The sequence below is a fragment of the Callospermophilus lateralis genome, chromosome 12 (assembly GCF_048772815.1).
Source record: "Callospermophilus lateralis isolate mCalLat2 chromosome 12, mCalLat2.hap1, whole genome shotgun sequence".
In the NCBI taxonomy this organism is placed as follows: Eukaryota; Metazoa; Chordata; class Mammalia; order Rodentia; family Sciuridae; genus Callospermophilus; species Callospermophilus lateralis.
This window is the reverse complement of record NC_135316.1, coordinates 72,919,081-73,202,483: the sequence shown is the minus strand read 5'-3', so window position 1 is coordinate 73,202,483 and position 283,403 is coordinate 72,919,081. Positions and strand designations below refer to the sequence as shown.

At 37.9% G+C, this 283,403-nt stretch overlaps 4 protein-coding genes and 1 non-coding gene across 6 annotated transcripts; 3 read left to right on the top strand and 2 right to left on the bottom strand.

The window, feature by feature from the left end:
- Positions 1-530: 530 nt before the first annotated feature.
- Itm2b (integral membrane protein 2B) lies at positions 531-22,559 on the bottom strand. Its single transcript, XM_076872752.1, has 6 exons — positions 22,240-22,559; positions 6,626-6,754; positions 4,606-4,812; positions 3,186-3,296; positions 2,447-2,597; positions 531-1,270 (listed from the first exon to the last, which is right to left on the bottom strand). Exons 1-6 carry the CDS (start codon positions 22,354-22,356, stop codon positions 1,185-1,187), a joined length of 801 nt encoding a protein of 266 aa, XP_076728867.1. The 5' UTR covers positions 22,357-22,559; the 3' UTR covers positions 531-1,184.
- A 36,970-nt stretch (positions 22,560-59,529) lies between these two features.
- On the top strand, positions 59,530-59,603 carry Trnav-cac (transfer RNA valine (anticodon CAC)). Its single transcript has one exon. It is a non-coding gene; the product is annotated as a tRNA-Val (tRNA).
- An 81,255-nt stretch (positions 59,604-140,858) lies between these two features.
- Positions 140,859-158,109, top strand: Med4 (mediator complex subunit 4). Its single transcript, XM_076872504.1, has 7 exons — positions 140,859-141,001; positions 146,687-146,753; positions 150,088-150,258; positions 152,702-152,759; positions 154,358-154,444; positions 155,875-156,006; positions 157,837-158,109. Exons 1-7 carry the CDS (start codon positions 140,877-140,879, stop codon positions 158,007-158,009), a joined length of 813 nt encoding a protein of 270 aa, XP_076728619.1. The 5' UTR covers positions 140,859-140,876; the 3' UTR covers positions 158,010-158,109.
- Positions 158,110-176,638: 18,529 nt separating this feature from the next.
- On the bottom strand, positions 176,639-185,110 carry Nudt15 (nudix hydrolase 15). The gene is made up of 3 exons (XM_076872400.1): positions 184,932-185,110; positions 181,049-181,245; positions 176,639-177,771 (listed from the first exon to the last, which is right to left on the bottom strand). The coding sequence occupies exons 1-3, from the start codon at positions 185,090-185,092 to the stop codon at positions 177,632-177,634; spliced, it is 498 nt and encodes a 165-aa protein (XP_076728515.1). The 5' UTR covers positions 185,093-185,110; the 3' UTR covers positions 176,639-177,631.
- A 24,085-nt stretch (positions 185,111-209,195) lies between these two features.
- On the top strand, positions 209,196-254,288 carry Sucla2 (succinate-CoA ligase ADP-forming subunit beta). 2 transcript variants are annotated; one of them, XM_076872566.1, is made up of 11 exons: positions 209,196-209,337; positions 213,892-214,072; positions 219,311-219,410; positions 219,564-219,726; positions 233,515-233,643; positions 235,974-236,112; positions 245,152-245,313; positions 245,407-245,549; positions 248,482-248,602; positions 249,048-249,136; positions 253,512-254,288. In XM_076872566.1, the coding sequence occupies exons 1-11, from the start codon at positions 209,248-209,250 to the stop codon at positions 253,584-253,586; spliced, it is 1,392 nt and encodes a 463-aa protein (XP_076728681.1). In that variant the 5' UTR covers positions 209,196-209,247; the 3' UTR covers positions 253,587-254,288. The 2 variants fall into 2 exon arrangements, with proteins under 2 accessions (XP_076728681.1, XP_076728682.1); XM_076872567.1 differs by lacking the exon at positions 209,196-209,337 and adding an exon at positions 209,743-209,827.
- Positions 254,289-283,403: the final 29,115 nt, after the last annotated feature.

Here is a 283,403-nt window from a genome sequence, read left to right as displayed (position 1 = left end):
ATAATCTCAGCGGCTTGGGAGGCTGTAGCAGGATCACAAGTTCAAAGCCATCCTTAGAAAAAGCCAGGCACTAAGCAACTCAGTGAGACTCTGTCTCTAAATATAGTATAAGAAGGGCTGGGGATGTGGCTCAGTGGCCAAGTGCCCCTGAGTTCAATCCCTACTACCCTGTCCCCCCATCCCAAAATGCACCATTGGTGAAGAGGATATACTCAAAAAAGCACAGCATTTTATGCTTCTTGGAAACTTTAGACTTTACTACTAGTCCTGCAATTAAACATAAAAAGTATTTTATTTTGAACAGCATCATTCAAGGTTGAGTCTTAAATGTTACTTTAATAGTATCCAAAAAGAATCTGGTTTAGTTATTAATGACTTATTTTTATTTTTAAAAAATCTAGTATTTTACTCACTGTATATAGAGAACTGAATTTTTAAAAAATAGTTTCTTTCTTTATGTGGATTATCTTAAGATATGAAGAACCAAATTATTCTTTGGTTTTATTATACGGGAAAAACAACACACAGTCTAGTCAAACAACTTTGTGATATTTATATTCTATTGCACAGATATGGGTTATACAAATTAGTAACACAAGTTATTTCTTAAACTCCAAACATATTCTAAAATATTATTACAGCATATGCCTAGGATATTAAAACATCAAGGTGGAAATCATACTCTAAATAGTTGAATGCAACACTGAAAATACTGTACATTTTAATTAAAGGAAAATTAAAATGTGTGCTCAAATGCTCTAACAAACTAGGCAGCAGGGAACTAACAACTACAAATAAGTCACTGTGGTCCATTTTAATGTATGCACATATATGATTATTCTTTAGATAACCCCTCCTCTTGAAAATGCATAATTAAAACATAAAAATCCAGATAAATGATTAAGAAATTTTAAATCATCCTAACACTAAGATTGGTGGTGAAGTGCAGTATTATCCATGACTTCATACAATTGCTAATTCGAATATAAAAGACACCACACTTAGAAAGAAGAAAAGATGTTTTTAAAGGTAATGGTTTTAATTGAATTAATGAGATGAAAAGATAGTGAAGCCCTGTTTGCTACTTACACGAAAGAAGATTTTAAAAAATAATCACTGCACAAAATACAAAGGATGGGGTTATGCTGTGGTATTAAATTTTTCTTCATGTTTTTCTTGACTGTTCAAGAACAAATTAAAGTTTCCACGGCAAATTTGTTTTCAAAATGCCGAATTGTGACACAATCACTGGCTTCACGTTTCTGAATACCTGTTTGGGAGAAAAAAGTTTTTAAATTTTTGGTTCTTTAATAAAAAATACTCACATTAATCTTCAGAGTAATGTTTGAGATACATGAAAACATTTCATTATATTCCATAAACTTCTATAGCTTTGCTTACATTGTAGAAAATTTCTCTCCCTTTTCTGAATTAATTAAGCATCTTCACAGATCATAGCAACAATAATAAGACTTCCAGATTGTTTGCAAATTTTTCAACCTGAAGGTTTTGGAAATGTTTTACATCTTGACAGTGGTAGTATTTGCATGACCATGTGTATATTTGTGGAAACTGAGAAATGTACAATAAAAAGGAAAAATTTCAGTATGTATTTTGTTATATATCCATTTGTAAGAATCAGTTTGGACTTTAAAAAATTATGAACCTATCTACAAAGAACAAATTTAAAAAAATATGAACCAAGATAATTTTTAAATGTAAGAAATCAAGTGGTAGTTTTCAGATGGCTCATCAGGCCCAGGTGAAGAGAACAGTATTATTATTGTTAATAAAAGCCAGGAAAGCTGGGTGACACAAAGAAATCATACCACAGTGCATCTGAATGGCACTTCTTGATTTCTATAGTTCTGTCACAGGTACTCTTGTATTATTTTTACAATAGAAAGAAAATAGGAACATACTGTTATTCTTATTTTTCAGGTGAGAAAACAAAGGTTAAATGATTTGGCAAAGTGACATTAGTTGGATCAAAGTTCTTAATTCCTCACCCTAATTCTTTTCTAACTAAACTATGATTATCCTCAAAGTGATCTAAAAGACAAACAGCTTGCTTATGATCCAGATCATAAACAAGTGAAAATACAAGTGAAGATCTGGTCTGAAGAGACCTTCTGGATAACAGAATGGATGAGACACGGTGGGGATAAAAAGTCAGACTAGGCAGCTATATGGAAAGTGAGACACCTTTTTTTCAAGACAATGCCATTTCAAACTGACTTGTTTTCTCTATCTGCAAAGGATATATTTAGAATTAAGATGATTGTATAAATCTGGAAATATTACATAGTGACACAATATCATTTTATTTTCTCACTCACTGCCAAGCATACTAAAAACGATGATCAAGCTTCGTCTAAATCATTTAACACAATGAAGTGGCATAATGGAATTTTCTGCCAACACTTTTAAAATTAAAAAGTATTACCTTTAATAGTTTCTCTGCGTTGCAGTTTGTAAGTTTCCTTGTCATGACACAGTCGATAAATAAAGAAACCCAAGTGATCGATGTTTTCAATGCGATCAGTAATAACCATGTGCTCATGAATCAGGTATGACTGTGGCAGATAGGTTCCAGCCTACATTTAGAAAATAACACATAAGAAAACCTCAAAAGGTACATTGAACAAACTAGAAAAAAGGACACAATTCTTAGAGATTTTAGTATTATACAAGAATTGACAAACTACTAACCATCCACCATGTACATTATATATATATTTTCTTATGGATTTTCTTTTTTTGAGATAGGGCCTGCTATGTTGCCCAGGCTAGCCTCAAAATCTTCAGCTCAAGTGATCCTTCTGCCTCACCCTCCGAAATAGCTGGGACCATAGATGCAGGCCACTATGCCCAGCTATAAACAAAGAGTTTTGTTGGAATACAGTCATGCCTAGTTGCTTACATATTGTCTATGGCATCAGAATTAAGTAGTTGGCTAATACTTACTCTCTAATCCTTTAAGAAAACTTCAGAAATTGTATTTTAATTTCAAAATATAAAACATTCAAAAACTAAAGAAGACAAAAGCTATGAGTCTGAGTAGTTCTTTGTAAAACTCTTGGTTATATTTTGGTAAGATGGGTTCCTATAGTGCTAATTTCTCAACAGAGAATTCCAATTCATTGTGACAATATTATTAATGAAAATACTAAACATTTTTATACCTTGATGTTAATAAGTAACTCCAACAGATTTCTGGGCGGCATAACAATGGAAGTGTTCAGAGGGATCACATAGCATTTATCCAGGTTAAGATCTAAATACGCAGTGAGTTTCTGGGAAGAAAAAGATGCACTTTAGTTAGATGAATATCTATAAGACAGGCAGCAACTAGATTTTTGAGATTAATTGGTATCAATAAAATGGGTTGACTTTAGAATGTATCAATCACCTGTATTTCAATAAATCAAGAATTTGGTGAGATAGGAAAATAGGAATGGGGGAGAAAAAATTACTGCAAGTAAATAAAATTCTTACAGGGGCTTGTTTCTATAATAAGTAATAATAATACCTATTAAAATTAATTACATATACCTATCATTGGATTGGGAGATTTGGTGCCCTTCATTTATAAGCCCAAATACCCCTTCCCCTCTCTTATGAATATGAAATACTAGCATCATCCTTAGAGCACTGGGAAAATGACCTCTTAAAATGATTTTGTCTTCTGTGGTTCAGATGAGAAAGCCCAGTTCACAATATAGCTTTGAGGATAGAGTTAAAGTGAACCCTATAACACTGAGATTTCTAAGAACTCGGTGTTAGCTACTATTATTTACTCTTTGCTTTGGCTAAGTTTTTTAATTTAAAGGAATTTCTCAAAATGGTTTATATGAAATGTCTGCAAAATTAACTGCAGGGATACATGTCAGTGTTCAAAATGGCAAAACCACAGGCAATCAATGAAGTTCTGAATCTCTGAATCCTGGTTTGAGGAAGCAAGTTCCTAGGACGAAAGTACTGGGGAAATTGAAATATAAACTAATATAACTAAATAATCATGTTAATTTTCTTAGACATGATAATGACATTGTAGTTATGTAGAAGAATATCCCTTTTCTTAAGAGATAACAGATTAAGTATTCAGGGGTAAATAGTCAAATGGGAGGAAAATAAAGATGAAGTAAATATGGCAAAATGTTGGAGCCAGATTGGAAGATTTGGGTATCTCATCAACTCTTTTCCATTGCATAAAAATGTTGAAAAGTAGGGGGGAAATGCAGAATGAGAACTTAGACAAAGATCAACAAATAATTAATTTCTGAAAAATTCTATAATGAAGTGGAAACACAAATTACATCCTTCTAAGAAAATATGGGAGTAAGAAAAAAATAAAAGTAATTTGCCAGCAAAGGACGAACAGCCATGAAGTGGGCTTTCACAGTAGGTAAGGCAAGGGAAGAATGGGTGCAAGATGTGAGAAGACCAGGTCCCTAGGGGTCTGCTTCAGAGAAAGCAAAGAAATCCAATTCCATTTTTAAAAGTAAAAATTAAACAGAAAATTTAACAAACACGGAAATTAAACTACAAAAAGCACAAATGAAAAACCTACATTCTTTTTAAAATTCTGGACACTTGGCTCACCTTGTTAAAGTCATGAACAATGTTAGCAGGATCACTATCTGCAAATTCTGGGACAGGCACGCTGATGAATTCAACCGCATCTTCTTCAAAGATTTTAATATTTTCTTCAATTGTCTGGTAGCGAGCAGCTGGGGCATCTGCAGAAGGCTCATTTAAGATGACATCATCTTTGATGTACTTTATTCCACAGTAGTACACGTCATCTGGCTATAGAGAGTTTAAACACTCATTTCAGCAATTCAGGGTGAGACAGGTTTTTAAATGTAAGCATTACTTAAGCTGCCACCTCTATCTAAATAGCATTTTGCTTGCAAACTCTTACTTTTAGATGACAGGTCAGACAGTTTAATTACAGAGTTAACACATTCTTTAAGATCAGGTTCTGAAGTAATATTAAAAAAAAATGACTTCAGAAGGAGAAAAGCAGCTGGTTTTCCCTTTACTTTTTGTGGTAGATAAAAACAGAGTGTAGGAGAAATTATTCATCTAGTGACAAGTAAGTGTGAAGAAACACACAGGCCTACTTCTACCTGCAAGCACTGTTTTTCACAGAAGAATATATGCAGAAACAAGTCATGGTTTTGTCTGAAAGAACTTGCTTTTGATGTAGTTTACTTATTACATGATTTTTCCTTTATTAGCCATACTGATAATTTTCTTGAATTTTACACATAAGTACACGTAAATCTGATTTTTTCTTTATATCATAATTAAGTGAAAAACATAGTAAATCTTTGTAATTGTATTATATTTAAATGTAAGAATTTCTGAAAAATGCTACAAAGCCAAGTTCCAACCTCTATCTAAATAGCCTTTTTCTTGCAAACTCTTTTACATTTTGATGATAAATAAACCAAAATATAGACTTCATGTGTGTGCACATGTGGGAGGTGTTTACAGTACACATATATACAATAAATATTGGAGGCCTATTAACAAAATGTTTTGGAGCCAAATGTTATCTCTGAACAGTAGAAATGCCAAATGATTTTTGTCTGTATCACATGTATTTTTATAAAAAATTATATTTTTAAAAATGACCAGTGGGCTGGGTTTGTAGCTCAGTGGTAGAGTGCCTGTCTAGCATGTGTGAGGCACTGAGTTCAATTCTTAGCACTGCAAAGAAAGAAAGAAATAAAGAAAGAAAGAAAGAAAGAAAGAAAGAAAGGCCCATCAACTAAAAAGACATTAAAAAAAATGACTGGTATTTCAGTAATGTCCATCAACATGCTGTCATCTTGACTAATACAGAAAAAAGCATAAGATTTATTCATTCTATATTTCAAAATTAGTTACTTCAATTTTTAAAGTGAATTAGTTTTTAACTGTTTCTCAAAATTCTGAAACATTGAAATATTTGAAATAGTCATAAAAACTAAATTTCCTACAGCAAAATTCCTAAAGGGGAGAAAAAGCCCTACTGCATGATTGCCTAGAGGAATATACACAAAAGAAGTCATAATTAATTGAAAGAAAAAAACCTATGTCTCAATTCACTGGGATTACTATTAAAAATTCTAACTTATAAGCAAAATTTACCCTAGGTTACTATATTATCACTGCTGCAGTTATCCTGCTCTTAAAGAAATCAATGACTTTGGTCTGGGCTCAAGAGAAAATGGCTATTGTAGGGGTAAATCAAATTGGTTTACCCATTAGCCACAAATACTGTCTATCAACAGACAGTATTTGTGACTAATGTATTTATTCAAATGGCAATTCATGATACTATACCTTTTAGTCACTAATTATGGTAGGAAAATGAAGTCGAGTCGATTTTGACTTTATTTACCCAATAGTCTAAACCCTTTAGTCAGCGACATCTCAAAATACTGCTATTCTGCCTTTTGGCAAACATATGATTAGGAGATTTTTTTAAAAATACAGCTTTAAAACAGGACCACCGTTCTGGCTAAAAGCCACAGACTGCAAGTAAAAGCTTAGGACTAGTTAGGAAATCTTTCTGATACACATGATGGGAAGGCCAAAAAAAAAAAAAAAATTTTTTTTTCCCACTTACTTGAAGTGCAAAATATTTGTACAGATAAGCTCCTCCAAGAATGACACCTGCTAGCATAAATGCTAGTCCAAAGCACATGCACCAACACCAGGCTCTTCTCTGGCCAACTGGTACCACATCATCTGGATCCTAAGATATAAAATGGACAGTTAATATCTCTGAGCAGAATCACAAAAGGCTCAGAATTAGAAAAACCTTAAGGATTATGTTTTAATGAATGAAGACATAAAGACCAAAAGAGTTGGGACCCTGAACAAAATCAACCCAGGAATAATAACTGGTAGTAATAATAACCTCAATGCCTGCTCATCTGAGGACACTGGTCCCTAAGGAGAATTAAACCGATTCTAATTTTCAATACCATATCTGCTAATCATGTCTAAAGCAATGATACACTCTATAATTTCTATTTTCCATGCATTTTTGATGCTATTGTCTAACATCTAAAAATTCACAAAAGGTTACAACTTTGTCTTGCAGTATTATGATACTAAGCTTCATGTATTACACAGATCTAGGGAATCTATCAGATCAGTCTCAAAATTATGTGTTACCCTGCTATAAGTAGTTCATGCCAGGCATAAAACCATTCCTGATTCATTCATAAGAACAAGTAACAGGAAAATGAGAAAGGACAGAACAGATAATACGATGCTAAAATTCTTTAAACAATTAGAATCTCAAAGAGCACAAAGTTACTCAGAAATAACCCTATAATTCCATTGTTCTAAATTAAATTACAGTTTGCTAAAGTTCCTCATTTTATTCAAAATCAAAGCAGTAGAAAAAAAAAAGACCGGTTATTAATTAAAAAGCTAATTCAATAATTAAAAACTAAAACCCAATATGGAATATGTTAAGGGAGAAAGTGGACTTAACCTAAGACATAGAATAGTATGTATAAATTTAGACAGAAAAACTGTATTAATGATGAACAAACATATTGTGAGTTTATCAGACCAAGAAAATATATGTGGTTGAAGCAATCCCTTAAGAAAGAGAGTATGATTATGTTTTCAATTCCAAGATAAGGAATTTTATCTTGATTTTATTGGGAAAAATTCAATCCCAAATGTTACAGCAACCAAGAGCAATGTAACAGTATGCTCCTAGATGATTGAGGTTCTATTTTTAAAGATAGACTTTAACACTTAACAAATACTATTTAATCTAAGAATCAGATAGATCAAGCACTATGAGTATTACATTTTGCTGTGGTACTTGTTCACATGCCAAGTGTGCACACTTAAGGCACTGAGTACACCACTGGGAAAGCAGTACACTTGCAGATAAGCCTGGAAGACATACGTGAAAATAAAGTTAAAAGAATACGGGGGAGTCACTGGGTATTATGACTCTTGAACGATAAAGTCTGTTTTGCTTGAGCCCTAGTCTGATACAAATATCTAGGGAGATAAGAAATTGTTCCTAACATAATTTCAGGGCAGAGACGGGTGGGGGATGGGCATGACAGATGGAAATAAGTCATTTCCAACATTTGGTATCAGCTGCTGAGACAGTCAAATGTATGAACACACCCACCCTATCTAGCAGGCTTTCTCTTTTAATAGCACATAAATAGACAAAGACCCCAGGCAGATACCTATAAAAGAATATGCAGTCTTAACAGTCAAGTTTTCAAGCTTTTTGATAAATCATTTTAACTGTTCAGCAAACAACAATTTTCAGAAAAAAACTGTAAATATCTACCAAGCGCCAAGAGCTGTGGTAGGCACTAGGAAGATAGCCTCTGCCAAGGAAAAGACCAATTGGATCAGTCTGAAAAACAGATACATTTACAATTGTAAAGAATGTAAATATGATACGGGCACAGAGAACACATAAAGGATGAGTTTGGAAAGAAGATTTCTTGAGGAGAAAATAACTTGAGTGGAATGTTAAAGGATAAATATTCATTACCAAAGCAGAAGATTGAGTTAAAAGAAATTATATATAAGACAAAAGGATGAATAAAATCATGGAGCAAGAATGCACATTTCCAAGGACTATGTGCTATTTTTAGCTGGAGTACTCAATATGATAGGGAAGGGTCAAGACATGACAATTAGAAGTAACTGGGGAAGATTACAAAGGGCCATTACAGGCCACGGTATGAACCTGAATTCTCATGCTATTAAAAAAATTACTTTTTAGAATTATTACAATAAAAGAAAAAAATAGCAATTTCTTGAAAAATTATATTTACAAAATACTTCAATTATTCACAGGTCATTTATTAGTACCTCAAAAATGTGAAATTTATGGCTTAAGAATGAGAAAATAAACAGTCTCTGAATAATCAAATTATGAACCCAAAGTCCATGCACCATAGTCAGAAACTTTGTAAGAGCTACCAAGGGTTCAAAGTCTAATTTCTTTTTTCTTCTCTACATTCCTAGTAATCACTTCCTATCTTGTGTTACAAAAGTTCACATACAGATCTTCTCTCTTCCTGATGCACTATAAGGTTCTTAGGAATATCCATTCATAATCATTTTGTATTACTCGTAACTCAAAACTAAGCATGGCACTTAGTAGGCATGAAAATATTTGATGCATGAACAAAACTTAAATACAGAAAAAAAAGTTTTGGCTACTAAATTTTTTATGATTTGCAAAAGTTACATCAGCAACTTACAAGATAATGCAGGAGAGAATCATAATTCACGATGCAACAATAAACTGACAATTTAGCAAAACAGTAGCCTTACTTAGCCCAGTTCAACATTTATTAAAAGCCTATTGTGTGCAACACGGCACTAGATCCTGTGGCAAATTCAAATGTGATTAAGACATGACTCATACCATGAGCAATTCATGATCAAGAATTAACACTATGAATGACAGACAAATGTCTCATAATATGAGTTATGAAAAACGGATTAAAATACATTCAAGATTTAAGTTTTGATTTAAGGTATTCTTAAGTGATTAGATTTTAACATTTAAAAGAGTAAGCTTTATTTGAAGAAATGCTCCATGACTATCCTTCTGGAAACCTCATAATTACTGGTAAAACTTCAGATTTATATAATGCCTTTTCAAGTAAGGAGTACAGAAATTCCCATTAAAATTGTTTCCTTTCAACATTTTACCAGAGGTCCTAGTCAGTAAACAAGGAACAGGTACAAGAATAGGTATAGGATTAGAAAGAGAAAAAAAATTGTCATTATTTGTAAATAATCTTTGCATAATATCTGAGAAAGTCAAATTATTCAAAACTAATTACAAATCAGCAAGATTGCTAAAAATCAAATATCCAAAATCCACTTAAAGATGTCTACGTGAATATTAATAATGGTATATTAAAAATAGCCTCAACACACCCCAGCATGGCTGAATCTCAAAAACATGCTAAGTAAAAGAAGTCCAGCACAAAAGAGTTTCGTTTGATTTCATTATGAAATTCTAGAAAAGACAAAACCATGGTAACAAAATGCAGCTTAGTGGTTGTCATAGTGAGAGGCTGGAAAAACTGACTATACAGAAGCATGAGAATCATTTTAGGGTGATGGAAGCATGTCCTATCTTGACTTTTACAGTGGACTCATGGCTTTACATTGATACCATAAACTCAAACTGTACAAATAAAATGGGTAAGTTATACTGCATGACAATTAATTTCAACGTGGAAGGGGGGAAGACATCAACTGAGTTCAGGAAATAAAGAAAGTCTAACAATACCAAGTGCTGGGGAAGGAACTGAACAAAGGGAAGGTGTCCATCAAGAGAATAAAGTGTTGGGGCTGGGGTTGTGGCTCAGCAGTAGAACGCTTCCCTAGCAGGGCACCTGGTTTGATCCTCAGCACCACATAAAAATAAAATAAAGGTATTGTGTCCAACTACAACTAAAAAACGATTAAAAAAGAGAATAAAGTGTTACAGACTTATATAATACTGTTAAAAAGAATCAACTAGCCCTGCTGACTTAATTAAACATAATAATGAACTTAAAAAAAAAACAGGCAAGTTGTACAATATATAAGTATATATTTAAGAATACTAAGTATGATATTTAAGACCTTAAAAATAAAATATACTATAGGTTCTCTATATATTCTCTATATTTTCATATACTTGGAATATTTCATAATTAAGGACAATGAAAACAAATCACTAAGCAGCAGGAGCTTCTTCACTGGGTATATAACTTTACCTGGCCTCATTTAATAGAAGTCACCCAGGCATTTCCTCCCCCTGTACTGTAATAAAACTGGTACTCCTTAAATTGTGTTTACAAGGTAACGGAACTCCCACAGGTGCTGTACAATTATCATCTCATTAATCTCCCTGAAACCTCAAGATTTTAGCCCAGTTTATAAATGAAGACACTGAAGTACATGCTGGCCTATAAACAATAGCAGATACAGAAACGGCAGATATACAAAGTCACGGCTTTCAAAGTATTTCACTGTAGCACCATACTAATTTCTGGATCAAATAAATCTTACTGGATGATAAAGTAGAATTACTTAGCCACTATATTTTAAAATGAAAGATATAAATTATGTTCTGTTACTTCTATTAGTTAAGAATCAGGTCATCTAAATCAGTTCTCTAAGAGGCTTCAGTAAATGTGCTTGAGTTATAAATTTATAAAATGTTTTTTTCCAATAATTTTTTATTCTGTTCTCAAACTAACAAATCACTTCACATCCTCAGGCACTTCTACTGGCACCTTTTTAATATGATAAATGAAGCTTCTAAGAGACATTTTCAAAGCTCAGATGTACTATCTTCTATTATTAAAACAGCAATGCTATACTAAAGAGGAAAATATATCTTAGGTTTAAAAATTAAGAGACAGAAACACATACACAATGGCATAGAAACTCTTTAACTATAAAAATAAAACAGAAACATGGAAAAGTACCGACATAATTTACTCAGAATATCATGGGCTATTTAATCTTCAGAAGTAATTTTTTTTTCTGCTAAGAAACACAATACATTTCAAAACATGTAAGACATGTAATACATGTAAATTCAGGTATACATAGGTCATCTACCCATGATGTATTGTTTGGACTACATGTTTCCCCAAACAAAATCAGCTGCCAATATTTTTAAAATTTGCTTATTTACATTTTTAAAAAATGTTCTAGTGTTTTCAACTCCTCTCAACATTTTTCTTGCTGCTTGAAGATCAAACATACAATACAATGTTCTTTTCTACAGTGTTGCTTGATTTTGTACCCTGATCTTCATTTTCAGCTATGACTAAATATGGCTCCTCCTGTAAACTTATTATATAATAAAACAATTTAAACTACTTTTCCATATAAAAGATTTTGCAGTCTAGGTTTTAGAGTCTGGTAGATGTTCTACTGACCTAACTTCTACTTAGATTACTTTTTTAAATACAGAAATATCAAAAAGACATGATCTAGTCATCTGTCCATTATTAATAGCCTTAATTACCAAATGTATCTGCTATATGTAAAATAAACTCTCTAGCTGAGATGTTAACAATCCATAAAGATACCAAATATGTCTTTGCACTGTATTCTTATCCTCTTAAATCAGTATCTGAATTTTGCTTCCTAATTTGCCTTCTCAAATAGGACTGCTATTGTCTTAACTGGCATTATGAAGTCCATATGGAAAATATTATGTTTGACACATAAACAGGAAGCAGTTTTCCAAGTGATTGGCATTATATGGTTAGAAACAGAAAGCTGGCTTAATATTTCACAAAGGTCTCTGACCTTTTCAGTACTGGCTTTTGTTCAGCCAAGTTAATTAGTATTGAGTCAAAGTTGGTAATTACACCAACATGTTATGATCAATAATATTATTCCCTTATTCTGCATTTGGAATGGAGGAAGTTTAAATAAAGGGGAGAGAACACTCTCCAATTACAAGGTCTACAAGTATTTTACTAACATATTTTTTTATTAACAAATCCTACAAAGTATAGCAGCAATAGAGGAAGAAAATAAAACCAAAAAGCTATTACATAACAGTCTAACTCTTGTGAGAAATCTATAGAATCTGAATCAAATTATCAGCACCAGAGAAAATTAGCACAGGCCTAGGTAAAGAAAAATAGGTCAGAACTTAAAAAAAAAAAAAAATCAGGCAGGCTATAAAAGCATTTAGGGCTGGATCATAACTTAATCACATGTGTACCATTAGTGACCAGCAGAGTATGTGGTACAAAGTAAAACACTACTATATGAATACCTTAAAATCTATGCTTTTTTTTCTATAGTTGAAAAGATGACCATCACTTCTATATGGTATTTATTCAATCTATGGATAGAATTGTACTAGCAAGAGTAGTTTATGAAGTGAAATTTTAGCAGACTTTCAAATTCATATTTGGGAGTTAAAAGGTATTAGAATAGGAAAAAGAAAGCCTAAACTAGCACAACCAGATGTTTGTACACAGCAGTATTATAGGCAAATGTTCTTTACTGTGAATGATAACCTTTCCCAGGGAAAGCTAAATTAGTTATGACAGATTTTTTTTTTCCTTACCACTGGCTGAATCACACTGGGATCATATTGTTCCCGTGTCAACTACCTTTCAAAAAATTTAAAGCATGATAGGAATGCTCTACTCCTGCATAATTCATTATAAAATTGTCAGGATTGTAGAAGAAAAACAAAACTGTTTTGGACTCATTTTTTGTATAAATGTTGGACTTTAATGTCATTCACCAAGATAAATAGTACTCGTTCATATTCAAATATGGGTAATTCCATTTGAAATGCAGAACAGAATGCTTGCCAAGAAAGAGAGGGGATAGGGAGGAGTATTTACTTATTATAATATTGGAAATTGAATCCAGGGCCTCATGAGCTCTACCATTGAACTATACCCCGAGCCTATATAAAATAATTTAAATTTGGACAGTTATAGATTATCTTTCACCCAAGTTTGAAATTTTGAAAGTTACACAAAATGACTAACTAGGGAAAAAAAAACTATAGTTCTTGATATCATGGATAACTGTTTCTCTATAGTGAGCTGCTGAGAAATGCTTTGAGCCTCGGGCTCTAATGCCTGGCACTCAATGTGTGGACTGTAAATACTCAGTGAAATTATTTGCTTGCTTTTATTTTTCAGACTCTTGGACTCGGGGACATGATTTTCTTGTGAAAGCAGACATAGACATTTAAGTAGGTTGTGATTAATTTGGTACATACTGCTTACATAACTGGTAGGTCTTTCCTAGCTACACCATGTGCTTCTGGAAGGCTGGGATGCTTAGGAATTTTTTAATTCTTCATATGCTGTCTGACCGTGGAGTAGTTGCTCCTAAATATGTGATCAATACAGTTATCAAAAAGAAAACAAAAATCCCCTATGAAGGACATCGTTTTTTACAGATAAACCTAACATAGCTCAGGGAGTTAAGTAAAAATGATTTGTGTAACATTACAAATATCTGGAGCTAATAAGGTCTATCATCTGCCTCCACAGGCGACTTATGGAAAACATGGAGCTATTAGGTCAGCATCTGACTAGATAGCTTAGACAAATTAACTTGGGCAATAAATAAAGTAAAACAATGTCCCATTTGGACAATATACACCCAACCAGATATAATTAACCAGAAATTGCTATAACCATACCCAGAAAAATTGGTTACATGTGTCGTATGTAAATACAAAGAAAGGGCTAACTAGTCACCTTCCATTTAGATATATCTATGGGTAATATCTAAAACCACAAAACAAAACAAAAAAAAACTATGAAAGAGCAGTATAAGCCAGTATTTAAAGTAGCTATTCAACTATGGTCAAGGACGTTTGGGGTGAGGGTGGGGCTGTCCATAAGGTCAAACTATTTCCATAATAAAACACTGACACTGCTTCACGTTCATTCTTACTGGTGTGCAGTGCTTTCCAGAAGCTAAACATGTGATATCACAATAGACTGCTATTGAGCTATTCATTAAAGAACACTCTAAAAATGTAAAACAATGCTTAGTCTTTAAATCATTTTGGTTGCTTAGAAAATTTTATTATTCATAAAAATGTTATTTGTGGAGGCTGGGGTTGTGGCTCAGCAGGAGACTGCTTGCCTTGCATGCGTGAGACACTGGGTTCAATCCTTAGCACCACATAAAAATAAAAAAAATAAAGGTATTGTGTCCATCTGCAACTAAAAAAAAATCAAAAAATGTTATATGTTAACATATTAAGGCTTATTATTATTTTAAATATGTTAAGTTGTAATACAGAAAATATCAAGATATATAATCTGCATAAGGCAAAAGCTCTTTGGGATTCTGAACAATTTTTAATATAAGGAGTTCTGAGACCAAAAAGTTTTGAGAACCCTGATTTAGAGAAATACATAGCTGAGATCACCAGGTATGGTCTGGGCAAGTTGTTTCTAGCACACAGATGCTAGCTAAGGGGATCAGTGGGGCTTGTCAAATCCACCCAACTGTATTCACCAAAAACCCAGAGAGGATACTTTTTTCTAATTTTCTCAAAAGCAGAATATGGTTTAGTGGCCACCCTGGAAGCAGAATACAAGAAGAAGCTAAGGAGTAAACATGATTCCTCTAATTAATTTAAGGGCTTAGAAATTAGAACAGTGATTGTCTCTAAAGAGAGAGGATGACAAACTCTAAGAGTATCAGATACATCTGAGTTGACAATAGTGTTTTATCTTTGTTTAGTTCAGGTGTAATTTAAAATTATCTAGCTGACACTCAAGATCCATGCATTTTACTACATATAGCGATATTATGATTTTTAAAAAGTATGTTCCTCTGAGGTAGGACAGGACTATTTACATTTTAAAACTAAGTGTTAACTTTGGTAAAACCCAACATTGAATTTTAAAAATTATATAAACACTTATTATGTAGGGAAGAAAAACAGTTTTAAATCCTAAGGGTTTTTATGTTGCAGGAATGAATCCTTGACAGTACTGCTTCCTGAACAACACACCTCATTCAGTGAGGGCATTGAACAAAAGGGAGAAATATCATTCATTTGATTTTCCCCATCAACTATTTAAAAATATACAAATCATTCCTACTTCATAGGCTATGGGAAAATAAGCATTAGACCACATTTGAACACATGGGTCATAACTTTCCAGCCTGCTTTTTACTTTAAAGGAGACTGTAAAATAATGGCCCAGTGTTTCTGGCTAACTTACTGCACGAATTCAAGTAAAATTCCTGATTTCTAGCTCACTTTTAAAAACTGGAGGATTAGACTGGGCACAGAGGCACATAACTATAATCCCAGCAACTCGGGGGCTGAGGCAGACAGACTGCAAATTCAAGGCCAGTATGGGCTAGTTAGCTGGATCCTGTCTCCCCACATCCCCTCCCGCCGCCCCGCCCCGTCCTTTAAAAAAAAATCATTATCATTATTATTATTTTTGGTAGCACTGGGAATTGTACACAGACCCTTGCACATGCTAGACAAGCACTCTATCACTGAGCTATATAGCCCCAGCCCAACATAAAAAAATAAAAAGGGCTGAGGAGTACCTGAATTCTACTTGAGTACTGCAAACTGGAGGATTGAAAAACAAACAAATGAAAGAAAAAGCTGGAGGAATATTGGGTTAAGGGTGGACTTCAGGGACAGAATGCAGTCTTAATGTGTGGGAAGCCCTGGGTTTAATCCTCAGCACCATAAAAACTGGAAGACTGAGTATAAAAAAGAAAATTCTAACTTGTTTATATGCAAAAAATCATTTTGTTAATTCACCTATTTGGGCATAGGAGCACTGAGTGTACCATCTCTGCTTAACATGTTTAGCAATGCCCTAGTCAAAACTTGAGCTTGGGAAATTTTATGTCCCAGTAGTAAAATACTAGCAATGAAAAAATGAATTGAAGGAGAAAGCTATAAAATTTAAGATGAAAGACTAAAAATGATAATGCAGACCTAAACAGACTGTCTCTCAAAATTGTTTTTCCCAGCATAAAGATGAGGTCTTCTTTTATATGTTGCAATGATTCAAGAGGTTTAATTAACAACACAATTTACCATTTGGGTTTTTTGTTTGTTTGTTTGTTTTTTAGACTGGGAATTGAGCCCTTGGTGTTAATCACTGAACCACATTCCCAGCCCTTCTTTTTATTTTGAAACAGGGTCTTGCTAAATTACTGAGGGTCTTACTAATTCACTGAAGCTGGCTTTGGTCTTGTAGTCCTCCTGCCTCAGCCTCCTGAGCCCCTGGGATTACAAGCATGTGCCACCATGCATAGCACAGTTTTAAACAGTAATATAACATTTTAATTATAGATAAGTTGAGAAAAATTTAGATTTAAGCTTAATTTTTAAACTTATTCTGAAAAAAAAAACTTGATATATAATTTTGGCATTAAAGGTTAAATATTTAAATGTGTAAAAACCCACCCAAACTCCTTGCTCCTTAAAGTATGGAATTCAACTATGCCAAAAAGGTTTGTATATTTATTTGAAATTTTGGAAGGATTAAGTATCTAACACAATGCTTAGAGTCAATTTTCCAAATAAACTTCCAGATATGTTACTTTTAAGTGGTATTTATAAACTACAAATTTTATTTCAATGTTAAATTCTCTTGTCATATTTATATTAGCTCTAAGTCAAAAAATTACTGCTGAAAACTTGTCAGGATTAAAAGATAAAAGCATTAAGTAAAAAAAAAAATCAGAATAACTATCATACAAAGAAAGGGTAATTTTCTCATTTCTGTAATTCAAGATTCAAATTTTTCTGTTTAGGATAAAGAGTCCATGTTCTCAAAATGTACAATTATAGAAATACTGCATAACCGATCAATCATAGAGATTTAAAAATCGGTAATTACTTAATCTTGTTCATTCAATTGTTGAATGAGATTAATTTCCTTAAAGCTGTTAAAAATTTATCTCGTATACGGGGTAAAAATGGGAGTTCATATCCCACTTGAATCAAAGTGTGAAATATGATATATCAAGAACTATGTAATGTTTTGAACAACCTACAATAAAAATTAATTAAAAAATAAATAAAATATATACTTCTGCACACAAAAAAAATTTATCTCAACTACTGATTAAAGGGGATAATCACAATTAAATGGAGATTTTAAAAAATGATGTCCTCAGAATAATATCTGTAAAGTAATTTTCAGTTGTCTATCTGGTAAGACTTTCATTGTTAACTTTCTGCAAAGAAGAGGGGCTGGCAATAACTATATTTATACATTACACAAGCTTAAAGTACAGTTTCATTGTTTATTTTCTAGATCATTTACACAAAAACCACCTCAGTTCACATTCAGAATAGTTAAATCCTTTAATAGACAGTAGTTATGCCTGAAGTCCTTTGGTGTGAAAGTCCTTAAGCTCAATAAAAATAGCACATTTGCCAAAAAAGGTTAAGAGAGTGAATTCATTTGTCCTAATTGAAAAGATAAATTTTTTTTCCTGGATCTCCATTGACATGATATTATACAAAACAGCTCACAAAGCTTCAGTTAAAACAGGAACTCAGAATTTCCTTTCCGGAAAAAAAAAAAAAAAAAATGTGGCTTTTGAAGAGACACTGTTATCTGTGATAAAGAAAATGTCCCACAATTAGATTGCCAGAAATGTGTTCATCATTTCTGGTTAAACACACACACACACACACAACAAAACAAAAAACAACTTCTATTCACATAAACCTCTTATATAGCAGAATTGAATTCCGTGAAGTCTTACTGGCTGATTATGCCCAGGATAGTACACTAGCTTGTCTATCTGGGAAGACTACAATCCTGGGAGACCTTCTGGCAGGTATCTTGCCCTCCAACGGCATGATATGCAATCTCACCCACACTCAACAGCAGCAGTGTCCAGCTGGGGATGAGTACCAGGAATGCAAACACAGGAGGTTTTGCCAAGGCACTTGGGACACACAGAGGCAATTCATTTATCTCCCAGCACTGAATCCTCACTTCAGATATCGACACCATCCATGGAGACCAAAATGTAATGACTGTAAAAGTTTTACTGGCCAATGTTTGCAAACACAAAATTATATAACTAGGTAATGATATGTATTTGGTTAAAGAGAATTAAGTTTCCAATTCCTTCTCTTAATACATTTCAGTCCTATTATGCATTTTATGATCCTCCCTCAACCCCACAAAACCCATAAAAAACAGAAATCACTACCATAAACAATAGGCTGTATTATGAAATCCTTCAGTCCTAATTGTGCAAATAGGTATAAACAATTGTGCAAAAAGTATAAACAACTGGGGTCCAAACAGCCATTTTGTGATGGGTAACTCAGAGCTTAGTTGTCTTTCGCTTTCTCTCATGCTCCATTCCTGCCCCATTTTCTCTCCTATACAAGCACTTTATTTGTCTTTCTTTTAAAGACATCTACGGACTTAGCAGGCAACACTCTGCATCAGCAAAACTGCTTGTGGGGATAACTAATGAAGCAAACGTAGGCTTTTTCAGGGCCTGATATTGGGAAAGAGGTTTCATAAGCAGGCATCGCAACAAAAGAGTTGTTGACAACTTGTCTGTTCTACAGTGAGATAACCAAAAATGAAATTTTTTTTATTACATAATTCCTTTATTCATCTCCTTTTTCTTCAGCCACTGCTACTTCAGATGAGGGAGGAATGTAACATGTTAAACATGGAAAGGAAGAAAGGGAACAGTCTATACTTAGAGTGAGGCAGTAGTTGTTATTTTTCACAATTAAAACAATTTAATTCTTGCCAAAATAAAATTACGCAATCCTAACATCTCCATAGAATTTTAAAAACTGGAAGAATCCTTACAGACCATCTGGTCCTACCCTATCTCACAGACAGGAAAACTAAAATTTAAGCCCAAGATCAAGCAGTTATATAATGACAAAACTGGGACTTCTGCTTTAGTACATTCAGTATTTTCTTTGATATACCATATACAAACGATTCTCTAAGGTTCAAAGCTAGACATAAAATAAATGGATTGTTACCTACAACATAAAATGAGTTTATCATTTCAAAATCATTTTTTGTCACTCAAAACGAATTCTATAGATTCTTTGGTGTTTCTATTCCTCCAAGAGCTTTGTGACCACCAAACCAGGTATAGGAAGGTGAAAACAATTAATAGGAAAATTTAGGGGAAGAGAAAAAAAAAAAAAGCAAGCTACTTGATTGAGATAATCAATAGAAATAGCTGCTGGGATTAACAGCTACTGAAAAGACAAGGCTGAAAGCATAATAGAGCAATGGAACTGCTTCTGGAGGGTAGTTCTCCCCCTGTAGAGAGGAAAACAGCAAAAGACAGGAGCAGTGTAAAAGTATTGGAATGCATGTTATATAAGACAGCTGACTAGAGTGATCAGAATTCTTGTGGCATAAGGCAGTAGAATCTGCAGTTTAAAACCAGAACTCCAGATGATACCAGGACAACTGGTCCTCAAGAGCACCGTTTTGAAAAACACTGGTAGATAGATACTGTGGTCTAGGAGGGTTAAATGGTATTAAAAATTCTTACTCGGGGTGTACTAGTGTTAACTAGCCTCACTAGATCCTCTCAACCAACCAGGCAAAGGAAATGCCCCAGGCAAAACACATTAGGGCTAATTCCGTTCCCAGTCCAGGCAGTCAGACAAGGTGGTTGCCACACAGTCACCGGCAAGGAGCAAGAGAACATTATGTAATCACTGTCCCAGCTTTAAGATGAAGAGATCAGAAGTTCTCTCTCAATTGTCTGTCATTAAGTAAAGTCTCCCTTAATCTATTAAGTGACTGATTATAAGAATCCTACTTTTAATGTAGAGAAATATTTTGTTACCCAGTGAAGAAAAAAGTCTTTCAGCTTATAGGTGGGAAAAGAATTCATTATTTTTCTATCTACCAATGAATCTGTGACTAACATGTTTGTTATAAAGGAAAAGTCTCTACTAGGTCCAGTATTTTTCTTTGAATATAGGGATCTGAGAAAATAAGAAATGAAAGACAAAGTACAGAGCTGTAAATGGTTACTTTTAATAGCTGCAATAACCACAAAGTTTAAATTAGGATGAATTTGTGAGAAAGTCTAAGAACTGAAAATAGGGCCACTAATTCACAAAGAACAAAAATTGTCAGAAGTCAGACTTAAAGCTAATCAGAAAATTTAATTCTGATGTTTGTCCAGAGTTTCAAATCTTCTTCACTACAGTGGAACAGAGAAAAGCTATATGAAATGACATCATCCAATGCTTTCTCCTCCTTTTTTTTTTTTAAAGGGGAGGAGTTATATTTGTTTATAGGATTTAAAAATTACATACATATGTAAAAGCATTACAAACATATATTTGAGGTTGTTCTGACTGGGTACTTGAATATTAATCTATTTCAGGTACCATGTATGTTAGATGAACAAAGAGCTAAGATAATTTGCTACTGCAATTTTTCTCTGTGCATTCCAAACATTTTCTTTTAAGGCCAAGACTGTTTGCAATGGATTCAGGAAAACAATACTAATACCAAAACCAAAACCTTTAATCCTTTTAGGGAATCAGTTCACTGTCCTATTTCAAGGCAAGGCAAGTCATTTAAAAACCAACCCCAGTTATTTCTAACTACAACACTGCCAGAAAATAAGTACAGGCACATCCAGATTATCATTATATTCTCAAAAATTTTATAGTATATTAGTGGCCCATTTTTCAGTAGTAATTTTCATTAGACCATGTAAAAATTCTTATTACTCATAGTTGGCACACAAATGATTTAAATCAAAACTAAAATTACCCTGCTAAGTCTTGAAGAGCGCTAAGGAAAAATAAACTAAGCAACATAACTTCTACAATTAATTTCAACGGTACTGAATTTTGCAACCTTAAAGAAGATCTAGTAGGAAGAGGCAAAACTTCTGAGAAAAATCATATTCATATTTAAACCACTAAAAGTTAATAACGGCTCCACTTGTGATTTTTACTTAGGGCTGAAGGGGGACTTTATAAAACGAAGGAAAATTTTAAGGAGCTGGAGACAAATTTTTTTGGTTTCACTTTGCACAAGAGGCGCTCACAAAGACACTGATAAAATATTGAAATGTCAACTGCTGGTTTTACCCTTACATCCACATAGTCATTACTGACCTTTACCTGGAATATAGTTTTAATTATCAAACCAACAGCCAGAACCTACTCCTAGCTATCGCCTCACTATCGCCCTGCTCCAGACCCCACGGTGAAGTTCACCTGCCAAAACCGAAGAGCCGTGGAAAAGGAAGGTAAAGAAGAAAACGCTTTTTAAAAAATTAAGACGCTTGCAGTTGCTGGACTTAGTCCAAGTGCTGTTCAGCCTGGAAACGAAAGTAGGAAACAACAGAGGTTTAGGCTTGGAATGATGTCAGCCATTTTAGGCTCATTATTTATACTGGGAAGGGGAAGTGCCAAACTCGGCGGAGCTTGTTTTGCCTGTCGCAGCCGGTCCCAGGTGGAACCAGCCAGCTCCCGGCCCCGCGCACATCCCAGGACCGTACGAGGACAGGGGACGCGCGCAGCTCCGCGACCCCGCGGGGGTCGCCGCTCGCTGCACACGCACCTCGGTACAAAGAAGGAACCGCGGCCGCACCGCGGGGGGAGCGCGGGCTCTCCCGGGGTCCCCCACCCTGCGCAGCTGCCCCGCGGGGCCCAGCCCCCGCTCCCCGACCTTCCCGGGCTCGGACCTTGCAGTCCACCGCGACGGCGTCGGGGGGAATGATGAGCGCCTCCTCGCCGCTCTTGGGATCGTCCTTCTTGGCCTCCTTCTGGGCCAGAGCCGAGTTGAACGTCACCTTCACCATGGTGCGGCCTGGAGCCCCCTAGGCGGGCGGCGATGGGCTGGAGGCGCGGGCTGCGGGATCCCGGCTGCAGCTGCAGCCTCCTCGGCCGAGCTCCGAGCGCGACTCAGCGGCGGCTGTTGAAGCTCCGGCGGCTTTGCAGCGGCTGAGGCGGCGACTAGCTAGCTCAGCTCTCGCAGCCTCCCAGCTCTGGCTCGGGGGCGGGCGGGGCCTGAGGTCGGGAGGGGCGGAGCTGGCGGGTTGAGGGGCGGGGCCTGGGGACAGGGGCGGGGCCGAGCTCTGCGCCAGACCCTGCCCAGGCCCCCAAACCAGGCGCAGAACCCTACCAGTCGCGCTGGAAGGGTGAACCTAGGGGAGGGCAGGTGGCCTCTCTAGGTCCCCTGGATTTTCCGGTTCTGATTTCGCTTTCAACCAGTTTACCTCCAGGCCCAGTGTTGGCAGGTTGGTGGCAAAATCGGGTGAACTTTTGTGGTTCGCCGCACACAGTGGGTTAACCTCTGGCAGCACTAAGGCCGCCTCTTCCTTGCCCGCTGCCCCCACCGCGAACCTAAGGGCCAAGGGATTCTTGTGTTAGAAAGATCTCCATTTTTGCAATTTATTAGCGAACCGATTCACTACAGCACAGAAATGTTCAAAGCTCTGTATTTGTGATCTGATTTTATCTTTCACAGACCTCGCCCAAAGGCGTTGCCTGACTGACTTGCTTCTCCCCTCCCTGGGGAGGTCATTGCCTGCCCTGCCTAGTCCCAGATCAGTTCGGATGAATCCTCTTAGCAGATTTGTATTTTGAATATCTCATACTGGTGAAACAAAATGTTCCTCTCTTGTGCAGGCTTGGATCAAGCCCATGTGAACACTGGACTGATTTGTGATTCAAAGCAAGGTACTTGATGATTAGTCCTTTTCTGCAAAGTGAAAACTACTCATTTAAGGCTAAAGCAAAATTCTCATATTTTGAAGAAGTTTCATTTACAGCTGAAACCTCTGTAGAGAGGGAGGATACTGGCCTGTACTGTTTGTGGGTTTATGACTGTGTCACAGATGGCCCTTTGGACAATGGTTGATTCTGTATCCTTCTCCCTGGTTCACCCCAGACTTGTGGCTGTGCTCTACAAGATTCCAGCTGTGTCAGCTCTGGCCTGGGTCAACCCTGAGAAAAGTAGGTTGAGTCTGAGGTCTTTGAGGATTTGACTGCTGAATGAGAGACTTAGGTATCTTAGATCTTCATGGAAAGTTAGATCACAAATCCCCAAGAAACAGCCCAAGGTTACAAATTTCAGAAACATCCTGGACTGAGAAAGAAACCCAGGCCAGATGTGGAGCCATCTTGGGTATTCTGAAAGAATTAAGTGTTCAATGAAAGTAGGAGATGGGTTCCAGTTGTAATGAGATTTAACAGAAGCTAGCCATTGAGTTGCAGCAACTTATTTAAACTCCCTGGGTTGTTCTCACTTGGCCAGATGTCAACTCTGGTGTTCACTTTGTGAACTGACATTTGGTAGTAAAAGTGGAATCTAATTCATCAAAGTTAAGTACTGCTACCAGCTCCCTAGTTTTGCAGATTTCCTGAGACATGCCAACTGAAGACCAAGGAATTCTGGAAGCAAGATCTGAAGGATTATAATTATACATATATCAATCTGTCAGAAGACACCATTACAAGTTAGTTTAAGGATCTTAATTGGCTTTACTTTCAATTCTAGAATCGAGCAACATTTCATTCCATAAAATAGAATAAGTTCCAATGAGGACCACAGAGGAGGTTAGTTTACAGATAGAAAAAAAAAAAAAAAAAAAGCAGGGGGGTGGGAATACAGTTCTGTGGTACAGTACTTGCCTATCATGCAAGAGGCCCTGGGTTCCATCCCCAGTATGACAAAAAAAAAAAAAAAAGAAGAAGAAGAAGAAGAAGAAGAAGAAAAGGAGGAGGAGGGGGGAGAGGGAGGAGGAGGAGAAGAAGAAATGGGTCGTTTCAAAGTCACAGGGACAAAGAGACAGAACAATAGAAAAATAACTGGTTAACATCAGTTTACTTCAGCTTACCTTCTTTGTGTGTAAAGATTAAGGCAAAGGGAACTTCACTATCATGCCTATTAGGAAGCTTGACTGTTACCTCTCTAATCCTGACTTCTCTTAAAAACAAATAAATACCGTAGTTTCAGCTTGCTGACATGAAGCTTTAAGCACGAGAGACACCGTTTTGACTTTTAGTAGACTCTGCTGGGGTCTACTGCAGGAGCTTAGTCTAAAACAAAGGCATACTGTAATTCTTATTTAACACTTCTAGGTCCATGTTAGAATGAAATGGTAGAAAAGTACCCAAGGCATCTTATAGTAAAGAGAATTAGAGGGGAAAAAAAATCTTCCTGAACAACACTATTAAACAGATGAGGAAACTGAGGCAAAGGAAGAACAAATGAGGTGGACAGAACCAGAAATCCGTGATCCCAGGATCAGATGCCTGAATGGGAGACCTTTCATTATGTTGTGTACTAGCAGTGAGCAACAGTTTAAAATCAGTTGGCAAACAGTCTGGAATAATCTCCTGGTTTTGTTTCTCTGTTTTATCTGGTGTGTCTACAGAGCTGTGTAGTGCACAACAGCCAGGATAATAAAGAAGCTGGATCAAGACCAAACATAGCAAATCCAGTCTCGTGATTTATAAAAGGTTGCCCGTTGACCCTGGAAACCAAGGAGTTGGGGAGGAGGAGACTTGGTGACTCAACAAAAAAGTTAAAAACATAGTCATAAGTTACCATTAACTATCAAATATAAAGGAAGTCTTAGAAAAACTTTGTTTTCCTTTTTCATGTTGATTTTGAGAGTGCCAGAAAAAAAAAATCTGTTTTTCAAGTGAAACTAGCTTTAGATTTCACTAGGATCTGAGCTTGTTTTTCTACTTAACTGAAAAAGAAGACAAAATGGAATTGGGGAACTAAATTCTAGAATCATAGTTCATTTAGATTTGTGTGATATGACTGGACATGGGTTATTATTGTTATTTTTATGTTCTTTACATTTCTGTTTCCTCTGTTCTTTCTCAAGAAAGCAATTCCTTCTTCTTCTTGAGGTTTAGCAGAATGAATGGAAAACTTTTTTTTTTTTTTTTTTTTTTTGCAAATATAGGGTCTTTGGTGAAACAACATGACTGAATATGCCCTTTGAAATGTGCTCTTGGCACCTCCCCTATAACCCAATGTGTGGTTTTAGCTAGGCATCTTGTGGCTTTGTCTCAACTTTCATAAGGGAAGTGTTCCTTCTAGGGGAGAGGGGAAGGCTTCCACTTGCCTCTTCACACGTTAGCACTATTTTTCTGTTCTTCATAACTTTGGGCATCCTTTATTGCTTCTAAACTTCTTACCTCTCAATTTTACATTTATCATCCACCTTCTACCTCAATAGCATTATGCTTTTCAATTACTTTATCATATCATTTATTTAAATTTAATTTTAAAATAATGATAATAAGTTATCATTATTTTCCTTAATGGATGGGCTAGATGAGTTTTTTTTCTTAGCATCTTGGGCTACAATATTTAAGCCTGTTGAGAATTTTTCTAACAATGATTGTAGATCTCTTGATGTTTTGTTTGATTGTGAAAAAACTGGATCTGTGGGTGATTCAGTCTTCTAGTTGTGCTCTCTTGGTTTCCTTCCTCCAGAGCAGGGTTTTTCTAAGAGCATCCCTGTTTAGAATATGTTTCTTCACACTAAAAAGGGGAGAGGAAAAGGGAAATGGTGAGAAACAAACAAACCAAAAGAAAAGAGTGAAATCAAAAGAATGAGAGGATGAGCCAAACACTAGGAGAAAATATTTGCCAAAGATATATTGAATAAAGGACTTGTATCCAAAATACACCAAGAACTCTTAAAACTGAACAATAGGAAAGCAATGACCCCATTAAAAACCAGGCAATCTCAATGGATACCACCAAAGAAGATATTCAGTTCAGATGGAAATAAGCATATGAAAAGATGTTTCACAACATATGTGTTAGGGAATTGCAATTAAAACAGCCAGAAGCTACCCCTACATACCTATTTGAATGGCCAAAGTCCTATTCATCAACAATACCAAATGCTGGTGAGAATGTGGAGCAATAGGAACTCGCATTCATTGCTGGTGGGAATGAAAAGTGGTTCAGTCAATTGAAAGACAGTTTGACAGTTTCTTGTAAAACTAAACATATTCTGCCATACAATCTAGCAATCATGATCCTTGATGTTTACCCCAAGGAATTAAAAACTTATGTTCACAGTCAAAATACATTCTATTGTCATATATAACTAAGTGGAACAACAACAATTGTTTTTATGTCTATCAAAAAAAAACTTGTATTTTTTTCACCTGTTTTGTTTATAGTTGCCAAAACTTGGAAGCAATCCAAATATCCATCAGGAAATAAATGGACCCATACACAGTGGTACATACCGATGATGGACAATTATTCATCACTAAAAAGAAATGACCCATCAGGCTATGTGAAGACATAGAAACTTCAGTTCATATCTCTAAGTGAAAGAAGGCAATCTGCAAATCTATATACTGTATGATAGCTGTATAACATTCTGAAAAAGGCAAAACTATGGTAACAGTAAAAAGATCAAAGGTTGGGAATTGGGAAGGATGAATAGTTGGTACATGTAGGATTTTTAGGGCAGTGAAACTGTTTTGTATGATACTACACTGTTATACATACTATATATTGTACATTTGTCAAAATCCATCTGATACACAATGCTAAGAATGAACCCTAATGTAAACTATAGAGTTGGGGTGATAATGATGTGTAGGCTCATTGATTCCAACAAGTATACCAGTCTGGGATGGAATGTTGATAGTGGGGGAGGTTGTATGTGTGTGGAGACAAGAATTTATGGAAACTCTCTGTTTTCTTGCTCAATTTTTCTGTGAACCTAAAATTTCTCAAAAAAAAAAAAAAGTTTATTAAAAAGAGAGAGAGAAAAAAAGACACAAAGTTAGGTGGACCAAAGTATGGAACCCACTGAACCCAGATTCTTCTGAGTATCTTGCTTAAAATTTATCATATATTGTATTTTCATTGGCAATACAGTTACCTTTGTTTGCATGGAGGTTTGGTTTCAGGACCTTTGTGAATACTAAAGTCCTTGGATGCTTAAGTCTCGTATATAAAACTGGCATAGTGTTTGCATCTAGCTTATGGAAATGTTCCTAGATTGCTTACAACACCTACTATAATGTAAATGCGGTATAAGTAGCATTTCTTAGGGAATAATGACAAGAAGAAAAAGACTGTATGTGATCAGACAGATGCAATTTTTTCTCTTGAATATTTTCATTCTACCATCGATTCCTTGGATTTGGAACCTGCAGCTATACCCTGCAAACAAACCAACTGTTGTAATAAGATATCAGAGTCTAGAATGAGCTGCAGTAGCCTTGTAAGGTTTCGTGAAGAAGAATTTTGGTTGGAGGAATGAAAGGTTTCAGAAGATAGAAGAGAAAGAATAAAAACAGCCTAAGAAGAGGGAGAGAGGCCTGAGCCAGGGGAGAGAAGCTTGGACAATTGAAATCCATCTGCTGAGTAACTGTGGGAAATGCAGCTGGAAGGGGACTGGCGTTCCATGTTTGCATGTTGGGTGTGCTGGCCAGCTTTCTGTTACTGGAACAAATATCTGATATAATCAGCTTATAAAGAGGAAAGGATTATTTTGGCTCATAGTTTGGGAGGTTTAAGTTCATGAGTGCTTTGGGGCCTCCCAGCACATCATTGTGGGAGCACATAGAAGAGAGAACTGCTCACCTCATGGCAGTCGAAAGAGGAAGAGAAGGAGACTGGGTCCCACAATCCCTTTGAAAGTACACCCCCAATGACCTGAAACCTCCCATTAAGACTTACCTCTTAAAAATTCTCCACCTTCTAATAGTGTCATTCTGGAGACCAAGCTTTTCACACCTGAGTCTTTGGAGGACTTATGATCCAAACCACAGCATCATGTTAGAATGTACTATGGATTTTGTCTTCAAGGAAACCGCTGTAAATTTCTCCAAATCTGAGTTTAAAATAAAATGACTCTATAAGGATTAATCTGGCACTGTGGGTGAGTAAGAAGGAAGGAAACACCAGAGGCAGAAAGAGAAGTTCAAACCAGTTTCCTTCCTCCTCTTTTTGAAAATTTGGATAAAGAAGATAAATTTCTTAAAGCTCTTTTATTTATATCAATAAAAAGAATACTATGTCTAATAGAAGTGGTTATAAGTGAAAAGAGGTAAAAGACGTGTGCACTGAAGCTGATATCATAAAAAAATCAGTCGTGCTCCAGTTGAGCCTTCCTAAACATTGCACTGGGCTTCATCCTGGAAGGCTCTGGACTTCCGATGGCATGAAGTTGTTGTATTGTCCTAGCCATTGCTTTGGTAACATGGGTCACAGAAGGCAATACTAATATTTCTCTATTGTGACTGCATACACACATCCTCACATGAAACTTGTGTGTGCTTGTGTGTCTATAATTTAAATTCCTCTATGTGCTTTTCAAGGCCCTCCATAACCTGGTAACATCCCTCCAAGTCCTCTTCTCATCTTCCATGTACTCTCTCCACTCTATTCTGTTTGGTCTGAAGACACTGAATTTGCCCTGTTTATATCTTCATCAAAATCATTACTCAATTAAGATAAAGCATATAGTAAAGTTATTTATAATGAAAGCGGAACATGAAGTTAGTGCTAAGAAATTAATTTCAGTGAGTTTCTTGACTGAAGTGCAGAGAAAGTTAGTACCATCTTCTTTATTTCTTCCTGCACTTTTATAAACTGAAAGAGATCTGGCACATCTATAGTAAGAAACAGATACCTGAAGGCAGACTCCGTTTAACCCCAATTTTAAAAATGCATTAATCACCCTAGGAATTAATTCAAATCCTCATGTGATCCCTATATGTATATTTTTTTTCCTTCCTTGTTTTATTTATTTATTTAGATACTGGGGATTGAAACCAGAGATGCTTAATCATAGAGCCACATCCCCAGCCATTTATTTATTTATTTAAGACAGAGTCTCATTAAGTTGCTTAGAGACTTACTAAGTTGCTGAGGTTGGCCTTGAACTTGTGATCCTTCTGTCTTATCTTCCCAAATTAGTGGGAATACAAACTCATTGTGCTCAGCTCCTTCCTTGTTTTTTTAACCTTTCCCAAAGCTGGGATAAAAGCAGTGGTAACTCTATGTCTGATACTATTAGCATTCTGACACATTTAAATGAGAGAAAGAGAAAGGGAGGTAGGGAGGGAGGGAGGGGGAACAGGGGGGGTACTTAACTATAACTCAGAAAATGTTATTTAAAGTATAGATGCTTTTCTAAAAGTGAAGCATATAACAATATACACTATTTCCTAAAAATATTTTCGTAACTTTAACTGCTCAAATTTTAAAATTTACTTATCTAGAACTTGTATGAAAATTACTTACATAGTTTAACCATGGTTTTATAAATCACATCTCTAAATATTTTGTATCTTATATTTTCTATGTATTTATTAACTACATCTAAGACATAAGTGCTATTTAAATCTAAATCAAAATGGGGGTGGGGGGACGTACTGGCAAGAGTTTCAAAAGAAAAAAAAACAAATTTGACTGGCTTGGGAAACTGAAATGTCTAAAACCCATAAATTTGAAGTCTCATGTTCTTATACTTAATAACCAGAGGACTTTGCCTTTTGTTCAAACGGTGTTCTAGCTAATAGAATCAAAGTACTGGAAAACAACTTTAAGAAGTCTCTGGTAGTTCTTTTTCTGCCTAGTCTAAGAACAGATTATAGTCCAATATAATAGGAAGGTCATGCTTATTTAGACAGACTTTATTTTTTTTAAAAAACCACAACAAAATTACTTTTCTTATGATCATTTAACAAAACTTCAAAAATCAAAGACATAGTTGAACTATTTTTGTTTCTTGCAGAAGTGAGATCAATGGCAGCTATTTGTGGGCAGGTACTAAAGTAATTTTTTCAGCCTCAAACTTCCAAGACACATTGCATCTGGCAATAGTTATTAAGCAAGGAAGAGATTCATAAAGCAGTGTAATTAATGCGATGAAAACAGTAGGGCTTTATTGCACATTAGTCTGCATAACTTCTGGGTGGTGGAACAACTCAGCTACTCACAGTGCTAAGAAGTCGGTTTCCTTCTCAGGAATCATTTCCTAGATCAGCATGACTGTCTCTGCCTAGTTAAACTGTCCATATTTTCCCAGCCCCTAGATGACACATAGATCTGGGAAAGACCTCCCCATGAGTTACTTACAAGTAAACCCTTAGAAGCAACTGGCACAGTTAACCTGTGTTGTCCAGACCAAATTCCTTCTATTGCTTTCTAGGGTGAGTGGAGGTGAAGCGTGGACTTGAAAGCCCTGTTTTATTAAACTTGGGGAACACTTCAAGATCTTTGGACTGGTGAAAATAACTGGTTTTTATTTTCCTAGGTTTTGCCCTAATACTTTCAGTTTAAATTTTTTTAAAGCATTTGCTTTAATGCTGAAGAGGAAACTTAAAAATATTTATTATCCTTTTAATAAAGTGATAGCTATAAAGCAAACTGGGAGTTTATAACCAAAGGGGCTCTAGGTGGGATAAAATTATAAGAAATGAACTGTGCTGTGCTGTGTGACCCATGCCAGGCTGTAAAGAAGCACGTTTCAGAGTCTCCCTGTACAGACTGATTCCTACAATGTCCTCAGATTCAGAGGAGAGTATCTCCTTCCCCAATCTGCCTGGGTCCTGTGCTAATCAACTGGCTAAAGAATATGGGAAGTACAAACAGGTCCACCAAAGCAGGAGGCATATACTTAGATTTTTACATTGAATCTAATGTGATCAACTTCCTTGTACTTTGAGTCTTTGAATAATAGTGAGGACTTGTACCCAAGAGAAGCTTGTTTGTATTCTGAGTCAGAACATATCTAAAGAAACTGGTTGTGTCTGATCTTTCATCTAGTTTTCCTCTGGCTTGTTTTAAGAAAAGGGGAAAGGTTTGATTTGTTAAAATTCAAGAGAACCAAGATACAAATGTGTTGTGTAAAATACAAATGTAAAAACCCCTTTAAAATTTTTTAAAATAAATTTCCCTTAAAGGATGTTTTGGACAGATTAAATAAGAGCAGAGTCAGGATATACCTTTTGAAGGCGAAGGGAGATTCATGTGTGTTAAATATATTAAACACAGAAATTTCTCCTTAGGATAATCTTGGGTTTGATTGATCACACTGCATAAAAGCCCTATAAATTCCATCTTTTTTTTTAAATTTTTTTTTATTGGTTATTCAAAACATTACAAAGATTGCAGAATCACATCGGTTACACATCCACATTTTTACATAATACCATAATAGTAACTGTTGTATTCTGCTACCTTTCCTATCCTCTACTATCCCCCCTCCCCTCCCCTCCCATCTTCTCTCTCTACTCCATCTACTGTAATTCATTTCTCTCCTTATTTTTTTCCCATTCCCCTCAGAAACTCTTATATGTAATTTTGTATAACAATGAGGGTCTCCTTCCATTTCCATGCAATTTCCCTTTTCTCTCCCTTTCTCTCCCACTTCATGACTCTGCTTAATGTTAATCTTTTCCTCCTGCTCTTCCTCCCTGCTCTGTTCTTGGTTGCTCTCATTATATCAAAGAAGACATTTGGCATTTGTTTTTTAGGGATTGATCTTAAAGAAGGTGCACAATCTAAACTAGAAACCTTATGTTTAACTGCCACTTGATTTAAGAGACCACACGGAAGAGAAAAAATATAAAAGAAAATCTGATCAGATGCTAAAAGATACGTGAAAGAAGTGGTCTGCCTTTGGTTTTACCAATGAAAACGGTAAAGGAATGAAAAACAGTCAGCACCTCCTTCCCTTTTCTAAGTTCTGAGTTCAAGACATAAAATCATTAAAGAAATGAACACAATAAGATACCCCCATCACACACATCCCCAAATAAAATTACATAGAACCGCAAGCAAACCTCTACTTAACAGAAAAATTTTTAAAAAATTACTGGTGGTTCAAGAAATACCCATACTCTTAAGAGAATTTCCCCCAAGGAGTCTAGTCAGTTAAAACTGCAGAAGTTACTAACTGGGGTGAGGGAGGGGCAATACTCCAAAGTGACAGCATTGATATCAGGAAGAGGGCCTTTGTTCTACTTGACTCTTTTAGTGCCCTTGCCTGGGTCAAACTATAGATGGATCATGCTACACCAAATATGCCTAAACTAGTTTTTACTTTTCTTGGTTTGGTCAATTTTTAAACTTTGATGCATATGTCTTTCTAAGAGTGAATTAATTACATTTTTCAGAGAGAAAGATGATGCTTTGGAGGCATGATAAAACATTATGAATTATAGTCATTACAAAAAAAAAAAAATAGCATGGCCATCATTCTGAAACACCAGAGTTAGTTTTATGAAGAATTGGAGTGCATATAAATAAAACAAATATGTAAACTGTAGATGGAGTCTTAACAGCATTTAATTAAAGCAATTCGATTCAATGTTTTAAAAGACTTTTGCAATATCACCTATTACTTTTACAGAGTCAGGTCTGTCATAATGGAGATGAATAAGGTCCGTCGTTAATGGTAAGTAGGTAAGTGGTTGCAGAAGACTGTGCAAAGATAACAATAAAGAAAGAGAAATTGGGCAGAGAGGGCATTGAGTATGAGATGTGGAAGAAAGGACTGATGTCATTAAGAGCAAGTGGTTCTATCAGGCAGACATTTGAATTAATAAATCCTGTTGTCTAATGGAATGTACTCCCAAAAGAAAATAAGCAGCTCAGTTGGTTGCAGATGGTTTTCTAAGAAATTTTCTTACAGAGTTCCCAAGAATGCCAATATTTCAGAAGCTCTGATATCCATGATCAAACAGTATTTTCAAAGAACTGAGGAAGGAAGACAAGACTTGAAGTCATGACATAATGAATAAAACAAGATAGTGAAGAATCATTGGCAAACTGCAGTTAACCCTGTGCCAACTTGGTCAGAATAAACAAGATTGGGTTCTTAAATAATGCGGCAGTCGTTTGGGGAGCTATCATCTCTAAGCCAAACTGGAGAAGGCTACTTGTAACAGGCTCCCTTAGGGAGGAACCATAGGAAAGTCACCAAAAAAAAAAAAAGAGAGAGAGAGAGAGGAAGCCAAAGAGTGTTTTTAGCCTCACACATCCTGTGCTTTTTTTTTTTTTTTTTCCTGCTGCTATTTTAAAAGATAAACATTACATTTGTGGTTAAGTTTGTTTGTTTGTTTTTTCCAGGTTAAAGAAAACAATATGGTCATGAAAAGAAGAGACCTGAGATGCAGTTAATGACCTTGGAAATGCAGGCTCTTTTTCTGATTTCAAAAACAAAATTAAAACAAAGAAAGAAACATTTTTAAAAATGTGGTTTTAAGAACAATGAGGCTCTTGAATCCATTAGGCCTACTGGTTTTAGAATGACTTAAGCAAAAGACACTCTGTCTGCTGGGAAGCTCTGAGCAAAGAGATGGCCCACCTTGCTGTATAGCTGCAGTCCACTTTTAGGTTTAATTCAATTGGTATTTTGCAGGCAGGAAGTTGTGTTCATCTATTTTATGGAAACTAGACTGTTTCATATTATTTTTAGTTAGAAAATGAAAACAAATTTTACTTAGAAAGTATTTTAGTCTGTTTCATGCAGTTGTAAGAGAAGATGGGAGACCAGATCATTTATGTAGAAAAGAAGTATATTGGCTTCCAGTTCTGGAGACTGGGAAGTCTGAAATCAAGGGGCCACATCTGGTGAGGGCTTTGTGTACATCATGCCATGGTGAAGGGCATTGCATGGTGAGAAAGCAGGTGTGGGCAAGCTCAGCTCTTTCTCTTCTTATAATGCCACTAATCCCATCACAGGGGCCCCATCCTCATGACCTCCAAACAGCCCACTTCCAAATACCACCAATATATATATTTAGGCACTAGGTTTTCAACACATGGACTTTTTTTTTTTATTAAAGAGAGAGTGAGAGAGGGGGGAGAGAGAGAGAGAGAGAGAGAGAGAGAGAGAGAGAGAGAGAGAGAATTTTAATATTTTTTTTTTAGTTTTTGGTGGACACAACATCTTTCTTTGCATGTGGTGCTGAGGATTAAGCCTGGGCTGCACACATGCCCTGTGAGCACGCTACCGCTTGAGCCACATCCCCAGCCCCAACACATGGACTTTTGAGGAACTCATTCAACGGTAAAAGGAAGCCAGTAGAGTTTTCTCGTGGGCTTAAAGGCAATCCCACTTCATCACCAGGTAACTTCTGTGTACTTAGATTTCACAGATACCAAAAGTGGCCCTTATTTTATCCAGGACTCTGCTGTCATCACACAGGACACCACTAAAAGCTATCATTTCCTGGTAGATCAGATAATTGGAGAGGTGGAGATGAACCTATGTGGGAATGGTTGGGACAGTGGGTGGAAATGCCTGCTGTTCTAGATAGATCTTGAGAAATGACTCAATCTGCTGATAACAATCACTGAAAGTTGTTGTAAAGTGGCTTCCTTGACACAGTCTACAAGTGATTGACCTGGAATGGTGCCTTTACCACAGAATTAGAAGACAAAAAGTATTCCAGGAGATCCCAGGTATATGGTCTTATATAACTCCCAAAACAATGTACTGATCAGCCTTGTATTAGTTTTTAATAAAATTTTAATGTAATTGCTCTAACAAATTATCACAAACTTTGTGAGATATATATATATAATTTCACAGTTCTAGAAGCTAAAAGTCCTAAAGCTGTGTCACCAGGCTGAAATCAAGATATTAGCAGGGTTGTGCTCTCTCCAGAGATTCTAGGGGAGAACCGGTTCATTCCTGGTTTCAGTTTCTGTGGATGCTTTTTTGGGGGACTTCGTCACTCTAGTTTTCAAGGCCTGCACCTTCAAATTTTTCTCTGCTCCTTCACATGCTCTTAAATCATATGAAGATCAGAGAAGAAATCAGAACTATTGCTAAAATGGGTAATATTGCTAGAGATAAATTGTACATGCTTGAAAATGTTCAGTGGTTGATGTTCTAACACCTGTTCCGTTCCAATCATATTAATAGGGGTTTGGCTCTGAACTGGGCATATATTCAATTTTTTCCATGGAGCCTAAATGTGAAGCAATACCTTTTTTCTATCAAAGAATTAAAAGAGTAGATGGCCTCACTTCTACATCTAGACTTTGACATATCTGGATATGATGCTTGTGATGATTTATCAATATTTGCAAATCAAAGAGAAGGATATAGCCTGGGTCTTTGATGGCATTATTAAATGATATATTGAGAAACTTCACATCTTACTCTATTCAGACTTTCTATTGAGTTACTTAAGACATTTCCTCTATGTTGTTAAAAGAGATATGCATGCTGTGTTAGTTATCTATTGCTAGATAACAAATCAACCCTAAATTTTATGGTTTATAACAATTATTAATTTTACTCATACATCTTTAATTTGGGCATGGCTCAGCTGGGATGCCTTACCTCTACCCACCCCCCACTGCCTCCCCCGCTTCCCATCACTGCCAGTGGTGTAGCTAGTTTGGGCACTGAAATGTGTGCTTTCAAGATGACTCACTCAGGTGACTCGCACGTTGGTGCTGGCTGTCTACCCAGCTCAGCCAGGGCTGTGGGCTGGGCCCTCAGTTACACTCCATCTGGGCCTCTGCGTAGATTCCTTGAGCTTCCCCACAGCATGGTGGCTCAGTTCCAAGAGCAAGAATACTGAAAGAACCCAAGAAGAAACTGTATTACATTTTGTAATCTCACCCGAGGTCACACAGTTTCACTTCTTCTGAGGTCACAAGCCAGCCAGATTCAAGGAAAAGAACATAGCTGTCACCCCTCAATGAGACAAGTGTCAAAGAAGAATGTGTGACTTTGGTTGTTGCAGACAGATTGGGAAAGTATACTCTGCCACAAATACTTTCATACATGAAAGAACGCAGATAGGATGTTAGATATGAAATGAGAGAAATAGTCGTAATGTGAAAAAAAAAAAAAAAGGGATGGGGTTGTAGGTCAGTGATACCTTGCATGCTTTAGCATGTCTGAAGCCCTGGGTTCAATTCCCAGTACTAAAAAACAAAACAAAAAATCTAATTTAGAAACTTCCAAAAGAATAAATATATTTGAGTATCATATTTGGCTTGGCTAATGGTGCATTATAAATTGATTAAAGTTTTTTGGAAAAATGTTTAACAGTGTTGATATTCTGACACAATATAAAAACATATAAGCATCCAAATACTAACAAGATGTTAGTAAATATGATGATTTTATCGTTTAATAAGTATGTGGATATTAAAAATGTCAACTGTATAAATCTGTAGATAAAAGTGAATATAACATATTAACAAAACATTACAAAAATAGTATGCATGAAATACTAGAACTATGCTATGTGTATACATCTGTATTGATAGATTAGAAGTATATATGGAACAATGGAACTTGAGTTTAGTGGACTTTGTGTTTTTTTCTATAAACTTGCTTAGATGAATAGTACTGGCAGGAGGATAGCAAGTTAAAAGCCAGCCTCAGCAACTCAGTGAGACCTTGAGCCACTTGAGATCCTGTCTCAAAATAAAATACAAAAAAGCAATGGAGATGTGGCTCAGTGGTTAAGCACTCCTGGGTTCAATTCCTCGTACCAATAAATAAACAAATAAAATTAGTACTAACAAATAATTTTAACACATTATATAAATCAAATATATCACAAGTTCCAATAGTCATAAATAACAAAACATTTTATATTGTGAACCACCAGAGTTTTAAGGAAAACCAAACTGAAAGATAAGCAGTAAATTCAATAAACATAAGCATGAATGCTAAAGGAAATAGTTATTAGAACAAATAAGATTTAAAATGAACTATAATTGAAAACCTTAGAACTGGGCATGGTGGCACACACCTGTAATCACAGCATCTCAGAAGGCTGAGACAGGAGTATCACAAGCTCAAAGCCAGCTTCAGCAAAAGCGAGGCACTAAGCAACTCAGTGAGACCCTGTCTGTAAATAAAATACAAAAGAGGGCTGGAGATGTGGGTCATTGCTACGACACCCCTGGGTTCAATCCCTGGTACTCCCACCAAAAAAAAGTATACTGCAATCATAATTGCTCACAATTTTTATTTTTATATTATTTTTAGTACTGGGAATTGAACCCAGGGGTGTTGTAGCACTGAGCCACATCCTTAGCCCTCTTTATTTCTCATTTTGCTATCGGGTCTCCCTAAGTTGCTTAGGGCCTCTTTAAATTGCTGAGCCTGATCTTGAACTTGCAATCCTCTGGCCTTAGCCTCCCAAGTTGCTGAGATTACAGGCATGTGCCACTGTGTCTGGACAGGCAGCTTTTAAAAAACTGTTATTGATAAAAATTAAAAATGATCACTGAAATAATAGGCCTACTAGACAAACCAAATAACAAAATAATTACACCAAAGAATAAAACAGTGAACTGTGAGAAATGAGCACAGGAATTCAATTATAATAGAGTATACCAGACAGAAACAGAAAGTACTGCAAAAAATAAATAAATAAAATAAAATGATAAATTAATGCATTTTAATCACATGAATATAATTTTTGAAAAAAAATAAAAACTTATACCTACAGGTAAATGTGATAGGTAAACCTCTAAAATGGTCCCCAATGATCTATGTTAGAAATGCAATATTGTAAAGCTTTAGTTTGCTTATGTTCAGGAGAACTTCAAAATACAAGTTGGTGAAGTTCTTCATAGAATTATTGTGAAAATCATTACAACAAAATACACCTTAGCTGCACTTTATGAAGTAAGATACTCTACTTTCCTCTCAACCATTGCCTTACTGTGTGACTAAGATTTTTTTTTTCTATTGCACAGTGGGATCTTAGCATCAATAAGCAGGTTTGAAATGATCCAACAACTTTCTCTTACTGTTGCACCATAGCACTGAGTCAGTTGGAGAAAAACAGCACATCTTAAGTCAGGTGAATAAGAATCACAATAATAATAATAGCCTTCAAACTGCATATTTATGATTAGTAGTTAATTGTAATGAGAAACTAATTATCCTTGTATCATAGTTCAGACAAGAAGAAAGGCAAAAGTTATATGATTTTTCCAGAGATGTCATACAACAGCAAAATTGGAATATTCTGTAATTTCCAGCTTTCTCATATTCCCTTGGACTTCTGTAATGGAGTTTTGGTTTAGATAGACTTAACTAGTTTCAAGTAAAGATAATAGATAATACTGATTGTTCACTGTTATGTCCAAGAACTGTGCAAAGAGCTTTGTATGTATTAACTCAGGTAGTCCATCCACAGGACATCCACAAAAGGTAAGTATTATTATCTCCAATTCTAAAGGTAAGAAAAATTAGGTCCAGAGATACTCAAGCCATGTACCAAGGTCCTGCAGCTAAGTACTGGAGTCAAGTAGGAAGCAGGCAGTCTGGATATAGTCTTTGCTCTGAACTTTGTGTGCAATGGAGACACTTTGGTGCTCTAGAGTGGAGGTGCTAGGGGATTTCAAATTTTCATGGGGTGGAAACTGTGAAATGAATCATTTTATTGGGCATCCAGGAGTTTCAAAAACAGTTGTCACTGCCTCGAGGTAAATGCTGATTCTACTTTTAACAGTTCATTTATACCCTCTTTCTTGTTGACTTTGTTTCTTCCTCTTCTTCTGTGGATTGACAGCTAAGGAGGAGTGGCCACTGATACCAAGCCAACAGGCCTCTTGTGCTGAACAGTATGTACACATGGAATCAGGGCTTAGAGACACCAGAGGGAGGCACACATATGGTGAACTTTCAAATTTCAAATATGGGAAGCCTCGTTTCATTCTTTTACCATATTGATGTTTTTTTCAAATCACATCTGTTATTGGTTTTGCTTTTGTCAAGATTTTCATAGAAAGACTTATCTGGACTAGCTAGTGACCATATTTTAAATTTTTAATAATTGGTAATAAAAATATATGCTAAATAATTAGTAACTAAAATATTGGTAATTAGTAATACATGCTCACTGTAACAGATTTGTATACATCAAAAACGTTTCACTTGGATCACAAATTTAAAGGCAAATACAAATCCACAAAATTGCTTGAAGAAAACATTGGCAATTTTTTCTCTTTTCAGTACTGGGGATTAAACTCAGGGTGCTTTACCATTGAGGTACATCCCCCATTTTGTGACAGGATCTCACAAATTTGCCAGGACTGGCCTCAAATTTGCCTCCTGACTTGGCCTCCTGAGTAACTGGGATTACACCAGGCCCCACCTAAAACGTTGGTGAATTTAAATAATAATTTTGGATTAAGTTCAGGACTCTAAGAATAAAACAACATCTATAATAATAAAGAAAAAACATTAATACATTAAATTGCACAAAATTGTCTCATAATAATAATATACCATAAAAACTAAGAGGATTAACAAAATCAGGAGAACAAAAATTATAAAATCTATGATAAATAGCTCTTTTAAATACTATACAAAGAGCTACTTCAAATTAATAAGAAAATCATATCTATAAATATAACTAAAATTATAACTAAACAGAAATTTTGCAAATGATATAAATAGTTTATGAAAGAGCACATAAAACTCTTTGCCTTCACTCATAAGTAAACATATTAATATACTAATGAAATGTAATCTTTATTTGATACCAAAGACTTAAACTTTTTATAGTACTTAGTGTTGACAAGGATATGAAAATGTGACCTGATATAACCTTTTAGAAGGCATCATTGTAGTATTTATGAACATTTTAAATTCTCAGACTTTTGGATCAAGTAATTCCACTCAGAATTCATTTTGTGTGTATTTAATAAAGACAAACCATATAATGTATGCCATTGTGCCACTGGGTTTAATAAGGAAAAATTGCAAACAACTAATATTCTTCAGCAAGGGAAGGGATAAGTAAACTTGATGTTTCCCTTCCACAAAATACTGCCCAGTATTTAAATAATAATACAACAGTAAACTTGCTTACTTAGTTGGGCACAATGGCCTGTGCCGATGGTCCCAGATCCTGTTGAGATCTATGAATTTAAGTTCAGCCTTAAGAACACAGTGAAACCCTGTTTCAAGTGGGGGAAAGAGTGCTTACTTGGAAAGATGGTCAGAACATATTATTTAGTGGAAAAAGCCATTTGCAGTACAATATGTATGGTATGATCCATGTGGTTATGTGTATATTACAGTATTCGCATGTATTGATTAAGATGCCTTGTTACAAGTAAACAAGAAAGCATGGAATATATCAGATTCTGTAATTGGTTGTCTGGGTTTAGGGTTGGTGTTAGTGGCTTAGTCCAGTGGCCCAGTTTGGTTTCTATGATTCTCCTGGCTCAGCCTCCTCTGCCAACTCCTCCAACTGGTTCCTGCAATAGAGATCACCTCCAAGCTTGGTTTGTTTGAGGGGAAACCCCCAGCAGATTTCCCTTTGCCTCTTATTGCTCTGAACTGGGCCATGGTAGTGACTCATGTGCCCATTCTCAACCCAGTTCCAAGACAGGCAAACATCTATACTAGTCTCTTGGCCCTGGAGAAATGGTTACTGGCGAGGAAGAAAAACTCAACATGATTGTGTTCACCTAAGAATTGGGGCTCACCAAATGACATGGCAACTATACATAGAATGGAATGGATCAAGGGCTGTAGGGGTAGACACAGACTTTTAATTTTCATTTCTTCTTCTACACCATCACTTTTTTTTATATAGTTGCATGTGTCTGACTCAGCATCTTAGCAGGAATTATATGAACAGATGGTGTACTCAAAAAGGTTTAATAAAGAGACTTTAGTGAAGAGACTGCTTATCAAGGTGTTAGAGTCTGTAAACAAGTCAAGATGGCACCTGGCAAAATGCCAGAGGGAGTGGTTTGTGAAGTAACGCCAGCGAGCCATTAAATGTGGAGATTCCTTATTGGTTGGCTGCTGTATCTAGTTTATGTTAATTAGATAAGCTGTGTGGAATGTATATATACCCCTCCTGTCCTACAATAAAGGGCTTCCACTCCTGCTGTATCAATGTACACAAGTTGTTCGTCCCACCCCCCGGTTATTTTGCCCAGCCAGCCGGACTGCAGCATCAAGGTGTGGGCAAGTTTCAAAACACAACAACAACAACAACAACAACAAAAAGGGGGGGGGTAGTAGGGAAGTATGCAGGAACTAGCAGCAGCAAGAAGTTGTCCTATGCCTAGGTGCAAAGTGGGGAGGGGTAGAAAGGGGAAGGCAAAATGGTGATAAGGGAGCCTAGGATGAGCTATGGCTAAGGAAAGACTGAAGAGCAGCTTCCACCTGAGCAATAATGAGACAGGAAGGCAATGCTAGTAGTGGAGAAATAATTAAATATTCCTATACTCCATTCCCTCCTGTTGATGTTTCCCATTAGCCAAACCCAACCAGAGACCCAAGCACAATCCATAAGATGAGGTAATCTACAGAGGTCAGCTTCCTGGGATTCATAGCAAAGGGAGAGTGATGGAGAAGAGATCCTATGGGGGCAGGGGTACACAGATGGGGCTATCAAGCATATTAATTGAAAACATTAATACTTATGTTGGTTAGTTTTCCATTACTGTAACAAAATACCTGAGACAATAAATAAAGAGAAAAGGTTTATATTTGCTCACAGTTTTGAAGTTTCCAATTCATGGTTAGTTGGCCTATTGCTTTGGAGTCTGCAATAAGGCAGCACAACATGGCTAGAAATGCATGGTAGAGGAAACCCTCACTTCATGACCAGAAAGCAAAAGGGAGAGAGGAAAGGGAAGGGATCCCAATATTATCTTCAAGGGCATAGCCCCAGGGACCTAAAAACTTCCCACTAGGCCACACCTCTTAAAGGTTCCACTACAATCTAACAGTGCCATGGGGTAGACACCAAGTCTTTAACACACGAGACTTTGGGGGACACTTATCCAAATCATAGCAATGCCTTCTTTAAGGAATTAAACCAGAGACACTGTGCCTATTAGAAGAAAAAGTAGGCCCAAATCTCCATCATATCGGATTAGGCCCTTAATAAGATTCTCATAGTGCAAGAATTAAAATCAAGAATCAATACATGGGATAGATTCAAACTAAAAGCTTCTTCTCAGAAAAAAAAAAAGAAAAAAGAAAAACAATCAGTGAGGTGAATAGAGAGCCTACAATTTAAGAACAAATGTTTACCACAAGCATATCAGATAGAGCATTAATCTCCAGGATATATAAAGAACTCAAAGATCTTAACACCAAAAAAACAAATAACCTAACCAATAAATGGGCCAAGAACCTGAACAGACACTTCTCAGCAGAAGATATACAGTCAATCAATAAATATATGAAAATATGTTCAACATCTTTAGCAATTAGAGAAATGCAAATCAAAACCACTCTAAGAATTCATCTTGCTCGAGTCAGAATGTCAGCTATTAAGAATACAAACAACAATAAGTGTTGGTGAGGATGTAGGGGGAAAAGGCACACTTATACATGGCTGGTGGGGCTGCAAACTGGTGCAGCCAATATGGAAAGCAGTATGGAGAATCCTTGGAAAACTGGGAATGGAACCACCGTTTCACCCAGCTATCCCTCTCCTCAATCTATACACAAAGGACTTAAAAAACAGCACACTACAGGGACACAGCCACATCAATGTTCATAGCACTTAAGTCACAATAGCTAACTTGCGGAACCAACCTAGATGCCCTTCAGTAAATGAATGGATATAGAAAATGTGGTATATACACACAATGGAATATTACTCAGCATTGAAAGAGAATAAAATCATGGCATATTCCGGTAAATGGATGGAGCTGGAGAATATAATGCTAAGTGAAGTTAGGCAATCCCCAAAAACCAAATGCCAAATATTTTCTCTAATTTAAGGAGGCCGATTCATAATGTGGTTGGGAGGGCATGGGCATGGGAGGATTAGATAAACTCTAGATGGGGCAAAGGGGAGGCAGGGGAAAGGAGCAGAGAATAGGGGTAGGAAAGACGGTGGAATGAGATGGACAGCATTACCTTAAGTACATGTATGAAGACACGAATGGTGGGACTCTACATTGTGTTTTACCAGAGACATGAAAATTTGTGCTCTGTATGTATAATATGAATTGTAATGCATTCTGCTGTCATATATAACAAATTAAAATTTTAAAAATCATACTAGTTAACCACAGAAAATTTGAAATAAACAAAGCATCACAAGTAAGAAATAAACTCACTTGTAATATAAAAAAATTTTTTTTTAATATGGGAAACCCTTTGACAGATTTCAAGAGAATGAACCTTGAGGATATTATGTTCAGTAAAATAAGCCAGTCATTAAAAAGTAAATGGTGTATAATTCCACTTATTTAATGTAACCGAAATTGCCAATTCATAGACACAGAGTAGAGTGGTGGTTGCCATGGAGAGGAGGGGGAAATGGGGAGTTGTTGGAATGGTAGAGAATTTCAATTTTGCAAGATGAAAAAGTTCTAGAGACCTAGGACTCTTGTACAAACGACAATGCGAATGCACTTAACACTACTGAACTGAACATTTAAAAATAGCTACAACAGATTCTGGCCATTCTAACCATTGTTTAGAGGCATCTTGTTTTAATTTACATTTCCCTGATGACATTTGAATGTGGAGCATTTTTTCTTATTTGCCACTGTATATCTTCTTTGGTGAGACGTTCATTCAGATCTTTTGTCCAGTTTTTTAAAATTTGGGTTGTTCATGTTATTATTGCTGAGTGTGAAGGAGGGTTGGTTATATATTTTGGATCTGAGTCCTTTAACAGATATGTCACTCCCAAATATTTTCTTGAAGTCTTTGGCTTGTCTTCTCATTCTCTTAACAGTGTCTTTTGCAGAGCAAAAAGTTTTAATCCAGCTTGTCAATTCTTTCGCTGACATCACAGAAGGACATGGAGTAGTGAGAAACCTCATTCATTCCTAATGGAATGTGAAATGGTACAACCACTTTGGAACACAGTTGGGCAGCTTTTTTACAAAATGAAAAATACACTTACATTCGACTCAACAAACTTGTGTGCACACAAAAACCTGCCCAGGGGTGTTTATGATAGTTCATAATTGCCAAAAACTTGGAAGCAATTGAGTGGGTGAGTGGATAAATGAATTGTGACACATTTATACAATGGAATGTTATTCAGTTTCTTGTCATTGTGATACTTAATGCCTCTGAACTTCAAACTTAAAATGGCTACATATATTTTATCACAATAAAAAGATAAATGCATAAAGAAGCCAGTCACAATACAGTACTCTCATGTATAAGAAGGTCAAGGACAGGCAAACGTAATTGGAGGTGAGGGTAGAGCTGCAACGGCGGTCACCTTGGTGGGTAAGGAAAGGATCGTGTGCGTGGACAGGAAATCGGAGGAAAGTAAAACAAAGTGTACATTTCAAGGAGTCTGAAAAGGAGACAAATTGGGGACTATTAGCTTAGAAAACCTGGAGTGAAGCTTTTTTTCTTTCTTTTTTTTTTTTTTTTTTTTTTTTTAGGAAGGGGAAAATCAAATGTATTTTTAGTTTGAGGAACAGATGGAGAGGGAAGGACGACAGTGCAAGAGAGGGAAGGGACAGATGACATCCGGAGGTGTGAGGGGAGAGGACGGAGCAGGCAGCAGTGGGGTCATCCTCAGAAGGCACAGGGACACCTCTTGCACTGTGACCATGAAAAGAGGGAGCAAGGACGTGTGAGGGCTGACAAAGCCAGGAAGTGAAAGGGGATCATGCCAAAAAATTCAGAGTTGCATGGTCTTTCTTCACCTTCACCGTATGCACCTGCCTTCCCTGCACCCGTTCAATATCACGGACATCCTGAAAACTCTAGCCCCTCTCACTGATTTCTCATTCAAAGGCAGCCTTTGCCATCAACTACTCTTTTCAAAAACGTCTGCTGAACTTCTCCCCATCTGAACATATAGGCATTTGATTAGAAGACCTCTGTTCAAGATGCAACATTTTGCTTTACTATGGATGTGAATTTTAGAATAAATCAGTTGGAAAATGTACATATTTTTAATTTCCTCTGTGTCCTGAATTTAATAAATGCAGCTGGGAAAGAGGTATCTTATGCCAAAATTATGTTGAAAATAGAGAGAGCTATCTGCTTTCCCCACAAAAGTTCTTTTTTTTTTTAAAGTGTAAACTTTCTTTTCATTCCACAGAGAGTATTGATTTCATACTTAGATAGCTAAATTAAATACATTTATATGCACTTGATGTATCAGAATTTTGTTAGTAGGAGGAGAATAATTGGAACATGATTCCTTGTCTATTCAGAACACTGAAGATTTCATTACATCCTATCAACCCATGATAAGATTCTGGGATGGCTCTAGAATGTGCAGTCTCATTAACTTGGGAGTAGAGGCTTTTGTTGAAGGACAGGCAATATTGCAGTAGAGGCCTAGCTAGAAAAAAAGTACTTCATCAAAAGTGTTCTGAGAAGCCCCTGTGGAAAGGCACACACAGGCAGTTCAACAGGCAAACGTAGAAATGGCTAATGCAGGGGAGGGGGGAATGGAAATCTCAATAATATTTAAAGGATGCAAATTAAAATGATACTAAGACCCCACTTTATCTCATATAATTAACAAGGTTTGTACTTAAGGGTAAAAGTGTAGAGGGAAATTTTATGGATTTAATAGAATATAAATTGATGTAATTTTTTCAAAAAGCAATAGAAGGATGTCCATCGAAAGACTTGGCAATGGCCATATCTTTTGAACTGATATTTGAGTGTCAGGATGCCATTCTTTAAAGAGTTCAGAAAAGTGGAGGAAAGCTTTCTCACGTAAACATATTCATTTCAGTGCTGATTATGATAGCAAAGGCTTAGAAATACAGATGCCTAGGTAAGAGGATTTCAGTGAAAGATATATGACAGTGTAATTTTTATAGTCATTTAAAAAGTTTATGAAGAATTTTTAATGTGGGGAAAATGCGACGTAATAATAAGTGTTTTAGTACTATTTCTAACAGTGTGTGTATAGAAAAAGACTAGAAAACATCACAATTTAGAGTAGTTATCCCTAAGTGACAGGGTTTTACTGATTTCCCCCCCTCTTTTATACAGCTGTCCATTTTTTCCACAATAGATGAATTGAAACTTATTCTTTGGTAAGGGAAGAAAGTTCTCTTTTTTTTAATATTTATTTTTCAGTTTTCGGTGGACACAACATTTTATTTTATTTTATGTGGTGCTGAGGATCGAACCCAGCACCCCGCACATGCCAGGCAAGCGCGTTACCACTTGAGTCACATCTCCAGCCCAGAAGAAAATTCTCTTTAATCACTTTTGGTAATGGTTAAATTCCCTTACTCTGGTAAAATGGGCCACAACGTCTAGCTACAGTCAGCTATTCACTCAACAGTATTTCCTGAGAGTCTGCTGTATACCAGGCTGCACCATATGTTCTGGGAATCAAGGGCAAAGCAGACACCCAGACCTCGGACTCACGCTGGCCCTCACAATCTTGCATCCCAGTGAGAGCTACAGCATATTAGTTTTCTAAGGCTGCCATAATGAAGTACCACACCCTTAGGTGGCTTAAAGCAATAGAAATGAATTTTCCCACAATTCTGAAGGCCAAAAGTCTAAGAACAAGGTGTTAAAAACATTGGTTTCTCCAGAGTCTCTCTCCCTGGCTTGCAGATGGTGGTCTTCTCTCTTTTTCTTTATATCATCTTCCCTCTGTGTGTGTCTGTATCCATATTTCTCCTTTGGGTGATACCAGTCTTGTTGGAGAGGGTCCACGCTAATGACCTCATTTTAACTTAATTACTTCTGTAGGTATTATCTCCAAATACAGTCACATTCTAAGGTACTGGGGGTTTGGACTTCAAGTTGTGAATTTTGAGGGTGACACAGCTCAGCCCATAACATCTAGCATGACCATCACATCAGGAAGAAGGGCTTAAAAAGCTGAGACCAAACATTATTCTTGCACTCTCAGCACTTAACTTCTAGAAAACAGTGTTAACTTTTAGAAAACAGTGTTGTGTTGACTGGATTTCGATACTTGCTGATTTCAGTTTTCCTCAGTGTGTTTGTACATTTTGTAGCTTCTTTATTTCACAGATTAACAGGAATGAAACACATTTTCATCTAGTTTTGATGAAATGCAACTGACATTTAAAATTTGTTTTTTCTTCAGTGTCAGAGAATGAATATTTATTCTTTGATGGCTGATATTACAAAGTCATTCATTATCTTTCAGAGAACAGATTGTGGTGTGAATTGATACCTGCTGAGTTCCCAGATGAGTATGTCATGATTCCCAAGAAGGTTTTGGCTGATTCTAAGTCCCTAGAGCTGTAAACAAACAGAGGTCTGGGGAATGAATAAATTCTGCCCAAGCTAATAACTTCTCTGTGACTTATTTTCAATAATATTCAAAATTCAGAAGAATCCTTTTTATGATACCGTATAGATTCTGACTACATTCACGATCTACTTCCTATAAACCTCTCATTCTCATTTGTTCTCAAATCCTTCATGACATGTGGCTGTCTACAAATAAATTTGTTAAAAATAAAGCAGATTCTGGAGGCTGCATGAATCACAATTGGAAAATGTTTGTTACATTGCATGCATGCCTACAATTCATTGCCCCTCCAGGCCAAGAAGGGACCGGATTTTGCATAATCATTTGAGCAGCTGTGGAAAGGTAAGGTAGTGTAGTGACCAAGGGCCTGGGCTGTGGAGGCAGCTCCAGCACTTCCCCCTTCCAGGAGGACTGCAAAGACGGAATGAGTGAATCCTCAGAGAGCTCTTGCAGTAGCTCCTGCTGCATAGTGATGTGTGCAATATTTGAGAGTTGCTATTATTAGATCTTGCAGTGCCGACTTCCTGTCTTTGATGGGCTCTGGCCTTCTTGCCCTTTTCCCATGCTGCCTCCAGGCTTAACTCTAGTCAGTTACCCAAGGTCTAGTTCAGAGTCAACAGTGAGTTCTCTATGACAACTTGGAGCTCTTCTGTGGGTGACATTTTAATAAAGGACACACTTGACCTCTTATCTCTTTGAAGTTCAGCCTCCAGCTTATTCCATCCACACAATAGCAGCGATCCCCTTTTCTACGGCTAGCAAAATTAAAATTTGTGCCACTTTGGAAGGATATTTTTGGTGTTCTTCCATTAACCTAGAAGTACTTCTTATTCCCCTGGATTCCTCCAAGTCGTCTGTGAGTAGTCCCTGTAGCACAGTCTCTCCCACCACCTGCTCCCTCTGAAGGCTCTTTAGTAGGTTCGTAGGACTCAGTTGATTCCATCAGGATAGCCATGTGGTTGCTCTTCTCTGCTGGCAATGCCCTTGTTTCCCTTCCCCAGCATGACACCTCCTTTATTAAAAAATGGAACCCAGCCCTCTGGGATCTTACTGTTATTCCTCTGCCTTGCCCCCGTTTAATGCTTACTTATCTTCTACGTTGTGCTCATTTGCCCTTGTGAAGTATTGCTGGAAAGTGTGCTGCTTTACTTATATACCATTTGGCACTCAGATTATAGCTTCCTTGACAGTAAAGTACATGTCCCTGAATTCTTTTGTTGATGGCCCTACTGTTTTAGATATATACTAAATATTGCTTACATTGGTCTTTTTATTACCCCCACCCCCAATTACTCTCCTCTAGCTTTTCTAGCTGGTCTCCTTATGTTAACAGAGACTGTCTAGACTTTTCTATCCTCTTTTATCTTGGATCCTCAAATATCTTCTGATGCTTGTTTTACTTTTTCCTTCGACCCAATCCGTGTGAAATTAAATTCCAGTGAAATCAAGGAATGCTTCCCAGAGTATACAAAAGGGAGAAAATAGGCAAAGTGACCCACTCAAGGTAGAACTGAGCCTTTCCTCTTTAAGGCACCCACAGGCTTCTGTACTGCACCTTGCCATGTGTCTTTCACTTATTTCTCTCTTTTTATTGGATTTTAAGACACTATCCTATTAGTCTCATTAATCTCTAGTTCTTGGCCCATTGCGCAGAACACAGTAAGTGTTTAATAAATGTTTATGGAGGAAATGAAAGATTTGCCCATGAAGATAGTAATACTTGTTCTATTCTCCTTTGTTTTCTAAAAAACCTAGTTTTAGAAAAATGCTGTCATTTGTGGGCACTGGAGTCAGAATTCATGATTTGTACCCCAGCTTCACCACTTCTTCGCTGGTGACAGAGGGCAAATTACCTTCCTGAGACTAGTTACATCATATGTAAAAACTCACAGGAATAGCAGGGCGCACTGATGCACACACCTGTAATCCCAGTGGCTCTAGAGGCTGAGGCAGGAAGATCGCAAGTTCAAAGCCAGCCCCAGAAAAAAGCCAGGCACTAAGCAACACAGTGAGACCCCGTCTCTAAAAAAAATACAAAATAGGGCTGGGGATATGGCTCAGTGGTCGAGTACGCCCCTGAGTTCAATCCCAGTACACCCCCCCCAAAAAAAAATCTCATGGATTTTGTAAGAATTTTAATACTTAGACCACTACACAGTATATAGTAAACACCTTAGAAATTTAGCTATAGTTGGATTTTTAAAAGGATATTAAAATATATTGATATTTACTTATGCACAGAGACCAGGAAAATGACTGACACACCATTTATTGAGTATGCAGTTCTCCAGAGACTGTGTATAGGAATAGGGACAGAGTTTTTACTCACATAAATAATCAGCAATATCAATATCTAGACACTTTTTCACAATTACATTTTTTATTTTAAAAAATTATGGTAAAATGTGTACGACAAAAAGCTTGCAATTTAACCATTTTTTAAAAATTTATGTTTTAGTTGTAGGTGGACACAATATCTTTATTTCATTTTTATGAGGTGCTGGGGATCAAACCCAGTGCCTCATGCTAGGCAAGTGCTCTACCACTGAGCCACAACCCTAGTCCCCCATTTAATGATTCTGATACAGTTCATACAAGGCATTAAGTTCCATTGTGAAGCAATCATTGCCACTATTTCCAGAACTCCTTTCCTATTGCAAAACTGAAACTTTACCCTTGAACTCCCCGGTCCCTTCTTCCCCCAGCCCCTGGCAGTTACCATTCTATTTAATGTCTTGATGAATTTGACTGCTCTGGATACTTCATTTTTTAAAAAAAATATTGGTTCTTTTTAGTTATTCATGACAGCACAATCTATTTTGATATACAAGCATTGATATATCTTATTCTAATTAGGACCCCATTCTTGTGGTTGTACATGATGGTGACTTCACTGAGGTGTATTCATATGTGTACATAGGAGAGTTATGTAATATTCATCCCACTGTCTTTCCTTTTCCTATCCCTCTTCCCTTACCTTCATTCCCCATTGTTTAATCTACTGCACTTCTATTCTTCCCCTCACCTACCCTCTTACTGTAGGTTAGCTTCCACATATCAGAGAAAACATTCAACCTTTGGTTTTTTTGGGATTGACTTATTTCACTTAGCATGATAGTCTCCAGCTCCATCCATTTACCAGCAAATGTCATAACGTCATTCTTATTTATGGCTGAGTAATATTCCATTATGTATACCTACCACATTTTTTTTTACTCCTTCATCTTTTAAAGGGCACTTACATTGGTTCCATAGCTTAACTATTGTGAATTGATATGATTGCATCACTGTAGTATGCTGACTTTACATCTTTTGGGTATATACTATGGAGTGGGATAACTGGTCACATGCATGTACTTCATTTTAGTAAATTCATCCAATGTTTGTCCTTTTACCTCTGTCTCAATATACCTCACATGTCTTCAAGCTTCATCCATGTTAGAGCATGTACCAGAATTTCCATTCTTTTAAAGCTAAATACAATTTTTAAAAAATTTTATTGGTTGTAAAACATTCCCTTTCTATTGTTGTGTTAATGTGTCCTGACTTTTCATAACTGTAACTAATGAAAATTGAGCTCTGTCTGTATAAAGTTATCCAGGTTTTTTGAGGCCTCAAACAATAATAGAAGTTTTTTTTAAAAAAAAAAAAAAAAAGAGGAAGAAAGACAAGTCTGGTGTTCAAGAAACCTCATTAAAAACGTATCTTTTTGCTTTTACCAGAAACACATAGATATATTAAAATGCATCTGAGAGTCTGTTCAAGAAGCAAAGAAAAAGAGTTGCTACAATGTGTGACTTTGCTGTTATCTACCACTGATGATTGCCACATCATCTTGGTTAATGTATTCACTAACCATAAAAGGTGAAAATGTGCACTTCCTTGATAATATTGACAATGAGTTGGCAAATGATCTCTGTGCTCTGAGATGGGTGGAAAGGTGAAATGGAAGATGTCTAACCTGGGCTGGGGCTGGGGCTGGGGCTTAGTGCTGGTCACTTGCCTGGCATGTGTGAGGCACTGGGTTCGATTCTCAGCACCACGTATAAATAAATAAAATAAAAGTCTTCCAACAACTAAAAAAAGAAATTAAATTTTAACTGGCCAAGACTTGAGTTTAAGCTCCTAAAACAGTTTCGTTTCCACAATTGCTAAGATTGTTAAATTGCAAAACTGGATAAGGACACTTCTGGCATGTATTTTACTTCAGATAGCAAGCTACTAATGAAAAAACAGCGAGACATCAAGGAAAGAAAGAGCAAAAATTACATATAACAATCTTGGTACTTGAAAATGTGTTTTTCAATATGAATGAGAATTCTGATAACAAGCACAGGAAATTTGCGAGGTATAGATGTTCTCTTTTCTTTTAAGGGGAAAAAAATTTAAATTGGATTTTATGTCGTTCCTCCAGGTGGAAGAAACGTTTTCAAATTCATTATTTATACACTGCCTAGCACAAGAATCATTTGAGGCAAGTGAGAGAGTATTAAAAATGTAATGTAAGAAATCTGAATAGAATTTCTCCTGCTTGCCTTTCTTTGTCCAGGCGCTGACCTTTACTTTGAAAATATTTAACAGAAACATTCGCAAAGAATATAAACTCCAATGACTACAGGGAAACAGTTTTAGCAGCTTCCGGGATGGAGTGGCTGTGTCTTATCTACCTAGGGTTGGTCAGTTGGGCTCTCTCTTGTAATTAGGATTTTCTTGGCCTGTAAATACAGTAGCCATATGTTCTAGATTTTTTGGGACAGCCCCAATTAAAACATTCTTTCCTGTTGTTAGACCATGTGTCAGACCATGTGTTCTGATATTTTTATGTAAAAATGTGGTCAGCTGAACCAAAACCCTTAGTATTTCCCTAATAAGCCTTTTCTTCAGGGTTCCTATAGGCCTGGGGGTCTGGGTTGGGGTCCAAGTCCTAACCATTGTTTGAGATCAAGCTGAGGCCTTTGTATTTCTGTGAATCCCATAAATCTCAATCTGATCTCTTCAACCATCTCCAGGAACCTCTCCTCTCCCGTCTCCTCCTCCTGCTGGAATGCCCTGCCTTGCAATGGATGGCACACAGTCTTATATGGTTCTGTGTTGTTCTATGTGGGTGAGTCTCATCTCCTCGACAAAATTCTACAGTACGGAAGAAAGGAACATTGTCCAAATTTCCCCCACAACTCCTACTGGGCCTCACTCAGTCCTGGAGATATATATATATATATATATATATATATATATATATATATATATATGTATTTGTGTGTGTTGTGTGTTGTTCAGGACAGTGACATCTTTTTAAATAAGTCCAGAACCCTAAATGAACCTGTAAATAGTCTTAATTAAACCCTCACCACAACTTTCAGAGTTCAAAAGTATATTTTCAGTGTTGGATTTCTGTGTCTATGTGTGTGGGGGGGGCGGGGGGCTGGGGTTGTGACTCAGAGGTACAGCGCTCGCCTACCATGTGTGAGGCCTGGGGTTCGATCCTCAGCACCACATAAAAATTAAATAAAGATATTGTGTCCGCCTATAACTAAAAAATAATATTTAAAAAAAACCAAGCCCTCGGCTTCTCAAGTGTCCTAAGGTAAGGTCTATGACTTCGTTATGTTATTCTAGACATATAGCTAGATACATGTTAGTTTTCTGACATTTCTGTTGTAATACCTCTCTTCTTGGTGCACTGCTTCTAAACATTGGCTCCGTGGGAGACCATTTCCCCTAGGTGATTGCTAGCAAATCTGTATCCCTCTATTACTGTCTAGGGGTTCTGGGTTCCTTGTTGCTGTTCAGCAAAGAATTGAAGAACAGGACACAGAAGTAGCAAGCCAGAAGTAGGATTATTGTGAAAGAGACAGACTTCTCTGAAGAGAAGGGGCCCCAGAGCTGGGAATCTGATGGGGGAATTTGGGCCTATTCTTTTTATGGTTTCTGGAATTTCCTCCTTTCCTTATCTCCTCCCCTGTCCACACGCTCCTCATCATATTGATGGGTCCCTCTGTCCATGCATCTGTTTTGGTATCTCTATTGGATCCCTGCATAGGGGCAGGAGTTCAGAAATGTCTGTCTGATTGGGTCCCCCGCTTGTGTCCATGAGCAATTTCATCAAGCTCATGGACAAGAAGTTGACCTCATCAGAAGACCCTCTCCGGATCCTTTGTTCTGACCCGGCTCCGGACCTCCTCACTCACTATCTTGCCCTGGCTGCCTTAGCCCTTCTACCTCTCCCTCACCTCCCCTAGCTCTTCTGGGCATTCCTGCAATAGGCAGAGGGTGTAAGACCTGGGCAGAAATGGGCAACAGCAGGAATCAGGTTAACCTCTTCAAAATACTCACAGCAGATGAGATTAGATAGGTCCAGGGTGGGGTTGGGGCCTGTGTATCTTGAAGGGCTCCACGGTTCTGATTTCAGAGGACGAGGGTTCCAGAACTCTTAGTACCAATTTCTAATGGCACGTTTTAAGGCTTCTTGTCAGCAGGTCTCAGTTCATACCACCTTCTCTATCCAATTCCCTGCTTCATTCGGTATTAATGCTCTTCTTTTTTTTCTGAGGAATTGGAATGTTTAAGAAGATTAATTTGCTATAATTGTATGTTTAATGTGTTAGATTTATAGGAGTTATTTAAGAAGTTGGGAGAGGTTTTGCTCATTAGGTGATAAGTTTGCTCTGCAGGCATTTGAAATGTTAAAATAAAAATTGACTATTAAATTTATAAATGCAGTTTAAAATGTTTAAGAAGATTTAATCATCCAAGTTTATAAATGGCACTGATTTCTATGTCTAGTTTCTTTAACACGAACCCACTAATTATTAATCAAAGAAAAATGAATTACTCTTCATTTGCATATCAAAATTAGTAATTTAAACTAAAACAAAATCATGTTTTCATTTTGTAACTTTAAAAATGGAATTTAATTTGCTATCCCAGTATGTATGAATTATTTTTTTCTACTCCTAAGGATTCTTTTCCTGCCCAAGTCATAAAAATAAGAAAACAAACCTCTGATAACATCAAAAACAGACCCTGTGTTTAAAACTAACTGACATCTTAGAGTCTTTTTGTTTCTCAGAGTCCTGAAATTTCTGGAATATAAATGACCCATGAAGCCTTTCTTTAATCTGAAGAGAACTATTAGCATTTTTAAATTCCCTGTTAAATATAAAGTTCTTTCAACCATCAGGTATGGAATATGCAATACTTTCACAGAATGGAATCTGCTCACTTGCTTTGTAAGTGAACTGTTGTAATGCAAAAGCATAACACTAAATAAATGATGGTGACTCTTCTATTAGCTGGAAAAAGATCCCATACCTGGTACTCCAACCACTAAATCATTTTTTTTAGGGTCAATCTAGGTTTAAAAGAAGAAGGGAGAGGGTTTGGGGCTGTGGCTCAGTGGCAGAGCACTTGCTTAGCACATGTGAGGCACTGGGTTCAATCCTCAGCACCACATAACAGTAAGTAAATAAAATAAAGGTGTTGTGCTCATCTACAACTAAAAATATTGAAAAATAAATAAATGAAAGAAGAAGGTGAGGAAGAAGAAGAAGAAGAAGAATCACTGTGCCAGCAGATTCAAACACAAATGCAAAACCTAATTTCTCTGATATTGGGAGAGTTGAAACTGTAGACTGCTCTTTTCTAACTTCTAGACTTCGCACATCTGTTCGCATAAAAGTGCAAATGAAGCCACTACTACTGCATAGGCCCACTATCCTTGATTAAATATCTGGATAGATTCCAGAGTATTTTTCAGGCTATCACACAGCTGGGTCTACAGTGAGAACATGATAACAAATGACCTGTATGTATGTATGTATGTGTGCTTACAATTTTTTTTTTTTTTTTTTTGGTACTGGGGATTGAACCCCAGGGTGCTTTACCACTCAGCTACATCCCTAGCCCTTTTTATGTTTTAACTTTTGAGACAGGGTCTTGCTAAATTGTCCAGGCTGGCCTGGAACTTGATCCTCCTGTCTCAGCCTCTAAAGTTGCTATGATTACAGGTGTGTGCCACCATACCCAGCAACAAGTGATCTATATAATGGCTTATCATGATAATCCCAAACTATCTTTGGCCATGAAGTTTAAAAAAATTTTTATTTGGCACTTCTTGCTATTTGTGTTTTTGTTAAGGGGAAAAAATGCCTACACACTACCTTCTGGATAAGTTTAATGGAAGAGTACCATGCAATTGCAAAACAAACAAAAATTGCCTTGGGCAAGTATTATTTGTGCAAATACAGATTTTCTTGCTATTTTAAACCAAAATAAAATTAATGAATAAATTGGATGCTCAAACCAATATTAGATGTGACTATCTTCTTTTACTCCAGAGTTAAGACTTTTGTTTATTTTATCAGCCTCCTTTGGTTTTGGTGTACTATATTATAAGTACATGTTATACGTTCAAAGCTCTCAAATACACATCCTAAAAAATACTGGTGTTCCCCTGCTTCTGCCTCCCACTTTATACTGTTGGGATTTCTCTTTTAGAAAGTGTTCCCTGCCAAGGAAAATTTGAAAAGCCTCTGGTTGACCTTAAGCTAAGGGCCCCTAGTTTTCCTGTGGGATTCTAGTCTTTCCACTCTCCGTCTGATGGAGTGCACCAACCCTGACAACATATCAATTTTCCTGAAGATTTCATTATATTCCTTCCCTTTCCAATAATCTTTAAAGGCTCTTTGTGGACCACTAAATTCAATTCCATGTTTCTGGCTTGGCTTTTCAGATAGACACACTGACTTTACTGTAGTTCCCCTGAGTCACCCACCAGACCTCCTCCTAGTCCTGGAGAGGCGTGGTGCCTCTATTTCCTTTTCTCCTGCCCTTGACAGGTCCGGCTAATCCTCCTACACAGAGCCACTACCAAGCTCTTAGAACTGCTGTGTGAAATGAAGCTCTTTTCTAGTCAGCCTGCCCCTTCACTGTGTCCCTCATGTGCCGTGCATTTTGGTTCACTACATCATTAAATCTGAGATCCCCCCCCCCCTTCTCCTTTCACCTACTCTGATTCTTCTTATCCTTCACGGTCCATATACCCATGAACACTTTGTTAGCATCCTGAGTTCACAATGATCTTTTCTTCCCACAGACTTACAACTAAATTTTGCCTAAGAGGTTTCTTTGTTCCATGATCTTCCCACTGGGGTCACAAACTTCTACAATTTTTTTTTTAATTGACAAGCTTGTGATAACGGTAGGGATCTATTCCTGATGAATGAAAAGAGCTCTTTTTTTTTTTTTTTTTTTTTGGAGTGGGGCAGGAACCAGGGATTGAACTCAGGGGCCCTCGACCACTTTGCCACATCCCCAGCCCTGTTTTGTATTTTATTTAGAGACAGGGTCTCACTGAGTTGCTTAGCACCTTGCTTTTGATGAGGTTGGCTTTGAACTCTCGATCCTCCTGCTTTAGCCTCCTGCCTCAACCTCCCGAGCCACTGGGATTACAAGTGTGCGCCACTGTGCCTAGTGAAAAGGGCTCTTAAATGCAATTATAGGACATGAATTTAATCTCTGGTTTTGTCATTCATTGATTCTGTTCTTTTAATCAAATCACTTACACTTTCATATTCTTGCTTTTTTCTCTGTACAAGGGGCTAATAATCTCGGTTGTGTTGTTTAGAAGTATTTTTAGTTGTAGGTGGACACAATACCTTTATTTTATTTAGCTGAGGATTGAACCGAGTGCCTTGCACATGCTAGACAGTACTCTACCACTGAGCTACAAGCCCAGCCCCCTCTGCTATGTTTTAAAATAGAATTGTCACCCATGGAATGGTCTGCTGCTTGCACTGGTGAGCTTCCTTGCTGGAGTCACCAGGGATAAAGTGATGGTTGTTAAGCCATTCCAGTGGAAAAGCCTGATCTTCAAAACCCATCTGGAGTTACAGGCTGTAGGAAGCTGACTGATGAGAATACAACTCACAAGAGACTGGTGGCTCTTGCTTCTTTTCTACGTTCTCTCCCTAGGTAACTTCTTGAATTCCAAGGGCTTACAATGCTTTTCAGATACCAGTGACCTCCAAATGTTTGGGATACCCCAGGCCTCTCACTAAGCTTCATTGCTATATTATCTAAATGCACTTTTCTCTTGGAGGTTTCACATGCTTCTCAAACGGAACAATTCAAGTTGAACTCTTGCTTACTCCATAATCTTCCCACTCGCATGCAGAGTCATATCTGATCTATTTCTCCTACATCATTTTAGTGAATGAGAAATGGCTCAGGTCAGAATTCTGAGACTGCTCTTTAATGATCCTTTGGTAATCAATCACCAAGCTCTATTATCTTCTCTCTTAAACATTCTACAAATTGGTCCCTTTTTTTTTTTTTTTTTGTCTTCTGCTACCACTCTTGTTCCAGTTACCATTATTCTTTGATTGGACTCGCAAAATTCTAACTTGTCTTTCCATGTCTACTTTAATGTCCCTTCAATCCATTCTTTACTCAGCAACCAGAATCATTTTTTTTAACATTGCTGGGGATCAAACCTAAGATCTTGTGCATATTAGGAAATGTTTTACCACTGAGCCACATCCCTGGTTTCAAGAAATTTTTTTTTTCTCTTTTCTGGAATCAGGAATTGAACCCAGAAGTGCTTAACCACTGAGCCACATCCCCAGACCATTTTATTATTATTTTTTTTTTTATTTTGAGACAGGGTCTCACTAAGTTGCATAGGGCTAAGTTGCTGAGGCTGGCTTTGAACTTGTCATCCTCCTGCCTCAGCCTTCTGAGCAGCTGAGATTATAGGCATGCACCACCGTGCCCAGCCTCAAAGGATTTTTTAAAAGCCCAAATACTATTATGTCTAATCTTATCCTTACATTTTACACTCCAAGTAAGTCTACACTATTTCCAAGTGGCTACTAAGGGCCTTTGTGACCTAGTCTCTGCCCACTTCTTCAATCTCATTTCACAAGCTTTCTGTTCTCCTTGATTCCTTTCAATCTTATTGACCTTTCAGATCCTCCAATATACCAAGCTCTTTACTCCCTTCTGCCTGACAGCTTTCCCCTCACCAAGGGTCTAACCTGCCAAGAATTGAGTTAAAAATCTTGAAACTGTTTCTTTTCCAATAATTGCTAAGATTTTAGTAAGTGACACTCCTCAAAGTGTCAGAAAACCTTTTCCTATTCCTCTATTCTAATACAGTCTTTAGCACAAGATGCAACGGAACTTTTATTCTTAGGATTATTTGTCTTTCTCCCCATTGAAGTATAACAGGAGCTTACCGCTGTGTCAGCATACTGACAACTAGGACCAAGGGATTTGTAAGGTCTTGGAGAAAAATGTTCTGTGAATTTTACCCCTCTGGCTTCCCACAGCCATTCCTCTTCAGGTTGTGCTGGGTAAACATTACCAAATTCTGCTTTCCCCCTTCTTCATTTCCTCTGCCCTTCTAATATGTCTTTATGATCACAGGCAATCGCATTGCTTCAGACAGATTATGATACCATTGATACAGATTATGATACCATTGGGTAACAGAAATACTCTACTACGAATAACAATAGCCACACCACACACATTTGCATCATACTTCATGATGTTCTAAGTGCTCTTAATGTCTACTATCTCATTTAATCCTGGAGTCTGGGTCTGAAGATGTATTTCACTATCTCATTCCTGTGGATAGTTTTCAAAGCTGTATTGACAGCAGCTTATATCTAATTCATCACCGAAGGAAGGATGACTTTAGTTGAATATATGTTTTTTGATGTTAACTTTTGGTAGTTTCATTTCAAGACCTTCACCTTTTACCTAAACTTACCTGTACTCAAATTCTGGGGGGTTGTGGATGTAGCTCAGATGGTAGAGTGCTTGCCTCACATGCATAAGGCCCTGGGTTCAATCCCCAGCACCACAAAAAAAAAGAAAGAAAAAAAAAAGAAAGAAAGAAAGAAATCTTGACCTTTGCAACCTCCAGAACTGTGAGAATAAATTTCTTCTTCTTCTTCTTCTTCTTTTTTTTAATAAATAACACAGGGGCTTACTGTATGTTCCCCTCAGCTTACTGAGTATAATTCCTTTTAGGATTCTTAGGACAGATAAATGAGATACTAATAATTCATATTTATCAAGTGCTTATTATATGCCAGATAAAATCCCAATCGCTTTATATTCATGAATCCATTCCAACTTCACAACTGCCTATGCCATAGATTGCTTTGTCAGACCCACTTATGGAGAAATTGAGAAAGATACAAAGAAACTACATCATTTGTCACCTTGCTAGAAAGAGGGGGAACTTGGAATGTGGCCTATGCCATAGATTGCTTTGTCAGACCCACTTATGGAGAAATTGAGAAAGATACAAAGAAACTACATCATTTGTCACCTTGCTAGAAAGAGGGGGAACTTGGAATGTGAGCTCAGCAGTCTAGGCTCTTTTGCAGCATATATGTGAATGTTTGTTCTTTAATGACGTTTATTCTTTAATGTATTCACTAGCACTTTAAGCAGTGCTTACTGTGTGCCAGGCATTTGGCATGGTGCAGACACATAGTTTGCACCCTAGTGAGGAAGATGAGTTTGAACGAATGATTAATGATGTGTTAGGAAATCCCGCCCTGTGCTGTGGGATCATAGATCGGAGGGACCTCGTCTAATCTGGAGGCTGGGGAGGCCTCCCTGAGGAATGGGTTTTGGCTGAGGCCTGCAGAATGTGTGGGCATAGGTTAAACGAAGGGGCGCTGAGCAGAGGGGCAGAGCAGTCCAGGAATGCTTGAACAACTAAGAGAAGCCAGAATCTGGAGTTTCTAGAATAAAAAGGCCAGAGGGATGAGGTGATGTTGGAGGACCAAGCACCAGTTCCCATGGCAGAGGGCCTCCTGTGCCATAGTGAGGGTCTTGGGTAGCAAAGATTTGAAGACGAGCAGAGCCTGTGAAAGACTGCTACAGCTTCAGTGAGAAGGAGGCAGTGATTAGTTGGGGGATGTCTTGGTCCATTTTGTGTGGTGTGACAGAATACCTGCCCCTGGGTTATTTATAAAGAAAAGAAATTTATTCTCACAGTTCTGAAGGTTGCAAAGGTCAAGAGCACAGCATTGGTATCTGGAAGGGGCCTCTGTGCTACTCTGTGCATGGCAGAAGGGCAAGAAAGGCAAGCGCTCTACCACTGAGCCACAACCCTAGCCCTCAACATGAATTTTAAAGGGGACTTGACAACATAGCAGGAGGTTGTTGCCATCCGACAGGAGAGAGAGGCTGGTGGAAGCAGCAAGAATGGCAGTAGTGGGGCTGTGAAGGAGTGGATGGGGTCAAAACAGATCTAGGAGGGGAAACAGACAGAATTTGATGATTGATTGGATGTGGAGGGTGAGAGGAAAGAAATCAAGCTTTCTGACTTGAACAAAGTTTTTTTTTTTTTTAATATTTTTTTAGTTGTCAATGGACCTTTATTTATTTATTTATTTGTCTATTTATATGTGGTGCTGACGATCGAACCCAGTGCCTCACACATTCCAGACAAGTGCACTACCGCTGAGCCACAGCCTCAGCCCCTTGAACAAAGTTTTGACAAAGAGAAATGGAAACAGATTTGGGTGAATGGATTGATGAGATGATGGATCTAATTTTAGGGTGTTGAAATAGAAGCAAGCACATGTGTCCATCTAGCATTTGGATTATAAGGGTCTGAAGCTCAGCCAAGTGTAGTCAACAATATAATTAATGTAATTTCTTCAGTCCCCCAATGAACATTTTTCACCTTTACTTTCTAAAAGTAAAATGTGTCTTAAAATAATTTGTCTGTTAAAAAACATTTTTTTCTTCTGAAAAATTATTATTAAATTAATGATAAACTATCATAAAATGAGAATGTCCTATAAAAACTTAATTAATTTATACTTACTGGTGTTTTGAGAAATCAGAGAAGACTTTAAAACAACCTTTGGTCTGGAAGAAAGATAATTAACAAAGGCAAAACTCAGCACTAGCCCTGAATTTTGGCACAAATGCCAAATTGGTAAAGTCCAACTTAATGAGGCTTTACCACAACAGTTAGCAGGCTTGAAGTGTTTGTTCTTTTTAAGTCAGTCCAAATCATTCCTTCCTCCCTTTCTACCTCCAACACAATTTTGTTTACACCATTAACTTGATTAGCAGTCTCTGTCTACATATTACAAAGGTATGCTTTGTCAACCTTGGATAGAATAATGTGCCTAGGAACTTCAGGGTGTTTTTCTGAGCATAAAATGCTGCCTCTTTTAGTGTAATTGTGGCAGGGTTCATTGCCCCCACCCTCGGCCACCTAGGTGGGAGAAGATTTATAGAAAGAGAGAACTTAGTTTAGCAAAAGAAATTTCAGACATCCTTTTCTGAAACTTTATATCATCTACTGACTCTAAGGTATTTTTTGGCCAATTACCATAATATTTTCATTATTAATTTAATATTCATAAGGGCATGTATAACCGTTTCAACTAGATTTTTTTCACCTGGTAAGGGAGGAAACACTTATAGCTACTCTTGGGAAGGTTTTTTTTTTTTCATGCTGGAAATTAAACCCAGGGCCTCATACAAACTAGGCAAGTGTTCTACCACTGAGATACACCCCCCAAGTATAGCTACCCTCTTTAATCTCTAGCTTCAGGCTTTTTACCGATTTTCTGCTCCCTTCCTTCTAGCCCTACCTTAATTGGGTTCTCTAACTAAGATCCTTTAGGTATCACAAAGACTAACCACTGGTATAACAAAGGCACAGGAGACTTTAAAAAACAAACCTTTAATTATTAACTTGTTCTATGAAACTGGTATTACCTTAAGACCAAAATCAGATAAAGGTATTACAAGAAAGAAAAACTACAAACCAATATCTCTCATGAACATAAATGCAAAAATTCTCAAAATATTAGCAAATCAAATTCAACAATGTATAAAAATGTATACACTGTGGACAAGTGAGATTTATTCAAATTATGCATGGCTGGTTCAACATTTGAGAATTAGTCAATATTACGCACCACATCCACAGGCTAAAGAAGAAAAATTATGTGATCATATCAATTGATAGAGAAAAATTATTTGACAAGATGCAACACCCATATTATGATAAAACCTCTCAGCAGACTAGGAACATAGAGGAACTTTCTCAACTTGATAAAGAACATCTACAAAAAAACATAGATAGCATCATAATTAATGATGAGAATCTGTATGCTTCCCCACTAATATCAGAATAAAGGCTAGAACAGCCTTTCTTGCTGTTCCTAATCAACAATGTACTAGAAGTCATAGCCAGTAGTGTAAGACAAAGAAATAAAATGTATATAGGTTAAGAAGGAAAAATTAAAACATACCTTTATTAAGAAGTAAAGGGAGACATTTGAGGTCTCAAATCTGTAGACTTTTCTTACTGCATATTTTCTTTCTATTTCAAACATGTCTTATCTTTATTATTGCTTTCCTTCTAATTCCTCTGGATTTAGTTTGCTGTTCTTTTGTAACTTCTTAAGATCGAAGTTTAGACCCTAGGCCATTAACACTCCTGTATCTAGATGTTTTTCATGTTTTCATTATTATTTAGTTTAATTTTTTTCTGATTTCACTGCAATTTTTTTCAGCCCTACAAACTATTAAAAAATATGTTGCTTAATTTCCAAAATTTTTTAAAATTTTCTTTTGTAGTTGTAGATGGACAGAATACCTTTATTTTAGTTGTTTATTTTTATGTGGTGCTGAGGATTGAACCCAGGGCCTCACGCATGCTAGGCAAGTGCTCTGCCACGAAGCTACAGCCCCAGCCCAATTTCCAAACATTTTTTAAAAAATATTTTTATTAGTTATTGATAGATCTTTATTGTATTTATTTATGTATATGCGGTGCTGAGGATCGAACCCAGTGCCTCACACATGTGCAAGTACTCTACCACTGAGCCACAGCCACAGCCCCCCAATTTCCAAACATTTGATGGGGGTTTTCTGGTTATCTTTTTTCTTATTCATCTCTAGTTTGGTTCCATTATAGCCAGAGAGCATACTTTGTATGATTTCAAATTTGTGAGACTTGTTTTATGACTTAGCATATGGTCTATTTTGACAAGTGTTCATGTGCTTCTGAAAACAATGTATATTTTGCAGTTGAGTATAGTATTCTATATATTTCAATTGAGTCAACTGCCTTGTTCAAATCTTCTTCATCTTTACTGATTATTTATCATTTGTTCCACAGATATTGAAAGAGTACTAAAATTTCCAATCATGACTGGGGATTTATCAAAATTTCCTAGTTTGTTCATTTTGCCTAATATATATTCAAATTATGCTATTTTTTTTACAAATTATTTACATATTATAAGATTTTAGTTGCATGCAAATTTAGATTGTTTGATTTACTGATCCTGTATCCTTATGAGATTCCCTCTTTATCTCTAGAAATATTTCTTGCCTCGATGACTATGTTGTCTGCTATTAATATAGCACACTAACTTTCTTTGCTTTATGTGGCTTATTTTTTTCCATTCTTTTTCTTAATGACTTCGTGTCCTCATATTTAAGTTGAATCTCCTCTAAACAATATATAGAGTTTGATTTTATATCCAAAAGAAATTTTGATCTTTTAATTGATAATCCATTAACATTTAATGTAATTAAAGCTGTGCATGGTATACATGTCTGAAGTCCAGCTACTTGGACAGCTGAGGCAAGAAGAGCCCTTGGACCCATGACTTTGAAACCAGCCTGGGCAACAGAGCAAGACCCCATCTCAACAAAAACAAGAAAAACATTTAATGTAACTAGTAAAATATGTATATGTGAATCTATTCTCTTATTTGTCTCCATTTCTACCTTTTATTTCACTTATCTTCCTTTTGGGGGAAGGGAAGATTCAATTATTTTTTATTATTCCCTTTTTTGTCCTATTGTAGCATATTGGTTATGAACTTTATGAGGCTCTGGATTATTTTATGTTCTCCTAAAGTGGAGGCAGACAGAATGCAGGTGGATCACCTTAATCCTGTCAAGCTAGGTTTGAAGCTTTATTAAGTTAACTCTGTTTCATTTTTGCCTTTGTTACCAGGCTGTAGTCTTTGGGGAATCTCAACTAGAAGTGTGGGTGTTGCTATTCCACCTGGGTGGGCCTCCTAGCACTCTCTTCAGTAGCTAGGAGCTGCAAAAATCCTTTGCACAGCTCTTCAGCCTCCCAAGATGCTGCCTTCTCTTCCTTTTCTTGCAGCCTCTGCCTGTGCTTGCTCAGCTTAGAAGTTGGCAAACATCTCAAGGAGGGAGTTTGGGGTTTGCCTCTCTGCAGTACTTCTCTCTGGGATTTTACCACCACAGCCTAGCCACATTAGCAGCTTTGAACAGCACTCCGTCTCTTCAGTTCAGTGGAACTGCTGCTTGCTCTATTTCCTGCCCTATGAATTGGGCCAGGATGAATATGAAGCTTACTTGGATGTGGCTGCTTGTCTTAGACATCATCTGCATTCGTCCCTTTCCAGTGCCTTCAACTGATTATACGATGTGTTTTAACCACCTGTGTCGGATGTTTCCAGCAGGAGTGTCAGCTCAGTATAAGCTACTCTGTTATCGTTGCAATCAAAAGTCTTCTTTCATAATTTGGCACACTATACATCACAAATTTTTAAAAAGAACTCCAGAGACTGAAATAAAGAAAATACAAAAGTAAAAAGTAAACTATAGGCCTTAGAACTTCAGTCCTAAGACCATCCTCAAGTCTTTCGGGCTCAGTATTATGCATCAAACACATGCCCTTCCTTTCTCATCTTCAGTTATGTTCTTTAACAAGAACTTTGTACTTGCACTGAGAAATCTGAGGTTTGTTCTCTAGATTTCTATATATATATATATATATATATATATATATATATATATATATATATAAATGTGATCCTGAAGGAGATCAGTAGGGTAGAGCAAGCAGATCTGGGGGAAGGGAAAGTTAAGAGAAGGTACTGGAGAATGAAATCGATCAAGTCATATTATGTGCATGCACAAGTATGGCAGAGTGAATCTCACTATTATGAATAATTGCAATGCATGCATAAATTAATTAATTAATTAAAGAAGGTTGGACTGAGAGCTAGGAGGCTTGAGTTCAAGGCTACCACTTGTTTCTGGCATGAACTAACATTGTTTTACAATAATCCCTTTTATTTACAGATGTTCCAAGATTCCCCAATGGATGCTTGAAACTGCAGAACAGTATATACAGACCTATGATAAAATTCAACCTATAAAATACACACAGTATACTGTATGTTTATATTAATATAAACTAATTACATTAATTTAACTAAAAATAAAATGGAATTATAAAAATATACTATAATAAAAGTCATATGAGTATTTTAAAAAATGTGATTCTAGACAAACCTCTTCTTTTTCCCACTTTGGTTGTATTATTAGTCAAGGAGGATTGTCATTAATGCCTGCTTAACCTAAGTTCTTTTAGGAGCAAGCAGAATGTAAGGTAGTAAAGAAACACCACATAAAGTGGCTTCCCCATCTTCCTAACAGTGTTGTATGAGATCAGCTTAGCCCTGAAGGCAAGGTTCAGGGGTGCTTACCCATAGGGATGTAGGTGAGTTCACATTTGACAGTTGCTTCTCAGGCTCTATTTTTCTTTATTTCCCTTAATTAGAGCTGTGGGTTAGATAAAGCTGTGACCGCTTTTTCCTGCCCAGTCTAGGTCAAATGGTCCTGCTTAACCTCTAGAATAAAAGAGAACGCAGGTGTTTGAGTGGGATGCTGGTTTTGGGAGAGCAGGCTGGCCTGGTGGGCTGATTGGAGAAGACTCCCTGTGGACAGGCTAGAGAGGAACCCAAATGATCAGAAAGGTCTGGGTCAGTGTGCAATCTGAACAAAAAGGGCCAGAAATGTGATTCAAAACTGAATGGCATTAAGCTTAATTTGCCAGATTGGTGTGCTCTTGTGATTGGAATGACCTAAAACTACTGAATTATTGAACCTGACAGGACTGAGCTTCAGAGGCACAATCTCACTTTGTCTCTGATTACCTTTTCTGGGCTTTACCTCTGTCCAGTCCCCTGCTGGGCGATCATATTGTCCTATATGTATTTTACCTGGATGATGTTCTTGTTGTTGGTCACTTCATGGTCCCCTCACATCTTTGCACACAGACTGTATGTTCTCATTGACAGCCTGGCTCTTAGAGGATGGCTTCCTATTTCTGACTTTGAGGTAAAGGCCTTGTTACAGTCCCCATGTTCTAATTGCACGATGAATCTCATAAGCTTATCTCCTGACCTTCACACCAGTCTGGAAGGTCATCACTTTCATTCCAAAGACATGGAAACTGGGGGGTCACAAAGGCTAAGGTATCTGCCCAAGGTCACAAAGCTTAATGTTTTCAGGGCTTATGTTCAGATTTAGGTCTGACGCCCCAAACTCAGAGATCTGCCTGCTGCTCCTGCTACTGAATGAGTAAATTCCCCGGAATCCTGAAGCCATCTGCAGAGAAAATGGAAAACAGAGGGGGAAAAAAAAAGTGATATAGTCAAGGAACTCCCTAGTCTAATATTCTTTCATATCTTTCGTATGCTGTAATTTATGTTCCTCCTCCTAGAATTCCATTTGTTCATGTTTACTGAACACTTGGTATGTGCTAAGAACATAAGAACACAAGACATAGTCTAGTAAAGTATAAATTGGTACAGCCTCTGAAGATGGTGATTTAGCGGTATTTTTCATCTTCCAAATATTCATAACTTTTGATCACCAATTCTACTTTAGGAATTACACATATGCAAAAGCCTACAGTCTAATTAATGGGAATATTGACAAATACATGAAAAACAGGCAAAGTATATGATCCTAAATTGAGATAGATATATTATGAAAGAAAAACAGTGGTCTATCAGTCAGGGTTCTACCAGAGAAACAGAGCCAATATTTACATATACATGGCAGGTAGGGAAAGAGAGAGACAAGAGATGGCTTAGGTAGTTGTGGGGCTGGCTAGGCAGATCTGAAGTCTGTTGGGCTAGGAACTCAAGCCAGAGCTAAAGTTAAAAAGGGGAATTTCTTCTTTTTCAGGAAAACTTTAGTTCTGCTCTTTAGGCCCTTAGGTTGATTGAATGGAGCCTATTCATATTAACAAGAATAATGTCCTTTAGGACTGGAGTCACTTGAAGCTGATGTTAATCACACCTAATCTTCACAGCCACACCTAGATTAGCGTTTGCTTAAAGAAGTAGGCACTAAAGGCTGGCCATGTTGACATATCAAACAACAGGAGAGGGCTAAAAACACATTGCTTCAGAAACAGAAAATCTAATCCAACTGCCTTAAACAATAAGGAAAGGTGTTGGCTTATGGGACCAGAAATCCAGAAAGTAGCTGATTGCTTTGGCTCTGACCATTCTGAGAGCCTTGAGCTCAGACCGCTTAACAAGATGGCTGCCGCAGTTTCCAGGCCTCATCTCTCACATAAGGAAGAGAGTAAACATCACTCCCTGGGACTGGGAAGATTTTCAGATGCCTCCAGCAAACCTCTTTTCACATTTCATTAGCCCAGATTGGGTCACTAGTCCTTATTTGGGCCAATGGCTCTGACTGGGGAATGGCACGCACCAACAGGCTTGGTGTTGAGGGACCAAGTCCCCAGTGAGAGGAGTGGGTGACTATGATTCCCTCAGGTCAGTACCTCCTCTACTTTTTACAAATAAAAGTGCTTGTACAAACAGGAACAGCTCAAAGCAGCCCTCCTAGGGCTCCAGATGGCCCCACCATCCCTGGCTGTCACAAGGGATAAATATCTTTGCACACCGATGGATGGAAGCTCATTTAGTGAGTTAGACAAATTCCTCCCCTTAGGAATAAGATCCGTTCCCAAATCATGAGGTTTCTATCCAATGGGGGAGTGAGCAGAATGCCTATTGAGAAGATATGGGTAGTAAGGAGAAGGTCCAGCAATCCTAGATGTTTCCTAGGGTTCTGGTTTCAGTGACTGGGTAGGTACCAGTGGTTTGCTACAGCTGTATCGTACCAGCGCCCAAAAGCCATTTACATGCACCTTGTCCCAACTCCCTGTTCGGTGGTGGGAATATTTACACCACAGAAATTGACAGATGATATAAACCAGTGCTTTTTACAATGGGGGAGCGGGGGTTGCCTTTTACTCCTTTATCATCAGCAGAGCAGTGGTAGTGCTATGCCCCGAATGACAGGTGTGCTGGATAGTCTTGGTCTTTAGTTCCCTGTTGGAATTCTGCACATCCTTTTCGTGGTCATCGTTAAATTGATGTGAAATTCATATTAACACAAAATTTGCCATTCTTTTCAATCTTTTAAAAGTCCACACAAGCTCATGTGTTATGGCCTCTTTACTGTTCATTATGATATCCTATTTTACTTTTGAGAAGGTAATACATGGATGTGATTCAAAATGCAGAAGGTACAAAGAGAGATACAATTCTAAAAAATCCCCCCAATTCTTTGCCCCAAACATCCAATTTTTCTTTCCTAGAGAAAAACAGTGTTTTTCTGCCTACTTCCAGAAAGTTACACAATAAACAAGTAAATAAATATTTAGAATGTCTTCAAACCCATAGGTGCACGCATGCACATACATACCACATGAACACACACACGGAAATATTGCTGTGACTTTGCTTTTCTTCATGTAACCAAGTACCTTGAAGATTGTTCCATATCATTACACACAAAACTTCCTTATTCTCTTTTACAGCTGCGTAGTAATCCACATGCCAATAAACAGAGCTGTGGTGAATGCCTTTGTCCATACTTTCATTTATGTGTGGGTATGTCTGGAGGGTAAAGTCCTATAGCTAAAACTGTTGGTCAAGGTTATGCACATTTAAAAGATAAAAGACATTGCTAAACTTCCTTCTGCCAAGATTATGCCCATTTATACGCTTACTGGCAATGGGGAAGAGGCTTGCTTCCTCTCAGCATGACCCAAAAAGTGCATGTTCAAACTTTTTGTTCTTATTCATCTAATAGACAAAAATGATATATCATTGTAATTTAAATTTCCTTGCCTTTTTGAGTGGGATCAGTATCTTTTTTATATGTTCATGAGCCATTTCTATTTCCTTTCTAAGTGACCGCTTATATTTTTTCTCATTTTTCCCCCTGTAAGGTATTTGGCCCTTTTTAGAAAATATTTTATTAATTTATTTATTTTTGTTGTTGTCAATGGATACTTGTTTTATTTTATTTTATTTTATGGTGCTGAGAATTGAACCCAGTGCCTCACACATGCTAGGCAAGCACTACACCACTGAGCCACAACCACAGCCCTGTATTTGGCCCTTTTTAAAAGTTTTTATTTTATTACATTGTAGGAGCGCTTTTTATCTGAAAGAAGTTGCCCTTTGGTCTAAGAGTTGTAAACACTTTCTCCCCCGTTTTTCATTTATCTTTTGGTTTTATATCTGGTTGATTTTCCCATGCAGTTTTTAAAAAAGGTACAATTGAAACTATCAAAGTTTTCTTGTCTGGCTTCTTGGATTTATACTTAGGTCATGTCCCCACTCTCCCCCATGGGATTATACGGTTTCTTCAATATGTTCCTTATTCTAAAAACCGTCAAAAAATTTAATACTTCACAGAAGAAGAAATACAATCAATCAACAAATATATGAAAAAAATATTCAACATTTCTAGCAAATAGAGAAATGCAAATCAAAACTACTCTAGGATTTCATCTCACTCCAATCAGAATGGTAATTATCAAGAATACAAGCAACAATAAATGATGGTGAGTATGTGGAGAAAACAGTACACTTATACATTGCTGGTGGGACTGCAAAACGGTGCAGCCAATATGGAAAGTAGTATGGAGAATCCTTGGAAAACTGAGACTGGAACCACCATTTGACCCAGCTATCCCACTCCTCAGTCTATACCCAAAGGACTTAAAATCAGCCTACTACAGTGACACAGCGACATCAATGTTGATAGAAGCTCAATTCACAATAGCTTACCTATGGAACCAACCTAGATGCCCTTTAACAGATGAATGAGTAAAGAAAATGTGTATATATACACAATGGAATATTATTCAGCCTTAATGAAGAATGAAATTATGACATTTGCAGGTAAATGGATGGAGCTGGAGAATATCAAGTTGAGCAAAAAAAAAAAAAAAAAAAAGCCAATTCCTCAAACCCAAAGGCCAGATGTTTTCTCTGATATGCAGATGCTAATTCACAATGTGTGTGTGTGGGGGGGAGCGGGGTTAGGGAAGAATATAGGTACTTTGGATTAGGTAGAGGGGAGTGAAGGGAAGGGAGGAGTATGGGGGTAGAATGAATCAGACATTATTACCCTAGGTACACATATGACTACACGACTGGTATGATTCTACATCACGAACAACCAGAAGAATGAGAAATTATACTCCATTTATGTATGATGTTTTGAAATGCATTCTACTGTCTATAACTAATTAAACAAACTTTAAAAAAAACATAAAAAATTTAACCTATTTTTTTCTCTAGTATTTTTGTTTTTACATTTAAAGCTGATTCATCTGGGTTTTGTCATGTTCCCACTCTCCCTATGGGGTTATATGGTTTCTTCAATGTGTTTTTTTTCCCCACAGTACAACAATGCTTATTGTTATTTTAATCTGTTAGGTTGTGTGGGAGGGTTGCTTCAATATTATATATTATAATATTCATCTTTTCTTCTTCTGTTACAAGTCTGTCTTTAGGCATTCACTTCTAGGAGAGAATGCTGCAAGAGCTGATACCTGCCATTTATACAAAAAGGAACTCTTCCTGGTTTGGAGAAGTGACGGCAAAGCACATGCCTGCATGTTTAAAAAGATGTCTATGTTTGATTAAACTTCTTACTAAATTTTATATGTGGCAAGGGTGAGACAGGAAACACAAAAGTTCCTATGAAAGTTGAGAAAATGGGTTACACAATTTGTTGTTCCTGTTGTCCTTTTTATTGAAGAAAGGTCATATATGTGAGAGAAGAGGTGGGGGTGTAGCTCAGTGGTAGGGCCTATGCACGCTAGCAGGCCCTGGTTTTGACAGCCAGTATCACGAGAGAGAGGCAGGGGGAGAGAGAGAGAGAGAGAGAGAGAGAGAGAGAGAGAGAGAGAGAGAGAGAGACTCTCAAATAGAGAACTAATCTCTATTTTGACCCTCTGTTTTCAACAGCTTGATCAGTTCTTCCCTTTATCATGAAGTTCCTCATCTATTTCTTGGGTAGCTTCAATTTTGCTATTAACCACAGTTACACCAAACAAAAATGAGCATCGTGACGCTCTATGAAATACTCTATACCCAAGGAAGTCAAGTTCCTACTCATAAAACGACATTTTGTTCATTTTTTTTTTCAAGGGTAGAGAATTTCCTTTTGACTACATCTAATCTTGTCCCAGAATCTCTAGAGAGTGGAAACTTTGACCGTCATTATTTTTAGCAGAAAAAGTGAAAAAAAAAAAAGAGGAAGTGCAGAGACAGCTGACACAGTGGCCGGAGGTTGTGGCTGTCACATGCTGGTCTCCAGACGTGGTCTAGGACCAGCAGACCAGCAGCTGGGTGCTCTGGGGAGGTGAGGGGCCAGGCCATGTGCTCCTTCTGCACTACACCTTCTCACAGGTCAGGGCTCTGGGCAGCAGCACAGAGCTAGGAGGCCAGCCCTGTAGCCTAAGGGATGGCCTAAGCAAGAATCTCCACCGAGGGGAGAGGAGGGTTCGGCCAGCTGAGGCTTGAAAACAGAAGTAACCTCGTTCTCCAAACTACTTCTGAACATCTAGAGAATCCAGAATGGGCTTCCCCCATCTTCTGTGCACACTCTGCTCTCACAACCCTGCAGAGGCTTCTTAAGTTTTGTGGGTGTTAATTTCATATGACTTCACCTCTGTGTGTTACAATGGAGAAAAGGAGACCAACAGGCAGGAAAGGTGCATTGCATACAGTCCCCACTCTATAGAACAACCCTGGGTTCCACGTACCACCCCTTGAAAACACGTCCTAGGTAAGGCACAGGTAGACAGCAGCCTCTGGGGTCTTCCGCTCCTGCTTCCCCATGGAGGTGGTTGACCAGGGCAGGCTGAGCGGGGATGCCTTTCAGGTTACTCTTTTGCCAAACTGGGAGGTAAAAAAATTTTGTCCTTGGTCTTGTTTTTTCAAACCCCCAACTCACTCTTTACTGCCCTCTGGAACTTTCTAGGTGATCCTGTGGCTCTGGGTATCTAATAATTATTCCGTCCCTCTTTTTTTTTTTTTTTACACGACAGTGGAATGCATTACAATTCTTATATCACATATAGACTACAATTTTTCCTATCTTTGTATATACAGTATGTTCACGCCAATTCATGCCTTTATACATGTACTTTGTTTTTTGTGTTTTATTTTTGCATTACAATTCTTATTACACATATAAACCACACTTTTTCATATCTCTGTTTATATATAAAGTATGTTGACACCCAATTTGAGTCTTCATACATGTACTTTGGATAATGATGTCCATCACATTCCTCCATTCTTGCTAATCCCCTTTGCCCTCCCTTTCCCTCCCACTCCTCTGCCCTATCTAGAATTCATCTATTTATTCCTCCCATGCTCCCCCTCCCTACCTCACTATGAGTCAGCCTCCTTTTATGAGAGAAAACATTCAGCATTTGTTTTTTTTGGGATGGCTAACTTCACTTAGCATTATCATCTCCAACGCTGTTTATTTACTTGCATATGCCACGATTTTATTCTCTTTTATTGCTGAGTAATATTCCATTGTGTATATATTCCACATTTTTTTCATCCATTCATCCATTGAAGGGCATCTAGGTTGGCTCCACAGTTTAGCTATTGTGAATTGTGCTGCTATAATTATTGATGTGACTGTGTCCCTGTAGTATGCTGTTTTGGCTATAGTCCGAGGAGTGGGGTAGCTGGGTTAAATGGTGGTTCCAATTCCCAGATTTCTAAGGAATCTCCATACTGCTTTCCATATTGGCTGCACCAATTTGCAGTCCCACCAGCAGTGTTTGAGTGTGCCTTTGTCCCCACACCCTCTCTAACACTTATTGTTGTCATAATAGCTGCCATTCTGCTGGAGTGAGATGAAATCTTAGAGTAGTTTTGATTTGCATTTCTCTGACTGCCAGAGATGGTGAACATTTTTTCATATGTTTGTTGATTGATTGTATGTCCTCTTCTGAGAAGCGTCTCCTCAGGTCCTTGGCCCATTTGTTGATTGGGTTATTTGTTTTTTCAGTGCTTAGCTCTTTGAGTTCTTTATATACCCTAGAGATTAGTGCTCTATCTTATGTGTGAGGGGTAAAAATTTGCTCCCAGGATGTGGGCTCTCCGTTCACCTCACAGACTGTTTCTTTTGTTGAGAAGAAATTTTTTAGTTTGATTTCATACCATTTATTGATTCTTGATTTTAATTCTTGCACTATAGGAGTCTTGTAAAGGAAGTTGGGGCCTAATCCCACATAATTTAGATTAGGACCTACTTTTTATTCTGTTAGACGCAGAGTCTCTGGTTTAATTCCTAGGTCCTTGATCTGTGTTGAGTTAAGTTTTGTGCATGGTGAGAAATAGGGATTCAATTTCATTTTGTTGCATATGGATTTCCAGTTTTCCCAGCACCATTTGTTGAAGATGCTATTTTTTCTCCAGTGCATGTTTTTGGCACCTTTGTCTAATATAAGATAATTGTAATTTTGTGGGTTAGTCTCTGGGTCCTCTATTCTGTACCATTGGTCTACCAGTCTGTTTTGGTGCCAATACCGTGCTGTTTTTGTTACTATTGCTCTGTAGTATAGTTTAAGGTCTGGTATAGTAATGCCACCTGCTTCACTCTTCTTGCTAAGTATTGCTTTAACTATTCTGAGTCTCTTATTTTTCCAGATGAATTTCATGATTGCTTTTTCTGTTTCTATGAGGAATACTATTGGGATTTTGATTGGAATTGCATTAAATCTGTATAGTGCTTTTGGTAGTATGGTCATTTTGATAATATTAATCCTGCCTATCCAAGAGCAAGGTAGACCTTTCCATCTTCTAAGGTCTTCTTTGATTTCTCTCCCTAGGGTTCTATAGTTTTCATTGTATAGATCTTCCACCTCTTTCACTAAGTTGATTCCCAAGTATCTTTTTTTTTTTTTTTTTTGAGGTTATTGTGAATGGGGCAGTTTTCCTCATTTCCTTCTCAGAGACTTTGTCACTGACATACAGAAATGCTTTTGGTTTAGGGGTGCTTATTTTATATCCTGCTACTTTGCTGAATTCATTTACTAGTTCTAAAAGTTTTCTGGTGGAGTTTTTTGGGTCTTCTAGGTATAGAATTATATCATTAGCAAATAGTGCTAATTTAAGTTCTTCTTTTCCTATACATATCCCTTTGATTTCTTTCATCTGTCTAATTGCTCTGGCCAGTGTTTCAAGAACTATGTTGAATAGAAGTGGTGAAAGAGGCCTCCCTGTCTTGTTCCAGTTTTTAGAGGGAATGCCTTCAATTTTTCTCGATTTAGAATGATGTTGGCCTGAGGCTTAGCCTTAGCTTGGCCTTTACAATGTTGAGATATGTTCCTGTTATCCCTAGTTTTTCTAGTGTTTGAACATAAAGAGGTGCTGTATTTTGTCAAATGCTTTTTCTGCATCTTTTGAGATGATCATATGATTCTTATCTTTAAGTCTATTGATGTGATGAATTACAATTATTGATTTCCATATGTTGAACCAACCTTGCATCCTAGAATGAATCACACTTGATGGAGGTGCACAATCTTTTTGATATGTTTTTGTATTTGATTTGCCAGAATTTTATTGAGAATTTTTGCATCTATGTTCATTAGAGATATTGGTCTGAAGTTCTTTTTTTTTTGATGTGACTTTGCCTGGTTTGGGGATCAGGGGGATATAGACCCCATAGAATGAGTTTGGAAATGTTCCCTCTTTTTTCTATTTCCTGAAATAAGTTGAAGAGTATTGGTATTAGTTTTTCTTTAAAGGTCTTATAGAACTTGGCTGTGTATCCATCTGGTCCTGGGCTTTTCTTGGTTGGTAATCTTTTTTTTTTTTTTTTTTAAGAGAGAGAGAGAGAATTTTTAAATATTTATTTTTCAGTTTTTGGTGGACACAACATCTTTATTTTATTTTTATGTAGTGCTGAGGATCGAACCCAGCGTTGCACGCATGCCAGGTGAGCACGTTACCACTTGATCCACATCCCCAGCCCAGTTTGATGACTTCTTCTATTTCCTCACTTGATATTGGTCTGTTTAAATTGTGTATATCTTCCTGACTCAACCTGGGCAAATCATATGACTTAAGAAATTGTCGATGCCTTCTATTTTATTGGAGTATAAGATTTCAAAATGATTTCTAATTATCCTCTGTATTTCTGTAGTGTCTGTTGTGATATTGCCTTTTTCATCACATATGCTGGTAATTTGAGTTCTCTCTCTCCTTCCCTTCAATAGTGTGGCTACAGGTCTGTCAATTTTATTTATTTTTTCAAAGAACCAACTTTTTGTTTTGTCAATTTTTTCTTTTGTTTCAATATCATTGATTTCAGTCTCATTTTAATTATTTCTTGCCTCCTACTGCTTTTGCTGCTGATTTGTTTTTCTTTCTCTAGGGCTTTGAGATGTAGTGTGAGGTCATTTATTTGTTGACTTTTTCTTCTTTTAAGGAAGGAACTCCATGCAATGCATTTTCCTCTCAGTACTACTTTCATCATTTCCCAGAGATTTCGATGTTGTGTCTGTGTTCTCATTTACCTCTAAGAATTTTTTAATCTCCTCCTTGATGTCTTCTTTAACCCATTGTTCATTGTTCCTTCACCCTTAATGTCATGAGATAGAAGTAAGGACCTATTTTTCCTTGTGATAGTCACTAGCCCATTGAGAGAGAGAGAAAAAAGGCCAACTCACATAAATAACCACATAACTCAAGTCAATTATTAAACCTATATTATATAAAGAAAATGCAACATAATTTAGTAAATACAATACAAATACAAATTGCATTCCCACTATGTTTGCCTCTTGAAGGGGAGAAGGAAGAAAGGAATATAATAATAGAGAAAGTAGAGAGAAAAGAGAGACAGGATATCAAAGGGGACTCAGGATTCAGGGTAGGAAAAATGACATTGTTGACTCCAATATAGACTTTCCTTGGAAACATTGAATTAAAAAAAAAAAAAAAAAGCAACTATTTATAGTTTTCCATGGTTTTCACCCTTAACTACAGAGGGTTGTTTCTTACTGTGGTAGTCAAATCACTACCCAAGTGGAAACCATTTTCTAACCTGCAAAACAGGAACTAAAGTTAATGACACCAAAGTCCTGGCAGAAGCCAGGGAACGGGAGAACCTGCCTATTGTTTGAAGGTGGTGGTTGTAGCAGGGGAGCATGGAGTCTGTGCGTGTGTGCCAGGAGCCCATATTTGAAAGTTATCTCAAGGATTCTGATGCCAGTGAAAATCTTTGGCCAGCATCCTAAGTATTTGCCTTTTGATACGGGCCTCTTAAATGCCAGGTCCCCCTACAATATATGTGGAGGAATGAGTCACTAATGGTGGCACTTCCAGTGTTACCTCAAGTAGAGATTAGTTTCCCTGGAGGGAGGGAAGAACTTTCCATTCTAGCTGTAACAAAAATTAAAAAAAAAAAAAAAGATTTAATATTTTTTAGTTTCAACTCCTCCATTGAGAGAAAGAGATCCTTTCTAGAAATATTTGTGTCAAAATGTATTTTCCCCATTTCTCACCTCCTTTCTGACATTCTCCACATGCGAAGTGCTGTATTTTTTGTTATTGTTGTTGTTGTTGTTACTGGAGATCTGACCCAGGGGCACTTTACCACTGAGCTACTTCCCCATCCCTTTCAATTTTTTTTTTTTTTTTTTAACAGAGTCTCACCAAGTTGCTTAAGGCCTCCCTATGTTGCTGAGGCTGGCCTGGAACTTGTGCTCCTCCTGTCTCAGCCTCCCAAATTACTGGGATTACAGACGTGTGCCACCACACCTGGCTAACTGCTACTTTTTAAGTAGCTGCTACTGGGAAAAGAGAAAAGAGGTTGTGTGAGGGGATGTTCCCCTGTTTCAGCTATTGTCAGCTTCTCTGGCTCCCACTTCTATGAGCTGACAGAGAGGGTCCCACCCCCTGTGACTAACACCCCTGTTGAAACACTTAATTTCTGTCCCCCCACCCCACCCCAGCATCTATGCAACCCAGGTGCTACACCCCCACTCCAACTGATAACAAATAAGCTACCACTGCTGCAGGAAGCATTTTGGTGTTGGGGGTGAGCGCAGAGAATGAGTCACTGTTTTTTTCATTTTCTAGAACCTTCCATAGCAGAATGCCCTTAGAGAGTTGGCTAATTAGCCTCTCCTAGTCAATAAAGCCAATGACAATTTCATTCCCAAGAACATAGTTGGTTTGGGGGGTAATGATTTGCATTTAATGAAACCAATAATTTCACACAGCCTCTGGAAAACCCAATTTGGCTCTAGTGTGGTTGGAAAGTGCTCTTTTTCTTTTGTGCTATCCCAGTGAAGCTTCAAAGTTCAGGGGCTTTCTTCACTACCAATGGATTCATAAATATAAATGGGAAGTTCTTTGTCTGCAGGTTGGGGAGGTAACCAGCCTTCAGAAGATCCTTGTTACCTACAGCAGGAGGAACTGGTTTTCTGCAACCTGTCTTATAAAACCGGTGGGGAAACTGATTACCATCCAGGCAGAAGCGCTGCACCTGGTCTGTTCTGGATTTTCAGGCCAACCTCCTTCCCAGCCCTGAACCTTGTGTCAACTGAAGGGAGTTCTATCTGCCTTGGTTTCAGTTTCAGAAATGCAATTTCTCTGAAATGGCTCTTCACTGACAATCTGAGTACCCTGGGCTGCCTCTGGCCACACCTTGCTGCTAAGGCAAATAAGCAACTTTAATTTGGGCTCCCAGGTGAAAATAACAGATAGTCATCAAGAACAGAGGGCCCTTGTCTGGACTTGCTCAGAAAATCCCCACTGCAGAGGAGGGTGCAGCAGTCTCTCCCAGCTCCCTTGTTACGCACCCCTCGTCAAGTTGGCAGGAAGTGTAATCATGTCAAATATTAACCCCTGTCCTGAAGGCCTTGGTGGCTTTAGTGGAGAAATGAGGATAGAGAGTGAAGGGAAAGTGAAAAGGAAAGAGCCTGCAGAGCGTAAACAGAGGGTGAGCCAGGAAATGAGGCCGGACCAGAAGGAAGAGATGTGAGTGAGAAGGGCCAGCCAGTTGGCCAGACTCAGGGGCTTCTAACATCACCAGCTGCTCAGCTCCGAGGCTCTGTCAGAGGTTCATTCTTTATCACCATGGAAAAGAATATAATTACTGAAGGGGAAAAGTCAGGATGAAAACAGCATTTTCAATAGGTTTCCCCTCTTAAGTATATGTTTGCGTTGATTTTTGGAAGGTTATGAATAAAAATTTTAATTGTTACTTTGGAATGGTAGGATTCCACAGATGTGTGGGTTAGTTAGTTAGTTTGTTTGTTTTGGTACCAGGGATTGAACATAGGGGCGCTTTACCACTGAGTCACATCCTCAGCTCTTTTTATATATATTTTTTAAATTTAGAGACAGAATCTCACTGAGTTGCTTAGAACCTCGCTAAATTGCTGACACTGGCTTTGAACCTGTGATCCTCAGCCTCTTGAGCCACTGGGATTACAGGCCTGTGCCACTGTGCCTGGCTATAGACAAATTTTTATTTTCTTCCTTTTGCTTATATGTGTTTCCTACAATGAATGTCTATTACTTGAAATATTTTTTTAAGTAAGGGGAGAGGACATAGAGGAAGAAAAATATAGAAATGGGGAGTTTTACGAGGCACATGATAATCCAGATATTTAATTGAACTGTAAATTTCACATTGTTAATTGCCTTCTCTTTGCACTCAGTAGCCATTTGTCTACCATTTCCAGATTGTTTGTTTTTAAATATTTATTTTTTAGTTTTTTAAGTGGGCACAATATCTTTATTTTGGTGCTGAGGATCGAACTCAGTGCCTCAAGCATGCTAGGTGAGCGCTCTCCCACTGTGAGTCACAACCCCAGCCCCCATTTCCGGGTTTTTAAGGGCACATTTTCTTGAATTTTTTGAGTTGAATTTCTTAATCATAGGTGCACATGGGAATCAACTGGGAAATTTTTCAAACTATCCTGGCTAGGACCCCACCCAGGGAAGTTCTGATTCAGATGACCAGGTAGAGTCTCAGTAGGAGTCTTTTGAAAAAGCTTCCAAGGTGTTCTGAGCCTTATCCTGCTGGAGAATTCCATGGAGTGCAAGATGAGTCTCTGGAATAGTGAAGGAAAATATTAGAACTCATTTTATTTTCCATTGCATTCTGTTAAAGAATCTCTACTTGTATATATTATGCTACGTCGATATGGATATGACATGTGCAATTTGCAAATAAATTGACATATTTGAGGGTGTGTTAAAATATTTTTCTTCAAAGGATGGGCAATCGAAAAGTTTTGAGACAACTGTTGGAGAACCGGACTAAGATTCTGCTCTGGGCTGAAGTAACAACGATGAGAAAAACTTTACACACCACGGCTGGTGACTCACTCTGACCTACTTTGTTTCCTGCTTGTGGGTGTATTGTTTTTTTACTGGTCTGGTGTCATCATTTATGGGCATATTATCATCCCAGGTAGGCTCAGCTGTTTCCTTAGTAAATACACATGCACATACACGCAGCTCCTGCTGAGGTCTGCATTTGGGAAGCACCGGAGACGTCAAGTCTGATCATTATTTCACAGTTCTTACAGGCTATTCCCTCATCTTCACTGAAGTTAAAAAAAAAAAAAAAGTCAACTGGATTGTCTTCACTTGAGAAGTAACACAATTCACAATCATTAATAATCGGTGACCAAATATTGATTAACAATTAAAACAACAGAAAAAGATCAAGAGTGAAAAGGAAATCTCCCAATTTCCAGGTAAAGATGGAAGATAGAACACCCACACGTGCACACCACCTTTTCTCTCTTCTGAGAAAAGGAAAAAAATAATAGAACTTTGTTGTTTTTTTTTTTTTTTAACTTCCCGTAGCAACATTTTGAAGGCAGGAAAGTAAGAAATGTGGTCAAGGATAACACAGACACAGGAAAACTGAATCCTAAATCAGCACTGAGGAAATCTGAGAAACCAGCCAGAATCCCCAGAGGCTCAGGAATTGGCAACACCAGGCTGCTCTGGAAAGAGGTGGGGCAGGCGAAAACCAGGAGTGGTTCTGTTTGGGAAACAACTAGACTCCCAGACTCCTCCGCTCCCTGCAAAGCCAAGGAAGAGCCCATCTCCAGAGAGACCAGAATGGAAGGTCTATAGACTGGAGGACACTGGGCTGGGTGCAGTGGTGCAGGCCTGTAATCTCAGCAGCTAGGGAGACTGAGACAGGAGTATCATGAGTTCAAAGCCAGCATTGGCAATTTAGTGAGGTGCTAAGCAATTCAGTGAGACCCTGTCTCTAAATAAAATATAAAAAAAGGGATGTGGCAAAGTGGTCGAGAGCCCCTGAATTCAATCCTCAGTACAAAAAAAAAAAAAAAAAAAGATTGCCGGACACTGGGCAGAGCTAAGGACTGGGTGCTATCCTGGAAACTGAGGGATGAAGTGGACAGATGCTGAGCACAACTGCTCTGTCCCAGTGGGCTCCACATTGCTGGCAGCCAGAATTATATGCTCTGGGCATGAGCCTAGAAGAGACTTCTCACAGGAATTTGATCAAAACCAAGAGAAAAAAAATTAAAAGCATTATGTGGGGGTCCCCCAACTAAAAGACCCAGTCAGAGCATGTGGTGGAGCCTCTGGTCAATAAGCCCCTACATTTTCAGAACTGCCACTCAACTTTATAGTCCCCATCCTTTTTTTTTTTAATTTGTTTTTATTTTTTAGTTGTTGATACACCTTTATTTTATTTATTTATACGTGGTGCTGAGAATCAAACCCAGTGCCTCACATGTGCTAGGCGAGTGCGCTACAACTAAGCCCTAGCCCCAGCCCCAGCCCCTTAGCCCCCATTCTTAAATAAGAGCAAATAACCTAGACTTAGCAGACTTTGTGGAAAGCCTCTCACATGAAATAGAGGCCAAAATGAATAGAAAGGAGCAACTTTGCACGTTGAGGAAAACATCAAATACCCTTTGATTAATATCCTCAGAGTTAAGGTAGATACTCACCAAAAAAGAAGATGACGTAAATACAAGAATGTTCAGGAAACAAATAAGAACTCTTCCATATTCTGATTTCTCTTCAGCATGTATAAATCTTTCACATTTTCCTGAAGATGTCTGTGGAAAGGAACAACTCTAAATTTTAGATGGATGCCCTGGTGTAAGCCCGTAATCTCAATGACTTTGGAGTCTGAGGCAGGAGGATCAAAAGTTCGAGGCCAACCACAGCAATTTAGCAAGATCCTGTCTCAAAAAAAACTAAAATGAAAAGGGCTGGGGATGTAGCTCAGTGGTAGAGCACTCCTGAGTTTGATCCCCAGTGTCCCCCATACACACACACGGAAGTTAGAAATATGATAAAAATAAAATTTTGATAAAAGAGCTAGAAAATAAAGAAGAGAATATCTCTCTGAAATTTGGTCAAAAGAGAGAAAATAGACAAATGAAAGCAAAGATCAGAAAATCAAGAGACCAGAACAAGAGGTCTGCTATATGCAAATAGGAGTTCCAAAAAGAGAACAGAGAAACCAGAAGAGAGGAAGTCCTTAGGAAGTCATTAAAGAAATAATTCAGCCTTTCCTCACAGCTCTCAGGCACGCATTTCAGGAATAAAAGGGCCACCAAATGTCCACGGGAGGATGGAGAACACCCACACCAAGGTGCACCAGTGGGAAGTCTCAGCACATTGAGGACAAAGAAAAGATGCTGCAAGCATCCAAAGGGGAGGAGAAAATGAGCCCTGGGTAATGACCCTTCTCAAGGGGAAATCATTTCCAATTTAGGATTTTATATCTAACCCAAACAACTCAGCAAGTCTCAGAGGAGATTAAAAGCATTTTCCAACGTGCAAGATTGTAAAAATTTATATCATGTGCCCCTGCCTCAGGAAATCCCCCAAACATTGTCAAAACAACAAGTAACAGAGACGGACCGCACTGTTTCAACCAGAAGGAAGGAGAATCCCTGGTGAAGAGAGACTCCAAGGTCGGAGGGGTGGGGAGGGTCTCAGATGCAGGCTGGAGCAGGGGGGGAGGCTCCGGGAGACTTTTTTTTTTTCAAGGATTGGTGAAATTATTAGAGTACCTGAAGGTTCTGAATGTCTTGAGAACAAAGACAAATGGCAAGTATAAATACATAGAAAATGAAACCATTGCTTAATAATAATGAAACTGTCTTAATAAAAAGACAGTTATTAGCTCCAGGGACAACAAAAAGGTACGCAAGAAAGGAAAAGTTATCGCAGTTTACTAGATGGCTCAGCTACAAAGAGTGTTTTCTAGTCATGATGACGTGAACAGTGAAGATCCACCTAACCAACGTGACTGCAGAAGTGCACTGGAAGAATGGGGGTGGGGGGAATAAGTGTGTATGGTGGATGGGGGTGGGGGGGGGAAAGACACCAAATCCTGATCTTCTGTGCTGGGGAAAAGCCCAATAATGGTTAAAATGGTTAAAATCAAAGAATAATGTTTCAATCATGACAATTTATAGAACTGGAGATAAAGAATCATCTAAAAGAGATTAAAACATAGGGAAATGGTGCGGAAGGGCAGGGAAAGTTGTCTTGTATAATAACCCTTGTAGAACTTGTTGTTAGTAGATTATGTACATACAGAAGAAGTACCTATTAACAGTCTACTCAGGAAAATAAACAAAGTCAGTCTCCTTTCCTCTTTGGATTCCAATTCCTCCAGCCCTGTTCACTCTGAACCCTCATCCTGTATCCTTAAATAATGTCCTGTGGCTGCTCACATATGCTGGCTCCATCAACTGACCAAATCCTCCAATCCACCATCGACTCTACACCACTGGCCTCATTTTTTAAGGCTCCCAATACATTAAAAAGGATAAGTTGTAAAAACGGGATCATAAAACTGTGGTATGCTTTGCAAACAAACACCTTCATCAGAGGGCTGGGGTTGTGGCTCAGTGGTAGAGTACTCGTCTCGAATGTACGAGGCCCTAGGTTCGATCCTGAGCACCACATAAAGATAAATAAATAAAATAAAGGTATTGTGTCCATCCACAACTTAAAACAACAAAGAACACCTTTATCAGATACTAAAAGATGTCAGAAATCGAAATTTCAGGGCTGGGGATATGGCTCGGTTTGTAGAGTGCTTGCCTCACATGCCCAAAGCCCTGGGTTCGATCCTCAGCACCACAAAAGAAAAAAGTGCTTAAATTTCAGTGCCTTTGTGAATGGGAGGCCCAGGCTGAGAGGCCTTGCTGCACCCCTGGCACCCCAGCACCACACACCACCCTGAGACAGGCCTGGTCTCCAGAGCCTTTTCTAAGGTTGCACTCTTCCCCTGACCTGCCTGTTTTTGTGCTATTTTCTTCCCTTTTCCAGAAAGTGCACTACTCTGCATCTGCCTCCTCTGAACTGCGTTCAGTTCCCTGCAACTCCTCTGGCCTTCCCTCCGCCTGCTGTTGCTTGTCCCTTGAATCAATTAGCCCTCCATCCTCACAACCATCAATCATTAATTAAAACACCCTCCTCGGCCTGTTTTCCACTTTGGAGGTGTTTGTGTTTAATGGGAGCATGCTCACCATTCCACGGTGCAGGTCACACGTGAAGTGTTGCAGTGTTGCCTCACCAGGCCCCGTCTCTGCGGTCACCCCATGTGTTATGTCTTCCCAGGTTAATCATAATCCACGGGAACTCACTCTCCAGGTATGCGGCCACCTCATAATTATGTGGGTTAGAATTGCATTTTTAGACCAGTGATTTGCAAACCTGGCTGCATACTAGAGACACCTAGGGAGATTTTTAAAATATAGATTCTGGATCTTACCACCATCCTATTTTAACTGTGTTAAAAACTTGGCCTAATAAAGGAGCCTGTTCTCATTACATTAAAAAAAAAAAAAAAAAAAAAAAAAAAAAAAAAAAAAAAAAGATCTTTGTTTCTTCAAAGACAAGAAAAGGAAACTGTTGGTGATGGTTTGCAGGGCCTGGCCATACAAAGAAGTCTGCCAGACTTTTAAGTTCTACTTTCCTTTTATTGCATTCTAAAGAATTTTTTTTTTTTTCTTTTTTAGAACTTTGTCGTGAGTATTGTTTTTGTTTCCTATTTCTGGTAGAAGGGGGAAAATTTTACCTTAAATTTGGTGGCCTAAAATTACACAAATTTATTATCTCACAGTTTGGGAGGTCAGAATGTGGCAGGGGGTCTCACTGAAGAGTGACGGCTGCAATGTGTCCCTACTTTTGGAGGCTACCCACATCCCTTGGCCCATGGCCCTATGTGTCCAACAGTGTTTAGTGGAATCCTTCTCGCGTACTCATCTCTCTGGCCTCTCTCCTGCCTTCCTCTTCTGCTGTTAAGTACTCTTGTCATTGCATTGGGCCCACCTGGTAACCCAGCATAATCTCCCATCTGAAGACAGCCAACTGGAAGCCCTCTATTTTTGCCACATGACCTCACATATTCACGCTTTAGGGAGTGTGACATGGACACCATGGGGCGTGGGCAGGCATTACACTGCTTCACAACCATATTCAGTTTTCCCAATAACCTTTAGGTATTCTATGAGTGATGATAAGCCCTACCTCCGCTAGGATTCCAGATGAAGGTCCCAGCCCTGGCAGTGACACACTCTGCCTTGTATCTGGAGGCCTATCCTGGAGCCCAGAGGCCTGCTGTGTCCAGCCTCTGCTTTCACATCAAGCTGGAAAGAAATTATCCAAAGGCTGCAAAAAAGATCATCTCCGGGTTAACTTCCATCTGCCATTAATCTCTACAGCTGCACAGTGATGCTAAGCCATACGCTCCCCCAGGGAGTCTGGGTGCCTTTCTATGCCGCCTTCTGAGTCCAAAACTCAAGTGGTAGGGTCCAGGAATCTGTATTCTTTAAGACTACCAGCTTACGTCAGTTAGGTGTAGGAATTACTGCTTTAGACCACTATGTTTTAGGTTAATGAATATATTGTAAGGAATAAAATTTAAACTTTGTAAAAATAAGGGCATGCTAGCAGCATCCATTAATTCTTTTAAATACAGCTAGTGTGTGTGTGTGTATGTGTGTGTGAGAGAGAGAGAGAGAGAGAGAGAGAGAGAGAGAGAGAGAGAGAAGGGGAAAAATGCTCTATTGAAGAAAATCCAATGGATTGAAACCAGATTTACAATAATAATAATAATTTCCTTTAAGCAGCAAATTCCCCTGGAAACTTAAAGTACCCGTCAATGTGCAAAATCCAATTTGTATATCATTTTCAGGAACATTTCTCTTACATGAAGCATGGCATACCTGAATCCTGAAGAAGCCTGGGATTGTAGGTTGTACACCTGACTTGTCTGAGGAGACCGTTGACCACGTCTTCTTCCCTCGGGTGCCAGCTGCCAGTCCTGTGCAGATGTGCTGGTTCAGCGATGCCCTGGTTTCTGTAATTGGCTCACCTGCAACACCTCTCAGCTCAGCCCTACACTCCCCTCTGGGATGTCTCCCGGTGTCAGAGGAGTTTTGGGAGCCCCCAGCTCAGCAGTGGCCCAGGCATCCCACAGCTCCGACCTTGGTCCTCATTTATCCTAACTAGGCCCTCGGCTTCTTTCTAAACCATGGTCCACACGTGGAGCTTCTGCTTGAAGTTTCTGCCTTCCTCGAAGCTTTCTTACTGCTCCCTCCAATGGCGGGCTCTGACAGTGTATAACTGGAAACCTTAACTGTGTGCAGACCTTGAGCTTGACTCTCACAAGACACGCGGCAGGCCATGAGCGGTGGTGCAGGAGCAGGCCTTGCTGCCCCAGGCTGGAGATATGACTGTCTTAGTGAGGGGCTCCTCCACTCCCACTGTGTCTTGCTCGAGTAGTCCCACTGCGCCTTCTTCATATTGGAATTCAGTTCCCTGTCTCTAGTTGCAGCCTTGGGCTGGGCCTCAGCCTGCTTGTGTGGACCCTTCACACTCTGCTCAATTTTCTTTTCTTTTTGTGGTACAAGGGATTGAACCCAGGGGTGCTTAACCATTGAGCCACATCCCCAGTTCTTTTTTTTTTTTTTTATCCACTTTTTTTTTTTTTAGTCGTAGACAGACACAATACCTTTATTTTATTTGTTTTTATGTGGTACTGAGGATCGAACCCAGTGCCTCACACATGCAAGGCAAACGCTCTACCAACTAAGCTACAACCCCAGTACTTCCCCAAATCTTTTTGTTGTTGTTGTGCTGGGGTTCGAACCCAGGGCCTTGTGCACGCAAGGCCCGCACCCTACCATCTGAGCTATATCCCCAGCCCTCCCTAGTTCTTTTTAATATTTTATTTAGACACAGGGTCTTGCTGAGTTGCTAAGTTCCTCACTAATCTGAGGCTGGCTTTGAACTCTTGATCCTCCTGCCTCAGCCTCTGCAGTTGCTGGGATTACAGGCACGCACCACCACACTTGGCACCCTGCTCAATGTTTGACTGTTCTTCTCCTTCCAGGATCACAGTGCACATCCCCAGCTGTTTATTGAACTGCTTTGAACCAGATCCGATGTATCTGTCTTACTGTGGGCATTCGTTCCATCTGAGAGCAGTCTCTTAGATCTCCACACTGGCCCGGGATGAGCCTCAGGGCCAATCTCTGGTACAGGGGTTGGAACTGTGACCCATCACTCATATACTATGCACTGAGGTGGGTTAACCTTGCGTTTGGCCCACAGTGTCCTGGAGTTCTGAGTCTCAATTCCACCACATAATCCATGTGAGACCCTGGACAGTTTGTTTAATTTATGTGATGTTCAACAGGCCTGATGGCTTCCTCCTGTCTAAATGATAGGATTTACTTCTTAAGGTGGCTGTGGAATAATATAGGTAAAGTTACCTGTGTTCAGCATAAGGTAGGGCAGAATTGCTATTTTTTTGTTTTTTTCCCCTTACCCCCCAGTCAGTACCAGACCAACTGGCTGAAGACCACATATGTCTCATGGCCAAACAAGTCCAGAAATTCCTCTCTGTTTCTCCTACCTCATCTCTACTTTCTCAGAGGTTGAGGGAAGCCTGAGCCACTTGCAATTATCAAGAATTTCAGTAAATTAAATAAATGTTAAGCAAATGGGGGCTGGGGTTGTGGCTCAGTGGTGGAGCACTTGCCTAGCATGTGTGAGGCCCTGGGCTGGATTCTCAGCATCGCATGAAAATAAATAAAATAAAGGTCCATTGACAACTAAAAAAAATGTTTTTAAATGTTAAGCAAATGGAAATATAGGAAACAGACTAAGAGAAAATATTTATCTGATAAAATAGCCAACAAAGAATTTGTGTCCAAAATGTACAAAGAACTCTTAAAACTCAAAAAGAAGCAAACAAACAAAAAGTGGACAAAGATTTGAAATGGTTCCTCACCATCGAAGATATACAGGTGGCAAATAAGCATATGAAAATCTGTTTTCCGGGGCGGGGGGGCTGGGGTTGTAGCTCAGTGATTGAGTGCTTGCCTTGCATGCGTGAGGCACTGGTCCTCAGCACCACATAAAATAAATAAATAAAACAAAGATATTGTGTCCATCTACAACTAAAAACAATTAAAAAAAAAAAAAAGAAAATCTGTTTTCCATCATGTCATTAGAGAATTGCAAATTAAAACAGTAATGAGATACTGCTTTGCATACATATAGACATGCCACTCCAAAACACCGACAATGCAAAATGCCGAAAAAGATGCGGGGCAGCAGGAACTCTCATTTGTTGCTGGGGGGAATGCAAAAGGAGGCAGCCACTTTGGAAGACAGATCAGCAGTTTCTTACAAAGCGAACGTAATCTTACCATATGATCCAGCTGTTGTGCTTTTTGGTATTTACCCAATTGATTTGAAAACATAAGTTCAGCTGGGCACGGTGGTGCACACCTGTAATCCCAGCGACTTGGGAGGCTGAGGCAAGAGGATTGCAAGTTAGGGCCTCAGCAATTTAACGAGACCCTGAGCAACTCAGTGAGACCCCGTCCATAAAGTATAAAAAAGGGCTGGGGATGTGGCTCAGTGGTTGAGTGATCCTGGGTTCAATCCCTGGGGAGGGAGGGAGGGAGGAAACATATGTTCACAGAAAAAAATGCACATAAGTGTTGATACCAGCTTTATCCACCATTGCCAAAAATTACAACCAACCCAACCAACACCTTCAACAGGGGAAGAGTTAAACCAATCACGGCACATCCAGACAATGGTGTGTTATTCAGTGATAAAAAGAAATGAACTATCACATCTCCACAAAACATGAAGAAACTTAAAACACATTGCCGAGTGAAAGAAGCTAATTTGAAAAGACTACATACTATATGATTCCAATTATATGATTTTTTTTTTTTTTTTTGGAAAAGGCAAAACTAAAGAGACAATTTTTTAAAAATCAGTGGGTTTAGGGGAAGAGGGTGAACAGGTGAAGGGTGCTTGACCTCTGAGCCACATCCCCAGCCTTTTTTTTATTTTATTTTATTTTGAGACAAGTTCTCACTAAATTACCGAGGTTCTTATGAAGTTGCTGAGACCGACCTCAAACTTGTGATCCTCCTGCCTCAGCCTCCTGAGTCGCTGGGATGACAGGTGTGCATCACCACATCCAACCAAAAACTCAGTGCTTTTAAATCAAATGAAAATACAGTGCAATATGACAACGCTGCTCATAAAGTAATTGTGGGATGATAAACCCTTAATTCATAATGTGTGACAGGTGAGTGGTCTAGAAATGGCAGCAGGCTCAAAGTGGGAACATGAGCGTCATGTTCTTTTAATGTTCTGCGCCTATCGCTAAGTATGTGAATCCTCACTTGCAAACTGCCGGCTTGGAGATCCTTCCTGACCGCGAGGCCTCTGTGAAAGGCAGCACCGTGATGGGCCCCACCAGGGTTTAACTTTGTTCTTTCAAGTCCACCCTTGACCCCGCCAGTTCTGGTCTTGGCCTGTAGCAGGGCAGCTGCCTGCAGGGGGCATTTCTGCAGTGTGAAGAGCCTCTCTGCCTAGCCTCCCCGGCCCCCATGCCTCCTCCTGTCCCCCAGGCGTCTGCCGGAGCCAACCACCTAACTGGAGAAGTACAAGAGGCACGCACTCTTTAACTACTTGCTTTCCCCACTCAACCAGGCTTTCTCCTCTCGATTACCAGCACAACAGAGATGGGGCTGGCCACTGAAAAAGGAGCCGTGGTTTCCTCATGAGCAAGGCCTCCTGCCAGAGCCACTCTGTGTCCAGCTCCACTTGCTGGGCTTCCTCTCTCCCAGGGATAGGCCAGGTCCTGAGACAGCAATCAGGACGCTCGCTGCCTTCTCCTTTCTTTGACTTTTTTTTTTTTTCCATTTTTATGCCTAATTATGATAGTTCTGGCCCACATCCCGCACAGGCAACGGAATGGGGGTCCCTCTTTGGGGAGTGGGCTGGCTGTGGAATAAGAGCTAAGAAAGAGAAAATGGTGAACAAACCACCGTGCCTGGGGGGTCGTTTTGAAAAGCGGGGGCAGGTGGGCTCTTGGATCTTAGGGATCGAGCTTCCACACGGGGAAAGAGAGCGATGGAGCCCAGGTTTGCTTTGTTCAGAGGGGGGAGCACCAAAGGTTTTCCATGGAATGTTCTTTGCCAAATAGGATAGGAGGTGGGCTGTCCGGTTCCAACGGGTTACGCCCAACTCGGGAGCCACAGAGCTGTCGCACTAGGAGAGCCAGGATGCGGATCCCAGGCCTTGGGCCATCTGATACCCACGGGATAGTCCCCAAGGCAAACGCCTAAGTCTCCATGACTTGGTACCAAGTAAAGACCCCTCAAGTAGTTCACGGGTGGCTTCCCACAGAGAGTGGGGAGTATTCCTTTCAGAAAATTCGTAAGTCACAGGAATGGATAAAGAAACACAGATAAAAAAATCACCCCAAGTCCTGCGTCACCCAGAATCATGGTCATTGCTGTTGGTTTCGAGTTTCATGTCTGAGCCTTGTACACTCTGGGTTCTGCCTTCTTGAGTTCACTGAAACCGCTCTCCCGTGCTCAGGGTTTGTTGGAGGCAGTCTTTCCCGTGTGCTTTGGACTCTGTTTTGTTTCCTTCTCAGGGTCTTCACTCCGGTAATTATTTACCTTTTCCTGCCTTGGCAGCCTCTTCTTCTCCTTCATCTTCTTTATTTTATGTATTTATTTATTTTGTACCAAGGATTGAACCCAGAGGTGCTTAACCACTGAGCCACATCCCCAGCCCTTTTTTTATATTTTATTTAGAGACGGGGCCTCACTGAGTTACTTAGGGCCTCGCTAAGTGGCGGAGGCTGGCTTTGAACTCCTGATCCTCCTGCCTCAGCCTCCCGAGCCACTGGGATTACAGGGGTGCACCATTGTGCCCGGCTGGTCTCTCCTTGATTGACCCATTCCCCGCCGGTTTGCAAACGTGCCTTAAGAGTGCTCATCCTGAAACCCCCCCTTAACCCCCGTATCTCCTCTCCGCTCCTCTTCATGGGAACACATCTCCGAGGAGACACTCTCCCTCTCATTGCCTCCTCTGCCTCCTCACCTCTGGCCTCCTCCCTTTACTGCGGCTGGGAGTGTCTTCCTCTGAAAGGGCTCTACCAAGACTGTTGGTGGCTTCCACTTTGCTGAGTCTAATACTTCTGTCTCCTCATCTTGCTTCACTTCCCTTGGCATGGCTCACTTCCCCTTTCTTCCAGAAATAACCGTGGCCTCTGTGGAGAGCACGCTGTCTTGGTTTTCCACTTAGCTCACTCCTCCTTGGTCGACTTGTTTGCTGGTTCTACTTTCCACGTCTGACTTTTCGGTGCGGGTTAACCCCAGGTCTGCTCTCTAGAATCTGTGCTCCGCAGTCTCCCATCCCATTGTTATAAACATCAGTCCACATCTATAGATCTCCAGTGATGGCCCTTGGAATTAGGTGAGATTTCAAAGGAACACCCCCTCTGGCCCTACTCTAAAAGTGTTTAGGTTTTTTTTTTTTTTTAAAATTCAATATCTGAGAAATTTGAAGGAAGGAAAACTGGGACTGCTGTGGTGACTTGGAAACCCTCAGAGAGTCTGGAAACTTCTTTTTTGTCTGCTTTATTAATCCTAACCTAAACTCTGGCTTCCATCCTCAGATGGCTGCTGGAGTGCCAGCTATTTCATCCACATCCTCGATTGCAAATAGGAGAAAAAAGGGAGGACTAAGGGGCTTGCCTCCGGTTAGGTTAAATCTTTTAAAAAGAGCCTTTCTAGTTGTTTTTCACAAACTAAATTACAAAACTTCCCTTTATATCTCACTGGCTAGAATTTAGTCACATGACCACACTTAGCTTCAAGGAAAACCTGTAAATGTAGTGTTCATTTCAGATGCCATGTGCCCAGCTACGTACCAGGATTCTGTCACTAAGGAAGAAGAGAGGAGTGAATATCAGGTAGGGATCTAACAGTCTCGGCCACACCTGCCCTGACTTCTCTGAGCTGTCTCCCATGTGATAGCTCCTTTTAGATACATAACAGGCATTTCAAACTAACTTTGGACCAACCTCTTGATTCCCCCCATCCTCAAACCTGCTCTTCTCAAAGCTTCTGTTTTACTAAATGGCTTTATCTCATGGTTCAGACTGAGAAACCTAAAGTCATTTTTGAAAAGTTTACGAAAACTCAAATGTATTGAAAAGCAGGGGGGGTCTCCTTGTACTGGAACATTTTCTTTGACAGTCTCAACCTCCCCTCTCCCCTCACACCTGTCCTAGGTGGGTCCTTGCCATGAGCGGCCACACCTGCCTAAAGGTAACACCTGAGCTGATTCCCAGAGTCTCCTGTGCTCCACTTTCTGCTTCTTGTCTCAGTTACATTCAAAGTAAGGGTAGTACCACTTCCTACCGTGCCAGTCCTTGCCCTAGTTAAGGTTCATACTCATGGGTTCCTCTCTCTCTGCTCCCTCCTGATTGGGTAAGACTGACTTCTGGTCTGTACGATCCTTGTGGTGGGTGGTGCCTCCCTCTCTCTCCAGCATCTGTGCCGATAACACAATTTGTTCCATGCTATTTTGCTTATTTGTTGGTCAGAGGAGTATGGTTTGCCTTCTCCTCTTGAATATAAAATCCACATGAGGGCCTAGGGCCAAGCATGGTGCAGAATATGCAAGCAGTAAACGTGGAAGAAAAAACCAAAAAAGCCTGGATATCGACAGACCTTGCTCTGAACCTCAGCTCTATGACTTACCTGATGTGTGGGCATGTTACTTAAGAGGTCTCGCTTTTTTTTTTTTTTCCAAAAATGACATAAGAATATCTATCATAAGGCTGTTTTAAATTAGGAGGAGAATCATGTAAAACACTTTGTATAGCATTTGGCAAAGAGCATTCAAAATATGATAGCTGCTATGGTTATTCCTGCCATCAGTCACTAAATCTCTGCAGACTTGGTCCTTGGAACCCTTCCTCCCACTCTCTCCTCTGGCTTTCTGGAGACCACCAACCCTAGTGTTTGTGTCTCTGGATGCTTCCGAGCACCTGCCGTGACCACAGCCCCATTTGAGGACTCCTGATCTCTGCTTCCCACGCTGGGCGTCTGGTATGGCGGGGCCACAACTGTGGGCAAGGAACGGGCACCGGATCCAAAGGCGGCATCCATGGGTTGGCCCGGAACGACTGACACTCGAGAGCTCTGACCAGACCTTCTCTACGATGGGTGATGAGTAACTAAACAGAGTCCATGGTTTCTCCTGAGGACCGTGGACCATAGAATATCAGGAAGAGCTGACGCAGGGGCAGAGTGGCTCAGGGCACCGGGGCTGGGCTGATGAACAAGAACTGCTCTCTGCCCTGATGGCCTTCCGGCTCCAGGAGTCCCACCTGCTGTTGGAGAATACCTCTGGCCTCCTGCACAGCTTGGCAGTAACCTCAATCCCTGAGGCCGCTTATCTCTGGCGAGCACCCTCCCTGGGCAACGTCACTGTGTTGATTCAACAGCCTCTCAGGATGGTGAGCTGTGATGAGTCATCCACTCGCCCCCTCCCTAACTCAGTCACGCCCCCCTCTGCTGGTGATTCACCACCTGCAACGCTGCCGCTGCCGTCCCCTCCTGTGCCTTGAAATACCTACTCTAACCTCTGGGCTACCCTCAAAAGAAGCACCTTCCCAACAGACTCATGATTTCTTCCTTCCTTCTCTGGACACAATCCTCTCCTTCCTCACCTGTTCCTTGTCTCAAATGACACCACTTTGCTGGGCTCAGTGGTGCATGCCTGTAATCCCAGGGGCTCAGGAGGCTGAGGCAGGAGGATCCCCAGTTTAAAGCCAGCCTCCGCAACTTAGCAAGGCCCTAAGCAACTCAGCAAGACCTTGTCTCTAAATAAAATATAAAAAAGGGCTGGGGATGTGGCTCAGTGGTTAAACACCCCTGGGTTAAATCCCTGGTACCAAAAAAAGATACCACCTAGTTCTAGTGACTAAGGCCAGAGTCCCTGGAGAGATCTTTGCCATGTTCATCTCTATCAACCCTCGTGAGTAATCAGTATTTGTTTCTTTCTACTTACAATTGCCTTCAAAGCTATATACAACCTCTTCTACCCCACCCCTGCCATTTCTCTCTTATTCAGTCTGGGGAGCTACATGGACCTGTCCTTGAACAGGTCAGACACAGTGGTGCCCCAGTGCCTTTGCATATGCTATTTCCTTTACCTGCAAAGAAAAACATGCTTTCTTGAACTCCATCCATCACCTTCCCCATATGTTTGCTTAAATGTCCTTGTAACCACCTTTCCTTATTGTCTTGTTTAAATCCAAAAACATGCCAACAGTCTCTCTTTTATTTTCCTCCATTGGTATCTATTATGTTATAAAATTTACTTCTACCTTTTACTTATTTATTTTTTCCTTCTCCCTACTGTGTGAACCCACACCATAGAATGTGTGCACCACAAGGGCAAGATTTTTTTTCCCCCTGGCACTGGGGATTGAATGCAGGGGTGCCTAACCATTGAGCCATGTCCCCAGCCCTTTTTATTTTATTTTTTAAGTTTTGAGACAGGGCCTCACTAAACTGCTTAGAGCCTCGCTAAGTTTCTGAGGCTGGCTGTGAGCCTGCGATCCTTCTGCCTCAGCCTCCTGAGTTACTGGGATTACAGGAACGTGCCACTGCACCTGGCAAGGACAGGAATTTTTATCTCTAAGGCTCCCAGTAGTGAACACTCGGGATATAGGAGGTTAACTAAGTAATTAACTAATTAACTACTCCTTATTTTCCCTGCTGCCGTTCTTGTATTCTCCCTATAGTGCTGTGCCGTGGGTAGGTTTCTGGTCCACATGGAAACATCACAAGCCTGGCCGTTGGCACTGCCATCTGGGATGCCGTGGACTTTCCTAAGAAGCTGTGTTTTCATCCTTCAGGATCATTCAGGGCCGATTTGTCATGGTGTTCTCAGCTACAACAGACCCTCCTTTGTCCTTGCCACAAGAGCTAGCCTCCTGCACCTCCTGAAAACCCAAAGTCCTATCTGGATCTTTGAGTAGTTTGATGGGGCCGAGTCCCTCACATCTCTGTGAACTTTTTCTTCTATATTCAGAATGAAACTCTCTTTTCTACGATGTAAATATCAGTTTGGGGTGATTAATTTCTATCCAGAAGCCATGGAATATTCTGTTTAAAAAAACATTTTCTAATTATAAAAACAATACATGGCACACGCTTGTCATACCAGCAACTTGGAGACTGAAGCGGGAGGATCACAGTTCAAGGCCAACCTAGGGGGATGTAGCTCAGTGATGGGGAAGCCCTGGGTTCAATTCCCAGCACAGAAAACAAATAAACAAATGCACATTTCATAAACAATTTTAAATACAGGGGGAAAACCACTCAAAGATAATCACTATTCGTATTTGTTCCATCTATTTCTGTGAATATTTTCCTCCAGAATATGTATTTATTTCCTCTTTCTAATAAAGATTATTATGGAACACCAGGTACGGAGACACACGCCTGTAATCCCAGCAGCTCTGGAGGATGAGGCAGGAGAATCTCGAGTTCCAAGCCAGCCTCAGCAAAAGCAAGGTGCTAAGCAACTCAGTGAGACCCTGTCTCTAAATAAGATACAAAATAGGGCTGGGGATGCGGCTCAGTGGGCTAGTGCCCCTGAGTTCAATCCCTGGTATCCCCCATCAAAAAGAGAAAAGATTATTATGGAATAAGATTGTTTGTGTGTGTGTGTGTGTGTGTGTGTGTGTGTTTCTGGGGATCCAGCTCTAGGTCTGGTGCAGTCTAATCAGGTACCAGTCCCATAATTTTTTTTTTTTTTTTTTTTTTTTTTTTTTGGTACCAGGGATTGGACACACAGGTGCTTAACCACTGAGACACACACCCAGCCCTTTTTTAGATTTTATCTAGGGACTGGGTCTTGCTAAATTGCTTAGGGCCTTGACAAGTTGCTGAGGCTGGCTTTGAACTTGGATCCTCCTGCTTTAGCCTCCCAAGCTGCTGGAATTATAGGTGTGCACCACCACTCTGGCCCATAATAATTTTTTTAACTTTATAAATATTTTTGTTTTATTAGTTATATATGACAGTAGAAGGCACTTATGCACTTTGATATATCATACATAAATTTGAGGTATAATTTCTCGTTTTCCTGATTGTACATGTTGTAGAATCGCATTGGTCATGCAGTTTTGTGTGTACCTAAGGTAATGACGTAGGTTTCATTCTACTATCCTTCCTGTCTGCAAATACTCTCCTTCCTTCACTTCCATCTACAGAATCTAAAGTAATTCTATTTTTCCCTAGCTCCACACCTTATTGTGAATTAACGTAATTCTTTTTATTTTTTAATTTTAATTTGTTGTCTATGACAACAGAATGCATTACAATTTATATTACACATGTAGAGCACAATTTTTCTTATCTCCGGTTGTACACGAAGAAGAGTCACATTCTTCCTGTCTTCATCTGTGTACTTAGGGTGACGATAACCATCGCATTCCACAGTCTTTCCTACCCCTGGGCACCCTCCCTCCCCTTTTCCCCTTTGCCCTATCTAGAGTTCATTTAATCCTGCCATCCCCCACCCCCCACAGCATATTATGGATCGGCATCCTTAAATCAGAGAAATCATTCAGCATTTGTTTTGGGGGGGATTGGCTAACTTTAGTTAGCATTGTCTTCTCCAGCTCCATCCATTTACCTGCAAATGCCATGATTTTATTCTCTTTTAATGCTGAGTAATATTCCATTGTGTATATATATATATATCTCACATTTTCTTTATCTATTCATCTACTGAAGGGCATCTAGGTTGACTCCACAGTTTAGCTATTGTGAATTGTGCTGCTATAAACATTGATGTGGCTGAGTCCCTGTAGTATGCTGATTTTAAGTCCTTTGGGTATAGACCAAGGAGAGGAATAGTTGGGTCAAATGGTGGTTCCATTCCCAGTTTTCCAAGGATTTTCCACTCTGCTTTCCATATTGGCTGCACCAATTTGCAGTCCCACCAGCAATGTATGAGTGTACCTTTGTCTCTACATCCTCGCCAACACTTATGTTGTTTATGTTCTAATAGCTGCCATTCTGACTGGAGTGAGATGAAATCTTAGAGTGGTTTGATTTGCATTTCTATAATTGCTAGAGATGTTGAACATTTTTTTCATGTATTTGTGGATTGATTGTATATCTTCTTCTGAGAAGTGTCTGTTCAGTTCCTTGTCTCATTTATTGACTGGGTTATTTGTTTTTTTGGTGTTGAGATTTTTGAGTTCTTTATATATTCCAAAGATTAGTGCTTTACCTGACTGACATGTGTGTGGTAAGAATTTTGTTCCCAATTAGTAGGCTTTATATTCACCTGATTGTTTCTTTTTCTGAGAAGAAGCTTTTTAGTTTGAATCCATCCCATTTATTGATTCTAGATACTAATTCTTGCACTATAGGAGTCTTATTAAGGAAGTTGGGTCCTAATCCAACATGAGGGAGATTTGGGTCTACTTTTTCTTCTAATAGACACAGTGTCTGGTTTAATTCCTAGGTTCTTGATCCACTTTGAGTTGAGTTTTGTGCATGATGAGAGATAGGGGTTCAATTTCATTTTGTTGCATATGGATTTCCAATTTTCCCAGCACTATTTGTTGAAGAGGCTATCTTTTCTCCAATGTACGTTTTTGGTGTCTTTGTCAAATATAAGATAGCTATAATTATGTTGGTTAGTCTCTGTGTTCTCTATTCTGTACCATTGGTCCACAGGTTTATTTTGGTGCCAGTACCATGCTGTTTTTGTTACTATTGCTCTGTAGTCTAGTTTAAGGTCTGGTATAGTGATGCCACCTGCTTCATTCTTCCTGCTACGGATTGCTTTAGCTATTCTGGGTCTCATATTTTTCCAGATGAATTTCATGACTGCTTTTTCTATTTCTATGAGGAATGCCATTGGATTTTGATCAGAATTGCATTAAATCTGTATAGTGCTTTTGGTAGTATGGTCATTTTGACAATATTAATTCTGCCTATCTAAGAACGAGCTAGATCTTTCCATCTTCTAAGGTTTTCTTTAATTTCTTTCTTTAGCATTCTGTAGTTTTCATTGTAGAGGTCTTTCACCACTATAGTTGATTCATAAGTATTTGATTTTATTTTATATATTTTTTGATGCTATTGTAAATGGGGTAGTTTTCCTTGCATAGGATTTGTCACTGATATATAGAAATGCCTTTGGTTTATGGGTGCTGATTTTGTATCCTGCTACTTTGCTGAATTCATTTACTAGTTCTAGAAGTTTTCTGATGGAGTTTTTTAGGTCTTCTAGGTATAGAATCATATCATATCATATCATATCAGCAAATAGTGCTAATTTAAGTTCTTCTTTTCCTATACATATCCCTTTGATTTCTTTCATCTGTCTAATGGTTCTGGCCAGTGTTTCAAGAACTGTGTTGAATAGAAGTGGTGAAAAAGGGCTTCCCTGTCTTGTTCCAGTTTTTAAAGGGAATGTCTTCAATTTTTCTCCATTTAGAATGATGTTGGTCAACTTAGCATAGATAGTCCTTATGATGTTGAGATATATTCCTGTTATCCCTAGTTTTTCTAGTGTTTTGAACATGAAGGGGTGCTGTATTTTGTCAAATGCCTTTTCTGCATCCATTGAGATGATCATATGATTCTTACCTTTAAGTCTATTGTTGTGATGAATTACATTTATTGATTTCACCTTTAGTCTGTGGATGTCTCTTGGAGGCAGCATATTGTTGGGTCTTCTTTTTTTTTTTTTTAACCCAGTCTGCTAGTCTATGTCTTTTGTTTGGTTAGTTTAGGTCATTAATATTCAGGTTATTATTGAGTCATGATTTGTATTTCCAGCCATTTTTATTTATTTTTGGCATTTAACTTGATTTGGTTTCTCCTCTGATTAGTTTTTCCTTTAGTGTAATACCTCCTTCTGCTGATTTTCATCATTGTTTTTCATTTCCTCTTCGTGGAATATTTTGCTGAGGATATTCTGTAGTGCTGGCTTTATAGTTGTAAATTCTTTTGTTTATCATGGAAGGTTTTTATTTCATCATCAAATCTAAAGCCTAATTTTGCTGGATATGAGATTCTTGGTTGGCATCCATTTTCTTTCAGAGCTTGGTATATGTCATTCCATGATCTACTGGCTTTGAGGGTCTGGGTTGAAAAATCTGCTGAGATATGAATTGGTCTCCCCCATATGTAATCTGATTCCTCTCTCTTGTGGCTTTTAAGATTCTGTCCTTATTCTGTATGCTAGACATTTTCATTATAATGTGCCTTGGTATAGATCTGTTGTAATTCTGTACATTTGGTGTCCTGTAAGCCTCTTGTATTTGGTTTTCCAATTCATTCTTCATGTTTGGGAAATTTTCTGATATAACCTCATTGAAGAGATTGTGCATTCCTTTGGTTCGAAACTCTGTGCCTTCCTCTATCCCACTAACTCTTAGATTTGCTGTTTTGATGCTATCCCATAATTTTTGGATGTTCTATTCATGGTTTCATACTATCTTCACTGTGTGGTCATCTTTATTTTCCAGATTGTATACTTTGTCTTCATTATCTGACATTCTTTCTTCCAAGTGATCTAGTCTGTTGGTTATGCCCTCTATTGATTTTCTTATTTGGTTTATGGTTTCCTTCATTTCAAGGACTTCTGACTTTTTTTTTTTTTCAGAGTCTCTGTCACTTTCTTGAAGTAATCTTTTGCTATCTGTATTTGCTCTCTTATCTCTTTGTTGGAGTGATCAATTTTTACCTGTATTTGCTCATTTAGATCATTCTTTAATTCACAGATCATCCTAATTATGAACTTTCTGAACTCCTTCTCCGACATTTCATCAACTTTGCTGTCCATGGGTTCTGTCACTGTAGTATCCTGGTTTATTTGGGGCACTTTCCTCCCTTGTTTTTTCATGTTGTCTATGTGTCTTCCTTTCTTGCAGCATGGATCTGAGTTCTACCCTATATTCTTATAGTACCCATGCAGATTGTCTGTACCTCACCCTGATGTTGGGTGTCCAGACCCTGCTGGTGTCCCTCAATGTATGCTACTGCAAATAAAGGTGGTGGTGCAATAGCCAAGGTAACTCGAGATAATAGTGGAGGTGCCCCAAGATGGATGCAATGTCTTACAGAGATGGGGCTAAAAGGGTGGGCCTTACACTGTCTTTGAGATGCCTGCTCTGAAATGCAGCTGCTTCTAGGCCCTGTCTGTTATCCAAAAGGTAGGGGCTACTATGTGAGGAAGGCTATGGTGATGTCTGCAGTGTCCCAAGATGAAAGTGTGTTAGGCTTGGGAAAGGGGGGGGGATGTGTGTGTGGCCAAATCAGACCTACCTGGGCCTGGGTCCCACAGGTTGGTGTGAGTGGATCTAGGCTAGGCCTGAACTCCAGCAGGTGTCTGCTAGTGGCGGGAAGGACCCAGTCCTACTGTAAGCCTGGGTCCGAACAGGTCGGTATGGGCAGATCTGTAGCAAAATTCTTTTTTTTTTTTTTTTTACAATTTTTTTTTATTGGTTATTCAAAACATTACAAAGATTTCAGAATCACATCGGTTACACATCCACATTTTTACATAATACCATAATAGTAACTGTTGTATTCTGCTACCTTTCCTATCCTCTACTATCCCCCCTCCCCTCCCCTCCCATCTTCTTATTTAGTTAACTACATTTTTTTTTCTTTAAAAAAAATCCTTCTACATTTGAACACAATATTTCCAACTTCTTGTGTTAAACTAAAATTGAGATGAACTGCTTTGTGCATATCTTTTTTCTAACTTTGGGATTATTGTCCTTGACAGAATTCCCAAGAAGAATTCTGGATCAAAGGCTGTGAGGTGTGAAGGGAGATAAAGCTCGTGAAACCTACCGCTAAACTGCTTTTAGGAAGTGTTTTCTGTGAGCTCCCTTGGAGGCAAGGAATCACTCAAGTTATCTCAGTGGTTGGGAAATTTGCAGGAATGACAAACTCCTCAGGGTAGGAACCCAAGCCGTGGAATCAGGTCTGTAGTAGGGTAAGAATGAATAGGCACCGGCTGCACTTGACGATGCTCCTGAGTACCAGGGACTGGCTACCTTATCCCTCTGCAGCTGAGGGAGTCCGTGAAAACCTGCCCCCGGCCCCAGATCTGCCATTTTCCCCACAGAAGCCATCTGATTGGCTCGTGCCTATTTAGACTGAAGCTCTACTTCAGGCCACCTGATTAGTCACGTGCAGAAATGATGCTGTCTTTGGTCAAGTTCCCACCTCTGTCTTAATCTTTTGAGGGGTTGAGGGAGCAGAGCATGGACCCTCTGTGTCTAAACATGGTAATCTGTGCATAATGATTTAAGATATCAAGTCACCAATGGCACAGGCACCCAGCGGTCACTTAATGTGCGTCACGGAGTGTCCCTGCTAGATACCTAAATGATAACTCAGGGGACACAGGGATCAGCCTCTCCAGAACCAGTGTATGTGCACACCCATCAGGAAGGCTGGAGACCAAAGCAGCACCATTCACCATAGCCAGAAGGTGGAAGCAACCTCAATGTCCATCAGTGGATGAATGGACGGAAAAGGTTCATGTAGTAGAATATCATCCACAACAAAAGGAATGAAGCAATAATACATGCGACAATGTGGGCGAACCTTGAAAACATTATGCAAACTGCAAACAGAAAGAAGCCAGACACAAATGATTTAATTTATACAAAATATTCAGAATAGGACAACCAATAGGGGCGGTATGCAGATTGATGGTTACCAGGGACTGGGACTGGGGCTGGGGGTGGGTTGGGGAGAAACTGCTTAATGGGTCCGAGTTTTCTTTTATTTTGTTTTGGTACCAAGGATTGAACTCAGGAGCACTCTACCACTGAGCCACATCCCCAGCCCTATTTTGTATTTTATTTAGAGACAAGGTCTCACTGAGTTGCTTCACACCTTGCTTTTGCTGAGGCTGGCTTTGAACTCATGATTCCCCTGCCTCAGCCTCTTGAGCCACTGGGATTACAGGTATGTGCCACGTGGCCCAGCAAGGTTTCTTTTTGGAGTGATGAAAATGCTTTGGAATTGAGGTGATGGTTGCTCATTCTTGCTGATGCACTAAATGCCATTGAACTGCTCACTTTACAGTGGGTAATTTTATGCTATATGAATTTCAGTTTATTTTTTTAAAGTACATTTAAAAAGGTGTAAAGTTGCTAATGGCAAGCAGATACTGGCCTTCATTTTCAGTTTTGGCAATTTTACGGACCAAATCAGTATCTGGTTGTTCTTAGGTCCATTTTCTTTTATTATCATCCATGTGTACTCATTGGTTTGGCCAATATTTACCAAGTATCTCCTGGGTGTTGAGGACTGCTCCCAGAACTGTGGGCATGGCAGGGAGTGACAACCTCTGCCCTATGGGAGTCTAGGAGCCTTTCACACAGTGCTTTGAACCACACCTGTGCTGAGCACCATGAAGGGGGCTGCACAGGTGCTTCACAAATTCATAATGAGTTTCCTGGTTTAGTCTAGAAGAGCTCCCTGACAAAGTGAGTTTTTATGTGAGATCTCAAGAGTGAGCAGTTGTTGGATAGTTCATAGAAGGTGGAAGAATGGATGAGGCCAGAGGATAGGGCAGGAGGGAGAGGGTGCCCAGGTGGTTAAGATCCCTGAAATGGTAAGGAGACTTAAAGGATTTTGTTCTTTAATCTTTTAATCCCTGTAAGCCATGGGAGGTCTTGAAGGGAAGAATCTTGAGGATTGTGTGTATTTGAGGTCTAATTAGATTAATCTTTTATCTCACTCTCAGGACTGGATGTATAGCCTAAGGGTGGAAAGCTTAGCATGCATGAGACCCTGGATTTAATTCCTGGTATACAATATATATATAAAATCCCACTGTAGATCCAACAACCCTCCTACTGGGTATTCAAAGGCAAGGATAGCAGTGAGTTGAAGAGCTACCTGCACTCCAAAGTTCTTTGTAGCACTATTCACAATAGCCAAGACCAAATCAACCGAGGTGTCCACTGATTGATGAATGGATAAAGAAAAGGCGGTAAACAGTCACTATGGAATACAATCTTTCATTGGTTGAAAACCAAGGGATGGAATACTTTCATTTGTGACCATAAGGATGAACCTGGAGTGTGTTGTGCTAAATGAAGTAAACCAAACCCAGAAAGATGAACGCTGCAGGATCTCACTTATATATGGATCTGATAGAAGTCAGGGGTAGAAGCTGGGAGACTGGGAGGGAGGGAAGAATGGGGACACTGTGGTCAATAAGTACAAAATGACAGTTATATAGGAGACATAAGTTCTGGCGTTCCATTGTGCAGTACAGTGGCTATAGTTAACATTATAGTGCATATTTTTAAACAACTAGACAGGATTTTTAATGTTCTCATTACAAAAAAAAAAAAAAATGATGAACCTTTGAGGCAGTGGATTTGCCTAATATCCTCGTTTGATCATTATTCAGCGTACAGATGTACTGAAACATCACGCTGTGCCCCGTACAGAGGTACAATTATCATGTTCCAATTAAAACCAAAACAGAGCTAAAAGAAAAACAAAGGTCCCACAGGGTACGGAACATGGAGAGCTGCAGGAGTGCAGAGAGGCGAGCTCCAGGGTATTGCCCTAGGCTTTTCTTTTAAATGACAAAAAAATTATATGTATTTATGTGTAGAACACATTCTGAAATCTGTATACACTGTGGAATGGCTCAATGACATAGGAATCACTTCATGTGCTTGATTCTGAGGTGAGAACATCAAATTACTCTCCAACAGATTTCAAGTGTACATGTGGTACAGTAAATCCCAAAAACTCACTTCTCCTGTCTAAATTTTGTACCCTTTTATCAACATGCCCCCCTCCCCACCAATTCCTTTTCCTCCCTCATCCCCTGGTAACCACCATTTACGATACTATCTTGTTTTGTAAGTTCAGCTATTTTAGATTATGCACATGAGTAAGATCATGAGATTTTTTTTGCCTTTCTGTGTCTGGCGTATTTCGCTTAGAAAATGTCCTCCAGATTCATCCATGTTGTCACCGATGACAGGATTTCATCTTTTTTAAAAGCTGAATAGTATTCCATGTTGGATATATGCCACCTTTTCATTATCTTTTCATCCATTGGTGGACATGTCTTGGGCTATTGTGACACGTTGCAATGAACTTGGGAGCAACAAGTATATTTTCAACATACAGATTTCTTTCCTTTGGCTGTCTATTCAGTAAAGATAGCTGGATCAGATGGTAGTTCTGTATCTAGTTTTTTGAGGGACTTCCATTCTCTTTCTATAATGACTGTACTAATTCACATACTCACCAACAGCATACAAGCGTTTCTTTTTCTCCAAATCATCGCCAGTACTAGTTATCTTTCATTTTTTGATAATAGCCATTCTAATGGATGTGAGGTGATATTTCAATGTAATTTCAATTTGTGTTTGATAGTAACTGCTGATATTTGGGTGTTGTTTTTTTTTTGGTGTGTGTATATTTGTTGGTCATTTGTGTGTCTCAGAAATGTCTATTCAGATTCGTTGCCCATTTTGTGCAAATCTTTTTCTTTTTTCTTTCCCTAAGTGAGAGGGAACCCAGGTATTCTTTACCACTGTGTTACACCCCCAGCCCTTTTTATTTAATTTTGAGACAGGGTTTCTCTTAGCTGCCCGATCTGGCCTTGAATTTGCAATCCTGCCCCAGCCTCCAGTTACTGGGATTACAGGTGTGCGCCACCATATCCAGCATAATTTGGTGAAAAACTTAGTGAGAGAAAGTAATGGCTTAGACTAGAGTGATGATGATGTAGAAGGTATTTAGAAGGTGAAATTCAAAGGAAATTCAATAAAATTTCTAATTTTCAAAAGCTAACAACTATCCTGAGTATCATAGAATCCTAAAAAAAAAAAATAAAAAAAAAAAAAAACAGAAAGCCACTGATACACAGATAGTTTGTTGGTAAAAATGCCTTTTTCTCTCTCTCTTTTTTTTTTTTTTTTTTTTATTTGGGGGATATATACCAGAAAACAAATATACCTATCACCTCCATTTATCTAATTTTAAATGTTCACTTTGACTGAATGGGGGGGTTTCTCTCTTTCTTGACTACATACCCTACGATTACCAATTCATGTGACCACAATTCTGTAATATCACTTTAAAAAGAAAAAGTAGAAAAATGATTCGTTCTCTTCTTTAGTGTGATTGATTGAAAGTATTCATTTTATTATTGACAGCTGAGATGCATAAAACATTCCATTTCACATAGACATGTTTTCTATTTAAAGTGTTGCTGTAGATTTGTGTCATACAACCCAGAAATTTAGATGATTCACATAATTCCCATTAAAAATTGTAAATATAGCCAGGCATGGTGGTGCACAGTGTTATCCCAAAAATTCAGGAGGATGAAGCAGGAGGATCATAAGTTCAAAGCCAGCCTCAGCAACTTAGCAAGGCTCTGAGCAACTTAGCAAGATCCTGATTCAAAAGAAAAAATAAAAGGGACTGGGGATGTAATTTCAAGGCTCAGTGGTTAAGCACCTCTGGGTTCAGTACCCAGTACCAAAAAAATTTATAAATATATGGTGCATTTATTTTTTTATTTTTTATTTTTTTAATTAATTTTTATTGTAGGTTGTTCAAAACATTACATATTTCTTGATATATCATATTTTCACACTTTGATTCAAGTGGGATATGAGCTCCCATTTTTACCCCATATATATGGTGCATTTATAATTGCTGAACATTCCCGACTGGATAAAACATCTATTTTGACCAGATACCTGTAAAAACTAAACATTCTGTTAATAATCTTGCATGTTTAACACTAAATCAATCTCACTTCTGACTCCATGTGTCTCAAACCTTGTTTCTTTTCTACTACCTATATGATTCTGGTAGCAAGCACGCTAGGATATATATTTTAATATGATTGCTGGTCCTATGTGGGCAGCAACTGCCCCCTATATAAATGAGTCCTACTACATCCAATCTTAATGTTATCTTCAAGTCCATTCTCTTTAGCCAGATTCCCAAAGGGTCCATTCCCACTCCATTCACATTTTATAGGAGCAGGTGGGATGGAGGGACATCTAGGTTTAAAGACAGCAGTGGTTTTAATCAGTCATGATGATTAAATTATCTTATTTTGCAAATTTTTCAAAGACATAGAACATGTTGAAAAATTGTTGAGGTGCCTGCCAGGACTTTGAGAAGGACCGTGCAAGCACATGGGCCCGAGGTGTACGCGGTAGTAATTTGGTGTTAACTCTCCCTCAGGCTCTATGCGTTTGTGACTTTGATAGATTTTGCCAAATTATTTCTCCTTGAACTTGTACCAGTTTTCTCTCCCATCCCAATGCAGTAGGTCTTCCCTTCCCAAGGTCTCAAACTTTTAGATCTTTGCCAATCTGATGGGGAGAACAAAAGGACCTAGTATAATTGTATCATTTATTTTTCTCTGATTAGGAGTTAGTCCGAGCATCTTAGGTTTAAGAGCTCTATGTCCTTCATCTTCTGCGGACTCTCCGTCATTTGCTTTGCTCTTTCCTAATACATTATCCATCCTTCTCTTTTTGTTTCTGTGTTGGTAGATTAGCTTTTTATCTCAATACTGTTGGCAAATCGCTTTTATGGCTTTGTTGCTGATCTTTTATTTTTCTTGTATGTGTATGTTTTGTCATTGTTTTGCCAGACTAAACTTCTTAATTATCTTATGAACTTTAACTGTTTTCTTTTATAATTTCTGAATTTGTCACAATAGGAGAAGGGTCTTTTCCACTTCAGGATTGGTTTCTTTTCCCCCTTTAAGTGATTTTTTTTAATTTTTAAATTTTTTGTTGATGTGTTATAATTAAATGTAATAGTGGAGTTCATAATGCCATGTTTTACATGTATATAATTTCAATTTCATTCCCAATTACTTCTCCTTTCCCTCCCCATCTGCTTGCCCTACTTCATTGATCTATTTTTATTTTTATTTAAGTCATTATTTTTATTAAAATCAGTGCATTATAGTTATATATGTATATATAAATTTATATATGTATACATACATGGAATTAATTGTGGACATAACGTGTTTGGTAGATTTCATTCCTATATTTAGTATTTTATACTAAATTACTTTTTATATTTGAACCCTTGGATCCAGTGTGGTATGGAAAATTTTTGAAAATTGATAGTTCATGTGAAGTTTCTTCTGAAGAAGGTGGAATTCTAGATACCATGCAAAAATAGGATAGTGGTGTTCCTGAGCCTTATCCCCCAAATTAAACAAGTACTTCTAAGTAAAGTTTAAGTATCACTTTGCTATCTTTATCAAGCCGATATTTAAGGACCCCTATTACGTGTTGTGTCATTACATTTCCCTTCATTGACAACCGCAACAGGGGGAAGGCAAGAGTGCCAAATAGGTCTCCTCTCAGAAATAGAAATAATAAATAAATATAAGGCTCCGTGGCCAGAAATAAAAATGCTTTATGCTTCCCAGACATCTTAATATTTACAGCCACAGAGAGAGCCCTGTCCTTTCTTCGTGGTTGGTGCCACACGCTTCCTGTTCAGGAGCTTGCCCTTCTGGGGATGGGCAGCCTTCCCTTTGTAGTACAGGTACTTATTTTCCAAGAAAAGATCAAATACTCCTCTCGGCTGGAAACGCCCACTCTTCCCTGTTGACTCAAAGAGCTTCTCACTCTCATATTCCAGACATGTCCAAACTAAAAACTCTGGTCAGAAAAAATGGCTCTGATTCCCTCGGCAACCTCTTGTCTTTTATTCTGAAATTAGATCAGAGAAATATGCTAAATGGGGAGAGGTAGGTGAAAGAAAACAAAATAGCAAATAGGTAGGACCAACAAGTCCAGAGATCCAATGTAAGGGCACCAGGGCTCTAGTTAGTAATATTGCATCATAAGGGGGGGGTATTTTTAAAGAGTAGATTTTAGGTACTCTTGCCACATGCACATACAGACACACGCAAACAGGTAACTAAGTGAGGTGCTGGTTATGTTCATTTGCTTGACTTCAGCAGTATTTTCACTACATGTATATCAAAACATGATGCACGCCTTAAACACATACAAAAAGTTTAAAAATTGTGTGTTCTTTATTCATGATTCTAATTTAATAATTATGTAAGGCTTTTTTACATTAATTAACACTCATTTAATATTCCAAAAGCAATCTTTTCTCTGACATTGATGGATCACAGTCAGCTCTATAGTTCTTCCTTTGGAACTTAACAGAGCTCTTTGAGCAAATTCAGGGAACTGGAATCAACTCACTGCTGAAGAAAAATGCCCATCTTTGGAGCATGATCAGAAACTACAGAACAAGACTAAAATGAAAACTGGAAAGCGCCTCTGAGGGCTCTCAATTGAGCCCCTCATTTTCAAGATAAGGCAGCAGACGCCCGGAGACACTGAGCTTAATGACATGTTACCTATCTTCATCTCAAGCCATTACACCCATACATAAAAGAGCTACTTAGCCTCTTTCTTAATTTTATTTAATTTGTGTAGTTACTATGTTAGTTTTGTTTATCCTTTAAAAATGTGGAAGTATAAAAAAGTAGGGGGGAATTACCCCAAGCCTCCCTACATGGGAAAATCATGGCCAGACAGAACCCCATCCGCCTCACCATTCATTGGCTATGTGATTGTGGCCTAGTTAATCTGAGTCTTGGCTTTTTGTTTTGTTTTCTTTTGAGACAGGGTCTTGCTAAGTTCTTGAGGCTGGCTTCAAACTTGATCCTTCTTGTCTCAGCCTCCAAGCTGTTGGGATTACAGATATATGCCACCATACCCAGCTAAGCCTCCTCCTCCCCCTCCTCCCCTCCCCTCCTCCCCCTCCTCCCCTCCCCTCCTCCCCCTCCTCCCCCTCCCTCCTCCCCCTCCTCCCCCTCCTCCCCCTCTTCCCCCTCCTCCTCCTCCTTCTTCTTCTTCTTCCCCTCTAAAAGAAGGATAATAATATTCATCTCATAGTGAGAATTAAAGTATATCACAGAGTAAAGCATTCAGGTTAGTGAGGCATTGTTGTATTTAATTGTTAGTGTACTACAGTTGTGATAAAACTCTAAACTTTTGTATTATACTTTTTTTTAACTCATCATAAATTTCCCAGATCATCAAATAATCTTCATTAATACACATTTTTTAAAAAGAAAATGTCATGGCTATCTTTGTAGAGAAAAATGGGTTGTTTTCCATTTTGAGTCCGAGTTTACATATACCTTCTTCCTAAGAGAGAGGGAATAGAGCTAAATTAGCAACTCCCAACAAAACAAAAAAGGAAACAAGGGTTAATTCAGAGGAACGATTTTGGAATAAACAGCTGGGTTTATAAGGTATGTCCATGGGAATGCTTTGATGCGTGCATTTAGAGAGTAAAGGATCTGGAATAATTGATGGCTATATTGGCAGATCAAAGCATCTCAAGTGCATCACAGACTGTGCCGTTAAACTGTTTGCACTTTTCCTGCATTTAGTGTGTGTGTTTTGTGAGCATAATAATAATTTGTCCTCACACAGGACCTTTCATCTGAGGAGGAGCTCAAAGCACTTTGAAGATGTTAATAAGAAAAAGACCTGCTAATTAAGATTGCTTAAAAATAAGAACTCTCCTTTCAGCATGTTTACATGATTGCTGGAAAGGTCCTGACTCAAAGAGATCTGCTATCAGGCAAGTGATTTCATCTGTTCTCGTTTTAAACCACACGGTTGGATTTTGTGTACTAACACAATGGTTTTCTCTGGACAATCACACTGGGGGTAACATGAATAATTTAATAGTTTATAGCAATCTTGATTTGGAAGGCATACCTTGTAAATCAAATCCAGAAGAACAAGTTTAGGAAGACAGAGTATTCCCACATCGTTCTGAAATTATATTTGTCAAAGGAAATTTAAATAGCAAAACTTGGAAAGGCATTTTTGTCCCTGTGCATGATAAACAAGATAACTTTGTGAAAACCTTGTTAAGAACTTTGTTTTCCTAAAATCTTCCACCTCAACTTCCCCACATCAAACATACTGAAGCAATTCCCTGCACAGGTGGGTCAGTTCAGTGAAATCTTGCCTAATCTCAACCTTCATACAGAATACTTTTCTCTCTCCTCCCTGGGAAGCTGTATTATCTCTTTGTCCAACTATTCAGTATTTAAGTCATTTTTTAAAAATTTAAGTCATTTTTATATTAGTTTTTTATAGTTTTCCCACAAAGGGAGTAAACCCCAAAAGACAGAAAATATGTTTTACTCCCATTAATATTCTCTAGTAGGCTTAGCACAAGGCTTGATTCTTAACACAATATATCCATTAAGAACTGCTCCTTTTAAGCCACACTGGCACATGCCTGTTAATCCCAGCAGTTTGGGAAGCTGAGGCAGGAGGATTGAGAGTTCAAAGCCAGCCTTAGCAACTTAGTGAGGCCCTAAGCAACTTAGAGAGACACTGTCTCTAATAAAATAAGGGGGTGGAGGATGTGGCTCAGTGATTGAGTGCCCCTGCATTCAATTCCTGGTACCTTTAATTAAGAATTTTATTACAGCATTTTTGAAATAGAAAAAGAAATGGGAAACACCACAAATGTCCATGGACTGTAAACTGACAAAAGTTATAGAAAATCTATACAATAGAATATTATGTCACTACTAAAAAGAATAAGAGACATTTGGAAAAGTTCAATGATATAGTGAATGAAAAACTTATGTAGAAAAAAAATATATTTTAAGATTTTTTTTTCCCCATAAACCAACTAGACAGATAAATGATTGATAGATGCATGGAAAGAATGGAGAACAAAACAGACTGATAATTTTTTTGTTTTGTTTTGTTTTGTAATTCATAGAGAAAGGAAACAAATGATCAGTAGGAGTATTTCTGGTGTGTGGAGCTGAGGCAAGACGGCTGGCTGTGAGAAGATAGCCCTTTATTTTTTACTTTAAGCTGTATATTGTTTGAAGTTTTCACAATGAACAAGTATTTTGGTCATTAAAAAAAAGAGAGAGAAACTATTTATTGGCTTGAAGTTTAAATTCATTGAACTTGCTTCACTTGGGCAGGTGACCTAATATCCCATATTTCTCATCTTCACAGACTTTCTCCCTGACAGAGCTTTTGGCAGTGAGGACAAAGTCTTCCTTTTTCCAGAGTAAGCATTTGGCCCGATTCAAACTGACTCCCTTGGGCATCTCCCTAGGGCACCTTTCCAGGGTCTTGCTTTCTAAACTTGGTATACTAATGGGCTGGGGCACATTCTCTGGCCGTTTCTGGAAGCTGTCAAAATCTCTCTGGTAACTTTCCTAGTCCCTTCTGGACTCTAATGAGGCATCGACCTTTTTCATTTGTAAATCAGTTTAGACAAAATTCAAGCAGGAGCTTTAGCTGCTCCTGAGCCCCCACCCCTACCCCCCTTGGCTCTTCCCAGCCAGCTGTTGAGTTCTCACTTACTTGAAACTCCTGCTCCCCTAGAGATAATCAGAAACTGCTACCTGGACTGACTTCATTCTTTATTCTGGTGGGTGTTCTGATCGCAGGAGAATCTGTAATCCATTTCCCACGGTAGGTACAGGATGGCTCCCTGCCAGCGTGATTCTGTCATTGAAGGAAAACTCAACACTCTCTAAAATAGGAGGACAAGAGGGAATTTGTAGAAATACTGGAAATTAAGTCACTTTGATGGGATCTAGCCTGGCCATTTTTAGTGAGGTGGGTTTAGGGTTGGTTCGAGGTTACATAACCTTGCCAACAACACGGAAGAGGAAAGGATACCCCCTGGTGGTAAAATTCTATCTCTGCACTGTTTCCCCTAAATTTCAGCTCCTGCTCCACTTGCACACTTATTCACAGGAGTCTATGCGTAATCAAATCAATCTTAATTCTGAGTGATATACAGAGATACAAGCATTAGAATTTCCATTTCCTTATTATGCTTCCCCCCGACGAGTTACTGTTATTTATCACACAGATGAAAATGCTTAACTTTGTTATGTCATTTTATTATGGAAAGAGAGCCTCATCATGACACAAACTCTCGAGCCTTAATTGGGTTTTGTGTGCCATTGTTAATGAGGTTGTTATACTTACTGTTATGCTCATTTCGGGATCATTTTGCTTTTCAAAATGATGGAAGAGATATTGGGGTGCTTACAACGTGTGACTCCCTTCTGCTACAGCATTCAGAAGGCACTCATTGTCTTAGACTGGAGTCTTCCTGTCCACCTAGTTACTCGCTGCAGAGAACATGATCAAAACAGATGCTCCAGCCTTGCAATGAGCAGGCCTGGTGTGGAATGTTGGGTGGAAGTCAGCATTCCTGTGGATCCTGGACCTTGGCCTTCCTGAGCTCTGCCTTCGACTTTCCTTTTGGGAAGAACGCCAGAAAGGTCACACTGTTTGCGGTTCAGAATATTCCTTTTAGTTTCTATTTTGTGAGAACTCCCTTTAAAGCCTTTTCCCTTCACCATTTGTCCTCCTACTCCTGAGATTGCTTCTGAAGTGGAGAATTAATAAGTCCAGGGTTCCCACTGGGCCCCTGGGCATTGCTACTGGCTCCTTCACTTGTCAGTGGAGAGTAGAACAACGTCCTTGGTGAGGCTGAGGCCCTGGGACTAAGGGGAGAGAGGATAAAGAAGGTTCAGTCCATTATCTAAAACTTGCATTTGCTTCTTGTCCAGGTGCTCCGTGGCCAGCTGGTAACGTAAGCAACCTTCCCTGTTTGCCTGAGACTTCAGGGTTACCCCAGGACCTGGGACTCTCAGTCTGAAACCCAGGATTATCCCAAGCCAACCAGACAAGTTGATCACACCAGTGGGGGTTGTCCTCCTATTTCCCCCAGTTAATTGTCATTCCTCTCACCCCCTGTCCTTCAGTGCTGTTCCTGATCCCTCCTGGTAATATCTATGATACTTGAAAACGATGACACATTAAGGGTTTACCACATTTCAGAAGGGTCAACCATGGAAAACTTTTCACTTGAGTTTAAAAAAGTACATGGACATGAACTTGAGACAGGCCCGCCTACACGACTCTCCTGGAATAACTTATCTTTGTTTGTGGGCACATGCAGTGAAGGTTGACTAGAACTTGCAAGGCCCCGCATGGTGGGGCTGAGGAGCTGAAGGGATAAGCCGATAAATGCCAGGAGGCCTCCCAAGTGCGTGGCGTGGGAGGTGGAAGAACAAAGGAGAGAGCCGTGGGCTGGGACCACTGGGAGCAGCTTAACACAGGAAGTGGGATGTGGAGAGGGCTGGAGAGGAATCAGAAGAAGAGATAGGCCTTAGATGAGAAGAGAAGCTATTGCAAGCAGGGGAAATAGCTGCCTACAGACCCAGAAACGCCTGGGTGGAAGCTGCATGGCTGGTTTCCTGAGATGAAGTGAAGTTTCCAAATGGGTGATCCATTGGAAGAGGGTGTGAGGACAATTCCCATATTTCTGCATTGTTGCTTTTGCATTTGTTATAGGCACAATGAACATATTACCAAACAGAGGAGTGGTTTTTTTAACCTCCTGTCCCTCTGCCAAGTTTTATAATGTTAGGCCTGGTCCCTCTAAAGAATTACCCGACTGTCTCAGTAAACACTTGGGGTGCAGAGAACTGGAACACCGTCAAAACTCTGCACTGCTCCACCCTTCCTTCTATTGATCCCAGAACAGGGTGGGGCAGCCCTAGGAGCACGAACGAGGAAGCCATCCTTCACCTCCTGAAACTAAGCGCTGGCACAGATGTTTGGAGCACCAGACTGGTACTCTTGTTCCCAATAAATGCACGAATATTTCCACGTGAAATGGGATTTGAAATGACTACTGGTCTTCCTGACACTTTGGTTCTGAGAGTGGGTCTCCCATGGCCTTATCACAGATTGGACGTGGCAAAATATCATAGCTTGATTTTACCCGAATGCTCTCTTCCTTACAACAATCTCACGGTTCTTTAGTGAAAGGAAACTTTTTCCATCCAGGCAGACAAAATGTGAACATGGGTTTGTAAACCAGATCACCGTCATCATAACCCGTACTAAGGAAAACGGGGACAAAAACCAAAGGTAACTCTAGTAAGATCTGAGAGAAGAACATCAGGAAGGGTCCTCTAGCTCATCCACCAGTGCTCAACCTGAATGGTTTATTCCCCTCACCCCTATTTATAGGGAAGTTTTCTTACGCTAAGAGGCTGCATCAGTACTTTCCCTTTAGTGAGGAGTAGATGAGGCCTTGGTAATTAAAGAGAAGACACTTGCAGCTATGAGGAAACATTGCTAAAAGGGGGGCCTAGGATCAGGTATTAGTCTCCCATCACTGTGATTAAAACACCTGAGAGAATAAGCTTACAAGGAGGAAAGGTTCATTGTGCCTCATGGTTTCAGAGATTTCAGTCCCTGTTCACTAGGCCCTGTCACTTTGAGCCTCCTGGGTCATAGTACATCGTGGTGGGCATGCATAGTGGAGGAGACCTGTTTATCTCGTGGCAGCCATGAAGCAAAAATAGACAGAAAGGGGCGGGACCCAATATCCCCTCCAAGGGCATGCCTCTGAAAGCCCCCACTTGACCCCACTCCTTCCACCACTTCCCAAGAGTGCCACAGGCAGTGTCCAGGCCTTTAATATGTGGGTCTTTGGGGGACATTCCAAGATCCAAACTGTAGCACATCATAAAGCCAATGTTCTTATAGTCAAAATTACTGAAACTCATACTAGCTTTTCATGGAAGTTTCAAAATTACTGAAACTCATAGTAACTTTTCATAGTAGCTTTTCATGCTTTGAATCACAGTGGCCCTAAGAAAAACAGTCTGTAGTTTTTTTGTTTTTTTTTTTTTTAAATTTATGGTTCCTTTATACATATCTGGTATGGTCTTGACTACCTATTACCTTCTTTTTGCCTCATTTTCCTTCTTCCTGTAAACTGTTTTCCTCTGCACTGTTTCTGACTGTGAACTTCACCTTGGTTCTCACTGGCTGTGTTTGTTTATTAGCTTGCAAGGACTGCTTCCTTTCTCAGGTCTAGAGAAGCCACTAGGTAGTCTTCTGTCCTTTAGAAGACATGAATTCTGGATTAGATCATTGAGTTAAACCACTGAATCTATTAAAACTACTGTGGTTGCCCTTCTGCTATTTGTTTGATTTATTTGAAGACATCAGTTGGTAACTATTAAACTTGTGCTTGTAAACATGGGAGGGACATTTTATTAGACTGTGTGAGTGTGCCTTTCTACTTGTTTTACTTCTTCTCTTCTACTGGCCCTTAATCACATCTATAGCTGAGACAACTCCTCCCCGGCATTCAGTTTGTCTCAGATATCCTGTTTTCCACATCTTTTTGTAAATTATTTTTTTTTAAAAAAACCAAAACACCTTTGCATTTGTTTTTGCCCTTGGTGATATGGGTTAGATCACTATCATTGGAATTAAATGCTGAAGTATGGGGTTTGCTATGAAGTTAAAGATTTTTTTTTTTGAGAGGACCCAGTTTTCTTTCTTTCTTTCTTTCTTTCTTTCTTTCTTTCTTCCTTTCTTTCTCTCTCTCTCTCTTCATTTCTTCCTTCCTTTCTTTCTTTCCTTTCTCTCTCTCTCTCTCTCTCTCTCTCTCTCTTTTTGATAAGCACCTACTTTCAAAGTCCTGACTTGAAAATCCTTATTTTGAATTAGGAATTCTTATCTCTAAATATTCAAACAGTCCGAGACAACATGGGGCATCTCCCAAGTCTACCAGACGGTCATTGTCCCCTGGAACTGCACATTATAGGTCTAGAAGAGTACACGGGCAGCCATAGTAGGCCCACTGAAGGGTGATCTGGCACATGAACCAAGAACAGCTATAGAAAAATATTCTATTCTTTCTGTTGATTTAGATATCACTGCCTAGTCCTGGTGCTGTCTACAAGTTTGGCCTGGTTTATGGCTGAAAACACGTTGCATATGTCAGACCACTGGCCCTTTCTACATTCTTCTGGGTCAGGGAGCTGACAAGGAGAAATAACCCAGTTTCCAAGTGTGGACTCAGAGGCATAGAGAATTTAAGTCACTGTGACAGGATCCCTAATTCAGACAGCAAAGTGGTGTACACACATGTAAGACCAGGAAGGGATCATAATGGTCCACAGGCCTAAAGGCAGAAGCCTCTGCAGTGCCGGTGCCCCTCTGGAAAGCAGAAGAGCTGACTAACCCAGGGCACCTCACCTGGAACGCCCCCTGTTCTTAACCCACAGAGGTAACCAGGCTGACCAGAGGCAACACTGTCCACCTAGGGAAATCTGTGTCTCCTGTTCTCTTCTGAGTCAGTTTTCTTTTGGTCCGTGGCTAAGCATGTGGAATCCTGGGCCAGAAATACCAGACTTCAAACACACTCCCACTCATGATGACCCTGGGCAAGTTATCTCACCTCCCTGTGACTGTATTTTCTCCTCTGTAAAATGGACATTAGTAACAGTACCTGCTTCAAACAGTGCACTAGAAACTGCATGAGTTAATCCATGGAAAGCCCAAATAACCTGACGCAGAAACGCTTAATAAGTGTTGTTTATTTTGTTCTCATTTAATGTGCTTCCTTCTCTTCTTTGGAAAGCCTTCCCATGCCAGGGCCTCTCGTTCTTTTACTTCATTCTTTCCAAATAACCATGGATCCACACGGCCATTAACTGAGTGAGAAAGAGGTGCCTGTCGCCTCTGCCAACTGGTTTGCTTGTTAAGCTTTGTCTCTAATTGTAGGATGAAAATACTTACACCCTGATTAAGGAATTTAGGGGACCGTAGATGATTGGTAGGGATGGGGAAAAGTGGGAGATGAAAAAGATAAATTTTCAGTTGCTCTTGAAACCCTCCAAAAGAAAGCTAAGTATTTTTAGAAGTAATTTTTTTTAATTTGTTTTGGTAGTTGTAGATGGACAACATGCCTTTATTTTATTTTTTATGTGAACCCAGTGCCTCACAAGCGCTAGGCAAGTGCTCTGCCCCTGAGTCCCAGCCCCAGCCCCAGCCCCTGAGCTACAGCCCCATTTTTATGTGAGACAAGGTCTCGCTAAGTTTCACAGGCTGGCCTCAGACTTTTCGATCCTCTTGCCTCAGCCTCCCGAGTCACTGGGATTACAGGCCACTTAATTGTGTGCCACCACACCTGGCTAAATGTTTTTTTTTTAAGATTCCTCTTCTGCAAAAGCCAAATTCTACCTACCTAACCAGAACCCCTTTCCTATCATATTTTTTCAGTAATTCCCTCCTCCACCCTTGTTCTGTTCCCATCTCAGCAAGACTATTCCCTAGGGCTGGGGATATAGCTCAGTTGGCAAAGTGCTTGCCTTGCATTCACAAGGCCCTGGGTTCAAGCCTCAGCAACACACACACACACACACACACACACACACACACACACTCCCTTTTTGTCCTCTTTTCTTCCTCTCTAACCCAAAACCTCCAATCATCAAGTATGCAGGGTTCATGTGTCCTCTGCTCTCCTGGGGGCTGGGGTAGGGGGGGCTTCTGACCTAGTTCTGCTCATCACTATGCTGTAGTGCCATGATTATAATATGCAGACCTAAAGTGAGAAGACAGAAGCATGATTTTTCATATATAAAAGAGACACTAATTACATATGTGATTGCTTATCAATTATGCCTAATGGCCTTACATCCTAATTTTATAGTCTATGTTATTAAATATATGAGGCATTCACTTTATTAGTTTTTATCTGGAAATAGCAAAACTATTCACACCATGGTCAGCCTTCTTAATGAATTGCTTTTGTAGCATTTCCATGTGACCCTGGCCCTGGCCTTGGTGTTCCTGCTGTCCTGGCATGTCTAATTAAGACACAAAACTGAAAACCCAAGAATTCCCCCAGGCCTGATATGACTTTCCCCTGGGTTTGTCCCTAAACTTTACCACCCACAGGTAACCTTCTAAAACCACAAGGCTTCAAAGGCTGTGCTTCTTAGATTTAGGCTTCAGTCATCCTTGAATGACTAGCTAGGCTTTTTTTTTTTTTTTTTTTAAACAGAAGTAGATATCAGAGCTTATGGAGTATTTTGAAATGACATACATAACCTGACTCATCAGAAACACTGGCTGTTTTACTCTCAGGTCTGGGAAATTTTGAGGTGGTTAATCTCAGTCTGACTTACTTATTCTCATTTCTCTCCTTTTTTTTTTTTTTTTTTTTTTTTTTGATGCTGGGATTGAACCCAGGGCCTCGTGCACTCTAGGTACATGATCTTCCACTGAGCAACACTCCCAGTCCTTATATTTTTAAAATGTCCTTTATTAAAGTTCCATCACCCCCCACCCCCTGCCATTCCTACCCTTTTCCCTGTGTCTGCTTTCAACCACAGCAGCTAGGGAACCAGAAGCCCTTTGTCCCAGTGCCCTTCACTGGAACTGGCCCTGGGGTCCTGTCATACCACATGTGAGAATCAAGGTGCTGGGGCCTGTGGAAGGATGTTTTCTTCTTGGTAAAACAGAGGTGCTCTCTCACTGCCCTGGCGTCCCTGTTTCCTGCCTTGTGATGTTGTGATGTAAAGATGTGATGGTTGGAGTTGTGGAAGTCACTTTGCAACCATGCCCTTCTGCCATGACGTTCTACCTCACGTGGACCCAGAACTATGGAGTTGACTGACCACGGACTGAACCTCCAAAACTGTAAGCCAAAGTAAACTTTTCCTCCTCTTGGCAGATATACAGTGACACAAAAACTGACTAAAATACTCTTTAACAGTTAGAAGAGAATAAGGTGCAATAATCTACAAAACCAGTCTTTCCTGGTGCACAGTAAGCTGGTACCGCATCTCCAGTACACACCACTTTGGCAGCTGTATGAATTACAAGCTTGGAATTTCAGGTATCTGTGCTAATCATGTCCCAGGAGGATATCCCTGTACGGGAGAGCCTGGTGACTGTTTTTCATGCAGTTAGTAGAAAGCATACGCATGCACTCAAGCTTCCCTGGCCATTAGAATGGCAAGGACTGTTTGTCTGTTGTCTGTTCCCCTGGTACCACCTCTTCCCCATGGCCATAAGGACGAGAAAAGCAATCCTGTCCCCTGGCAGCTCCTTGAGCTCCTGGTTGCCCTGCAGACTGATGAGCTGGCCCTGGAAGCTGCCCTGTCCTCTCTGCTTAGAGATTTGCAGGGCTTTTATGAGGGGCTCCTTCTGCATAGTTTGGAGGGGTTGATGGATTACTGTTCTAATATTTGATCCCATGTTTGAGATGTCTGGGGGACAAAACAGTTTAAACTGCTGGTTCCTTATTGCAATAAGGAACCAGCAGTATAAATTCTATCTCGGAGTGCACCCCACCAGGGTAGTTTTCTGCTCAGAAGATTGTGAACCAACTGAGAAAAAGAAAGTCTGAAATAATTAGTAAAGAAATAAGAGCCAGAAAGTAGATTTAAAAAGGGGAGCTCTTGATAGGTTCTCCAGTTCTGGTGGAAGCTGGAGTTGAACAACTAGAAAATAGCTTCAGTTCTTTATTTTAGGAAGAGTACATCAAAGGCAGGGATAGAGTTTCAGCAGGTTGAGTCTTGCAATCAATAGGTTGACTGGCATCTTGGCAAGCCACACCCATCTCTCAGAGGTGGTATGGCTCTATGTCGCCAACAAGTCACCCTAACTCCAGTGCAGTGCAGAACTTAGACAGAGCTAGGTAGGATATCACATATACTGGGTAGTCTAAAACCAGCAGGATTGCCACTGTGACTTCCCAGATACCAGACTTTCCTGCTTAATGGCTTCCATGTTGTTTTTAGTTCATGCACAGTTCACAGATAGCTCCCAGCAATATCCCTATCTACCAAGTTACCTCCCCTGGAACTCACCACTGCCATAGTGAAGCCTGCAAACAAGATCACACTAACTCCACTCCAGAAGCTCCTCCACCACTCTCTCCCCAGGGTCCTTCCCTTCTGGGTAGTAGCCATGCTGAGCCTGTTGTAATGATGACTACACAGTGGCTAAAGGAATTGGTAACCTGTCTACTTCAGACAGATGGAGCCCTTGCCTCTCAGAATTACTATTCCGTGGACAGAAATGAGGTAGATACGTCTCTGTTCTTCTCAGTGTGGGAGGTCTTAATTTTTAAAATTCATTTATTTATTTATTTTGTGGTAAAGAGATTGAGCCCAGGGCCTCATGCTTGTTAGGCAAATGCTCAACCACTGAGCTACAACCCCAGCCCTCTAATTTTTTATTTTATTTTATTTTGAGACAGGATCTTGCTTAATTGGCCAGGCTGGAGTCCTCTTGCCTCTGCCTCCTGAGAAGCTGGGATTACAGGCATGTACCACCATATCTGGCTCTTACTTATTCTTGGGTCCCACAAAATAGTCTTGTTTATCCACTTGCAGCTTTCTCTACTAGAGGCTCAGACCAGCCTCCTGGGTGGATGGATTAGAAGATTAAAAAAAACTATGAAAAAAAAGTGATTCAACTTTTCTTCTTCTCAATGATTCCAGGATTAAATTCTTTCTTAGTGATTCTTTTGGCCACAAGTCAATCTACCTTGTCCTCCCTTTACCTGTGCATCATTTGCTTTATTGTCATGCTTTTTCTTTAGTGCCAGAAATCCAGAATCTATCCATCCACCCAACTGACCATCCGGATACCCCTCTAGTAATTGATCCACTTATTATGAAACATTTACCAAGCCCCTCCTCTAGGTAGCTTCCCAAGCTGTTGGGGTTACAATGATTAATAATACATAATCCCTGCACATGAGGAGCTTATACTCTATTGAAAAAGATTGAAAAGTAAACAGGCAATTAGAGTTATCACACATTGTAATAAGTAATGTTATTGCCTTTCTGGCACCAAGGGGATGCATATAAGATGACCTTGATCTTCCCCTTCTCTTTTTGATGAACGGGCATATTCCATCCCGTTGTGACTTCTGATCAACCTCCAGGGTCTGGGCTAAAGTTCAATTTGTAAAAGGGAAATGGAAAATGCTGCGCCATTTGCTAATGAACCCATTCATTTCAGAAGCAAAAGTAATATATCAGTGATACTGGGAGAAAACATGTTTTGCAGCTTGTGTCAGCTTTTCCTCCTTTCCTTTTAAAAATGAATTACGCGGAGCGCTGGCAAACGCTAATATCTAAAGTGTCAGGGAGTTTATCCAGTCAATTCAAAATATTTACTTTGAATTGCAAATTCACTTCCCAGGGTTCTGTGGATGCACTGTTTACAGTTTAAAATGCTGCAAATGAACAATTATTTTGACATGCAACTCGACTCCAAGCCTATCGAAGAAGCAAACTGCCTTGTCGTTCTTTCTTAATGTTCTAGACCCAGCAGCACATTCACATTTCCGATGGGGTTTAACCTGGAACAGCGCTGCTGCTTCAGCGCGCCCCCTGCTGGCTTCCCAGATAACCTTGATTTAGACCTGTTTCTCGGGCAAATCCTTGTCCTTCATCCTATTGCTTCAGAATGTGTCGTTGAATTAAGGTCTCTCATTCTTGGATTCCCAGTTTTGTCAGTTCTTTCCCTCTGCAAGACACCTTGATGTTTACAACAAACACTCTTAAGTGTTTGGGCCCTGTTGGCCTAAACCATTAATGGCAACCAGGTATGGTGGCGCATGCCTGTGATCCCAGCAACTCAGAAGGCTGAGACAGGAGGATGGCAAGTCCAACCTCAGCAACTTAATGAGACCCTGTCTCAAAATTTAAAAATAAAAATAAAAAAGTATAGGGATGTGGCTCAGTGGTAAAGTGTCCCTGATTAGATCCCCAGTGCTAAAATAAATATATAAAATAAATAAACAAATAAACCAACCAAAAATGGCTTGAATGCCCATCTTGTTCCTGTTGAAACTCCTCTTGGATAGAGAAATTAATATAATCAGCACCAGATAGATTCTGGATGTTATGATAAGCATTTTCATTTATGTTATTTTATTTAATTCTCAACATAACTCTATCCTGTGGGTAGAATAGTGCCTACCCAACATGTGATAGAAGCTCATAAAACAGTTGTTGAATGAATGATGAAATGACAATCCCCATTTTATAGACAAGATTATTGCAGATGACAGAAGTCATGTCGTTTTACTTTGGCTCACTCAGGCCTATTTCTTCGTTGTTTGTGTCCCCCGTATCACCAGCTCTCAGAGTTAAAAAAAAGTAAAAGTTAAACACACTCTCCAAGAAGGCTTACACAGCATCATCAGCTGACACCCTGAGCATTCTTAAGGCCCCAAGTTAATCTGTCTTGTCCTCCGAAGTCATTAGGAGACTTTCCTAAGTCATTGCAGTCAACACTCACTAAGCTCCATCAGATAATCAAAGTCCTTTAATCCTCAAATGTGAAAGCAAAAGATGAGGCTGTATCTTTGTGTCTATGCTGGATAAAAGTTTCTCTTTAATTTCATCTGTCTTGTATATCAATTATCCAAAAAGTATAGACATTTTTAGATAAATTCAGAGGAAAAAATTAATGTTAATGATTATAAGTCACGTAAGAACCCATCATGTCACTGTACCTTACTGACAGAATCTTGTCCATGTCTCTCTGTGTCTGCCTTGTTGTGTTCAAGTTCCTTTCCAGGCTGCAGGACTCTCTGGAAGCCTTTTTCCATCCCTCTTCCACCCAGATGCCTGCTGGGTCCTGATCTCCCCTGAGTCTGTGGGTCATTAATTGTGAATTGTTCCTGTAGCTGAAAGACGACTGTGTCTTCCCTGACTTTCAAAATCAAAGCTGCTGTCCTTGCCTGACCACACTCCTGTCTCCTTTCCTGAATTGTGATTGCATTAGAATACATTTTTGGCACTTGGGTAGATCTTAGTTTTGTCTTAGCAACGTGATTGGATATGAGGCACACATCTGAACTTACCTTAATTGTTCCCAGGCAAACTGTGAATTTAAAATACTCCTATCAAGTACTTTTAATAAGTACTCCAACCCCAATCAGGCATCACATAAAAGACCAACGCGGACACTCACTTGCCTTCATGATCTTAAATCTGATTTTCTTACACACACACACACACACACACACACACACACACACACACAGGAGAGTCTTGCAGGTAATTGCATTTTACAGAGTTTTCTTTCTTTCCATAAATGGGACTTCAGGTTGTGTTTCTCAAACCCAACAGCCCAAAGCTAAACTTTGCATTACTTTCAAGACCAGTTCTCTTGAATTTCTTACCTAAATTGATGACACTGCCTCCATCCAATCTCTACCCCCCACTCTAATCATCCGACTCTTTCCCCATCCCCTCAATTTCTCCCTCTCTGTCCTCCTAAACTCAATCAGCTGACCAGTCTTTGTTATTTTATCTATTAAATATTTCTCAAATCATCTGCTCCTTTTGATTCCCCACTACATGCTTCAGACCCACATCATTGCTTTCCTGGCCTGTTGCAATAGTCCTTAATTGGTTCCTCTGTTCTTATCTCTCCCTGTACCCCTTCAGGGACTTCACCACATGATTATGTTATTCCCTTGCTTAAAAATTTTTCAATGAGGGCTGGGGGTTTAGCTTAGTGGTGGAGCATGTGCTTAGCATGTGTGAGGCCTTGGTTCAACCTCTAGCACCAAAACACCATATATATATCCTTTTAGTTGGTGCATTATAATTGTAAATAATAGTGGGCTTCCTTGTTACATATTCATATTTACACATAACATAATTTGGTCAATTTCATTCCCCAGTATCTCTCCTTTCCTGACCTTCTCCCTCCCTCAGTTCTCTTCTTCTGCTCTAAAGGTCTCCCTTCTATTTTGATAAGATCACACATCCTCCATCTCCCCCTCACTGTTTTTCTCTCTGGCTTCCATATATGAGAGAAAACATGTGACTTTAACTTTTGGAGTCTGGCTTATTCCACCTACATAATGCTGTCATTTTCCTATAAATACCATCCTTCCTTTCCTCCTTATGGCTGAGTAATATTCCACTGTGTATATGTACACCACATTTTCTTTCTCCAATCATCTGTTGATGGACATGTAGCCTGGTTTCATAATTTGGCCATTGTGGATTTTACTGCTATAAACATAAGTATGCGCTTATGGACATGGGATATGGTATGCTGGATCATATTGTGATCCCATTCCTAGTCTCCATGCTAGTATCTGAAGTGGTTGTGCTAATTTACCATTGCAACAACAGAATATAAATGTTCCTTTTCCCCCACAACCTCGTCAGCATTTATTGTTATTTGTATTCTTGATGATTGCCTGTCTAACTGGAGTGAGATGAAATCTCAGTGTAGTTCTGATTTGCATTTCCCTGATTGCTAAAGATGTTGAACATTTTTTCATGTATTTGCTGGACATTTGTATTTCTTTTGAGAAGTTTCCCTTAGTTCATTTGGCAATTTATTGAGTAGGTTATTTGTTTCATCAGTGGTAAGTTTTTGAGTTGGGTAATAATCCTCTGTCTAAATAGTAGCTAACAAAGTTTTTTCCTATTCTGTAGCTTTTCTTTTTCACTTCTTAATTTTTTTTCTTTTTTCTTTCTTTCTTTCTTTCTTTCTTTTTTTTTTTGCACAGAAGTTTTTTCTTTAATTTGATGCCTTCCCATTTATTACCTCTTGGTATTATTGTTTGAGCTTTAGGAGTCTTGGTGAGGAAGTTATTGCCTGTGTCTATTTGTTGGAATGTTGCATAGTTCTGGTATAATCCTTAGGTCTTTGATTTTGTGTTGATTTTGGTGGGGATGAGAGAGAGGATTCTAGTTTACTCTTCTACATATGGATATCCAATGTTCCCAGCATCATTTGTTAAAAATGGCTCTTTTTTGCAATATATGTTTTTGGCGCCTTTGTCAAAGATCTGATGACTCTAGATATGTGCATTTATCTCTGTGTCTTTTATTATATTCCATTGTCTGTGTCTCTGTTTTTATGCTAATATCATGCTGGGGATTTTGTTTGTTGTTTTTATAGTACTAGAGACTGAGCCCAGAAGCACTCTACCTCTGAGTTACATTCCCAGTCCTTTTAAAATTTTATCTCTAGACAGATTCTACTTAAATTGCCAAAGCTGGCCTCAATTGTAATCCTCCTGCCTCAGCCTCCCGAGTATGAGGGATTACAAGCATGTACCCACATGTCCAACTAGAACCACACTGTTTTTGTTAATATAGTTCTGTAGTATTATTCAAAATTAGATATTATGATACATCTCACATTGCTTTCTCTCTCCCTCTCTCCCTCCCCACCCCCTTCCTTTTCTCTCTCTCTCTTTGGCCACATTCTTCAATATGAATTTTACGACTGTTTTTTCTAGTACTATGAAGAATATCATTGGAATTTTGGTGAGAATTTCATCGAATCTGTAGTTTGCTTTTCGCAATATGGCCATTTTAGCAGCATTAATTCTGCCTATTCAAGAACATGGAGAGATTTTTCCATCTTATAGTGTCTTCTTCAATTTCTTTCTTTGGTATTCTATAATTTTCTTTATAAAGGTCTTCAACCTCCTTGGTTAGATTTATTACTAAAGGTTTTTTTTGTTTTGTTTTGTTTTGTTTTTTGAGGCTACTGTCAAAGGAATTTCCCCCTGAATTTTTTTCAGCAGATTAATTATTGGTATATAGGAAAGCTATTGACTTTTATATGTTGATTTCTGTACTGCCCAGGTTATTTTTTCTTGAACTTCCCATAGGGGTAGTTCAAAAAAGGCAATCAGTCAAGCTTTGACCAGTCAAATATTGTATCTGTTCTGCTTCCTCATTTACCTTATAAGAAGCTTCTCTTTTTTGCTCCTTTGGTGGAACCCCAAGCTTCTGCTGGTTTGGAGCTGCCCAATTCATACATCGCTGGCTTTTTACATAAACCTTTTAAAAATTGAATGTGCCCAAGTTCATCTTCCGACACTGTGTGTGTGTGTGTCTGTATTTCTCCATAGGCTCTAAGTCCTGAAGAACAGGGAGCAGACCCTCATTGTTTTATTGCCCCACACAAGGCTGGGACATGGTGGGTATTTTGCTCAATTCTCTTGTGACCAAACTCATTTCCAACCAGTGCCCCTTCCTTGAGTCCCACCCCTCTCTTCTCTGTCCCCCTGACATCCAACATCCTTGACCATCAGGGGTTCCATCAACCCTTCACTTCCCCTTTGCCCTTTGACCCAGTTGCTCAAGAATATGCTGGAGCAGTTCTTAGCCAAGAGTCAGTTTTCCACCTTGGTTCTTTTGCCTTAGGCTTCTTTGGGAACCACTTCTGGGTTTGTACCCTCCTGCCTCAGAAGTGGTTCTTGTGGTTCGGCATCACCCCCAGAGAAAAAAAATTAGAGCGAGATGGATTCATGAAACATCATGTCCAATATTTCCTGTTCTGAATCCATGTTTTCAAGGCACTTTGTGGGGGTTCTTTTTAGATATACATGATAGAGAGTGAGTTTTGACATGCTATACATACATGAAGTATAACTTATTCTAATTAGGATCCCATTCTTGAGGTTGTACATGATGTGGAGTTACACTTGTTGTGTATTCATATATGACTATAGGAAAGCTATGTCCATTCATTCTACTGTCCTTCCTATTTCCATTCTCCCTCCCATCCTTTCATTCACCTTTGTCTAATCTAATGAACTTCTATTCTTCCCTCCCCTGACTTATTGTGTGTTAGCATCTGCATATCAGAGAGACTATTTGGTCTTTGGTTTTGAGGATTGGCTTATTTTACTTATCATGATAGTCTCCAGTTTCATCCACTTACCAGCAAATGCCATAATTTCATTCTTTTCTATGGCTGAGTAATATTTCATTGTGTATCTATACCACATTTTTTTATCCATTCATCTGTTGAAGGGCACCTAGATTGGTTCCATAGCTTGGCTATTGTGAATTGAGCAGCTATAAACATTGATGTGGCTGAGTCACTGTAGTATGCTGATTTTAAGTCTCATGGGTATAGGCTGAGGAGTGGGATAACTGGGTCAAATGGTGATTTCATTCTCCAAGGCTCTTTTTGATAATCATTGGGATTACCATATTGCAAAGCAGTTGATCCATACACATGAACACATGTGATCACTCACAAGTTATATTTCTCATTTTAACTATCTTAGCCGGATGTGGTGGTGCATGCCTGTAATCCCAGAGACTCTGGAGGCTAAGACAGGAGGACTGCAAGTTCAAAATCAGCCTCAGCAAAAAGCAAGACACTAAACAACTCAGTGAGACCCTGTCTCTAAATAAAATACAAAAAAAATCATTTTAACTATTTTAATTTGCACTGAGGAATTATCTTATATAAAATAATTACTGTTTCATACAGATTTTTTAATTGCAAGAAAAAAATCAAGTTAGCTTGTACATAGATTGGAGAGGCCACCGCATGTGGGGCAAAACTGGAGACAGGGATCAAGGAAATTCATGAACATGAACCTTCAGGCAACTGAACTTAGAAAGTTGCCAAGAACCAGGCCATTTCTAGAAAATGCCACTGACCCCTCCTTTCCTCTTTCGTGGGCCACTTGACCTCTTTCTTCTTACTACTTTTTTCCCCCATAGAGTACTCTATAGCTTTTGTCTTGCTTGTAGCATTTACATATTCTTGGAAGGACTTCTTTATAAAATTTGGTTTACATGGACCATCATGGCCTCTTCAACTTTTCTCTGCATCAATTTCATTTCATGTGATTTTGTTGGCTTGGTTTCCTTAGAAAATTGGCTCCAGGTTATCTTTTTAAGCCTTAGATAAATATATGTATGATCGGCCTACTTTGCTTCATCCCTTGGCAAATATTTTGATCAAATAGCTGTCATCTCTCACTTGAATTAGTACAATGCCTTCTAATGTCTTTTCCAAACAATATCTATCCTGCTCCCTTCAGAGATTTCCTATTGTTAGAATACAGTTAGTTGAACACCCTGACAGGACTCCTCGGGTCCTGACCTTTTGACTTGGTCCCCAGCCTCACTTCTCACCTCTCAAGCTTGCACTCTGCCTCCCACCATAGTGAAATTAGTTCACTTGTGTAAATACACCAGGTAACCTCTCTCATCCAGTTGGAGCCATTCCTTCCATCTGGAAAACTTTCCCTCTTCATTGACAACTGGCCTTTTCCTATGTAATCTTCAGCTCACCTTAAGCATCCCTTGCTCCAGGAAGCCTTCTTTCACCAGGTTACTTGACTGTGCTGCTCTGTGTTTCCAAAGCACTTCGCGCTCTCCCCATCATATCAACATAATTCATTTTGTCTGCATTTAGCCGTCAGTCTTTTGGGTAGAATGTAAGTTTCATGGTAACCAGGACTGCATCTGTCTTGCTCACTGGTCTATCCCTACTAGATAACAGGTACTTAAATATTTGATAAATGAGTGATAAATAGCACAGGTCACTGGTGCTATTAGATATTGGAGTGAGCAGTTCATGACAAATATGTGTTCTTTCATCTCAATTGAGACACCTTAAGCAGATCAATGAGAAGAGAAGCATCCTTAGCAGGGGCTATGACCCTGATAGGTAACATGATCAAAATGTTTAGCATTGTAATCTAATCTGTTTTTGTGAACTGAAAAAGATGGCCCTGGATGTAGAATGACTTTATCAGGTTGTAGGCCTCTCATGAAGCTCGACTCAAAGCAACCTACTGCCCTCTCCACTTTCATCGTTGCAAGAAAAAAAGGCCAACCCCTTGCCATGATCTGCAAAAGGCCTCTGATTTGGGGCTGGGGATGTGGCTCAAGCGGTAGTGCGCTAGCCTGGCTTGCGTGCGGCCAGGGTTCGATCCTCAGCACCACATACAGACAAAGATGTTGTGTCCGCCAAATAGTAAAAAATAAATATTAAAATTCTCTCTCTCTCTCTCTCCCTATTTCTCACTCTCTCTCACTCTTTCTTTAAAAAAAAAAAAAAAAAAAAGGCCTCTGATTTATGCTCGCCTTGTACCATCTACTCTGGCTTACCCTGTCCCAGCCTTCTTGTTTCCTCACAAACTCCCACATCACCCTATCCAGAGCCTTGTGTTCACTCTGCTTGGAACTCTCCTCCCTAGATCATGGGACAGTGCGTCCCGGGGTTCTGAGCTAAAGCACCATAGTCTTATTCAGCTTTTTTTCACTGCTGCGACTAAAAGGATCTGACCAGAACAACTGTAGAGGAGGAAAAGTCTATTTGAGGGCTCACGATTTCGGAGAGGTCTGAGTCCATAGAAGACCAACTCCATTCCTTGGGGCTCCAGGTGAGGCTGAACATCATGGCAGGAAAGTATGGCAGAGGAAAGTGGCTTACATGATGCTCAGGAAGCAGCAAGAGAGAAAGAAACTCCACACTCCAGATACAAAATATATACCCTATAGCCATGCCCCCAATACCCCTCCTCCTCCAAACACACTTTCAGTTACCATTCAATTACTCACAGCAGGTGATTAATTCACCGATTGAGTTAAAGCTCTTGTAATCCAATCATTTCTATTCTGAACCTTCTTGCATTGTCTCACGCATGAACTTTTGGAGGACACCTCACATCCAAACCACAGCAACCACCCTCCTCAAAGAGGCTTTCTGGACTACCTTATGTAATGTGGCCCTCATGCCTTCATACCATTTATCACAAACTAAATTGATCTGGTATGTTCTGCCTCCACATTAGAAAGTAGGAGGGTAGGGAACTGTTTGGCTTATCCTCTCCTGGAACATCAGAATCTACAACTGTATGCTTAGGACTACGGTTGCTCAATAAATATACTGAATGAATGAATAAATGAATGAATGAACAGGAAAGCTTGTGCTCAGAGTTGGGCACAAACTTTCTTTCAATTTGAGCTCTCTTCAATTTCTACCACCACATTCAGTTTCTTAAGAGAAATGCAAGAAAGAGACAGTTGATCCAGGAGTGCACAACTCTGCCTGATAGAGCCTCCTGGGTAGTCTGCTCTGCCCTGTGGAATTCTCCCTCACCTCTCCCCTGCCAGCCTCTGACCTTGACCCTGTTTCATGATGGCTCAGGGCAGAGGAAGTCCCAGCAGATTTTCTTTCTCCCTTTTCCCTGGAGCCACCCTGAACATACCCAGGTCTCCGAGGACATGCCAAATAGAAATTGTAAGCATACCAAGTATTACCTGAAATAAGAGAGGATGAATTCGAGTTTTATAATTTCTAGATTTTTTTTTTAACCTCATAGTCCTTGATGACGAGTATGGGTCAGGCTCTTCATTCATGCTGGGGATATAAAATTTGCTGACCAACACCTTAGACTACAAACAAGCCAAAAAAAGCACAGTTTGGCCAACAGATTCAAATATGCATCTGGCAGAGCACTCACTTGCCAAATGATGTTTGTGTTCCATAATTCCACCACTTTACATTTAAATCCGGTATTACATACTCTGTGGGTTTGGTGTCTGAAGACTTAGAGAAGAACCATTGACACTTTTGGAATCCAGTCATCTAAACTCTCTTCAAAATTGTAAGGTTTTTGTTGAGGAACTTTAGTCACAGTTTCCTACCAGAATCTGAGAAATACCTCTGGGGTGCTTTGCCACAGCACATTGGTGGGACAGGAGCATTGTGTCCAAGCAGATCTTGGAAATGGATTGCCTGGTCATCCAGCAAGTGAAGCATTTTGTGTTTGTCTGGTTGAGAAGAGATAAAAAGCTGGATCAGACAGAGTGAACTGCGGCCAACGTTTGGCAAGGACTTTCCATCGAAAATAAAAGGTCTTAACAAAGAGCAAGGCATGCTATTTCAGATCTCCTAGGAGAGAGAATTTGGTGTCTGTAATTAGAAATTTTATATCAGGTGTTACATTCACAACATGGGCAGACAACTTTCTGGAAGCCTCACTGCTGGGGACAGGGAGTCACTGTGTGCATTGCTGCTTTGGGGGCTGCCCCAAGGGAAGAACTTATGGGGAGGTTTGAGAACCAGACCTGGCTGAGGCCCAGCATGTCGAACGAAGAGCAACATGTTATCCAAGAAGAGGCAAGGGCCAAGCCCCAGAGAATCTGAAAGGACAAAGAAGCCACTATTCTGCTCTGACAAGTGCCAAGAAGCCTGCTTTAACCTTATTGCATTTACTCAAACATGTAGCAGTAAATTCATCTTTATGCCTCTAATGGAAAAAAAAAATCGGTCCAGGGTCAGAATCTGATAACATGAGTTTGGATGCATTTGAAAGTAAATAGAAACATGGTAAATAATGATGATATAGTTATTGAGAAGGTGAAATGGGTTGGGAATTTTGTGGTTTTGAGGTGGATTCAATTCTTCATTTCCTGGCACTTCGATGTTTATCTCTGTGCCTTTGTGAGGGGATACAGTAACTCATTTGCACATAGGGTCATATGGTACTTTCTGGATGGTGATAAACATTCAGCAATACGGTTGAGGCAATCTAAAGCAAATTTTGCCAATTGAACTGCATTGTTTTTCTCATAAAGCATTTTTCTAAATAAAATCAAATCTGTAAACAGTATCAAGCATCTGTCTATCCTGTAAGAGGCTAACACACAAAACCAAACAGATTTGAAATGCAAGGAAATGAAAAACAAACCAGCAACACGGAGATTATAGTCAATCTTTTCTGAATTGTCTCCACAGAGTTAGAGACAGGAAGTAAACTAACTTACTAATAGCCCAAAGGGAACTTTTTTCTGGGAAATCTCCCTCAATATAGCCAAAACAAATATTTTGATCTGGAAGAAAACAAAGGTTGAAACGAATATAAAACCAACCTTCACATTAAGATGCTAGATAAGTCAAACCACTTCAATAGGAAACTAACGCTTACAAGGTAGTAGGTACAATTTGCACAAAGTCAAAAAGATATGAGTGACATCCATACAGACAAATTTAAACATGTATTATTCTATGCAAAATAGATATTATTCCATACAAAATTTTTTGTTTCCTTATCTTCAAGCCTCTGTAGTGGCACCCCCTCCTCCACAAAAAATCTTAACTGGGCTTTTCCAGAAATCTTCACCATGGCTGATTTTAGGACTGTCAGCAAAAGAGTCTCTACAAAAGAGTTCAATGTAGATAACCTTTCAGCTTTCCTGTTGCCCTGTTTCACTTGGCCACTGGCCAGGAAGAAATCGGCACTCCCGTGCTGGACACCCCCTTACTAGTTTTTCACAGACGTGTATCCAGTATAGTACTTTGTAGAAATGTGTAAACAGGCCTCTGGCCTTGAGATGGGCTTCGCAGAGATGTCTACATTTCTAAGATAAGAGAAGTTACCAATTGGGCTCCATAGTCACAACTGGCAGGGGAGGAAAGAAAGGGGAGAAGAAGCTCTCCCCTTATCAGGTGTTGACCTTGAAGGGTTAACTTGCCCAGAATAGTGAGAGAAAAAGCTGCTTTTATGTGAACTTCTGCAGACTGCGAACTTCTGAGCCCCTCCCCTTACATGCTGCGTATGAAACTCTGAAACTCCCTGAACTCGGGGTTCAGGGGATTGATTGATTACAGCAAAAGCTGTGCCCTCTGAACTTGACTGCAGCCAAATAAAACTATTTCCTGCTGTCTTTAGTGCCTTTCTTTGTCCCTACAACACCTCTATTTTCTTTTCTTTTTTTGCTATTGGTTAGAAGTTTTAGAGTGAGAAGAATAAAAAAATTAGTGTATGTGAAGTTCATGAATTTGAATTTGGTAAAGTTTGTTATGGACTTTGTGTCCATAATATGAAGAAATGATGGATTTGATGGTACTCTGACAGGACTGATTTATTGATCAATGGCTGCAGAGAGCAATTAGTCTCCACATTAAGTCCCTGAATCCAGAAGCATCTTGAGGGCATCAAGCCTTTTGGGACTTGTCTGAGGCCATTTTGTGCTGCTATAACCAAATACTATAGACTGGCTAGTTATAATGAACAAAAATGTTTCAGAGAACCATTCTGGAGGATAGGAAGTCCAAAATCAAATCCAGTCTCTTGACACATTTGAATTAAGAAGTGGATGAGATATTTTGATTCTCTGGCTGATGTTGATTACTTGCTCTAGTTCTCTGCCTCTCTCTTCAAGCCAATCTTCAATGCTTATCCCAGTGAACTTCCATCTCAAAGAGTTTTTGCTTTTGTTCCTTGAGGAAGTCTTTCTTGACCACTGTAGACTTGTTTACCTCTCCAGGCACAGCACTTACTGTGGTTCCTAGCACATAAACAGAGCTTATTAAATATTTATTGAAATAATAAGTGAATATATCAAAGGAGGCCAATGATGATGTACATCTTTCTTATGAATTACTGACAACTGGGAAGTTTTTAATGATGCCCGGAAATTTTCAGGGAGAAGATGAAACTATTTTTAGGTCTGATTAACTCTCAAATATCTTTTCTGCTGAAACCACACCACAAATATTTAAAAGGAAGGAGAAGTAAAACCTAAACTGTTTTTTTTTTTTTTTTTTTTTAATGTCAAGAAACAAGAATGTAGGGAGTTGAAGGCAAATGCCCCACTCACCGCAGGGCTAAGAATTTTTTTTTTAATATATAGTTTTTTAATTTATTTTATTTAGTTATTGGCAGGTACAACATCTTTGTTTGTATGTGGTGCTGAGGATCGAACCCGGGCCGCACGCATGCCAGGCGAGCGCGCTACCGCTTGAGCCACATCCCCAGCCAGGGCTAAGAATTTTAATTACCACTGAGCAATTTTGGACAGTGGGAGTTTTTGTTTTTGTTTTTGAGAGGAGGATGGGGACTCTTCTGATGAGAGCTGCAGGGTAACTAGCTGGCAAGGTAAAGGAGGTCAGGGGTCTTACTCAGATGGGAACCATCTCAATGCAGAGCAGCCCCAGTTATATTTAGCCAGGATAACTTGGTTTATGAAAAACAGTTCAAATGATATGCTTTGAGGCTTTATCATTGATTTTAAAATTGGATTTGCTATTTTAAAAGGCAGCAATTTCCTGGAAACCCATCCTTTTCCCCGGTAACTTTTTGATGGGTGACACATGGCTTCAGAAACTGTAAATGTTTTTTCTTTATATAGAAGCTTGATGTAGAATGGGGTGATGTTTGCAGTAGTAGGGATTGAACTCAGGGGTGCTTTACCACTGAGCTACATCCCATAACCCTTTTTATTTTTCATTCTGAGACAGGTTCTCATTAAATTGCCCAGGCTGACCTCAAACTTGCGATCCTCCTGTCTCATTCTCTCGGAGCCACGGGGACTTCAGTAATGGACCGCCAAGGCTGGTTTGAATGGGGTGTTAGTTTTACCTGGGATTGGAGGTTTGGAGGCCCATGCCTTGAGGTAGATTCTTAAGGTTTTCTGTTTCTTGGAGAAGGGAGTTCATGAATGCAGTGGGTGTGTTTTCCTTCCCTCACAGCCTGGCAACCAGAAAGGAATGCCTAATTCTGACTCTCCACCTTACCCTTGACCTTGAACATGAACCTTTAAACTGAGAGCTGGCTCAGGAAAAAACATCCCAGAACAGAAAAAGCTTAGATGAGCTAATGTTTCTGGAGTTACAAGGTTCTGGGACAGTGAGCACCACCACACCTGTGAAATATTTCATTTTGGGTTGAGGATGTTATACATTTTTGAAAGTTGCTTTTAAGAATATCAAAATATATGAAGGAAAAGCATTAAAAACAAGGTTTTGTTATTTAGAGGCACACAATAGGTGACCATAGATAATCATGATCTCTTTTGGGTATCTTTTATTCTCTTTTGTCTTAGCCTTCAGTGATTTCAGCAGCTCTGTCAACAACAAATTAATATTTATTAGTGTCTAGTTGGTTCACTATTCACATGCAGTAAACACACTCTATGCAGTAAAACAGCAGGATTTCTGAGTCCAGTGCAAACATGGCAGCCTCTGGGCACCGGCACCATGCCAGGGTGTTAGTACGTTCTGTGCTGATATAATACGTGCCTGTTATAATGGACAGAAATTTATTTGGCTTATGGTTCTGGAGGCTGGGAAGCCCAAGAGCAAAGGGCTATATCTGGTGTGGTACACCCCCTGACAGAAGAGTCTAGAAGGGCACACCTGCCAGGGGGAAGGGGGCCACTCCACAATGACTAATTTCCTCCTGCAATAGCAGAATTAATCCATTCATAATAACTTCTAATCACCTCCTGAAGTTCCCACGATTGCAGGGGACATTCGTGTGCAGAACAGACAGCAGAACCTGTGGGTGCAACGTGCGTGGCTGGGGTGCGTGTTGAACAAGACGGTGACAGTCTATGGAAGTCTTCTTCCCTGATTTCATCTCTCTCTTTTTTTTTTTTCCAGTGAATCAAATGAAGCAAGATCCTAAATTGAGAAAGGGGAGAGGAACAACGGAGCTGTCCAGTGTTTGGAGAGAGGCAACAACATGAAATGATTTCAAGGACGGTGGAGAGAAATTGGAACAAGGACACACAAGTCTGATTACCCAGTAGCATTATGAGCCCCCTGGAAATTTGGAGTTTAGAGTCCTGCATTTCAGGTATGACTAGGTTTTTAGCAGAAGGGGTCCAAGAAAGTCTTAAGAAAGGAGGATCTGAATTTAAAACCATCTAGATTTTGTGTGTGTGTGTGTGTGTGTGTGTGTGTGTGTGTTTGCCAGAGATTGAACCAGGGGGTATTTAACCACTGAGCCACATCCCCAGACCTTTTTATTTATTTATTTATTTAGTTAGTTAGTTAGTTGCAATTGAACACAATACCTTCATTTTATTTATTTATTTTTATGTGGTGCTGAGGATTGAACCCAGAGTCCCGCACGTGCTAGGCAAGCGCTCCAATCCTGAGCCACAACCCCAACCCCAGCCCTTTTTATTTTTTGTTTAGAAACAGGATCTTTCTGAATTGCTTAGGGCCTCACTAAGTTGCTGAAGCTGGCTTTGAACTTATGAGCCTTCCGCCTCAGCCTCCCAGATCACTGGGATTACAGGCGTGTGCCACCTTCCAGATTTTGACATTCATTATAGGAAGAATTGCAGTAAGCAAGACACATGTAAATATTTACCTAGGGGCAGTAAAAGAGTTCCTGTTCAGAGAGAATGTGGGCAACCTTTACCTCTCAGAGAAGACAGTGGTCTGTCCACGTTGAGCTCTCTGATTATGTGTATGATTTAGAGAGGGTTGGATCTGAAGCAGATGGGTGATTGTTAGATTTTGATGATTTAGAAAATGTTTACCAACTTTCTTGGAGTTGAAGTCACATGGCAACCAAGTCCCAAAGCAGTCACTCTACACTTAAAGGTCAGAATGTTCCTCTTGGTGGAAGAGTCTAGCCATTAATCACTTGTGGGCACATTGTGTAAGTCCTCAGGTAGATGATATTTTAAGAATAATAGGCCTAATCTCTTGTAAGTGTACACTGAATGTTCTGTTTAATCACAGAAACAAACTCAACATAAGCTATCATGCTTTTAGATTTCTCCATTTACTAAGTGTCTCTCCCCATAGGCCCATTTTAGTTTACCTCTGTCAAAGAGACTGGCTTGTGTTTTTCTCCAGCCATATTAAACTGCATTGGTACAGGGCTGTTGTAGGCAAAGCTGCAGGTTACCCAGTGTGTGGTCTTACTAAGGCAGTAAGACAAATCAAGATGGGGCAAGGGAGTCAAAGGAACATGCAAGGCAGGGATTAGAAATATCCAGATTCCTATAACATTCAATGATGCCATATTAGCCGCTAGGTCTACCCTAAAATAAATCTCACAGCCTGAGTGGCTTAAGCACCAGATATTTATTTTCTCATGTTTTGAAGATCAGAAGACTAAGATCAAAGCATCATAGGTTTGCTTTTCCTGAGGTCTTTTTCTTTGGCTTGTCCTTATAAGGACAGAAGTCAGATTGAACTAGAACCCACCAGACAGGCCTCCCTTTAAATTAGTCACCTCTTCCAAGGTCCTATCTGCAAAGCTTTCAGACTTTTCCATACACTGTAAAAAATGCATTTTACATTGGCCCTAGTACATGTATACACAAATGTATACCTAAGAATGTTCCCACAGAGCCGCGACACATACTCTGTTTCAGGCATTTTCTGTTCTCATTTGTTTTATTTTTAAAAATCTCTACAGCAAAGAAACAAGAAAGAAAGAAAGAAACAAACAAACTCTACAGAGCCATTAGATAGAAATCTCAAGCAAGTAATAATTACATAGTTGTATTCACATAATAGCATAATAATGTAAGCACTGAGTATTGATTTAACAAGAACAACAACAAAAAAAATGAGTCCTGCCTACTGAGAGAATAGAGGAAGAAAAATGGGACATGGAAAGAAATAAATTTATAAGCATTGAATAGAGATATAGAATATATGCATATTACTTAAAAATATGGGAGCAAAAGGTAAAATAAAGTTAAAAATATTGAGAATTGTCTCTAAGATAGGATGTGATAGGATGTGATGTAGCAGGTAACTTTTATTTTTGTTAGAAGTTTTTGAACACAATTTGATTTTTTTCTTGCCAAAGTTCAGAATCATTTATTTGTTTATTTTAATTTAAATTTATCTTAACTGACATATAAAAACATAAAAATTATGCATATTAATGGGATAACATTAATATGATGTTTGGATCAGTTTATGGATATCTATCTCCATAAATCTTTATCATTTCTTTGTGGAGAAAACATTTAAAATATTTACTGCCAGCTTTTTGAACAATTTGACTTTTAAACTATGTGTACATGTATTTGAAGAAAATTAAAAATAAAACAAAAGACTTATACTGGATGCAGCTGTCTGTCCTGCTGATTCTTAGGGACTGGTCTGGTTGAGTTTCTGCTTGCACCCCCAACTCTCTACCAACTATTTGTAGCTTTTCCCCCCACCCCTCAGAATACCAAGCTGTGCATTTGACAGTGTTTGCATTTGGATGAGAAGTTCCCAATCCTTTCTCAGTACATAAAGACATATTTTCATTAAAAAGAGGTCAGAATAACCAAGAGGACAGACAGCTAGGGGCATGACACATGCCTAAAATCCCAGAGACTCTGGAGGCTTAGGCTGGCGGAATGAAAATTTGAGATCAGTCTCAGCAATTTAGCAAGACCCTGTCTCAAAATAAAAAATAAAAAGGGTTAGAAATGTAGCTCAGTGGTTAAGTGCCCCTCAGTTCAATCCCTAGTATCAATCACTCAATCAATAGCATAGACTCCAGGTTTCATTCACTGTACCTCAGCTATTCTCTGAACCTCTTTTCCACCACTTCCATTATTTGAATCACAGGGATAATAAATGTACTTATTTCATAAGAGTGTTATGAAAACTAAATGAGTTAGTATTTTAAAGTACTTAAAGCAGTGCTTGGCATGTTAAACAAATAAATTTTCACAAGAAGGGATTATCATCCTCTTTGGATGTATAGATTAATACTTTATACTTGAAGTTACTGTGAATTCAGGAATGCTTAACAAAATAATTCAAATTTTGTTAATCACACCAGGATCTGTGCAAATTGCATGAGAGTTTATTTGTGGGAGATGCTGTTACTTTCCAGTCTGTAGATACTGTTCAGTGTGCAGATGAATTTGCAATAAATCTGAGGAGGCCTGGAGTTCATAATACACATACATCCTCCATATACTGATCCTCAATGTCTGCAAAGTAGCACCTGTAATTGGTCATAAACTGATTCGACCCTGCCCTGAATTTTTATGTGGAAGCGATACCAATATGATCTCTTCTCTCCCTCTGCAAGAAATGTGGTCCAAGATGAGCCTGTAAGAACTGAGTAAACAAAACCAACCCATACTGTAGGAGTTTGGCATCCTGGAAACTTAACATAAGAAATTGTTGACTAGGATACTGGTAGGACAATGCTCAGAATGCAATTAGAATTAAATAAGTTTGTATTTAATTTATTCCATTGCCTGAGAATTGACTGCATTAATAGTGGAGTTATCTCAAAGCAGAAGCAGGGGATGGTCAGCAAACAAAAGGTGTCTATGGGTCTTTTGCATTGTTTAGGGGAGAAGGCACCTAACCTATGAACCCAAACATTCCATCTCCTTAACACAAATATCCATGCACTGTAAAGATACATGGACTAATTACTGCATCATTAATTTTCTAAATTGTCTTCATTTATTCTCATTCAAGTTCATTAGACAACATGCTAGTGATAACTGGCTTTTCCCATATAGGTTTGTCTAAGAGAAAAATGTGCTTAGTATTATTACTTTTCATTTTCATAAACTGGCATTCTGGATTATGCAGCTGTTACCATGAGTTAATTTACGCAATGAGTCCCTTAGGGAATTGTCAATTATAGGTGCTCAGAAGGAGTCAGCATTTAAATGAAAGTTGATAGGGTGAGACTTGTGTCTGTAGGTGGCATCTTCAGCTTGTCTTGTATAACAGCAACATAGCCCAGGCAGAAACCCTAACTCTCAATAGTGTTGTAACTCTGGGTTTTCTTGGTAAGGAAAGTTCCCTACTTCATTGATCTCCCCAGGAAAAGTGTGCTAAGGTGTATTTTCAGCTTTGACACCCAGTTCTGGTTTTAAATCGGTGCTGTATCAATTATTTACACTTTTCATTAACTGCCACTCACATACTATATTGACTCATTCAGTTCAACAATCATCCATCAATGATCAAAACATTTTGTTGGGAGAGGTATGGGTACAGAGTTGAATTATAAAAATCACAGAAGTAACAGGGCCAGTAGTGCATGCCTATGATCCCAGTGACTCCTAAGGATTGTAAATTAGAGGACAGCCTCAGCAATTTAGTGAGACCCTGTCTCAAAATTAAAAATGGGTGTTGGGGCTGAGGATGTAACTCAGTGGTAGAGTGTTCCTGGGTGATTCCATTCCCAGGAATGAATACACACACACACACACACACACACACACAATACCTGTTGAAGCAAACTTAGTGTGTATTGTCAGATATATGGATAAGCAAAATATGGAGTGTGTGTGTGTGTATGTGTGTGTGCATGCGCGTGCACGCATACACACACAATAGAATATTATTCAAACTTAAAAAGGAAGGATATTCTGAGACATGCTGAAACACAGATGAACCTTGAGGGCACAGTTTTTAGAGTAGTCAAACTCATAGAGTAGTGGCTAGGGGCTGTAAGGAGGTTAGATAGGGGGAGCTGGTGTTTCATGAGTATAGAATTTCAATTTTACAAATGAAAAAAAGAGTTTTGGGGATGGATGGTTGCTTAACAGTAGGAATGTCTTTAATACCCAGTTAGCACTATATTTACAATAGTTAACGACGGTAAATTTTATGCCACCTGGGTTTTCTTGGGGGGGTGGGGGGGACACGGTTCCTGTTCTAAGGTGCCTACCGCAGCCTCCCAGTGGGGCCCAACAGGAGGGTTGGAATAAAACGATGAGTTACAGACGGAAGAGAGGTTAATACCGAGGAGACACATCTCATATGAAGAAACTGACGCAAAAGGTAGACAATTAAGTAATTCCCTAAGATGCTTAAAGCCTGTTGATCAGAAACCTCTTATTGCTGCTGGAAAAACAGAAGTCCAGGAGAACCAGCCCATAGCTGTCTCCTGGTTTTGGTCCAGCAATTACTCCCAGAATTTAGATCCAAGAAGCCCTCCCTAAACCAGCAGATGGCGCCGGCGCCCGCAGTGCATCTCCACAAGCACAGAGGGCGCTCTGGCCTGGCCTCTCTACCCCTCGCCTCGGCGATCCTTTTTTCCGCTTTCCCAGCCTGCCTCTCGCGGCGCCAGCGTATACTGCGCATGCTTCGGTTACTGGCCCGCTGGAACATGGCGGCTTCTTCGAGTGGGGAGAAGGAGAAAGAAAGGCTGGCGGGTGGCTCGGTATCGTCTGGCGGTAACAGTACGAGGGAGCGGCTGTTGTCTGCTCTTGAAGACCTGGAGGTCCTTTCGAGGTAAAGTTCCGGCCTGAGAGCCCAGGTAGAGCAGGTTCCGGGCCGCAGAACTGACTCCGGGGTGTTTTGCGTTGTTCCCTGGGAGTCAGTTGGGCGGGTCGAGCTCAGGAATCTACGGTGCACAAGTGTCCTATGTGAGGGTCTCCATTCTTCCTGAACTCTTGAACACCATTTTGTCCCCCCGCTAGAGGATATTAGTAATTGTAGTGACTCTGGAACGCTAAGAACCGTGGAGGACGTTAAGAAATCGCTGGGTCTGAGCCCCTTCGTCCACACTCTCCCAACAGTGAAGAAATGCCTCGTAGGTGCCTAGCGCTGGGAGACTGTAGAGAGGGAGGCTGGAGGCCGCAGTGGAGATGCTCAGTGTCAAGAGGGAGACAGATGTGTAAACAAGGACGGGCACAGGGGCTGTTTTTAGAGGAAAGGTGAGCAACAAGGACCGGGCACCTGTTCCGGCCGTGGTCAGGGCAGACTTCCTGGAAAGGGCTGCTTGGGAAGAGTTCGCCAGACCCATTAGGAGGCAGGGAGATGGCACAGCAAGTGCAGAAGCCTGGAAACCTGGAGTTTGCCCGACGTGGTGGAATTTAAAGTTGTTTGTGTTGGCTGGAGTGTTGCCTGTGTGGCAGAGATAGGATGTCATTGTCCATATTCTTTTACCTTTCACGATAAACCTTTCAAATTGGAGGCTTTCTTAACGGCTTTATTTTAAGTTGGTTGTTAAATTGCATTACTTCTGTTTCCAGATTTGCCCATTCTTTCCTATCCCACTGTCATTCAGGCCCCTAACAGTTTTACTTGCTTTCATACGTCTGTATTTTATTCTTCTGTAATAACCAATATTAGATTGTGTGTTTAAAAGGGCATCTCATATCACTTTCCTACTAAAAATGATATTTGGTAGAGTACCATTGTCCAATGAGCTGAAGTGCCAATACCTTAGCCACAGATGGACTGAATATGGTTATATGCACTGGTGGTCTGATAAGACCATAATGGAGCAGAAAAAAATTTATTACCTAACGACTTCTTAGCTACCCTAACATTGTAATGCAAAACTTTACTTATATGGTTATCATGATGCTGGTGTAAACAAATCCATTGTACTGCTGGTTATAGAAAAGGATATCACGCATACAGCTGATATCTATATCTGATAATGAAAAGTAAAGGACCTTGTTACTTTGTATTCTTTACTGTATGTTTCATAGATTCATAATTGTTTTTCCTTCTTTGCTGGATTTGTAGTTTGTTATATAGGATCCATGAGTTTCCTTATTAGCTAATCTTAAATGAATGCTCACATTTTTTCTTAGTAAAGTGAAACTAGCAAGTCAGTATTTGGAGTAAGATATTTCCAGTACATTATTCACTCCTTTGTTCTGTGTATCCTGGATATCTTTGGGACAACTAATTGAAGCTTTGTTTAGTTCATATTGTTGTTTTTGTAAGTTATTAAAATTTACATTCTATAAATGTACCTAGTCTCCTGCTTTTCTAAATAGGACTGGTGCTCATACGAAAAATTCAGTATGCTCAGCTTAACCAATGCTTTTAGAATGATATTTTAGTCACAGTTTCTGAGATACCTTGGAGAAGTAGCCACATAGTTCTGATACAAATTTGTGTTTCATTGAATTCCAAACAACTAATGATTAATTGTAAAGTACTGTTTCTCATGTATGAGCCAGTTTTTCCAGTTTGAATTTTGTACAGTGTTCTACTTGAAATACTATTAATCCTTTTTTTCTGGAAGAATTCTCACCTGAAGTTAAATTTAATACTTGTTGGCTTCTAATATCTTTGCTAAGGAATTTTGGTAGGGTAGTTGAGTGTGAAATCAGTCAACTTAAAATGTTCTTTACTTTTTTGTTGTTGTTCATTTTGACGAGCCATATAGTATGGATGGTGAGGGTCAGTTTTTCTGTAACTATAATCTCTGTGAAGTGACACCCTATTTAGGAGGTAGCTGCTGCTGTTTGTTTTGGGTACGTCTTATTAAAATTTTTTCCCTTTGAATAGTCACTGAACTATACTTCTTTTTACTTTAAAGCTCAGTAAGTTCATTTCTTGCTAAACTTTAATTGATGTAGCGTAATTTTTTAAAATAACCTGTGTGTGTGTGTGTGTGTGTGTGTGTTGTATTCACCAAGTTCAGTTTTTTCCTGAGCCTATCCATCAAGAGTGATGTTTTTTTTTCTTATTTTTATTTTATTTTTTTAGTTATAGGTGGACATAGTATCTTTATTTTGTTTATTTTTATGTGGAGCTGAGGATCAAATCCAGGGCTTCACATGTGCAAGGCAAGTGCTCTGCCATTGAGCTATAATCCCAGCCCCAGGTTAATGGTCTTTATATGTTGGACAACTCTGTAGTCAGCCTTGAGATCTTGTCTTTGTGTTGACTGCTAGGTTGGGTTTCTGAAGTGTGTTTTTCTGATGCTTTCAGATTCTGTGGGTTTTCGTATACTTGATATTCATGTACTCTGCACTTGAGATAGCATAATTAATCAGTTATGTTAAATTTTAGTCTAAATTTAGATTTGACCAACTTACAGCTTTTCATATTTGTTTTCTTTCTTCTTCTTCTTTTTTTTTTTTTTGCTTCATTGCGAGTATAGCATTTCCTGTTTGATGAGATGTATTTACCCACAGAAGTAGTAAATCATGTAAAATTTTTCTCAAAAACCTATTTCTGAAACTTTCTTCTTCAAACTCTCCAGCTGTACATGATCAGCTGAGGTGCTGAGTTTTCTTTTGCTTTTTTTGAAAGAAACTGTAGTTCTGTTGTTCTTCTCCAGAGGTGCCAGAAAGACTGGTTTCTCTTTAATTTATAGTCTTCCTCACTGTATCGATTGACAGATTGGTTTCTTCTTTCTTCAGTATTGTGCAATCTGTAATAATAACCATAATCTGGTAGTTAATTTTTCTTTGATTTTTGGATGACTTTATCTGCTACCGTATTTGTTCATCACTAAAGAATGACAGGGATAAGTGAAAATTTACTTCTTGGAATCCTGAAGATGGTTGGATGTTGGTAGGTGGTAGTGGAAGAGATGTCACTTACTGGTTTGCCATCTGGGTCATTAGAACTTCTCTACAGAAGTTTAACCTGTTTGTACCTGAGAACTCACTGTCCTGTAGAAACCATGTTGATAGGAGTCCTGAGTTTTCCACACCAGGCTCTTAATTATTTACCTGTAATTTACTTGAAGTGTAGTGCCACCAGTAAAATAGGCTCTAACTTCTATGTTAATTATAGTCTCTGGGGGAAGGTTTCTGGATTCTAATTTGTTATGCCAGGAATAGACTTTCTTCCTCTGTGTCAGGACAGGGCTCTTACCTTCACACCTATAACCAGAGAATGGGCAGGGAAGTTCCTTTAGCTTCTTTTCATAATTAAGGAGGACAGAAGTTTTTTCTTTGTCCTAGGGACTGCTATGGAACAGCACTAAATCTTAGCTCCCCCCCCCCCCCCGACTCCTATGCCAAAGGTGAGCCCTTGGAAGACTTTCTATAAATGTTTACTCCCAGATTTGCAAGAAAAACAGGAAAAGACTTAGTCTCCATTTCCTACCACACTCTCCCTTCCCTAATTACCACTACCGTACCTGAAACCACCTCTCATCTCTGGGGTCCAGTAAAAGGTTGATATAATTCTTCAAGTAATGTCACTTTAATTTATCAGCAAGTTCTGTCAGCTCTGCCTTCCAAGTATATCCTAATCTGTCTGTGTTCTCCCCATTTTTATTACTAAATTCTAAAGGTTACACCCTAGTCAAAACTAGTATCATCTTTGCCTGCAATACCTAACTTGCTTCCCATCCTGGCCCTATTACGGTCAATTCAGTGGTTGTTTAAAAATGTAAACCAGGTCACAGGTTTCCTTGTTTAAAATGATCCAGTGTCTCTTTGCATTCAGAGTGAAACACTAGTCATGTACCAGTACTATGACTATAAAGTCCTACAAACCTACCTTTTTTCACTTAGTATCCCTCTCTTCAGTGTTCAGAGGATCTTTGGACTACTGAATTAGCTGTGTCTTCTGTTCAGTATTCTTTCCTCCCAGAGCTCAAGGCTGGCTCCTGTCATTTAATTCATATCTTTCCTCAAAAAAAAAAAAAAAAAAAAAAAAATCCCTTAGAGAGGCCTTCCCTGACCATTCAGTTTAAGTGTCCAACTCACCTTGCAGACAGTCTTTAAAGTAACACTCTGCTTTATTTTCTATTCAACTTTTATCATTCTGGCTTTATTTCTGTCTTCTGTATTAGAATTTAAGTACTATTGTTCATTTTAATAACCTAAGCATCAAGCAAATGCTTGGCACATAAATATTTGATGAATGATTGGATGAATGAATGAAGACTTTGCATTTCCATATCCACTTTTTTTCACTCATTAATTAATTCATACACAATGATATGGGGAAGTAGTAGTGGAGAGGATTCAGTTTACTTGGCACCAGTCAGAAAAATGGTATGAAGCTAGCAGGAAAGGAAGGCAGGTAAAAATACTGTGGCAGCTAAGGAGAAGGTTCAAACACTGGGTCTAACCAGAGCAGTGTCAGATAGGTAGCCATGAAGCTGTTCTCTCTCACATAATTTTGAAAACTCCCAAATATCAGAAAGTTTGAAAGTAATACAAAATATCACCTGTTATATTTTTCCTAATTTCATACTAATTTTCATATAGGAAAATTGGCATATCTATTAAGATGAAGTTTTTTAAAGATTTTTTTTTTAGTTGTCAGTGGACCTTTATTTTGTTTATTTATATGTAGTGCTGAAAATCAAACCCAGTGCCTCACACATGCTAGGCAAGGCTCTACCACTGAGAGTTTTGTTATATGTAAGCATCCTTCTTACCTCGTGGATGTTTAGCTAGTAAATTCAATTAAAGTGGAGAATCATTAAAAAATGATTCATGCATTCCTTAATTGCTTTGTTTTACTTTAAAACAAAAACTTATGTTTCATTGCTTATCTTTCATATAAGACAGGAGTCAGAAAGCTCTTCGGTAAAGGGTCAGATAGTAAGTATTTATGCTTTTTCAGGCCATATGGTCCATTCTGCAGACTACTCAGCTCTGCCCTTGTAGAGGGACAACAATCATGGACATACATAAGTCACTAGGCATAACTGTCTTCCAAGAAAACATTGTTTACAAAAACTGCAGCTTGCTTAATTTGGCCTGCAGACCTCTGATGTAGGTGTTTTCCACTCATAATGCATTGTCCACATTTTCTACTTGGTTTTCTTTGAAGGGAAATGAGAATTTAGCCTTTCATCAGGCAGACTTTCCTTGAGCTTTTCTGACTTTTCCCTGGTTCTTCACAGTTGTCCTTTGCAAACCTCTGTTGAATCTTTATAAGCATTCAGCTTAGGTTTAATGGAAAGGCCTCTTTCTATTCATAGTCGTATTTTATTGGCATTTATATAATGGATATATATAACTGTGGCAATAAGTAAAACTTGTATAAATAAGTTAACACACACAACCAAATCTTGGTGAGAGTGTAGTGCGGCTGGTTAGACATAGTCACCACAGGGCAGCAGCCATGAGTGTCCAGCATGCTGTGAGTACAGTGAACTAACTTGGTTGGCTTGAAAGCAGTTAAGGAAATTTCTATTGTATTTACTTTGCCAATTTTTAATTTTTTTTTTTTTTTTTTTTGGGGTTTTTGTTTTAGGGAACTTATAGAAATGCTGGCTATTTCAAGAAACCAAAAATTGTTACAGTCTGGAGAGGAAAACCAGGTAGGTGGTTTCTTTCTTAATTAAGAGTGTGTGTCTGTGTGTGTGTGTGTGTGTGTGTGTGTGAGAGAGAGAGAGAGAGAGAGGGAATTTCTGTTTCCTATCTTTGGTTACTTTGTGTAGGAACAGAAGGTTTTTCTTGAAACCTTTAATATTTCCTTTATATCACATAAGTTTAATTGTGCTTAAAAATATTTTATTATTTACCCTTATAATTCTAGTTATAGATTTTTATTTTGTCTTTTGAATTAGCCAACAAAGATTTGTTAAATAGAAATTTAAATAATTTGTTAAATCAAAAGGAATGTTCTCATAAACTTAGCTCTTTATTGTATGTATGATTCCCTTTAATGCAACTTGAAAATGAATGGAAATACAAGAGCATACAACTGTAAATACAGGCTATTTTGTGAGTGTTGAATTTACAGGTAGTTTTTATTATTTTTTAAATACTTTACAGTTTTCTTTAGTGCAAAGATTTTTTTTTTTCTGATTCTGAAATGTTTTAGGAGGTTTAAAGGAATAATAAATTTTATGTTTTCCCCACAGTCATTTTAAACAGAAAATGAATGGGGAAGATTAACCTTCTTTAAAAAGAGGTAAAAATATAAGAGGAGACAGTATAATAGATGGTATAATAGACTTCCCCAACATCTGCCTCATGATTATCTTAGTTTTATCTTTCAGCATGCTTTGAGGGCAGAGAAATTTGATGACTCAATAGAGTAGTGTTAGAGAACCTGTTTTCTTTGAGGGGAGAGGGAATTCAGATAAGGCCACAAGTGAGAGAACCTTAGGGATGCAGTATTATGGTTTTTGTTTTGTATTAAGATACCTAATCTCAAATTGCCACAGTCTCTGGCTGGGCACAAATCACGAGTCTCCACACAGCTTGTAGATTCAAACAGCAATTCTTTATTCCCGAACTCACACAGGCCGTCTACAAACATGTTCTGGGGAAAATCATGTTCTCTGCCCAAATCCACACTCTGCCCAAATCCACACTCTGCCCAAATTTACTACTCCACTGGGCTTCTGTCTCCCAAATATACTGTCTGACCCTAAGAACTCAAGAGGAACTCAGGCAGCAGGATATGCCCTATTCTAAACGGGGAACACCCTAAACTCAGATTATCTTAAACCAGGAACACCCTAAACACGGATCCACCCTGGTCCTTGAGCAAGGTCACCTTACATGCAATGTCGCTGCAAAATGTCCTATTTCCATGAGTCCTTCCACTAAAGAAACATGGGGGTACGCTGGCAAGGAAATTGTCATACCTACTTGGCTGATGGCTCCCAGCATCAAATAGTCTTTTAATAAATACCTATGAGATTAAGTAGGAATTTAACCTCAAACCCTGTGTGCAGAAAATGAAATCTAAGTCCTGACTTTATTTCCTAGGCACTTATTAAATGCTTGCTATGAATCAGGCACACAGAGATTGTTCAGAATGCAATCAAAATAGAACTAAGACCTGTATAATCAGCACTAACCTTCTTAAAGTTTTTAAGAAGTAGCAATTCTGCTAATTGTTTTCTTATACTTAGGACTATGGATTCCTGTGTTATTTTCATTGAAACTTGTAAATGTTAGTGAGGCATATATCCATTTGAGAGTTTTCTAGCCACTATTTTATTTGAATTTTTATAATTTCATATAGAACCTTAGAGTTAGAAAGGATCTTAATGATCTTCAGTTTAACCTCCTGCAAGATTGAGCTCCAGGGTGAACAAATGAACTAGTGGTTATGGGAAGTGGAACTAGAACCTGGGTTTTCTGACTTTAGTTGAATAAATTTTCCCTGCTGAGCAAACTGAAAAGAGAATGTTTTTCTCTAGTAGCATACAAATTAGGTCAAACTGTAAACTTCTTGAAAGTTATCATGCAACTAATGTATACTATTTGCTTTGATAGAAATGGAAACTTAGCTTTCACTTCCTGTGACTTGGGAAAAATGGAAATTATTTGTCTACTAGATACTATAGTTTATTTTTTTTTAACCCCAGAAAAAGCTTTAAGTTGTTATTTAAAATATTCTTAATACATGGATAGAAGTTGTAGCTTAATTTTCTGTCTTTTATTGGTAGAGGTTCTTTAAAATGAGAGGAATTTGATGTCAAAAGTAACTTGAAAAAGCATGCCTGCAGATATTAGTCTTCAGTGAATTTTTTAAAATAGTTTAAAAATTGATTTTGGATATTTATTTATTTATTGGGGGTGGTTGTAGATGGATAGCATGCCTTTATTTTATTTGTTTATTTTTATGTGGTACTGAGGATTAAACCCAGTGCCTCACATGTGTAAGGCAAGCACTCTGCCACTGAGTTATAGCTCCAACCCTGATTTTGGATTTTTGATAGCCATTTCCTTTCTGAGGTTTTATTAAATAAAGTGAGACTTGCATCTTAATTCTGTAATAGGTAGTGATGGCATTAACTAGCCTTTGCCAAGCTCTCTGTGTACTTAACAGAGACCCTTTATATCATGAGTCCTCAAATAACTTATGTGATAGTTACTACTAGTTTATCCCTTTTTCTAAGCAGGGTAAGTCTGAGGAGGTAAAGTCTCTCGGGCTTGGAGAAGTTGGTGACTTTTCCTAAGTCACGCTTGCTAGCAAATGAGAGACTAGAAATTGAACCCCAGACTTTCTGTTTTATGCATTTTTAACCTTCATAGCCTTTTGCCATATCCATTTAGCACCTATTTATGCACATAATTACTATACTTTGAAATTACTCTTTTTTAGACCATCTTTATCCTAAGCAGTTATTTTTTTTCTAATATATATTCATACAAAGTATAATTATAAGAGTAAGTTCTTGGTGCCACCTAAAATCATCTCAAATACCAAATAATGGGAGAACTTCATTACATTGTATTTTTAAAATATTTTTTTAATTGCAGATGGATACAGTATCTTTATTTATTTATTTTTATGTGGTGCTGAGGATCGAACCCAGTGCCTCATGCAAACAAGGCAAGTTTTTTACCACTGAGCCACAACCCCACCCCATCATTACATTGTATTTTAAAGAATAAACTTAAAAATTTTTTTCTTCTCTGGGAAATAAATAAACCTGCTTATTTTGGCATATTGCTAGTTCTGAAAGACTAGTTTTGTTTTGCGTGAAAGAAGAACAGAAAAAATAGAAAATCTTGATATTAAATCTGCTTCCCCAAATAATCATTGGTAGGCTATTTTTATTATTAACATACTGTTTCAGAGATGTTAAAATTTTATAGTCTGGCTAATTCAGGAATGGATTCTTTGTCTCAATGAAATGTAGCCTTTCAATTTTCTATTGTCTGATTTAGTCAACTATTACATGACAGGTCCTGGAATTATTAATTCACCGGGATGGGGAATTTCAAGAACTAATGAAATTGGCACTTAATCAGGGGAAAATCCATCATGAAATGCAAGTTTTAGAAAAAGAAGTAGAAAAGAGAGACAGTGATATTCAGCAACTACAGAAACAACTAAAGGAAGCAGAACAAATACTGGTAAGTTGGCAGTTGGTTCTTAAAGAGAAAGGGATGTTATTAATTTATTTCTGAAAAATAGCTCTATTGTAAGTATTCTGAAGAGCAAAAACCTTGACTTTCGAAGTCTGAAAGTGACATTCTGTGAGTAAAGGCCATTATCATTTCCTTTTATACTTACTATTTTCAGATAGTCTGAAAATTAGTAGTAAAATTGTTACTTTCTAACTACATTTTCATGATTTAAAGATTTCATAATATTGAATTGTAGAAATGAGAAGTTTTACTTTTATCCTGGTCTAATGTAAGTTTTAATTGTTAACAGGCTAAATCTGCAGTTTTTAAAATATTTCAAAATCAGTAAAAATATGTACTACTTTCGTAAATTTCATAAATTTACATTAATTGATTTGGTCTCTATCTTAAACCAGGTGGGATTTAGATAATCTGTGAAAGATATTTAATCTTTCCTTTGCTATTCTTGGCTGCTATTTTGAAGAGGCAATTTATTTGCTGCTATTATTATTTATATATATTTTTTAGTTGTTGATGGATTTTTACATTATTTATTTATATGCCATGCTGAGAATCAAACCCAGTGCCAGTGCTCTACCACTGGGCCACAACCTCAGACCTTATTTGCTATTATTGGCCCAGTTTGTTCACTAAATACTAACTAATGAATTGCAATTTTATGGTAATACAGAAACAGCTGAGTTTGATTTTCATATGGACCAGTCATTGCTGGCATTCTTATCACTGTTGAACCCCTTCAAAAATATGTCAAAACAGATTCCAGTATATAGTCTGAGCAGTTCAAGGATAACTTAACCACCCCTACTGAAGAAATACTCTCATGCTTTTTAAAAAATAGTCTATAATGAATCTGTTTTTCTTATGAAAGTAATATTTGACTATCAAAAGAAATTATAAAAGTACAGAAAACTGGAAAGAAAGAAAAATTACCTTTAATCCCACAGCTTGTATAATGCCACCATTCACAGTTTGACCTATTTCCTTTGAGTTTCAGTTGTGTTTGGTATTTTACCTTATTGTAATTAGCAGGGTGCCAACAGACTTTCAAGTACTTTTTCTTGCAACTTGAATGTTCATTTTCTATATAATTATATCCTTTTTGTTTAGTTTTTAAGTTTGTGTTATAACAAATGTTTTGACGAATATCCTTGCAGATAAAGGTTTTTCAGAATTTTGGATTATATTCTTTTATTATTTTTTTAACATGCTAGGATTGAACTCAGGGGTGCTCTACTCCCAGCCCTTTTTATTTTGAGACAGAGTCTCACTGAATGCTAAGGCTGGACTCTAACTTGGGATCCTCATGCCTCAGCCTCCCAAGTTCCTGGGATTTATAGGCACACCCCACCATGCCTAGCTTGGATATAATTCTTTTGATTAGATTTCTGAAAATATGATTATTTATGTGCACAAGTACCATGAGAATGGATTTTTTTGGTTAGATAATAGCAACTCAAATTGAGTACTTATGTATTAGTCCCTATTCTTTACATTATATATGCATTATCTCAATCTTCGTAACAATTTATATAAAGTCGGTGCCAGTATTCAAATGAAGAAAGACAGGAAATGAGTAATTTGCCTAATGAGGCTAAAAAAGGAGAAGGGAATTAAACCTAGATCTCTCTGACTTTATACTTTTAAAAATACCTTTATTTTATTTATTTATTTTTATGTGGTGCTGAGGATCGAACCTAGCGCCTTGCCCGTGCTAGGCGAGCGCTCTACTGCTGAGCCACAACCCCAGCCCCTGACTTCATAACTTTTAACCACTGTGTTTGTAGCTGAGGATATGCATATATTGGCTTAACTTTGTCTGTTGGTGTACCTTGGGTGATGAGGTGTTGCTTTTGTGATGACAGTCATTAAATATTGAGGTGATGTATAAATGAGTAAGAAAATCAATCCAAGAATGTTGTTTGTAAACTAGAAAAACTTAATATCTACCCTTCAATTAGATGCAAGAATAGGAATTCTATGTGTGTGTGTGTGTGTGTGTGTGTGTGTGTGTGTGTGTGTGTTTTGCTGGGGATCCAACCCAGGGCCTTGTGCATGAAAGGCAAGCACTCTACCAACTGAGCTATATCCCCAGCCCCAAGAATTAAGAAATTTTTAAATGCATGATCTGTGTCTCTTTTGCAGAGATGATAAATGACAAAACAAATTAGCAAATCATTCAGTTTACACCTTATTTCTAACAACTATTTGTGTATGGCAGGCTGGTTCATGAATATAATATTTCTTATAGTAAATATAACTACCTTAAATGATATCAAATGGTGTTTCAGAATATGAAGAATAAATTTGGGGGATTTTCAAATTTAGCAGATTTTTCCAGTGAATATAAGTGATCTTGTGAATTAAGCCCAAAACTATGCCTGACAAAGGTGAAAATAAATCATACTTCTTTTAATGTTGTTTAAATTAGGCAACAGCTGTTTACCAAGCAAAAGAGAAACTCAAGTCAATAGAAAAAGCAAGAAAAGGTTAGTACCATGGCAAGACTGGATGACCTGAGAAACCCGAGTTCTTGTTTCAAGAAGCTGATGAGAATATTACTGGTAATCATTTGCTGCTGTTGAAAAGATTCCCAATAAGTTTTCATTTTAAAGTGTGTGATGTTCTGCCACTGTAGGAGGCATCCTTAGGGAGGTAGAAGTATCACATCAGATGATAAGAAACAATAATAGAAGGCAAATTATGGCTGTATATGCAAATGTACAATAAATGGTGTATAAAATTGTTGAGAGAAGGAAATGAGAAGTGGGATTTGAATTGGATCTTGGAGGGCAGGATAGAGAGAATGAAAGAGAATGTCCATTGGACAATTTATATTGGGATATTTTTAAGTCAGAGCTAGCAACAGCTTTGAGATGTAAGCCATATTTAGTGATGTAGGGTCCCAGAGAGCCTTCCTGCCCTGGTGTCCCACTTTGTTCTCCCTCTTTCTCTTTCTTTAAATATTGAAGCAGGAGGATCTCAAATTCAAAGCCATCCTCAGTAAAAGTAAGGCACTAAGCAATCCTAAATACAAAATAGGGCTGGGGATGTGGCTCAGTGGTCGATTGCCCCTGAGTTTGATCCCCAGTACCCCTCCAAAAAAGTCAAATTACTTGCCTTTCGTGACTTGTAAACTTGATTTACATTTAATCACCTCAGATTTATTGTCTAATTTTCTTTCCTCTTTCCTATTTCTTTGGGAACTAACTTTCTGACTGTTACATATGAAAAAAATAGCTAATATACTGTGAGAGATGGGCCAGGCTTCTCTAGTAGGAAACAAATCTCCAAAACAGGTGATTGAGACTGATTTTCTGAAATCTAGTCCATAGTTTTGAGTTATTTTTAGTCCTCAAAATTTTCATACACTTACACAGTTACTTTGTTAATGGAAACAGATCTAAAGTTTATAAAATGAAAAGTAAGTTGCTCTAACTTCTCAGAGGTAGCTGCTGTTGATATTTGGTGTGTGTATTTCCAGATTTTTTTTTCTAGATCTGTGTATATGTATAATAAAAATGCAAATACACACATGCACATATATTATAAAAATTAAAAATTAGGTTATGCTATACATATTCAGCAACTTTTCATCTAATAAATATATTGTATACTTTTCTCTGGGTCTGTTCAGAACTTAGAGCCATGTTAATCACAAAGAATAGTATGAACTGTCTGCTGATTTTATAGCTTGGATGACATTGGGAAATGAAACATTGTTTTTCTCAATTTAATTTTTATCCACTGTTGCTTCCAGAGTAATGATATTTGATGGTAGTTAATAATTGAAATTAAATTATTGAGCATTATCATGGTTATTCTCCCAAATTTGTTTCTGTCAGTTGATTTTGCTGAATGAGTAATCTCGTTCCTTAGTTTGAGACTATGTGTAACTGTGTATTACTCAAACTAAGGAACAAGATTACTCAAGATAACATGCATATGTCTGTAAATAAAATTTGGGAAGGCAGCTGGCTGAGATTATTTTCAGATATTTTACGTATGATATGTGACTATTGTACATGTATTTCTAAACTTGTATGTTTATTAGACTAAATGGTCACATTGTCCCCTTCACTCTCAGGTGCTATCTCCTCTGAAGAAATAATTAAGTATGCACATAGGATCAGTGCAAGCAATGCCGTGTGTGCCCCACTGACCTGGGTTCCAGGTAAAAATACTTCTTCTAGTTGTATGTGGTTTTGAAAGTTTTTAGGAGTCTGAATACAAAGGTAGATTTAAATCCAAAATGGGTTTATCCTTAAAAACATCTGCTAATGAAGTTGTTTTCATATCTTTAATGTCTTATAAATAATATATGTTTTCTAAATTTGGTTTTCTATAAAGCCATTTACACCAGTAACTGTATTTCTTCTCTTTTTTTTTTAAAAAAAAAGAGTAGCAGGGCACAGTAGCACATGCTTATAAGAAATCCCAGCGGCTTGCGAGGATGAATCAGGAGGATCTCAATTTCAAAGCCAGCCTCAGCAACTTAGTGAAAGACCCTGTCTTAAAATAAAATTAAAAAGGGTTGAGACTGGGACTCAATGGTTAAGTGCCCCTGGGTTCAATCTCTGTTAGTTAATAACTTAAAAAATACAGGTTAATATGTGATGCTTCTTAAGCAATAGATTTATATGCTTATAAAATGTAGCCTGGCCAGAAGCTAATTCTTAAGAGCCATTAGGATTTCACAAAGAATCTAGTCTGAGAAACTGACAATTTCAACCCTCTTACGTGCTAAATTTAGACAAAGCGCTGAGCACCCAATAGCAAACACAACAGGTCTAGAAAGAGCTGGAATAATTAGAAACAGCAAAGAGAATAACAAGCTGCAATTACGTTGACCATGGATAAACTATAAGAGATTTATGGTAGAGCTTCTTTGGAGGAATAAGAGTGTTATCTCAACTTCTGAAATTGATGTTTTACCATGATAAAAGCATGAAGGGAAATACAATTTTGGGGGTGAGTAATCTGGAGTTGGTAAGAAACATTACTAAAAAGTTGGTCCAAATCTGGCCCTGTTTTTATCAACCCCAGACTGCCATTTAGTGTGCTTTCATAATGGGAATGACATTGCTCCTGATAGTCTACTAGGTAATTATGGGAATTAATTTTTAAATGACAAGATCAAAAAGATAGAAAAAGGTTTTAATTTAGACAGCCCTTCCAGTAAACATTTGAGTCCTTCCTATCTTAAAAGTATCCTGATTTCTTCTCCCTCAGAATATATATCTTTTTTTTTTTTTTTTTTTTACTGGAAAACGCAGTTAAGAATTGAGCACGGTGTAATTTTCCTAAATTGTCATTTGGAATGTTTTCTAAAATGACTATCTTCTCATTTTGTTTCATATAGATAATGATGTATTCTCGGGAAGATTCAGAGAAGAAACCAAAAACATGTATTTTATTATGCTTTCAATGGCAATTGATAAGATGACCTCATTCCAAAATTTAAAATGTAGCTTGAGTTTTTTATTGCGGATCAAGGAAAATTAATACTTCAACAAACATTAATTGTTTACATTAATAATTATATACAATTATTTATATATAAAATTATATATGATTGAATTAAAAGTAGTCTTTAATTTTTAGGGGACCCACGTAGACCATACCCAACTGATTTAGAGATGAGAAGTGGATTATTGGGTCAGATGAACAATCCTTCCACTAACGGTGTGAATGGTCATTTACCAGGAGATGCCCTTGCAGCAGGCCGACTGCCAGGTAATATTAATCAGAGGAATGTTTTCTAACAGACTAATGCTTTTCAGAGATGACAGTGATGGGGGCTGTTTGACTGCAAACATTTGAGATTCTAACCAACTTATTTTGATAGCTGGTTCTCTGCCAGTTTATCCTGCTCTTTGCCTATTCCATTTTAAAGATTCATTTCTACATGGAGCTTATGAAATTAGTCTTAGCTGTTTCTCTCTCTTATCTGTTAATATTCCACCACTTTTCTCGGACATTAGACCTCTACATTTTTATTGTTATTGCTCTAAACATCATTTTTGTAGTTGTGAAATAGAATAATAAATACATATTTTGTAGGTAACTTATTTGATGTAGGAGAACATTGTAAAGTGGAAAAAGTCAAATGGAAAAATGTATCCTTTCTAAAGCAGTCACTTTAAATATTTTTATTTCATTTTTTAAATCCCTATATCTTTGCACTGTTTTAAAAAATGTGCTATAGATACTGCTTTGTTTGCTTAACATTACATTTTAAGGATATTCTTGTTATTAAAAATGCTTTATATGCATTATTTAGCTACCTAAAGTACAAACTGGGCAACTGTGCATATATTAATCTTAGGTACTCCTGATCTTTCTCACTGTGATTATACTGGATTATATGCCAGTTACAATCTAGTAACTGGAGACAAACCACACCAGTTATTTGAGGAAGGAAAATTGAAAGAATTATTAACTATAGCAGGGTATTTCTAAGTTGTCAAGAGAGCTGCTTTTTTTTTCTTTTTTTAAATAAGTACAGGAATAACAGACATGGGGAGCTGCTGCCTCACGTAGGACCAAGACACAGGACCTAAGGAAAGGACAGAGTAGGAGAGGTTTTAGTACAGCTGTGTCATTCTGTGGCAGAGAAGTCAGGTTTTTGAGACCAGCACTTACAAGCAGGGAATTATCCACCGGGTTCCAGGGAGACTTAACTGGGAATCCACTTATGGTATTATGGTGAAAACTACCAAGAAACCACCTTTAAGGATATCACTGAAAGTTGCTGAGACATGAGCACCTCTTGACCAGCCAGGCCCTGGAGGAGAAAAGGGGAGCGGGAACCCCCGCCCTCTCCAGTCCCTATTCTCTGGTCGTCTCACCAGTGCCCTCTACTGACAAAACTTGATATTGTGGCAGCTGGCAGAAGAGAAATGGTTCAGAGTCCAGGGAAAGGTAGATTTGAAGCCAACTAGCATATCTGTCTAGTTAATGTTATAACACTCTTGTTTAACTCTTAAATTTGACTTCTTTTTCTTTAGTCTTGAGCTATACCTATTTATGTGTTCTATTCATTTTCATAAATACAATGTTTCTTGGGTCTTTCCTTATATTTCTTGTACACATATTGTCAGTCAACTGCTTTTTGATCAGAATCATTTATAATAACAGTTCTTCTAAGAAAGCATTCAATCTACATTAAATATATTATAATTTTAGTGTAGATTTTATTATTTGTTTATAATGTAGAATAATGAATGATGAACATAAGTATTTCTGCATATAATAGCATGTAATATGTATATAGATGTAGGCAGTACTTGAGTTGTAATTGTAAATGTCTTGCAAAAGAAAAATTATGTCAATTGTTTGAAGTCTTTTAGTTTTTTTTTTTTTTAAAGAAATAGGTTCCTAGTTTCTAAAAACATAGTTTTCCTTCATCTTTTTTAATTTAATCACCGTTAATGTGACCAAATGTGTATTTTAATTTTGAGCCCTAAAAACTTCACTTCAAATTATTTGCATTAAGGGAAGAATAATTAGGAAGTAGATAAGTTACAAATAGAACTGTTCTTACATGCTTCTTTCTTTCTCTAGATGTGCTTGCTCCACAGTATCCATGGCAGTCAAATGATATGTCAATGAATATGTTACCACCAAATCACAGTAATGACTTTTTGTTGGAACCTCCTGGACATAATAAAGAAAACGAAGATGATGTAGAAGTTATGTCAACTGACTCCTCAAGTAGTAGTAGTGACTCTGATTAAAACTGAGACAGCATACAGATTGAATATTGTAGAATTCTGTTTCTTAAACACTAGCAGGGAAAGTGAATTGCTTACTTGTAAGCAGTAGCCACATAAGTATTGGCTCTGATGGAATTGTGTAGCACATTAAAATCAAAGTGGATTTTTTTTTTAAAAGCCTAAACCCATGGTTTTAGTTCTAATCCACTAGAACAAATGTTTGGGATTAAACAAAATTTATTATTAAAGAAAAGATGATTCAGTAGTTCAGTGCTGCCCTACCTTGTTCTCTTCCAATTGTGCTGGATTTATATATAGTAGTTCCGGAAATAAGATTTGAGGCAAATGACCCATGTACATATTACTAATAGGCTTCTAGCAATTATTCAAAAGGTATTTTTTTTAAAAAACAGAGGATTGCTGAATCTGCATCATATTACAGAATAAAACCACTCATTTGAAAGTAAAGTCTCTTGGCTTCTGTTGCAAGAAAAGAAGAACTTGCCTCAATTTGTACTGTTTGTAATTATTATAATTTTTGTAAATAAAGTTGCTTTTGTTTATACGTTTCCTTTTTTAATTTAAATATGTTTTCAGTGTAAGTAAGATACTGCTGTGAGTCGAATGGCTTTTTATAACATTTACATAGCATTCTGGAGTGAAAATGTACATGATATAATGAATATATCTGAACAAGTAATTACAGTCAATGGTAGGTTTCTCAGAAGCCCACATTTGTATTAGAAGAGATGCTTTTTAATAATTGAAAATATTTACCTTAGTCTTGTCTGATTTTAAGAATAAATTGTATGAAACATTTTAGAACAGAAAGAAACCAACTCTTTCCTTATTCCAGATTCCCACTCTTAACTTGTGGTTGACCTCCATATTTAAATAAGATACTTGTATAGTTATTTCCGATCTGTCAGTTTTAGTGTGTCCTTTTTCTCACTGTAAAATGTAATTAAGCTTCGGTTGTGGAACAGTTAGTAAATATACTGAAATACAAAGGAGAAAACTGTTAGCATTTTACCTAAAGTTAGTTCAATTAATATTAGGTAATATAATATTTTTCTTTTAAAAAATCTACATGGGGGCGCTGGGGTTGTGGCTCAGTGGTGGACTGCTTGTCCAGCATGCGTGAGGCTCTGGGTTTGAACCTGAGCACCACATAAAAATAAATAAAGGTTTTGTATCTATCTACAACTAAAAAATATTTTTTAAAAAATCTACATGTATACTCTTCTTTAAAAAATGACAATAACATTTTCCGAGATGCTGCTATATGTTTTGTTAGTAACCTGTATCTTTTTTTTTATTTTTATTGGTTGTTCAAAACATTGCAAAGCTCATGACATATCATCTTTCATACATTTGATTCTAGTGGGTTATGAACTCCCATTTTTACCCCAAATACATATTGCAGAATCACATCGGTTACACATTCACATTTTTACATAATGACATATTAGTGACTGTTGTATTCTGCTACCTTTACTATCCCCACTCCCCTCCCCTCCCATCTTCCCTCTCTACCTCATCTGCTGTTATCCAATTCTCTCCCTTGTTTTTTTTTCCCCCCGCTTTCCCCTCACAACCTCTTATATGTAATTTTGTGTAACATTGAGGGTCTCCTTCCATTTCCATACAATTTCCCTTCTCTCTCCCTTTCCCTCCTACCACTCGTCTCTGTTTAATGTTAATCTTTTCCTCATGCTCTTCCTCCATGCTCTGTTCTTAGTTGCTCTCCTTATATCAAAGACATTTGGCATTTGTTTTTTAAGGATTGGCTAGCTTCACTTAGCATAATCTGCTCTAGTGCCATCCATTTCCCTGCAAATTCCATGATTTTGTCATTTTTTAGTGCTGCATAATACTGCATTGTGTATAAATGCCACATTTTTTTTATCCATCTATTGAAGGGCATCTAGGTTGGTTCCACAGTCTAGCTATTGTGAATTGTGCTGCTAAGATCATTAATGTGGCAGTATCCCTATCCCTTTTAAGGTCCTCAGGGAATAGTCCGAGAAGGGTGATAGCTAGGTCAAATGGTGGTTCCATTCCCAGCTTTCCCAGGAATCTCCATACTGCTTTCCAAATTGGCCGCACCAATTTGCAGTCCCACCAGCAATGTACAAGTGTACCCTTTTCCCCACATCCTCGCCAGCACTTATTGTTTGACTTCATAATGGCTGCCAGTCTTACTGGAGTGAGATGGTTTCTTAGGGTGGTTTTGATTTGCATTTCTCTGACTGCTAGAGATGGTGAGCATTTTTTCATGTACTTGTTGATTGATTGTATGTCCTCCTCTGAGAAGTGTCTGTTCAGGTCCTTGGCCCATTTGTTGATTGGGTTATTTGTTTTCTTATTGCTTAATTTTTTGAGTTCTTTGTATACTCTGGATATTAGGGCTCTATCTAAAGTGTGAGGAGTAAAGATTTGTTCCCAGGAAGTAGGCTCCCTATTTACCTCTCTTGTTTTTTCTCTTGCTGAGAAAAAACTTTTTAGTTTGAGTAAGTCCCATTTGTTGATTCTTGTTTTTAACTCTTGTGCTATGGGTGTCCTATTAAGGAATTTGGAGGCCAACCCCACAATATGTAGATCGGAGCCAACTTTTTCTTCTATCAGATGCAGAGTCTCTGATTTGATATCAAGCTCCTTGACCCATTTTGAGTTAACTTTTGTGCATGGTGAGAGAAAGGGATTCAGTTTCATTTTGTTGCATATGGATTTCCAATTTCCCAGCACCATTTGTTGAAGATGCTATCCTTCCTCCATTGCATGCTTTTAGCCCCTTTATTGAATATAAGAAAGTTGTAATTTTGTGGATTGTCTCTGTGTCCTCCATTCTGTACCATTGGTCCACCCGCCTGTTTTGGTACCAGTACCATGCTGTTTTTGTTATTATTGCTCTGTAGTACAGTTTGAAATCTGGTATTGCTATACCTCCAGATTCACACTTCCTGCTTAGAATTGCTTTTGCTATTCTGGGTCTTTTGTTTTTTCATATGAATTTCATGATTGCTTTATCTATTTCTACAAGAAATGCCGTTGGGATTTTGATTGGCATTGCATTAAACCTGTAGAGAGCTTTGGGTAATATCGCCATTTTGATGATGTTAGTTCTGCCTATCCATGAACAGGGTATATTTTTCCATCTTCTAAGATGATCTTCTATTTCTCTCTTTAGGGTTCTGTAGTTTTCATTGTATAAATCTTTCACCTCTTTTGTTAGGTTGATTCCCAAGTATTTTATTTTTTTTGAGGATATTGTGAATGGAGTGGTTTTCCTCATTTCCATTTCAGAAGTTTTGTTGCTGATATACAGGAATGCCTTTGATTTATGCGTGTTGATTTTATATCCTGCCACTTTGCTGAATTCATTTGTTAGTTCTAGTAGTTTCTTTGTAGACCCTTTTGGGTCTGTTAAGTATCTTATCATGTCATCCGCAAATAGCGATAATTTAAGTTCTTCTTTTCCTATTTTTATGCCTTTAATTTCTTTTGTCTGTCTAATTGCTTTGGCTAGTATTTCAAGAACTAATTGAATAGAAGTGGTGAGAGAGGGCATCCCTGTCTTGTTCCAGATTTTAGAGGGAATGCCTTCAGTTTTTCTCCATTTAGAATGATGCTAGCCTGAGGCTTAGCATATATAGCTTTTACAATGTTGAGGTAAGTTCCTGTTATCCCTAGTTTTTCTAGTGTTTTGAACTTAAAGGGATGCTGTACTTTGTCAAATGCTTTTTCTGCATCTATCGAGATGATCATATGGTTCTTATCTTTAAGTCTATTGATGTGGTGAATAACATTTATTGATTTCCGTATATTGAACCATCCTTGCATCCCAGGGATGAATCCTATTTGATCATGGTGCACAATTTTTTTGATATGCTTTTGTATTCAATTCGCCAGGATTTTATTGAGAATTTTTGCATCTAAGTTCATTAGACATATTGGTCTGTAGTTTACTTTCTTTGAAGTGTCTTTGTCTAGTTTCGGGATCAGGGTGATGTTGGCCTCATAGAATGAATTTGGAAGAGCTCCTTCTTTTTCTATTTCCTGAAATAGCTTGAAAAGTATTGGTATTAATTCTTCTTTGAAGGTTTTGTAGAACTCCGCTGTATACCTATCCGGTCCAGGGCTTTTCTTGGTTGGTAGTCTTTTGATGGCTTCTTCTATTTCTTCGTTTGTTATTGGTCTGTTTAAATTGTGTGTGTCTTCCTGACTCAATCTGGGCAGATCATATGCTTAAGAAATTTATCGATATCTTCACTATCTTCTATTTTATTGGAATATAGGGTTTCGAAATACTTTGTAATTATCTTCTGTATTTCTGTAGTGTCTGTTGTGATATTACCTTTTTCATCCCGTATGTTAGTAATTTGAGTTCTCTCTCTTCTCTTCGTTAGCATGGCTAAGGGTCTGTCGATCTTATTTATTTTTTCAAAGAACCAACTTTTAGTTTTATCAATTTTTTCAGTGTTTTTTTGTTTTGTTTCAATTTTGTTGATTTCTGCTCTGATTTTAATTATTTCTTGTCTTCTACTACATTTGCTGTTGTTTTGCTCTTCCTTTTCTAGGGTTTTGAGATGTAGTGTGAGTTCATTTATTTGTTGTTTTTTCCTTTTTTTGAGGAATGAACTCCAGGAAATGAATTTCCCTCTTAAAACTGCTTTCATTGTGTCCCCTAGATCCCAGTATGTTGTGTCTGTATTGTCGTTTATCTCTAAGAATTTTTTGATTTCCTCCTTTATGTCTTCTGTAACCCATTGATCATTCAGTAACATATTGTTCATTTTCCAGGTGATGCAGGATTTTTTTCTTCCTTTTTTTATCATTGATTTCCAGTTTCATTCCATTATGATTAGATATGGTGCATGGTATTATCTCCACACCTTTATATTTACTAAGAGTTGCCCTATGGCATAATATATAGTCTATCTTTGAGTAAGATCCATGTGCTGCTGAGAAGAACGTGTATCCACTTGATGATGGTTGATATATTCTGTATATGTCGGTTAAGTCTACGTTATTGATTGTATTATTGAGTTCTATAGTTTCTTTATTCAGCTTTTGTCTGGAGGATCTGTCTAATGGAGAGAGCGGTGTGTTGAAGTCACCCATAATTATTGTGTTGTGGTCTATTTGACTCTTGAAGAGAGTTTGTTTTATGAACATTGCAGCACCATTGTGTGGTGCATACAAATTGAAAATTGTTATGTCTTGTTGGTGGACGGTTCCTTTTAACAGTATATAGTGTCCTTCTTTATCCCTTTTGATTAACTTAGGTTTGAAGTTGATTTTATTCGATATGGAGTATGGTCACTCCTGCTTGCTTCCGAGGGCCATGTGAGTGGTATGATTTTTTCCAACCTTTCACCTTCTAGCCTGTGTATGTCTTTTCCTATCATATGAGTCTCCTGAAGGCAGCATATTGTTGGATTTGTTTTTTTAATCCAGGTTACTAGCCTATGTCTCTTGATTGGTGTATTTAAGCCATAACATTTAAGGTTACTATTGAAATATGGTTTGTACTTCCAGTCATGTTTATTTATTTATTTATTTTAGATTGGCTAGTTTTTCCTCTTTGGTTATTTTTCTCCCCCTTTACTGAGATACCTCCCACTGTTAGTTTTGGTTACTATTTTTCAATTCTTCTTCTTGTAGTATTTTGCTCAAAATGCTTTGCAGTGCTGGTTTTCTGGCTGTGAATTCTTTTAGCTTTTGTTTATCGTGAAATATTTTAATTTCATTGTCAAATCTGAAGCTTAGTTTTGCTGGATACAGTATTCTTGGTTGGAATCCATTATGTTTCAGCGTTTGAAATACGTTGTTCCAGGATCTTCTCGCTTTGAAAGTCTGATGAAAAATTAGCCGTTAACCTAATTGGTTTACCACTGAATGTAATCTGCCTCCTTTCTCTCATAACTTTTAATATTCTCTCCTTCTTCTGTATGTTGGATATCTTGATAATTATGTGTCTTGGAGTTGGTCTATTACGGTTTTGAATGTTTGGGGTCCTGTAGGCTTGCAGGATTTGGCAATCCATTCCATCTTTCATATCTGGGAAGTTTTCTAGGATTATTTCATTCAATAGATTGTTCATTCCTTTGGTTTGAACCTCTATGCCTTCTTCTATCCCAATGACTCTCAAGTTTGTTTTTTTATGACATCCCATATTTCTGGGATAGATTTCTCATGAATTTTAAACATCCTTTCTGTGTTGACTATATTCTTTTCAATTTGATAAACTTTGTCTTCCTTATCTGATGTTCTGGCTTCTACTTGATCTAGTCTATTTGTAATATTCTTGTTTGAGTTTTTAATTTGGTTTATGGTTTCCTGCATTTCTAGGATTACTGTTTTATTTTTTTTAGGATCTCTATCTCCTGGTAGAGTTCCTTCTTTGCAATTTGAATTTGCTTATGCAATTCATTTTCTAAGTATTCTTTCATTGTTTCGACTTGCTGTCTCATGACTTCTCTAAGATTCCATTCCATCTGAGTCAGGTATGCCTTGAGTTCTTTCTCTGTCCATTTTTCTGATGCCTCTAGGTTCTCCTGTAGATTTGGTTTGTCCTGCATTGTTTGTAATCCTTTTTTCCCTTGTTTTTTTCATGTTGTTCACGTTACTTTCCAAGTCTGTTTAACTGCTGTGTTTCTGTTTTCTCCTATAAATTTGTTTTGGTTTTGTATATCTCTGTAGTCTCTCCTTTGTGGTGGGAGACTATGCCTAGAAATGTTGGGCTTTATTGTACTTTAAAGCTAATTCATTCATATCATAAAAGGCTTCCGAATTCTGTATGCATATAGTGATCTGTTGTTTGGTCTTAGGACTTTGTTTAGGTTAGGTGCTATGATGATATGAGGGTTAGTATGTCTTGGCTACTTTGGAAGATTGCTCTACTGAAGGGGGATATTAACAGGCGATTGGATCAGGGTGTTTGGTAGTAGCTAGGTATTTAGGAGCCCTATTGACAGCCTCGAAACATTCACCTATTTGCATTTAGACAATTACACTTAATGGAAGACGTAATGCTAAGGATGAAAGTTGGGGGTAGTGGAAGGAAGGTCCTCTTAAAAAGAAAGAAGGAGAGAGAGATAGATTAGAGGAGAATGGAAAGAACAATAAAACTTGAAATGGGAAAGAAAGAAAGAAGGAAAAGGGGAGAAAAGAAAAAAGAGAAAAAAGAATTGAAGTCTTAGAGATCCATTTTCTTCTCTTCCAGTAGGCGGAGCTGTGCCCTCCCAGCCGAGCTTCTGCCCTCTACTTGCCGACAGCAATCCCTATAAGGCGGCTCCTGGGAGTCTCTCAATCCTGTTAGTCCAGAGTCGTTTCACTTCTCCGGCCCCTCCCCCCCTTTCTCCTGCCAGCCAGCCAGCCAGGTCCTGTTCACCGGAGGTGGTTCCCCAAGGATCTGGTTACACTTGCAGCCCCACCATGTGTCCTATTTCCCGAACGACTGAGCACTCTCTCTGTCATTCATCTAAGCCCCAGTGCTGTGGAGCGGTGATCTGGGATCCAACAGTTTAATTTTTTCGGACCCCTTTGGTGGGCACGCCCTCGGAAGCTGGTGGCTAAGACCTTGGGTGTCGCTGCTGGTGGTAAGGGGAGTTGGGGATCGGGGATCCCCTCTGCTTCCCTACAGACATGCCCCCGGAGAGATTCCTGAGGTTTCCTGGCTGCTTGTATCTGGAGGGGGTGGGAGTCACACACTTGCTAAAGTGGTTTCCGCTGGGAAGGAATTCCGTCGGCCGAACTCCGGTGACGTCACCTCTCTGCTGTGGCGGGCCCCAGGCTCCTTGCTGGAGTGTCCGAAGAGAGGGATGGGACTGGTCTGTCTCTGGTTGGTTTCAGTTCCTGGTTCGCTATTTCATGAAGGCTTGGCTAGAGATTTCTTCCTAGAGTCCCTGCGCCACTCCTGTTTAGCTACGCCTCGGAGGCTAGCCGCCCAGTCGCGGGGGCCTTGGGCTAGCGGCTGATTGTCGCTGAGTTGCGCGAGCAGCGGCTGGCTGGCGGGTCTGGACCTCTGCGCTGCATGGCGGAGATTCGCTCGTCTGGGGCAAACTGTCACCTCCAAAAATCCTCCTAATTCCCGCCTAGGAGTTTCTCAGCAGGTAGAATCTAAACGTATCAATGCGTCTCTCTGACCCCGTTATTGAGGAGGTACTTTCAGCGCTGCCTCCCTGCCCGCCATGTTGGATCCCTCCAGTAACCTGTATCTTGAATTGAGAATTCAGTATTTTCAATTTTTTATTACTTTTGATTTCTAGAAAATAAAATAACATGTATGTTTTGAATATGAGGTGTCCCCCAAAGCTTCTGTTTTTGAAGGAATATTCAGAGGTAAATGATATGAGAGCTGAGACCGTTTTGATTAGGTTTGAAAGGACTGGATGGTAACTATAGGCAGGTGGAGCATGGCTGAAGGAGGTGAGTCACTGGGGGAAGAGTGCATCTTCCCTATTCCGTAAGTTGTTCTCCTATGGTATTTTGATTACAGTGACACAAAAGCTGACTAAAACATAGCATTTAAAGAAAGCATAATTTTGCCATCTAGAATTAAGAACATGATATTGAATTTCTTTCCTTTTAGGAATATATTTTAGTCTTGCCTTGTTGGTACAGTACTAGGAATATTTTTCCATTTGGATATGTGCTTTATAAATTTGCTGGCAGATATCCCATTATGTGGAATATGTCAAAATGTATCTGCTTTTTTATTACTGGGAATATATGATTTCTGTTGTAACATTTTATATATGAACTATTTTTAAAATGTAGGATACATTCAAATGAATTTTTTTTAAGTTTTTTTGATACTGTCTTTTCAGTTGCTGCTATAACACATTACATGTTGGCTTAAATTAACAGCACAAATTTACCTCAGAATACTGGGCAATAATCAATAGGCCTCACTGGGCAATAAACAATGGATAGGGTTGCTTTCTTTCCTGCAGGCTCTGGATGTTTCTTTTTCTTTTCCAGGTTTTTGAAGTTACCCTCATTCCATGACTCTTCTCATGCTTCATAACTGACTCTGTTCTACCTACTTATCCTTCCCCTTTTAAAGAATTGCAGTTATACTAGGCTGGATAATCCAGGATAATCCTTTTATCTAAAATTAGCTGATTGTCAGCAACTTTATTCTGTTTGCTGTGTTGCTAAAGCTATGGTGTTCTCTAGGTTAGCTGTATTAGATACATTTTCCACTTAAAATATTTTCAGCTCACAATGGATTTATTAGAATAAACATGGGCATTTAGGCACAGCAAGGGGTGATAGAAGGTAGTTCAGGAGAGCATGTGAATATGATCAGTTTTAGGGAGTTTAGAAAAATCTTGGTCTTGTGAAGTACAAGTTGGATAATGGGCAATGGGAGAAAGATAGGTGGCTTGAAGTCTCTTTTAGGTTTAGACACGTAAGTGTCTTCTCTTGGTCTTCAGTCTGTATTTAAATTCAGACATCTTCTGCTTCCTCTGACCTCAAAAAAAAAAAAAAAAAACATGAAAGAATAGATTTGGTAATTGCAGGGAAGATGGGAACAAGAGTATTAGTGGGAAGAGAGATGGAATCAGAGGTCAACACTGTGATGATGTCATGCAAATGACAGAATTAAAAGAGTGGAGGGAGAAAGATAGAAAATTACAGGGCTGTGGGGATCCAACATGGTGGCGGGTAGAGAGGCAGCGCTTTCAATACACCCCCAGTGATGGGGTCATAAAGTCACATGGATAACGCTTGGATTCTACCAACGGAGAATCTCCTAGCAAAATACCACTGAAGAGAGACCGGCCGGGAGCTATTAGGATTATTTTGAAGTGTCTGTGTGACCCAGACGAGCAAAACCCTGCCAAGAGACGCGGAGACCCAGATCCACCAGCCACAGTCCGCACGCCGCGGGCGCAGCGGCGGATCCGTCCGCCCGCCCGTAGCCAAAGTGACTGGGACCGGCTAACCTCTGAGACGCAGCTTGGCAGGAAGAAGTCTTTAGCCAAGCCTTCACGAGCCAGGAGCTGAGGCCAACCAGGACGGACCAGTCCCACCCCTCCCTTTGGACACCCCGGACACTCTGGCAAGGAGCCTGGGGCCCGCCATAGCAGAGAGGTGACGTCATCGGAGTTCGGCCGGCGGAATTTCTTCCCAGCAGAATCCACTTTAGCAGGTGTGTGACTCCCCATTCTGATACAAGCAGCCAGGAAACTTCATTGACCTCTCAGGGGTCGTGTCCGTAGGCAAGCAGAGGGGATCCCCGACCCCCAGCCCCCCATATCACCAGCGGTGACTCCCAAGGTCTTAGCCGCCAGTTTACCACAGCACTGGGGCTTAAAAGGGACACGCGGTAGGGCTGCAAGTGTAACTAGATCTCTGGGGAATCACTTCTGGGGAACAGGACCTGGCTGGCTGTCTGACAGGAGGAAGGGGGTTAAGGGCTGAGAAATAAAATGGCTATGGACTGAGAAGTCTGACTCCCTGGAGACGCCTTACAGAGATAGCTATCGGCAGGTAGAGAGCAGACGCTCCGCTCAGAGGGTACAGCTCCGCCTACTAGAAGAGAAGAAGGTGGATCTCTAAGACTTTAATTTTTTTTTTTTTTTGTGGTTGTTGCTGTTGTCGTTATTTTTTTTTCTCTCCTTCTTCTCTCTCTGTTCCTTTCTCCCCTTTTCCTTCTCTCTTTCTATCCCATTTCAAGTCTTATTGTTCTTTTCATTCCCCTCTAATCTATCTCTCTCTCTATCCTTTTTTCTTTTTAAGAGCACCTTCATTCCCCTACCCCCCAACTTTCATCCCAAGCGTTACATCTTCCATTTCGTGTAATTGTCTAAATGCAAATAGGTGAATGTCTCGAGGCTGTCTATAAGACTCCTAAATACCTAGCTACTACCAACACCCTGATCCAATTGCCAGGTAGTATCTAACTTCAGTGAAGCAATAGATAAATAGATAAAGCAATCATGAAATTCATATGAAAAAACAAAAGACCCAGACTAGCAAAAGCAATTCTAAGCAGGAAGTGTGAATCTGGAGGTATAGCGATACCAGATTTCAAACTGTACTACAAAGCAATAGTAACAAAAACAGCATGGTACTGGTACCAAAACAGCCAGGTGGATCAATGGTACAGAGTAGAGGACACAGAAACCAATCCACAAAATTACAACTTTCTTATATTTGATAAAGGGGCTAAAAACATGCAATGGAGGAAGGATAGCATCTTCAACAAATGGTGCTGGGAAAATTGGAAATCCATATGCAACAAAATGAAACTGAATCTTTTTCTCTCGCCATGCACAAAAGTTAACTCAAAATGGATCAAAGAGCTTGATATCAAATCAGAGACCCTGCACCTGATAGAAGAAAAAGTTGGCTCCGATCTACATATTGTGGGGTCAGGCTCCATATTCCTTAATAGGACGTCCATAGCCCAAGAGTTAATAACAAGAATAAACAAATGGGACTTACTTAAACTAAAAATTTTTTCTCAGCAAGAGAAACAATAAGAGAAGTAAATAGGGAGCCTACATCCTGGGAACAAATCTTTACTCCTCAGATAGAGCCCTAATTTCCAGAATATACAAAGAACTCAAAAAATTAAACAATAAGATAACAAGTAACCCAATCAACAAATGGGCCAAGGACCTGAACAGACACTTCTGAGAAGAGGACATACAATCAATCAATAAATACATGAAAAAATGCTCACCATCTCTAGCAGTCAGAGAAATGCAAATCAAAACCACCCTAAGATACCATCTCACTCCAGTAAGCTTGGCAGCCATTAGGAAGTCAAACAACAATAAGTCCTGGCGAGGATGTGGGGAAAAGGGTACACTTGTACATTGCTGGTGGGACTGCAAATTGGTGTGGCCAATATGGAAAGCAGTATGGAGATTCCTGGGAAAGCTGGGAATGGAACCACCATTTGACCCAGCTATCGCCCTCCTCGGATTATTCCCTGAGGACCTTAAAAGAGCATACTATAGGGATACTGCCACATCAATGATCATAGCAGCACAATTCACAATAGCTAGACTGTGGAACCAACCTAGATGCCCTTCAATAGATGAATGGATAAAAAAAATGTGGCATCTATACACAATGGAGTATTATGCGGCACTAAAAAATGACAAAATCATAGAATTTGCAGGAAAATGAATGGCATTAGAGCAGATTATGCTAAGTGAAGCTAGCCAATTCTTAAAAAACAAATGCCAAATGTCCTCTTTGATTTAAGGAGAGCAACTAAGAACTGAGCAGGGGGAAAGAGCATGAGGAAAAGATTAACAGTAAACTGAGATGAGTGATGGGAGGAAAAGGGAGAGAGAAGGGAAACTGCATGGAAACGGAAGGAAACCCTCATCGTTATACGAAATCACATATATGAGGTTGTGAGGGGAAAGGGGGGTGAAGGGAAAGAACTGAACAACAACAGATGAGGTAGAGAGGGAAGATGGGAGGGGAGGGGAGGGGGGATAGTAGGGGATAGGAAAGGCAGCAGAATACAACAGTCACTAATATGGCATTATGTAAACATTGTGAATGTGTAACTGATGTGATTCTGCAATTTGTATTTGGGGTAAAAATGGAAGTGCATAACTCACTTGAATCAAATGTATGAAAGATGAAAAAAATAAAAAAAAATAGAATAAACATCATAAACCAAGGAGCATCTGTATAATAGTCTACTGATGGTTGGATGAGTAAGCAAAATGTGACACAGGCACATAATTGAATATTATTCAGCCTTACCAAAAAAAAAAAAAAAAGTAACTTCTGAAACTTACTATACATGTGAAAGAAACCTGAAGACTTAAGGCTAAGTGAATAAACCAGTCACAAAAGGATAAATGCTATATGGTTACATTTATATGAGGTAGTAATCAGATTCATAGAGGCAAAAAATAGGTAGTTATCAAGGACTGAGGGAAGGGGAAGTAGAGAGTGTTTAAAGGGCATGGAAAGATGAAAACAAAAAATTGAATATAGATGGTGGTGTTGGATGTACAGCAGTGATATTATCAAAAAGATATCTTGGTGTTATGGTTTAATATGAAGTGTCCCCCAAAAGCTCATGTCTGAGACAGTGCAAGAAAGTTCAGAAACAAAATGGCTAGAGAATCTTGACCTAATCAGTGCATCAATCCCTTGATTGGGATTAACTGGGTAGTAACATAGGCAAGTAGAGTGTGGCTGGAGGAGGTAGGTCATTGGGAGGTGTGCCTTTGGAATTATATTTTGTTCCAGGTCTGCAGTGTCTGCTTCCTGGTGCCATGTCCTGAGCCACTTCCCTCTTCACACCCTTTTGGCATTATGTGCTGCCCTGGGCACAGCAAACAGTGAGACTTCTGAAACCATGTGCCCCAAATAAACTTTTCCTCCTCTAAAATTATTGTCAGTTCTTTTGGTCACAGTCACAGTGGCAAAAAAAAAAAAAAAGCTTAGGCTGGTGGTATAAAATGGGGCGGTCACTTTGGTAAACATTTGTTTATTCCTCAAAGTTAAACACAGTTAAATGGTATGGCCCAGAAATTCCACTTTTAGGTATATGTCTAAGAATTGAAAACAAGTCTGCAAAAACTTGTTTCTAGATTGGTCAATTTAGTATGCCATAAAACAAGTATTCTGGTTTGAAATTCTGGGAGCATAAATATTTTATCTCAGTTCAATTTGTTTACTTTGTATTTACCAATACAAATTAGCTTTAATTTATAATACATAAATTTCACCATTTCATTATACAGTCAATAAAATATTAAGAAAGTACTATAAGAAAAAAGGGATGGAAAGGTGACAGATGAATAAGGCAAATGTTGGTACTCGTTGAATGGGTTATAGGTATGTGGGGGTTCACTGTATTATTTTCTACTTCTGGTATGTGTAAAGTTTTCTTGTAAAAAGCTCCATAGCAAAAATTCCTCCCATACCCTGTGTTTAAATGCCAGGGAATGGAAAAATTTGAACTCTTCTCAAAGCTTTGATGTTGCCAAAACTCCAATTCAGGATTGCAGACATGGAAGGAATGTTTTTTGATTCTATCATAATACTTTGAACAGAGCTGCGAGATTTAGGCTACCTGTATTAGTTTGTAAAGGGTGCATAACAAAATACAATAGACGGGGTGGCTAATGCAACAGAAGTTTATTTTCTCACAATTTTGAAGATCAGAAGTCCAAGATCAAAATGTCAGCAGGGTTGGTTTCATGTGGGGCCTATCTCCTTGGCTTGCAGGTGGCTGCCATCTCGCTGCATCTTCATATAGGTCTTTTATCTACACATACACATCTGGACTCTCTTGTATGTGTTCAGATTTATTTTTGATAAGGACAAAAATCAGAATGGAAGAGAACTCATCCTAACGGCCTCATTTTAAACCTAATCATCTCTTTCAATATCTTACCTCCAAATATAATCACATCCTCAAATATTGGGGGTTAGGTCTTCAACATGTGAACTTTGGTGAGACACAGTTCATTCAGCACATAACACAAGCTAAGAGCCTATATAAATTACTAAATGTTTAAAGAATGTTTAACTTACTGAGATATTTGGTTTTTATTTTGGGGGGTTGAACCCAGGGGTGCTTTAGCACTGAGCTATACCCCAGTCCTTTTTATTTTTAGATAGGGTCTTGCTAAGTTGCTTAGGCTGGCTTTAAACTTGTGATTCTTTTGCCCCAGTCTCCTGAGTTGCTGGGATTTAGTGTGTGCCAATGTACCTGGACATATTTTTTTTAATATTTATTTTTTAGTTGTAGTTGGACACAATACCTTTATTTATTTATATGTGGTGCTGAGGATCTAACCTAGGGCCTCACATGTGCTAGGCGAATGCTCTACCACTGAGCCACAACCCCAGCCCCTGGACATGTTTTTTAAAATTTTACATTTTATTTTATTATATGTATATTTGCATGTTGAGTTCCCTTGTATAAACAACTGATCTCAGGATCTTTTTTTTTTTTTAAGAGAGAGAGAGAATTTTTTATTTTTTAAAGAGAGAGAGAGAGAGAGAGAGAGAGAGAGAGAGAGAGAGAATTTTTTAATATTTATTTTTCAGTTCTTGGTGGACACAACATCTTTGTTTGTATGTGGTGCTGAGGATCGAACCCGGGCCGCACGCATGCCAGGCAAGCGCGCTACCGCTTGAGCCACATCCCCAGCTCGAGAGAGAATTTTTAATATTTATTTTTTAGTTTTCGGCGGACACAGCATCTTTGTATGTGGTGCTGAGGATAGAACCCGGCCGCACGCATGCCAGGCGAGCGCGCTACCACTTGAGCCACATCCCCAGCCCAATCTCAGGATCTTTTAAAGGAAAGTGGTTGTTACAAGATCGGTTCTTACACTCCTTAAAAGAGGCATACTTTTCCTAAATCTTTTGTTTGAATCTCCCTTTTAAATATCTTAGCTACCTTACATTTTGTTAGTCAGCTTTTTGTCATTGTAACCAAAATACCTGACAAGAACAACTTAGAGAAGGAAAAGTTTATTTTGGATCATGATTTCAGAGGATTTAGTCCATGAACAGCTACACCAAGGCAGAAACATCATAGCAGAGGGCATTTGGGAGGGAAGCTGCTCAGCTCATGGCAGCCAGGAAGCAGAGAGAAAAGAAGGGGTTGGGGAAAAGATGGACCCTTCCGGGGTACACCCACACACAATGACCTACTTCCTTCAACTAGGTCCCTCTTCCCAGTAGTCCACCAATGAGGCCAGCAACCTCACGATATAATCATGGCCTAAAAGCCCCACCTCTGAACCTTGCTGCACAAGGGACCATCCGAACTCTGGGGGAAATTTCCAATCCAAACTATAATATCTTCTGCTTCATGGAATCAAAGAATATTAGCATTAGAGATCTTTGAGGTCGTGCACTTCAAGGATATGGAACAGGTTTCAATTATGTGTCCTTTCCCAATGAAAAGGCTTCCTAGGCTGATTCTGGGAGCAGTCAGTGAGAGAGAATATTTGCCATACCTGATGTAGCTTAGTGCCTTCAGAGGTGCCATTCAATCATTCATTCATTTATTGTAAATTTGAGCACCTCTTATGCTCTAGGCACTTCATTACATGCTGAGGATACAGCATTGAATAAGAGTAAGCCTGCCTTCCTGGAATTTATGAAACAGCAGGAAAAACAGATTACAAGCACATAAGTAAATAAATAAATAAAATGAATCCAGATAATTTTAAGTATAATAAAAAAGAAAAAAAAAAGAACCAAGTTTCAAATTCAACAATTACTGTAATAACTTTGTTTATCAAAAGAAGGTAAAAATATACCTCCCAAGGGTTATGGAAAAGACGAGCAAAATATTCAAAAGCAAATAAACAGATATATACTATGTGGCTGGGGTTGTGGCTCAGCGGTAGAGCTCTTGCCTAGCACATGCAAGGCCTTGGGTTCGATCCTCAGCACCACATAAAAATAAATAAATAAAGGTATCCAATTACAACTAAAAATATTGAAAATAACTATGATTAATGTTATATTTTATGATAAAAATTTTTATAGTTGATCACAAGGGTCTCTCATGAAGTGTAATCAAAAGTTTTCATAAACTTTTAAAACAAAAGCAAGAGGGGCCAGGGTGGTGTTTCAGTGGTGGGTGGCATGCTTGCCTAGCATGCGTGAGGCACTGGGTTCGATCCCTGGCACCAAATAAAAATAAAATAAAGGTATTATGTCCATCTTCAACTAAAAGAGAAAAAAAAAAAAAGCAAGAAATGTCATGCTTTTGGTGTGCTACTTTTCCCATGCTAAAACATTCACCTTTGATCCTAGAGTACTTAAAAGGAAAAGTCCAAGACTCACGAACATTATACTTTTATCAAAATGAGTATTCCTGATCCTGCCTTTGATTCTATTGTGTGTAGCAAGTCTGAGAAAAGAAATATTTCTGAAAGGGAAAAAAGTGTGTCAAATAGAATAGTTACAAAGTCAACAATGAGTGTTAATCATTTTGCTGTCACTGAAAAACACAGTTGTTTCACATTAGTATGAAAATACTCTCAGGCATTGCTATTAAGTGCTTTAAGAATGGATTTTTTTCCAGCCAGGCATGGTGGCGCATGTCTGTAATTCCAGTAGCTCGGGAGGCTGAGGCAGGAGAATCGGGAGTTCAAAGCCAACCTCAGGAAAAGCAAGGTAGTAAGCAACTCAGTGAGACCCTGTCTCTAAATAAATACAAAATAGGGCTAGGGATGTGATTCAGTGGTCGAGTGTCCCTGACTTCAATCCCCAGTACCAAAAAAAAATTAATAAAAATAAAAAAAGAATGGACTTTTTCCAAATTTCCTCTGCTCAGTCTTATTCTAACCTGTTAAATTTTATGTGCACAGAGTACTCTTTTTGATGAAATGTAATTAGTAATGTTGGTATTTCATCAAAGTTATTATAATGTGATTTTGTTACAAGTGTCAAAAGTTTCATGTGCTTGGTAAGCTGGAGCTGCCTTTAGCAAAGCACACCTCATATTAAGGAAGTTAGACTTGTGCCAAGTACAATGGCTGCTATCTTAAAAGTCGTATTTCTCAAAGTGTAGCCACAAGCCTTGCCAAAATCACCTGGGTATTTGTTAGAAGACAGGTTCAAGAACCTGCTCCCTGGCAGCTGAAGAGCAATCTTCATGTGAGGCCTTATGCACAAAGTTTAGACACTCATGCTCTGATACCCTCTTAGTCACTGCCATTTATTATCTGAGAATCCTCTCTAGGAGTTCTCATTTATAAACCAAACTAGACAAAGAATATATCAACAAATATACCCAAACAGAAAAAAAAATGGACACTTTCCATTGTGCAAAATTCAGTGTGTCTAAAGCTGAGGAATACGCATTTATCAAACTTGAACTCCTCAAACATTCTGACATCAAACATATGTAAAGCTACAACTCACAGAAAATGAGGTTTATAAATGTTAAATTATATACACGTAAAATTCTGAAAAAGCAACAATTAAAAAAGAACTTAAGGGCTGGGGTTGTGGTTCAGTGATAGAGCGCTTGCCTCCCACGCGTGAGGCACAGCGTTCCATCCTCAGCAACACATAAAAATAAATGAAATAAAGATATTGTGTCCATCTATAACAAAAAAATATTTTAAAAAAGAACTTAAAAATGATATTCACAGACTAGAAAAAGATTCCTTTGTAGCAGAAATACCAGTCTTTTGAAAGCGCAAAATTCAAATGTAAACTTAAAAGACAAGCACAGCATTTTAAGAAGTGGTTTCATAAAGGATATGATCTTATGGTCTAATCCAGAAGTTTCAAATTTCTTGGTTTTCAATCCATTTGTACTTTTTTTTTGGCAGGGTAGGGGGGTACTAGGGATTGAACTCAGAAGCACTTGGCCATTAGCCACATCCCAAGCCCTATTTTATATTTTATTTAGACACAGGGTCTCACTGAGTTGCTTAGCACCTTGTTTTTGCTGAGGCTGGCTTTGAACTCTTATTCCTCCTGTCTCAGCCTCTCAAGCTGCTGGGATTCAGGCATGCGCCACTGTACATGGCTCCATTATACTTTTAAAAATTATAGAGATTTTGTTTTTGTAGGATTTTTTGTTTTGTTTTGTAAGATTTCTATTTCAACTGAAACACTGTTCTATTATATCTACCCCCATCTAGAGATATTTATCATATTAGAAATTAAAACAAAATAATTTGAATTTTTATTTATCATTTTCAAATAAAAACCTAATATATATGTTAACATAATTTTTTGAAAGATAACTTTTTCTAAAACAAAAAAATCATTAGTGAGTACAGTGTCATACATTTTTGCAAATACCTTTAATATCTGACTTCATATTAAAAAGCTTTAACATTTAGTCTGTAACCATATCACACATCAAGCAGCCTATGCAAGACTCCACTGTATGCTCATAAAGGAATGAGAGTGAAAAAGTTAAATGATATCTTAGTATTATAATAATAGCTTTGGCTTTGAATACCCTGAAAGGTTCTTGAGGACCCACCTAGACCACAGTTTAAGAGCCACTGCCCTAAAGTACTCTCATTTTACATATAAGCCTTCTGGATCTCAGCAGAGGAAGTGAGACACTCATAACAACATGCATGTTAATGGCAGGGTACAGATCTTAGATGGTTTGTCTCACTTCTCTTAGTTTAGGGTCTCAATCACGAACCTGGGAAATATGCCTTATTGGCCTATCCTGTTCTCTCTAGTTACAAAATTGTCACAATCTAGTACCAAAAAAGTTTTTTTAATGAAAAAGGGAAATCAACAAACATAATAAATCCTGCTATAGATATACTGTTTGAATTTAAATTATATCTGAATTTGAACTGAAACACTTATAAGGCAAGTTCCATTGTAATTATACCATGCAAACTGTAATGACAAACCACACAGGAAATATCACAGATAAATATGGAAAGCAGATTGACCACAATATCCCTATTTATCCTACATTCTGTGTCTGAAATACACTATAATGACCTATTTCAGAAAGATCTTCCCAAGGATAGTAGATATTTAAGAGAATGCAAATAAACTGGCAATCATATGGAATATTTTTACATAAAATGAAGTTGTTCTGAAATGTATATATTTTACATTCCTTAACTAGACCTTATTTTTGTCTTTTAAAAAATAAAATCAAGGAGTCTTCTTGGCACCTAGAGATTATTTCCCTTGTATCCTACCAGATGGTTCAAATCTTCTTTAAATGGATCATAGCCTTGCTTCTTTAAACAACGGAGTGCCCAGAAAAGTTGGTCTACTGGAGGAAATTCTTCCCATGGAACCCATTCCCAACCTAGAAAAGAAAGAGACCAAATCAATGTATTTACCTGACAGGGAATAGGCAGTACTTATTTTGGTAAGCTTTTTTTTTTTTTTTTGGTACTAGGAATGGAGCCCAGGGTTGCTTAACCATTGAGCCACATCCTCAGCCCTTTTTATTTTTTATTTAAAGACAGTTTCACTAAGTTGCTGAGGCTGGCTTTGAACTTGAAATCCTCCTGCCTCAGCTTCCCAAGCCACTGGGATTACAGGAACGTGCCATGGTGCCTAGTTAGTAAGCTAATTTATATGTAGAGAAAAATGAATTAAACTTAAAAGTGATCTATTAATAAACTCCAACAGTGATGTTCTGCATTAGCTTAACCATACAAATACAATTTGCATTTAAAATGAATATTTTAAAGAAGAGAATGATCATGTAAAACATTGTTATTTGAATAGGAAGTTTACAAATACCACATCATGATAAACCCAGATTTAGTATTTTTTCATTGTTTATTTAAATATCTGACTCAAAATGCAAAACACTTTATATAGTATAGGTTATGCTACATTAAAAAAGATCAGTTTCTTTCCCTGTAAAATAAGGTAGATTACAGTATTCTTAAGTTCTCTTCCATCTCTTAAAAAAAAAAAAAAAACCAACAGAAGCTGCACAGAGGAAAAAAAATACTGTGCCTTAGAATATTTTCTATAGAAAGACAAATACAAAGGGAGCTGATTTAAAAGAATCCACTAAAAAAGGGAAGATCTAACAGTGTTTGTTAGTTTTAAAATGCATGAAATCCTAGAAAAAGCTTCTAGGGAATGGTATTTTCTTTAATGATTTAGAAATAAATAACACAAAAGAACAGATACTCAGTTTTTTCATCTACACAGGAGAAACAATAACTTCCTTTTGCAGAGAATGATTATTCTGACAAAGGTGAACATACAAATATTATTATATTAAGATGTACACTCCATGTTCTAAATAGGACTTTTTATGATTACGTTTTTACCTTTGTATGAGTGCTTTTTATTCTACTAAATATTTCTTTCTCTGCCTATGAAATACAGGTTATGTATTTTTAGTCTAATAAGGCATGAAACAAAGAAGCCATGAAATTGGTACAAATACAGAAAGAGTTGTTTAGCCACCATGACTACACACTAACTACTAGAGAGAGATCAAGAGGAATAGAGACAGAGAAAGGAAGATGAGTGCCCAATAATGTGCTACAGATACTGAATTAACTGATCCTCAAGAGAGCTATCTGTAGCTAGCGGATGGTACATACCTGAAATTCTTAGTGAGACCATATCTCAGAATAAAATAAAAAGAGCTGATTACATAACTCAGTGGTAGAGCACCTTTGAGTTCAGTCCTCAGTACCTGGAGTGGGATGAGGTGAAAGATTGCATGTGTGCTGAGTTTACCCCCATCTCCAAGAAAATAAAATGTTTGAGGAGCTGGAGTTGTAGCTCAGTGGTAGAGCGCTTGCCTTGCATTTGCAAAGCCCTGGGTTTGAATTTTCTTTAGCACCACATATAAATAAATAAACAAACAAACAGACAGACAGACAGATAGATAGATGAAATAATGGTATTGTGTCTAACTCCAAAAAAATAAATTAAAAAAAATGTTTGAATGATTCTCCTAATATGAACACACAGCTGTTGGAAGGATAAAATAAATGGTAAGTTGAAGTAGGCTCTCCAAATCCAGAACCTGAGGAGCATGGGAAGGAGACTACATCATTACACTACAAATAAACCCACTGCTATAGTTGGTATGAATGAGTGGATCTAACAAAAGTTCCCATGCTGGAGGCTTGGTCCGCTGTATAGTGATGCTGAAACTGAAAGGTGGTGGAACCTTTATGTGGTGGGGCTAGTGGGAGGCAATTAGGTTTTTAAGAGGGATTAATGCTTTTCTCATATGTTCTCTATAGTGTATTGTTATAAAAAGAGTGAGCCTGGCCACTCTCTGGCCTCTTGTACTCTTGTTTGCACACATCTCTTCTGTATGTGGCTGCTTCCCTTTCCCCTTCTCTGCCATGTCTTCATTTTGGAGAAACTAAATGTTTACAGGGGATGTCCAGTAGATGAGACCTCTCAGAGTGTGTATGTATATACCCATATATTAAAAATACATGCATTTAAAGATTTCGATTTGTTTCTTTAGTTTCTTGAATGATACAAGGTACAAGGTATTGAACCTAGGGGTGCTTTACCACCGAGCTATATCCCCAGTCCTTTTTATTTTTTGAGACATGGTCTTGCTAAACTGCCCAGGCTGGCCTTGAATTTGTCATCTTCCTGTCTTAGTCTCCCTAGTATGAGGGATTATAGGCATCAGCCACTGTGCCTGGCTTTCTTAGTTTCTTGTGGAGAGATGATACACATGAAGCCCTTAGAACAATGTTTTTGTCATTAAAGCTTTCAGATGTTCAATTCAATATAGAAGGTAACAGACAACTGCTTTGTCAGAGTAATCATTCTCTGCAAAAGGAAGGTATTATTTCTCCTGTGTAGATGAGAAAACTGAGGAAATCATACACACAAAAAAAATTTCTTAAAATTCACAACCTGAGGGGGAAAAAATAAACACACACACAAAAAAATGAACACTTACTGAGCACTTATTATGTTTACTAGTTTATATGTATATTAACTCATTTAATCCTTATAATGCCCCATCTAAAGGGGTTACTATTGCCGCAAATGAGAAAAGAGGCCCAGACATTAAATAACTTGCCCAAGGTCATAGTGCAGAGTGAAAAAACCAGGACACAAACCCAAACAAGCTGGTTTCTTATATTCCTCAGGATTTTAGCATATCTACATATCTATATTGTCCAGTCTGTTTGGACTGCTGTAATACTTTAAATTACTTTAGAATACTTTAGATTTACTTTAGAATACTTTAGATTACGCATCTTATAGACAACAGAAATTTATTTTCTCGAAGTTCTGGAGGCTGGAAGTCCAAGATCAAGACACGGCAGATCCGGTATCTGGCAAGGGCCATTTCCTGGTTCATAGACAACCATCTTCTCTCTGAATCCTCCTATGGAGGAAGGGGTGAGGAGTCTATCTGCAGTCTTTTTTATAAGGGTATTAATCCCATCCAGGAGGTCCTACCTCTTGTTAGCATCACCTGGGTAACAAATTTCAGCATATGAATTTTGGGGGAACACAAATATGAAGAAAATATCATCCTCTTCATATGGCAACAGAATGTAATACTCCTTCCAATGATACATCCTCCACAAAGAAAAATGCATTATTATATATAATTCTCTTACTTTCATTTTTTTCAGGTTCTACATTCTTTGGTTCTGAACCATGAGTCAAATCTACTTCTCCTTTCATTAATATAGTGACATAATGGTAATTCTCTTTCTCAATGAAAGAATTCACCACTGAGGCAAAGTGGACATTTTTCAGGCGAAGAGCTGCTTCTTCCCAGGTTTCCCTTTGAGCACATTCTTCCCAGGTCTCACTGGAAAACAGAAATGTACTATTGTAATCAATTCTATTTATTTAAAATTCTTTATCACGAAATACTTGGTTAGAAATTTCTAGCACAAAGCAAATTACAACTGCAATTAGTTTATACTTTAAAATGACATAACAACTCAGCCTTCAACATTCTGTACATCTTATATTTAGTTACCAGAAGGACTTCATGTTTTAAAAAATTTAATATTTAGTCAATTCAGCACTAATTCATAGGTCTGAAAGTAAGCCTGTGCAACCAGGGGGAAGTTTAGTGTATTAGTTAAGACTCTGTAGTCAACTAGACCTTGGTTGGATATGAAAGTCCATTATTTGCTACTTTGGATAAGCAAAAAGAGAACTATTACCTTCTCATGGGGGTTGTTATAAATGTATATGGAAGTATATTATGGCTTTTCCTACACTCACAGAATTTCAGTTTAAGCCTCAAAATGGAGGACAATAAGCAACTAGCACCTCTAAATTCTCATGAGTATAGCAGAAGAGCATGTCATCCACGCTCACAGGTTTGCTAAGGAAGGTAAGGCTAGTCTTCTGACCCTAATCCCACACAGGCTACGTAAGAAAGGCAGGAGATATTTAGGAGGGAGTAAAGTTGAGAATTTTCAGCCTAGTATGAACGTTTCTCCTCCTCCCAATGAGGGGTAGACTCTTTCCAACCATCTAAATGAGAGACTCTCCAGGAGAATCAGTTGAATTGGGTATGACTCCCAAGAAGGAGATACTGATGTGTCCCTGCCAAAGACATCATGAGCTGCAGAAACCCAGCCCTACCCCAGTGCATCAGAGCACGGGTGACAGGAGGGTAAGAATTCTTGTATAAAACTGAAATGTGTTCCTTAGAGTTTCCGTATGCATGTGAATACAGAGGTTGACACTTATTCCTACCTCAGGAATTTGGAAGGTGAGACTGGCTAGAGCGGTCATTCCGTAAAAGCTTAGCAAGGAAAGGGGGCAGCAGTGAAAAATCATCATTTCTATTACATATTTCCTTTGGGCTAAGCATATGTCACAAAAGACTGCTGGGTAATCTAACAGAAGACCCTAGCAGGAAAAAAATGCAGGATGATGTACTAGAAGCAAGAGCTAGAGAAGGGGGACCAGTGTAAAAAAAAAAAAAGTTGTCCCTGTCAAGGACAAAAATCCTTGTGGGATTTCCAACCAACTGTCAAACACAAACCAAGAAAGAAAGCACGAACTTGGATAGTGGATACCAACAGAGAGGGCACCAGTGGAGGGATTAAAGCCGCCCTAGTCACATAAAAAGTTCACCCCTTCTTCCTCAACACACGGGAGAAGGAAAGTCAGAAACAGCAGAGTGAGGAGAGGAAGAGATGTAGAAAGAGCAAAACAATGGCTTTTATTTCCACATTATAAAAGGGATTACTGAGAAGTGAGACTGAAGGTTTAAACTGGCTTGAACTTTCAAATGCTTGGAAATAAATCATAATAACCAAAACATGATTTTTAATGAAATAAATAATAGAATTTACAGGAAAAGCCACTGAAACAGAGATAGGAAAAGATAACTCAAGTCTGAAAACTGTGGAAGGAGAAAAGAAATCAATTTTCTACTTGCTCCCCATCAAAATTAGCTCATTCAGTATACAGTTATGTAAAGATCAAGTGAAAGGGTACCTGAGAGGAGCTTAGCATGCTATCTAGCACTTCATTCCAGTACAATGTTATGATCACCTGGTAACTGAGACTCCTACACTTTCTTATGTTAAGATAGTTATCTCTATCCATTACTCCAGTAATTATAATTCTAGACTGTGTTTAGTTTGTGATCTAAATTTGGATAATCCCACTACATTTGGATAATAAATCTTGGTACATCAACAAAGTACAATGTGTAGCTTGTACATCAACAAAGTACAATGTGTAGCCATGTGAGCAACTGGTTCATAATCTAAGAAACTGTATTAATGGTTTATGTCAATTATCTGAAAATGATAAACATCAATGCTTTTTTTAAATTCTGAAGACCATTTAAAAAACTGTATATGCTAAAAGAACATGAATTTTATATTTTATGAAGGACAAATTCTGATTAAGCATCAGACCTATACTACTACTACTTCTTCTTCTTCTTTTTTTTTTTTTTTTAGTTGTTGATGGACCTTTATTTTATTTGTTTATAGCAGTGCTGAGAATAGAACCCAGTGCCACACATGCTAGGTATGCTCTACCACTGAGCCACCACCTCAGTCCCAGACTTATACTTCTAACTATCATTTTGTAAGCAATATGAGTGGACTAGAAAAACATGGACATAACTACATAAATTCTTCAGAATCATGCCCCATATTCTTCAACAAATAAATGGCATGAGCAAAAGGGGATGGAGGATTACTTTTAGAGTGAGAAATAATGCAATATGATTCATCTGATCCTGATTGGTACAAAACAGTGAAAAGACATTTTAAAGAAAACCGAGGAGGACCATACATAGACTATTAGAAGATACTAAAGAATTATTTTGAGCCAGATGCAGTGGGCCACATCTGTAATCCCAGCAACTCTGGGGGATGAGGCAGGATTCCAAGTCCCAGGCCAGCCCTCAACAATTTAGTGCAGTCCTAAGCAACTTAGAGAGACCCTGTCTCAAAATTAAAAAAATATATATGTATATAAAGTAAAAGGGCTGGGGATGTAGCTTAGTGGTAAAGCACCCCAGGTTCAAGCCTTAGTACCAAAAATAAAATAAATTTATTTTGCAGATCACACTGAATTATTTAGGGATAATATAATGGAACATCTGAGATTTCGCGTAACATTGCCTACAAAAGGAGATGTGTGAGGTCTGTATTTTGGGTGGGCAATGGAGGAGCAGTTAGATGGAACAAGAACAAGCTCTGTGGAGGTTCCTAAGGATTCACTCTTTTCTCCACTTTATGTATGCTGGATTTTCAAAAATAAACACTAAAGATAAAACACGCTGGATCTGGAGACCTTAGAAGACGCTGTTACTATTCTTGATTTTAACCTTCTCACTTCAGAATTCATTTTTTGCAACCCATGTTTTCTTCACTTTCGTGTAGAACACTTAATTGCCCAACTCCCTCTGTCCGTCTGATATACTTTATTTTTTTCATTGTTTATTTTTTTTATTATGCTCGCTTCCCTTTTATTAGTTGCTCATGACAATACCATGATCTTGACATATCCGTCTGATATATTTTACAATCACAGAATGTCAAGGCAGACAGGAACGTTAAAAAACATTTCGCCCACCGTCCCCATTTTAGAGACGAAGAAACTGAGGGGCAGAGTCTCACTAGCTCTTTTGCTCAGAGTGTAACGCAACCAGTGGATAGTAAGTATACCTGTGCACGTCTAAATAGCACGGGAACCGTGCAAACGTGTTGACAACACTCGAATGCTCGAGGTTTAGAAACGCCCACTGTCCTCTCGGTGATGCCCACTAAGAAGCCCTTTTCACAGAACAATTCTCAGCAGCCACCAAGCAAGGTCAGCCTTCCTTTCTCAGCCGAGCGACCCCTCGCGGTCGGCGCCTGCGGGGCGCAAAGAGGAACCCGGCCAACAGAGAGAAACGACGCGACGTCAGCGCGAAGAAGCGCACGTGAACGCGCACGGCGCACGCACGGCACGAACGTGTCTCGTAGTGCACGTTCCGTTTTCAGGGTCAAAACGGGAGCTGCTCACCCGAATTCCAAATGACCCCCTGGAAGCTGAAAGCTGCCGTCTCCAAACGACCCTTTCCTCTTCCCCAGGAGGACGCAACGAGGGTGCTCGCAGCTCGTCACCACCACTCCGACCCCTACCCCGGGCCGCCGCCGCTCTGGCGGCTTAGAGCTGGCGGTCATAGTGCAGGTGGGCGGGCCTGGCCGGGCAGGAAGTGACGTGCTCCCTGCGCTCCTGCGGGCTCCAATCTCTGTGTGAGCTAGTGCTGGCGGCAGAGTCAAAACAAGAACCTCTCCGCCCTGTCTCTGGCCTGTGTCCAGGTTGTCACTACCTCGCCTGGGTTGTCAGCTTGTGAAGATCAGTGGTAGAGCACTTTCTTGGCATGTGTGAGGTCCTGGGTTTAATCCTCAGAAACACATATAAATAAACAGTAAAAAAAAAATCCATTGGCAACTAAAACATTTTTAAAAAATTAAAAAAATTCATTCTCTTCAACAGAAATTACTGTGGATTGAGTTGTGTGGTACTTTCAGATTCACATATTGAAACCCTCCCCCCTAACATGAGATAATTTGAAAATGAGGACTAATCTAATGGGGACATCTAATTAACTTAGATGAGGTCATAAGACTGGGAGCTCTCATAGGATCAGGGCCCTTATAAGAAGAGATCAGAATCCTTCTACTCTGGCCCCAATCCTCCAGGTACAACAAGTAGTTGACTATACAGGAGCCAGGAGAAAGTCTTCATTTTGGACTGAATTTACCAGCATTTTGATCATTGACTAAACAAACTCTAGAACTATGAGAAAGAGATATCTTGTTTATGCCACAAAGTTTGCGGTATTTTTTTATAGAGTCCAAGCTAACCAAGATGCTAAGAGAATAAAAAGACTGGGAGAAAATAGTTGCAAAGTACATTATCTGATAAGGGAATGGATCTAGAATATATAAAAATTCTCCAAAACTCAGTAATAAAGCAACTGAAAATAAATGGTTAAAATAATTGAATAGATATTTCACTAAAAAGAGGTTGAATGGAAAATAAGTACGTGAAAATATGCTAAATGTCATGAATTGTTAGAAAAATGGAAATTTTAAATTACAGTGAGATTCTTCAATGCCTGTATTAGAATGAATAAGATTACCACACACTCAAGTGCTCCCCCCCATACCCAAAACACTGCTAGAGATACAGAGTAGTTAGAACTCTCATGAGCTGGTGGTGGGAATGCAAAATGGTACAATCACTTTGGAAAACAATTCATTGTCTCAAAAAATGTTAAGTATATGATTATCATACTACTTAACAGCTCACTCCTAGATAATTACCTGAGATAAATGAAAGCTTATACAAAGATCTGTATATAGCTCTTATAGTGGCTTTATTTGAAATCATTAAAAACTGGAAACAACTCAAATATTTCTTCCACTGGTGAATGAATAATCAGGGTGGTACATTCATAAATGGAAAATTACTCCACAATATAGAGGGACAAAGTTCAGATAACTTCTATGACATGGATGAATTGCAGTTACATTAGGCTAAGTGAAAGAAATCAGATGTAAAAGGCTACATGCTGAATGATTCTGGGAGGAGGGGCAAAAGGTTAGTCAGTGTAGGTAATAAATAATTGGGCCTGATCAAAAAAATAGGGGCTGGGGCCTGAGTTGTGTCTCAGTGGTAGAGCGCTTGCCTACAATGCGTGAGGCACTGGGTTTGATCCCCCGCACCACATAAAAATAAAATAAAGGTATTGTGTCCATCTACAACTTAAAAAAAAAAGAAAAGAAAGAAAGAAAGATGGGAGTTGATTCAAGAGGAAAGGAAATAAAATGCAATGTCTCCAAAGTCCTTACCCCTTCTCCTGCAGCTGGTTGCCAAGGCAAAAGCAAAGATAATATGGATAGGTCCAACTTGAGTCACAGAAAACAGGTCAGTGTTTGCCTGGGACTAAATGTACAGAAAAGGGTTGACTATGAAAGGGCATAGGCATTTTCTGTGGTCATTGAGGGATCATAAATAAGATGGTAGTGACTCGACTATGTGTTTGTAACTGAGGATTATGTATTTAAAAGGGTGAATTTTACTATGTATATATTAAACTTCAATACATCTGACATTTTAAAAAAAGCAAAATAGAACAATGTAATGTTTGCTTGCAGAAAGGATAAGCCAGGATGTAGTTTAGCAGTGAAGAGGGTCCAGACAGTGCATAACTAAACTGTTGCACTTAATATCAAAATCTGTCATCCTTGTGAGGCTGGGGCACAAGGACAGTCAGTGTAGGTAATTAAGGATTGGATCAGGAAGATGGGGACTGATTCAAGAGGAAATAAAATGCTAATACTTCCAGAGCACTTTCCCCTCCTGCAACCTGTTGCCGAGGTTACCTGCCTCCAGGGAATTGTTCCCCCCAGCAAAGAGTTGTTAGTAAGTAGTCACTGGGTGGCTCCATTCCTGCCTGTGCCCCTGGGTATCTTCATCCTCCCCCTCTTGGATCACTCTATCCTTGGGGTCACATAGGCAGAATGGGAAGAAGGGGCATGAGAGCAAAGGAAATCTGAAATCTATAAAAGGAGCAGGACACCCCCCCATTCCCTTGGGCACCAACTTAGACCCCCTCATCTGTAGAGGAGTCTCTCTCTATCTCTGTTCTATCATTTAAATAAAACTTTTGCCCTTGCCTTGGCATTTCTCTGGTGTTCAGTCTTCAATAGTGGGGATATGGAACTCAACACGAGTTTTATCTCTGGTCTCACTTGTGTATAGAGTCATGTCTCTGAAGATTATATTTCTGGGTAAGCTAGCCTTTGCTTGAGCTATCTGGAGGCAGGCTCCTTCTCTCACTGGGCCTTGGAGGACTTGAGGGACTGGTGGTATTTATCATAGGCATTCCTATTAAAGAGAGCAGCCTGCTCCTAAAACATAGTAAGAAGTTATAGGCTAAGAGTGTGCAGGTATGTGAGGAGGACAGCCTATGACATTCAGGATAAGTCACATTCAGTGGTTGGTTTTGAGTTTTCCTTTACTGCGTTGTAATTCCATTTTATAATCCCAAAGTCTTGAATGAAGTCTGACTATATGTTACTACCTGATCTTAGCCGTGCTTTGAAGAGATGGAATGGACAAGAGTCTACCTTGTCATAAAGGAAAGACCAAAGAGGAACATCAATGCAGAGAAGAATTGAGATCAAGGAGGAGGTTTTTGAGCTCTGTATTCCCAGTACCCTGAACAGGGACTCACACATAAGTACCCTTAAATGAATGCCTGAATGAAAGCTGCTCTCTATACCAATGAAGCAGAATAGTCTCAATGTATATACACAAGCTAGTAATTGATTTTTCCTGAAAACTCTATGCTGTATGTAAAAAGATTACATAAGTCACATGATGCACAAATGGTTATGAAAGGAAAAGACATCGTACTGAAAAATGTGAATCAGGTAAGAGAAATGCAACCCAACCCATTTTAGATGTTACTCACTCTAATTATTAGAGAATCCACATATCAAATTCCCTTCTATAGGGTCCCAACCAATTGAACAGGATACACAGTAATTACTACAGCATTAGATCCTAACAGTGTCGGAGTCCAACTCCAACAGGGGGTCTCAGGAGACAAACAGATGGTGAGGAGTCAGCGAAAGAGGGTGGAGAAACAACACAGACACCAAAGTGAAGGTGCTGAATCCCAATCTTGTGAAGTTGATCATATATACTTTTCATTTTGGCAGGCTCACAGTACTTTGTGGTTACAAAACAGGAATCATTATTCAAAGAAACAAAATATTACGTAGCTACAATTAGAATAGAAGAATGTATCTTGGCTTATGCATAAGCAAGCATTTTTCCTTTCAGTTCGTGTTTTGCTTTGAGCTGTTTCTGTTTAGTTAACTTTTTTTTTTTTCACAATTTAAATGGAAGGTGCTTTATTTGATCATAAAAGCATCCACAATTACAACAATCATACACAACCCTGTATATGTGACAAATACAAATATAAAATAATGCCTCATAGAGGGAGAAGTCAGATTGTCAGCAACCTCAGTCATCTTGATCATTGACACTAACTCAAAAGCAATCACCAAAAAAAAAGTCCCTCTAGCCATAAAGTCACTTTACTATATAAAAAAAAAACCAAAGAGCTATCCCCAGACCTTTGCTATTTTGTATTCCTCTCAACTCCCCTGCTCTTGAAACAGGACAGGTACTGTTTCTTCAACCTGTCCCTAGCCTGATGTCTTTTACACATGGTAAGTGTTCTGTAAGTATCTATAGCAATGTTGACCATTGTAGTAACCACAACCACATGTAGATACCGAGCACTTGAAATGTGGCTAGTGAGACTGAGAAACTAAATTTTTAATTTAATTTAAAAAGCAATAATGCACTTATTGGAAAACTTTTTAACATGTTTGGAACAATTTGGATATATGAATCTACTTCTTCAACTGCAAATTTCATGAAACATAAACAAAGAAAAAAAGATATCTAATAAAAACTGAGCATTTAAATTCAGATGTGCTAACAAATATAAAATATACACCAGACCTCAAAGACAACACAAAAATAAAATGTAAAATAAGTAATTAATACTTGTATATTGAGTATGTATAGAAGTAATAACATTTTTGTCATATTTGGTTAAATAAAAAGAATCATTAAGGGGGCTGGGGTTGTGACTCAGAGGTAGAGTGCTCGCCTAGCATGTGTGAGGCACTGGGTTCAATCCTCAGCACCACATTAGTTAACTTTTAATAATAGTTAGAAATGTCCCAACTATTGGCCTATACCTTGACTATTCTTTCTTGACTTACTGACTAGAACCGGTGCCATGGTTACGGCAAGTGGTTAACTTGTTATTAATTTTAATAAAACGAGTAAGAGCACAAACCATTGTGCACAGGAACAAGAACAAGTTGCCCAGTACTAAGCACTAATCTGTCTTCTTAACATTAATTCTTCTTCTCTAGATTTTAATTTAATTTCTCAAAAACTTCCTTGACAGGAACACAGGGAGTTTTTCATTAGACATTAACAATTTATGCTCCACAGCTGAATCATTGCATGTAGAGCAAACAGATCTATTCTTAGAAGTAGTTGCATTAATTGGGAAAGTCATGTTTTTTTCCTCCATACTTAATGGTCATATGAGAAATCGCAACTATACTTATTAAAGGAATACAAAAACAAACCAGCCCATTCCCAGAAACGTGCTGCGCTCCTCCAGAGGATGGATGCCTTGCGTCATCCACCTCAGTAGGGCCTTGCCATTGCCTGAGTCAGGGGAGGCGCGCAGCATAACAGAGCCTCCTTTCTAGTTATCCACATTCTCAGCCGAAGGGTAGAGGCCCAGACACAGGGGTCCCACTTTGGCTTAACTCCAGGATTTTTCCAAGTGTGAGTCCTTCTTCCTTCCCCTTTACACAGAAATTGTGTATTCTCATTCTTCAGGATGCTGAAATTCTCCCCAAACTGACTCTGGTTCTGCTCTAATATATCCTTGTTTTAATGACAGTTTATCTGTTTATTTTCCATTCATCTTATTTATCTATTAAGTCTGTTCTTAAATCTGAAAGTTATCCTATCTTACTTAGCAATTTACACCAAATAAATATCTCCTCCTTGAAAATATTCCTAGCAATGAATTACGAACAGGACTTCCTTTACTTTCCTTAATACAGTTAGGATAAAAGGTGAAATGATTCAATTAAGGTAATGTTGCCGAATTCCTCCTTCCTTCACTCATAACACCTCAGGGCACTGATTTGGGAGAGATTCCACGGTAGTAGCCTCTATTTCTTCATTCTACTCTGCCCTACACAACCTTGTCCTGACTGAATATTCTTGGTTCTTCTGCCTCACCCTCTGGCTTGAACTGAACCAGTTTCTTTTTCCTCCTTCCTCTTGGCAAGTCCCTGCGTTTGACATTTGAAACTCAATGTAATTTAAACCCACCTTGCAGTTTTCTGTAGTACTGTATGGTGCCTATTATAACTGAATTGATATGAAAAGCTCAGTACGTTTTCCCAGTAGTAAGAGGAAAAATGAGGAGGAGGAGGAGAAAGAGGAGGAGGAGGAGAGGGAGGAGGAGGAAGAGGAGGAGGAAGAGGAGGATTATTGCTTTACTAGCAAAGGAGAAACAGAAGGGACTTCTGCCCCAGAGGCTATGATTCTATCAGCCAACAGGAACAGTGGACTTTTAAAGAAGGGACATAAAGGCTACATTCCAGTTGTTCCCTGACGGGAGTTATATTTCATTTATAGCCTTGAGAGATAGCTGTTTCTTAGATCCACAGGTGCTACCCACAAGTCTGGATTCTTTCATTCCTGTGGTCTGTGAGCCAAAGGACAGATAACTCTGGAGGATACATTACTCAACCTAGGACTGGAAGAAAGTTATTCTTGCTTCCCCTGTGATTACAGTGGGGGGAAAAGAATGAGGAAAGAAAAAATGTTAATTTTATTTATTTATTTATTTTTTTGCCATGAACCTTGTCTCAGGACAAATTTTTTTTGTTGTTGTTTTTGTTGTTTGTATGTGGTGCTGAGGATCAAACCCAGGGCCTTGCATGTGCTAGGTGAGCACTCTACCACAACCCCAGCCCTTAATTTTAAAAGAAGCAGAAAGGTTTATATTGAAAGCATGAAGTGGGCCCCTGTTAGAAAATCACATATTCAAATTATACTACAATTCAGATGTCCAAAGAAAACGATCTCTTACTCTCTCTCTGTCTGGCCTTTCCCCCAACATTCTTCATCACTAGCTGAAATGTGAGTCTGTGCAGAATTAATTAAATATTCATTATGATTTAACTTGGTATAATCAAATAATGTAATCAGTCCCTTTAAGTCATGTTCTGTCTTGATTAAATGATTGAACTTTCAGCTTTATCTTCCTTGTGTTTCTTTACTACAGATGCTGTAGATGTATGAGGTTTTTCTTGTGGCTCATACAACATTGTAATGCTTTGAGAAGAAAGTATCATTTAATTAATATGGATTCAGCATGGATTCCATAGACCAGCAAAGGATCAGAAGAATCTGTTACTCACTTTCAAAGTGGCTGTACAATTTGCATTTCCATCAGTGATGTATGAGAGTTCCAGTTTGTTCTACTTCATTGCTGACACTTGATATCACCAGTCTTTTTAATTTTAATCATCCTAATATGTCTGTAGGAATAATTCATGCCTATGGTTTGGATGTGTCACCTCCAAAATTCATGTGTTGGAAACTTATTCCCCAGTATGACAATACTGGGAGGTAGGGCCAAATGGGAGGTATGTCAATCTTGAGGGCCCTACCCTCATGAATGAATTAGTGGTACTATAAAAAAGTGCTTGTGGATGTGGATCTCTCTCTCTTCTTCTCTTTTTTCATGTGAGGGCATGGTGTTCCTCTCCTCTGCAGAACTCAGTGCTCAAGATACCATTTTCGAAGCAGAGAGACTGGGCTTTAGTGTGCCAGTGCCACTTCTCAGCTTCCATAACAGGGACAAATAAATTTCTGTTCTTTACAAATTACTCAATCTCAGGTATTTTGTTATAGCAGCACAAACCAGACTGAGTACTCATTGTGATTTTAACTTGCATTTCCCTAACAATGACGATGTTGTTAATTTGTGTGTGCATGTATTCTTGTTTGCCATTCATTTATCTGCTTTAGTAAAGTGACTTTTCAAATCTTTTGTACATTTTTAAAAATTGATATTTGTATTCTTACTTTAGAGTTCTTTGTTCTAGATGAAGGCCTTTATAACACATTTGGTTTGAAAACTGTATGAGATCAGCAAGGGAATGAGTGCATTTAGAAAAGGGAAATAGTTCAAAAACCAACAAAGGGAGCCAGGGTCATAGCTCAGTAGTAGAGCGCTTGCCTAGCATGTATGAGGCAGTGAGTTCCATCTTCAGCACCATGTAAAAGAGTAAAATAAATATAATAAAATTTAAAAAAACAACAAAAAAGGGAAACTAAGGAGAGTCCTAAAATATGAAAAGAAAACTAGGGGATGATAGTGTTCCAGAATCTAAGTTCAGAGAATGTTTCAGGGATACTGATCTTCTGTGTTCAATCCTCCAGTGGATACTGTGAAGTGAGAAAAGTAGACCATTTGACTTAGAAGTGTGGAAACCAAAGGCAAAAGTAGTTTGGATACTTGAATAAGTACAATTTTGATGAAATGCTAGAGAACTAGAAAGGCTCCTCTTGTGATTATTACAGTCATGAAGAATTATGAATGGATTAGTAATGGGAAGAAGAATAATGGATTTAAAGTGGAATTAAACTCTTTAAGAAAATGAAGGTATGTTAATCAGTGTAAAGTTCAGTTGTAAAAAAATCAGGAAAGTGGCTTAAAGAATATCAACCAAGGAGCTGAGGTTGTGGCTTAGTAGTAGAGCACTTGCCTGGCATGTGTGAGGCACTGGGTTCGATTCTTAGCACTGCATATAAATAAATGAGCAAAATAAAGGTCCATCAATGTCTAAAAAAAATATTTTTTAAAAAAAGAACAACAACCAAAAAAAAAATGTTTCTTTTTACTAACAGACTCAATGTGAAAGGTCTATGTTGGTGCGGTAGCTCTGATGCCCAGAATCTTCTAGGGACCCAGTTGCATACCAGTAGTTACTGTCAGCTCCCAGGGCCACATCAAGGTGTATATAGAACAGCACTGAGCAGTCTGCTGAGATTTCCTTGCTTATTATATGCCATCTTTATGGTAGATATTTTTGCTATGGTCTTCACTCCCTTTGAAGAAAATCTTCTAAACTTTCAACACTATTCATGAGCCAGGTTTTGAAATTCCTTATCTTGTCCACTATACAAGGTTCCTGTCAAGTTTAGAACAATCTCAGGATTAGGGGTGAGGGTAAATAGATGGCAGGCTACACACATATTGAGGAGGAAAAGAAGAGCAGATAATTATTTCATGGAAAGGAAGAAAAGAAATATGGTATTGTGGGGAACATTCTGCAATTAGAGTCAGAAAATCTAGTTTTGAATGCAACTCCATTGCTTATTAGCTAAGACCATAAGCAGAGTATTTCAGTGAGCTCAAAGGCTGTTTTCTTGTGTGTGTGAAAAAATATACAGTATTACCTACAATCTAAAAAGTGTTATAAGAACCAAATAAGGTAACCCATGAGAAATTGTATGATAAGTTGCTATACAAAACCACATTTGGGGGGTTGTTCTCGACACTTATTTATGACTTGACTAATTTCTTTCTACAGTGTTTTGTCTAGAGGTTCTCAAAGTGTGGTCCACAGACACTTGGGGCCATGAGACCCTTTCAGGGGATCCACAACACCAAGACTGTTCTCATAATATTACAAAGATATATTTATTTTGCCCCATTATTTGCATTGATGATAAAAAGCAGTGGTGGGTAAAATTGCTAGAGCTTAGCAGGAATCAAGACTATGACATAAAACCATTCAATTATTATTGAATCCCTTACCATCATACCCATGCAATATAAGAAGCATACTAATTTTACCAAAGATTTTCCTTAATGAAACAGTAAAGATTAAGTCCATTAAAACAATCCATAAGAACATATCTGTTCAATATTCTGTGTGATGAAATGGAAGATGGTTCATGGTTATCTTAAGGAAAAGCAATGTGTGGTTGAGTTGTAAGCTGAACTAGCTGCTTTCTTCAGGCATCACCATTTTTAATATTTGAACATTTTTGTTGAGATAGAATAGGCATACCATGTTTAAAGTGTATAATTTGATAAACTTGACATAAATACACAACTGTGAAATTATCACTGCAATCAAAATGGTAAACATGTCCATCACTCCCAGAAATTTCCTCCTGCCTCCCACTCCTCTCCATTCTAACAGGTGTGTAGTGCTCTCTACAGTCATTTTAAGGTGCATTTCTCTAAGGACTAATGGCATTAACCATCTTTCATGGATTTACTTGTATCTTTTTAGTGAAGTATTCATTTTATGTTACTAAGTACCAAGTAAATTGAATTATTTCTAAAGCTACTTTTATAATCAGGAAAAAATAAATGTTCATTCATTGTAATAAAATTTTAAAGACTTACAAAAGTAAGAAAATTTCCCATAATCCCATCCGAAATTCAAACATAATTATACTGCAGTTGGTTGTTTTTTCCTAGTCTATCCCATAAACAGCTTAGTCAATCCTTTTGTTTGTTCATTCATTCAACAAACATCTGTTGTCTGTGTGTTGAAAGCCAGGTGCTCATCTAGAAGGGACCAAAGTCCTGAGCAAAGCCCTGCTGTCCTGGTGCTAATAGCAGCAAGATCATTTTGCCTCATACCCATGAGTCTCTTTTCACTTAATTTTCATCTCATACTGGTTTTTCTCTTTTTTTAAATTTAGTACTAGGTAATGAATCTGGTTACATGAAGCATTTTTAAGACTGCTATATTTTGCAAAATTGCTTTACCAAAAGATGTTCTAAGTTTCTTACCTCTCCCCTCAGCCATGGATAGAGAATGGATATTTTTATAAAGTAGTTCCACAGATGGATTACTTGCCCTCTTCCTGTCATTCATTCACTTATTGTACTTATTGCAGAAAGGCTGATGGCAAAGGACAAGCGACCATGGAAGGAGCATAGGTGGGGAGCTGGCCTCCATAGATGTAATGTGGCCCTGTGCCTGCCTTGTCCTTTCTGGACTGTGAACCCAGGCAGGTCCCAATTCATACTGTACACCTGCAGAGCTCTCAGTCTGTCATACTTGTAGCTCTCTGACTACACAGACAAACTTCTTGCCATCTGCCCTCTGAAGGAAGACAGCTCCATTGAAAACATCACCAAGCTTCTGTTAGGTCTGCAGAGTGTCTGGAGTGGAATTGGAGATGTGGCCACAGACACACAGGACATGCTGATTAACATACTGCCAGGGTTAGCCATCCATCTTGGGGCTGCAGCTGTTCTCCTCTGCACTGAGTGTACCGGCAGTCACCGTGATGGCAGCACCTGCTGTCAGATGGGCAGGCCTGCAAGTGGGTGCAGGCAGGGAGCTCTCCTGGCCATCCTCCCTTGTCAGGACTATGGGTGAGTGAAGACTCCTAAGGAGCCAGTGCCCTTCAGCCAAAGTTTGATTTCAAGGCTGGGAAAGAATCCCACTGGCCCCTGTGTGCTCTGCACAGCTTCTATCCTTGGCCATACTCAGGCAGGGTCCCTACCTGATGGCTTCACTCTCTGAGTCTCTGGGTCCAGCCTCATATGTCAACATTTTTACTTCAAAAAAGGACTGACCAGCTGGCGATGGTGGTGCACGCCTATAATCCCAGCTCAGGAGGCTGAGACAGAAGGATGGCAAGCTCAAGACCAGACTCAGCAACTTAGTGAGTCCCTAAGCAACTTAGACTGTTTTTAAAAAGGGGGGTGGTGGGCAGTGGCTTGGGATATTGCTCTGTGGTAAAGTGCCCCTGGGTTAAATCCCCAGTGCCTAAAACAAAACAAATAATAAGGACTGTCAGACAAACTGATTTTCAGACTTAGGTATCTGGTAGACATTGTCTCAAAAATCAGTAAAGTGAACCTGTCATTTCAAGGTAAACAACTGATACTATTTCTTGCCAAAATGGCATAATTCAAACTTTCAAGTGAATGTTAGAATTTTGGAAACTTATTTGCCACCCTAAGCATTACAACTTCCTAATATGTAAAGGCTTTTATAATGATATGACTATGTGTATCTGTATGTATGTATACACACATGTGTACACAAACACACACACACATAAAATTTGTGTGTGTGTGTGTGTAATACTGTAATACTGGGGATCTAACCCAGTGCCTGTGCATGTTAGGCAAGCACTCTACCACTGAGCTACATCCTCAGCCCAAGATGGTGATCTCAATGAATGTCATTTTAAAAAAATTTTATGGGGCTGGGGTTGTGGCTCAGTGGTAGAGCGCTCACCTAGCACATGAGAGGGTTCAATCCTCAGCACCACATAAAAATAAATAAACATATTGTGTCCAACTAAAAAATAAATATTTAAAAAAATATTTTATAATGGAATATGTCCACATTGAGAAGGGCTACATAACTCAGTGAACCAGTACTTTTCCCAAATAATCATTGGTGGTAAAAATTATAGATGGGTGAAGATTCATTCAACATTCACAATAGACCAGTGGATTTTAAAGTAACAGGATGAAAAATTTATTGGTATGATTTTAGATTCCACAGTGAAGCAAATCGTAAGAAACTAGTAATTACCAAGTTTTGGTATCAAAGACAAATATATATTCCCTTTTTCTAAACTATTTATTTGTACATATATCTTCATGTATTTCATCCCAGACATATTATAGCCAGAATCTAGCTGTCTTCTACTGACAGCTATTTAGCATAAGTTCTTTGTGGTATAAATAAATTTAAGAATTTTTAAAGAACCCTTAGACCAAAATGTTTGAGAATTGCTGTTTGGTGCTGGTTTGTATTTCTAGATACTTACAGCAGGGGTTCCTCGTTTGGAATTCTTGATGATTCCCAGGACCCACACAAAGAGTCGTGGCTACACCAGCTGGCACTGTTACTATTCATAGAAGATGGAGTGGACACTGGAGCCTTTCCTTGCCTGTCTCTGTCCTTCACTGAAGGTGCTAATGGGCCAATGAGTAGAGCAGCCAGGCCTGTGGTTACAGGGCAGACGTCCTCTGCTTCAGTGAGATTGTTTTCCAGCTGTAAAGCCAGCTGGAAATGTCTGATGGGGACTTTTTAGATAAGCTTTCCTAAATAAGTGAATAATTGAAAGACTCATCCACAGATAAGATTTAGGCGTAATTTCTTTCTTTCTTGTTTTTTTTCTTTTCTTTTCTTTTTTTTTTTTTTAGACAATGTGCACAAGCTTAAGGTATATTATTTTAGGTGAACAGAACAAGAATAAAGATATCAAAGTGGAAAGAATGCAGTCATCTTGATACTCTCACTTCAACCAAAATGATGATATTATCCCATGTAAGTGAAGATATATGTGCATATGAATTTTCTTAATCTACTCTTAGGCATTTTTTTTTAAATATATTTTTTTAGTTGTAGTTTTATTTATTTTTATGTGGTGCTGAGAATCAAACCCAGGGCCTTGCACGTGCTAAGTGAGCGCGCTACCGCTGAGTCACAACCCCAGCTCCTAGGCACAATTTTAATGTCTCATACTCCAGTGAGAGTTAAATAAACCTCACTATGTCCATTTTAAAAAACTGATTTGTTTACCCAGTTCAAGGTCCTGAAGAATGTCCTCCTGCTTGTTTCAGTTACAGTTTAGTGTTTTATATTTTAGCATGTGATCAACTTTGAGTGAATTTTTGTATGAGGTGAGAGTCTTTGGTGGAGGCCTGTGTTGTTTGGTTTGTTTGCTTATGGATATCCAAGTGCTCTAGCACCATTTGTTTAAAACGTGATCTTTTCTCTATTGAGTTGCTTTTGCATCTTTGTCAAACATCAGTGGAACAGGTAGAAGAGAGAGATTCTGTTCAATTCCATCAACTGTGTGTCTTTCCGGCTACCAATACTACACCATCTTGATCGTTGTACCTATGTACTAAGTGCGAGACTCAGGTAGACTATTTCTACTCAGGTAGGGTCTTCTAATTTATGAAAATGTTCTACCTCTGCACCTGTTTCAAAATTGCTATAGGTATTTGTTATGGTTCCATATTAGTGTCCCCAAAAGCTTATGTATGAGACAATGCAAGAAAGTTCAGAGGTGAAATAATTGGGTTATGAGAGCTTTAACCTAATCAGAGTTTTAATCTCCTCCTAGGTATTAACTAGGTGGTAGCTGTAGGCAGGTGAGTGTGGCTGGAGGAGGTGGGTTGCTGGGGGTGTGCCTTTGGGGTTGTTTTGTTCATGGTGAGAGGAATCTCTCTCTTCTACCTGTTCCATGTCCTGTGCTGCTTTCTTCTGCCACTCTCTTCTGCCATGCCTCACCCTCTGGCCCTGATAAATGGAGTCGGCCATCTATAGACTGAGACCTCTGAAACACGAGCCTCCCAAATAAACTTTTCCTCCTATAATTGTTCTTGTTAGGTCTTTTGGTTACAGCAATAAAAAAAGCTGACTAAAACAATATTCTAGTTTCTTTGCCTCTATTCTTCCATATACATTTCAGAATACTCTCATCTATGTGTACAAAGAAAGTCTTGCTTGGATTCTGATAGGAATGATGTTAAACCTCTATATAGACTTGGTGAGAATTTATATTTTTACTATGTCAAGTCTTCCAATTTACAAACATGTTCTACCTCTGCACTTATTTACCTTTTTAATTTCCTTAGTATTTCTTTAATTGTTCTCATGTAGTTTTGAACACACAAGTACTAAATATTTTATTATACATTTCATTTTGGAGCAATTGCAAATGATATATTTAATTTATCTTTTTTTGTGGTACAGGGATTGAACCCAGGGACATTCTACCACTGAGCTATATTCCTAGCCCTTTATTTTTTATTTTTCAGACAGGGTCTTTCTAAGTTGCCCAGGCTGGCTTTAAACTTGCTATTCTTCTTGCCTCAGTCTCCGCAGTCTCTGGGATTACAGACAAGCACCACCATGCCCAGCTATATTTTTAATATGTGTCCACATGTTTGTTGCTAGTACACTGAAATAAAATTGATTTAAAAAAATATCCTGAGATCTTGTTGAATTCACTTATTAATTCAAGAAGATTTGGGTAGAATTGTTGACCATAAGGTCACCTGTAACATGATAGTCACTTTAATTTCTTTTTTTCCAATCTGTATGCATTTCTAGAATTTCTACCTAGTTCCTACTTGGATATTTTTGCTGAGAATTTTCTTCAGCTGTCTCAAGCATGTTTATAATTGCCTGAAGCATCTTTATTTTGGCTGCTTTAAAGTTTTTGTCCAATAATTCTAACACTGTCATTTAAGTGTTTGCATCTATTTATTTTTCCTTTTCTTTCTTTGGTGCTGGGAATTGAACCAGAAGCACTTTATCACTGAGCTACATCCCTAGTCCTTTTTATTTTTTTTTATTTTGAGATAGGGTCTCACTTAGTTGCAGAGGGTCTTGCTAAATTACTGAGGCTGATCTTGAATTTATGAACCTTCTGTCTCAGCCTCCTGAGTTGCTGAGCTCACAGTGTATATATACCACCACCTGGCTGCATTTATTAATTGTCTTATTTTTTTCTTGTACCAGGGATTAAACTCAGGGATACTTAACTTCTGAGCCACTTCCCCATCCCTATTTAAAAAATATTTAGAGTCAAGGTCTCCCTGAGTTGCTTAGGGCCTTGCCACATGCTGAGGCTGGCTTTGAACCTGCAAACCTCCTGCCTCAGCCTTCAGAACTGCTGGGATTACACATGTATGACACTACACCTGGCTTTATTGTGTGTGTGTGTGTGTGTGTGTGTGTGTGTGTGTGTTTTGCCCCAGTTTGAGATCCTTCTGGTTCTTGGTGTAATGAGAGAATTTTTCTATTGAAATCTGGATGTTTTGTATTATGTTAGGAGATTTTGATCTTATTTAACCCTTCAATTTTAGCTGGCTGCTTCTGACACTGCTCTGGCAGGGAAAGGGAGAAATATTGTCTAGGCACTTCTAGGTAGAGGTAGAAGTACAGGTTCACCTTTTGGTTCCCAAGTATCCTGAAGGTGTACTTGTGGGTTTCTCATTACTGCTGACACTATAGTAAGGATGGCTAGAATGGTGAAAACCTTGTCTCTCCATTGGCCTCTTCAGAAGGGGAGAAGTACCTTGTTGATGGGTTGGAACAGAAGTCCAGGCTTTCTACGGGGCCTCCACTGACATTGTAGGAGGAAGGGAGTTCTTTACTAGTCCCTGGGGATAAGATTCTCAGAGTTCTTCTCTGATGCCACACTCCATGGGATGTTGGAGTACCTCCTTCAGCCTGTGGGGTTGGAATTCTTGGCTCCCCTTGGATCCTACTGATCATTGAGATGGGGCAGTAGTTTTATCTGTGATGTTGGGCCAGAGTAGAGCAGTCTTGCTGGGCTGCACTTTTCCTAGTCCCTCACCAAAAGAGCAGAATGTTTGGGGCTTCTTTTTCTATACCCAGATAGTATTTTCAGTTTGCTGGATCCCTAAGCACCTATTTTGGGAACTATAAGGCAAAGAGAAAACAGGGAACTCAACACCATGTAGTTCCTTGGTTCCAGAGGTCCCTACCTTACCAGCTTCCCTGTTCCTGTCAGAGGCATCAGGTGGTTATTTACTATATAATGTCTACTACAGTGTTTAATTGTACTAAGAAAAAGTAATAGAAAAAATATAGCTACTCCGTCTTCCCTACATTTATTTACTATCTTGCGCAAATTGTCTCATAATTGGCCAGTGGGAGCTCTTTCAAATTGACTTCTAAATATTTGTGACACATTTCTGTCATTCTTTGAGTACATTCTTATTTTTTGGCTCAACAAAATATTCCAGGCTTATCTTTTTTAAATATATATATATATTTTTTAGTTGTCAATGGACCTTTATTTTATTTTTGATACATGGTGCTGAGAATTGAACCCAGTGCCTCACACATGCTAGGCAAGTGCTCTGCCAAGCCACAACTCCAGCCCTTCCAGGCTTATCTTATAATTTTCCTGCCAAATCCTGTAATCAACTATTTCTCCAGAAAGTTCTGGTTCCATTCAGTGGAGAAAGCTATTAGAATTCAAGATCTTGGATGGGGGTGTGGATCAGTGGTAGAGCGTTTGCCTAGTATGCGTGAGGCCCTGAATTTCATCCCTAGCACTACAAAACATACAGAAAAACAAAAAGCCCAAACCAACACATATAAAGGGAATTGATGAACTGGAAACTAGGTATGCTTTATTGTTATTGAATGTTTCTGTTCCCAGGGCCTTTCAGCATACTAAGCGCACACATGCGTGCATACACATACACACACATTTTTACCTGTGATGATTAATTTTTTGTGTCAACTTGACTGGACCACAGTGCTCAAATATTTGGTCAAACATTATTCTGGATGTTTCTATGAAGGTGTTTCTGAATGAGATTTATATATGTGTTGGTGGACTCTGAGTAAAGCAGATGGCCCTCCGCAAGACCTCTCCTGAGCCAGAGGGTATTCTTCATCTTGATGGCCTTTCAACTTCAAATGCAATATTGGCTCTTCCTTGGATCCCTGCTAGCCTGCCTTGCAGATTTGGGGTTTGCCAACCTCCAAAATATCATGAGAAATTTCTTAAAATAAATCTCTCTATATACACATCCTATTGGTTCTTTTTCTCTGGAGAGCCCTAATATGATATCTTTATTTATGTGTATCCCTATTCCTACATATTGAAGACCATGAATTTACACTAAAGTTTAATTCCTGAATAACTTCATAGTGTTCATTCTAATTTTGTTCTTTCCATATTTGTAACTCCCTCCTCTGGTAGAAACCTGGTTCCCACTAGTAATACATTTCCTTATTTGCTCAATTCCTTTTACACTATGTTTTTGAGACTGTAGAACACATTTTTGTCAATTTTCCGACAGCTAGGAGTAAATGTCTTGAGAAAATGATCTCTTGATTATTTATTATTTACTGCTACTGGGGATTCAATTCACGGAAACTCTATGACTCAGCTACATCCCCAGACCTTTTTTTAAATTTTGACATAAGGTCTCATCAAGTTGCTGAGCCGGGCAATCCTTTTGCCTCAGCCTCCCAAGTCCTCTTATTGTAGGTATACACCACTGTGCTGGTGTCCACTCACTTTTAATTTTCTTGCTTTTTTTTGGTACCAGGAATTAAACCCAGGGATACTTAATCATGGAACCACATCCTCAGCTCATTTTTGCCCTTTTTTTTGGGGGGGGAGGGGTGTACCAGGGATTGAACTCAGGGGCACTCAACCAATGAGCCACATCCCCAACCCTATTTTATACGTTATTTAGAGACAGGGTCTCACTGAGTTGCTTAGCACCTTGCTTTTGCTGAGGCTGGCTTTGAACTCTCAATCCTCCCGTCTCAGCCTCCAGAGCCGCTGGCATTATAGGTGTGTGCCATGTGCCTGGCTGCTTTTCATTTTCACAAATGACAGTATAGAACCTGGATAGACCTGGCTCTGCCTCAGGGGGGGGGGGTGTTCTGGAACTGCAGAAGTGAAGTGCCAGGACTGCCAGAGGCCCAGCACACCTAATTCATTAGGTATTTAAATCTGAGTCACACAAAAAAGCAGTAATAATGATTACAGATTGCATAACATTTTAAGGTGCTTTAATATACTTATCTTACTTGTTTCTAACTATAACCCTGCAAGGTGGACAGGATATTCATTATTAGCCCGACTGTGGCAGACTAATAATGGCCTTCTGAAGCATGTCCAGGTCATAATGCCTGGAACCTGTGAATGTTATCTTCTATGTCAGAAAAGGAGTTTGCAGATGTTATTAAATTAAGGATCTTGAAATAGGGACACTATATTGGATTATGGTGTACCTAAATGCAATCACATGTATCCTTATAAAAGGGCAACCAAAGGAGATTTGACAAGGAAACAGAGATGGAGTAAAGCAATCATAAGCTAAGGCATGCTAGTAGCCACAGGGAACCGGAAAAGGCAAGGAACTGATCTTCCTTAGGGCTTCCAGAGGGAGCATGGCCCTGCTGACACCTTGAACTGGACCAATGATAATGAGTTTGGATTCACTATCCAGAATCCAGAGCTGTGAGAGAATGAATTTCTGTGCTTTTTAAATCATCATGTGCAATTTGTTACAGCAGCTAATTCATCCTTTACAGCGAATGTGGAACCTGAAACTCAGAGAGGGTAAGTGACTTACTTAAGACTGCACAGCTATCATGGAGCAGAGCTGGAAATCAAATCTAGATCTAAGGACTTTAAATCCAGTGCTCATCCATGGTGGCTTCCTCTTCTCTTACTGACTGCTCCCTTCCAATGAGATGGAGAGGATAATAGAAAGAGCAGGACAAGAGTGGTTGTCATTCCTGAGTACTCATTAGAAATACTAGGGAAACATTTATAAAATACTACCATAGGTCCCACAACAGGCAACTAAATTATAATCCTTGGTGATGGGGCCCAAGCAAAGATATTTAAAAAAATTTTTTTTAGTTGTCAAAAGGACCTTTATTTTGTTTATTTACACGTGGTGTGGAGAATCGAACCCAGTGCCTCACACATGCTAGGTAAGTGCTCTACCACTGAGTCACAACCCCAGCCCAAAGGTATTTTTTAATAAGCTTTCCAGGTGATTCTTGGATACAGTCAGAGTTGAGAACCAGTGATGCAATGATACCAAGTTCATTCTATATGTTCACCCGTGTGAGAAATATGGCTTATTTTTCTACATTTGAATTTGAACTCCAGCATTAATCCTTCTTATACCAATTGCCAGAAACTTAATGTCTGTTAAATCAGGATCTGTTCTCTTTGCATACACCTTGGATCTGGGAAATATATGTTTCAATAGATCAAAGGAAACATCTAGCCCTTGGTGTAATTATCTAAGGTGGTGTCTATTGATATCTCCCCCTTACCATCTACTCTGGGTCATTGTTCATTACAGGTATAATCCATATTTTTACCTGTGGAAGCACCAAACTTATCTCCACAGCTCTTAAGAGCACTGAAAGCCTAGGCCTCCCCACTCAGTTGAGTAGGCATAAATCCCAGCAATATGATTTAGCTTCATCTGCAAGGAAACATCCGCCTACTAGGTTTTAATTTCTTGCCTGTGCTCAAGACATTTTGAGATCTTGAGTGTCCCTTCAGTGCTCTTTGTTCTAGATTCTCAAGTCTCTCTAGGGGTGGACTTGCCCTTTGTCCTAGACACAGTGGCTCTTGGGAATACACAGCACAGGCATCCTTCTTGGGGAAACATCACTAAGTTTCTTGCTTCCCTTCTTCTTCTCCTCTCCCCATTCTCCCTAGGGGTGAGGTAATTCCAATTCTATTTCTGACACATAATTTTTCCTGGAGTCTGGATCCTTGTGGACTTTGACTTTTTGAAACTCAAAGTCCAGTCTCTTGCAATTCAAAGTACAATATGTTTATTTGCAACTTCAAACCTATCCTCTATCATTCTTTCCTTTAGGTGGTGAATATTATTAATTAAATGTACGAAAGATAAGGGGCAAAAAAAAAAAATGAAAAAGAGAGGCATGAATCTCAATTATAATCTCAAATTTTCTTCCTACCATGCTGAATTGGGAAGTAACCAAAATAAAAATTGTGATACTAGGAAAATTATGTATTGTTTCTAAACTTCTATTTTTCCTTCTGTAAAATGTAGGATTGTTGTCAGGACTAACTCAGAATATTTATGTAAGAATGTGACTAAGTGTTCAATAAATGGCTATTATTCATCTTGGCCCTAAGTAGAAGTTTGGGTAAGCAAATCTTGTGGTGGTGTTTCTACAGCCCTTTGTATTATTAATTCTAAAGTTAATAGTAAAACATATCAGCTAAGGCTTTTTCTCTGGTCACCAAAATGTGGAGGGTATAAAAATTTAAAATGATTTTAAAGGATTTGGAGGATATTAAAATCTTCTCTTCCTCAGGAAATTTCTTTTCTCTTTTTTCCTGCAAGCAGAACTCTGTGCCCTTTCTTTTCTAGTGAAAGCAAATATAGAGAAAGGTCAAAGGCAGGAATTCCATTGTACTTGGAGAACAACTAATTTTCTCTTCTTCCTCACAGCTCCCCACACCAAACAAAAACAAAAACAATTCAGCATCTAATGCACTCATTTTATTCTGCTGTCCTGTACTTCCCACTACTAATTTCTAAGATCATTATGTATAAGAATTGCAAGTTTTTGCTGTGAAAAAAGTAGCTTCTGTGTAAAGCTTCTGTGTTAATTTTTATATTAACACACAGTAACTGTACATATTAATGGGACTCACTGTGATATTTCCATACATGATACTGCTTGCACAGATCAAATCCAATCTCTTGTTTTCCATACTCCACTCCCCTACTTGCTAGTAATCACTATTTTGCTTTCAAGTGAACTTTTTAAGCTTCCATTTACCAGAGAAAACATAGTGTACTTGTCTTTCTGTGTCTGGCTTATTTCACTTAACATAATGTCCCTCAGTTCCAGATTGCCTAAAAACATAACAAGGTTAGCAGGTGGGAGGCTCATCATCATTTTACCTTCTTGAATTTTTTTTAAAGAATTTTTTTAAAGTATTTATTTTTTAATTGTCGTTGGACACAATACCTTTATTTTTATGCGGTGCTGAGGATCGAACCCAGGGCGCGCACATGCTAGGCAAGTGCTCTACTGCTGAGCCACAACCCCAGCCCTTGAATTCTTTTTTTAAAAAAATATGTTCTAAGTATTTATACATGACACATCATACCTAAATGGGGTAATCATTCTTCTGGTTGTAGTTGATGGAGAGTTACACCAGTCATGTAATCATACATGTACATAAGATAATAATGTCTGATTAATTCTACTATCCCTCCCTTCATTCTCCTCTGTCTAATCCAAAGTACCTCTATTCTTCTATACCTACCTCCAATTGTGAATTAGCATCTGTATATCAGAGAAAACATTCAGCTCTTGTTTCTTTGGGATTGACTTATTTCTCTTAGTAAGATGTTCTCTAGCTCAATCCATGTACTGGCTAATGCCATAATTTCACTCTTCTTTAAGGCTGAGTAATAGTCCATTGTGATATATATATGTCACATTTTCTTTATTCATTCATCTATTGAAGGGTACCTAGGTTGGTTCTATAGTTCAGCTAGAGTGATTGAGCTTCTATAAACATTGATGTGGCTGCATTACTGTAGTATGCTGATTTTAAGTTCTTTGGGCATAAACTGAGGAGTGGGATAGTTAGGTGAAATTGTGGATTCATTCCAAGTTTTCTGAGGAATCTCCATATTGCTTTCCATAGTGGTTGCACCAATTCGCAGTCCCACCAGCAATGTATGAGTGAACTTTTCCCCCATGTGCTTGCCAACATTTATTGTTGCTTGTATTTTTGATAATTGTCATTCTGACTGGAGTGAGATGAAATCTCAGTTTTGATTTGCATTTCTGTAATTGCTAGAGATTTTGAACATTTTTTCATAATTTTTTTTGGATCAATTGTATTTCTTCTTCTGTGAAGTGTCTGTTCAGTTCCTTAGCCCATTTATTGATTAGGTTATTTATGTTTTTGGTGTTAAGTTTTTGAGTTCTTATATATCCTGGAGATTACTGCTCTATCTGAGGTGCATGTGGTAAAGATTTTTCTCCCATTCTGTAGGCTCTCTCTTCACATTATGATCGTTTCCTTTGCTGAGAAGAAGCTTATTAATTTGAATCCATCCCATTTATTGACTATTGATTTTATTTCTTGACCTTTATGGGTCTTGTTCAGAAATTCAGTTCCTAAGCCAACATGGTGGAGGTTTGGTTTCACTTTTTATTCTATTAGGTGTAGGGTCTCTGTTCTAGTGCCTAAGACCTTGATCCACTTTGTGTTGATTTTTGTGCAGGCTAAGAGATAGAGATTTAATTTCATTTTGCTACATATGGATTTCCAGTTTTCCCAGCACCATTTGTTGTAAAGGCTATCTTTTCTCCAATATGTATTTTCAGTGCCTTTGTCTAGTATGAGATAACTGTATTTATGTGGTTTTGTCTCTGTGCCTTCTATTCTGTACCAGTGGTCTATGCATCTGTTTTGGTGCCAATACTATGCCATTTTTGTTACTATGGCTCTGTAGTATAATTTAAGTTCTGGTATTGTGATGCCTCCTACTTCACTTTTCTTGCTAAGGATTGCTTTGGCTATTCTTATTTTTCCAAATGAATTTCATGACTGCTTTTTCTATTTCTATAAAGAATGCCATTGGGATTTTAATAGAAATTGTATTAAATCTGTATAACACTTTTGATAGTATGGCCTTTTTCACAATGTTAATTCTGCCTATCCAAGAGCATGAGAGATCTTTCCATCTTCTAAGTTAGTCTTCTTAAATTTCTTTCTTTAGTTTCTGTAGTTTTCTTGTAGAGGTCTTTCACCTCTTTTATTAGGTTGATTCCCAAATATTTCATTTATAGATAGTATCATGATGTACAGAACTTTATTCTGGATTTAACTACTTGTCCTTAAAATACCTGCTTTTGGACTCAGATGGTTGGTTGTGTGGTCCTATATGATGGCTCAACTGCTGTCTTTATTACCAATTAAAAAAGAGACCTGGCTTGACAGTAAGTACAACCTCTTCATATATGATGGGATATGTGCTTCCAGCAGAAATTGATAGGTTCCTGCCCTCCTTTCAACCAGATTATCCAAACCTTATTTGATTATAATCAGCAGTAGGAAGGTGAAGCAAGAGATGTTTGAACTACCAATGCCGTTTCTCCCTTTTCCCTGTTTCTAACATCGCAGAATATCTATTAGTGTTGAAAGAAACCTTGAGGCCAGTCCTCTACTAGTACCAATGGAACTAAAAAGTCTATAAGGAGGTCCTGTCTTTATGAAGTTTAAGAATGCAGAGATTTTAGGAGCTGCAAAAAGCAGTGGATAGGCGACCACTGAAATCGGTTTTATACATTTTAAAGCTCCATGATGGTGAAAGGCGTTGAGCACGCGTCTTTATTCCAGGGGACAGATTTTATTGGGAAGCTCTATGTGCATCAGAGTCACCTAGAAAACTCCCAGAAAGGGCTGGGGTTGTGGGTCAGCGGTAGATAGCTCGCTTAGCACTTGTGAGGCACTGAGTTGGATCCTCAGCACCATTAAAATAATAATAATAATAAAAGAACAGAAAAGAACTCCCAGAAACACAAGTGTCCTCACTCCCCTCAGCGGGGGTTATATTTGTAAAAGGATTTCCAGCTGATTTCACTGTGCCCTCAACTTTGGTAACTAGTACTCCATTTCTTCTTCCCGAGCGTCAGAAAAGCTTTTTTTTTTTTTTTTCCCCTTCCCTAACTGTTGTATCAGCATCAGCGCGGTGTTTAACCAAAGCAGACATTCAGTAATCATTTCTTGAATGAACCCCATTTTACGGAAGACACAACCGAGGCTCGAAGTTAAGGTCGCCCAAGTAGCGACGCTGATCATCTTTCCACTGCAATTCGTTAGGAAACGGGGGTTCACCTCGCCTTCAGGCTTCACGTTTACTAAGAGGCTGCAGTGAAAGTTCCAAAGGTCAAAGCTAGCTTTGCGCAGGTCAAATCCAGCTTAACTTCAGCAGGGAAGACTCTGCTTTTCTCCGGCGCTGGAAGCCCGGCTGCAGCTGTTAACCCGAGGCCCCGCCTCCGACGCGTGGTGGGCGGGGCGGCGAGCGCCTCGGGCCGCAGCGCGCCTTTGCGCCTGCGTTAGGAGCGAGGGTACCCAGTCGAGCTCAGAAATGGCGGCCTCCATGTTCTACAGCCGGCTGTTGGCCGCCGCCGCCCTTAGGAGCCACCGGCCCCAGACGGTGCTTCGGGCCGCCGCCCAGGTATTGCTGCCTAGACTGCTTTCACCTCAGGGGTCGACAGGAGAAAGGGCGAGGTGGGACTCGTGGCCCCTGTGGCTGGAATATGAGGGGACCCAGGGCCCGGCTCGGGGTCACTTCCCCGGCGATGACATTTCCTGGGTGCCCTGTCGGGCCCGTGGGCGGCTTGCCCGGGAGTGCTGCTAGCCAGGTCTGCGAGCAGGCCCATGTTGGCGCCGCTTGTCTCCAGCGCTCGGTCGGCTAGGGGGTCCCGCCTCTGCTGCTCCCGTACTTTCTGAGGAGACCACGGGGGAGTGGGCGGGCTCGGAATGGAAGTGAAGGGGCCGGGGTAGTTTCTGCCGCCACCCCACGTTCCGGGCGGCGGGCCGACGCCTCTGTGGCTCCTCTTTGGGTGGGGGGGAATGCCCTTCAAGTGTACTCTGTGTCTGGGGAGCTGTCACAGGAGGAAAGACTGAAGACGACCAGCAGTGACTGCCGAGTTGCCCTCCCCGAAGTATTGATGTTATTGTTCTGTTGGGTAGTAGAAGTTCAACAGTTGGGGAAGGAAAATAATCTTTTGAATCAATTTCTGGACAGACTGTAACTTAGTAGCCACTTTTGTTTTTAAGTATTCATAGTGTGTCAGATAGTGTGCTGCTAAGCGCATTAGCTTTTTCAGCAGCACTGAGAGAGACAGTAAGACCTGTATCGTTGATACTGTGACTGTGGCTAAGAGAAAAGTAATTTGGGTCAGGTAACCTAGCAGGTAAGGTAAGCTGAGAACTTTTAATTTCAGAACTGTCTGGTTCAGAAGCCAAAGTGCTTGAGTCTGCTCTAAAACAGCAGGAACATAAAATTGGCCTGTTCTTTCCCATACTTAACACCAAGAACGATGGACGAGTATGCTTGTCTTATTGAACCAATTCCAGAGTTTTAGGTTATTTTTTGAAAGAACTTTTCAGACATATCATGAATGAATAGATTTAGGCTTTTTTTTTTTTTCCCCCCCCAAGGTATTTGTACTTTCAATTTAGGGGTAGTGAGTTCTATGAGTTTGTTTCCTAATAGAAGTGATTTTTTTTTTTTTTTTTTTTTTTAAATTTCTTTTTGGCCTCGAACTTTCTTAAAGAGGGCTGCCTAGTTTGTAGATAATAGGGATTTGGAGAACAAATATGTTTTCATTTTAATCATAATCTTTGTCCTTTTGGAAATTCTTTTAAAAAAATCTTTGTTTCTCCATATGGTGATGCCTAATATATTATCTTTATAACAGCTTTGCTTCGTTGCCACCCTGGCATTAAGATATTTAGCTTTAGAGTTTCCAAAGACATTGGTCTAAACTGTCGCTTTTTGAATGGGGACACAGAGTGCATAGTCCCAGGAAATGTGTTCAAGGTCACACATTGAGTTTAGCATTTCTCTTCCACATTTTGTGTAGTCCTCATTCTGTTTTTTTGTATATTTGTTGAAATAGTCCATGTTATGAGCATATAATTAAGAGATTTTCTTGAATTTGACCAGGAATTGTTAACCTTTTAGCAGTGGGATTTTTTTTAAGTTTGGCACATAATTTTATATATTTTTGGGGTTTAGTGTGATGTTTGAGTATACACACACACATACACACACACACACACACACATTCAATATAAGTCTACCAGGGTAAGTAGCATATCCATCATCATATACATTTTTCATTTCTTTGTGGTAAGAACATTAAAAAATCCTCTCTTCTAGCTTTTTAAAATAAATAATACATTGTTGTTAATCACAATAAATAATACATTGTTGTTAATCTAGTGTGATAGTCACTAGAACATACTCCTACTATCTAATTGTAACTTTGTACTGGTTGAGCAACCTCTTCTTTCTGGGGGCAGGAATCTTTTCTTCTGATCCATTTAGCTAATTAGGTGCAACCAGTAACTTATCTACTACTGACATAGTGTTCTGTATATATTACTATTATTTATTTACGTATCTGTGAACTCTATGGCTGGGTTCAAGTTGGCCTTGGGTTTTAGCACACTTTCTGTTATACTGATATTCAAAAACTATTTGAGTGTATGATCATTTTCGCCAGGCATTACTAAGTACTCACTTGCTGCCCGCTGCCCCTGCCTCTTTAACCACAATCCAGATCAAGATATATAATGTTTTCAGCTCAGAAAACTTCTAGGTTCCCTCTCTTTATCAATATTCTCCTACAGAAGGTTACCACTAATTACGACTTCTACCATCATAGATTATTATTGACTGATTTTGAACTATATAAAAAGAGATATATAGGAGTGTATTTTTGTGTCTGGCATCTTTCCTTCAACATTATGTTTGTGTGATTAATCTACTGATAGATGAGCAATAGTTCTTTTTTTGTTGTTTGTTTATTGCTCTTTAGTATCCTATTATATGAATGTAACACAAACTATCCATTCCCTTGTTGATGGACAGTCAGGTCATTTACCTTTTGTCTGTTTCGTAAAAGCTTACTACGGTCATTCTTATATATGTCTGTTGGTAGACATCTGTCTCATTTCTGGTGATACGTACCCTGGAATGAAATTTCTGGGTCAGAAGATAGATGTTCAGAAAAGCTTGGGAGGTTGCTGACTTTTAATATTGAAGTGACAGTATCAAGGAATTGAGTTCTCCAGCTGAAATGTTAGTCAGGATTTTAGCATACCAAATGAATCGTAAATGAACTGCTATATACTGTAGGGTCCTTAAGAGTCAACTGAGTGAATTGTTACTAATGCAGGTTTCCTTAGGCCCAGTTCAGAGATTCTGATTTTTTAGATGAGGCCTGGGCCCAGGAATCTGCATTTTTAGAAACAGATTTAATTTTGATGCAACGGATCATGATCCTACTCTAAGAAACAGACTTTATATTAGACTCCTTTAAATTCAGTTCTTGTAATATTGTGTGTTTCATATGAACCATGTTTCAGTATATTGCATTCTGTGTGGACATAGTATGTGGCTAAACCTTAAAGTGATTGCACTGTAGTCTTCTTGCATAGTACTTAATTTGTTCTGTATATTGCTTTGCAAAGGTGATAGGATTGAGGAGTTTGAAAAAAGAATGAAGGTGTTTCAACATATTATATGATATGTTAAGCCTGGGCTCTTCCTTGGTGGAGACTTTGGGACGAATAGATGATGGAGATCTTGCTGATGGTCATCGTTCTTTAGTTTTTTCCATGTTGTGGCCCTGATATGGGAAACTGAAAGTCTAACCCTCATATTCCTTTTTCTTTGGGCAGTAAGATAAGCTATTTCCTACTTCTTTTTGTAAGAGTAATTCTGACTCAGCTATCCTCAGGGAAATATTAGTTTTCTTTTCCCTGTATAAAGCAGCACTCCCTCATCTTTATTTTCTTTTTACTGTTTCTTACTGCCATCTGGCATAATGTTTATTTATGGTCTGTCCCTGTCCCTAATGTTCTAAATGTACACACTAGAATGTAAATCTTAAGGGATAGAGTTTTATATAGTTTGGTTTACTGCTCTATTTCTAGTATCTAGATGCTCAATAAATATTTGATATGATGAATGCATGTTCAACATAGATTGAAAAGCAAAGAGTTTTTACTTGGCCTTCTTGGAAGCTTTTCTACTCCAATTGTGAAGGACAAACACCTGGACTGGTCTTGTAAAAGAGGTACTAGGTAAGGGATAATTTGGAAGGATACCTTAAAGATGGTGTTGCAGATTGGTGCTGAGCTTTGAAGACTGAGGTAGAGAGTTGTGTGGAAGAAATTTATTGGAAAGTGGTCTCTGAATCAAAACCTGTTGGAGAGTGAAGACAGGAGAATTGACTAGTGGGAGTAGAATTGTGATGCAGTTGTAACAAACCTGTGGGAGATTTGAAACCAGGATGGCTATTCTAAATTGTCCCTAGTTGGAATGAGGTGCCAGGTCTTTATATTCCTCCCTCTACTCCTATTGATGTCAGTGTGTGCAAGCTGCCAGTAGGAAGGAGGTGTGATTTTGGCCAAAGAGTTGCCGATGAGAGGACTTACCTTAGAGCTGTCAGCAGTCAGCACTCCCAGCAGCTATGGCTATAAGTGCCTAGTCCTGAAGGAGGGATCTGGGCAGCACACCACACTATGCACTACAGGTGAAGCCAAGGTTTCTGAGTCTTTGAGTGTTTGAAAAGTGATTGTACCAAATCATTCAGTCATTACATATTTAGTGCCAGATGATTTGTTAGGTGCTGGAGAAATGGTAGAGGGGAAAGTTGGGAAGGATTTTTTGGTTTGGTGTAAAAGATGAAATTGTTGTTAGATCTGCTGAATTTGCCATTCAGGTAGAAATTACCAGTCATTAGAGATGATAGTAAAGCTCAAATGTAAGATAAGAACTTGAGATAATGAGGAAATAGTTAAAACTGTAAGAATAATGTTTGATAATTAGCTAATAGATTAGCTTTCTGTTTTCTAGTTGATGATTTAATATAACAGTTTTATTATGCGTATGAAGAACCAAGTACTCTATATAAACAAAGTATTTCAAAAGGTGTTTCTAACAATAACTGCCAAGTCATTGTCATACATAATATGTTCCTAATTTCTCTAGGTTCTGGGAAGTTCTGGATTGTTTAATAACCATGGACTCCAAATACAGCAGCAACAGCAAAGGAATCTCTCATTGCATGAATACATGAGTATGGAATTGTTGCAAGAAGCTGGTGTCTCCGTTCCCAAAGGATATGTGGCAAAGTCATCAGATGAAGCTTATGCAATTGCCAAAAAATTAGGTACTAAATTAAAAAACAAACAAACAAAAAACAAAACAAAACTTATGCCACCTTGAAGTGGATATTTTTTTTCTTTTTTTGGTACCAGGGATTGAATCCAGGAGTGGCTTAACCATTGAGCCACATCCCTAGCCTTACTTATTTTTTATTTTGAGACAGGGTCTCACCAAGTTGGACCTCTTAGGACCTTGCTAAGTTGCTGAGCCTTGCCTAAAACTTGTGATGCTCTTGCCTCAGCCTCATGAGTTGCTGGGATTATGGGCATGTACCACCAATACTGGCCTTGATATGAAATTTTGATGATGTGAACTTTAGTTTTGGTTTGATGACAACTTTTAGCTTTTATTTAAAAAATAAATTTCATTTACTTAAATGGTAGAGTTTCATATTACTTGAAATTCTAAAATTATTATGAAACAATTTTGAGCTCCTGTAGTGCTGGTGACTTAGGAGTCACTTCTGTTGGCATTAGGAAGTTGAAATCCTGTTTTTAGTTGGAATATAATTATGGGGAAAAATATTTTGCTTACTACTTTGTTGCATGAGGGATTGGTGGCTGTGATGATTTTCAGGGAAATGATAAAGGAAAACTCTTAGTTTTTTATGTGGTTTTAAAGAGAGGCCCAGTACATTCCTCCTTGGGTCTCCCTAGGAGTGCTGTACCACTGAGCTACATCTCCAGCTCTGCCCTCGTTTTTAAAATTTATTTTTTGTGGAGCTAGGTATTGAACACAGGGACTCATGTATGCTAGGCAAGTGCTCTACCACTGAACCACTTCCCAGCCCTTTTATTTTGAGCAGTGTCTGAAAAAGTTGCCCAGGCTGGCTTTAAGCTTGTGATTCTCCTGCTCCAGTTTCTGGGAAATATAGGCATGGATCACCATGCCTGGTTTCCTCCTTGTTTTTGATGTGAAAAACATGAACTCATGGGAGAAAAAAGTAGTTGAGCTCTAGAATGTAAGCTCCATGAGAGCAGGGTTTTTTTGTCTTATTCATTCACTGATATATATCAAAGTCTTAGAAAAATGCCTGACACTTAGAAATCAGATATTAATATATATTAAATTAATTAAATATATGCTTATGTTTATTAGAAGATTCTTTTATTAATGACAGAAACTTTAATAACTTTGTTATTTTGAACTTGTATTAATCTCTTGAAAAGCCAGTTTTTGACTTTAGAAAATAAGGTTGTTTACATTTAACATGAGAACACAATAATGAAATAATGTACTAGCTATGCACTGCCTTTCATCCCACCTTATGTACACAGTTTAGCAAAATTAATCTCTCTTGTATACACATTTCATTAATATGGCTTTAAGTATGCTTTGGTTAAGACTTTGCTCTTATTAGTTTTTCAAGAAAGATACAGAAAATTTAAGAAATGTTTAAACTTTGAAGTTTTCATCTTGATTTGTATGTATTTGTTTCTTGAATGGGATTTTCTCTGAACAGTGAGGGCATATACAACTTAAGAAAATTATTACATAAGCTCTGTTTTTGAATGAGTTGTCCATGATTTCCTTGATTTGGAAGCATGATTTTTCTTTTATAGTTTTTTGTTGTGATTAATAATCACAAACCCTTTTATTCAGTTTAGAAACAAAGTTCTTTTTTCTTCAGTAAAAGCTTTAAGTTCATATTAATGTTAGTGAAATTTTTGTTAACTAAAGGTGACTTGTAGTTTGAATTTGTGTGTGGTTAATATTAATAGGACTTGGTTTATATATCATGAGGTCAGTAAAAACTTTCTCTATTTCCAAATCATTTATAATTGGTTTTCTTTAACTACTTTTCTGTATGTTTTACATTTAGTCAAATTTTATTGTTCTGTCAGAAAAAATAATTTTTGTAAAAATTTGTTCATAAAAATGCACAGGATTTATTCTGATGCCAGTCTTTTGATTTATTTACTCTTTATAAAAACCTTTAATAATTCTTAGGTACAGAAGAAAGAACAGTTAATACATGCAGGATAAACTATAACTGAGTATTTCTGGCAAGTTCTCTGGGACCAGGATTTACAAGTAGTAAGGAACGGAGCAGGTAGGAGCTCTGATTTTGAGCCCCTTGGAACAGGGGGATATCTTATTAATTGAGAAAGTGTGTTGTCACAAAATACTGTAAAAATGTTTATAGTATAGGTATGGGATTATTGAATAATGAAGACCATTAAATCTTTTTTTTTTTGAGAATTTTTTTATATTTATTTTTTATTTTTTGGTGGACACAACATCTTTATTTTTTATGTGGTGCTGAGGATCGAACCCAGCGCCCCGTGCATGCCAGGCGAACGTGCTACTGCTTGAGCCACATCCCCAGCCCCCAGACCTTTAAATCTTGAGGAGCAGAAGTGCTGCTTTTTAAGAGACATATTTAGTAACTACTTTGAAGACATTGAGGACAGTTTGTATTTTTGGTGTGCCATTAGTATCAGAAGATACTCATTATGGGATCTAAATGCACAAGGGTGTGGTGTGGTTTTATCAATCTATATAGTAATTCCCAATGCTGATTTTTGGCCATTTCAGGATTATTTTGGCTTCTTAAGTTACTGCAAAACTGACGTAATGCTAATTCTCATTTATTAAAAACTTTTTTTTTAAACTTTTTTATATATTTATTTTTTAGTTACAGTTGGACACAATATTTTTGTTTTATTTATTTTTATGTGGTGTTGAGGATCAAACACAGGGCCTCGCACGTGCTAGGTGAGTGCTCTATTGCCGAGCCACAACCCCAGCCCATATTAAAAACTTTTACCAAGAGTTCTAGTCATCAAAGGATATAATAGGGCATAAATGATTGCAGATTTGCCAAACCATTGCTTCCTTTCAGTCCTATAGGTGGTAGGAGATGTGAGGTAGCATGGAGTCTGTGGCCACCAGATTCTACAAGTGGGCTTCTGAGATGGCCCCCCTTCCTCAGTATTTCCTACAAATTTTATCATTTTCTGTGTGTCTTATGATATAAAACAGTTGGGAAGTATTGTCCTGCAGGAGGTTAGGAATGGAAGAATGGTTAGAAAGAATCTAATGCTAATTTTAAAAAGACATATAAATGAGTCCACAAAATGTAAGTTGGTGAGCTTGAGGATTATTAAGAAGTTTCTGGAATTTAATTAGAGGGATTAATTGTTAAGCGCAGACAAATGAAGGACTTGTAATTTGGGGTCAGTTGTTAAGAGCAACTTACTATCACTTTCTCAAAGTTAATTGCTAGTTCACAGAAATAGGATTTCAGTAAAGCATTTGGCAGAGTTCTGAATTGACCATAGAAAGATAGTTTGGCTTCTGCTGTAATTAGAGTCTCTAGTTTAGTAAATGTGCAAATTAATGAATGTCAGCTTGGAGGGAGATTTTTAATGGCTTAATACAGAACTTTGCTTTCTTTTTTCTTTTCAGTATTTTGCTAGATGACTATATTATGAGGAATATTTAAAGAGTATGCAAAAGATTAAAGCTAAGATGGATAGTGAATATATTTTAAAGACAGTGTGGGATCCAAAAAAGATCTTGGACCTTGTCTGACTAGAGCGTCGTGCCAAATCTGAAGTATAAGCAGAAGACTATAAGCTCTAGGAGGGCCGGTTAGGCCTCTCTTGCTCATTGTTGTATTTACATTTCCAGCACAGTATCTGAAATGTACATGAATCTGTTGAATGAATTAATGGAGTTGAATACAATATTTGTTTTAATTAGTTGTCCTCTGACTTCTAATCCTCCCCTTAACAATTGATGAGATTCTGTCATTATTTCTTATTTATTTTAGGCTTTTATTTAGCTATCAAGGGCTGTTTTATTTATTTTTTGCAGTGCTAGGGGTTGAACCTGTGCTAGGTAAGCTCTCTACCTACCACTGTGCCACATCCCCCACCCACTGAAGGACTGTTTTAGAAGGAACTTTGAAGAACCATCTTTTGCCCCTAAAGACTTTATTTTCCTAAATAAAAAAAATTGACATTTTTGATGAAGAGTTCTTTTGTCTTATAAAATGTTTATGAAAAAAGAGCTTCCTTACTCAACAGGTCACTATGTTAAGTTCCCAGTTTAATGATTGAATTTAGTTCAGTTCACTGATTTATTGACCAATTGCCATATTACATTTATTTTTTATTTTTCAGTACTGGGGGTTGAATATCCCCAGCCCTTTATATTTTTTATTTTTTGAAACAGGGCCTTGCTAAGTTACTTAAGGCCTCTCTAAGTTGCTGAGGTTAGCTTTGGACTTGGAATCTTCTGCCTCAGCCTTCCAAGTTGCTTATAGTCTTGTAAGCGTATAGTCTTCTAGTATACTACAGATTTGGCACTACTCTCTAGTCAGACAAGGTCCAGGATCTTTTTTTTAGATCCCAATACTGTCTTTAAAATACTACAGGCATGTGCTGCCACATGTAAATGTGGCTATGTTACATTTACATTGTTTGTATTACAGTTATCTTTGGATGTAAGTGAATATTTTTAAAGTACTAGAAAATCAGGACTTGGCAGGTAACCAGCAACAGGTAAAATAAATAGTGCCTGCTTCTTTTTGGACATTATTTCTCTAATTTTCTGTAGCCCCTGAGACTATTAGTTGTCTTCTCAATAAGAAAGTTATTGTTGGTTTTAATGAAATTTTTAAATTGCCTCTAATCTTTACCTAATATTGGATATTGAAATACTTGTGAATGATAGAGAATGTGGCCTATTGAAAAGGTTGATCTTATCTAAACAAAATGCTTTTAATCACAATCCTGCTCTCGTTGCAGGATTATGGGCCTCAAATTTTCAATTCTGAGTTTTTGTAAGAGCAGTGATAAAGTCTAGATTTACAAGAATTCTGTCCCATTTTTGTAATGTCCTGTCTGTCATATTTGTTCAGATTGTCTCAGGATAGCAAGTTTACATGTGAGAGACAGGGAGGCGATAAGAAAACATCTGAGTATCAGTTTTGTACTTTTAATACCTTCCAAAGCACTAGCAGTTTGAAATGTTAAGGAGTGGTTAAATTATTTTCAATATATAGTACTTTAAGAAATGATTTGAGTGACTAATTTTTTAAAAGTCATGGATCTTTTAGATGATGAATGTTATACTTTTTGATTCAAGAAAATCTGTGTACATTGAATGCCTCATTTTTTGATATTATGACTAAATAAGACTATTAACATCTATTGCTGTGTATATTAAATAAAATACCGTGTCTTGCATGTGGCTCCCTGCTTGATATCTAATAGGAGTGTTTTTCTTCTAGGTTCAAAAGATGTTGTAATAAAGGCACAGGTTTTAGCTGGTGGTAGAGGAAAAGGAACATTTGAAAGTGGCCTTAAAGGTGGAGTAAAGATAGTTTTCTCGTAAGTCATATATTTTTTTTAAAGAAAAATCATCATTATTAAAGATTAACTTAGCTGATAAAAAACTGAGATTTAAATTTTAAATGAGATAGGTTTTGGCTGTGATGTCTCAATTGGAAGACAAAGGAATTTGAGTTCTTTTTTTAATTTTAGTCCAGAAGAAGCAAAAGCTGTTTCCTCACAGATGATTGGGAAAAAATTGTTTACCAAGCAAACAGGAGAAAAGGGCAGAATATGCAATCAAGTTTTGGTCTGTGAGCGAAAATATCCCAGGAGAGAATACTACTTTGCAATAACGATGGAAAGGTCATTTCAGGTGAGTAACTATAGACATGACACAATTAGGACAAATTTATGACATTCATTTTCCAAAACTGAATATATGGGAAAGATTTTTAGGTTTTTAAAGTATTATGCAATCAATGTGTATAACAGCTCAATTCACAATAGCTAAACTATGGAACCAACCTAGGTGTCCTTTAATAGATGAATGGATAAAGAAAATGTGGTATATATATTCAATGGAATATTATTCAACTTTAAAGAAGAATGAAATTATGGCGTTTGCCAGAAATGGATTGAGTTGGAGAATATCATGCTAAGCGAAATAAGCAAATCCTGAAAACCAAAAGCCAAATGTTTTCTCTAATATGTGGATGCTAAGGTGGAGGGGCACTAGAGAAGAATAGTGTTACCTTAGATTAGGAAGAGGGAAGTGAAGGGAGGGAAGGGGAGAGGAGAGGATATGGGAATAGGAAAGATAGTAGAATGAAACAGACATTATTACTATATGTATGTATGTGACTGCATGACCAATATGATTCTGCAACATGTACACTCAGAAAAATGATAAATTACATTCCATCTATGTATAATATATCATGTGCATAAATGCATTTTACTGTCATAAATAAAAAAATTAAAATAAAAAATTAAAAAAAGAAATATCTTTACCAAAAATAAGTGTTATGTATGAATCCATTTGTTTATGTCATGAGCATAATATTTATGTTATTTTAAAAAACAGCATGATAAATGCTATAAAATTTGATATGTAATATTGTGATTAAAAACACTAAGCCAGGTGTGGTGGAACACGCCTGTAATCCCCAGAGGCTTGGGAGGCTGAGGCTGGAGGATTGCAAGTTCAAAGCCAACCTCAGCAACTTAGTGAGGGCCTAAGAACTTAGTGACACCCTGTCTCTAAATAAACTTTTTAAAAGGGCTGGGGATGTGACTCAATGGTTAAGTGCTGCTGGGTTCAATCCTTGGTACTTAAACTATAGGAAAACCCCTGCTGTCATAAATATGGAAATTCCAAATTATTAATTCACTAAGATCAACTTAAATCATCTCTGGATCATCTTTGATTCTGAGATTTTGTTGACAGAAAGTAATTTCTAGCAAAGAATCTAGTAAGGTATATCTATGGCTTCATCTTTTTCTTTTTCCACCTCTTGGTATTTTTTATATTTTGGTTTCGTTTCACCACATGATTTGGTACTTGGTAAATTGAAGGTGACATTAAGTAGCAAACAGTATAGTTTTAAAGAACATGACTATAGCCCTGCTATTTTTTCTTTATGGAGACTAAAATTCTAGCATTGGATATAGTCATCAAGCTCAATGAAAATCCTTTCTAGACCTGGTGTTTAGAGAGAGTATTAATCATTTTATACTATAATTATCTGCCTCCTTGAATGCATTCATCAGGTGTTATAAGCTGAATCTCTGTTAACTAGCTTTTCTTGGAAACAAACTGGGTACATATGAGGAAGTCTTCATAATTTGATGTAGAATATTACTATACTTAATTTAGAATAGTAAATTTTGAGGGTCCTGAAAATAGTTTCTTATGTAAAAAAAAAAAAACAACTTTTTTTTTTAAATAAAATATTGATGGGCCTTTATTTTATTCATTTATTTATATGCGGTGCTGAGGATCGAACCCAGTGCCTCACACATGCTAGCCAAGTGCTCTACCACTGAGCCACAACCCCAGCCCCCCAAAAAAACTTTTAAAAAATATTTTTTTAATCATTTTTTTCTTAAACTTATCATATAACAGGCATCTTTCCTATACAATAAATACTGATGTTCATTATTAAATTTTTAAGTAGATTTTCTTTATTGTTATTAACACATTAATTATATATATAAATGGGATTCATTGGGATATTTTCATACATGTATAATTACACATCTATCATGTCCATCTAAATTTCTTCTAAATTCCACCCCCTGCACCTACTGATATCTTTCCTAGTCTCTATTCCCTAGTAATCCCTCTTCTACTTCAGGTTGCCCTTTTTATCCTTTTTTCCCTCCAGTTTCTACATGTAAGAGAAAATGAGTTAACTTGTCTCTCTATGTCTGGCTTATTTTGCTTTAACATGAAGTCCTTCAGTTCCATCCATTTTGTTGGAAATGACAGGATTTCATTCTTTATGTCTTTATCCATTCATCTCTAGACAGGCATTTATTTCCAAACTATTGTCAATAGTGCCCCAGTAAACATGAGTATGTAGGTGTCTTTTTTTTTTACACTGAGCTGACTTCATTTACTTTGTATATATATGTGTGATAGCTAGATCATATGTTAGTTCCATTTTTAGTGTTTTGAGGAACCTCTATACTGTTTTCCATAGTGCCTTACTAATTTTTACATTCCTACCAACAGTGTATAATGTTTTTTCCCCATGTTTTTGTCAGCATTTGTTATTTATTTATTTATTTATTGATAATAGCCATTCTAATTTGGGTGAGATGGTGTCTCATTTTAGCTTTGGCTTGCATTTCCCTATGACTAATGATATTGAGGATTTTTTCCCATAGACTTATTGGCCATTTGCACTGCTTTTGAGCATGTGTGTTCAGATCTTTTGCCCATTTTTTAACTGGAATAATTGATTTTTGTTGTTAAGGTTTTTGAGTTCTATATTATATATTCTGTATATTAGCCCTCTCTCTGGTGAATAGCTGGCAAAATATTTTCTCCCATTCTGTAGGTGGTCTTTTTATTATGTTGATTCACAACAATTTCTTTATTGTCTATACCAATATCTTTTTTCTTTTTTTTTTTGGTACTAAGGATTGAACTCAGGGGCACTTAACCTCTGAGCCATATTTCTAGCTGCTTTTTGTATTTTATTTAGAGACTGGGTCTCACTGATTTGCTTAGGCCCTCACTACATTGCTGAACTCTCAGTCCTCCTTCCTCAGCCTCCTGAGCTGCTGGGATTACAGGCGTGCACCCGGCCTGTATCAATATCTTGAAATGATTCCCTTTTGTTTTCCTCTAGTTGTTTCAGGGTTTCAAGAGTTACATACAGGTCTTATATTAGAACAACTTTTTTTAAATAGCAATTTTTAGACCAGGTGCAGTGGTGCCCAGAGACTTGGGAGTTGAGGCAGGAGAATCTTTCTCAAGTTGGAGTGGAGGTCAGCGTTAACAATTTAGCAAGACCCTGTATAAAACCAAACCAAACCAAAAAAAACCAAAAAAAAAACTCCACAATTTTTTTTTTCTATATTGTTTTTCCCCTTGCAATTCTATTTTCAAGTAAAAGTGTCCTTTGCAATTTTCAATTTTTATTGGAAAGTATTTCTAAAGATATAACACTAGGTGGTAGTAAAAACCCACTCAGAATACAAGATAAAATGTTTTATTCTTAAGCAATAATTTTATCTCTATAGATTTTTATGTGGTAGAATTTAGTTTTATAAATTATTTTAGAAATTAAATGACACAAATCTTATATATTATACAAATTTGCAGAAATTATATTTTTTACACTTATTTATTTTCACAACAATTTCTTTTCCTTTTCATTAATGTTATTTATCAGCACCTATCATTTTCTTAGTTATGTTTTTATATTTGTTATAGCCAGAACCAAGGTGAAAATGTCTGGACAAACTGAGATAGGTGTTCTATCCAGAGTAATCATCTTGATTGCAGTCAGTGTAGCAAATGGAATATGTTATTAAATATACATTAGAATGTTTGGGAGGTAGATCAAATTTGAGTTCATTTTAAGAACTTGAATTTTCAACTATTTGAGTTTTGTTGAGGAAAAAATGTTATTTCAGTTATAAAAGCCTTACATGATTACATGATTGTAATAATTCAGGCTAAATAGCATAATATTAGTAAAACTATTTGGCCAAAGATATTATAATGTTCTTTGATATTGTCATTGTCACACTAGTTCAGAGTAGAGTTGTGGTTGTTGCTTTTTGGGGTATAGCCAACCTTTTTTTTTTTTTTTTTGAATCTCTATGAATAGGTCTCTGTTAAATGACAAAAATCAGTTTGCTATTTAAACCAAAACAGAAAGAGAATTTTTGATTTAATTAAAATCCTATGCATACAAATTTACTGATCATTAAAAATTGCTTTTTTTACCTGTTTCTGAGAGATGACTCATAAGTTCAACTGGTCTTCTTTAGTATCCATATCATACCTGGGTATATATCTATAATAGGGTTGGTGTACCAAAAAGATCAATTTAAGTGCCTACTCTGTTTGGCACTTTTGTTAAATCAGATTTGTTAACACTTGCCTAGTGCCTGTTAGTACTTACTTTGGGTCTTAGACAAATCTAATTTAACAAACCACATTTGCTGTTTTCATTTTCTACTGAAACATTATGGTCTGCTGAAAATGAGTGGCACATTTAACTGTATCAGTTTTTAACTTTGCTTAAAATAGATATAAAGTGTGCTACAGCAATGCCAAAACTTTCGTTTTAAAAAATGTATCTTTATTATATTAAGTGGCTGCTTTATATACTATTTTTTTATTAAAATTTTGTTACCAGGGAATGAATCCAGTGGTGCTTAATCACTGAGCCTCATCCTCAGCCCTTTTTTATTTTGAGTCAGGGTCTCGCTAAGTTGCTTAGGGCCTTGCTAAATTTCTGAGGCTGGCTTTGAACTTGTGATCCTCCTGCCACAGCCTCCCATGCCATTAAGATTACTGGCATGTTCCACTGTATCAGTTTTATCATACATTTAAAAAAATATTTATTTTTTAGTTGTAGTTGGACACAATACCTTTATTTATTTATTTATTTATATGTGGTTCTGAGGATCGAACCCAGGATCTTGTACGTGCTTTGTGAGAGCTCTACCACTGAGTCACAACCCCAGCCCCCAGCATACACTTTTAAATTCAGATCTCGTTTAAGGCAAACATTTTTGCAAAACCAATAAGAAAAATTTAGGTTAAGGTTATGAAAATAGCATTACTAGTTTATTTGAAATTATAATTATTTGCTTAAACTAATTTGGTTTGAAAATTTATTTCTAAGGTTTAAAAATTAAACTAATATTCTGTATTGATTTTCAAATTCAGATCTATACTCATTGTTTTAACTGATCCTTTATTTAATCAATGCAAGTGGTTGTAGAATTAGCATAAATAAAGGTTGTTCACTTTCTTTTATATATTATAATTTTATATATTTTTTAAAGTCTTAACCCTAGCTTTGTTAGATACTTATTATTTTAGTGAGACTTTAATATTATCTTTTTCCTGCCAGTAGTGCTGCCCTTAGTGCCAGTAGTGAGACCCTTCATTTCTTTTATCAGTTTATATAAAAAATAAAACTAAAATAAATGTTCAAATTCTTTGAAAGTTTGTTGGTCTCTACCTCTCATATTGAACATATTTTGTAGTTATTTGTAGATTTAATTTATGTGTATCCTACTTCAGTAGCATGTTAATAATTGAATAGGCTCTTCTTAAATATGACTCTTCCTGTTCTCTAGATCTTTGTAAAAGCCTATAATTATGAACTGCTTTGCAAGAGAGGAAATGAAGAATACCCTTCCATTTGAAATTTATAGAGGATCTTCAAATTAGACCATAATTGCAAGCATTCTCTTTCCTTAGACTTGCTAGTATATTTTCTCCTTTAATTTCAAAAGGCTCAGTGAATTCTTAAAACCTTGGTGGGAGAGCAGTTAACTGTAATGACTTCAGATACCAAGTACCCAGAGTTAGACCAGACTTCAGAGGATAAGGCATAGACCTGCATATAACACCTCTCCTGTCAGACACCAGCCTCAAGTTTGGGGATCCCCACTTCTGACCAGCTGACCACAAATTCTGGGGTACCCACTATCCCTCTGATTTAAGGACTTCAAGAGCTCAAGAAAATGCTATTGTTAGGATTACAGTTTTATTGTAGCCAAAGGATACAAATCAGAATCAGCTAATTGGAGGGACATATAGGGCAATATCTGGGAGAGTCTCAGATATGAAGCTTTCTTTGTTACTCAAGAATATATTACCCCCTTGGCTTCTAGATGTGTGACAATATCACCAGACTTCTGGGGTTCAGTTTTCTTTTTCTTTTCTTTTTTTCTTTTTCTTTCTTTCTTTTTTAAATATTTTTAGTTGTCAATAGATTTTTTTTTACTTTATTTGTTTATTTATATGTGGTGCTGAGGATTGAACCCAGGGCCTCAGACACGCCAGGCAAATGCTCTACCACTGAGCCACAACCCTAGCCCAGAGGTTTTCTTATTTAAAGAAAATGTTTTAAGTTGTGGTTAAAAACACAACATAAAATTTATCATCCTACCCATTTCAAAAAATTATTTTTATTGATACATTATAACTACATAATAGTGGGATTCATTATGTCATATTTATACATGCACATAAAATAATTTGGTCAATCTCATTCCTAGTTCCTTTTTTTCCCTTCTATTTTTGAGTATACAGTATGGCAGTATGGTTTTATGTACTTTTTTTTTCTAGATGCATATTTTGTGTGACAGATCACAAGAACTCTTTTGTCTTGCAAAATTGAAACTATGTCATTGAGCAACTCACCTTCCCCCATGCCTCCATTCCCTAGTAACAACTCTTCTACTTTCTAAGAGTTTGATTATTTTAGAATGCCTTTATGTGAATGGAATCAGGAAGTTTTTGTCTTTTTAAAAATATATTTTAAATTGTTGATGGACCTTTACTTTATTAACTTATTTATATGTGGTGTTGAAAATTGAACCCAGTGCCTCAAACATGCTAGGTAGGCACTCTACCACTGACTCACAACCTTAGCCCAGTTTTTGTCTTCTTATGACTGATTTATTTCACTTAACATATGTCCTCAAAGTTCATTCATGATGTAGCATATGACAGGATTTCATTTTTAAAGACTAAATACTATTCCTGTGTGTGTGTGTGTGCGTGTGTGTGTGTGTATATGAGGTTTTTTTTATCTGTTCATCTTTTGATGGATATTCGGGTTGCTTCTACCTCTTTGTTGTGAATAATGCTACAGTGAGTATTTAAAGTCTTTAAGGTCTGTTTTCATTTTTTTTTTGATATTACCTAGAAGTGGGATTACTGGTATTTCAATTTTCAATTTTTTGAGGAACCTGAAGTGTTTTTCCATAGCAGTGCACAGGGATTCCAATTTTTCCATTTCCTTGGCAAATTTATTTTCTGTTTTTTCCCCCCTGATAGTGGCTCTCCTAAAGAGTGTATGTGATATCGCATTGTGTTTTGATTTACATTTCCTTAAGGATTAGTGATATTGAATGACTTTTCATAAGTTTACCAGTGATTTGTACTTTTTTTTTTTTTTTTTTTGAGAAATGCCAAATGTTCAAGTCTTTAGCTCATTTTTTAATTGGACTGTGTGGTTTGCAAATATTTTTTTCCATTCTGCAGATTGCTTTTTCACTATGTTGATCATTTCCTTTGCTGAGTAGAAGTTTTTAAGTGATATAATCATATTGGTTTATTATTGCTTTTGATGTCATATATAAGAAATCATTACCAAAATCCAACATCATGGAGCTTTTCTTGTTTTCTTCTAGCAATTTTATAGTTTGGGGTTTTTATGTTTAAATCTTTAATTATTTTAAGTCAACTTTTGAATATAGTATAAAGTAGAGGTCCAGCATCATTCTTTGGTATATGGATACCCAATTTTTCCTGCACCATTTGTTGAAGGGACTTATTTTCTTCTTCATTGTGTATCCTTGCTGCCTTGTTGAAATCATTTAATAATATATGTGAGAGATTATTTCTGGGCTCTTTTCTCTTTCGTTGGTCTTTACATCTGTCTTTTATGCCAGTATGATACTGTTTTGAGTACTGTAGTTTGTGTTATGTTGTTGAAACCAGAAAGTGTGAGGCCTCCAGCTTTTTATTTCTTATGAGTTTTTTAATCTCTTTTTGAGATTACCTATGAATTTTAGGGTGGGTTTTTTCATGTTTCTACAAAAAATGCCTTTGGGCTTTTCATAGGGATTGCCTAGAATCTGTAGATTAAAAATGGTAATATGCACATTTTAACAACATGCACCTTCCTATCCATGAAAACAGGAATCTTTCCATTTGTTTTGTCTTCTTTGATTTCTTGCAATAATGTTTTGTAGTTTTCAGTGCATAAGCCATGTTGGTTAAATTTATTTTTAAATATTTTATTCTTCTTGAATTTATGTAAATAGGATTGTTTCCTTAATTACCTTTTCAAATTGTTTGTTGTTAATATACTGAAATACAATTAATTTTTTACATTTTTTTCACATTTTTGATTGTTACATTATAGTTGTACATAATGATGGGATTTGTTTTTATATATTTACACATGCACATAATATTAACAATATAATTTGGCCAGTATAACTCCCCAGCACTTCCCTCCTCCCTCTTCTTCTCCCACTGACTGGTCTCTCTCTCTCTCTCTCTCTCTCTCTTTTTTTTTTTTGTTCCAGTCTTTATTATTTCTTTTTACTAATTTTGGGTTTAGTTTTTTTCTGTTTTTTTTTTTTAGTTTTTTGGTTTTTTTTAGTTGATTTTAATTTTTTAAATACATGACAGTGACTGGTTTCTTTCCTCTTCTGATCTCCCCTTGATTTTCATGAGATCTGCTTCCACCTTTCTTTTCCTTTTTTCTCTCTAGCATCCACATATATCTATTGACCTTCTGAGTTTGACTTATTTTGTTTAACATCATGATCTCAAGTTTCACCCATTTTCCTGCAAATGACATAATTTAATTTTTCTTTCTGGCTGAATAAAACTCCATTGTGTGTGTGTGTGTGTGTGTGTGTGTGTGTGTGTGTGTGTACCACATTTCTTTATTCATTCATCCATCGAAGGACACCTAGGCTTGGTTTCATAGTCTGGCTATTGTGAATTGTGCTGCGTGTATCATTGTAGTATGGTGACTTTAATTCTTCAGGATAAATACCAAGGAGTGGTATAGCTGGGTCACATATAGTTTCCATAGTTGTTGTATTAATTTATAATCTCACCAACAGTGTCAAAGTGTCCCTGTTTCCCCAATCCTCCCCAGCATTTATTATTGTTTGTGTTATTGATAACTGCTATTCTGACTTGTGTGTTGTAAAATCTCAGTGTTGTTTTAATTTGCACTTTCCTAACTGCTAATGATGTTGAACATTTTTAAATTTGTTTGTTGGCCATTTGTATTTCTCCTTTAGAGAAGTGTCTGTTTAATTCTTTTTGCCCATTTATTCATTGGGTTATTTGATTTTTTTTTTGGTGTAAATATTGTGAGTTCTTTAGGTATTCTAGATATTAATCCTGTATCAGAAGAGTAACAAAGATTTTCTCCCATTCTGTATGATCTCCGTTCACATTCTTATTTGTCTCCTTTGCTGTGTAGAGGCTTTTTAATTTGATGGCATCTATAACACTTGGCATTATTTCTTGAGGGGTGCTGTTGAGGAAGTTGCTGTCTGTGCCTTTATGCTGGGGTGTTCACCCTACATTTTCTTCTAGGAGTTGCATAGTTTCTAGTCTAATTCCTAGGTCTTTGCTTTTTTTTTTTTTTTTTGGTATTTTGCTACTGAGGATTGAACCTAAGGGTGCTTAACCATGGAGCCACATCGTAACCCCCCCACCCCCCCCTTTTTTTAAAATTTTGATACAGGGTCTTGCTAAGTTCCTAAGGGCCTTGCTGAACTGCTGAGGCTAGATTTTAACTTGTGATCCTCCTGCCTCAGGTTCCTGAGTGCTGGGTACTGGGATTGTAGGTGTGTACCACCACATCTAGCCTTTGGTTCATTTTGAGTTTGATTTTTGTGGAGGGTGAAAGATAAGTGTCTAGTGTCATTCTTCTACTTGTGGATAACCAGTTGTCCCAGCACCATGTATTAAAAAGTCTGTCTTTTCTCCAGTGTATGTTTTTGGCACTTTTGTCAAGGATCAGATGACTATAGATGTGTGGGCTTGTCTCTGTGTCTTCAATTCTGTACCATTGGTTTATGTGTCTTTTATTTATTTATTTTTGCCAGTACCATGCAGATTTTGTTACTATAGCTCTGTAGTGTAATTTGAAGGTATTGTGATGATGTCCACATTGCTTTTTTGGCTTAAAGTTGCTTTGGCTCTTGTGGGCCTTTTATTATTCTTTCAAATGAATTTTAGGACTGTTTTTTTTTCTATTTTTGTAAAGAATATCATTGGTATTTGATGGGGATTGCATTGAATTTGTATATTGCTTTTGGTAGTATGGCCGTTTTCATAATATTCTGCCTATCCGTGAACATGAGAGGTCTTCCATCTTCTGAGGTCTTATTCAATTTCTTTCTTAAATGTTTTGTAGTTTTCATTGCAGAGATCTGTCACCTCTTTGCTTAGTGTTATTCCTAGGTATTTGTTTTTTAGTCTATTGTGATTTGAATTGTTTTCCTGATTTCTTTCTCAGCAGATTCATTGTTGGTATATAGGAAAGTATTGATTTTTGTATATTGATTTTTGTAACCTGCTACTTCACCAAATTTGTTTATTAACTCCTTTTGTTAGAATTTTTTGGATCTTTTATGTATAGAACCATATCCTATGCAAACAGTGATAATTTTACTTCTTCCTTTCCTATTTTTATCCCCTTTTTTCCCTATTTTTTTTAATCCCTTTATTTCCTTCTTGCCTAATTTCTCTGCCTAGAATTTCTAGCACTATTAAATAGGAGTGGTAAGAGTGGACATCCTTGTCTTGTCCTAGATTTTAAAGGAAATGCTTTCAGTTTTGCCCCATTTACTATAAGGTTGGCTTTGGTTTTTCATCTATAGCCTTCATGATGTTGAGGTAGGTTCTGTCTGTCCCTAGTTTCTTCAGTGTTTTTATCATGAATGGGTGCTAAATTTTGTCAAAGGCCTTCTCTGCATCTGTTGAGATAACCAACTGATTTTTGTCCTTAATTCTATTTACTTGATGAATTACATTTATTTGTATATATTAAACAATCCTTGCATCTGTGGAATAAAACCAACTTGGTCATAGTGTTAATATGTTAATGCAACTGATTTTTGGTTGTTTGTTTTATTTCCTACAATTTTGCTGAACTTGTTTAGTTTTTTTTTTTTTCCCTGTTGGGATTGTCAGGGGTTTTTATATACATTTGTGAAAAAGATAATTTTTTATGTACACTTGTGAAAGAGATAATTTTAATTTTCATTTTTTTTTGGGGGGGGGGAGGTGTGTTTTTTGTTTCTTTTTCTTACCAGATTTTTCTGTCCAGGACTTCTAGTACTATGTTGAATACAAGTAGAGAGAGCTGACAACCTTTGTATCTGATGTTAGAGGGAAAGCTTTCAAAAGGTTTTATTTGACTTAGTGTGATGTTGACTGAGCTTTTTGCCTATAGTCATTACTATATTGTATTTTATCCTGAAAGTGTTGAATTTTGTTGACTATTTTTTCTGCATCAGTTAAAATGTTTGTGGTGTTTGTCCTTCATTCTGTTACTATAGCATATTTATCTTTTGATTTTCATATATCAAATCATTCTTGCATTCCAGGAATAAATTTCACTTGATTATGATGTGTAATTCTTTACTTGTTATTTAATTGGGTTTGCTGTTATTTTGTTGAGAATTTATGCACCAGTGTTCATAAGGGATATTGGCCTTGAGGTGTCTTTGTCTGATTCAGGTACTGTTTGCTTCATAAAATGGGTATATAAGTTTTTCATCCTTTTCACTTATTTTGAAGAGTTTGAAAAGAGTTGGTATTAATTCTTCTTTAAATGTTTGGCAGAATTCTGTAGTGAAGCCGTCCTTTCCTAGACTTTTCTTTGCTGGGAGGTTTTTGATTAGTTGATGCAATGTCATTCCTCTTTATTGGTCTGTTGGTTTTTTTTTTTTTTTTTTTTTTTTTTTAATCTCTTCTTGGTTCAGTCTTCATAGTATGTCAGTTTCATATTACTATAATGAAATGCCTAAGATAATCAATTTATAAAGAGAAAAGCTTTATTTAGTTCATTGTTTTGGAGTTTCCAGTCTAAGATCTGGCAGCTAAATTGTTTTGGGCCACACAGCAACAATGGGGAGTGGGATGACGGTGAACTGCTAACATTACCAGTTAGGAAGTGGAGCAAGAGAAGAATACCAAGGGCCCGTGATCCCCTCTAAGGACATATCACCAGTGACCTCTGGGCCTGCCACAAGGCCTCACCACCTCAAGGTTCTACCACCTTCCAAAAGCACTGCCGTGGGGGACCAGGCCTTCAACACCCAGACTTTTTTCGGGGACACTCATTGAAACAATAGCAGTAGACTGTATTTCTAGGAATTTATCTATTTCTTTTAGGTTATGCAGTGTTTTTTGGTGTATAATTGTTCATAGTAATCTCATTCATGTTCTCTCTATTTCTATATTATTAGTTGTAATATCTCCTCTTTTATTTCTGATTTTTGTTAATTGAGTCTTTTGTTTTCTCAGTTAATCTAGTTAAAGGTTGATTGAGTTAGTTGGTCTTTCACCAAGTTAGCTTTTTTGTTTTGTTGATTTTTTTTCCTGTTTTTTGAATCTTTGTTTCTTTTATGATTTGCCTCCTTTGCTAACTTTAAGCTTAGTTGTTCTTTTTCTATTTCCTTGTGGTATAGATAAAAAGTCATGAGCTGGTGCTTTTTCTCAATCATGGTGAGCTGTTGTCAGTTTCTGGTGAGGGTATGAAAGTTTTCTGGTGCTGCCACAAACCTCTACATTCTCTTTTGTTCTCAGTGGCCCCCAGACATCCAAAGTGTGCTGGTTCCCCATCTGCATGTGGAGTCAGGTGAGACAGAAACCAGTCCCTTGGACAGCTCCTGAAGAGCCAGAGTGTTGAAAATATGTTCCACTCTTTCTTTTCACTCTCAGGGGAAAAGGCTTGTGTTCTCTTTTGTGATCCCAAGCTGAGTATGTTATGGAAACAGTAGATCCTAGAATAGAACCCTGAGATTAGTCTTTAAATTTTTTAATAGAAGTCATGTTCTTCTTTTCTGAGTGTAAAACTGTTTATAATAAATATTTTTTGAAAATACTTTAAAAATAACATGTATCTTTTTATATTTTATTTCTCTCCTTTGTGTCAAACACTATGTTAAAAAACAGTTGAGAATATACTCTAGGATTTCATCTTTTTTTACATAACTCTGTGTGTGTGAACATATATATCTCCCACCATTGATCAGTATTTTCCTATGTGATTTGATAATATTTAGTAATGGAATTTTACCATTTCCCTGTTTTGCATGGATTAGCAAATCTACTAGATAATTTGCTTTAAGATTTGTTTGATTTTAGAGGACTTCGTATTTACATCTTCACTTTTTACATTGTTCAAGATAATAGCCAGAGATATTCCTTTTCTTTCAAGGTGTTTAGCTTTCTTTTTTATGAGTTATAGTAGAGCTAAAGCTCAGAAAACCTATAACTTTTTCCTTATACTTTCTCTTTCAAATATTAATCCCTTATACATGATTTTCTGATGTTTCTACTTTAAGTACTACTTTAATGTCTCTTTAGTTATTAAGAAAAATATGTAGGTTGTATTTAATATTTTATTTTTTTATGTATTTTCCTGTAAGTTTTTGTGTGTATTTTTAACCTTTTTTTCCTTCTCAGGCAAGTCATCATCTTTGTCTTCTTTTTACTTCTCCATGGTTTCATTTAAGCATTTATAAAGGACACTGTGTGGGAGATGAGATAAATTCTAAGGAAATTTTAAAATGAGAGTAGGAAATAGTAGATGTTTAAGTCTAATAGTGTGTACAGATAATTTAAAAAATTTTATTGATGAATCCAAAATAAAATCTAAATATTTTGGCTATTTCCCCTTGTCAGGGTCCTGTATTAATAGGAAGTTCACAAGGTGGTGTTAACATTGAAGATGTTGCTGCTGAGACTCCTGATGCCATAGTTAAAGAACCTGTTGATATTATAGAAGGCATCAAAAAGGAACAAGCTGTTCGGGTATGTTATATTTTGAAAAATGTTTAGTTTGTAACTAGAAAATTGTAAGTAAAGATAATCAACTTTCTGTAAATGAAATAATTGTCAAACATCAGTTGTCAGGATAAGTATATTGAAATTGCAATTTTTAGAAGCATCCACAATATTTTTCTTTATATCCTCCATAAATATTTCAGTTTATATCATGAAATTATAAGGATTCCTTTAAAAGTGTCACTGTACCATTACCGGGTCTCGTAACATTAACAATAATTCCTTAATATTGTTGCTTATCCTGCCATTCAGTTTTTCCTAATTGTCTCAGATTATTGCTTCTTACATAGTTTGAGTCAGGATTCATATAAGTCTTCCATTGCTATTGGCTAATATGTCTTGTAGGTCTTTTCCAAATTTATAGGTTTCCCTTTTCTCACTCTTTCCATCCTTTTTCCATTTAATTGTTGAAGAAACTGAGGTCATTATCATTCATTATTTATAAATTTATGAGCTTTATATTCCCAGTATGCCATTTTAAATGTTCCTGTGTCCCCTTTATTTCCTGTAAATTGTACAGATGGTAGGAAGACTCTCTCATATATCTTTGTGAGAGATCAGTGGTTTTATTTTGGGGGTGTTATGGGTACTATTAAGAATTTCATGAAGTCTATGGATTTTCTTTCAGGGTATCCACATATACAATAAATTTTTGCTTATAATTTCACTATTTTTCTGTATTGTCCTCCTCTAGCCCCTCTCAAAAACCATGATAATATTTTAATTCTGCTATTGAATTAAATTATTCAGTTTGATTATAAAAATAAGTCACTAATCATAAAAGTTTGAATATTAAACTTTGAAATTAGCCTCTGTTAGAAAACAATGTCAGAATAAGTCTATGGTATTGAAGTACAGCAAGAGCAAGAATTTTGACTGGCATAAAATTTAAAGGAGATAGTGATATTTTCCTGATGAATAGTGAAGCCAATAATTTAGGCAAATGAATGGTATAAATGTTTGAAAGGGACAGAGATTTGACTCATTAGGTAGTTGTATGAGAGTTTGCCTGCAGGGGAAAATTTATATGAGGAAGAAAATACATGATTTACAAGAGTACTTGAAAGAATAATCTAGTGAGATTATATATCATCTTGACTAATGAGCAGAAATGATGCCTAGCACAGTGTTTGCAAATTAATGTCATAATGATTTATCAGAATTATGTTGCAATTTTCAAATATTTAAACCTATGAAAGTAATAAGTCACAGCCTTGCAATGAAATGGCATTTTATTTTTTATTATTCTTTATTCAAAATATCTTAACCAAAATTATATTTTTTTTGTTTGGTCAGCCAGTTATTTATTGGCATTTGACTCTTTGCAAAAATCATACTTACCCTCATAGTTTCATATTTTCTGTTACTGAAAGTCAAAAGAATGTGTTGTAGGCTTAAGTAGCAGTTGAAAATGAGGAAGGAATTCTCAGTGGTGTTCTTGAGCAGTGATGGCACCATTAGGATAAACATACAGATACATATTCTCTGTAGCAGTGTTTCAAAATTGCTTGTGGAACTTTAAAGTGATAGATGCTTGGTCTGCTGTAGAATTTGTGAACCAGAACTTATGGGTTGGGATATCGATATTTTGTTTAAAAAGCTCTATAATATGGTGGAAGGAGTTAGACATCATTATCCTAAGTATATGTATGAAGACTCGAATGGTGTGAAAATACTTTGTGTATAATCAGTGTCTAATACTCTAATTAGAAATCTCTGCTCAAGACTGTAAACTCTTCTACTAGGTTAAATGGTTAAATTCCTGTATCTTTTGGTGTTTGGCACAGTGCCTGGCATATGTAAGGTATTCAGTAGATTTTTAAATGAACAGGATAATAATATTCATTTGACTGTATGTGTCCTAAATTACCTAAAAGGGGAAATAGAGTGTTTGAATATTTTGTCTATTGTTAGAACCATTGGGATTGTCAATTAATTCTTTATATGTATTTTAATAAAATATAAGCCTCTCTTTTGAGTTTAGGTTGGCCATTAGGCTTAGTGGCAGTATGGAGGCTATGGAAACAAATTGTAGTCTAGGTGAATGGCAAGTCACTTGACTTTTCATTTATCATTTGTGAAATGAGCATAATACCTGCCTTGTCAGGACTTTAAGTATTAAGTTTTGTTTAACCATGTAGTGATAGAAGCTGCAATTCCAGTGATTAATGTTTGACTATGAGTGACTCATGCTTATTTTTTTAAATGATAAATTACAAGGTTTTTTATTTATAGTACTTTAATGCTGACTGAGCATATACAGAGTACTTAAAATAAAAAAGACAAATTGCTTTCAGCTTGCACAGAAGATGGGATTTCCACCTAATGTTGTGGATTCTGCAGCAGAAAACATGGTCAAGCTTTATAATCTGTTTCTGAAATACGATGCAACTATGGTAGAAATAAATCCAATGGTAGAAGATTCAGATGGCGCTGGTAAAGTATCTTCTTTTATCAAACATTGATTATGCATTTATGTCTCTGTCACATGCTTCACTAAGGAAGTTGAACTCATAAGGAAGTAAACTCATTCCTATGTAGAAGCTTATTTTATAATGAATTGAAAGTGAATAAAGTTGAGAGAAGCCCATTAAAATAAACACTATATACACACACACAGATCAGAGTTCTTTGTTTAATATGTTAACCTTCATCCACATGTGACTATTTTAATTAAAATTATATAAGATTTAAAAATTCACTTCCTTAGTAACACATATTTGAAGTGTTCATTAACTAAACTGGGTAGCATATATAGAGAACATTTCCATCATTGCAGAAGGTTTTATTGGGCAATGCTGGGTTAGAATATTAAGTGTGGTGGTAGTAAATAGCTTTAGTTTGGGGGAATTAGCCATCTGGGTCTCCGTGAGATTTATACTTCAGAGATGATGGATCTTTGCTGTTCAAAGGGATATGTTCAGATGCTGTAGTACTATTTTTAGCTACTAGAGAAATAAGATTAGCTTGTCACTTTGATGGCTTTTCTTTTGCATATGCTTAAAAGGTAAATCAGATTTGAATCATCATCCCTTCCATGTGTAGTTTTTTTTTTTAAATATGTTGCTCTATTCTAGTCTAAATTTTTCTTGTTATTTTATATTATCTGCTTCTGCTTTAATTTATTGTTCCTTTCATGTTTCTTTGGGCAATTCTAATCTTTTTAAGCATTTGTAGCCTGTTTTTCACTTTTATATTTCTAATAAGTTCTATTCTTTATCAAAGAAATCAACTTTCAGTTGGTCATAATATGATAGTATAAATAATGAGTAAATTCTGTTGTGATTATATAGTCTATAAAACTGAACATAATTAAACTTTTTGAAGAGTGTGGTATAAGACACATTCTAAAAATGCATTCAGTGAAGAATTACCTGTGTAATTACATTTCTTACCATTTTCCTGATTTTTATGTAACTTTAGAGAGACCAATTAACATTGAAAGCAAGCCCACTGAATACTTTACAACTGTGAAATTCAGTAGTCACATAAGGAATGTTTTTGTCCTCTTAATAACTATTTTTTCTATGTATCCAGGATTTTTCCTTTTTCTAGTACACATTTATATATGTTTAGAGGTAATTTTTCCCTAATACAGGAATATGTTTATTATAGAAAATTTTCAAAATGCAGATATAGGTATAAGTATTAAAAAAACCCTTATAGTATCCAATACCCTTTAAAGTTGCATGTAATTAATTTCATCTTTTTCTGTAATTGGAATCATACTGTCTATTCAGTTTGTAGTCTTACCTTTTTAATTTAAAACTATATGTAGACTTCTTTTCATGTTAAATATTTTAAAAAGGTAATTTTTAAAGACTTGTATTTATATGTCTTCAAATGAAACTCTGATTTTCTTTCATATAAATTCTTTTTTTAAAATATTTATTTTTTAGGTTTTTTTTTTTTTTTTAGGTGGACATAATATCTTTATTTTATTTTTATGTGGTGCTGAGAATCGAACCCAGTGCCTCACTCATGCTAGGTGAGCACGCTACCACTTGAGCCACATCCCCAGCCCCTCATAAATTCTTAGAAGCAAGATTTTTGGATCAAAGAGTAGTAGTATTTTTAATATATGTTTAATTTTTGTGTCAGACTTATAACATTTTAGATATATTTTACCAGGTAGTTTTTTCTTCTTTCCCCTTCCCTTCGCTTGTTGTTGTAATATATACCCAGAATGTCTTGATGCATACTGTGCCAGACATTGAGTTTAATCTCCATCAAACTGATAATGAAGAAAGGGTGACTTGTTTGGGTGGTTTTTTTTGTTTTGTTTTGTTTGTTTGTTTTTTTAGTTCTTTGATTTTAGGATGTTGAGACTTTTTCATTGAACTCTTTTCCTTCTGTGAATTTCTGTTGATATCCTTAGCTACATGTTTTAGTTCTCTGTGGTTGTTGTAACACGTTAGTATAAATTTAGGTCACTTAAAACAAAAAATTTTTTCTCTTGCAGTTCTGGAGGCCAGAAGTCAAAACTTGGTATGACATGAATTCAAAGTATCACTGTCTGGAGGCACTAGGGAAACAATCAGTTCCTTGCTCCTTCCAGCTTCTGGTGGCATTCCTTTGCCCTGGTCTCTTCATTTCAATCTCTGCCTCTGTCTTACAAGGATATCTGTGATGTCTTTTAGAACCCTCTTAGATAATCCAGGGAAATCTCCTCTTCTCAAAATCCTATTTTAATCAGATCTGTAGAAATGTTGCTTTATATATAAAGTAACATTCACAGGTTCAATGATTAGAACCTGGAATCTTTGGGAGGTCATTATGTAGCTTCCTATAGTAAACACACACACACACACACACACACACACACAAACATGGATAGTTTTTCTCATTAATATCATGAGGTTGTTATTTCTTTTTTATTTTAATGTATTTATATGATTAAAAAATACATATAATGAATTTCTGCCCATCTTATTCCTTTACTGGGAAATTTTGTCTTTCCATCCTTATTTACTTCCATTCTCTTTGTCCACCCCCCTGCCTTTGTTTGTTTGTTTCTTATTTATTTTTACCTAGTGTTTATTTTAGCAAGTACAGAAAAGCTTGCAAACTATACAATTTGCATCTTGCTTTATTTACCTAATGACAGATTCTGGTGATTTTCTCATGTGAATGGGCTTTTATTTATTAAGACTGTTACTTGTTGTCTGGCACATGGCACGAATATTTTTCTTTTCTGAGTTTGTCCTTTGTTGTTTAATATTGCTTGTTTTTTTTTGGGGGGGGGTACATATTAAATCTTTTTGTTTTGCATATAATCAAATCTCACTTTGACTTCCATTAGTTTCTCATGCTGTTATTTTTTCCTAAGATCAGCAACTGTTCATCCTCAATATATGTGTTTTTGTTTAAGACTTTAACTAGATTTAAAGATTTCACTTTAGCATTACTTCTTTTTTCTAACAGCCAGCTTTTAAAATTATTGTCAAATAAAGTGTTAAACACAGTATACTTTCCCAACTGATTTTTGGTGCGCTCTCCCTTCATTTCAAGTATTATTTCACAGATCTGATTGTTTTTGTACGGTAATTTCCTTCTTTAGAAATTATCTTTGACAACACAGATGAACCTCTAGTACATTCTATTAAGTGAAATAAGTCAGATACAGAAAGACAGTATTGCATGATTTTACTTACATATGGAACTTTCAAAATGTTGAGCTTATAGAAAAAAAGAGGGATGGTTACCAGGGTCAGGGGATGGGGAAAATTGGGAGATGCTGGTTAAATAGTACAGACTTTTAAAATGAATAAATTTGGAGCCTAATGTACAGCATAATAACTATAGTTAATAATAATGCATACTCAAAATTTGCTTAGATACTAGATCTTAAGTATTCTTATCACACACAAAAATGTGTATGTGAATTGATGGATATATTTATTAGCTTGATTGTGATAATCATTTCACAGTGTATACAAATATCAAGATATCATGTGTATACCTTAAATATGTACAATTTTTATTTGTTAGTTATACTTCCATAAAGCTGGAAAAGATAAACCCCTATTCCCCTCAAAACCAACCCAACAAAAAAATATTTAAAGGAGGGCCAGGTTTTATTTATTCTTCTAGATTTATAAGTCAATAACTTTTAGAAAAATAGATGAAAACTGCATGAAACCAAGTAACGTCACCCAAGGAAAATGCACCAGTATTTTCATGTGAGCGTGTACACATGCAGAAACTCTTGAAACCTGTAGTCCTATAATTGTTTCTTGATGTGAAATTACTAATCCATTGTGTTTAGTCTTTCTGATTCTAAAACAAAATACCGGACACTGAGTAATAATATATAAAGAAGAGTAGTTTGCTTAGTTCACAGTTTTAAATGCTAAAAGTCCAGAACCATATCTTTAGAGATCTTTATGATGATGGTGGGAGTGCATTTATAAAAGTTCACAAGGCAGGATAGAAAACCAGAGGGATTTAGGGGCCAAACTTTTTTTTTATTATATTTCACTTTCAGAGGTACTAACTAGTGTTCCATGAGGACTATGTTAATTAATTGTTCATCCCGTTGGAGGTCACTGCCACCAGTGACCTAACTAAATTTGATCAGATACCACCTTTTAAAGGTTCTGTCACTATCTCAGCACTACCACACTGCAGACCAAGCCTCTAGGATGTGAGCCTTTTGAAGACATATTCAAACCATATTCGAATTTTAACATTCCTATGCCTAAGTAACCTTCAAAATCCTTTGATTAGAGAGTGATATATTGGCAGTGTTTGTATAGGAAGAGATTAAAGGGAGGGGTAAGTTGTAGCTGTAGTCTTAGTAGAAGGTCACAAAGACAGTGGAAATGGAAAAGGAAGGACTTGGACAGATGAGTCCAAACTACATTTTTTCCAGTACCCTTTTTATTTATTTTCAATGGAAACTTTAGACTAATGTAGACTATGTAATTATAAAGAGTATAGATTTGTAGATTTCTTTTATAAGATACATATTTGATTTCAAAAGTAATAATTAAAAATTTAGATATTTGTATCCTTTTGTACTGTTGCCATATGACAAGATTAAATATAAATTTGAAGGACATTTTCATAATCTTCCTTAAAATAATAGTTTAAGGACATTTTGAAAAACTAAATTTGCAATTACTTCTTTTGTATACCTTTTTTTAAAAAAATCATATCTCTTAATTTGTACTGGTTTAGTTTAAATAATAGTAAGATAGGAACTTATTGACTCTTTCTCAGTAATGCTCTAAAACACAGGATAATATTAAAAATACTATATTTGAATAGAATTGCTTAAATAGCTTATCACACCATTGGGATCTCTGAAAAGTCCTCCGTGATTACCCTCCTTTCTCTCCCATAATTTTAATCAAACTGGATCTGACAACTGAATTACAGAATTAGATAGACTTACTCTACCTACTGTAGACCATAATAGGGTAGTCTTTTCTGGGAGAGAATCTGCCCAGGAAATAAGAGCGGTAGATGGGAATCTCACTCCCTGTGTGGTTTTATAATATCCAGATTCAGCAGGTAGGTAATCCACATCCATTCTTCTGAGAAGAAGTGAGTATACAGAGAATCCAGAGTTGCTTTACAACTGAGCTACATTCTCAGCCCTTTTTATTTTATTTTGAGATGGGGACTTCCTAAGTTGCCTAGGCTGGCCTTGAACTTATGATCCTACTGCACCTGGGACTACAGGCATGTGCCACTTCTGAGCACCTGGGACTATAGGCATGTGCCACTGTGTCTGGCCTAACTTTTAATTTTGAGATAAATATAAACCAATAGGAAATTGCATAATAGTTCAAAGGATCTGTGTCCCCTTCACCCATTGGTGGCATTTAATACAGCTGTGTATATCTAAATAGCTAGTTGATGATCAGTTTTTGTACAATTGTATATAGATAATTTTATTCCACAAATAGATTTGTGTAACTACCACCACAATCAGTATACAACTATTCCATCATTACAGAAAGATCTCTCTCTTGTACATCCTTGTATTCATATCTTCTGTCTTATTTCCTATCCTGTCCTGGTGCTCTAGAAATCACTGGTCTATTTTCCATCCTTTATAGTTTAGTCTTTTAAAATGTGTGTATAAATGTGGTCATAGAATATGTAATCTTTTGAGATAGGCTGTTTTGCTAACACATAATGTATTTGAGGCCTATTCAGGTTGTGCATGTGCCAATAGTTCATTCCTTTTTATTGCTGAGTAGTGTTCCATTGTTTATGTACATTTGAATGTTTTTAGCCGTTCACCCTTTGAGGGATATTTGGGTTGTTTTCAATATTTTGCTACTAATAATAAACTCATGTGAACATTTGTGTATAAATTTTATGACCATAAACTCTTCCTTTGTCCTTTTGACTTGCCCCTATTGTTCTTTGAGTACTTCTCTACTTTTTGTGCAACAAGATATTTCACGGTTTCAATATTTACTTTCCTTTTAATAACTCTGGAATCATCCTTTTCTCGAAAGAGCCCTGGTTCCTTTTTGTGGAAAAGTATATTTAGGCACCAAGAAGTACACGCTATCTAATGCTTATTGCTGTTAATGTGTCATGGTTAGGGCTTCTAGGCAGAGCCAAAAGGTAGGTAGGTAGGTAGGGGTGTGTGTGTGTGTGTGTGTGTGTGTGTGTGTGTGTGTGTGAGAGAGAGAGAGAGAGAGAGAGAGAGAGAGAGAGAAAGAGACATAAAAGACATGTTTATGTCTATCTCTTTTTTAAAATCTACATTTGTGTGTGTGTGTGTGTGTGTGTGTGTGTTTTTGGAGATTAAACCCTGGGATGCTTTACCTACTGAGTTACATTCTAGCCCTATCATCTGTCTGTCTGTCTATCTATGAATGACAGAATTTTGCTTAGTTGCTAAGGGTCTTGCCAAGTTGCTGAGGCTGACCTTGAGTGTGTGATCCTCTTAAATCAGCCTCCCAAGTAGTTGGGATTATAGGCATGCACCACCACCCCAGGCCCAAATATCTGAAATTTATACTGATATCTCTAATTCTAATCTAATTCCTAGAGGTTCATTCTAGTTCTGCCATTTTTGATATTTGACATTCTGTTATACAACATTTATAAGACTTTCATTATCTTCATTTGCTTATCTACTTCTGGTCTTTTTTCCTACCACAGAGTATTAGTCTTGACACTATTAACATTTTGGTATAGATTATTTTTTGTTAGGGAGGGCTATTCTATGCATTTTAGGATATTTAACAGGATGTTTACTCAATGGCACTTAAGACATTTATAGATGTCCCCTGTGAGTCAGAATGATTGTGAGAACCACTGGTATGATCTGAGTTTTCACATGTTATATCCCTTGAGCCTGAAGAATTTCCTGTAAGCATTTTTCTTAATGTAAATCTGCTAGTGATGGATTTTGTTTCCGTTTACTTGAAAGTGTTTTTACTTTGCCTTTCTTTTAAAGCATATTTTGAGTGGATGTAGAATTCTAGCTCGATATATTTTTCTTTCACCCTTTTTCTCCATTCTTCTCCCTTTGCCTTCCAGTTTCATATAGATTTCTTGATACTATGCAGTAGGTCACCAAGGTATGTTTTTTTCCCCCTTCTTCAGATAGGACAACTTCTCTACATTCACTGACCCATTACAAATCTGTTAAGGCTATCCAATGAATTTTTCACTTCAAGATATTGTACTTTTTAGTTCTAGATTTTCCATTTGGTTTTCTGCTGAGATTATCTAACTATTCATTTGTTATGACCATGTTTTCCCTTAAATCCTAAACATGTAAAATAATTACTTTGTAGTCCTGATAATTTCAAATCTGGGTCATCATGGGTTTGGTTGTTCATATGACTGCTTTTAGTTATATATTGTATGTTTGGGGAGAAATGGATTCTGTCATCTTCCTCTGAAAGAATATTGATTTTTTTTTTCTATTGTTGGCTATTAACTAGACTCAAAACTATCTCCAGTGTTGTGTGGCAATTGAAACTGTTCATGTCTTCAGCCATCTGTCATTCAGGAACTGCAGAGAATATTGTAATTAAAAAGGAAATGAGGGCTGAGGTTGTGGCTTAGTGGTAGAGCATCTACTTTACACATGTGAGGCCCTGGGTTCGATCCTCAGCACCACATAAAGATAAATAAATAAAGGTATTGTGTCCATCTACAACTTAAAAAAAAAAAAAAGGGAATGAGGAAAGGTCAGAGTACTTACTGAAAAATAAGATTAGAGGAGTGACCTTCAGGAGAGCCATTTTGATTGTGTGCTGGAGGTAAAAGCTAATAGGAGTGGGTGTGAAAGAGAATGGCAAGAGAGGATTTTGGTAGAAGAAGTCTCAGCACAGGAGTTGGTAGTTTATAAGTATTTGAGATTATATGGGCCACATATGATTTTGCATTCTACTGTTTTTTCCCCTTTTGTTTTTCTTCCTTTCCACCTCTTTTTTTCTTTATAATCCTTTAAAAATATATGTCCTATTCTTATTTGATAGGCCATAATAAAAACAGGCACAGGTCTAATCTGGCCCATGGGCTATAGTTTGTTGATCCCTCTTTTAAACAGCTAAGTTTTCTAAGGAGTTTTGCTCTTTAGGAAGCAAAAAAGAAGGGGAAGGTAGAGATGGGTAATATTTTTTTTTTTATATTAAGGTGGAGAAATAATAGTATTTTTATAAGTTGGAGGGATTTAACCACTAGAAAAGTGGAGAGAGGGGAGTCTACTGCCCCACTGGTACTGAGGATTGAACCCAGGTGTACCTAACTGCTACCACATTCCCATCTCTTTTTTGTTTGTTTGTTTATTAAGAAGGTATGATTGAGTTGCTTAGGGCCTCCTGAAGTTTCTGAGGCTGACCTTGAACTCACAATCCTCCTGTCTCAGCCTCAAAAGCCACTGGGATTATAGGCATGTACCACCTCTCTCATGGTGAGGGAGGGGATTTTTAATTGGCAAAGGCAGAATTGCTAGAACAGAATACCTGAGTGATGAGAGGCGATATATGATATGGGGCCCAAGTGAAGGGGTAGCTAGGAACATGGGCAGTAAATCCTGGAAAGTTTTTTAAAAATTTAAATGTTTTGGAGATTTTTAAAAAATTATTTGCATCTTTATCTAGTGCCCAGGATATAGAAACAGCAACTGTGGAGCATGATGTAGTGGCACATGACTATAATCCCAGCAATTTGGGAGGCTGAGACTTGAGGATTGAAAATTTGAGGCCAGATGCAGCAGTTTAGCAAAGCCCTAAGGAACTTAGCAAAACACTGTCTCAAAATAAAAAATAATTTAAAAAGCAGGGAGGGTGGCGCTGGTGATGTGGCTCAAGGTTGCATTAAGCACCCTTTGGTTTAATCCCCAGTACCCCCCAAAAAAAATTCATTGTGAACATAAATTGAAATATTAAGAAGCTAAATTACAATGTGCTTTCTTCCTAAACAGTGTTATTAGATAGTTCATTGTGTCTGTCTTGACATTAATTGTTTTCTTTTTTCTCCCCTTCAAAGTGTTATGTATGGATGCAAAGATCAATTTTGATTCTAATTCAGCCTATCGCCAAAAGAAAATCTTTGACCTTCGGGATTGGACCCAAGAAGATGAGAGGGACAAAGATGCAGCTAAGGCAGATCTCAACTATATTGGCCTTGATGGAAATATAGGCTGTCTAGGTATCACAGTCTTTATGTTGGAGTTGGTCTTGCTAATCTTAATTTGTTTTCTCTGTGTTTGTTGCTTATACAAATCTTTTTTCCTCTTAATAGTAAATGGTGCTGGTTTGGCTATGGCCACAATGGATATAATAAAACTTCATGGAGGGACTCCAGCCAACTTTCTTGATGTTGGTGGTGGCGCCACGGTTCATCAAGTAACAGAGGCATTTAAGCTTATCACTTCAGATAAAAAGGTAAGTGCAGGGCTTATGTTTTAGAATTTGAATTGTGAGAAGTAACTTGATTAATTATTAGAGATTATCATTGTGATAGTTGGGCTAAAATTCAAAAGACCTCAACAGTTTGGAAAAAGGAATTGAAATTAGTGCAATAAAAGAGAACTTTTGGCAAAGTTGCCCAGTTAGCTTTGTGATTTAGCAAACCAGGTGAAGAATTACTAAGTGATATTATAAGTGATGATGATGATCTGGAATGGGAGCTTTCCATATAGGAGATAATTTCATAATTCCTATTTGTTTTCTTCTGTAACTCCCATTTAGTTGACCATGAAAGCCCAGGAGTTAGAAAAATATATAAAGCTACAAAGAAGAAAGTTTAAAAAAAAATCACCTTTGGTCTGGCATTGTAGCTCAGAGGTAGAGCATTTGCCTCGTACGTGTGAGGCACTGGGTTCAGTTCCCAGCACCACATATAAATAAGCAAATAAATAAAGGTCCATCAATAACTAAAAAAATATTATAAAAAATCATCTTTAATTCTATCTAGAGATAACTTTAATTATTATTGATTTGATGTTTTCTTTAAGGCTTGTTAATAGATACATATTTCACACACAAACACATTTATGTATTACTTTATAAACAACTATCATAAGGTATAATTCACATAGTACACAGTTTACTCATTTGTATGTTTGTTTGTTTTTGTGGTACTGAGGATTTAACCCAGGATATTGTGTCACTGAGGTACATCTCCAACCCTTTTTATTTTTTATTTTGAGACAAGATCTCACTGAGTTACTGAGGCTGACCTTGAATTTGTGATCCTCCTTTCTCATCCTTCTAAGTCCCTGGGATTACCAGCATGTACCACCATGCGCAACTTGTATATATCTTTTAATACATATACACACACACACATATATATATATATATACACACACACACACGCATATATATATATATATAGAGAGAGAGCCTTTATTTTTATTACTAACATATCTTGAACACTTTTTGCAATTCACTAATGTATTTTCCAAAACTTATTTTGATGTCTGTATCTATCTTATAGATGTGTCATTATTTACAATTATGCATTTATAAACAATTATTGAAATAAAAGGGATATGAAGCATCATAATCTAGAAGACATATATTATTACCCATCAGATATTTGTTAAGGAGTATATCTATTGTGTGACCAGTGTGAATTTTGTAAGGAAAATTATATGCTAAAAGTGGGACAGATGTTTATGGAGAAAGTTGAAGTCATGAGGCAGACTGCTGAAAGAATTGCAGATGAATCATTGTTGATTCTTCAGGTAATGCTAGTGTTTCAGGGTTTATTCATTTTTAAACATTTTTGCTTTTACTTGAAGTTGGGATGGATAAAGTTGGCTAGAATTGTTCAAAGATGTAGTGTTTGAACTAGGTCAGTGAAGGAAATGGTGTGACAGTATTGATCAGGCAGGGGACAGTGTCATTGAATGACTGCTTTATAGGATACATGGTCTAGAGTGAAGAAAGGTCAGTTGAGAGCTGATAGACCAGGAGATTGGAAAGGTATTGAGGGGCTAGAGAAAGAATTTTAAGAAGAAAAGATTGGGTTTGATGGAGTTAGAGGGGAAAGGCACTACAGGTGAAAGTGAAGGACATTAAGCAGAGAGTGAGATTTACACATTTGATATTCTGGAGATGTTCATTTTGGTCAAGTATAGAATTAATCCTTGGTATTATTTAGCAAGAAGAAATGGACTGAGGTACAAGTGGCGTGGTAGAGTATTTAGCAAGTAGAAATGGACTGAGGTACAAGTGGCGTGGTAGAGATCCAATAACTTTTAAACTCAGAGTATTAGATGATGTTTTATGATAAATATTGATGCTATTCAGAATGAAATGGGAAGGAATAAGAAAGGAGCCAAAGTGCACTACAAGTTCTAGTCTATTGGAAATTCTAGAGCTCATTTTCTGAAGGTCTAGAAATAATAGCGGCAAAGAAAAGGAAGGTGTAATATAGGTCATTGTTTCTCATTGATTTTCACAACATGACAATCATAGAAAATATTTCAGTGGGTCCTAGAGATTGGGAAGGTTGCTAATCGTAGAATCCTTTGGCCTAAATTCTTCAGCTGTCCCAGAGCCTTCCTAGCAGCCATAAAGTTGAGGGAAACAGTATTTTGACATATCTGTAACACATTTGTATTTACCACTTGAGAGGCTCAGTAATAGCTAATTGAACTAAACCTGTTTAAAAATTTTTGGGGGGAGGTGATGGAGCAGAAGAACTCTGATTCAGAAGTATCAATGTGATGGTGAAAGAATGTTGACCCAAATAGGCCGAGAGGTTTAGGACTTTAGTGTAGCCAAGAGTGGACATACAGAAGTTGTGATTCTGATGGGCAGTGAAGAGATGATAGGTAATGGACTCTGATGGAGATCATGCATGTTGGTGAATGGTTATATTTAATAGGAAAAAGTAAGTGAAACTAGGGAAATACAGTAGAAAAGAGAATATAAACCAGGTGTTAAAATTACCCAAGAAAGTGGAAATAAGTTCTAGTGGGCAGTGGACTAAGAGCTAGAAGATGAAATGGTAGTTTGGTATGAAAATATTTCCATGGAATAAATTTTTATAAGGCACAGAACCTAGTATTTTCTTGTGAGGCAAGGACAAATACTTAGTCCTTTAAATTTTTTTTTTTGGGGGGGGCGGGTATCAGGGATTGAACTCAGGGGCACTCAGCCACCAAGCCACATCCCCAGCCCTATTTTGTATTTTATTTAGAGACAGGGTCTTACTGAGTTGCTTATTACCTTGCTTTTGCTGAGGCTGGCTTTGAATTCATGGTCCTCTTATCTCAGCCTCCTGAGCTGTTGGGATTACAGGTGTGTGCCATTATGCCTGGCTCCTTTAAATTTTTAATCTACTAAAAACACTTTATTACAGGTACAGGCCATTCTGGTCAATATTTTTGGAGGAATCATGCGATGTGATGTCATTGCACAGGGTATTGTCATGGCAGTAAAAGATTTAGAAATTAAAATACCTGTTGTGGTACGGTTACAAGGTGAGTATTAATGATATTTGATAATTATTTTTCCTAATTGCTAAGAAATTAATAATTCCAAGGAGTTCAGTTCATTACAGTTTACAAATAGTCGTGTCTTTTAGGTGAAAGCATTATATAATATGAAATTAAAAAGCTTTGTTTTAAAAACAATTTGTACATTGGGGCCAAAATGTTTATAGTTTTAATTAATGTAATTTATATATTTTTTATTGTGATTTATCTGGAATTCTGACTTGCCTTAATTACCATGAACATTGTGAGGTGAAATATTTTATGAGATAATTCCAGGCTTTTGTAGTATTTTCTTTGATTTATGATAAATGATGGAAGTATTTGTATTTTGAAGTTTCATACTTATTACTTGTTGTAGCAGAGATTTTTAAATGCTTTTGTGTATATATTTAAAACAATATTTATTTATATTTGCAAAAATCATTTTTAGGTACACGAGTTGATGATGCTAAGGCACTGATAGCAGACAGTGGACTTAAAATCCTTGCTTGTGATGACTTGGATGAAGCTGCTAGAATGGTAAATGGGCTTTGTTGATCCAAGGACAAATTTTTAGGGTGTAAAGAATTTATAAGCCTTTTGATTCTAAAATGGACCAGCTAATTGTTAATATTACTAATAATTATTGCTTCAGTTAAATATTATATAATGAACTGTTAAAATTATTCATATTGGTTAAAAATGGTAAGGCAAATTTTATTCAGGAGGAGTATTACAATAAATACAGAGACTGATGAGATGACGTTTTGCAGGGGGAAATAGAGATGGTGCTCAACTCCAGACACAACAAGAAAAAGTGAGAATTTATAACCAAGGAGTAGGGTAGGGGTCAGTAGATGGAAAATTACTTAAACATTATGGGTAAGGTTGAATTTTGGCTAAACTGTTACTCAGATTGGACAATGCAGAGTCAGACATGGAAGTCCAAAAGTCAGTGCCCAGCTAAAAAGAATTTGGAGGAGCCTATGAGAATTTGCTGAAGGAAGAGTATCTTTCTCAGAACCTCTTGTACCTATGATCCATCTTGGACAATAATTCATGCCCAGTATGATCTCATCTGTATTCTTTCCTACTTTTCCCCCTACCATGATAATTTTGAAGTAAGTCCCACATGTTTTATCATTTTATGTCATATCTGTAAAAGATAAAATGTTGGTCATGATATAAAAGAATTACTGTTATTTGTTTTAAGGAGAATAATGGTATTGGGGTTATATTTTATTAAAAAGAATCTAGTCAGTATTGCAATTTCTCTGGTTATCTTATTTTTTTGTCCACATTCTTTGTCAGAATTGGATCAAAATAAGTCTCTTATTTCAGTTGGTTAATAAGTCATTACATTTCTTTCTTTCTTTTTTTGGTGTTGGAGATTTAACCTAGGGGCATTTTACCACTGAGCCACATCCTCAGCCCTTTTTGTTTTTTATTTTTATTTTTTAAAATATTTATTTATTTATTTTTTTAGTTTTAGGTGGACACAATATTTTATTTTTATGTGGTGCTAAGGATTGAACCCAGGGCCTCACGTGGGCTAGGCGAGCACTCTACCACTGAGCTACAACCCCAGCCCTTGTTTTTTATTTTGAGACACCCGAGTCTTAACTAAGTTGCTTAGGCTAGTCTTAAACTTGAGATCCCCCCTGTCTCAGCCTCCTGAGCTGCTGGGATTATAGGCCTGTGCTACCATGCCCAGCTACATTTCTTAATCTATAGGTCCTTCCCTCCTTTTAAAATTCTTCTCCAGCATACTTGTCAGAAAATTCATGTCGATGATCCTGTAGAGTTTTCCATAATCTCAATTTTAATGGTTGTATTCCTGGGTGTCATGCATTTAGCATGTTACTCTGCCTCCTGTATCTCCTCTAAACTGGTAGTTCAATCTATAATATTGGCCATGTTTGTATTAGACGAGGGGGAGTAGGAAACACTAATATTTTATAGTTGGTTGGTATTTTTCAATTCCATAGGAGGTACATAATGTATAATTATTTCTCTTTTAGTGGTGTTAGCACCCACTGATGATCATACTTTAGAGTCAGTATTTTGTTTTTCGTTGCAAGGCAGTGGTAGTCTAATTATCATTCTTCTTTTAGAATGTGCCTAAAAAGTTAAACTTTCTTAGATAAACTATTTGTTACCATGAAGTGTTTTTTTTTTTAATAGAAAATTCATGATAATTACTTAAATCTTTGCCTTTATTGGCCAGGTTTCAAAATAGTGGTTTTGGTCCATTATATCCTATAAAGGTGACCCAGCTCTTTTAGTTTTTACTTTTTGTTTTTTTGTTTTCATGTGTTCATTTCCATTCTGGTGGCAGACCATGTTGTCATGGATTAATATATTATGTGAGGTTGATAAATTTCATTTATTGTTATTGATGCAAATTGTCTTTTTTTGGTCAGTGGGAACCTCTTCAGGTTGGTACCTCAGTCCTTCTAACATACTCTCTGATACGCTTTCTGGTATGATGAGATGTTTCAGGTTCATCTTTGTATTATTGGTTCAGGCCTACAATGAGCCAGATGTAGAGACCACAATTCAACTTAATGAGTATTCATGTCTACTTAGTTTAGTTATTGTTTCAGGGTTTTTTAAGCCTAGGAAACATTTTTTAAGGAGATAGATTCTAACGTAAGTTCATGCTAATATTTCCAAAGCAAATGTAGGAAGACAGGTTTCTGTCTGACATGTGTTTCTCCTATGCCATACCATAATCGTTATTCAATTGCTTTGTCTCTCAGCACAGATATGACAGTTTTACAATAGAAATATCAAAGTACGTTTTAATTTTATCTGAGGTTCTTTGTGTCTTTTAGGGTATTTCTCACAACTTTATTGGATTTTTAAATTCAAGTGGAATAGTTCTCTGTGTGTTTTGCCTCAGCTTGATCTAGTTAATTTTATTTTTAAAGGTTGCTTTGTTTACATAAAACCTTTGTTTTATGTAAATATTTACATGAATCCAAAATCAAGGTATATTTAGAGAATTTAGCTTATTATATCTTTTTGTATTTTCGTTTTTTCACAGGTGTGTAACCATTGATTTTGGTTTTTTTTTTTTTTTTTTTTTTTTTTTTTGGTACCAGGGATTGAATCCAGGAGCACTTAAGCACTGAGCCACATCCCTAGCTCTTGAGACAGGGCTCTGCTAAGTCACTGAGGCTGATCTCAAAGTTGTGATCCTCCTGAGTTGCTGGGATTACAGGCATGCGCCATCCAGCATTGTTTTTTAAAAATAGTTTTTGGTTTGTCCTGTAGTTATTTTTATACCTAAGGAAATTTTAAGTGTGTATATGCATGTTTGTGCATGTATGTATGTGTGGATGGGCATAGATGAGAAGCCCTTACCTTCAGTGAATGGTAGCGCGTACTTTACTTTTGCTTACCAACAATATATCTTGGAGAACATGTACAGCAAATACAGGGATGTTTCTAGATGGCAGCTTTTGACTTTCTTCTATTTTCATGGATATTTTATTGAGTCGTCTTTGGGGCTCTGTGGTTTAATCAATAATAGACTCTTGAGACTTGCTGAATTAATTGTCACTTCACAAGAATAATAATGTTTTATGTCCTTCTTTGGGAAATTTACCTATTACCAAATAAAATTTGGAATTTATATTCAATCCTGAGTTAAAATTAAAGATTATGAGTAAGAGAATGGTAGGGGGAAAGCTTGTTTTTTGACATCAAGGTATGAGATAAGTTGGAGAAGACATGAAGGGGATAGTAGGATTTTGTTTAGTATAATAATTAGATACAAAGTAAGGCAAAGAAAAGAAATAGATTATAATTTCTGAACAAATGTGTTTGCAATGAAATCCTGAATTTTGAAAAGCTAGGTGGCCTTGGAAAGAAAGGAAAAAAATCAGTAGGACCTTGATTAGATAGACTGCATGAGATGAAAATTGCACAGTTGATTTAAGTTGTAATTGCAGGCTTTTAGTGACTGGGGCCTTTTTAATTTTATTTTGTTTTTAAAAGTAACACTGAAATGTTTCTTACTTATAGAAGTCATGTCAATAATAAATATGATGATGATGATATTAGCAACTGCTACCTGCTATCATTTTTTGAGTATTTATGTACATGCAATAGGTTATTTTTTTCTAGGATTTAATATAAGTTTGGTGATAAAATTTTCATTTTTATAGTCCAGTAAGTTAACCTATTCTGAGTCATATGTCATAATCATCAGAATGGTGATTTGAATCCAAGATGTCTATCTTTAAACTCTTTTTCTTGCAATGTTGGGGATCAAATCCTTGTGCATGGTGAGCAAGTGTTCTACCACTGAGTGTACGTAAGCCTCCAATCCTTTTTTTTTTTTTTTTTTTTGTAAATTCTCTGTGGGAAAGAGAAGCTAAATCATTTTTTGATTTAAATATGTCTAATTTGTGATATTTTACATGGAAATAGATAGATATTCTCAGACAGATTGTAGAGGGCACTGGTATTTTACATAGAAATTGCTAATTTACTGATAGAAAGTAAAACACTCCTTTATTTGAACTCCTACCCAATAAGCTAAGATTGTACACATTTTTCAAAATAAATTTTTATTTAGATGGGCTTTGAATTGTGGGGTATCCAACAAAGACACTTACTGTTCTTTAAGATAAAATTTAAAAAGATATGCATACTTAATTATCTACATATCTATCTTTATCAGAAAGTATTTATTTGCAGTATGGGTTTTGGGGTGTATCAGACTTGACTGTCCTAGTTTAGTGTCAGTTTTTTGTAAGAATGCAATGTGATTTATAAGAATGTCAGAATAGCGCTGATGTTTTAAATGGAAAAGATTGTGGATTAATTTACATTGAGCTATAGTTCTGAATTTACCCTTTTATGAAAATAGAGACAAAGATGTTCTTCTGTTCTTTCTTTTCAGGTTGTAAAACTCTCTGAAATAGTGACCTTAGCCAAGCAAGCTCATGTGGATGTGAAATTTCAGTTGCCAATCTGATCTGAGATGCCAGCGGATGGGCTAAAGGTGTTAAAATGTGCTATAATGCTTAAAAATACTGTGTCCTGTGTTATTGTTCTTTTTAGTATGTGGAGATTGTAATTGCCATGTAGGCACACAAAACTTTAAAAGCATTTGGTCTACATTTAATTCTGCTGTTCAGAATGGACTGCTTGCATAAAGAATGCGTAATGCAGGTATCCAGAGTTTCTTTTGTTGGCGGCCATCTTTCTTCTACAGAATGTCACTTGGATTATGCCTGTTTATTGTTGTTTGATACAAAGTTCTTCCTGATAAGAGTCCTATAAAGAAAATAAATATGATGATAGAGCTTTATTCTTTAGCATTAAAATATATTATATCAAATAACTAGCTTCATTAGTAGAGCAGTGTATTAAAACAATGTTTTATATAAGAAGTGTTTATCTTCAGCACCAAATACATAATAAATGTATCAATCACTATTTATAAACAGAGCTTTCAAACACTCCTCAGAATGTTGTTTTAAGTATTTCAGAGAAGTAACTTGTTAATTATTTGAACATTGTTTTAATTATTACAAAACAATGATGACTGCAAGTCTCTGTGATTCTGTAGTAAGAAACTTCTGTAGGTTTGTATCAAATAAAGGCATTTTTGCCAAGGACTTGGTAGATAAAATTTAAAATGTCAATTTAAGTTAATAAAAGTTTCTCAATGTGATTTGTATTGATGTTTGCTTTTGTTTTGGGGCTTTATTCTGTTTTTTTTTTAATTTGAAGCAAACATAGTAGAAGATAATATGTTCCTCATTTCATTAAATAGGTCTAAGGAACCAATTTGTAGATCATATACATGACATGAAAGTATATATTATAAAGCTATCTACAGAGTTCACTGGAAATCTTCTATTTAGGTGCATGCCATATGATACATCTTCTAAAGGAAACACTATCCTTTGTGCCCATATGTGTGTATAGCTTTTATTTATTGCATAAAACAGTGTTATTATTTAACTAATACTACAAAAGAGAACTTCTCCCTATTTTGTTGTTCTTAAAGTGTGATTGGATGTTTGTACTACGAGAGAGAGAGAGAGAGAGAGTATCACAGAGTGACTATGAGCACAAAATTTGGCTTCACTACTTACTAGATAAGAGTTTGGTTAGGTGTGGTAATATTAGTGTACCTTAGTTTCCTTAGCTTCTTTCTCACCAATAGAACTACTTGTAGGGGAAGAGAGAGAGAGAAGGAACACATGAGATAATTCATCTAGAGAAAACAAAATATGGCCAGGTGCTACATGCCTATAATCCCAGAGGCTCTGGAGGCTGAGGCAGGAGGATCCCAAGTTCAAAGCTAGCCTCAGCAACTTAGTGAGATTCTGTCTCAAAAATAAAAAAATAAAAGGGGTTGGGGATGTGGCTAGTGTTAAGTGCCTCTGGGTTCAATCCCTGGTGCCATTCTGACTGGAGTGAGATGAAATTTTCTGTATTTATCTATTGAAGGGCATAATTCAAAGCACATCTAAAAAAAAAAAAAAGGAAGAAAAAATATTCATTTAAGCCAAATATATGTTTGACAGTTCAGTTGAAATATATGAAATATATCATGTTGTAGGAATGGAAAGTTGAATGGTTTATACCATAAACTGCCGCAGTCTGCCTGGGCACAATTCAGGAGCCACTTGTCAAAAGAAACGAACTTAATTTTAGAACCACACACGCCAAATAAAACAGCTCCTCAGGAAAAACCTTCAGAGCCCAACTGCCACCACCAGCTTCCCACAAGCCTCTCCACCTCCCCCACTCCTCCTGCTCTTGAGGCTGATTGGCTGGGTCGAGTGGGCAGAGCCAAAAAAAGTCCCCCAATGAGCAGCTCCGTGGTCTGAAAGGGCGGGGAAACAACCCAATGAACATCACCGCAGAGGAGCCAATCAGTTGGCAGCTAGAAGTTTGCTGGGGCCGCTGTGAGCCAATCATCAACTGGCAGCTGGAAGTTTGCTGGGGCCCCTTCGGCTGTGGCTCTCAACATCTCCCCCTCTCTGTTTAAACATGTGGTTTAGGGACCGTGCCTGCCTTAGGTTGTCCAATAGTACATTTGGTCCTTACCCGTTATCAGATGAGCTGACCTCAAGGCGTCAGCCTCCTGTCTTAGGTTGGTACCATTGCAATTGGATCTTACCCGTCACTGACTACCGGTCCACTATACAGCCACACCTGTGGAGAGGTCTTTGTACCATGGGGGGGGGGGGTGAGGTTCTTTGCCTCACCTCTGTTGGCCCCCAGATAAGCAGAAGGGAAAAAGATACACCAAGCCAATTGACGGCTCCTTTTGGAAAAATTGTACCACCGATGACATCATCAGCAAAAATATTCCAACACTACGACAAGTTGCTGCACCAACAGATAGTTCACAATGCATACAGGTGAGTTCACAATGCATACAAGTGATTCATTGTTCAGGCAAGTTCTGCAAGCAGTTCAGTGATGGCTCCTTTTGGAAAAATTGTACCACCGATGACACCATCAGCATAAATACCCCAACACTACCACAATTCGCTGCACCAACAGATAGTTCACAATGCATACAAGTGATACATAGTCCAGGCAAGTTCTGCAAGTAGTTCAGTGATGGCTATTGCAGAAGCTGTAGATTGGTTTTATCTTTGTCTTCACTGGCACTGGGATGAAGATGGGAATTCTAGTAATAATGGCTAAAGAAAAAATTATATAACATTCCGGAAGGCACTAAAAGAAAACAATTTTCTTAACAATGTACCTTATCTTCAACAGAATTATTAAATATAATGAACAGGAAAGGTGAAGGTAAACAAATAGATCTGTTAAACTCCTTTTTTGTTCACATATTAAAACAATCCTCAACAGCTGTTTACCCAATTTAAATTAAACCATTTAAATCACGTGAATAAAAAAAATTTGGATCCATTTTTTCATGCGCGCTCATCATATATGATATATGGACATATGCACATACAGACATATAACACAAAACACAAGTGTGTACACATAATACAATACATACAACACATAACATAATAGTAAAGGCCTTATAACTTTTTACAGGTGAAATCTCCATTGCAATGTTTAAAAACTCTATAGTCAAAAAATAGAACTGATCAGCAAAACATTAACCTAGGTCTGTATGAGCTCAAAAAACAAAATAGAACTTTATGATGTGGGAAAGGGCAATAATAAAATAGATACTGAAAAAAGCATCCTGGTTCTGTCGCAGATGTAAGGGTAGCCAAACTGGAGTTCTGGATATCAGCTGTTATGGATTTGAGCCAAATCATCTTTTTGGTCTGTAGAAATTGCTTTAGTTAATCTCTCTGGAATCCAAATCGGCTGCTGTTCTCCCTGTAGAAATACACAAGTAGACCCCCGACTCCAGACAATCACTGGGTCAGGACCTTAGTTAATCTCTCTGGAATCCAAATTGGCTGCTGTTCTCCCTGTGGAAACACACAAACAGACCCCCAACTCCAGACAATTACTGGGTCAGGACCTTTTCATTGTCCTGTTAGAATATCCTTCCAAAGTACCTTGGGCTTATGCACATTTTTTGGACACATATGCCTTTCCACAGCACTAAGTCCTGATGAATCCAAATTTAAAAAGTTTAGAGTAAAAAGGGTTATTTTAAGTTTATCTTTGGGGAATATATACCCCTTCCCAATTCCCTCTTTTTGCTTTAATAAGTACATTTTAATAGTTTGATGAGCTCTTTCAACTATGCCTTGTCCCTGTGGATTGTATGGGATTCCTGTTATATGAGTAATGCCAAATGATGAGCAAAATTGTTTAAAAGAGGTAGAAGTATAACCAGGGCATTATCTGTTTTTAACTGTTTTGGAACGCCCACAGTGGCAAAATTTTGTAAGCAATGAGTTATAATATCTTTAGTTTTTTCTCCGGCATGAAGGGAGCCCATCAAAAATCCAGAAGAAGTATCAACTGTAACATGCAAATATTTTAATTTTCCAAATTCTGGCAAGTGTGTGATGTCCATTTGCCAAATATGGTTAGGTATCAGTCCTCTAGGATTGACTCCAAGATTAACCGGTGGTAAAAAGGTCACACAATTTTGACATTGTTTTATTATTTGTCTAGCTTGTTCCTTAGTTATTTTAAAACGCTTTTGTAAAGTATTAGCATTAACATGGAACTTTTTATGAAAATTTGTAGCTTCTTCTAGTGTAGAGAAAATATGTATGTCATATGTAGTTTTATCTGCTAAATCATTGCCCAAACTAAGGGCTCCAGGCAATCCTGTATGTGCCCTGATGTGTCCTATAAAGAATGGATCTTTTCTGTCCCAGATTAGACTTTGTATAGTGGAAAGCAAAGAGAAAACAGTAGAGGAAGGGGAAATCCTACCAGCATCTTCAAGGGATACTATAGCATTAACTATATACTGACTATCGGAAAATAAATTAAATACAGAATCTTTAAACATCACAAAATCTTGTAATACTGCATTAAGCTCTACCTTTTGAGCTGATTGTTTGGGTACTAAAAATGTAAAAGTTTGATCAGGTGTAACTATTGCTACTGTACCATTATTTGACCCATCATATTTGGAGCATTCATGATAGGGGTTTTTCTTGTCATTTTTGGAAAAATTACAGGATGCTTAGACCAAAAAGACAATAAAGGATTAGACGGTAAGTGATTATCAAATGAAACATTAGATTTGCACATGATTATTGCCCAAGTATTTAACTCATTAGCTAACTCATCAATTTGATTCATAGTATATGGAGTAATAACTTTATTGGGAGAAATTCCAAACACTCCCTTTGCTGCTTTTATTCCTTTGAGTATTAATTATCCTACAGCCTCAGGATACCTAGTAAGAATAGTGTTAGGAGAATAAGATAAATGTATCCATAATAATGGACCTTCTTGCCAAAATACTCCTGTAGGAATATTTTTTGTTGGTAGTACAATAAATAATAAAGACAAACTTATATCAATTCTATCCAAATGCATATTTTCCATATATGTTTCAATGATTTTTAATGCCTTTCTTGCTTCAGGCATTAACATTCGGGGTGAATTTGGATCTGATGGACCTTTTAGGATATCAAATAAAGGTCCCAACTCTCCTGTTGGTATACCTAGATAAGGCCTTATCCAATTTATGTCTCCTAATAACTTTTGAAAGTCATTAAGTGATTTGAGTTGATCTACTTGTATTTGAATTTTTGGTGGACAGACCATGGTTGAGGATAATAGAACTCCTAAATAATTAATTGGAGAATTTAATTGTATTTTATCTATTGCTATCTCTAGATTATAATTTTTTAATAAGTTTGTAATTGTGGCATAACATTCTAGCAATGTGTTTTTATCTTTGTGTGCTAATAATACATCATCCATATAGTGAAATATTTGTAGTTCAGGATTTTGATTTCTAAGTGGCTGGATTACTTTGTTAACATAAATTTGACACATAGTTGGGCTGTTAGCCATCCCTTGAGGGAGTACTTTCCATTCATATCTCTGATCAGGACCTTCATGATTCAGTTCAGGGATAGTAAATGCAAAACGTGGACTATCCTCAGGATGAATTGGAATTGAAAAAAAACCAATCTTTAATATCTATAACTAAAACATACCAAGTTTTTGGCAAAGCAGACAATTGAGGAATCCCCGATTGAGCAGGTCCCATAATAACTATCTCATTATTAATGGCTCTTAAATCTTGCAATAATCTCCATTTACCAGATTTCTTTTTGATGACAAAAATGGGAGTATTATGGGGAGATACAGAAGGTTGTATATGTCCTTCCTCTAATTGTTGTTTGACCAGGTCATGGGCTGCTTGTATCTTTTCTTTAGTCAGGGGCCACTGAGGAACCCATACTGGTCTTTCTGATTTCCAAGTAATTTTTATTGTCTCAGTGGCCCTTTCTGAAAATTCAACCCATGTCTGTTCGTTCCTTGATCTACTTATATTGGTGCTGCTATACCTTGTTCTTGTTTTTCTAATCTTTTTCCTTTCCTAAAACCTTGTCTAGTCATAATAGTGGGTGCATTTTGGTTGATGTTATTTGTTAATGTAATACCTAATTGATCTAGGACATCTCATCCCCATAAATTTACAGGAAGATGATTCAATACATATGGCTGTATAGTTCCTTTACATCCTTCAGGATCCTTCCAATCTAATACCATTGCACTTCTATGGGGATTAGTCGCCACTCCTAGGCCTCGAAGCGTTTGAGTGGCTTGTTGTAATGGCCAATGTTTTGGCCATTCTTGACGAGAGATGATGCTAAGGTCTGCACCTGTATACAGTAGCCCATTAAATTCATGTCCTTGAATATTTAGTTTTAGCATGGGGCGAGAATCTAAATTTAAAGAAAGCATAGCCCAATCTACACCTGTGGAGCCTAATCCCTTGGAATCTCTTTCTACAGTATGACTGAAAAATTTATCATGTAGGCTGGGTATTATTAGTAACTGTGCTATTCTATCTTCTGGTGAAATTACTGATATACCCTTTGGAGAACTGGCTATAATTTTTATTTCACCTTCATAATTGGATCAATTACCCCAGGACTTATCATAAGTCCCTTTAGAGTAGAAGAGCTGCGTCCCAATAATAAGCCTACTGTTCCTTTGGGAAGAGGTCCTTTTACCCCTGTGGGAATGATTTGAACTCCCATCTCTGGAGTTAGTACTGCTCTGGCGGAGGCACAGATGTCCAACCCTGCGCTCCCTCTGGTTTGTCTGATGAGGGATCTGATGGACAATGTGTCCTGGGCACTACCCTGATGGGGTTGCTGGGTTCCTCCAGTGCTCTGTATATTTGTGGTTTTGGGCCCCGGAGCATTGGGCCCCCCTGTCCATTTTTTGGCAACGGAGCCTGATGCCTTTCTCCACAATATCGTGGATAAACACCTGATCCTTGTTCGTTTTTGGATAATGGAGTACCCTCTATGGTGGTTTGAGAACGGCATTCATTAGCCCAATGTCTCCCCCTATGGCATTGTGGGCAAATACTCGGTATTCTACTCCTTTGATATCTAGTTTTGTTAAACCCTTCTCCTATGGGGCAATTCCTTTTAAAATGTCCTGTTTGTTCACAACTGTAGCATGTTCTTGGCCTGGCATCTAAAACCTGTTTTACTGCCACTGCCACGACTTGCTCTTGTTCATTAATGTCTCTACATAATTTCATATATGTGTTTAAATCTTCATGTTTCCATGGTCTAATGACTTCTCTGCACCAACAATTCGCTTGTTCATAAGGCAGTTGTTTTAGTAATGGCATTGCTTGTTCTGTTTTCCCAAAAACTCTGGTAGCTGTTTGAATAAGCCTATCTACAAATTCAGCATAAGGTTCATTAGCTCCTTGTATTACCTTAGATAATTGACCTTGCAAACCTCCATGTCCTTGTAAAGTCTTCCATGCCTTAACTGCATCTGTAGCAATTTGTGCGTATACACCAGGATCATATGCAATTTGTTGCTGCTGATCCTCATAAGGTCCCTTTCCTAACAACATATCTAGATTTCTCTGAGGATAACCAGCTGCTGCATTTCACCTAGCCGTCTCCTTGCAAAATTCCTCATTGGCAACCTTCCATAACAGGTATTGTCCTCCATTTAGCACAGCTTTACATATATTAGCCCAATCTGCTGGCGTCATGTTCAAGTTGTTAATGGATTCGACCATGCTTACAGTAAAGGGTGCTTGAGGACCATAGGTTGTTACAGCCTCTTTTAGCTGCTTTACTGTTTTGAGATTTAAAGCATGGTGAATTTGCTGCCCTCCTGCCTTAAATACAGGGCATGTTAATATTTGAGATCCTGTCTCAGGATCCCAACTATCAACTGCAGGGGTTGGGGGCCTCCCAGCATATGGAGGTGGCACTGTTGGTTGGACACTTATGCCCTCTGGTGATAGAAAGGTGTTAGTAGCAGTCTCCTGTTGTAACTTTTCCCCTGATGGCTTTTTCTGCTCTAAGCTTTCTTCCTCTATCTGACTAGCTTGAAAGACCTTCTCTTTTACTTGAATCAATATGTCTTCTCCTTCCTCTACCTTTGTCTGAACTGAAGGCTTTGGACTGAGCAAACAAGATACCAACGCCCACAATGTCAATGTGCCAACTGGCAGAGTTCCTGGGCTTTTCTTTTCTATTCTTTTTAAATCTTCACCATGATGGTTCCATTGTGATATATTTAACAACTCCTCCTTTAAAAGCCATGGGCTACATTTTTGTATTGTATCAACATATGCCCTGACTGCTCTTGATTTTACTGGGATGCCTCCTTCCTCTAACAATTTTCTTAACACTCTTTCAGTTTGTTTTTTACTAATTTCTGATCCCATATTTCTACTATAATATAACCCAACAAGATAATGCCTAACAAAACTGAAACAGAGTGGAACAAAATTGGAACAACACAAAATCATTGTAATAGCCTCCTGAAATGTCCATCCGTCCTTTCTCCCTATCTGTTCCTCAGATGTGAGCGGTTTTTCTTCCATCTTACACATCTGTCAGGAGCCATTCTCACACGTGACTGGGTGACTCCCGGTTAGGGTCTGAGGTGCTCTGGCTGTGTCGGAGCTTTCCCGGCCCTCTCCTGTTGAGAGAACTTGTCCGTGTGGGGGTGTGACTGACCACTGATCCCGGGGGCCCAATCACTGACCCTGACCTTGGAGTGTGGCCCCCCCTTCAACCTTCATTGGATGGAATTCTCCCCTGAATTTCTTGTTCCCCAATAAAAGGCTACTCCCTGGCGTGCTCACTCTCTCTCTCTCCTGCTAGCCCTGAGTAATCCTTGCTGCCCTGCCGGGCGGTTAGAGGTGGGAACAAGAGAGGGGAGCCATCTCCGACCTGGTCATAAAAAAGGTAACTGAGTCTGTGTGTTTATTTTGATCTCCCTAGCTAACTTTTATGCCAAGAACCTCATTAATGAAACCATTGCGCTGACTGCATAGTGGACACATCTCCAGAGACAGGCAACTTAAAACAAAAGCGAAGCAAAACAAAAGAAGAATCTTAAAATGGCTACCCATCCTCTCGCCCTGCCCTCAGGGGTGAGCAGTTTACCTTATCACTTACCCTCAGTCGTTCCCCGTGTGGCCCACCAAATGCCGCAGTCTGGCTGGGCACATTTCAGGAGTCACTTGTCAAAAGAAACGAACTTTATTTTTAGAACACACACACCAAACCACACAGCTCCTCAGGAAAACCTTCAGAGCCCAACTGCCACCACCAGCTTCCCACAAGCCTCTCCACCTCCCCGACTCCTCCTGCTCTTGAGGCTGATTGGCTGGGTCGAGTGGGCAGAGCCAAAAAAAGTCCCCCAATGAGCAGCTCCGTGGTCTGAAAGGGCGGGGAAACAGCCCAATGAGCATCACCGCAGAGGAGCCAATCAGTTGGCAGCTAGAAGTTTGCTGGGGCCGCTATGAGCCAATCATCAACTGGCAGCTGGAAGTTTGCTGGCAGCTGGAAGTTTGCTGGGGCCCCTTCGGCTGTGGCTCTCAACAATAAACCATTTAAAATTATAATAAAGCTATAACTAAAAGTCTAGTCCTTTAGCCTTAATTTTTAAAAACGAATACCAAAGAATGCTGGCCAGTGATTATCCCAGAAAACACTGACATTTGTATTAGTTGGGGTTTAGTCAGGAACTAAGAGCAATGCTTGGTATTCAGAGAGGGTATAATACAGAGTATTGGTAACACTAGTGTTTTGGTTATCTACTCTTGAACAACTGTCCCAAAAGTTAGTGATTTATTTAATTTCCTGGGGATTATAAATTTGGGAGCAGTGTACCTGAGATGGTTCTTTTGAAGTCATTTGAAGATGTTAACCTGGAGAACCCACTTCCAAAATGGCTCACTCACATGGCTGATGGTTAGAGGTCTTGGTTTCTTACCATGTGGGTCTTTCCACAGTGCTGCTTTGGTGTCTGTAACATGACAGCTTCCTTCTCCCCAGCATGTAATCCAAAGGGACAAAGGGTAAGCCATAGCACCTTTTATGTTCTAACTTCACTGTCACTTATGTCATAGTTTATTACAAATGAATTTCTAAGTCCAGCTCATAAACAGGAAGAATTAAGATCCACTTATTGAAGGGTGATGTCTAAACGAAGTTGTAACATGTTTCAAAACCATCACAACTCATGTTGGCAAATTGAAGAAACAAATAGTAAATTCTGACTTAGCCTGGAAATTTTATAGCTACTGGAACTTATGTAGTAATTTGAATCTAGGAACTTGGAAGACTTCTGATGCTTGGGCAGTGCTGTAAGAACACAGTATTAGGGAAGGCAAGAAAGAATGTTTCAGGGACTGAGTGATCAATAGTGTCAAATAGCCAGATACTGTGATACATGCCTGTAATTCTAGGGACTGAGATGCAAGGATTATAAATTCAAAGACAGCCCTAGCAATTTAGCAAGGCCTCAGGCAACTTAGACCTTGTCTCAAAAAGTGGGTGGTGGTGGTGGTGGTGGTTTGCTGGGGATGTATCTCAGTGGTAAATTGCCCCTGGGTTAAATTCCCACTACCCCCTCTCCAAAAAAAAAGTGTCAAATATAGATGTCAAGATTAAGAGTAAAAAGTTTGTAGTGAAATTGAAACAAGGTGTAACTAATCTTGGTAAGAATGATTATACTGAAACAATAGGGGAGAAAGTGTTGCATAGAATGAAAAGTTGAAGCAACTACCTGGTAGTCTTTATTTTTTTTATCATTTGTTATACATGGCAGCAGAATACATTTCAATTCATAGTACACAAATGGAGCACAATTTTTCATTTCTCTGATATACACAGAGTCACACCATTCATGTCATCATACAAATACCTAGGGTAATGATGTCCATCTCATTCTACCATCTTTCCTATCCCCATTTCTCCTCCCTTCCTCTCTCTCCCCTTTGCCCTATCCAAAGTTCTTCCATTTCTCCCATGCTCCCCCACCCACCCTGTTATGGATCAGCATCTACTTATCAGAGAAAACATTCAGCATTTGTGTTTTGGGGATTGGCTTACTTCACTTAGCATAATGTTCTCCAACTCCATCCATTTATCTGTAAATGCCATGATTGTATTCTCTTTTAATGCTGAGTAATATTCAATTGTGTATATATATTACATTTTCTTTATTCATCTACTGAAGGAATCTAGGTTGGTCCCACAATTTAGCTATTGTGAAATGTGCTGCTATAAACATTGATGTGGCTGCGTCGCTATAGTATGCTGTCCTTGGGCATAAACCGAGGAATGGGATAGCTGGGTCAAATGGTGGTTCCATTCCAAGTTTTCTAAGGAATCTCCATACTGCTTTCCAGATTGGTTGCACCAATTTGCAGTTCCACCAGCAATTTAAGAGTGTGCCTTTCCCCACCACATCCTCGCCAACACTTATTATTGTTTGTATTCTTGATAACTGCCATTCTGACTGGAGTGAATGAAATTTTATAGTAGCTTTGATTTGCATGTCTCTAATTGCTAGAGATGTTGCACATTTTTTCATATATTTGTTGATTGATTGAATATTATCATCTGAAGTATTTGTTCAGGTCCTTAGCCCATTTATTGATTGGGTTATTTTTATTTTTTATTTTTTTGGTGTTAAGTTTTTTGAGTTCTTTATATATTCTGGAGATTAGTACTCTGTCTGATGTGCATGTGATAAAGATTTGCTCCCATTCTGTAGGCTCTGTCTTCACCACATTGGTTGTTTCTTTTGCTGAGAAGAAGCTTTTTAGTTTGAACTCATCCCATTTATTAATTCTTGATTTTATTTCTTACACTTTAAGAATCTTGTTAAGGAAGTCAGGTCCTAATCTAACATGATGAAGATTTGGGCCTACTTTTCCTTCTATTAGTTGTAGGGTCTCTGTCTAATTCTTAGGTCCTTGATCCACTCTAAGTTGAGTTTTGGGCAGAGTAACAGATAGGGGCTTAATTTCAGTTTGCTGCATATGGATTTCCAGTTATCCCAGCACTATTTGTTAAAGAGGTTATCTTTTCTCCAATATATGTTTTTGTCTAGTATGAGATAACTGTATTTATGTGTTTGTCTTTCTGACCTCTATTCTGTACCATTGTTGTACAAGTCTATTTTGGTGCCAATACCATGCTGTTTTTGTTATTATTGCTCTGTAGTATAGTATAGTTTAAGGTCTGATATAGTGATGCTACCTGCTTCACTCTTATTGCTAAGGATTGCTTTGGTTATTCTGGGTCTCTCATTTTTCCAGATGAATTTCATGATTGCTTTTTCTATTCTATGAGGAATGTCATTGGGAATTTGATTGGAATTGCATTAAATCTGTATAGTACTTTTGATATATGGTCACTTTAACAATATTAATTCTGCCTATTAAAGAACAAGGGAGATCTTTCCATCTTCTAAGGTCTTCTTTAATTTCTTTCTTTAGTGTTCTGTAGTTTTCACTGTAGGGGTCTTTCACTTTTTTTGTTAGGTTGATTTCCAAGTATTTTATTCTTGTTTTTTTTGAGCTGGTAGCTCTTTATATACCTGCTGCCCACCCCCCACCATCCTCTAAACATATTCCTCTTCAGTATTCTTCAGTATTCTTTCTTGTTCTCCCTCCCTCCCTTTCTTCCTTTTCTCCCTTCTTCTTCCCTCCTTTCCTTCTCTTTTCTTCCCTTCTTTTTAAATTTCTTTCCTTCTTTCCTCTCTTTTATTTCCTTCCTCTCATTTTAAAAATTTCCTTCCTTCCTTCCTTCCTTCCTTCACTAAGCTACATCCCCAGCCCTTTGTTTTATTTTTTATTTTTAGACAGGGATCACTCAGTTACCTAGGGCCTCACTAAGTTGCTGAGGCTGGCCTTAAATTTGTCATCCTCCTGCCTTAGCCTTTCAAGCTTCTGGGGTTACAGGTGTGCACCACCCCTCCCAGCTCACTCTTCAATATTCTTTATGTAGGTTGATATTTTTTCCCTATTACATTATTTAGTTCAGATGAAAAAAACCCTACTTTACATTTGAATTCTCTGATTCAACTGTACAGACAACTATATAATTTCAATAGAGACTGTAACCAGTTATGACCTTAAAAAGTTTTTTAAATTTTGTTGTGGGTATTGAACCCAGGAACATACGTATATATGCTAGGCAAGTGCTTGACTGCTGAGCTATACCTCCAGCCCTAACTCTGACTATTATATCGACTTAACAGTTATAAAGCGTACGATACCAGGTTTGCTTGATTGTGATTTGTAACAGGTACACATGTTAAGGGGGGGAAGTAAGCAAAATCAGAAGAGGCAACCAAACTTCACAAGTCCAGCAGGACATTGAAGCTGTTAACATTATGGTGATTAGTTTCTGTCTGGCAAATAATTCTATTTAAAGAAATTTTAAAATCACAAGTGTAAATGTTAGGTGGTGGGGCAAGTGTAAAGTGCTGTAATCAGAATTATACATGCATCCTGTGGAAAGTAAAGGGGTGAGAAAATTCCTGTGGCAAAATCAATTTTCAGATTTCTGCAATTTAATGTGCAGTGGTAAAAGACAAGATTTAGAGGTTTGCCAAATGAAGAAAAGTATAAGATAGGTAAATCAGTTTTTGCTTAAAGTTGGATTTAAAATGAAGAGACAAAAGTAAAGGAATAAGAATACTATCATACTCTGTTGCTGCTCTAGGTAAATTTTATAAGCCAGCTCCTCTCAACCTGAGAGGAAGTATTTATTTAAAAATTGGAAATTAGGGGCTGGGGTTGTGGCTCAGTGGTAGAGTGCTCGCCTAGCACATGTGAGTCCTTGGGTTTGATCCTCAGCACCACATAAAAATAAATTAATAAAAAATAGGTATTGTGTCCAACTACAACAAAAAATAAAATTAAAAAATTGGAAATTTAAAAAATTAATATTTCACTTTTTAAAATAAAATACAAAAAAGTGATTACTAGAAAACTGAAACTTTAAAAAGTATGAAAAATATAAGCCAATTTATTTTTTATTCAACAGCACAAACTTACTCGCAAATTACTATACATGTTTTTAAATGTTGGGCTGGGGATGTAGCTCAGTGGTAGAACATAGGCTTAACATGTGTGAGTCCTTGGGTTTTTTCCCCCAGAACCAGGGGGAAAAAATTTAAATATCTGTTTATCTTTTGCAGTCTTATGAGCTGTTTGTGGATCAGCAGAATCCACAGATTTCTTTTTAAGCAGAACTGAAGAAAGCTCCATCAAGTCCAATTTATGAGGATGTAAACACACAAATAGGAAGTAGGCCATAAACATATCTAGGGAATGAGAGGCTTGGCATCAAATAGTTTGTAGTCAACATTGTGGTACTCACTGTGTGGTAAATCTGTGAAGCAATTGTCAAAAAAGCAATTAATCAAAAAAGTCGCATGATTTGTTGTATACCCTAGAGTCTAGTCAATGCCAATACAGTAACACAGAAAGTACTAAGCTTAGCAAGTTGGAGGATGCATTGAAAGGGCCAAGGGTGGCCTGAACATTCTGATTTGGTTTGTTTGTTGCCATACTGAACACAAACATCTAATGTATTTGATAGTTGATTGACCACCAGTTGAGCAATTTGGATGACAGTTCCAGAGAGGTGGGATGGGCATGTGTGAGAAAAATACTGTAGAAAATTCATGATTGTTCCTATGATTAGTTCCCAAAGTAGAAAAGTATATTGTTTTTGATAGTGTTTCATCAAACTAGCATCATTTTAGAAAAAGAGACCTTTGTCTTAATAAAAATGATGTATTCTCATCATAAAAAGAATCAAAATACCTCCAAACTAGAAAGTAACAAAAAAGTACAAAGACAAGCGTTAGAACCCCTACATACTTAGGGAATGTTAAGTTTGAAGCCTTTTATTGTTTTTAAAATTTAGAAAGAAGAGATATCTTTTTATGATTTAGCATAAATCCATTCAATGTGCAAGTCTCTGGAGCTATTTGTTCCTGATTTGCAGCCAGGTGCAGATCTTTGTTAGAATGTAAGTCACTGAGCACACTGTTTAGTCTACCTGATGTATATTTTTCTCTTGGTAACAAGATTTAGTCAATGAAGGAAGCTTTAGTGCTTTCACTTATGTTGTAGTGTAAGTTTTTGTTGCTGGTGGGTGACAGGTAGATTTGAGTAGCACTGCCTAATGACCTGTAATCCTTACAGTATTTAAATAGCGTAGCTGTGGGTAGTGGGATGTCCCTCTCCATGACCCTGGGTGGTCAACTCCAAATACCAACTCTGTTCACTGGGCCTTGCTTTTATAAAAGCTGCCAAAATTCATGGTCACTGTTTGACTTACTTTATTTTCTCTGCTGAGCCTTCCCAGCAATGGAAGTGCCAGTGAAAAGAAAAACCAGTTAGCTTGCCCCGAGAAGAGGACTGACCTTTAGTCTCTGGATTGAACATGAAGTTTGTTTGAAAATGGGAATGTGGACCAGGAAAATTTCCCTCAAAGAACTTGAAGCTGAGTCTTCTTGAAATCTCATTAGCATTTTGACATCAATTTAGAAGAAATAGTTTGTTATTACTAATGTATCTACAATTATTTTCTGTAGATTAAATTGCCTCAAGTCTAAAAATTGTTCAACATAATGGGCAGACTTGATAAAAATCAAATAATATCTAAAAGAATTGCCAAGTTCTCTTCTCATGAAAGACATATGATTCTAGAATTCTTTCAAGTGCAGAAATTGATTTCCAGTATTCATTTGACAAATATTAATTGTACACTCCTATGTGCCACACAAGGTGCCATTGATCAATGAGAGATGGGCTCCCTTGTGGTATTTATAATGCAGTAGGGGAGACAGACATTAAGTAATTAAATCAAAACCAGCATATGAATTAATATATGACCAATGAACTATGAACCTAAAAGGAAAATAGATTAATAATCATCAAGTATAAATTTCAGTGTAATTGAATTCAGAAAATGATTTTTGAGCATTGACTTTGTACCAGGCCCTAAGCTTAGTCTTATAAATACTGAGATGAGTAGGAGAACATTCTTGTCCTTTAATCTACTAGTGAATGTACCTAAATAACACCTATACCTGTCCTAATTTCCATTTGACTTTGTGGATTGATTTATGTAGGTTTGGCTATTTTACTTGCTGTTCATCCTACACTCTTTGTATGTAACAGTCGGGACTTTCTGGTACCCATTTGTCTGGTTGTAGAATCATCCTTGTGTGCTTGTGAATTGGATTTGAAAATCTTTAAATGGTTGTTGACTTTGAGACCCTCAAATGAAGTGCTAAATTGACTTGGACTCAGTAAGAACTGAGAGTTATCATCCAACATACCTGTCATGAAATTGTAGTCTTCGATTCAAAGTGATCCCAGGTTATGTCATTTCTTTATTTTTCATATCAAAGTGCTTTCTTTGTGCACGGTATGGACAAGGCACAGGATTATATCAGTGAACAAAACAGATGTGTATCCTTGCCCTTGTGGAACTACATGTTTTGACCCAACATCTAATGGTCTCCGGATAGTAGATCAATCTTTCAGTATAACGCTTTCACTATCAGTGAGCTCATTCTCTTATTGAACAGCTCTAATTATTGGAAAAATTCTAATTATATTGATCCAAGCCTTTTTTGCCTGTAACTTTTATCCTGTAGTCTGAGTATCTATCTCTGAACCACTCTGTATATACCTAATTCCTCTTGCATATGGTGGCCCTTTGAATATTAAATACACATGTCCCTTTTTAGGCTTCCCATTTTGTTTTTTTGATATGTAGAAATGATTGTTAAAAATGTACATGAATATAATTTAATCATGTATCTTGATTTTGCTTGTTGGGTGTACTTATCCTTTAATTCTTAGAATCCTTGAACTATAGGCATATTAACTGCTTTCCACCCATGACTGAAGTAAAAACTGACCCTTTCATGTGCATAGTCATTTTGTGCTAACCAAAATCCTGCATAATTGTTGTCATTTAACAGGTGAGAACAAATGGAAAGTTAAGTGACTTACCCAGGGTCTCATAGTGCTGAGGCCTGAACCATGTCCTCTCCCAGTTCTGTGGTTTCTATTGCACGTCTCCTCCATAACCTTACTGGTTTTCAAATGAAAATGATATTAGGCTTTAGGATATTTTTTTTCTTTTGATAGTCATTACTGGAAGAATCTTGAACTCAACCCCAAAATGTCCCCTTTCTGAATATAAGGAGAGCCATAGCATCTTCTGCTAATACATTGGTTTTAATCTTATAGATTGGTAAGGTCAGTCCCCTCAGATTGGCAGGAGTAGGGGCCAAACCCTACCCACCTCTGAATTTGCAGGGGGTGGGGTTGCAATGATAAACATTTTTGTTAAGTCACCAAATGGAAACATTTTGGGGGAAATTGCTCCAGCTATAGATTTTATGCTCCAGAGGATAGGAGGTGATGAGAAAAAAAGGAAAATATACTTCTTGGTAAATATAGCAAAATTGAAGTATTATAAGGACACAGACACCAAACTTACAAGGGGGTGCTGTTTTTATAATCACATTCTAGAAAAGCTGTTAATGTTGCACAAGAGTAGGAAGAACACCAGACCTCATGAGGTGGAAGGTGACATAACTCCCCCAAGGTGGCAAAATCAAATATATCGTCCCTTAATTTGCAAGGATAAGAAACTTCCATCTCCAGCTAAAAGTAACTCAAGTAACTCACGGCCACTGTAGCTTTCATCAGCAAAGAATATGCATCTGGGGAGTAAATATGATTTATGGCTAAAACCTGTTTTCATGGCACAATACACTGTCACCCTAGGTCAGCCCTGCTCAATATACTGCTTTTCCACTTCTTGACAAGACAGTGCCCCAATTAAGCACCCAATAATTAGTTGCTTTTTCTCATGTGAAAATCTCAGTCTCCTTGCAAGACAGCACCAGAGTTTATTTTCCTCTCATCAAACTGTGTAGTTCATTATCAGTTAAAGTTCTCTTTCTGATTTTCTACTATGACACCTAGCTAGGTCGGTGACATTAGCATCAAAATGGCATTTGTAAGGAAGGATTGTTTCTCTTTCTGAGAGGGAGAGCTACTGCTCATACCCACTGTGTTTCATATTTCAATTTTATTTACAGTCTTTTTCCACAAAAGGATTTCTGGTGGCTTATAACAACACACAGTAGGAGCTGTGTAGGAGCTGGGGGTACAAAGATGGCTAAGGCATGATCTTGCCCTCTCGGTTAGAGGGGAAAGCAGGAAAAAAAAAATCCACTGATTTTACTGTGATTTTTCACAAGTTCAAGAGCAGGATGAGGGTGCTGGAGGAGAAGAGATGCCGCCTAGAGACCCCACAGTGCTCCACTCCGGGAGACCAGAAAATCTTTAAAATAATTTATTTCTTTCTCATTCATTCATTCTTTCAATTCCTTTTCTCTTTCCTTCTTTCATTTGCTTTCTTTCTCCTTTTCCCCGCTCCTTCCCCTCCCCTCCCCCTTCTTCGACAGGGTTGGGCTATGTTTCCCAGGATGGTTTAGGGAACTTTGAGAATCTCCTGCCTCAGCCTTTGGAGGATCTGGGATTTCAGGTGTGTGCTGCCTCTGTCCAGGCCCGGGAAGGTTTCTGAAGCTCGATCTTGAAGAAGTTATCTACCCCATGATGGTATCTCAGTTAAAGGGCTTCACTGGCCAGGGAGTGACCTGAGATGCTTTGGAGAGAGAAACCCTTCAGGTAACAGGCAACCGACTCCTTATCTAGTTTGGAAGTAGGACTTGGCAATGGAGGTGGGTGAGGCAGCTTCTGGGTGGTGAAAGGAGAAGGCAGCTGTGTTCCTCACTCGTTGCTAAGCTTCTTGGCAGCCAGGAAAGCCTGGGGCTCAAGGGAGCATTAGGGTCTGAGGAAAGATCTAATTTTATTTTATTTTCCCAATGGCTACCCAGCGTTATCTCAAGTGTTATAGCATTATTCACTACAGGTGACTCTTTGCTTCAGTGATTTGACATATCACCTTTATTATCTGCTTGATCTTTAAATGTAGTTTGGATCTGTTTCTGAACCTTCCCTTCTGTTTCTTCAATCTGTTCTTGTCCTCATGTGCCAGGGCTCTACTGTTTTCATTATAGAGACTTTTAATGTGTTTTAATATCTGGTTGAATTAGTCCCCTCTGAGCTCTACTTGTGTTTTCTTGATCGTTCTTGTGTGTTTACTTTTATTATCAGCTTTTATCAGACATTTAAATTCTTGATTGTGTTTACTCTTGAGGATGTTCTGGGATTCATTATTAGAAAGGGTTCGTCTCTCTGAATCTTGTTCCCTCTGCCCCATGAAAATAGCTACAGAGATGGGAACCTCTTACTGATGACGTGCTTCACGTCTTTCAGGGATGTTGGGCAATAGAATAATGAATCCTAACTTTGGCTATAGAATAGAATCACCTGAAAGGCTTTTAAGACTCACAGATTAAATTAGAATCTCTCAGGGTGAGTTCAGTGACATTAGCATTTTGAAAATGCTCTTCAGGTCGTAACTCTACATCATGTACAACCAGAAGAATAAGTTATACTCCATTTATGTATGATGTGTCAAAATAATTCTATGTGTATAATTAATTAGAACAAATAAAAATTTTAAAAGCTCTTCAGGTTATTCTAGTGTGCAGCTGGGTTGAAGCCCCTGGTTTCAGAGACATAACTGGGAATGACTATAATTTTCTAAGTTGTTCAAGGACATAGAACATTTCATGTCATGGGCTGTGGTGTAGAGATACAGCCCGAAAGATTAGTGCCAGAGGACACTGGAGATGACAGAGCTAGTAGAAAGTGACAGAATAATGGTATTTGGGAGAGAAAATTATGAGATGATGTTAACTACCAAGGTGGCCCAGGATATAGAACATAAAACTTCATACTACTGTCTTTGCCAAACAGTGTGTTTCTGTTATAACCATTTCTTCAAATCACTCATGGTACACACGTTTTTCTCTTACTTCAGATATTCCCTATTTGAAGTGCTGAAACGTGGATTTACGTGTGTGCGGCGGGAGAGGGTAAAGGTGTCTTCCCAAACAATAACTTGAGGGAATTCTCTTGACATTAGGCTAACCAGGAGCTGCTTTGGTGATAACAAGCATTCCTGTTTGTTTCCTAGGAGTATGGGTCTGGTGAGACTTCGTGCCTCCTGGTTCTTTTCTGGAAGAATTCCACTCTAGGTCATTGTTGTTGGACAGTCTATAACATCTGACCAACAAGTAACAAAGATCATTCTGATTTCCATGCTGCATACTTGTGTTTTGTCAGGAAATCTTCTTTGTAAAGTAGTTCTTATCCTTTTATCTATAGTTTCACCAATAGTGGCTGAGAAATATTTAAGGGGAAATAGAAAAAAGGAATGAGAATATTTTTGTTTTTTGGGTGTTGGGGATTGAATCCAGGAGTGCTTAACCACTGAGCTGTATCTCTGGCCCTTTATTTTTATTTATTTATTTTTTTAAAGGGAAATTTTTTTTAGAATTTTTGTTGATGGTTGTTCAAAACATTACATAGTTCTTGACATATCATATTTCACACATTTGATTCAAGTGGGTTATGAACTCCCATTTTTACCCCGTATACAGATTGCAGAATCACATCGGTTACACATCCATTGATTTACATATTGCCATACTAGTGTTTGTTGTATTCTGCTGCCTTTCCTATCCTCTACTATCCCCCTCCCCCCTCCCCTCCCCTCCCCTCTTCTCTCTCTACCCCCTCTACTGTAATTCATTTCTCCTCCTTGTATTTTTTTCCCTTTCCCCTCACTTCCTCTTGTATGTAATTTTGTATACCCCTGAGGGTCTCCTTCCATTTCCATGCAATTTCCTTTCTCTCTCCCTTTCCCTCCCACCTCTCATCCCTGTTTAATGTTAATCTTCTTCTCATGTTCTTCGTCCCTACTCTGTTCTTAGTTACTCTCCTTATATCAAAGAAGACATTTGGCATTTGTTTTTAAGGGATTGGCTAGCTTCACTTAGCATAATCTGCTCTAGTGCCATCCATTTCCCTGCAAATTCTATGATTTTGTCATTTTTTAATGCAGAGTAATAGTCCATTGTGTATAAATGCCACATTTTTTTTTATCCATTCGTCTATTGAAGGGCATCTAGGTTGGTTCCACAGTCTTGCTATTGTGAATTGTGCTGCTATGAACATCGATGTAGCAGTGTCCCTGTAGTATGCTCTTTTTAGGTCTTTAGGGAATAGACCGAGAAGGGGAATAGCTGGGTCAAATGGTGGTTCCATTCCCAGCTTTCCAAGAAATCTCCATACTGCTTTCCAAATTGGCTGCACCAATTTGCAGTCCCACCAGCAATGTACAAGTGAACACTTTTCCCCACATCCTCGCCAGCACTTGTTGTTGTTTGACTTCCTAATGGCTGCCAATCTTACTGGAGTGAGATGGAATCTTAGGGTGGTTTTGATTTGCATTTCTCTGACTGCTAGAGATGGTGAGCATTTTTTCATGTACTTGTTAATTGATTGTATGTCCTCCTCTGAGAAGTGTCTGTTCAGGTCCTTGGCCCATTTGTTGACTGGGTTATTTGTTATCTTATTGTCTAATTTTTTGAGTTCTTTGTATACTCTGGATATTAGGGCTCTGTCTGAAGTGTGAGGAGTAAAGATTTGTTCCCAGGATGTAGGCGCCCTATTTACCTCTATTATTGTTTCTTTTGCTGAGAAAAAACTTTTTAGTTTGAGTAAGTCCCATTTGTTGATTCTAGTTATTAACTCTTGTGCTATGGGTGTCCTATTGAGGAATTTGGAGCCTGACCCCACAATATGTAGATCGTAGCCAACTTTTTCTTCTATCAGATGCCGTGTCTCTGATTTGATATCAAGCTCCTTGATCCATTTTGAGTTAACTTTTGTACATGGCGAGAGAAAGGGATTCAGTTTCATTTTGTTGCATATGGATTTCCAGTTTTCTCTGGCCCTTTATTTTTTAATTTTTAATTTTGAGACAGGATCTCGCTAAGTTGCTGAGACTGTCATCTAGATTGGGATCCTCCTGCCTCAGCCTCCCAAATTGCTGGGATTACATGTGTGGACTACCATACCCACCTATAAATGAGAATGTTTTGAAATTTTTTTAAAAAAATAAATTGAAGAGCAGTTCCCAGGAGTATGCTGCTCACTGTAAACTTTTGTAGGATAGTGGGGGCCACATCCACAGTTTTATTAGAAAACCAGTCTTCCTTTTTGCATATTTCTTTGAAGTACATCCTCTGGCTGAGAGGTGATTGAGCTGTCCCTTGCTTTTAAATCAGGAGGTGAGCTGCAGGAGTGGTGTGTTTGGGTTTAAGGAGATGGAAATGCCAATGACCCTGATTTGATCATTACACATTGCACGCATGCATCAAATTATCACGGCGTACTCCACAAGGGCATACAATTATTGTATGCCAATTAAAAGAAAAGAAAACAACATGTTGCTTTTCATTCCTTTTTATTTTATTCAGTCTCTGGTGCAGTATGTCACCTAATTAACACAGCAAATGTAATTTAATGTGAGTTTACCTCTTTTCATGGTTCATTATTTTCCTCCAATATAGGAAACTTCTGTTTACATCATTTCTTATTCTCCATCTACTAAAAAAATGTCCAATTTGAAAGATATTTTTCTTTAGTTTACTTATGTAAAGGCCCTCTCATGACCTTCTTGCCAACAAAAGAACCATTTCCTGACCAGCAACAGCAATCAGCTCCTTTATGGTCAATACTGGATTTTTAGGTAATGACTTAAGTGCATGTAACTTTAAAGAAAAATGCAAATAATTGTACTTTTGCAAAGAAAAGCAGTTCATTTTCTGCTGTTTTTAAGGCAGTAGCCAAGGGTATAATGTGGTTTCTAAAGAAAGCTCACATCACAACCCACCATCCGACAGTTCCTTCATATCCTCTGCTGAAATCCAGTTCCCATTATGGAATTTCAGGAGAGACGGTCACGGCTTAGAGGAAAGTGTGCCAGATGTTAAGAGACCTAGAAAAAATATCCTGTTGGGACTCTTGCAAAAGTCTAGATTGATGTAAAGAAGATCAGATCTGGCAGGCATGATGACCGTTGTCATATGTTTGAAAAGCTATTTTATTTTGAAAAGTAGGCTTGTTCTGTTTTACTTTAGAAGCATGGTAGATATAGAAATAAGGCAGATGATGGTAAAGACACCTTACAAGTTAGGGGGTTGCTTCTTGTCATCTGAAAGGATTTGCAGGACTGTTGTGAAGGGATTTCCTGTACTGGGTGGGTATCTATGATTTTCCTATGGGCACACTGTTTTTCTTGAGGTGTACTTTGTCAATTTACAATGGTTTAAAGAAGTCTTGTGTCCTTTCACATAGCAAAAGGTGGGCTAAAATTTTGGGTTGCAGATAGATTGTTCCTCTAACAGCAGAATAATTTTTTTAAGATAAAATTTTAATTAATTTTGGGTTATTGCTTACAAGTGTTCCTAAAATTCCACTCTAGATCTGAGTACAACTGCTGTAGATGGTGTGATTTCTCTGGCCGTATTCATTCAGCCTCAGAGAATGGCAGTTATAACTGAAAGATTCCTATATAAGTCATAAGTCCTGGGAATCCGAAACCAAGATTTATCCAATGCATAAACTTCAAGAGACTGGCCTTTTCTATTTTTGGGGGGTGGGTACTGGGAATTGGACTCAGGGTCACTTGACCACTGAGCCACATTCCCAGCCCTATTTTGTATTTTATTTAGAGATAGCATCTCACTGAGGTGCTTAGTGCCCGGCTTTTGCAGAGGCTGGCTTTGAACTGAAGATTCTCCCGTCTCAGCCTCCTGAGTTTCTGGGATTACAGGCAGCGCCACCGAGCCTGGCTTGGCCTTTTCTCTTAACAAGACACTTTCTCAAATCCCTGACATGCTGTGTTCAAAGTAAACATCTGTTGTCTTTTGAAAATGCCTTCTTTATATGGATGATGTGGTGCTAGTTCAAGGTACCACCTCAATCCTAGAAAATGTTTTTTTTTTTTTTTTTTTTTTTTTGAGAAGGTCCAGGATTTCATAAAATAAGAAATTGTTGCGCTATTAAAAGTGAAGAAAAAGAGATATTTCCCATCTGTCTTTCCTGACATCTAGAAGACCCTTCCTGTGGTCTGATAAACTTTTTGTCTCTTTGGATCTTTCTTATTTATAGCTTATTATTGATAAATATACATACTTACTACTTCTCATTCAACAAATCCAAACATCCTAAAGACAATGTTTATTGTTATCTGCTTTAGAGGGAGGGTCTAGATAGGGCATCCATGGTATGTTACACTCTTGGCTCTCACTTTTCTAGTAATAGCAGTAAGATAAGTAAGATAATTTATGGGTGTGTTTTTTTTTAAACTTGAGATGTCATAGTGAAATGCAATATGATAAGTTGACTGGTTCCATAGAGTGGGTAAACCTCCACCTCAACAACACAAAAAATTCATTGTTTAAACCAAGGTAAACCCTGAATAAACCTCTCAACTTAACTTACTTTCCCTATTTCTCCTCCTTCTTCTTTTGGCACTGGGGATTGAGCCTAGGATACTCTACCACTGAGCTATACCACCAGCCCTTTTGATTTTTTATTTTGAGATAGGGTCTGGTTAAATTGTCCAGGCTGGCCTCAAACTTGTGATCCTCCTGAGCAGCTGGGATTGCAGGTTCGTGCCATGTGCCTGGTTTCACCTTTTAATTAACTTCCAATCACCTTTCCCTGTTCCTCTCACAAATACTCCCAAGTCCTATATTGAAGGAGGCAGATATGGGGCTTGAGTTTCATGTCTTCTCATACTTGGGTGTCTCGTGAACAAACTTGTTCTTTTGCAGGACTCTTCATATGGCAAAGTAGGCCCACCTAGTTCAGTAATGATTTCTCCGGAAGCAAGTCCTAACAGACATTTTGCCTGTGGCTTGTTGACCTCTTCCTGGTATTGATTATCTATAGATGTTTTCTGCTTGTGTCTTTTATCCCAGGACATTCCCAGCCTGGTGCCCCTGCTCTTCAGACAATGTCACTTTTGCCATAGAGAGATGGTTTTTGGATTTGGAAGACATCTTATTTGGTGAGTAACTTCAGTAAAAGTGAATTCTTATTTCTGTTCCCTCTGGTTTAGACTTTATTGTGATGGTCTTGGTTAATGGTCATTAGATATTTGATTTTGAAAGGAAGTCTTGCTTTGGCCTTCTTTGCGAGGGGCCTGGTTTGGGGATGCCCAGTGTTTGGGAAGGATTAGGGAATCTCCACTCACAGAAGTTCTCTTGGTTTTATTTGGTTTCTGAAATCTAGTTCTAGGTGCATCATAAGTAATATAAGTATATACTTTTGATGAACAGTGTCTGAATTCTGAATCAACGGGAAGTGTTAACTTGAGCCCCACATTCGGCCCATTGGATTGCATCCTCTAAAATGAAGTGAATTTCCAATTCTTCCTGGCCCCCATTTTCTTTGGAATCAGGAGACATATGGCCTGAGAATGAGTCCTAGAGATGGTACTGGGCAGAATTCAATTCAAACCCATCAAGGTAAACTGCCACCAGAATTCCTAGGAATACTTTTAGTTGGGGGTTCTCATGGCTGTTCTGCTTTTGTTAGGCAGGAATTTTTTTCTTTTTTTCTGGTGAATTCACTTCAGGTTCTTTATATATTTTTATTGGAATGCTTAATTTAAATATTTATTGTGAATGCCTTCAGTATAGCAGCAGACCAACAGTCCTAACTGCAGAATTTTCTGGTCTTGAAATTAAGGTTGGTCTATGAGTAATTGCTTTGCTCCAAAAAAGAAACCCACTTTGGGCCTCCCCAGCGCCACTACCCAAGCTACTAGTACAGCTACAACTAGATGCCATCTTGCCTGAGGGGCAAAGTGTGGGGCCAGTGCATGCTTTACTAGGCAGAAAACAGTCCCCTTCAAGGTAATTTTTACACAGCAATTGTGGGGGTAACGCAAAAGGATTTTAGCCTTCTGAATCTTTTGAATTTTTGCTTGAAAGTTTGTTATTTGAGCCAGTTTTAGCAGAAATTCAAACATCTAAGAATTAACTTTTAAATATTATTATAAGAGACTTAAAAATATATTATTATTATAAGAGACTTAAAAAAAAAAAAAGAAAAAAAGCCAAGCCATTATGGGCCTGCTTAACCTGAAAAAATTTGGTACATAGTCTGCATGAGACTGGCAAATAAATCCTATAAATTTGTTGGTAAAATGACAATTTCTTCAAAATAGTTAGCATCCTCCTCCTGCCCCTGTGGCCCCCTGCCATGCCCTGGTGGTCCTAGTGGTTAAGATTTGGTGCTCTTGCTGCCAGGACTGGGTTTGATTCCCAGTTAGGGAACCGTGACAGTTTTTGGAAACACAGATGAAAACTCTGGCTTCTCCCTGAGCCCCTCTTTTTGTTTTTCCCTCCCTGAGTCCCTGCTTTTCTAACCCATCAAGGCAACCCTTTTAACCTCCCGTAGCAGTGCCCCCAGAATTCACAGGAGGTTTCTCTGTCTCATTAGAAAGGCTTTAGGAGAGATTGAAACGTAATGAACCTGGACGGGTAGACTCCATCCGGATCCATTTTCCTGTTTTTAACCTACTGCTGCAGATTAATGTCCCCCTAGAGGGCTGAAGCCATTCAGAGTGAGGGTTTCTAATCTTCTTATGAGCAACCCCTAGCATTCCAAGTGGGGCCGGTTCTAGGTTCTCCTTTCTGCTTGTCCCCACTAACCACTCCTTCTTGGTGGGGATTTCTTAGCAGAAAATGTGAGCATTGAGTTTCTATCAAAGTGGGGATTTAAAAAATCATTCACTCTTTTTTTTAATTATACATGACAGTGGAAAGTATTTTGACATATATACATGGAGTATAACTTCCAATTTTTGTGGTTATACATGATGTAGAGTTACACTGGTCATGTATTCATATATGAACATAGGAATGTTATGTCCGATTCATTCTGCTTATCTTTCCTGTTTCCATCTCCCCCCAACTCTCCACCCTATCCAATCCAGTGAAACCCTCACTCATCCCCCACCAGTGGGTCAGCATTTGTATATCAGAACATTCAGCCTTTTTTTTTTTTTTTTTTTTTTTTTAGGATTGGCTTATTTCACTTAGTGTGATAGTTTCCAGTTCCATCCATTTAGTGGCAAATGGCATGATTTTATTCTTCTTTATGGCCAAGTAATATTTCACTGGGTATATGTACCACTTTCTTTTTTATTCATTTATCTGTTGAAGGACACCTAGGTTTGTTCCATAGCTTAGCTATTGTGAATTGAGCCACTCTAAACATTGATGTGGCCACATCACTATAGTATGCTGATTTGAAGTCCCTTGGGTTTATATTGAGAAAGGGGATAAAGGGGTAAAATGGTGGTTCCATTCCAAATTTTCTGAGGAATCTCCATACTACTTTCCAGAGTGGTTGCACCAATTTGCAGTCCCATCAGTAATATATGAGTGTACCATTTTAAAGTGGGGAATGTTATGACACCTTTAGCAAAAAGAGAAAAACTTTTTGAAAGCTAGCGAATGAAAAATCTAAACGAAAGCTTTAAGATTTTTTGACCTGTCTGAATTTTTATGAGTACGTGTATATTGTGTGTTATGTCTTCATGATACCAGATCGACTTAGAAATAAAGGAGCACTCATAAATTGAATCCCACATGCTTTTAACTCAAATGTTTTAAAATAAGACTTGTCTTAATGTTGGTTTAAGAAAAATATCCAATAATCTTCTGAGCACCAACACACCTACATTAAGATTACCCAATATCATAAGGACAGTGGCTAGCTAGCTTGGTTTATGGCTCAAAGCTTCAACGGTCTGAGTGATTCAGACCATTGCTGTGAAGAAAATGAGACATGTTTTATGAAAGAGTTATAGAATATGAGATGGGGGAAACAGGTCAACAAAACTAATGGCTTAGATGGAATGAAAGGTTATAGAAAGTTATAAAAGGGGTTTGGAGAGGAAGTGAATCTTGTGGAAGATTTGATGCATGATCAAGTGGGCAACATTATTCATAGGTTATTCTAGAGGCTGAGCATTGATATTGAAGGTACATTGATGCAAAACTGCTTAAATGATAGTTTTCTTGGAGTGTTGATATTCTTTTAATAGGAAGTTGTGATAGGATTAGGTTTTTCTTGTTTTGTCATTTCTTTTTGGTCTAGAACTAAATTATTTATTTTAAAAGTTATGGATTTATTTTGCTCTTGTTGATTGTTTTTTGTTGTAAACTTTGTCCTAATGGAATAATGCTGGCCCAGCATTCTGAGATGATACCCATCACCTACCAAACAGAGAATTGAGCTCAAAATGGGCCCCAGGTAAGCTTAGCTTGAGAACCACACCTCGGGAATAAACCTTCTCTTTTGCAAGACTCATCATTTCAGTGACTGGTGTACTGTGTGGCATGCAAAAGGGGCCCGGTTTGGTGACATTTATAAGCAAAGCACTCTTAGATCTCTTGTGATTATTTTGATGTTCAAATTAAGGTTGAAACTATTTAGCATTTGTGTGCTGCGTTAGGTGCTTTTAGATCTTTTTGCCTTTATTCCTCTCAATGAATCATGAAGTAGATATTATTATTCTTTCTTTGCAGGTAAGGAAACAGGCTTGGGGAAACCAAATAACTTGCCTAAGTCCACACAGCTGGTAAACAATGGCTCTAATCCCTGTAACTCTGAAAATGACACTTCTCCCATTGTCAAAGAATTGGTTAAATTAGGCAATATTTTAGATGCCCATCAGGTTGATGTCCACAATCTCCTTTCTACTAGTCCCCCCAGGCACACACTCAGCAATCCATCCACATAATTTTGTTAGGGGTTGCTATGTTGACCTTGACTCTCCTAAAGCATTGTTTTTGGTCTGGAGCAATTGATCCATGAGCAAGAAGTCAGTTCCTGCAAGGCATGGTGCACAATGCCTATAATCCCAGCAGCTTGGGAGGCAGCGGCAGGAGGATTGAGAGTTCAAAGCCAGCCTCAGCCACAGCAAGGTGCTAAGCAACTCAGTGAGACTCTGTCTCTAAATAAAATACAGAATAGGGCTGTCAATATGGCTCAGTGGTCAAGTGCCCCTGAGTTTAATCCCTAGTACTAAAAAAAAAAAAAAAAAAAAAAAAAAAAAAAAAAGAATTCAGTTCTTTCCCTGAGGTATCAGGTTTGGAAGTAAGAGCTGGAGATAAGCTTCATGTTGGATGCGTGCGCTAGAATGTATGTCTCTGGAAGTGGTGACATCCTTGTCCCACCATGTGAGTGGAATGTAGGAGGCTGGTCTGCAGTAATGGGAAGAGTGGAGTAGAGGCCTAGGGAGGAGGAGAGGAGTGGTGCAGAGAGGGGCCTCCAGCTTCCCTCCAGGGCTCTCTCCAGTGTGGTTCCATTTCTGGGGTTGGCTGCATCACTCTCTTGGAGTTTTGTGAGACCCTAGATCTTCACAGTGAATTTGTCTTTCTCACTTAAGCTGGTTTGAAGTAGATTACTTTTATTGTAACCAAGAGCCCTAACTATTAATAATATAGGATTTATTGAAAAGACACTGGAGCTGTTCACAAAAGGGAAAGAGGAATGGTACCTGTGTGGGGCAGGTGGAGAGCAGGTGACCCAGAGGTATCAACCACAGGCCCCATGCAGTGACACGGCCCTGTCTCCTCATCTGTGTCCAATTGCAGCTTCACATTCCCCAAGAAGAGACTCAGATAAGCACCTCCGAGCCTCTGCCCATCCCTGTTGTTGGCTGGGGTTGTGTGGGATCTTTCCTGGAGAAAAGGGAGAAGTACTAGCTGAGAAGACTGGAAGCCACTCTGTGCCTGGACTTGATTTGTTCCCTGAAAACACTGCACATCAGTGTATTAG

Bases quoted from the DNA above. Each gene is read 5' to 3' on its own strand.
- Itm2b (XM_076872752.1), bottom strand. From the start codon at position 22,356: ATGGTGAAGGTGACGTTCAACTCGGCTCTGGCCCAGAAGGAGGCCAAG. The intron at 6,755-22,239 runs GTCCGAGCCCGG...TTTATATCTTAG, and splicing joins CCGTCGCGGTGGACTGCAAG to GATCCAGATGATGTGGTACC. The intron at 1,271-2,446 runs GTAATACTTTTT...TCTCCCAAACAG, and splicing joins ACGCAGAGAAACTATTAAAG to GTATTCAGAAACGTGAAGCC.
- Med4 (XM_076872504.1), top strand. From the start codon at position 140,877: ATGGCGGCTTCTTCGAGTGGGGAGAAGGAGAAAGAAAGGCTGGCGGGT. The intron at 141,002-146,686 runs GTAAAGTTCCGG...TTTTTGTTTTAG, and splicing joins GACCTGGAGGTCCTTTCGAG to GGAACTTATAGAAATGCTGG. The intron at 146,754-150,087 runs GTAGGTGGTTTC...ATTACATGACAG, and splicing joins AGTCTGGAGAGGAAAACCAG to GTCCTGGAATTATTAATTCA.
- Nudt15 (XM_076872400.1), bottom strand. From the start codon at position 185,092: ATGACCGCCAGCTCTAAGCCGCCAGAGCGGCGGCGGCCCGGGGTAGGG. The intron at 181,246-184,931 runs GTGAGCAGCTCC...TCTGTTTTCCAG, and splicing joins GGGGGTCATTTGGAATTCGG to TGAGACCTGGGAAGAATGTG. The intron at 177,772-181,048 runs GTAAGAGAATTA...TTTCTTTTCTAG, and splicing joins AGAACCTGAAAAAAATGAAA to GTTGGGAATGGGTTCCATGG.
- Sucla2 (XM_076872566.1), top strand. From the start codon at position 209,248: ATGGCGGCCTCCATGTTCTACAGCCGGCTGTTGGCCGCCGCCGCCCTT. The intron at 209,338-213,891 runs GTATTGCTGCCT...TAATTTCTCTAG, and splicing joins TGCTTCGGGCCGCCGCCCAG to GTTCTGGGAAGTTCTGGATT. The intron at 219,727-233,514 runs GTGAGTAACTAT...TCCCCTTGTCAG, and splicing joins CGATGGAAAGGTCATTTCAG to GGTCCTGTATTAATAGGAAG.